General features: G+C 40.3%; 17 protein-coding genes and 1 pseudogene across 30 annotated transcripts in view; 7 read left to right on the forward strand and 11 right to left on the reverse strand.

Annotated features, from left to right (window-relative positions):
• Window positions 1–4,579: 4,579 nt before the first annotated feature.
• On the reverse strand, window positions 4,580–5,343 carry LOC149376026 (mediator of RNA polymerase II transcription subunit 18 pseudogene; annotated as a pseudogene). The gene is made up of 2 exons (XR_016293049.1): window positions 5,325–5,343; window positions 4,580–5,248 (listed from the first exon to the last, which is right to left on the reverse strand). The product of XR_016293049.1 is annotated as a mediator of RNA polymerase II transcription subunit 18 pseudogene (transcript).
• Window positions 5,344–9,542: 4,199 nt separating this feature from the next.
• Window positions 9,543–18,824, reverse strand: Pcl (polycomb protein Pcl). Of its 2 annotated transcripts, none has more exons than XM_089598350.1 (10): window positions 17,859–18,824; window positions 17,005–17,205; window positions 16,752–16,937; window positions 16,391–16,672; window positions 16,152–16,324; window positions 15,878–16,073; window positions 15,566–15,807; window positions 15,277–15,459; window positions 14,310–15,060; window positions 9,543–14,211 (listed from the first exon to the last, which is right to left on the reverse strand). In XM_089598350.1, exons 2-10 carry the CDS (start codon window positions 17,158–17,160, stop codon window positions 13,708–13,710), a joined length of 2,673 nt encoding a protein of 890 aa, XP_089454476.1. In that variant the 5' UTR covers window positions 17,161–17,205; window positions 17,859–18,824; the 3' UTR covers window positions 9,543–13,707. The 2 variants fall into 2 exon arrangements, with proteins under 2 accessions (XP_089454476.1, XP_089454472.1); XM_089598346.1 differs by having other exon boundaries at window positions 14,310–15,066.
• Window positions 18,825–21,482: 2,658 nt separating this feature from the next.
• On the reverse strand, window positions 21,483–25,218 carry LOC106647032 (leucine-rich repeat-containing protein 57). 2 transcript variants are annotated; one of them, XM_089590841.1, is made up of 3 exons: window positions 24,362–25,218; window positions 23,791–24,174; window positions 21,483–21,515 (listed from the first exon to the last, which is right to left on the reverse strand). In XM_089590841.1, exons 1-2 carry the CDS (start codon window positions 24,692–24,694, stop codon window positions 23,791–23,793), a joined length of 717 nt encoding a protein of 238 aa, XP_089446967.1. In that variant the 5' UTR covers window positions 24,695–25,218; the 3' UTR covers window positions 21,483–21,515. The 2 variants fall into 2 exon arrangements, with proteins under 2 accessions (XP_089446967.1, XP_089446963.1); XM_089590837.1 differs by lacking the exon at window positions 21,483–21,515 and having other exon boundaries at window positions 23,663–24,174.
• Window positions 25,219–26,258: 1,040 nt separating this feature from the next.
• C3G (C3G guanyl-nucleotide exchange factor) lies at window positions 26,259–99,505 on the forward strand. 2 transcript variants are annotated; one of them, XM_089598338.1, is made up of 20 exons: window positions 44,815–45,009; window positions 80,185–80,191; window positions 82,274–82,460; window positions 82,524–82,733; window positions 82,838–83,062; window positions 83,159–83,344; window positions 84,269–84,612; window positions 86,274–86,390; window positions 88,000–88,334; window positions 88,649–88,874; window positions 89,574–89,597; window positions 91,428–91,620; window positions 92,076–92,358; window positions 92,482–92,716; window positions 93,226–93,240; window positions 93,396–93,570; window positions 93,653–94,036; window positions 94,108–94,368; window positions 94,456–94,587; window positions 94,809–99,505. In XM_089598338.1, the coding sequence occupies exons 1-20, from the start codon at window positions 44,815–44,817 to the stop codon at window positions 94,945–94,947; spliced, it is 3,873 nt and encodes a 1,290-aa protein (XP_089454464.1). In that variant the 3' UTR covers window positions 94,948–99,505. The 2 variants fall into 2 exon arrangements, with proteins under 2 accessions (XP_089454469.1, XP_089454464.1); XM_089598343.1 differs by lacking the exons at window positions 44,815–45,009; window positions 80,185–80,191 and adding an exon at window positions 26,259–27,581 and having other exon boundaries at window positions 82,274–82,733.
• Window positions 99,506–103,247: 3,742 nt separating this feature from the next.
• On the reverse strand, window positions 103,248–107,854 carry LOC149376027 (uncharacterized). Its single transcript, XM_089589367.1, has 2 exons — window positions 107,558–107,854; window positions 103,248–106,562 (listed from the first exon to the last, which is right to left on the reverse strand). Exon 2 carries the CDS (start codon window positions 106,418–106,420, stop codon window positions 103,520–103,522), a length of 2,901 nt encoding a protein of 966 aa, XP_089445493.1. The 5' UTR covers window positions 106,421–106,562; window positions 107,558–107,854; the 3' UTR covers window positions 103,248–103,519.
• Window positions 107,855–108,096: 242 nt separating this feature from the next.
• Window positions 108,097–111,281, reverse strand: LOC106642989 (uncharacterized). The gene is made up of 2 exons (XM_014357975.2): window positions 111,077–111,281; window positions 108,097–110,340 (listed from the first exon to the last, which is right to left on the reverse strand). The coding sequence occupies exon 2, from the start codon at window positions 109,948–109,950 to the stop codon at window positions 108,979–108,981; it is 972 nt and encodes a 323-aa protein (XP_014213461.2). The 5' UTR covers window positions 109,951–110,340; window positions 111,077–111,281; the 3' UTR covers window positions 108,097–108,978.
• Window positions 111,282–122,227: 10,946 nt separating this feature from the next.
• Window positions 122,228–128,136, forward strand: Gsc (goosecoid homeobox). Its single transcript, XM_014357861.2, has 3 exons — window positions 122,228–122,702; window positions 124,148–124,437; window positions 127,873–128,136. Exons 1-3 carry the CDS (start codon window positions 122,228–122,230, stop codon window positions 128,134–128,136), a joined length of 1,029 nt encoding a protein of 342 aa, XP_014213347.2.
• Window positions 128,137–130,282: 2,146 nt separating this feature from the next.
• LOC106642819 (uncharacterized) lies at window positions 130,283–133,583 on the reverse strand. The gene is made up of 8 exons (XM_014357741.2): window positions 133,348–133,583; window positions 133,066–133,285; window positions 132,698–132,863; window positions 132,316–132,631; window positions 131,867–132,247; window positions 131,364–131,802; window positions 130,975–131,288; window positions 130,283–130,910 (listed from the first exon to the last, which is right to left on the reverse strand). Exons 1-8 carry the CDS (start codon window positions 133,581–133,583, stop codon window positions 130,283–130,285), a joined length of 2,700 nt encoding a protein of 899 aa, XP_014213227.2.
• A 9,955-nt stretch (window positions 133,584–143,538) lies between these two features.
• LOC106646935 (15-hydroxyprostaglandin dehydrogenase [NAD(+)]-like) lies at window positions 143,539–145,214 on the forward strand. Of its 2 annotated transcripts, XM_014363164.2 has the most exons (7): window positions 143,539–143,604; window positions 143,684–143,799; window positions 143,869–144,004; window positions 144,096–144,202; window positions 144,593–144,766; window positions 144,837–144,991; window positions 145,080–145,214. In XM_014363164.2, the coding sequence occupies exons 2-7, from the start codon at window positions 143,704–143,706 to the stop codon at window positions 145,177–145,179; spliced, it is 768 nt and encodes a 255-aa protein (XP_014218650.2). In that variant the 5' UTR covers window positions 143,539–143,604; window positions 143,684–143,703; the 3' UTR covers window positions 145,180–145,214. The 2 variants fall into 2 exon arrangements, with proteins under 2 accessions (XP_014218650.2, XP_089447606.1); XM_089591480.1 differs by having other exon boundaries at window positions 143,544–143,799.
• An 11,774-nt stretch (window positions 145,215–156,988) lies between these two features.
• Window positions 156,989–159,629, reverse strand: LOC106642733 (N-acetylglucosamine-6-sulfatase). The gene is made up of 9 exons (XM_014357625.2): window positions 159,485–159,629; window positions 159,361–159,420; window positions 158,930–159,136; window positions 158,674–158,835; window positions 158,180–158,350; window positions 157,909–158,110; window positions 157,527–157,828; window positions 157,328–157,447; window positions 156,989–157,260 (listed from the first exon to the last, which is right to left on the reverse strand). The coding sequence occupies exons 1-9, from the start codon at window positions 159,593–159,595 to the stop codon at window positions 157,036–157,038; spliced, it is 1,560 nt and encodes a 519-aa protein (XP_014213111.2). The 5' UTR covers window positions 159,596–159,629; the 3' UTR covers window positions 156,989–157,035.
• A 189-nt stretch (window positions 159,630–159,818) lies between these two features.
• Window positions 159,819–165,434, reverse strand: LOC106646662 (BOS complex subunit NOMO1). Its single transcript, XM_014362746.2, has 11 exons — window positions 165,252–165,434; window positions 164,479–164,883; window positions 164,253–164,409; window positions 163,786–164,194; window positions 162,783–163,719; window positions 162,512–162,707; window positions 162,294–162,436; window positions 162,080–162,209; window positions 161,637–162,008; window positions 161,372–161,569; window positions 159,819–161,287 (listed from the first exon to the last, which is right to left on the reverse strand). The coding sequence occupies exons 1-11, from the start codon at window positions 165,419–165,421 to the stop codon at window positions 160,736–160,738; spliced, it is 3,669 nt and encodes a 1,222-aa protein (XP_014218232.2). The 5' UTR covers window positions 165,422–165,434; the 3' UTR covers window positions 159,819–160,735.
• Window positions 165,435–168,006: 2,572 nt separating this feature from the next.
• LOC106647975 (pancreatic lipase-related protein 2) lies at window positions 168,007–173,618 on the forward strand. The gene is made up of 7 exons (XM_014364570.2): window positions 168,007–168,319; window positions 168,897–169,035; window positions 172,015–172,163; window positions 172,505–172,750; window positions 172,842–173,051; window positions 173,126–173,282; window positions 173,370–173,618. The coding sequence occupies exons 1-7, from the start codon at window positions 168,268–168,270 to the stop codon at window positions 173,425–173,427; spliced, it is 1,011 nt and encodes a 336-aa protein (XP_014220056.1). The 5' UTR covers window positions 168,007–168,267; the 3' UTR covers window positions 173,428–173,618.
• Window positions 173,619–173,877: 259 nt separating this feature from the next.
• Window positions 173,878–179,071, reverse strand: MetRS (methionyl-tRNA synthetase 1). Of its 4 annotated transcripts, none has more exons than XM_089593685.1 (13): window positions 178,394–179,071; window positions 177,970–178,124; window positions 177,785–177,901; window positions 177,421–177,706; window positions 177,244–177,328; window positions 177,059–177,175; window positions 176,791–176,994; window positions 176,448–176,724; window positions 176,000–176,381; window positions 175,484–175,934; window positions 175,125–175,405; window positions 174,764–174,798; window positions 173,878–174,397 (listed from the first exon to the last, which is right to left on the reverse strand). In XM_089593685.1, the coding sequence occupies exons 1-13, from the start codon at window positions 178,488–178,490 to the stop codon at window positions 174,245–174,247; spliced, it is 2,640 nt and encodes an 879-aa protein (XP_089449811.1). In that variant the 5' UTR covers window positions 178,491–179,071; the 3' UTR covers window positions 173,878–174,244. The 4 variants fall into 4 exon arrangements, with proteins under 4 accessions (XP_089449811.1, XP_089449798.1, XP_089449803.1 ...); XM_089593672.1 differs by having other exon boundaries at window positions 174,764–174,994; window positions 175,069–175,405; window positions 177,244–177,353; window positions 177,425–177,700; window positions 178,382–179,069; XM_089593677.1 differs by having other exon boundaries at window positions 174,764–174,994; window positions 175,069–175,405; window positions 177,244–177,353; window positions 177,434–177,706; window positions 178,382–179,069.
• A 5,681-nt stretch (window positions 179,072–184,752) lies between these two features.
• LOC106642649 (uncharacterized) lies at window positions 184,753–187,242 on the forward strand. The gene is made up of 9 exons (XM_014357521.2): window positions 184,753–184,896; window positions 185,028–185,150; window positions 185,247–185,364; window positions 185,857–186,118; window positions 186,224–186,322; window positions 186,527–186,617; window positions 186,728–186,864; window positions 186,942–187,074; window positions 187,158–187,242. The coding sequence occupies exons 1-9, from the start codon at window positions 184,753–184,755 to the stop codon at window positions 187,206–187,208; spliced, it is 1,158 nt and encodes a 385-aa protein (XP_014213007.2). The 3' UTR covers window positions 187,209–187,242.
• A 1,164-nt stretch (window positions 187,243–188,406) lies between these two features.
• On the forward strand, window positions 188,407–189,685 carry LOC106644097 (uncharacterized). 3 transcript variants are annotated; one of them, XM_014359507.2, is made up of 3 exons: window positions 188,407–188,681; window positions 188,759–188,979; window positions 189,048–189,685. In XM_014359507.2, the coding sequence occupies exons 2-3, from the start codon at window positions 188,797–188,799 to the stop codon at window positions 189,327–189,329; spliced, it is 465 nt and encodes a 154-aa protein (XP_014214993.2). In that variant the 5' UTR covers window positions 188,407–188,681; window positions 188,759–188,796; the 3' UTR covers window positions 189,330–189,685. The 3 variants fall into 3 exon arrangements, with proteins under 3 accessions (XP_014214993.2, XP_014215064.2, XP_089445546.1); XM_014359578.2 differs by having other exon boundaries at window positions 188,773–188,979; XM_089589420.1 differs by having other exon boundaries at window positions 188,407–188,979.
• Window positions 189,686–190,155: 470 nt separating this feature from the next.
• Gat-1B (GABA neurotransmitter transporter-1B) lies at window positions 190,156–196,937 on the reverse strand. 3 transcript variants are annotated; one of them, XM_014359248.2, is made up of 15 exons: window positions 196,914–196,935; window positions 196,654–196,714; window positions 194,887–195,352; window positions 193,956–194,175; window positions 193,225–193,326; window positions 192,561–192,729; window positions 192,150–192,282; window positions 191,910–192,044; window positions 191,537–191,640; window positions 191,324–191,448; window positions 191,128–191,240; window positions 190,909–191,040; window positions 190,631–190,834; window positions 190,380–190,547; window positions 190,156–190,277 (listed from the first exon to the last, which is right to left on the reverse strand). In XM_014359248.2, the coding sequence occupies exons 3-15, from the start codon at window positions 195,169–195,171 to the stop codon at window positions 190,176–190,178; spliced, it is 1,992 nt and encodes a 663-aa protein (XP_014214734.2). In that variant the 5' UTR covers window positions 195,172–195,352; window positions 196,654–196,714; window positions 196,914–196,935; the 3' UTR covers window positions 190,156–190,175. The 3 variants fall into 3 exon arrangements, with proteins under 3 accessions (XP_014214734.2, XP_014214873.2, XP_014214802.2); XM_014359387.2 differs by lacking the exon at window positions 196,654–196,714 and having other exon boundaries at window positions 196,914–196,937; XM_014359316.2 differs by lacking the exon at window positions 196,914–196,935 and having other exon boundaries at window positions 196,654–196,795.
• Window positions 196,938–200,451: 3,514 nt separating this feature from the next.
• Window positions 200,452–205,152, forward strand: LOC106642573 (cytochrome P450 4C1-like). The gene is made up of 12 exons (XM_014357426.2): window positions 200,452–200,527; window positions 201,915–202,085; window positions 202,158–202,264; window positions 202,566–202,656; window positions 202,714–202,899; window positions 202,975–203,044; window positions 203,137–203,263; window positions 203,373–203,540; window positions 203,667–203,735; window positions 203,823–203,985; window positions 204,660–204,839; window positions 204,924–205,152. The coding sequence occupies exons 1-12, from the start codon at window positions 200,452–200,454 to the stop codon at window positions 205,082–205,084; spliced, it is 1,569 nt and encodes a 522-aa protein (XP_014212912.2). The 3' UTR covers window positions 205,085–205,152.
• A 9,923-nt stretch (window positions 205,153–215,075) lies between these two features.
• Window positions 215,076–288,358, reverse strand: part of crp (transcription factor cropped) — a 227,677-nt gene continuing 154,394 nt past the window's right edge. For both annotated transcript variants that reach the window (XM_014364548.2, XM_014364539.2), the window contains exons 3-6: window positions 218,974–219,127; window positions 216,771–217,042; window positions 215,714–216,303; window positions 215,076–215,629 (exon numbers count right to left, since the gene is read on the reverse strand). In XM_014364548.2, the coding sequence (XP_014220034.2) occupies window positions 215,272–215,629; window positions 215,714–216,303; window positions 216,771–217,042; window positions 218,974–219,127 (1,374 nt within the window). In that variant the 3' untranslated portion in view covers window positions 215,076–215,271. The remainder of the gene's footprint in view (window positions 215,630–215,713; window positions 216,304–216,770; window positions 217,043–218,973; window positions 219,128–288,358) is intronic.

A 288,358-nucleotide genomic window follows, 5' to 3' on the forward strand; every position in this document is an offset into this window, starting at 1 on the left:
GTGCGAAAGTTTATCCTATTTTTTATTACTATTATTGTCTCATTATTGTAAACATCGGCACAGCCAACGGGATTCAATCCTACACAGCTGCTTAGCCGCGGATAAAGTCTGTGACTAATTTTTCTCTCCGTGGAGGAAACATTATAAGTTTTGTAAATATCATTAACTTTTAATTTTTATCTTTATAGAAAAATATTTTATAACGAGTACTATTATTATAACTTTTCTCTCGATTTTTTGTACAAACTGTATTTACATTTATATTTTTTTTCCTTTTTGTCAATGCAATATTAAAAGAGCGAAAGAATCTCCTCGGCTCTAGTAGATGAAATTAATGTATCGAGGTATGATTTCGTTGCGGAGCGATAAATAAATAATAATCAGCCAGCGTTTCATTGACTGGGTGCTTTTTTTACGCAGACGTAGAAATTACTGAGAAAAATTATACGCATAACAATAATATTGCAAAATCAATTTATTGACAAAGTATTTTTTGCTGATAGTGATAGGTAACTACGTAGATTACTCGTTGTGTGATAAGAAATTCACGGGATTTTCCGTACTGTTGTAGAGATAATAAAATAACTCGACCAGTGGTTGTTACATGCGTAACCAAAGTACGCAACAAATACATGACAATAAAAGGGAACTGAAAAAACAAAAATTTCGTTTGAATGAAGAGAGAGAAAAAAAAAAAAAAAAAAAAGAAATAACTCATAAAGCTCTCTGTTACGTGTGCACCACATCACTTCTCGCCCAGTTAACTAAGTTGAAGTGAAAGAAATTAGAATGCTCCAATTATTATTTTTTATCACTATTATTATTAATATTATATTATAACAAAAACTTGTTATTCCTTGTAACTTGTAAAAAGTACTGAGTTTTATTTTTAATAATTATTACATAAGTAAATTAAGTTTACTGTAGTCCTATTTACAATTTTTTTTACATAAGTTATGTCTCTCCACAGATATAATAAATGATAGTAATTATAACAAATATGTTGTTCTCTGAGCTATGTTTCCGCGATTTTTTATTCCCTACACAATAAGCATAGGTACTTTTAGCGTATTTCGACAGATTTTACACGACAATCAAATTGTATTATAGCAATAAAGAGTAAAAATAAAAATATTAAATAAATAGCCCGGTTTTCTTTATTACTGAATTCCTTACTTGACGTCCAAGTGTATATTCTAATTTTCTATGGAGTCCCCCTTAAAAAATCCAAAACGTACCTATTGTGCCATTTCTAAAGAACCATATGTTAGTGACACATTCGAGTAACGAACCTGATTGGTATAAGTTCTGGTAAAGTTTAACACCCTGAACAACCTGTACCGAATACATAGCTATGCAGTAAAGAACATCCAATGTGTGTCATCGTACATATACAAATAAAAAAGACATCGCTATTTTGATGCAACAAAACTGCTCTACAAGTATAGACTGTACGAAAATAACATCCTTATACAGAAAATTGCTCGAGTAAGTAATTTATACCTTCATGAGAAAAAAAAAGTGTAATGACAAATACAACGTACAAGTAAATATGAAAATGGTTCGAGTTGTAAGCATCACTGCGTACAAGTACCTAATCAATGTTTTTTTTGACCAAGTTGAAAAGATGATAATTAACATAATACAAAGAGATTTATAAACATGCAACTAATAAAACGTATATAATTTTGAAAAATTGTTCTTCTCAAAAAGATAAAATTGAGTTTCAAACTAAGCTTGGTACTACTTAATTGCAACTACGGTATTAATTCACCTGTAAGGTTTTGCGAGCCGATAATCAACATTTCCCATATTCAAGACACATGGGCTCTTCTTAATATGATGAAAAATAATGATCAATATATCCAATTTAAGGTAAGTGATGCGCACCTGCAATACGGCTCAAGTATAAAGATTATTGCGATATGAGTATGTGAAGTACGTCAACTACACTCCGGCTTCGCATTAATTTAACACTGAATTTTTACCTTTTTTACTTTATTTTATATTGTAATGAACCGTAGATAATCTGATTTAGAAATTTTGGTCCCCTACAAGGAAAATTATGATCGAAGCATGTCAGGTATATATATATTTGTTAATGATTATAAAAACACATTACATAATATATTCTATACTCAACAGTTGCAATTATGACGTATAACAGACATCCCAACATATTTATCAATTTTATTATTTGTATACAAGAAAGTGAAAATTATTTTGCCAATAAAGTACGATGGTATTATCTTACGTATTGATTTTTACCTTCTTACCGAAACGACTGATAAAAAATTGTATTTGTACGAAAATCTGCATTTATTTTCTAAATTGACTTATTACGTAATTGCTGTAATTCTAAATAAAAATGTATGTATGTATACTCGTACTTCACATACGTGTACTTGTCTCGAAGCTCTCGAGTGACGTTTCCTAAAATAAAATAAAAGTGTATTTCATCAAACGACAGCGATTAAATGATCGCTACACGTATACGTGTACATCTAGAAATAAAAAATAAGACATGCCCATTTTGCCGTCTTTCTCTTTCACAGTTTCAGCGATAAAGAGGGAAAAGCGATCGAGTGATACGTCCTTTGGATGTAAAATGGCGCCTGCAAGCCACGCCCACGTCGAGCGCGCTCTATATATATGGATGTACCCGCAGAGGTCGGGTTTTACGAGGACTGAAAGTGCGGAAAATAATTAAAATTCGGTCGCTAACGTTTTGCAAAGATTAAGTATTTATTGCTTGTTTATTTTTAATCTTTATAGAGAGTAATAAATAGTTAAAATCGATAAAAATAGCATTAAATTTAAAACGTCTTTCGCATTATCTTTGTTAATGTGGATGATACAAAATAAAAATCAAGTCTATAAATTCTAGTGAAATTAAAGCATGCAATGTCGGTTGTAAAAATTTGTTCTACTTAAAAAACATACGTACGCTTCGCAACATCTGGTTACTGCTATTGACATCATGCTTCTTCCCGCAAACTTCTTGAAAAATTTTGTCGTTTTTACATTTTTTCCCGTACTTATTCTTCGACTTCTGTCATCTTATCCCACGTCACTTGTAATTCCGATAATGTAAAGTATAGGGTTCGTTTTGGATTGTAAAAAAGTAAAAAAAAAAAACAACTATCACTGATAAATATCAGTCACAACAATTGTTCTTATTAAAAATTGCTTCAATAGAAATTAAAAAAAAAAAAAGACGGTAAACAAACAGGTAAAACCACCACGTGAAATGCACGTAGTCACGTACGCACTTGCTCTCAAGCCAATATTGAAAATTGAGCTTCGAGAGTTACTCGAGTTTCGTTTGTTTCTTTCTTCTTATGTGTGCACACAATGCGTGCTTTTTTTCACAATTTTTGTAGTATCGTATGTGAAGTTATGTTATGTGTGGTAACATAGTACTCACTACTAAGTAGTGACATATGGTCGATTTTATTAAACCATTTAAGTAGAATATCTATACTTTTGGAGGTCGATTTTTGGGTTAAAGATATATTGTACACTTGCCGCAAATAGCACAAACAATGTCAATTATTTATTTTACAATTACAATATCAGTTGCGGCTGGTTTATAATTAATTACATGGCTCTACTGTAAGTAGTAATAATTATTTGGATCAGCGCCATCTAGCGTTGAGGATTTCTGAGCTAAAAAGTGGCCCTAAACTTTTCAGCCAGAGCATTAGCGCTTAGAGCCATTTAGCCAACTATAAACCAGCCGCAACTAATATGAGAGATATAAAATAAAAAAATAACGATACATGTGTTTTTGGCGGCAAGTTAACAATCTATTTTCTACCACAAATTGACCTCATATGTATTTATACTTTAGAAGATGAATTTTCGAGTAAAAGATAGATTGTTAACTTGCCGCCAAAAACACATGTACCGTTATTTTTTTATTTTATATCTCTCATAATAGCTGCGGCTGGTTTATAATTCACTAAATGGCTCTAAGCGCTAATGCTCTGGCTGAAAAGTTTAGGGCCACTTTTTAGCTCAGAAATCCGCAACGCTAGATGGCGCGGATCCACATAATTATCACTACTTACAGTAGAGCCATGTAATTGATTATAAACCAGCCGCAAATGATCCTGTAGATATAAAATAAAAAGTTGACATTGTCTGGGCTGTTTGCGGCAAGTATACAATTTATCTTTTTCCCGAAAATTGACCTTTAAAAGTATAGATAGCTGACTATATAGACTCATATTCAATTAGTACTTACCCTCTTTCTGCAGCCATAACATGCACTAAATTATGCTCAGCATTTGAAGAGAAATGGAGCGTGACATGATTATTCATAAAATATCTGACGACGTATATATAAATAAATTTTTCGCGAATGTTTTTACGGAAATAAATTCACACATATTTTATATATTTAACCATTTCTGATATTGTTTCATTTATCCTCATCCCCTTGAAAAAAAGTATTCTAATAGGGTTGTAGTAATAATGTAAAATATGAGCTTCATTAATCATTTTAGTATATAAATAAGAGATTTGTTTATTTACAAAATACACATAGTAGAAAAAATAATACTTGATACAATGAACAATGTAAGAAAAAATTGACTTAATTCTGCCTACAATAATTTACTTTTTCTAGTTGCACCAGTGGTTTCAACTACTCAGCAAAGTTTTTAATTTCCTCTGCAATGGCATTTTGACCACTAGGAGCCAATACACTTAGTTCTACCAAATAGCTTTGAGATATAGCCTCGACATCAGCTTTTCCTTGGTTCATTTTTAAAATCTTGGACACTGTCACTTTCATCCTTCCTTTAAGAAACATAAATCCTCTTATAATGTACTCGAAGTCCAAATTGAAGCCCATACCAGTTAGGAACTCTACAACTGTATTAGAAGTAGCAACGTCTAAGCTGCTTCGGACCATGGTAGACTGAGATTTGTCACCTAGTTCTGGCTGACCTATGTACCTGAGCTGCCAAGGCATATCAATCATATCCAAAGCACGCCGTACTCTAAGACTTAGAGGAACTTCAGGTGGAGGTCCTTTTCTAATGCTAAAACACATCTCATGATCATAACTGCTCTGGTCCTGTATCTATGTAGTCACAGAGCCCACGTAGCCTGTGAAGCAGCGTCTCGACAGCACTGTCCAACACAGAGCCTTGCAAGAAGTACTGCTGATTGGGAATGATTTATGATTTTAGGGCAACACTTAGGCTGTCCATTGCTAAACTTAGAGCATCCATGCTTTCTAAGACAAAATAAAACAGTTTTGATGCTAATGGAATTTAAAGTATATGGCTCAAATTATTGTTATTAATTAATACCTTATCTTGTGGTAATTGCATTGGATTTAAAATAATATTCATATATTTGTGATCATCAAAAAATTACTCTCTTATATTTAACAGTCGTCATGTAAACAATATTTTTACACTATGATACCTTGATGTGACTAAAAAGTTACGTTAAGTTAAGCCATGCAGACGCGACGTCTCTGCAAGTCTGCACTCTCTGCCGATTCTAGTGATTCCTGCAGTACCTTCTCCCCCACGACGCATGTGTATATTTGTAGTATGGACCAGCGCTCCCAAAAGTGGCTACCGAACTTGGGGGGAAATTCAAATTGGCTATATGGAGCAAGACGCAAAACCTCAGATAACTCGACAACATTCCATACACCATAACTTGATCAATTAATCCTAAGCTATTTAACCCAATAACCCAACGCGCCCATACGCAGTATCACGAGCATTAATAATTAATAAAATAAATTAAACAATAACGCAAGCGCCAATCCCCACACAACCCGGGGCGCTTACTGGTCACTATAATTATTAACAAAATTAATAAAGTAGAGCAAGCGCCAATCCCCACACAACCCGGGGCGCTTTCTGATCACTTTTTTAATGAATATATTAAATAAAATAACACAAGCGCCAATCCCCACGCAACCCAGGGCGCTTTCTGGTCACTTTGTTAATTAATATAAATAAAAAAATAACACAAGCGCCAATCCCCACACAACCCGGGGCCCTTTCTGGTCACTTTGTTAATTAATATAAAAAAAATAACACAAGTGCCAATCACCACACAACCTAAGGCACTTACTGGTCACTTTAATTATTAACAAAGTTAATAAAGTAGAGCAAGCGCCAATCCCCACACAACCTGGGGCGCTTTCTGGTCGCTTTAATTATTAATAAAATAAGTAAAAAAATAACACAAAAGCCAATCCCCACACGACCCGGGGCACTTACTGGTCACTTTGTTAATAAATATAAAAAAAATAACACAAGTGCCAATCACCACACAACCTAAGGCACTTACTGGTCACTTTAATTATTAACAAAATTAATAAAGTAGAGCAAGCGCCAATCCCCACACAACCTGCGACGCTTTCTGGTCGCTTTAATTATTAACAAAGTTGATAAAGTAGAGCAATCGCCAATCCCCACACAACCAGTAAGCGCCCCGGGTTGTGTGGGGATTGGCGCTTGCTCTACATTATTAATTTTCTTAATAATTAAAGTGACCAGTAAGCGCCCCGGGTTGTTTGGTGATTGGCGCTTGTGTTATTTTATTTAATATATTCATTAAAAAAGTGATCAGAAATCGCCCCGGGTTGTGTGGGGATTGGCGCTTGCTCTACTTTATTAATTTTCTTAATAATTAAAGTGACCAGTAAGCGCCCCGGGTTGTTTGGTGATTGGCGCTTGTGTTATTTTTTTTTTATATTAGTTAACAAAGTAACCAGAAAGGGCCCTGGGTTGTGTGGGGATTGGCGCTTGTGTTATTTCATTAATAATTAAAGCGACCAGTAGGCGTCCCGGGTGGTGTGGGGATTGGCACTTGTGTTATTTTATTTAATATATTCATTAAAAAAGTGATCAGAAAGCGCCCCGGGTTGTGTGGGGATTGGCGCTTGCTCTACTTTATTAATTTTCTTAATAATTAAAGTGACCAGTAAGCGCCCCGGGTTGTTTGGTGATTGGCGCTTGTGTTATTTTTTTTTTATATTAGTTAACAAAGTAACCAGAAAGGGCCCTGGGTTGTGTGGGGATTGGCGCTTGTGTTATTTCATTAATAATTAAAGCGACCAGTAGGCGTCCCGGGTGGTGTGGGGATTGGCACTTGTGTTATTTTATTTAAGGAGGCTTGGGCGTTTGGTGTCGTATCTATTGAGGGGCCCTGTGGGGTACTTGTCATACAAATGATTCTTTGTAATATTTTTTTTATAATCATTTTGATTATACACATGTGTGAACAAAATAGCAATAATACGCGGAAAAGTCATTGGGAAAATCGATATTAAGAAATTTATTAGTTTTCCCGAGGTACCTTGTGTAAAGATGACGGCCCTGCCACGATAAAGCTGACAACACTGTACTCTCTTGCTCTCATCTGCTATTATATACCTATACTTGTATTAGACTTAAGTTTTCATGCTTGTATGTTTATGAATGTACAGCGCATGCGCACTTACAGTACCTGAACAAAACAATTCTCATGTTCGATGTTTTCCTCGCTATTTTCTCAAAATTTAACGTGTTGATCCTATTCTTTTTTTTAAATAATAGATTCTTTATACTTTCAAGTACATGTACCAATTGAATGTGTGGGCCCACAGCTTTTTATTGCGGTACGGTGGTCTATTGAATTTCGGGTTCCGTAAGGTTGCGTGTTAAAATGACGAATTTTCACAAGCGATTTTCTCGAAAATAAATGTGTTGACCTACCTATTTTGTTTTCCTAAAAAAATCTAGCAAACTTTATCTATATAATCTCTGAATTTCAGACCTAGCCAGCATTTAATTCAAAATCGCCCAAGCCTCCTTAATATATTCATTAAAAAAGTGATCAGAAAGCGCCCCGGGTTGTGTGGGGATTGGCGCTTGCTCTACTTTATTAATTTTCTTAATAATTTAAGTGACCAGTAAGCGCCCCGGGTTGTGTGGGGATTGGCGCTTGCGTTATTGTTTAATTTATTTTATTAATTATTAATGCTCGTGATACTGCGTATGGGCGCGTTGGGTTATTGGGTTAAATAGCTTAGGATTAATTGATCAAGTTATGGTGTATGGAATGTTGTCGAGTTATCTGAGGTTTTGCGTCTTGCTCCATATAGCCAATTTGAATTTCCCCCCAAGTTCGGTAGCCACTTTTGGGAGCGCTGGTATGGACTACATATCCTACACTAAGTGAAGTAAATAATAAATATAATTCTCAAGTATATGAATTAATATGTCCATACTGCACGATTACGTGGTGTAAAAATAAGTATTTAACAATCAGTATGTAAACTTGCCGCAAATAATATAGACAGCGTGAAATTTTTATTTTTCGTGTACAAAATTATTTGCGGCTGGTTTATGATCAATTACATGGCTCTACTATAAACTGCAGTAAATATAGTAACAATTATTTGGATCAGCGCCATCTAGCGTTGAGGATTTCTGAGCTAAAAAGTGGCCCTAAACTTTTCAGCCAGAGCATTAGCGCTTAGAGCCATTTAGCCAACTATAAACCAGCCGCAACTAATACGAGAGATATAAAATGAAAAAATAACGATACATGTGTTTTTGGCGGCAAGTTAACAGTCTATCTTTTACTCGAAAATTCATCTTCTAAAGTATAAATACATATGAGGTCAATTTTTGGTAGAAAATAGATTGTTAACTTGCCGCCAAAAACACATGTATCGTTATTTTTTCATTTTATATCTCTCATATTAGTTGCGGCTGGTTTATAGTTAGCTAAATAGCTCTAAGCGCTAATGCTCTGGCTGAAAAGTTTAGGGCCACTTTTTAGCTCAGAAATCCTCAACGCTAGATGGCGCTGATCCAAATAATTATTACTATATAGTACTATTAATTATAAACCAGCCGCAACTAATCTTATAGATAGAAAATAAAAAGTTGACGTTGTCTGTGCTATGTGCGGCAAGTTTACAATCTATCTTATATCCGAAAATTGACCTCCTACAAATTTGTACTTTTGAAATAAATTGAAATAGAAACCGTCTGCTTTGCAACTTGTGTGCGCGCTTTCGTGCATATCTCGTTTCTCGTATCGTGTTTTTGTGCAATGTGCACTCATACTTGTTCTTGTGCGTGCTTATGCGTTTTTATGCAGATGTCGTAACCGGGCTTTCGTACTTTCGAGTCCTCGGTCCTCGCTAATGAAAAATATGCGATATGCAGTTATAACATTACAACTTTATCAACATCGTTGTACACTTATACAAATTAAATTTTTTTCCAGCGTGTCGTTGTGTAAAATCATACAGAAATTCGTATTTTTAAATTGCTTTGAATCATAATATACATCATTTTATTTACCCCGATTCAATTAAAAATGTTCCAACCATGCTAACACGTATTTATTTTAGAATTTTTGTAAAAAGCTACACTTCAGATCATATTTATTGCATTAAGTCATTAAAATTTTAAATCCAAAGTAATCGCAAAAGAAATTATTGCGGTAAAATGAGGGATGCGGACGAAAGGAAAACAAAAAAATATAAGCTTGGATACATTGTCGACACGTAAAATGTTTTATTGTTATATTTTACAAGGTGGCAGTTTTTATTAAGCCGTCGAGATGTCAATGCCCGATGGCCCGATAATCACTCATGATTTACAAAATGCTTCATTCTCTCTTAATGATAAGCGAGAAAAATTGAAACTTAAATGAAATAATATATCAGTCTCATTATCCGAACTGAGTAAATGAACAACAATTAAATGCGACTTGACTGGGCGCAGGATATTATTATTACTCGAATAAATCGCTCTTGAACGTATATTATTTTTATTCGTCTGATGGTCTTGCGTGTCACGAAGTAAACTTACAATTAAATACTTAAACTATGTGAAACGAAATGCTGCTGATTGTTGATTTTTTTTTTTTTTTCTTCTATTGAGGGCGTCTATGAGTTAACGATTAATATAATAATAATTAAGAACATCAAAATCTTTATGAATATTAACAATTGGTTATGAAAGTATGTGGCAGACAACGTAAGAAAAAGAAACTTTACATAAAAAATCTTGCTCTTTTACGGGGATAGACATAAAAAAAAAATTTCAACTCTCAGTTTTGTAAGCTGTATAATTAAATCAATAGAATATAACAAACACAAAATGATTCTCATTTAATAAGCTCAACTATTATGAACTCATCTTAGAGTAATCATATGTATGCCTCATTGATGTTTCATTATGTACAAAAGTATATTATAACGTAGACCTAATTATGAGCGTGAACGTACCACACAGTACGTAATTTTCAATTAATCGCTAGGCATTTACAGCTTATACCTATATGCTAAAACATTCAAATAAACGCCAATGAACAACAACAAAAATGTGTTTTACTCTTTTTACTCAAGAGAAAATCAAACCATCTCATTAAATCACAAGATAAAACAAAAATCAACGAACCAACAAAATCTTTATTGAAGAATGAATCATTCATATGTTTTGCATAAATTATTCAGTCGTACATAAGTTACCCAGTCTAATTATTATTCGATTCTGTAATGTAACTATCAATAACTCGCGTACATTTTACTTGGCAGCATAAAAGCTGAAACACATTGATACGAAAATTGAAATAATTCTATATTCATTTAATTCGCACTAAGTTTTTCTGATCTTCACAATATCATTTAAATACTGAAAATCATTGATATATCGATTGATCACTGTGATTCGATTATAGTTTTTTTTAATTTTATTTTTTTTCAAACAATTGAAAAAACCAGGACGAGCATTATCCCGACATCAATTCCACCATCATATGGAACTTACGAGCTGAACATAATAATAATATATAGTCAATCGATTTTTATTTGTTCTATTACAAGTATCACATACATCCTTACAAATTCGTAACGCCATAATATAAACTTGTACCCAGTATATTAAAACTTATTTTTATCAAGCTACTTTTTAATGTTTAAACTTACGTGTTTACAAATACACACGTAAACGCACGAGCGCACTCTCCGTTACACAACTGTGTATATATAAATATAAAGAATCGGTATATACACTATTAACGACATACTGGCAGTAATTTTTCGTCAAACTTGTTTCGCGCCCGTTTTTTTTTTTTTTTTTTTTTTTTTCGTTAACTTTGTTTAGCACAGCTCGACCGTTTGAGAAATTTTCTTTTACTACTTTTTTCAATTCGGACCATTTCGAAAGAATTTAGAAAATTTTTTCAATAAAGTATGTGATCGTTATGAGACAAAAAAATGTGTATTGCCCAAGTACGACCACATAATATTTTTTTTTCTCGTTATACACTATGCAAACCGCTCTCGACAGCCTTTGGAATTTTTTAAAATGTACTACCTAATAATCAAGGCCTAAGCTCTATAATTTCTCAATAAATTACACATGGCTAATTTCAATTTTCGTTAGTTTCAGCCGAGAGAACAACCCTCAAAAATTGATTAGTGCTTTCAGAAGTACTTTGAAAATATAATAAAAATATACATCTTGTTGTTTATGAAAAATATACAATTATTTTTTTTTCTACGAACTTCGGCGAAAACATCGATAAATTTACAATTTAGTCTTAAACATACGCAGAAAAGACCATTTGAAGAATTTAAATAATTTTCTCTCAGCTGTGTTTTGTGATTTAAAATTTTGTACCAAATTTATTCGATTTATTCTTCAAACGAATGATTGCTAGAATCCACGTAACTTTAAAAACGTCTAATACTTTAACTAGGAATCATCAAATGAGCCAATCTTATAAAGAGCTTTAGGTTCCGAATTTTCAAAACTCATCACCAAACCGGAATATTTAAAAATTTTTTTTCTTATTAATATCAAGTTTACGATATTCATTCGCGATCCAAATTAGATTACTTTGTTCGACACGATATACTTGCAAAAGTTAACAAAGTTTTGTTAAGTTGGTTAACTCTCTACATTTCACTCGGATTTTTCTCTCTTAGGTACAAAAAACTTGCTTAAACGGTAGTAAAAATTGTAGAAACTACTTACGAATGAAATAATAAGTTTAGTATTGATACACATCACTTCATACATCCTCATTCATTTAATCGTAAAATATGTTTGGCAGTGTATTGTAACTTAGTCATAGTATACTTACTTTCCTTGTTCTAGTTGACGGGACATTGTCTTTATCAATTTTTTCGCAATTTAATTGCGATTGCACACATTGCTTGTACGTAAAATAATTTTATACCACGACTAATTGTTTTTCATGGCTGGGAAAAAGAAGCGTTTGAGCAATAAGTAATTAGTAAAAACATTGAGACCATCGCTGATTACGTTTTTTTATACAGAAACTTAAAAAAATATATGTCTTTTATTAGGATCGTGAGAAAGGAGTTGATGAACATAAACGATAGAAGTATTTTTTTGTCTTGTTTGTACGCAGTCGACCTAAAATACTTTGGATTTGACTTTTGAGTTACTCTAAGATCAAAGTGACGGTATGTTTATTAATAAAATTGACGAGACTACACAATTTTTTCGTACAAAATTGTAAAAATTTGTGATGTAAAAAGACTTTTAAAAACCTAGAAGAGTTACGTAATAAGCTCATCCATACATCGATCGTTTTTCGAATTATTATGAAAACATGCCGTACGAATACTTACTATTAATTCTTACAAAGATTTTTATGGATTATTAGGTGAAAAAATTTTATGTAAATTTTTGTACAGACAATGTGAATAATAATTTTTTGCTTCTGTTTCAATAGTAATATTCAAATAACATGTAATTACATTCAAGTTGGGCTGAGGGAACAATTGGAGTAGTTGGTAATGACGTATTGTATGGGATTGACGACCGACATTCAAGACTAGCTTTGTATCGAAAAATAATTTTCCGCAGATCTAGATCAATTCTCTACTCGTATTCATTAATCATTACGCCTGTTTATTTTTATCGAGGAACAATCGGTTTATTTATTCTTTAATTATACCGATTATTAGTTTTACTGACTTTCGTTTACGAAAGTCGCTCAATTTCAACGCTTACGCAGCTTGTACCGACTTTCTTTTCGCTAAAATTACTTGTCTGCAAATAACATTAAATAAATATGCAGTACGAAATATTTATGTTAAGTGTGAGCCGAGCAGGACTTGTGTGAGTGTGTTCGGATTTCCAGAAATCTTTTAGAAATATTTGTTTTCCAAACTGATGTTTAAACGTGGACGGTATACATGTATGTAATTCAATGATTGAAATATAAAATCCGCGCTGGGTTAGTATTTTCAAACTTGAGCATAGTTACCGGCTAGCGACGAAATTGTTGTGTAAAATTATATTTAGAAAAACTAACGCATTGCTTGTGATTGTAAATTGTTCAATAAAAAATACAGTTGGAAAATAACAAATGCATGTACTGATATTTAACTTTTTGTCTTTTTTCCGAGTTTTGTTCTGACAATTGTTTTGTTCGGTAAAAAATTAACTGCAAAAAAAGAAGAAAAAACACAACGTACTTTACTCAACGGTAATCATACATTTTTGCAAGAATAATTTACAGTCCTTACGTAAAGTCGCAATGCACGCAAATAAAAGAAAAAGAAAAACCACTACTCACCGAGCGTAAAATGCTGATTGTCAAAAAATTCGAGTTTTGGTACAAAAAAAAAATGTAGTTTAAAGTGAGAGCAGCAACAGTCCAAACATACACGCTTTATTGAATCCGTTATGTAGACCAATCTAACATATATTCTACTTTACCGTTGGGTAATGTCCTCATGGCTTTAATAGAGTACTTCTCGCCGGAGGCAACACGATTCGCCGCACTGAAATAAGTAGTTACCGAAGACTTGAGGTCTTGACCCGGTATTTCCGGTGGGTTTTGCTTAACCGGCGAGCACTGCTTGTTTGGCGAGTTCGACAGACTGCAGTTGCCACAACCGCTATTCATCTGTTGCTGAGGCGGTGGCATGTTTGTTGTATTGGCTGTCAGTGAGCCATTAGCGTTACTTGTCTCTGGAAAGATCGGAGGTGGCTGCAGCTTGTCAGCGCTCGCATTTCGTTGGCGCAGCTTTCGCCCATTCAGCGCGTAATCCATGTACTTGCCGATTTGCGGATGCTGCGCGTTGTTGAAGGAACTACGCAAGGTGCGCGCGTATTCGCCGTTTTTCACCTCGGTACTCCGAGCTGGCTGGTACGTGGCTGTTTTGCTGGCCGTTGGTTGGTAGCCCTGTGGAAGAAAAAAAAAAAAAAAAAACATACATTTGAATAACTTGATTGGGAATTTCAAAGCTGTAAATTTTTTCCAAGTATTTTTGTGTGACTAACCAGTGCTTGGGACTGTGGAGGTCGACCGCGCCTGTGCTGCCTTCTACGCTTCACTTGGCCATTCCTATCGATGATGATGTCTTTCTCAGACAGCTGTCGCTTTGTCGGTCGCATCGGTGGTGGCTCTGTTATAACAGGCGTCAAGGGCAAGGGCAGCGTTATCGGCACATTGTACATGCTGTTGTTGCAGTTCGAATCGCACATGTTGCTGCTCTGATTTGACGACTGACAGGTTAGCTTTGATGACGTGGACAAGGGTATGCCCAGGAGCTCGCCAAGCAGATTACGGAACGGATGGTTCTTGCCCTCGAAATCCTTGGGCGGTGGGATAAAAGAGTCAAGGGTGCCGCGTGAGCTCGTCTCGTCACCGCTCGTGTCCGCGGGCGTCGATGGTGTTGCTAGCGGATTCATCAGGTCGATAGAGCTCGAGTTATCGGGTACCGATAGCTCTGACATACCGGACGACGTCGCTGGAGGTGTCGGTGGGCTCGAGACCGAGGTTGGCGGCGTGGGTGGCAGGTCTGGGTTTTCTTTGGGTAGCTGGCACTTGCCGATCTTTATGGCGTTTTTCAATAGCTTCCGGGCCTGGCGATACCTGGCCTCTCTAATGCCGTCACAGCTTGTAACCTCCGTGATCAATTTGTCGCGCTTTTTTTGCTTACGCAGCAATCGCTCGCGGGACTGAAGACGTCGTCGTCTCTGCAGACTCAGTTTAGGAAATGGCACCGATTTTTTCACAAAGCCGCCACCACTGTATCTGCGAGAAATTTTTTTTTTTAGTAGTATCTTATAAGGAAAAATAGTTGTTTACATTAGGTAGCGTATAGGTTAGCAAAGCGTGTTAAATGCGACTTTCTTTTGTTTCTATAGATCAAGATGTAACTTATTAGAATGTTGACAGTCAAACAGAAAGAAATAAAGAAAACAAATAGGTTAGTGTATGTTTAGCATTTTAAATGTCATTTACCTGTCTTTTAGAGATTGAGACAACGGATTCGCCAGACTGGGGTTGGAGTTTGGGTCCACTTCTGAATTTTGATAGATTGTACCTCGCATAACATCTGATGGATTGACAGGTATCTCTAAACTTTCTGCCAACCTCTGATTCAAATTTTGCAATTGTTTTGTACTTTCTGGTGATGCCAAAGCTCTAAAACAATACAGGAATTTATAATTAATTTTTATTCAAGGCTTAAAAAAATGCAAATTAGTATGTTTGGATTCGTTTCAATTATTAATTAGATTCTTTTACGCACCCAGTAGCCGGTGTCAGAAATTGCAGTCTTTTGCCAGAACAGCAGCATTGATTCAGTACAGTGTCATCAACAATGCCGGAGGGGGGAAGATTAACCTGTGGACTTGGTGGTGGGAGTCTTTGCCTCAGGCCCCAAATAGTCGTGCGCTTTTTTATTTCTCGACCGCATTTAAACCTAGATCTATTGGTGGCTAGAACTGCAAGGATGGATTCTTTACGGATCCTTTCACTAACGTCACGAATCTGCGCAAAAATTCATTGGTTATATTACAATCGCTCAAGTATTTTTAGTTTCTTTTGTTTGTTTACTTACTCTCGGAGGTAACTGTAATGTTTGCCAATTATCGTTTGCATAAGGAATAATTACAGTGTCAAAATCGTAGTACTTCTTGGCGTTATACACTGTAAGGTTGTACAACATCAAGTGCACAAGATCAACCCATTTCAATTCTAGTCGCCGCACAAATTCTTTTCCGTAATTGCACATTGAACAGACGAACACGTAAAATCTGTAGGAAAACAGTTTTAGTCACAACGCGTTGTTGAGATGATGCATGGTACAATGTGAAATAAAAACTTGAACATACCGATCACCACTGTAAAGTGGATAAGATAAACAACCGATACACTTTTCGTGAAACCACTGTCTACAACGAGCACATTGCAACATTTGTGTATACCATTCACCATTTAGACCGCAATAACAATATATTTGCTCGTCATTCACTCTGTGATGCGCATCCCAGTTCAACCTATCAGGCTGCAACAATTTTTATGAATCAGTAACGATCGTTTATTTTAATCTGAATGTGACTTTAACACTTACGTCATAAGGTAACTTTGTTCTGTCATCTGGTAGAGGTAATCGTTGATCTCTACCACTGCAAAGTTTCCTTATACTCTCTTTAACCATAGACTTTTTGACTTCTTTATGAGGTTTTACCTCTAGGAAGTTTCTGGGCTCTGATTGAGTTTTGGATTCTGTAATAGTTTTGGTGTCTAATCTGGGCTCAGAAATCGCCTTACTCGGTGAAACAGGATTTGTGGTCTTGCACTTTTTACAATGCCACATTGCACTGGGAAGTGTGTACTCATTTTCGATGTACGGCTAGAATTATATAAGTATAAAAAATACTTATCACACTAAATGATACAAGAATAAAGTTTTAAAGATTCAATCAAATTACATCGTGGCAAAACTGATGATATTTGCGGCCACAGTCATCACAAGCAACAACTTCAACAGGCTGCGAATTCTTACACACAACACAGACGTCCGAATTGGTGTTAAGTTTTGTCAGATCTTTCACTGGCGACCAATCGTCGGAGCCATCCAAAAATTTGATGTAACACTTTTCACTTGTAACATCAACCTACGAAATATGAACCATGTAGTATTCAAAACGTAAAATAGAAAACATTTTATGGTAAATTAAATACCTGTACAACTGTTCCCAGATAAAACTTTCCATCGTGTTTATGGAGAAGAACATCGTCTCCAGGTACAAATCCACAACGTTCCCTTGTTGTACTGTCTGGTGATATCAAGCTATCCTCAGACTCTGTCATCTTATCTTCTTTTGCTATGAATGGCATTGTCTTACTGTGTTGAAGATTTGACTAGAGCCTATCCGCTACAATCTGATTTAGCCACATGGGAAAAGAGAAAGAGTAAGTAGTAAATGTGGCAAAATAATTCTTACACAGCGTATTTGAATATTGCCCAGATATTAGTATGGTGAGTATTAATATGTTGGAGGTTGATTCAATAAAATTGAGTAATAATTTATAGCCTATGAAATAGTTAGAATGACATTGTCTTTGCTTTGTCATTAATAATCTTAAATATGAATTATCGAAAGGTACTGATTTCTACTATTTTACAAGTTTGTATTAAATTTAATATTGTGTTGGGATGTACAAAAAAGGTAGGTTTAACCTTCAGTTCAAACACGAAAATTCAGTAGATTGGATAAATAAATTTTTTTTTTTCATAAAACTTGTTTACTTCATTGAGTTGAACTCTTTGGTAGTGATTACCCCTAAAATTAAAGCACAGCTGTTTAAAAGGCCAAGTGCAAAAAAAAAAGGTAAACAGCAATTACCCTGACACATTTAAATCCCAGATCAACGCACTGCAAGGCACGCAAACTCCCAGTAGTCTCAACCACCTACGTACTCTCATCTAGCTTCTCAATCTCCTGTGCCAGTACTATCTTAACCAGGGTACTCAAATATACTGCATCAAAAACATCGACCGATACACATCGTATTAGGTATACACACTCCCCTACCTCAGTCTAACTAGGCTCCATATCAGACGCTGCTCCTCCCGGGCATCAAGCTGTTGCGCCCCATGATAGTCTCTCTCGTGAATCTACAGGTCGACGTCGATGAACTCCTCGTCAGCTATGAACAAACAAGAGTCGTCTGACTCTATACCCAGGAGACGACTTTGGGAGAAGAAACACCGCTGGTACGCGCACTTGCAAAAAAGCCTCTCTCTCTCCTAATTACTACTACAGCTTAGTCGTCCAGGCGGGGTGAGAGAAGGGAGGGGGGGGGGCATCCTTCAAGGGTGAACTGGGCGACGACGAAGAGAACGAATAGAAAAGAAGAAGAAGAAAGGAGAAACGAAGGTGAAGAAGGAGAAGGAGAAAAGAAGGCAGTGGCCGCCTCCTCTCGTTGATGTGTATATTCTTTATAAGTGACTGCGGTAAATGTGTGTTACAGCATTTCCGAGAGGAAGCCCGCAGACTCTCGTGCGCGCGTAAACGTAAATACAGCAGACACACAGCACTTTCCCTCTCGTTTCGAGTATGCACTAATTCAGTCCGCAAGTTTCCTTTTCCCTCGCAGTATATGGGCGCACAGATCCGAGATCCGAAAGAGAAAGAGAGAGAGAGATTAGATTAGACGACGGCGGCCTTGAAGCAAAAGAGGTGGAGAGTGTGGAGACTAGTCAGTCGTCAGCTGGCGCTGAGGGAAAGAGACACTGTCGGGGATGGAAGGATGATGATGTCTGCTACAGTCCTGGGGGTTGAGCATCAGAAGATGAAGAAGCTGGGGGAGCCGCTGATGCCTGCAACACGTCCGCCATCTTCGAGGCAACAACACACGGGCATTCCGCGTATACGCAACAACACACGAGAGACGAAAACGAAACTAAAATGTAATGCGATACCCATACAACCTATAATATACACACTCTACAAAGTTTACACGGTGCCTACACCGACCGTCTGGCGGTGGCGGCGGCGAATGTCGAAGCTGTGCTGGCGGCGGCAGCGGCGGAGACGGTCATTACCCGGTGAGCTTTTAAGCTCGTTCTGCAACCGTCTCCGTTTATACACGCGTCACGCACTCTCCAATACTCTCTATATGCTCTCTCTCTCTCTTTACACTCTACATCTATCTATGGTCACCATAGTATGGTGTAATGGTAATGTGCTGTGTGTGTGTGTGTATGTAAAAACACACATGCATATCATATACAGACATGGAACGCAAAGATGGCCGCTGCCGCTCTCGCTCGTCGTCGTCGGCGCGCTCTCGTCGTATATAGGTATACAGTATACATAACCTATGCCTGCTCCGCCGCGCCGACCGACCGACCACCAGGTTCGTTGTCCTTTTTTTTCCTCCACCCTTTGCGCTCAGCTACCTAAAACTCTATACGACACAATACATGTCGTGCACTACGTGTACCGCCTCTCTCTTCTTTTTCTCCTCTTCCACCTTCTATTTCGTCGCCTTCCTCTCTGTCTCTCTCTCTCTCTCTCTCCATTTTTCGTTCTTTACTCTCGTCTCGTTGTATTATACTTAAGTACTCCTCCTTCCTCTCACCCAACACTCTTTTTATCACATCATTGAGTTCAGTGCTTTTACCAATTGTTATGTCCAAGCTTGGGATTTGTACTTAATTACCTAATGATAAAATTTTTCTGATGTGTCACTGTTGGTGTTACTTTCTGCCCAGTACTTACAGATCCGATTTTTGTGTTTGATGAACGAGTACCTACATACACAGTTGTAATAAGTATAAAATGTTTGTGTTAACTTTTGTTATGTCACTAAAATGCTTCTTTTTAATTAAGTAACGTATATTTGTATGCATTATTAAACAGATTTTTGAACTTACAGGGTTATCAAAACGTTGCGATGGATTAACGATTATCTACCTATAACAATACAAGTTGGCAGCTATAAATCGACACCTGATGGGAGGAGCTTTTTATCATTGCCATATTTACTTTGTCAATAAGTCTCCAACGATTCGAGCTATAGATAATTTTTATCTTCCATAGGGATATTGAAAAAACGATAACAGCTCGATTTCTCAGTACCTGTGACGATGCAAACACACACACAAGACGAGTACGTTTTGTAGAAAAACATTTATTTTTGTGTTAAATTTTATTTTATGTGCATAAACCCATGTTAAACTTGGTTTCAGGAACGTATTATTCAAATGCCGTTGCAACGACGCTTCCTGTACTTGAAATTTGTACACGATTTGCACTGACCATCCACTCTTTAAAGTTTATACTTCGTGAGTTTCAATCTATACTTATGAGCTATTAGTAATGTGCATGTTTGTGAGTATTCATTTATGAAAACTGTCGTCATTAGATCGACACTTTTATGAGGTCCATAACAAAACCATATACACTTAAAACGTTTGAGTACTTTATACGCCTTAAAAAGCTTTTTTTTGCGACGTTGATCATTAACGTCTGACCGTTTAAAAACTAATCGAGTGAGAAAAATTAAAGTAGATTAAAAAAAAAAAAAAAAAAAAAAAAAAAAACATACTGTTTAAAATTATTTTATAAAACTACGTATAAAAAAACATACACTTCTGGTGTTGTAGTTGTATCGACCGGCGAGAGTTGTTTCAGTGTCTCGAGTAAAAAGTATATAAATCATTGCGGCCCACGCCAGTCTACTGAATTGATGATGGTGATAAGGCACGAAAACAAGTACGCGTATATTATATACCTACATAGTAAGTTGTTCGTTTAGTATACAACGGAAATGTATGAGCGACAATTTCCGTTTCCCCCTCAATATTCTCAAAAAAATATATTCACACAAACATCGAGCAATGGTGAATCAGAGCAGTTAACAATTTAGTACTTTATGGATTTTAACGTGCAAAAGGAGCAAAGGTATATAAATTAACAACAAAAGCCTAACATCGGTTGAACGCACGTATATCTAAACACCGGCAAGTCGTTGCGCTCAAATTTCGAGGGAAAGAGCAGAAACCGGAAAATTTTCCGCTCACCAGAGCGGCCGCCTACTTACTTACGTCGTCGCAGCAGCGTCAAAATGGATAATCCAAAGTTCCAGCGCGCCAAAGGCGTACAGTTCGCTCTCGCGTGCGTATACAGCCGTTTTTCAAAATGCCACTGTTGTAGGCTGGGCTTTAAGCGCTTCTGACTGAACGCATATATTTTGCTCGCATGATGCGCGTGTGGGTGTATCAACGAGAGGAGTTCCGCAAAAAAAAAAAAAATAGTTTTTCCAGATTTTCCTGCAATTATCTGAGCAATTGGCGAATTTGCGAAAAATAACGTTATTTAGAACTTTCTCGATTTTCAAATCAAGTAGGCATTTCTTTGTCCTGAAAGTATAAGCAATAATGAACAAACTTCTGGTGTTCTGGGGTAAAATACATAAAAAATCTTGCAAAATATACATAAGTGTTTTAAAGTCGTGTGTTGGATACTTTTTTGTGATTTCCCAAATTCTTTGCGGAATTTCTCATGTAGGGAAAAAAAAAATAAAAAAGTACGAAGAGAAGCGACGAGCGTTTTGTTCGAGTCGACGGCTGTGATGATAGGTTTGCTCATTGTGTATGGTATACCTCCCAAGGGATTTCGTATACGTACATGGACATAAATGAATATGTTGCCTTTCATCCCACCTAATTATGTTTCCTGCACCTGAAATAAAGAAAAAAAAGTTAACAATAAGTATCAACAAAAGCTCGTGCAATAGTAAATAAAAATGGTTAATATACTTTTTTTCCCCCTACGCTAAATGCACCCAAAGTGATTTGTTGCAGTTATTAATGAATACGCGCGCAGACCACCCACGGAGGGAGCGTTTGCACGTGCATATCGTGACTCGTGGGTACCTGTATGTATATTATTTATTCGTCGCATAAAGGATACTTACTTCTATCTTAAAAACTTGAGAAAAAATGCGCACTCACGTATTCATGGTAAAGATGAGTGATGCGTTTAAATGTCTGTTGGACTATTCGTCATCTATATTTACGGGTATCATTTGATCTTTGTTTTTATAATTAACAACTTGGAATGGTATTACGTAACTTTGGATCGTTTTAGTCCCATTTTAGTCATCATCATTTACCGAACAAAGGTAGATCGTGTGAAATGGGATGGGTACTTGATACTCCGAATCTTTTACCCACACGCGTAATACGTATAAAACGCTCGGGTCGTGTTTCCATCGATGTACACGTCTCCAATCGGAGGAGAAAAAGCAAAATTTTTCCAAAGATTAAAGGGGCTGGAGGAAAAACCCTGCGAGCACACAATGTATACCACCTACACGTACGTGTATGAATCCACCACAAAGGCCCTTTTACCTACCATAAGATGGTGGGCATCGGGGACGAGACCTTGTACACCCATTACTTACATGTTCACCTTTGCTCTCGTTCCTTGCTCTTCTCTTATTTCGCTTTTTCTCATACATACATCTGCTGCATTGTATTGGCACACATGTGCACGTATATATACATACACCACGCGAAAAGACGAGGGACTCCGAAAATAATGCGATGCCGTACAAACGAGGATATAGGTAATGCGCCGGAGGTGGAGAAACGGTATATTGTGTCCGTATGTATAAATACTCGTGTACATCGAAATATCTTGGAGAAAACTGAACCAAAATTTAAACACACGTATTTTTGAGTGGTACAGTATACATGCGGACTTAGAATTACACTCAGTCAGTAGGTAGTTGGTTCTTGGGTTTGGCCAGTTTTGTGGTACACCCTTTATTTTTGTTCTTAAAAAATATACGATAAAAGGAGAAGTGGTATCGAAAATACTCCAAATTCGATAAAAATAGTGGTTTCATATGATTTTTTTCGCTGAAAAAGTAAATAAATCGGAAGCCTTTATAAGCATATACGCTTGGATTTGAGCTAAATGATTTACATACATTTTACTTCAACTCTCGTATTCGTTCTAGTATGAATTTCAATGTCGCAAGAATTTTATTTCCTTGATTGCGTGAATCATCGTTTTCACATGGATGAATGTACCTATTTCTATACTGCGGTTTACAGGGGAGTGATCTTTCCCTCTTCTTTGTTTTATGCACCATTGCATCGCTGTGCGTTCAGTATACGTTGCAGATGACACGCTCGGGTGACTTTGGCGACCAGTATGACTTTGATTTCATCACATTGTATGGTTTTTTTAAGGGGAATTTTTTAGGGTTTGATAAGTACGATGTTTTTAGTAGGTGTTGCAGAGTTTATTTTTACACATTTATATAAATATACATTCAGAGCTGCGAACGTGTCAATAAAAACGCTCGTAGTATCATCATCGGTTATCATTATGTACAATATATATTATTTTCAAAAAATACCTAAGTATATGTACATTTAAACAAAATTGCAATACACCGTATTCTATTCTTGATAAGGAGAAACGGTTTGCGTATTTGCCAAGTTAATATCAAATAATGTAAACTGTTGCGTCAAAACCTCGTGATTTGTCGTAGAGCAAAAAATTGTTTTCGAAAACCGTTTGATTAATCGTGCACATAGTTTTCAACAACGTAATATCGTTAATATTAATCGTACATCACATAGAATACCATTTAAACACTTTGACAGTTCACGACTTTCAGGGAAATTTTTTTTAATTTTTACGAATGTAAAAATTCTTCGATGCCGTACAAACAAAACTTCAGATAACCAAACTACGTAACATCAGTGAAAATTTAGCATTTCTTAGAGTTAAAAAGATTATGCTTGAAGTAAAGTATTATGCTAAACGTAAATGATAATGAAATAAAGCTAATTCCTGGCAGTATGAAAAAAAAAAAAAAAAATCCAAAACTAGATATATGTGAGAAAAAAAAAAAATAGTTCTCATCGTTTGAAATCCTCAAAAGAACCAAAGTGCAAAAACTTGGAAAATACTTAGCAATTGGTCTCGCAATGATCACCTAAAACATCTTCTTCTTGACAGCCGTGTACCTCTCCATGTACTTGTCGTACCCGTCCAAGTCAGCCAATTGCTTCATCTCGAACAGATTTCCCTCGACCGCGAGCACCGAAATCTTCGAGTCCTCGAGGATGCGCTTGTGGATGGCGTCGAGTTTCAGGCAGTTCTCCTCCAGACGAAGCGTCTTCAGTCTCGGGCAGTCGGCCAAATTCGGCGAGATCGAGCTTATTTGGTTCTTGTTGAGGTTCAACTCGGTCACGTAGAGATCGGACGCCTCGTCCGGTATCGAAGTTATTTTATTGTGCGACAGGTCCAAAAGATCGAGATGACGCATACCGCAAAACATCCGTGGGAAATCGGTCAACCGATTGTCCGAGAGATTTACCTGCAAACAGAAGAAACAGTTCTAATTATCGTGAATAGTACTCTGCGATCGGATACTGTACGGCACTGCCGATCGGTTAACGATTTCACGACTATATAACGTTCCAAACGCGTTAACGATATTTATATAAGATAAAAAGCCTCTTGCCGATTCGATCTCGGTACCATACATGTAACTTTCAGCGTACTTGCTTGAGATGCGAAAGTTTGGCGAGGGAGCTCGGGAGGGCGCCGATTTGATTGAAGCTGGCATTGAGTGTCTCGAGCTTGACAAGATCGCCTATGATATCGGGGAGCTCGGTGAGCCGATTTCCACTGACGTTGAGCTGCTTGAGGAGGGCAAATTTCCCAACGTCGCTGGGTAGTCTGGAAAATTTGTTTTCCGAGAGATCGAGGGTACGCAGCTGATCGACCAGAGTGGCCAGCTGCTGCGGGAACTCGTCCAGCTTCCGCTGCGACAGATTCAGCGCGCCCGTCTTCCTGGCCGTCTCGTAGTGCTGTTTCAGGCCCGAGTTGCCCATTTTTGTGCGCGTTCGAAAAAGTAGAAAAACTTTGTTGTCGATAGTAAAAGACCAGTTGTGTGGGCTATCCGTTGCTCATTTCTTCCGCAGGACCCGCGCAGTTTGTCGATTCGAATCTCCCGCCCGAGCGAGCAATCAGTGCTGCACACTTGACGGCTGTGTGTATGGTATATATTTTCCTCTGTTCACTTGCTCAGCCCACAACATGTATAATATAACCTCACAATATAATGTCATCCATGTAAGCTGATCGTGTCCTGGAACACCCTCGATCAGCAGCTCCGATTTTTCTATATCTCCGAGGTTTCCTTCATTTATCGCTGCGGGTCACTCGATGCACTTTAAACGCACACGTAATGAATTTTCTTTTTTTTTTCTCCCCAAGGGGCACGTCGTCAATAAACACTACTGTCAAACGAGGTATAGAACTGTCAAGCGACGAGTTATTCTCGACCCTCTCTCCTGCACCTATGTATATACGTGTACACTATACACGTCAGCCAATTATACATGTTTTGTTTCAGTTTTGTCAACAATGCAGAGCAGACGCACTCCACGCACTGTGTATATTTAAAGGTATATATACATAGACATGCGTGGGTGGTTTCGGGGGGATATTTAATTTTTCTCTCTCGTCTACTCAGCGGCAAATTCAAACGTTTGTCATTGATCGCTCCTCAATACATTGTTGGTTGACAAACGTTATTAAAAGATATTTCATCGCTTCGATGGTTAATTTACTAACTCGTAACGGTTATACATACTTGTATACCGTTTATGAACGGTATATTTTTTTTTTATTATTATTATTATTTTTTTTTTTTCAACACATTAAAAAATTGAATGAACAACGATTCAAGTGGTAAATTGGACATTCAAGATAATTTCGGAGTCTTGGGGGAAATCACTTTGGAGTTTTGGAGTTTCGGAGCTACTTAGCTGCTGTTATTGTTCCCCCAACAGCTGGTAAGCCAGCACACCCCCAGCAGATGTCGTGCGAATCGCTAAGAATCGCTACCCGGTCGTCCCCCAGCCAAGCATACCTCCCGAGGGGTAAGATGAAACGAGACAGTGTTCGGGTTCACGATGGATGCTGTTCGAAATCGAGAGAGAGAGAATTCGCACTCACACACCCGATTCAAGCCCCCCATCAGTCGTTTCGTTGCATATACATATATGAGCACAAGATGCAAGGAATAGTCACACGCTATATGCTTGTAAACCAAAATGTATGCGATCACGAGCACAACCGAGAGCAGATGAAACCCAAACGTGAATCGTTGTAACGCGCGAGAGTGGGTGTATATGTACGTACACTGTCGCGGGTGCAAACAAAAAATAGAAAAGTAGAAGAAAAAAAAAAAAAAAAAAAAAAATACACCACATGCAGCCAGCCGCGAGTAAGACACAGAGACTCCGGAGAGCTCCGGCTGCACAGCGTGCTCTCATATACAATCAGTCGCGTACGTAACGCGCCCCTCGCGCGTCCATCATACGCGTGTTGTAACCATTCCTCTGGTTTTTTCTTTCTTTCCTTCTTTCTTTTTTTTTCCCCCCTAGTGTGTTTCACGCGAGACTTACCCTCCTCCACGGTGGTGCTTGTGCGCGTAATATCTCATGCCGTGTGTACACAACGGAGTGCAATAAATAACGAAACCGAACCCATACAAGTGCAACGAGTATACAAGGGAGGGACGATCGACACCTTCGTCCTTCCGTACATTAAAAAAAAAGGACGAGTGTGTGTAAAACAACACATCTTCAGCTGCCGGCTGGTTTTACGACAATCATGACCCCCGGTGACGCCGAGACATAGATAATGGTACACAAATGCACAGTAGCAGGGGATTTTGTTTTCTCTCCGAGCACCAAGTCTATACGCCGTATAGCACAACCACGAAACACAGGAGAGAAAACAGCTTGTACGTGCACACGTGATCTATACCTGTAGATGTACACACGGTGTATATATTGCACCTATATATATGCGCACAGAGGGTGGAAAAAGAGAGAGAGAGAGAGGGAAAGCACACACAAATATAGTGTGAGGTCAGGTCGTGGGCGCGGGCCCGCGAAACAGCTCCCAAGTGCTGTAGGTGATGCACGCGATCGATCGCCGATCGTGTTAATAGCTTGTGCAGTTATTTGTATAATGTTTACAATGGATACGCGGCAGGACTTAATTTTTCCCGTATATGTGTAACACCCGAAAAAAAAAAAAAAAAAAGGAGAAATTAGCCAGAAGCGTTGCTAATGCACTGTGGGGTGGAATTGAAAAAAGAAAAAGAAAAAATTAAAATAAAACAATGAGCAAAAGGACTAAAAAAAGAACAACCCCAATGGGGGGTAATAATAGTAGCACCAAGAGATTCGGAGGGAGGTGGTGGTGTTGCAGGATCAGGAGGAGGCGCGCGCGCGCGCCGGTCGTGTACTATTAGCTGGCCACTGTTGCGGCAGCAGCAACGACGATTACGACGACAATCTGCAGTGTGTGCGTCGCGGGGACGACGTCGTTGTCGTCGGGCCCTGAAAAGGCCCACGCGTTTCGTACGCGTAACATGTTGTGAAAAAAAAAAAACCGAATTTTCAATCTTCATTCATATATTTTGTGATGAAAATCATGTAACGTACACACATGCACGTGCGCGCGTGAAATATACTGTTGAGGACTGTTGTTGTTGCGTTGAAAGACGACGCTAACGACGCTGAAGCCGAAAAAAAAAAAAAAAAAAAAAGAAAAAGAATAATAACAAGACGGGGGAGCTGTATAGTGGTTAAAAGAGGAAGACGACGAAGACAAAGTGGAGGTGGAGGAGAAACGAGGAAGCTGCAACGAAGGAGATAACCATGGCCTCGACGCCCAAGCCGACGTCGGACAAGTACTCGGGTGAGTGGTGCTGATGCTCTTTATATTTATGCTGCTGCTCTCTCTCTCTCTCTCTCTCCCCCACACTTGTGTATGTGCACATGATATACGCTACTTTCAAGAACACTATACGTGTATACCGTACATTGACACACACGCACGTCACCTCTTCCCCCCCCTCCACATCTTTTTTCCCTTCAGCGGCCTTTTTTTCCTCCTCGCTGTCTCCTCCCCCTGCTTTTTGCACGGCCAAATAAGCGTTGAAGCTTTCTTTCTTTTTTCTTCTTGAATGAAACCCCCCCCCCTCATCCCCCATCGCGCTCCTTTTCTCTTAGCTCGCAGAGCCACGAGCTTGATTGCCCCTCGTTCGAGTTTCATGCGCTTTCCGAAAGTAAACCGAATTTACCCCGTTGATTAGCGTCCATGCAGGTTTTGTTCAAGTAATCGTACGCACTAGCCACATTGCGTGCCGAGGGGTGTGAAACTTATGAATGAACGAGCGAGTTTCGCCACCCACCCCCTACCCCCTTAATCGTAAGCGACTGGAGTATTCATTGTATATATGTAAACGTCAGATAAATGCACAACCGACGATTATAGATTCGGCGTTTTATGTCTCGCCGAATCGATATGTCGCTCCGTGGATGTTTATTGTTTACGCTGCGGGTCATCGTCGTTGTCGTAGAGCCGCGGTCACGTCGCGCTAACTATATACATAACTGTCTGATTAATAAATCTTGACTCGACGACGCGAATTTCCCTCTACCCCCCTATTTTTTTTTCTCCCGTACTTTTATGTTCCTTTTTTATATAAGCGTGGCCACTGTGTGTTGCATGTGTGCGTACACTTATTGCAGGGTTATATGTTATTTGTAACGTTTTTAATTTATATTTTCTCATCGCTCGTTAAATGGAGGAGACGAGGGTATGTAATTTTGTACTATTTGCGTTTGTGTATTTTTGCGTTGTGAGTATCTGGAGTTTCAAGCCACGAAGTTGTCAATGAAAAATAATATACTTACACGCCGTGTTGTGATTGCCGTGCCATTATCGCATAGAACAGCTGATTGTGTCCATGTATGTTATATTTCTTACGTAAGCAGAGTATTCGATGTACTTGGTATATTGACTATTCTTTCTTTTACTCGTATAAATTGTGATAAAAAATGTACAGTGTAACATTTCATTTTTTCAAACTATATGGATTGACATGCACGACAAGGTTTGTCAAGAATATTGTTATTAGCTTGTCTTGCAAATGTCAAGCGAAGTTTTGAGGCAAGAGATTTTATTGTAACAGAAATTCCATTAGAATATATTCTCTGAAATGAGATTTTATTTTATTTATACTTTTTCGCATTACGCACCACCTCGTCTTTTGGGGGTAATGGTGGCATAAACGAGCACGTGATCCGAGGCATTATTTACTTTAGCTTCCTACTGGTGGGTAACGCAGTGCTACAATAAATCGATGAGCACATGATTAAGCCACGCAGCTTCTAAAACTTGGGAAACAAAAACGAACTTTTTTCCAAGGACAAATGCACACACTGTGCAAACTTACAGCCATCTATTACATAAATATACTACATTGTACCAGTAGTAGGTACACATTTTTCTTTTTATTTTACACACATGCACACACCCACGATAGAAAAAAAAATTCGTACGCGTCACGTGCGAGCTTTCAAGACGTAAATCAAAGCGAGGGAAAAACGCGGTACGTGCCCGCCTGCTGATCCACTACAGACGCACGAACGCGTTACAAAAGTTGTTAGCACATTCGCAAAAGTCAAGGGGGGCAAAGGGGATTGATTTCGCCTCGGATTTATATACCTTTACTTTTTCTTTTTTTCTTTTTTTTTTTTTTCAACGCACTCTCGTGCTTTTCGGATTAAATCGTTGCTGCAACGGCTCGGTATTCGTTTCTGTAAGATGTGCATTGAATTCTTGCAATTGAAATAAAAAGTCTGGAAAATTTTTTCGTGGGAGCTAAAAAGTACGATTCAATACCAATAAGTTATTCTTACATATATTATTTAAATAAAAAAAAAAAAAAAAAAAAACAACACGGTTGGGGAGAGCTGGGCGCTCTTTAGGGACGTCAAAAAGATTGCAAAAGTCTCGAAAAAATTTTTAAGTAATTTAATGTCTCTAAAAGTTAACGAAATACTTTGAAAGTCTACTGAAAGATTTCAAAATCACTCAAGGCTTTTGATGGACGCAAAGTCGCCCAAAGCCTTTCAAAGACTGCAAAAATAGTCTCGACAAGGATTCGTACTTTTCATCGAGACTTTCAAGCGCACAACCCTTCGGGTACGGCATGACATCTTCATCGTCATACAGTATCACACACAGGTACAATCAAACCGAACCAGGAGTGGATCCAACAGCCGGCACGTAACAACATATCAAAGAGAATAGAGAGGACATGTACAGCCACCCATGACACACGTATGGCACTCTACTTCTGTCGTACATACGTGCATACGACACTGGGGGGTGTTGGTGATGTGTGTACACAATAGCTGCCAGTTGTAATAAAGATGGGACGTTGAGAGAGAAAGAGAGGACATTTCAGAGCGGAACGTTTGTCCTTACAGGCGCACAGTGTCGGAATGGCCATTGTCACGTGATTGTGTTTTATTGGAATACGGAAAGTCTGCATGTAACCGAGACGATGAAAAGTTTCGTCTAATGAGTGTACTGGCTATGAATGTGCTGGACGAGCGTGGGAATAGCTGGTGATAATTTTTTCTTTTTTTTTTCCCCTTTTACGTACTCGAGAGACGCCGACCGATCAATTATTGACCGCTATTTGTACCATTCGTGCAGGAGAGTCCAAAACTCCAGCTAAAACTAGTTTTAATGTTTTCTTGATTGTTGCGTGAATTTTGTGGAAAACACCGACGGAATTGGGTGTTGGATCACTTTTAATCAGTAGAGCGACTTCAATTTAATCTGAATATGATAACCGCTGTGTTTTTATGCGTCTCGAGAATTTTATAAAATCGTCAAAACAATTTTTTCTCACTTCTGTTCCATAAATTAATTTACGAGAAATCGTATAAATCTGACGTTTATTTTCACTAACGATACATGTGGTAAAAGGGAAAAAAAAAAAAAAAAACTGCGAATGACTGTGTTTGTCAGTCTTGTAATATTAACCAGAGCACGTCGCCGATTGTTCCCCACCACATAGCTTTTTGAACAATGCACCTTTCTATCTCAGCCCGAAATTAATTGGATACGATCGAGCGGGAGATCTCTTGCTATGTACTTCCGTTTGCACGTTACATTTGTTTTATAGCACGTCAATATCACCTCCTCGAGAATAATAGACCATTTATTTGATGCTTCGAGCGGTACTTGGCGATATATATACAGGCGCGGCGAATTTACGAGCTCGGCTTTGTGAGATAGTATCGTCTACTTTTAAGAAAAATTTTATACACGACTGACATTATTTAGTTCGGGTCGTTGAAATCTAATTCATGTATTTACAGTTTAATTCGAGGCAGTGCGAAGAACAACAGTGCTTCGTGAAAATATACTTAAATGTAATAAACTTCCAGGAGAAAAAACCTTGTGGTATGCGTTCACTTTTTCTTATGAAAACAGAACTTCGCAATTTTTTCTTGAATACGGTATATTACCCATAACAGACCGAAAGCATTTGTTCGTTGAAACTTGGTTAGACAACTATAATTTATCATTGTATTATTTCAATCAGAATAATTTGACCAAATATTATTCAACCATCCAACTTTACCGGGTACCTATACCATATATTATATGCTGATCTTGCACTCTAATATTTTACAATCAAACTGATCGTTGTATTGCAGAAAACAAATTTCAACATCTACTGATCCCGGGAATAATCTGAAAAAAAACTAAACAAAAAAAAAAAAAAAAAAACCCAACCATTCATTGTTAGGAAAAAAAAAAAGAAAAAAACGAAGCGTCGGTTACAATTCAGAAATAAGTTTAATAAAGTTACGATGGAAAGTTTCATGGTTAGCTAACTTGCTTCTTTTTATGCTTCTTACTCTTTCTTGCCTCTCGACCCGTGCGCGCGTAATTGCGTTTAATTCGAGTTGATTTGTTGGCGGCTGAAATCATGGTTCTCATCCCTCACCCAGTTTCTCCCTTTTTTTGCCTTTTTTGACGCAAAAAGTTCTCGTTATTCCGTCATTCCTGAGTTGATACGCCGAAATTCCCAGTTTTTGCAGTTGGACTGATGCAGTACATGAATACATGAGCTTATGATATTAAAAAAAAGGAGTTCTATGTTGGAAAATTTCAATTGACAGTATTAAAGAAAGTGTTATACACTTGAGAGCGTAGCAATTGTAGTTTGTGAAAAAATTAATAGCCTCATTAGCGTTAAAAGTAATATACTCTTAAAAAAAAATTTCTTATTGGAAATATTTTCGTACACGTACACTTGTATCGGTGAAACCGAATTTCAAATCGCAGCATACTTTTTTCTCTCTCTAAAATATGCTATACATTTATACATACATACATAATAACTCTAATACATACGTACCATATATTTTATTTTAATATCATCAAGTTGTCTCTTTATCAGCTATTTTTATTTAAAGAAAAAAATTTTGAATGATAATTTTTCAATTAAAAAATAAATTTTTCATGATAATTTAAATACGGAATGAATATGTACAACGTGGTCATGTTTAAATCACAAAAGTGGTGGGCCATTCAAGTTGTTTAACGACGAACAGAAAATTCTATATAAAGTCACTCTAAAAATTTTCTAGCTTGGTGATCTTAGAACCACCCATAAGTTCTGTAACAGTTTGTAAATTAATTTTGCGTCATCACAGATATTTTTTTCAATAAAAAATAAAGAAACATTCTTTGTAATCAAAAAAATTAAAATTTATTATTAAATCGAAAAAAATTTTCGAAATAAATCTACGAGCGTAATTGGTGACGAAATAATTACATCTTTTGAAGTTCAAAATTAATTAAGTAGTGGGTAATTTGTGTATGGCAAAACTGCAAATTAATTATTTTATAATACCGATCATCCATCATTTAAATATTTTACTCAATAACATGAATGCCAGCACTTTATGTATGCAATCACACGTGTCGGTCAATTCGTATTCATTAAAACTGTCGTATCTTTCCTCGCAAAGGAACATAAAACTTGTGTATACTTGTGTTGAAAAATAATTACCCTGTAAATTACTTCCGCACATCAAGTGATGGCAAATTAAATTCCTCACAAAAGCACGTATTTATCAATGGATAATCTAAACTCTCTGAAAACAAAGTTAAATCCAACTTATGTAGTGTATACGAAACAAGGAGTTGCGCAGTAAATAAATAAAACGATAGAGAAAAAGAGGGATGAATAAGTCGCATGTTGCTGAATGGAGAAAGAAAAAAAAATGAAATAAAATAAAACTCCATCGAAAGGAGAAATCGATATATACCCGAGAAACTTTTCACCGCTGAAGCAATTAGCCATTGACTAATGAAACCAATTAATCCTTCAATATCATCCACGCTTTTATTGCCTCTCTTTCTCTCTAGGCACGAGTAGCTCGTTTTTTTTATCCTCTCCTCCCTCCCTTCCCCCCCCCGTTTTGTCTTCGGCTTCATTTTTTCCTCCGCGCAATAACTCACTGCTCCTCTCCCTGATTCCTTTCTCCTCCGTCATCTCCCATACCATCGCCACCGACATTTCATGCACCCGTACACACGGTAAAGCCGATCGACGAGGCGGGAAAGAAGCACATGCAGAAATAAGGGGTGGAAAAAAAAAAATTTCTCCACTCACGGCATAAATCAAAGAAATCTCGTTAACCGAGTCGCGCATGCGTGGGTAGTTGCCACGGTGGGTGCTTTTGCACTGGTGTTCGAGGGCGTAAAAAATGCTTTTTAGTACGTAGGTATACTCTTGTTACTGGCTGTAAGCCCCCTGTATTTCTCGCATCCATACCAGCCGAGTACACACACACAGAGTTGCATTATGTTAGGGAGAGCTGTAGTGGCTCAACAAAACGGAGGAAAAATTGCAGTGCACAACATAAGTATGATTTTTTCGAGAAAACCTGTACGGTACATCTTTGGCATGTATCACTGCGTACCACCGCAAGCTATACCGTGATTTCAATGTCTGCTGCAAAGGTCCCTCGGCCGCCCATGCGGAGGAGCTTTGAAAAGCTCGAGCTCATTAAATTCCCAACACAGGTGACGACAGAGTCTGCGGTTCATTGAAAGTGTCTTTATCTCCATGGCGGAGCTGGAGGAGGGAGCCGAGGAGGATTTCGGCTGGTTGGCTCCTTTTTTTCCCCTGGGCATGCGTGTGTGCAGCCAAAAGTCGCGAGGATGTAAGGAAGAGACGAATCTCTCCTCGAGCGGAATAAGCTGAGACGAGGAAGTACATTTATATATATATACTTGTGTATTGTCAAAGTAGAGACAGCCAGGATACGCATGGGAGAAGCGTGGCGCACAAAAGCGGATGAAAGTTTAATTTTAAACTAGTTAGCCGGGCTCATTGTTTCCGGAGCGGTGTCGCAGCCGAAAGCAGAGGAAGAAGAGGGCCCGTTGAGAAGTTCACGTTCACGGGATCCCCCGCTTTGGTGGAAATAAGGGCACACCGGGAAATTTCATTCGTCATCTGTATACACTTACTCTGTCAGTTATATTATTTTGAATAATTTGTTCGAATTCGTCACTTATCGCGGTAATATCCTGTACAGATTTAATCTGATGCTCGTTTCCAAACAAAATCGCAAGATCGGACTGGAATATACATAGTGCATGTACGAGGAGAACGAAAGAGCAATCAGAGAATCCTGCCAGAGCAGCGGTACCATTTCAATAGGGTGCACATGAAAGGGAGGAAAAAGAGAGCTTCGTATACAATCTCCACGAGCACGGGGGAGGGAAAAAAAGCTCCCTTCGGGAAAAAAAAAAAAAATACGTATTGAGTTCACCCCCTCATCAAGCTACGCGGAAGCCCTCCTCCTCTTTTGTCCATCAGTATGGACTTTCCATACGCTTCCATTGTACCACCTCATCGTTTCTCCGACCAGGGAGCTTATTTGCTCCATTATTCAATCACGAGAGCTTTCGATTTCCAGCAGCGGAAGCGACACGTACAATACAAGCGAGGGATGGAATAATGTCCTTTGGCAACTGAAAACCGAATATGACCGATGGAGGACGAGATCCCTGCTTTGTATCCCCTGGTCGGTCATTGCTATTATTTCACGGGTATAAATACACGTGGGGGCTTTCAGAATAAGGAGATTTCATCATTGGTCAAATTGGGAAGCTCCTTGCGTGCGGAGGATAAATGCACGGCTTTGGTTTCTTTTTTTTTTCTTTTTTTTTTTTTTTTAATTTGAAATAACGATGATGGGCGGTGTGAGCTTTTCCGAGCTCATCAGGTATTGTTCCTTTCGAAGTGTTTCCTTTCGAATTATCAATGTGGCAACTTTTAATCAGTAGGTTAAGGTAAAGTATGGTAAGACATTGTTTTGGAATGTTGCATTTAATGATGCAGAGCAAATTGATGATGTAATAAATTAAATTTTCCGTACCATGGAAAGATTCGATGAATTATAATATTGGTCGGATGTGGTATTGTAATCGATAAAAAATAAATAATACAAATTGTCGATTGATAAAATTTCCACCGCAAAATCTACAATTACTCGGGTTGTCCAAAAATCATGTTTTCCGTACAACCAGGACCTTTCATATGCGCAAGTAACGCCTAATCAAAGTTGATGAAGTAAAACTTGCAAAAAACGACCTTTCCCTTTTTTGTTACAAAAAAAAAAGGAAAAAAAAATCCACAGGCGAGCGTACCACGTGTCACTCGTAATTCGTTAACTTTTACCTTCGTGTACACTTCCTCCCCCTTCATCACGTGCAGCTGCAGCGAGTTTTACAACTTTTCTCGATTTCTAGATTGCACATGCAAATCCAAAGTTAGTATACATGCGAAGCTCTCGTACTTGGGCCCTGATATACACGTGCCAACTCGAAATTATTCCACACGCGCTGCTTTTTCCATACCGCACAAAATAAATGTATGGTAATGCACTCGTTGACTTTTACGAAATATAAATCGCACAAACCAAGGGGTCCCCTCCCGAGTGTCTTTTACCTGTGGGGAGACACCACCGCTCGCGCACACAGTTGGAATCGCTTATAGCTTCTCGCAGCCAAACCAATCAGCCATGCAAGTTTGCTCGGAAGCTCTCTCATGAATATTCGACGCGCTAATGTGTCTGCGCGCGTGTGCTGCACGGAAACGATCGGTACACGTACGTGTATATATATATATATATATATATATATATATATATATATGTACATGTAGTTGTACGATGGAGACTGGATAAGCGGTGAGAGCATGTATGCGCGGTACATCACCTGCAAGTTCTTTGTGGTTGATTTGCAAATTCCGTGCGGGTAGTTTTTGAGACTCGCGGCTGCCGCCGGTCCAGGGTACAGTTTCTAGATTGGACGCTTCTCTGATGCTGCTGTTTGGTGGTCGCTTTGTTTACCAAGTGTAATCGACCGGAGACGGTGCGATGAATTTTCAAGGGATCTTCAGGCTGTGCGAAGCGTTATTCATTTAAAATACGTTTTTAGGTGTTGCAGCTGATTGATTTTTGCTGGACAAACATTTTCTTCGCAATCCTTATTAAGTTTAAAAAGTACGACCTCTAAAGTTTACCAACTGAAGTCTGTGGGACTAATTTAATGAGCAATCTTGAGAAGTATGAGGATGGCTTGTTGGTCCTCTTTGAAGCGACGACTAAAAATTCAAGATAATTTTAAATATTTATTTATTACTTCTAAACAATGACATTGAATGACTTTCTCGTACAAGAGAAATTCCTGCACGACGCCAAAAAAAAAAAAAAAAAAAGAAAGAAAGAAGATCCCGAAATTTCTCCTTTGCACCATGTTTTTGAACTGATATCGTGCTCTAGGTATGGTTAAAACTAAATAAAGAGTATTTCAAAAAGCAGTAAAATTAAAAAAAATTACATCGGTACACGCGTTAATTAGCGAATGAAGCGTAACACGAATAAAGCACACCGACAGAAAAAAAATTATAGAGAAATTCCAGCGAAAATTACCATTCCGCACAGTAAATCTAATGCAAGCTGGCAAAAAAGGAAAAAGTTGTTGCAGTTATTACAGTTATTATATTCTTTTTTTCTTTTTCGCCAGCTTGCATCTGATTTACTATGCGGAATTTTTGCTGGAATTTCTTTATAATTTTTATTATTTTTTTCTCTCAGTACAGCGTCAGACACGTAAAATAAAATTTTGATCCGCCTTTCGTAAAAGGGACATAAAATTTCCCTCGTAGCGTGTCGTGGACATCACTTGAGGTGTATTCTCACCGTATACATTTTCTTTCGATTTTTCTTCGGTTTTATCTCTGTGGATTTTGCGTCGCTGAATTACCACTACATTCCGAGACGTAAGAAAAGAAAAAAAAAAAATGTTAAAAAAAAATAAGAAACGAGCGAGTCGCTTCTAGTTTTCTCCATTAACGTTAAAGGTGAAAGCTTTCTTTTTTTTTCCTCTCGTTTCAAGAACGGCAAACAGTTCTGCGTTTCACTTGCGGTACAAACTGGTATATTTACACGCGGGTAGGATACAGTAAGCCGTCTTGTTTATGGCATAAAAGGACGGCCAATGTTTGGGTACAGCGTTACGATTTTCTTTATCTGCGCACAAGTGCACGCAAAAGTAAATTTCCTGCTTAATTTTTCCACTGCATTCAACAACTCACACGCAACCTGTCATCGAAAAATATAAAGGAAAACTGTGTTTTTGTGTCGCGAGTACAGCTCTCGAGAGAAACCGAATCCATACAATAAACCGCGAGTTGGAAAATATATATATATCTGGAATACAGTCGTATTCAACGTAAATGCACTATGAGCGCCTTCATTATTTTTAATTCTTGCCGAAGGTATACCTTACAGCTTGTTTTTGCAAAGTAAGGATTACACCAGATCACTCGTTTCTCTCGCACGTCAGGATTTTTACAGTACAACGGGGCTTCTAAGCAGCTTCGGGGGGGTATTTAGTCACAGTTTTGTAACGACTCTGTAACGAAGTAAGAAAAAAGAAAGTAAATAAAAATCCATCTAGCGCGTAACTATACTGTGTACCTCCCTACCGCAAGCTCTCCTCGGTTTATTATCTGTCTTTCTAGCCTGCGCCATCATTATCCTCGTTGAAATAAACACGCGCATCCATATATGATGATGATGATGATAATGTACACTGCACGCGCAACTTTTCAGCCTGTACCTATATGTGCGTGTGCACGTAACAAAACCGGGGCTAGCGAGGGGGGCTTCATATAGGCAAAAGAGAACCACAAAGTGCGCGAGAACGAGAGAGCAAAAGCAAGTAAAATTATATCTTCCACACGCCGCTGAAGAGCTGATGCACGTACATGTATATATAAATACGTGTAGGTATACATGGAAGGAAGCGCAACACACGTCGCGTGGATCAGCTCTAGGTGATGCAGGGTGTTGTATACCTGTAGACGTGCAGTGGGTATATAGGCGCAGTCCCCCGCTAGCTAGCTAGCGTTCGATGGCGCGACTTAGAGAGTGTGGCCGGCTAGTTCGGGCTTTTCAGTTTGCCGGTGAGCGAGTGCATGGACGTGCGCAGCAATTATCAAACGTTTTAGCTCTCTCTTGTTGGACCTTTTTTTCGTTTACGGTGTAGAAAATGGTCTGTTGTAGCTAATTGGTTTCTTTAAAGTGGAAAAAGTGTGATTCGTTATGTGATGGATAAGGTGGTTTTATTCGTGTTTGAAAGTGTTGGTTAATAATTTATATCTATCGGATGAAGAAATAATTCACTTTCGTGTCAAACTGGTCCTCGTACCAATGTTAACAAGTGAAATATAATCAATTTAAGTATAAAAAGTTAGTTTGAATCTTAAATAAGCTCAATCCTGCTTAAATTGCATTGGCGAAAATTTACACGTTTGAGTGTGTTATTCGTTAGTTAAAAAAGTGCGGAGGAAAAAATTTTTAAAAATAATATTATTCATCAGCTACAGCAATAAATAACACGTGCAACAGACGTGAATAGAAACAAAATAAAAATAGCTGTGACCATAGTATCTATACTGTAATGTTCTAAAATAGTAAGCTAATCTTTGATGGTACCGATTTTTAATTTGCAATACACATTTCGAGGCAAAAAATAGAAAAAAATAATCAAATACTTTTTACCTGCGCACAGTTCAATTTTTTACACTTTTGCACAGATAAAAATTTCTCTAAAAAAAAAAAAAAAAACTGGGCAATAGCTTTAATTACCAACTGTTCCACTGCACGGAAAAAAAGCACGCCACTATTATTCGCGAGATGGATTAATCGGAGAAAAGACCGAGTTAAAGACATGTATCATGCAGTAGCCGGTATACGGAACAAGCATATCCTCTACTCACCAGAGCATGACACTTGGCTTCAATCCTCTTTCTCTTTTACTGCCGTTCTAACAATAACAGTGACATAAAAGCCCAGCAAAGTATTGTGGCACCTAAAAAAATCAATTCCTATATATTCTTGATATATTAAAAGCCAAAACTGAAAAGTCGATTAGTTTAACAGTTTGGTCGTAGTTAATAAAGATATTAGACAACTATTTTGTAGATTGTTATTTTAGAATGTGTGAATCTAAAAATATTTTATTCCATTCCATTTGTCGCGTAGGATCATGTTTCTTTTGTAGTTGGTATTATGTAATGCAAGACAAATTGTACTCCTGATGCTTTGGATCGTTATTTTTGTGTCCGTTGGGAAATAATTAAAAGTAATTAGTAGCGTTGGTTTTTGATTAACTACCGAGGTTTTTCTAACTGCACTGATGATCACCAACAATTTTAAGTAACAGCAGAATGAGGAACATACGTCTTAGTTCTCGTATTTTTTCCTTATTTTCTTACGTGAAATAGGTTTTGATGTGACCTCACAAGATATTCTTGTACTCCAGTGTCGAATCATATCTCTATATCTAGAAATAGACAAAGTTGTAACTTTAGGACTATTTTCATCGGTTTTCAGTTATTAAACTGTAATCGAATGATAATCGATAAAAGAGCTATATTTAGTCTGTTTCATTCAAATCGAAACTTGAACCCACGACCATTGGATTAAAAGTTCATCCATGTTTTCCACCTTACATAGACGGACTCTTATCTAGCGCAGACATCGATCAGCCTTTATATACATTGGCCAGACAAAAATAAATATTCGTTCAGCCAAAATAAAACGTGACCTGTTCGATACGAATCCTGAAAAAACATCTCGATGAACATTATTAATTTTAACTATTATAAAATATAAATGATTGTTATGTCCAAACTATATATTTAATAAAGAGAATACGAGAGTTTTCCTCGCAAAATTATTAGAACAAGACTATTGCAGCATAATAATGAAATTTTTATCATCCGAGTTTTGTGTAAACTACAACTTATTCTTGGCGTACTTACTAAAAATATAATTTTTACGGCACCAAATACAGGCAAATACATTATTTAAATATACTTTACTGATAAAAATGACAATTGAAGTATATTCGTACCATAAATTACCAAATTTTGCTTACAAGTCTAAATTATTCATTGATGATAATTATAATTATTCAACGTGTGCTTTAATTAAAACTTTTTAAAATTAAGCAACAAGTGTAGCTTGTTTACCAACTTCAGTAGACATAAATCTTTTTCTTTTTTTGAAATCAGTTATCTTTCTCAAATAAAGCAAGCGAAGTGAAAAAAAAAAAAAAAACAATTTAACCCATACATATACCCTTCCAAATGTACAAAACACTTGTTAGGTAACGCAGTCATTACAGTTTCCTTATCAGTGACGCTCGTAAAAATTGCACCCACCAACCTAATTAAAATAACAAACACACTGTTCCAGAACATAACTGTCAAGCTCTTTTTTTAAAATAAAAAGTAGGTCACAAAACCGACTGTGTTGTTGTACGTAAAACACAGGATTTCTAACAAAAATCAAAATCAATAAGACGATCAAATTTTTATTTTCACTGATAAAACCTGCTACAAAACTACGAAAAAGCTGTCCCACGACCAAAACGCAATAATCCAACCCTTGAATCCCAAAAAGCTCGCTGCCCGTAGACGACGTAGCTTTTTACGCGTGGGACCAAAGTGCGCTCTCAACGTTGGCGGTGTAGGGGAAAAGAAAAAACACTTAAGGTGCCGTGGCCCCTTGGTGGATGCATTTTATAAAGGCCGGCTCCTCGAGCCGTTAAACTCAACGGAGCGTGTGGGCGTGACGAGGTCGTGAGCTTTATACGACTCGCATTCGGCGATAAAGTCGTGTGCTTGAATTAAAAAGAAAATACTTTTTTAAAAAAAATTAGGACAGTTTCATTTTGCCGTGAAAAATAATCAATTTGAAACCATTTATTTATTTACCTAAAGGTCGACGAAAAATTAAACAACGACTTGAGTGAAAGAAAAGCGGGATAATCGTGTGAGCCAATGGTGATTACCCTGTTGCACGTTAACGATAACTGCTTCTTCTATTGTTTTTTTATATCACCCGTGAAGACCCCCCCAAAAGGGCTCGTTTAGTCTTCCTATACGCGCACCCAAAGCTCAAAAACAATGCCTTCATAAAAGTCTACAGCATCGCTCGTTTACGGCCTGTATATTAAATCGTTCGCGATAGACCTTGTGCCTGCACGGGCACGTGCGTGTGTATAAGCCATCAGCAACTATTCATAAATCCTCAGGGATGCAAACATGAAAATTGCCAACTACCACGTGTATACTCGTAGCATCGGCGAAATAGCAGCAGGAAAAGAAGGAAAACATTACCCAAGTATCACAGGCATCAAAATAATTTACTTGGTAATTTTTTTTTTTTCTTCGCCAATTATCGCGATTGTTGTAGCATTATACGTATGTATAATCGGGGCCCAACACTTTCCTGGCACCAGCGTGGAACACGAGAGTCCAATTAAACAACGTGGTCGCGTAATTAATTGCAAATACAAATTCAACGATAAGCTCGTTTTAGCCGCTTGGCCTCGATCAACGCGATTATAGATAACAGCGTCCAAAGTTTCGTCGTCGAGTGCACGATTCTAACTTTACGCGTAAACTTCCCCTAATCGTGTATACTCGATCGATGTTTATCCGGGCTGCAAAAAAAAAAAAAAAAAAAGTGTACGAAACAAATTAGTGGCTCCGAAAACTGAACGCGCTTGGGATGGGCTATTTGTTTATTAGCGCTCGCGAAACAGTTGGCGTGACGGGCAAAAAGATCCACGCACGGCGAGAACAAAGCGTTTTGCTAAAAGCTCGCGGGAACTGATGGAAATCTGGGTCGCAAGTTCACTATAACAACCGCCCAATATACCTGTGAATGCGTGTCGATCTTTTTCTTTTTTTAAATTCCTGTTTGGTTTGAAATCATACTGATGGCATTAAAATTGAAAATTTTTTACATCATCGTACGTGATACTCGCCCTTGGCGGAGATTGTGCATGTATTTTTGTTCCTTCGAAACGAAAAACATGAAATATCCACGGGATATTTTTCGACGATATTCATATTACCATAATTCTAGGTCGTAGTAATGACTGCAGTCGCGTGTTAAAGTGTGTACAGATAATAATGCAGAGTATGTATAGTACACACGACACAGATTCTCGCTCGTCTTATCTATCTTTTTGTTTCTGCCACGCGCAGTTGATTTCGCACTCGGTACACACTTCGCCGCAACAACTATGCATTTTACAAAGGCTAGCTGTGTCGAAACGTGACTTCAACATTGATTAATTTACAATATTCTTTCACTCAACGCGATAACATTCATTGAAATAGTTTTCGAATCGCTGGTTTACGACACAAGTGTATAGTTTCAAGAGCTTGGGGGTATTACTTATACAAGAATGGATGTAGGTAAAGGTCAGGCGGGCGGCACATTGTCTCTTACCTTGAAACTAACCATCTGCTCAAGTATCTGTTTATGTCAAAGGAGAAGAGACTATAAAGAGATAAAAAAAGAGGGGAGAAAGGACTCGAGTTATCGCTCCAGTAAACATTAATCGTTTTTATAACGGAGTAGATGGGATTTTTTTTTCTTTCTGGATGAATTAGCGCCAAGGAGGAGTACTGTTTCTGCACTAGTTTCATTTGTCAAATTTTATTTCGCTATTATTAGGAGACAACTGTTTTAGCAGAATTAAAATTTTTGAAAAATAAAAATATGCAATAATTACCAAAATCTTATACATTGCATCTCACCAAGTAAAATTGCCCCGTTAATTTATGAAACACCCAAGTTCTCGTGATCGTGGATTTTCTAGGGGCCCACCTTCATTCGTAGGAATATACGTAAGGACAGTATATACTCGGAGAATCCTGAAAAATGACATTCCAATTCGAGGCACAAAATTCAAAAGGCTATGTTCTCTGAAACTTTACCAAATTAACACAATACGCGTTATGTCCCATGAAGCTCGACTAATTGAAAAATCAGAGCCGTTAGCCTCGTCTTAAGACGTGGGACAAAAAAAAAAAAAAAAGAGAGAGAAGATAAAAAAGGAAAAGAGCAAACCATCGATTGCCGATCCCTCCTGCGCGTGTTATATAAATAAAATGGTATATTGTCGAGGCCGTTCTTTGAGGTCGAGACAGCCCCCCCTGTATACGCGCAAGACGATGATGCCAAAGTTGCTCGACTAACGAGTCGGAAATTATCGACGTCACGCGTGTGTGTACAAAAGCTGCATACGAGCGTCGCACAATGGCTTTTTATACCGTACATGTTTCGAGCCTCGGAAGTGTCCAGGGTCTTTTTTTTCCACTCCCCCCATTTGTTGTGGCCATCGATTCTTCTTTGCGCATGGGGTTGTCGATGAAAGAAGGGGAGGATTGACGATCTGTTTTGGAGCTACCGCGAACCAGTTACCCCTAGCGAATCGGCGCTGGAACATCGGTTTTACTTACGACATTACGCGGCAATCAGCCAGGTGTCTTTGGCAACTTGGATGTGAAATAAGTGTCTTTAGATTATACGGACACAACATTAGCGGAAGAAAATCAAACACGTGTGCTGTAAAATGCAAAAGTCTTGAGTTAATTTAAACACAAACAATTAAACCTCTATTCAATAGTTTATATTGCAAATATTTCAGTCAGCTATCGAGTTAACAGGTCTATATCGACGCAAGTCACCGTGCATCGTTATTTTAATGTTTTTCGTTATCAGTGCTATACATTTTTAGCAACTTTGTAAAAATTTTCATTGGCGCTCTACAAGTGCGATTAAATTAAACGAAAAAGACTAGCACGTCGACTCGCGCACGCATATTAATACAGTAAAAGTTTACCTCGCGAAGGACTCTCGTATTACTTGTTTTCCGTTTTCTCTCCTCCTCTTTTACACGTACAGGATTTGGTTACGCGGCTTCTCTTCGTTTCCATTACGCGGTGCAGAGGACACACAAGTACATACGTATATAACGGGCGCAAGAGGGCAAACATCCGCGAAAACCGCTTGCACGAGCCCACACTTTTTTATGCACATGTGGTGCGCGATAAACCGCAGAAGCCGATCGATTACCTTCCTCCTATATACTTCCACGTACTTTTCTCCCTCTTTGTATTTTACAATTTGTTTCCGGATTGTCGGCTGAACGAGTGACAGGGTGATGTGTTTGTTAATTTTTAGTCAACTCCAAAGCTAAGTTTGCAAAATAATAACTCAGGTATTTCTGATTTGTCAGGCTTCAAATAGGTTCAATTAGCGAAGCTTAGCATTTTAGTTTGAGTCCTGATCAAACTGTGCAAGTATTTTTGTAAATATCTCACACAACCAATCCTGTTGCACATTCAGTGTTATTTAAGCTATTGCAGGTGTTTTATTGTAATACAATTGTTAAAACAACAATTTTTAAACTCTCCAATTTTCCAAAATATACAGATTTGTGAAATACAGTTATAAAAATTAATAAAATCCACTCATTCCAAGTAAAAAAAAAATGCATGAGACATTGACAATTGGCTCCATTGGTCGTCGAGGATGTTCAAAAACTGACGTAGAGACAAAAAAATCGGCGTCAAGGAGTGTGCGTTGATATATAAAAAAAAAAAAAAAAAAGACACAAATAAGAAAATAAGAACAAAGACCTGCGAGTAAAAGTAGGAAAGATGCCGCAGTACGACGAGTCGCTCCTTTACTCGCCGCTCTTTTGGCGACGGGCGCGCAGTTACTGCCTACAAAAGCGGTCGATGCGCAAGTCCAGGTCGTCCTTTCAACTGACAGCCTCGCCGATCCTTCTGTCGGTTAGCAGTCCGACTTGCCGGCTCAAGGCTTCCGCGTCCATTTGCAACCTCCAAGGTATAGTTGCGCTTTTTCCAAAGCTGAAGGACTTTAACTCCTTGTTCTTTAAGATTTACCGCGTATGATTCAAGTTGATGTAATGTATATTTATGGAAAAAAAAATATTAATAGTTTTATGTTTTTAATGCTCTTCTTCTATCGTATTTTTAACAAACGTATGTGTATGCTTTTTTTGTTGCAGGTAAGTTTATACAACCGACATCATTGGTGGTATCGTAGGCCTGCAAGTATTTTACTACAATATTAGACACATCTGCCTGCGTGAGGTATATTTTTATCTTCCATACATACGTATATCCTTGTATATATACAAGTATTCTTTAAATATATCGTATATCTGAATCGTACATCTGAAATAAAACAATTTTTTTTTATGTGCAATAAAGTGCCAAACAAGACTTTAATTTGCGCTCTGTTCATTACACCCTCATCCTATTTAGCTCACGTAAACAAATTGTGTACCTACAGTTGTGCTAATGCTACTTTTCACACGTCTTGCATTGTGATAAGTTACTTTGCAAGCTCTCAACAATTTCTTCCACGTGCACGTGTATTTACTCGTAAGATGATGGAGATAGTCTATATGCAACAAAAAAAAAAAATTGACGTGACTGCAGTTTCAATTAACGATCAAGCGTACAAATATATGAGAGTTTTTACGGATACCATTAGAGTATCATTAAATTTTATGTTTTTGCTGAATTTACAGTTAGGGAGCACGATTTAAACAAATAAATTTTCTCAAAGGATGGGTATTATAAATATATATATTTTTTTATTTAAAACTTTCATAAAAAAATTAGAAAGTATGAAAAAATGACGTGATTTTAAAGATAATTAGATATTTATTCAGAATATTCTTAAAATACAGAGATGATGTGTATATCGTGATGATTTTATGGTGGTGTAAGGACGTACATATTGCTCAATATTTTGTAACTAAAAAGAAAGTGTTGATAAAAAAACCAAACTTTCTTTAGAGTTATAATACTTACGTGTTGTGACCTGGAAAAATTTTTACGCAATTTTAATTTGCATGATATGATGAAGAACATCTGGATGAAAGTAAGTTAGTGCACCAACTTCATAAGCTTGTGACTGACAACGAATTTTTATAAAAAACGTTCAGTTACGAACATTTTGCATGATTTTAAAGTAAGAGGCGTATCTACACCTTAGGGATCTTTTATGTGATGTTACAATGTCCCTGTTTGTCTCACCATGGACAGCGACTTGATGGATTTATAATGGAAGGAGTGTATGCTATACATCTAGTTTAGCATCTTGTGATTGAAAGGAAAATTTTATTAAATATTTTGGTCGTTAATATATTTCATGCAGTCTGGCCCTTTCTACAACTCTTTGATCATTGTAATTGAGTTGATAAAGAAAAAATCTGATTTATTAAGTGTTGGCGTCTTAGTGAAAAATCTACGAATATTAAGCAGATACAGAGAGAAAACTATTAATTTTAACTTGTCACAGTGAAGGTACGATGCGTCTTAAAAATCAAACAATGTTTAATATATTATACACTCAGCTGATAACGACTGTGAGCTTCGAAAAAGTCTGTCATTATTAGTATTAATATTTATCGCTTTCAAGTGATTGCATAAATCTTATGTTTCATTGATAATCACGGCCTTAGAATTTAAAAAATTATTTATTTATAATGAGTAAATAAAATAAAAATTAGTTCATCTGTTTTATTTTTAATTGAAAAGTTAGATATTTCGGTCAAGCCCAAGCAATTAAATTTTCATCGGTTAACGCAGTAAAATGTGGTAGATATTTTAAGTACTTAAGGGAGACCGGGGTAATCGTGGCCACCTGGGTAAACAGGCCACTGGATATATTCAACCATTTAATTGAGATAAAAATGTAATATATTTTTTTTTTTATTGAAATATATCTCTACTTACATGCCGTCAATAAAATAAAACCATAGAATTACTTTTTGTTAAATTTTTAAATAATTAAATTTGATAGTTAAAAAATTTGGAGGAACAGCTACATTATTAAACTTGCCTGAAGCGGAAAATACATCAAATCGATTCAAAATTGATACAAATTGAAAGTTTGAACCTCAATCTACAATCTGCTTTTTTTTATTTTACCAAATATTATTTAGAAATATAATTATAAGCAATTTAAAATAGTCCTATTTTGGGGTGTGGTGGCCATCTCTCCGGGGTACAGTGGCCATCGAGTTTGTTGTTTACGTCAATACTGAGTCAGTCTGCTAATCTGCGGATCCTAACCTAAACTTTTTAATCGTACTTATAGCCAAAACAAAACAAACAGTGTCAGGTGAAAGTTATGTAGTACTTAAGTAATTAGTCACATTTTAAGTCAATTCGGTATTAAAGGTGCAATAAAAATAAGTCATGATGCGTAAGTATAAGAGAAAAACTGTGGATAAAGGCTGGAATGAATTCCAATTGCAGTTACGATATACCGAAAAATATATATTTCTCTTTATTCTATGTGTATACTGACAGAAAAATATTTATGTCGATATACATATTTATTTATCAATCTGTTATGTGAGTAATTATTAATTTACATAAATTTTCAATTTTTAGACGTAAGTTTAGTAGCAACATTTAAAATAACAACCTTTTAAATCGATGGCCACTGTACCCCGGGGTATGGCCACCTCTACCCCGGCCCTGGGTAAAATGGCCAGTTTGAGACGCATTCACTTTTTCATATTTAAACTACATCTATTATAAATAAATAACTCAACAAATTGGATACTATTTCTACACATCCGGCCCCTTTTATTTGCGTTTTTTAAATTATTCTACAATCAAGTAGTCGTTCATAACAACGTGATAAAGTTAGGGTGGCCAGACTACCCCGGTCTCCCTTACGAGTAATATAAGCTAACGTGAAAGAAACTTTTATTAGTCATAAAAAGTTAATATCATGTAAAATTATTTAGGTTTGGAAAAGTAACTGATAAGCTCGTTTATAAAAAATATTTGCAAGAAAAAAATAGTTTTTTCACGAAATTGTCAACATAGACTTTACATTGTTAAGGCTTTTTAAAAAAATAATAGAAGATAAAAAAATGGCGAAGGTTACTAAAATTTAGTTATCGGATCAAATTATTCAAAAAATCTATTGATGCATGATTGCTTCATGCATATGCCTTGAAAAGATATTAGTTTTCTATATTACGACACTTGAATTGTTGAAAAAAAATGAACCCTTTGAATTTTAAATACATGATGCACATCATCAATACAATTTTTATGAAAAAAGCTAAAACTTTTTTTTAGCAGTACATAATTTAATTCTTGAATTTATATTCAATCTTAAATAGGTTTTCCGTATTTTCCACCTTGCTACTGCATTTTCATTTTTGTATGTAACTTTCTGTTGTGTAATTGATGGTTTGACACTCGAATTTTTATTTTTTACTAAAAAATGAATAGTAAAAATTTTTATAAAAAATGATACGCATATTCGGTTTAACTGTATTTAATATGTTATTATTTGATAAAAAGTTGAACATTATAGCTCCTTTTTTTAGAAATATCGCATTTTTAATGTATTTTTTATTGTTAAGATTCAGAAATGTAATAACAAAAGAATAAATTAAAAGAAGTTTTTGCATTACAAGTACAAAAAAAGTTTGTGTGCATAAATTGCCGACGAAAATAATATGCCACTGATAATACATATAGGACTAATGTATGGCATATTACGAAATAAAAACGACGAATTTTGAAATCAAACTTTGCTGATTAGTTATGAATTCTTCATTGAATAAAAAATCTCAAAGTTATTAATAAATCATCTTATAAATTGTTCAATCGACTGTAAAGCCATAAATATCGATGTAATCTAAATATCTGGGCGTATAAATACACCAAATCTCAACACGAATTATTGAGTCGTCTTAAACCTTTATCCAGACAAGTTTGAACAGTAGTTTAACCTCTTAATCAGTGAATCAAGGTTTATTAAGATGAAGTTAATAGTTTTTCAAATTTTCTTAGTATTAGTAGTAGTTTTCACTCAAGGAAAATCATTGCCAACAGATGAAAAAGTGGAAAAAGTACGTATTTTATAAAAAAAAAAAATTTAATTTTGGAATACTGTCATTAGCATCATCGAGAGTCGTCGTAGCTCAGTTGAATAAGGTGTACGTAAGACTTTAATGCTGAGGTGCGGCTACTCGTCAATCAAAATTTTTTTCAAAGTTGGTTCGACTAGAATTTTTTTTACCAAACATTACGGCTAGTCCATGGTTTTTTTCAAATAACAAAGTCTATCTTCGTAGAAAAGTTAAGATTAACATAATGAAAAAAACGCGGATGACTTTTTTATCATTTCTTACTGACGAGACTTTTATTTACTGGTGCAGCTAATAAAAACTTTGGACATCAATATTACTTATATTAGTGCCTTGATAATCACTGCAAGTTTCCTAGAAGTAATTTCATTTGGGAAAGGTTGGGGGAAAAAAAATTAATTGTTTAATGAAAAAAGGCAAGGTATTCGCAAAACCATTACAATTCTTACATGGATGAAGTAACAGTAATAAAAAAGCAATAAACCGTCGATTGATGATTATCATCCGGTATCATCGAAATATTTTCAATGGAAAAACGTTCATTTCAGTCACAAGATCTTGAAAACGTTGTGCGTCCTTACCAGCTCTTAGATCCACCACAAAGCTGTCCACTGTGTTACAGAAGAGATCGTGGGGTGTGCAAACAAATTCTTGGGTGTTATGTGCAACAGCATATAAGAGATTCATCCAAGGTGTGAATACGTCGGTCACTTAAGTTCAAGTATAATGTTTATGAAAAAAAAAAAAAATTATCTCAAATAAAAATATAATGTATATTTTCAGTCACAATATCTTGAAAACAGTGTACGTCCTTACCAAATTATCGATCCACCACGACGCTGTCCAGCATGTCATCAAAAAGACAAAAATGATAAATGTAAATTTATCATAGGTTGTCATGTAAAAGGTACCATTACTATTTAATTAGGTTTTAGAAAAATTTATCTCATGTGTTGAGTGATAAAAATAACAGGTTTTTTCAGATAGAGGATTTTGGGCAAGTCAGATGTACTCAAAATGAAGAAAATAAGATATTTTCATGATAGATAATTAAAAATCGTATAGAAAAATTTATGAAACAATTCTTATACTTAATAAATACAATTTACTCTTACGATGGCACTTGAGCATTTAATACACCTTTAATATCCATTATCAAAGTGAAAAATTAATAGTAACATCATTTGGGATATTTGTGCTTCCAACCTATGGGTTACACTTTCCTGTAAAAGTAATATTAATGTTTGTATCAGCTTTTATCTTGATATTTGTAACTTTTACTCGACAGTTGATCTCAATTTTTTGAAAAGCAGCCTAATATTCGTCAATTTTTTTAAAAGTTCAAAGAATCTCTAAGATTCATCGAAAAACTAAAAAATTTTCTTAAACGACACCTCTTACAAGAGCAACTCACTTTGTCATTCACAAAAATATATTAATTATAAATTTTTTCTTTCTCGCAACATTGAAATCAATTTTGAAATTATTCGCATTCAATTTCGGTCTTGTCGGCTACACATGTCGCTGTGTAGATGGCTGGAAAGGTACTCACCCAAATCCTTAATTTTTAATCCGATTAATAAGCTTAAGCAACTTTTTTTTCTTTAATACTTTTTACCAATGTGACTAGCGCATCACCCGTTCGGCGTTACATGTACACCGTATGTCTTGCACCTTACCTTCTTATGTTAATTGAGACGTGAAAACGCGGGCAAACACACGCGGGGTTCTCTACAAAAACTCGCCCCAAGAAAACCACATCAACGGCCCTGTTTACGCGCAAAAGCCCTCATAGCTCACGAAGGCATAATAACACACGCACACAGGGATTTTGCGGAGCAGTGAAATGAAAACTTGTCGAGCCACGGTAAAGAGCCGGGCGCTTAATCAAGAGGCTCCTCCGACTTCCGAGGGTCCTCTGTGCGTGTAACCCTGTATCACGCACCATAAAGTGGTATAGGGCCAGTTTACGCCGAGCCAAGGTTCGTGCGTGGGAGGAGGAGAGCAGCCAAGCGCGTAAACATCACGACTGTGTGTGTTGTGTAACCTCTGGGATTTTCTGGGGAGGAAAAAAATGTGTTTATTGCGTACGTTCGTGCATGAGTATGGGGTTGCCTTACCCCTGCCTGTACGCTTGCAACTAGTATATGTATAACTGTTATATTTTCCCCTTTGTTTTTCGCCGCGGATCCTACTGGGATGAAGTTGACATTTTCGTTGGGAAAATCATACTTTACGAGTTGGATTTTTTGCAGGTAGTACCATAACAGTGCCGAACTAACGTTGAAGTACATTACAGATACATTTTTATTTTTTTATTTTTAAGCTTCTAAGTGCAACTGAGACGAAAAATACGACGATAAAACGCAGTCCATATTATAATATTCCTACTTATGTGAAAAAAAAAAAAAAAAAAAACAAACAGACAAGGAGATCAAGCAGTCTGAAATCTGCCAAGCACATCACATGTTATGCATAGTCTCGGATTTCCATAACATACGCTCCCCGGCAGAGACATTTCGGAATGCCTGCCAGTCTAAATGTATACGGAACAACTGTACACGCGTAGATAACGAGGCTGCACGTGTATATACATATCCACACATGAATATTATTATTACGGGCATCGCGTGCCTCATGTTCGAGTTGCTTCTATATTTATGCGTAAACGCGTACTTGTATATGAATATACATACGATGATGGTGTAGAAAGTGATTTTTTTTTTTTTTTTTTCTCATGTAGATGTTAAATTGTTTGCAATCTCATTGAGGATTGTTTCTGATTACGGGTGGATTGGGAAGGGCCAAAAAATGCATTTATTCGTGAACAAAAAGGGCTTAAGCCCGTAAATTATAGTTTCGCGATAAAATTAAATATCCATTTCTGCGTTACGATCCGCGGAATGGCTTTGTTTTCGATTGGGCTGTACTCGCAAACAGTCGCAGGAGATTCCCGTCTCACCCACGCGTCGTCATACTGTTTTTGTCGTATACTCGAGTTTCCCAAAGTCTTTCGTTGCCCCCTTCGATCGACGGCAAACAAAAAGAAAAAAAGGAAAAAGAGGAATATAAAGTAAAAGCGAGCGAGAGCGCAAATGGAGCGCGAAAGAGCTACTGCCAAAGTAGCAAAGGTAATCATTCCGGGGACTTGTCAAACATCCCCGAAAAGGATGCCAGAAACGTCTTGCCTTCCGTGAGGGGAAGGGGCATTATGCAAATATTGAATATGCTCGAATGGCCTTTTGAGACTGTCGCGAGGGAGGGCCCGAGACGAGTTTGGTAAAGCGACGGCGATACAAATTCCCTCGCGTGACGCAGGAAGGGGCTCTTTTTTTTTCCTTTTTGAGTCGAGAGGCACGTGTATCCGTACAATGTGCGAGTCGAGTGCAGCTGAGCGTGAACAGTTTGGGGCACAGGTGGCTGTGTTTTTTGCCCCCACTATTTCATTCATTGGATGTTTTAACGTGGGTGATCGAAAGTTATGGTGCATTTTTGATCAGCCGAGGGTGACTTTACCGTCGAATGAAATGATCGAGAGGGTATGGGGAACTTACTGGACAGAAAAAAAAAATTCCATTACAATATTAGTTTGTCATTGCGATCCTTTTCTCATAATTCCATGAATTAATTTCCTTCCCTCGTTTGTTAATATAAAGAGACAATTTTTTATTTGAGTAATAGCGCGCGTGTGTGCTTGGTCATCGATGAATGCGATAAATCGTCGAATTGTATCTTAAGCTCCGCGACCACTTATCAATAAAATCCATCAAACCCCACCCTCCTTCGCCCAACTCTTAACTAGCATCGATTTTCCGTCCCTTCGTACAATTCGGAACTGTAGATAAGCTCAGAGAGTCCGTCCGCGAGTCCCTGCTCCTTCGAGTGGCGGTGAGGTTTCCCCCTCGTTCGTCCAACTTCCAAAAGTTCTTTTCACATCGCAGATTCGACTTTTCTCGTGGAAATGGAAGAAAAAGAAGAATATGGCTATGGCATTTTCCGCTCCTTGAGCGAATCCTGAAGGAGAGCGATTTTTCACGTTTTTCCCAAGAGAAAGTTGTGGCGATTTTGTTTTAGCTGATTGGAGGGCATTTTATCGATGGATGTTTGGGTTTCACGAGTCTTTCGAACTTTATTCGCCCTTGCCGACGCAGGATTTATACATATACGCCATCGTGGCAGTCAGCACGTGCTTAGACGCGATACTTTTCTGCCAATCACATGTTTACTCTGTCGCTTTTCATAAAAAAATCGTTGGTGAATCGTCGATCAGTGACGTCTCGCTTTGTACAAAAATTGGATTTTAATCAGGCGTCCAATTAATCCGTACGACACTCGCGACGAAAGTGCACTTTGCATCAAATAAATTTATAATTGAGCCCTCGTAGTTCCGCACAGTGTATAAAACCGATCGATTTGTTTTAATTAATCTCCATTGCATCATAATTTGCGTAAGATCGAGCGTTTCTAATTATTTCCTGAATAAATTGAAAAAAAAAGAGTTTCCTATGTAATCGAAAGAAAATCGTTTGGCGATTTCTTCATCAGGACAAGCCAAACTCGTGACAAATACACAAACTCGAGGTACGAATTTTCTCACACCACGCCTCACCCAAGCAATTGTCACCTAGCCAAACTCACTCACTAAATATTTTTTTCCTACCTGATCAACATTTTCAACTCACCTTAAATTGTAGCTCGTTATGAGGTCTTTCCGCTACTTTTAGCGCAACTACCCTATAATTGCAACTAAAATAACAGGAGCAAAGACGAACTTGTTTATTTATCATTCGATGTTTTTTTTTTTTTTTTTTTTTTTTTTTTTTTTTTTTTTTTTTTTTTTTTTTTTTTTTTTCGAGAACAAAATTGGCTATAGCCACGCGAAAAAATGTGTTTTCCGAATTCATTTTCTTCTATCTCGTGATATACGGCATATACTACCTTTTCCAATATCAAAAGCCAGCTATATGAGGTAACGTAACGATTCTGATATGCATACGTATACGTACAGACGCGGAAGTATACATACACATACACACCGATACGCGCGCTCTCTCTCGCGTCCCTTTTTTTTCGTACTCCACGTGCACGTTTACATAATATATGTGCAACGTCGCGCAGCGCAGTTTGTTCCAAGAGGCGGTGGGTATACATATATATACCCTCGAAGGGAGAGGAGATATAAAACCACGGCAGCGAGTTGCGGGCAGGCTTTTGTGAAACGCGGCTCTGCCCGGCCGGTCGTGCAGGCTCTCCTTCCCTCACCCTCTTTCTGCAGAGTATCGTGGATTTATGGTTTTGCGTTCGGCCCGTGCATTGTCTCGAGAGTAGTAATAACAACGGCACTGTAAAGAGGACAAGTAATGCATACATATACGTCGCGTGTTTCGCGTCAAATTTTCGCTAGCGTTAAACATTACATTTCGCAGCTACGAGCCTCTTCTTTTTTTTTTTTTTTTTTTTTTTTTTCCTTTGAATCTTTGCAAATGGAGATAGGTACACTTTTGCGCTAGTGTAGCTCCTTCTTTGGCCGGATTACGATGATCTTGCAAGAGCAGGCGCGTGAATTATGAACGAGTGGAGTGTACGTATTTCTCAAGCCCCTGGATTTCATGCCATATACGTGAGCTTTTAAAGGATATTTTTCATCCTCCTGTAAGTACACGAGCTTTTGAAGGGAAAACCCTTTTTACCTCGCTCGCGATCCCGTATCTGAAAATACTTTTTTCCTTTGACATTTGCACTATTTTTTAATAAAAAACTCAAACACGCAGAGGATCAGTAAGGACTGTGGATTTTCTAATTCTCGTGATATGTAAGGACGATACAAAGAGAAATCACTTGGGTACATCGTTGCAAACGTAAGCAAAAGGAAAGGTAAAACCTCGTCCTGAAGCAAAAAAAAAATCGAGTTCTGCGAAAGGAGAACCAAGCACGTACTCCGAACCAATCAAGAGAGACGCGTTCAACCCTTTTTTTTCACGGGAGCGCATCGGAGGTCTGCTCGAACATTCAGCTCTTGGAGTCGAACCAGTTGTTTTTGCATACCTCGCGCACATGGGTACGGAATGTCACCCGTACATACACATACATGTATACACCTACGAGTAATTATACGATGCCAGCAGAAAAACATCCCGGGGTTTTTAGTCCACATTCGCCAAAGCTTCGGTTTGGTTGTTGTCTCTACTCTGTGGGGTGAATTCTTCGAGCGACCGGTTCAATTGGCGCTCGAGACTCTTGCTCTTCCTCACTTCTTCGCCCAGCTCCGATATCATGCTCCTTTGGAGGACAGAAAGAAAAAAAAAAACTTGTTACATCGGCTTTGATTTGCAGGGTATATTATATACTAGCGAGAGAGTTTTTTATGCACAAGAAAACAACAGTCACTTTTCCGGATCACCCGATGAGTACATCCATATAAAATTAATCGTCCAAAGTGTGTCTCTCTCCCCCCTCGTGACCCAAAAAAGTCAGCAGTGCGCGAAAACCGATCTCTCGTCTGCGGGCAAGCGAAACAATAATAATGCCAACCTCAGCTTCTCCTCGACAGCCTCGAGACATCTCGACTCGGCCTCGTATCTCTCCTCCACGAGTTTCGTCCTCAGAACCGCCTCGTCTCGTTCGCACTCTAGCATGCTCACTCGCATCCTCAAGTGGAGCATCTCCTCGCTCGAGGCAGTCGATACGTCGTTCAAAATCGAGGGCTCGGGCGTCCCCGGTGCTTGCTCCTGAGCAAATTTTTTTTTTTTTTCCGTCAAAACTTTATTTTCTCTATTTTACTTTATTGGCGGGAGAACAAGGATGGAGTCGTTGCAGGGGTGTAGGGGACCGTCATGCGGGCGCTGGAGGGGTTTGCCGAATGAGTTTGAAATTGGTGAAAATCGAAAGATGAAGATTTAAGGACTTTTTCCCAGGCGGCGCTATTTCGATTGAAAATTACTATCGACCAAAAGGCACGATGGGTGGGGCTTTAATTTTGCTTTGATTTTTTTTTTTTTTTTTTCTTGTATATCGGTAATTGATTTGACCGATAGGTTTTAGAGGACATTGCCGCTGTGGATTATTTTACGCGCGGGAATAAAGAGGCAGTATCGCGAGAATAATTTGTACTGAAAACTTTAGAGGTTCTAGAGGGCACGTTTGAAACTGAAAATCTTATTGTCTCTATTTGGCAAAATTTGCCCCATCGATCAAGATGTATTAATGAAGAAAGGGCTAGTCCGTTCGATATTCAATCCCCTTGAAATAAACGGCTCGACAAACGTATACGTACGCACGATTTATCCAGCTCGATTTCACCCTCTAGCCGATTTCTCGCCGATTCCTTGATCTCATTGGTCGTGGTCGACGAATCCTGCTTGAGCGTCGACACTTGGTTCTCAACGAGCTGTGCCGTCGGCAGCTCCTCGTAATTAATCATCCGGAAGTCCTCCTCGCTCGCGCGGTCGTCCTCCACTGCTTTGTCCTCGATTTCGCTAACTTGGCTTTTCCACTGAAATCGCGCCGTTGTTCCAATCAACTTTTGGCACTTTTTTCATGAAAAAAAAACAAAAAAAAAAAAAAAACTCACAAACTGATCCAACTTGGCAAACTCCTCAAAGTTCTGCATCATTTTGAGCGCTGTCAGCTGGCTGAGCTCCTCCACGCTCGGGTTATCGTGCAGCGGGAGAAAGTCCGGGTTCAAGCAGGTCTTGGTGAAGTACCGCTCCTCGGTGACCCCTTCCTCCCCGACGTACTCGTCGAGCAGTTTGCCGATCAGATGGCTCCTCTTATGCTGGTTGCCGCTCTTTTCGCCCGGCACTTCCTCGAACTTGGTCATCGGCGGATCTCCCGATTCCAGCTGCTGCTTCGATTTCGCTACGTTTTTCACGTCCACGGTATCTGCGAGGGACGTTCCAATTTCTGGGTAATGTTTTTTCTGGCAGTTTTCAACCACACAACGCTCACCTTCCTTTGTATCCGGGATCGGCGTTGGCTCGATTTTTCCATCCACCAGCTTGCCAGGATCGTTTGACTTTAATCCCAGTTCTAGAATATCTTCCGGAGGAAACGTGGTGTTGTGAGGTTCTTCCAGTGTTGACGATTTTTGCCCCATTTTACATAACCTTTTTGTTATTGTTGTTGTTTTTGCCAAACTTTCCGAAATCTCAATTTTTGTCCGTCCTCAATTTCAATCACGGAGCGCCTCGTGAGAGAAAATCAATGAATCGCGAAGGTCGAGCTGCATTACTGTGTGCACGCACCGGTACTGTAACTGATGGTGGACTAAAAATTTGTCATTGCGTTGTGTATGTTGCGATCGTTCGGGAGGAATAAAGAAACAAGAGAAATTTGCCAATGCGCGGTTACAAACTTTGTTTCGTTGATTACGTGAGTGATCAAGACTTTTTCTTGATTTTTGCGTAAAAAATAAAACCTCGGTATATAGGAGGTAGCGATTTTTTCCGTGTACGAATTCGCTGCACTTGAAGGGTAGGAGTCCGAAGGGTTATGGAACTCGGAAAACCTTTAAAAAAGTTGCATAGGAGAATTATTTCAGTTATTTACCGTGGATATGAAAAGAAAAAAATTCTTTTGGTAATCAGAACAGTTAAAAAGCACGTACTCGCACGAGCCACAAATTCGCGCGATCGTTTAGAAAAAGCTCGAAAAAATAAAGCTCCAGCTCCAGTCCGTTTATCAAACGCTGAGAGGTTTTGCTTTCCCCGTCGCGCGAAGGCAGGAAGAGCTTTTGGCCAGCGGAGCTTTTAGGATAAAACAAAGCTTCCACTTTTTCTCACCGAAGCCAAGTAGACGGGCTATTTAATTTTTGCTTATACGTGCAAGCGTGCATCCTTGGGATATTTTCGCGAAAAGGAAAAAACGAGGGGGAAGACACAAATTACGGCAATAAAGCTACCACTTGCAGAGTCAAAATGAGAAAATCTTGGTGAAACTTTGATAGTGCTCAGAAAGTTTCGAGTTGGATTCCGCGCAATTTTCATGAGGAGATTTAGCGTCTGTCACGAATCATTTTAGCTGAATAAAAGATTTTATGCAAAGTACAAAAATACGTGGTAGTGATTTTTGACGGAAATATAGCAGAAAAGGTGAGCGGGGAGTATTACAAGTATGCAAAGCACACGCAAGCTCCAGGAGAATAACTTATTGAAAAAGATGTGGAGGGAACGTGGCGAAACTGCAAATGCATAATTGATATCAAAGTTTCAGGACGCGTGGCTCGTCTTTTTCTCGCGTATATGACACATGGAGGCTCCCTTTTTTTTGTTATTCAGTTTGAAATTTTCAAGACAATACGCGAAAAGGGACGGAATTTTGAAAGTACCCCGCAAGTTTGAGGCTACGAGTGTCTTTGGCAATATTATTTACTATCCGAAGGATTGACATTTTTTTTTGGTATTACATAATACCCTTTCAATTAATCAATCATTGTACACACTTCTGCTTAAATGATTGAATATAGTTATTAGTAATTTTCTTTTCGAAATCTCTATCACCACGGGATATTTGCTCGTAAAATGCAGTAAACCCGATATTCAATTAATTTACCCCCGGAATCAGGTACATGAAAGCAAAGTCGACAAATATTAATACCAGCAATCAGCAAAAGTTTTTTTTCCATTCAATTACAGTACGTATTCATTTATACCTCGCGATTTTATTGAAAAGTCAATACGCGATGTACCCACCCTCGGCTCCACGGTACACACGCTGGCTTTTGAAAAAAGTTTTCATACCCAGTTTGTTTACTCTATACTCGCCGCTTACTCATAAAGGTAAGTCGATACGAGCGAATGGAAAAATATTCGCCGCCCGCTAACTTTTAATCGAAAAACTCGCCCGATGTAATCAAAAGCTTCCGTGAATTTCGGGCCTTGAGATTCACCCTTTGTTGGCCTGTCTTCAAAAAAAAAAAAGGCAAGGCAATGTGCGAGGCAGCTACTTTTTGCAAGCCCCATCGCTCAACTCGATCTTCAAAGTTAATGAGATCGAAAGGAGCGTCAGGTCGAGATCCTTAATTGAATCTTTTTGTCTCGAATCTTAAGCGGGACGATGAATCTTTGTCCACCTTTTTTTCCGCCCGAAAGCACAGTCTCATTCAAGCAGCTTGGCATTAATTCGTGTACTTTTGTAAGAGTTACCCTTTCTTAAAATTAATGTGTACAAATAGCCTGATAAAACATGCAATACTATATGATTTTTATAATAACTTTATAGTTGTAAAACAGCAATGTTGCGAATGAAAAAGGACATAATGTTTCTGCAATCATGTCATACGAAATTATTAATAACTTTTAATGGAACCTCGAGTATATGATGACATTAAACATCGAGCAACCAATTTTCAACTATCAAGTATACAGTGCACACTGAAACAATCCACCACCCCAGATTATTATTGTTAATCAGTACGTATAATCAAAGCATAAACACATGCGGGTGCCTCGAAGCGACACTTTGGGGCGTGAAGCCGGTAAAATTGATGAAATTACCTCGCAAGTTCGTCCGCCCCAAGGTGTGTATAGTATATATACTTGTGCGCACGCGTAAACAGCCATAATGGGCTCTTGACGCGCCCCTTTACTCTTCAACGAGCGGCTTTGAATGCAAATTAACCCCCTTCGCGCGACTAAGTACATCCTGTGTTTGGCGCAAGTTACACGCATCGTGTAAGCAAAGTAAAGGCTCCTTTTTTCTGGCTAACATGTTTCGTGGGCTTACCTTTGCCGTTGGGTTGAACGTTTCCGTATGATTGGCTTTATGGGAGGTGATGGTGCATTTGTTACGAGCCACGGGTAAAAATAACCTATGTGGGTATACCCTTGCATATAACGAACCGGAGCTGGGAGTCAAGAAAACAAAGGGAAGAATTAGAAAAGAATAGAAAATTGGGTGCAAAACAAAGGGAACAACAATGGGTTAAGAGAACACTAGTAGGTGGGAGAGATGAGAAAAGCCAGAAGTGTGTGACGAGAGAAAGAGGGAAAAAAGGCCGTATGGCTCGCAAAAAAAGAAAATAAGAGTTGGAGATCAAAAGGAAAATAACAGGAGGAAATCAAAGGAGTGCAATATGACGTGTGTATACTTCTCCTCTGATGTATACGTGTGGATGGTCTGAGCAAAAATTGCGCGGTGAAGATGGCAGCTGGATTAATTCGTTTGTCGTTGGATGATCATTTATCAGAATAATATTTGTGGCAAAATGAAAATAATAGTAGTTGATGTATAAGTGCATTGTATTTTGTTTTTATTTGCCCGATGTAACGAGCTTTACTGAAAAGTTGCTGTTTCATAAAAAAACATTTTTTTTTTTTTTCAATCTTCTCAGAGATAGTTACACGTTGAAATTTTATTACGAGTAGTTCACTACATATTTTCATAGTACCTGAAAACCATTCTAAAACTGAATTTTTTTTTGTAAAACTGTAGCGATGATAAAATCGTATGTACTACCAAACAAATGGTACAAACGAGCTTGTATACCGATTTCATATAAAAAAAAACTATCTCTTAAACATTCAAGCTCTTTGAAAGAATGGAAAAAAAGAAAAAGGAAGTGGTGCTGTCTTCCGTCTTGAAAGAAGAAGGAAAAAAGGTCAACGCCACCTTGACACTATCAACAACGAAAATAAAAAAGAAGAAAAAAAAAAAAAAACCACACTCTCCGTATCCGCGAAAGATCAGAAAAATTACTATGCACGCGCACGACGTCGAGACTCCAGTGACTGTTCCGAAGGCATAAAAATTCAGCAGCAGCACAGTAGAGGATGTACCCGCACACAAGTATATAATATGTATACATGCATAGGTATATCAAACCCGGAGCTCTTGTACACGTATAAATTTCAGAGCAACGTTATACACCACCTACACCCGCACACATACCCACAGCTGCAGGGAAGTTGAGGATGCAGAGCAAGAAGGAGGAGGAACAAAATGTATATAGGCATGGATCGCAGCATCGAGAATAGGCGGCGCTGAGGAGAGTAAAAGGTCCCTCGGCAGCATAGAGCAGAGTGGCTTACATACATATGCCGGTTCGGCGTCGCCGGCGCGTCAAGTTCGTTAACAGTCGACGCGCGAGCTCCAGCCGAACCGGACGTTCGCTCATTTGTCCATCTTTTTCTCTTTGGCTCCTTCTTTTGCTCGACTCGATTTTTAATTCCGTACAGTTTTTTTTATCGCTTTGGCGATCTGTTACCCTTTTTTTTTTTCGGCGTCTCTGCGTGGGAGAAAATTTTTATTCGTTTCCGCGAAGAGCAGAGCTTGATCTTGTGCGGGGCTTTATTTTTGGAGTTTATAGGATAGGACTGCCGTGATTTTGTGTCCCGGTTGGCTCGTCGAGAGCTTGAGATATGCCAGTGCAGTGAACGGAGTTGGGAAGTAGATTTTTCGCGCTTCGGTGGGACAGTGTCGGTTGCAAATTTGGAGAAGCCACCTGCACTGCCCAGACATTGCCGGAAAGGTAATTTTTTTCATTGCTGCTACTATTTGTTTTTCAATGAGTTTTGGCTTTTTTTATTGATGATTCGATGAGATATTCGTGGTCAGGGAGTGTCGGTATTGATTTTTGAGTAGGCGGTAGATGAGTCAACGGTACACGGAGAAGAGCGCGAATAACCGATCGATCGATCGATTGATTGAAACTAGAGGTCGTGTTTAAAAAAATACCATAATCTGACGAGATCGAAGTGATGGAAGAAATAAACATATTTGACAAAAAATACCGTTTCGTGGGGACAGGAAGTGCTTTATCCAAAAGCTCTTGCGAAACGCCGATCGGAGCTTACGTTCGGTAATTTCTCACTCAACTCCGATATTATAACATCGTTATGCAATCAGTTGGAGCTGCAATACGCTGTCGCTTGGGAGCAAAGTATAGATGATAACACGCGTGTGTACATGTGTGCACGCGCAGCTTCACGAGCCGCACTCCACTACAGTTGCGTTTCAATGTGCGTGAGAAAAACGTAGTCGAGTCGTTGCTTTTTAGAATTTATCGGCAATGCTTCGTTTTCGCATCAAAAGACGCCGCTCTGAGACGCGCACGAAGTACACAACTTGCGAGATAAGAGCGTGAGAAATCGTCAAGCGTATCTGTTAGCTGTGAAAAGATGGTATACGTGTTAGAAAAAGTTATTGATTGTTTTCATTGAAACAAAATGATGTTCCCACTTTCGCGAGGTGAAATTTATCGGTTGTTTTATTAGTTTACGTCAGTGTGTAACTCATATTGTTGTGGATATCAAATTATATGCATATGAATCACTTGCGATATTTACACAACTTGAAAACTAAGATACCTCTTTTTTTTTTTGAGGTAGTGAGTCACGCGAGTAAAGTTTTTTTTTTTTTCTTTTTCTTCACCTTTCAGATCGAAATGTTTGTTATTATGGTAACGATGGATCTTTTGTTCTCTATGTTTTTGTGTGTTGCAGCGACATGAAGCTTTTTTAGAGTTGGAAAACAAAAAAAAAAATAAAAAAATTGGCACAAAGTTGTTCAAAGTAATTTGAAAAATGCTAATCGCGCAGGAAATTTTTTATACTCCTGGTAACACGCACACGACTTATTTCGAGTCTCAGTGCAGAAACCCCATCGACTGGCATTTTTTTACTGTTCTTCATTTAAAAAAACATGGCGCAGTGCCATTTTTTACCAAATCATGTACTCATATATAAATAATACACAGTGCATACGAATCTCATCCTTTTTTTCTCTCATGATTCAGTCTTATAAATATATATCGCAATCGCCAAAAGCGCTACGTCCCACACGCATATAGACAATGCAATACGAGCCTCGACTCTCACTTTTAGTATTTATTTTCCTTGACTTTGAGGACCAATAATCGCTGTAAAATACAAAGCCCCGATGCGTATACAGCGCCAGACAGTTTTATCGCCTCGGCGGAGGAACATAAATGAGGCGAAAATGCGCGAAATCCACTCTTGGCGGGTCTGAAAATAGCCTGGCGGTCCTCGAGCTGGCGCCGAAAAAACGACAAAAAAAAAAAAAAAAAAAAAAAAAAAAAGAGTCAAGTAATAAAAGAGAAAGAGCAAGGCTCTCTCGAGGGCGCGTGTGCGTGGCTCAGCGTGGAAGGGTATTGTAAAGCGGTGATCCGACCGTGAAAGGAATTTCCGAGTGAGATCATATTATATCCTCCCACACGAGTGACGTGTATATAGATATAAACAACCAATGGGACGAACAAGTGCACACGCATGGTATACATACATGTTATGTAATATACACTGATGCGAGGGTCGGGAGTGTGTAAGAAGGAGAACTGGTCAAAGAGTCAATCAGTTAATAGCTGATGAAAATCGAAAATTGTTTGCCTGGAAGTAGAGGAGTTTATTAATTTGGTCGACAAAGAGAGAAAGATGGGCAATAGGGAGATGAGCATGTCTGCCCGATCAGCCGATATTGAAAATATTATCACGTGCACATTTATAAGAGAATATTGAAACTTGTCGGAATTGCTTATTCAATTAAAATGAGTGATTAGAGGTAAAGCGGAGGACAGTAATTAGATATAACTTATCGATGTCTATATTTATACAGCTATATTTTTATAGACAGATGCGGTGACTTTTTATTGTTATTTAACGTGGTTTTTAATTGTGTGAAATTTATCAGTATTACATTCATGTGAGTAATGTGATTGGTTGAAAAATTATCACCGAGACAAAAATTTAACTTCGACAATTTATACCTGTAAACCACGATCTGTTTTAAATGACGATAAACTTGGCGTTGATCGCTATCGTTATGTCGTGTTCGTAAATCATGCATAATCAAGACCTATTAAACACTGCAGCTGCAGCAGTCATGTATAGTATTCGCTCCAACACGTTCCCACCACCATAGACATAGTTAGTTTAAAAAAATTTTTTTTGGTTATTATTTATTTATTTTTTTTATTAAAACCAATAAAATCAATCGTAAGTAATTGCAAGATAAGTTGAAAAATACTAAAACAATTTTAAGAATAAAATTTAAAGTACCCTGCAGAAAATTAAAAATTTTCATTGTTTCAATTTAAATAAGAAATTGTATATTAAGTATGAAGCTTTTGTTAAAATCAAAATATTTAAATCAATTTGTATTGTTGCAATGATTGTTTGGAGTTTAAGCTAAATTTACTATTAATATTTTTATGCTGGTTGTGCAACAAAATAATCTGGAAGAGGTTGATGTTGAATCCAACTAAATGACGGTCAAATTACATTATGCACCTTTTTTGTTATATTTCTATGAAAAAGTCTCCAATGAAAAAGTGCATAAACATTTAATACAACTAGCCAATTAAATACCCGTATATTCTTAGTACAGGATTCGAAATATTTGAAAACATTTTAAAAAAATGCCCACCTCCGAAAAAGACCCCAAACTCCGTTGTCTTACACACACACTATGATTTAAATAAGCTTAGCGCAAAAGAAAAAGCTCATACATGTATTGCTTTAAGCCCCGTCCAAGCGGATATTTTCCGTTTCATTTTATTCTGCGGACGTCAAATCGAGGCACGTAGCCCATCATAACGACGACGGCGACGTGCACGGCATAGTTGCCCAATACCGGGTTTTCTTATGGGATACACACATTATATACGTGCATATCATATACAATAATGTGGCATGTGAAGAGTCAATTGAGATCCCAAGAGTGACGTCATTAAGCTCACGCGTGTACGGCATAGTTACAGGCTTCGCGTAATTATGCCGATTTTTACATTTATAATTATCGTTTCGCTGTATTGCGAGCACAGTACTCGATGCGAATAATAAATTTGGCCACCGCGTACAGTCGAATTTGTAATTTATCGCTTTGATCGTCTTTGTGGGAGACCATACGTGAATAATATTTTGTCAATTTCGTATATTACGTAATACAGTAACTTAGCTTTGTAGCAAAGAAAGGGGCCTTGAAAAATTTTTTTTGTATCATGTTTGTTCTGAGGTTACTACTGTATGACAAAAATCTTAGTGTTTTTTTCAAGATTTATTCTAATAACAATTGTCTTAACAAAGTAAAAAAATAAGGATACCAAGAATTTAGTTAAAATTACAATTCTATTTTAATAACGCACGCCCCTCTACTTTGTACAAGCCTGTATATTCCGCGATCGATACGTACAAGCTATGCAACACAAAAATTTTCACAAAAAATTCAAACCGACAAACTACTTTTAAAATTACTAATCGTACTCACGATGCTTTTGTCAAGCAACAAAATAAAAGTCCCTCGAAAAAAAAACAAAAACAAAATTGAATCCCTTCCCACGTGAAAAATTGACGGGTGATCGATAATACCACTCTCATCGCAAGCTCGGCTATATACTCCCCCGACCCTTTCGCATTAGGCAAATGGAAATTTTCTCTTCAACCGTATGATCGTGTAAACTGACGCAACGCTGATAATACACGCAAATCCGGAACGTATAGATAATTCTAACGCAGTGACGTATACAACGTATGTACACATGGCGATGAAAAAACACGAGAGGCATTTTATCTCGTGTACTTTAAACTGTTGATTTTGAATTATTTTTCCACACGGGCTGCCGAGTGTGGATAAAAAAGATTATAATCGCTAGTGTCGGATTTTTTTTTTTACCATGAAGCATGTGTTATTTTATCGCTAAAAGGTTATGGATTTTCTAGCGCTGGGTGGAATACTTCGCTCGGTGGTTGCTGTTATTTTTGGCGAGCGAAAAATCGTCGAGCGTCAAGTCACCAAGAAAGCTCACTTAAAATAGGGATTTTTTATATGATCGGAATTAAATAAACCACCACCCATGTGTACTATATCTTTGAACTTTTTATATTGTTTGACGAAAAAAAATGGAACCCTCAGTGGTGTAAATAATTCTGTGCAAAAATCTTGGTAAATTTTATTTTCATCCAAAAATCGTCCCTTAGTGCAGTCACCATATTTTAATTTTTTTTCTCTTAATTGATAAAGTTCACTACGACGATAAAAAGAGAAACAAACGAGCTTTTCTCGTTTCTCGAGGGGCTACGCGACTCCTCGCCGTCGACAAAGAGCTTAATTAACTCAGTAAAAGGTTTTGATATACAACAACAAGAGCTACGGTCACCCTCTTTGCGACACAAACCTTTCCTCCTCTTTTCTCTTTACCAAGCTTGTGGGGGTGTATTAACATTTTTTACTCCACATCTTGGTGATAAATTTTATTACTACAACAATGATAGAACCACCAAAAAATGTCAATTCTACGTTTGATAATGATTTCTTATTTCAAGATAGATACATGTAAATAACTGCAGGGTAAAGCTTGCATTGAAGCGAGGGGAGTATTTTATGTGTTATTCTTAGTAAAGTGCAAACCACGAGAATTTTGTCTTATCGTAAAAATGATCTTCTTTCCTCATCTGTACAACACCACTTGAAAGCTTCATCGCTCGATTATTTTCATCACCAAATTCCGCCCCTCTGTATAATCCTCGGCTGTAACCCTTTTCCCATTCGAGAACCACAATGTAAGATCGCACCTCACAAAAGTCATCTCTACAAGATTAGAAAATCCCTTTCCTGCTGATGACGATCAAAAAAGAGAAAAAAAAAAAACGATTCGTAGCTCGACGCTTCGTGTACGATGTACGAGAGACGCGCGAGATATGTGCCGATGCGCGCATAGTTTTCGAAAATAGAATTTTATTTAAGGAAGTGCGTTTCCGTGACGATATTCCCTCCGACTTATTAAAGAACGCGTGCACGTCTTGTACATTACCCTCGGCTCGAGGGAAGAAGAAGAAGAGGAGAGACCGGCTCGTTTCTGTACACACTTTTCCGAGCTCGTCATTCGATATAAATATAAATCGTCCGCAGGGCGTTCGAGACGGCACACGTGTTGTGTGTATTCAAGAGCTGCTCTGGCCTGTCAATCGTTAAACTCGTGGGCTGAGCTCTGGGGGATTGCAGTGTTGGTGATGCGCAAAGTCGCTTATCTTTATGCGTCTTCGAGTTTTTTTTTTTTTTTTCTCGGTTTATCGTTTCTTGAAATTTTTATGGGCCGAAGGCGAAGACCGTGTGTATTAGTGGCTGTTGGCTGCAGAGTTAATCAACGCTCCGATAGTGCCATGTCACTAGGAGTTATTAGAAAATTGTTCTTAAAAAATATAACATGATTCTTGGTTCATGACTTGAATTGAGTCTTCTTGCAACATGTCTCATATGAGTAATGAATCAATAGGTATTCCGCGAATTACCTGTACATCGAGTTAAAAGTCCAAAAATATTTTTTCTTTCTGGCATTCTTTTTGAGACACAAGTTTTTCCTCTTCACGCGTATCAAGGGATATGAAATAATTCGTACACACGCAACAAAGAATTTCGAAACGATTTTTTCGTATATTTATTCAACTGTGGAATAAAAATTACTTTAAGTAATTTTTTAAGTATATTCTTTAGTTTTTACACTATTTAAAATCTGAAAAGTTTACAATTAAAATATCACCAAGAAATTTCGTAGCCAATTATGTGAAAAAAATTGTTTGAATGTTTAGCAAATCAACTTTTTTCTCAGATACACTAATCAACAATTTTTGATAAAAAGGTATAAACTCTTTCTAAAATATTCCTGCCAGGAAGGTACGGAGAAGCGAAAACTCGGGAGGGGTACCTCATAAAAAAACTTTTCCTTAATTTTGCGGGAAACTCGCTTGTACTCATGCAGCTTAAATTAGTTTAAAGATCTTCCGAGGCAAATCGAGCCTGAGACGCATAAAACAGATTATTCTCTGCTCCGAACCCTACAACAGTTCCGAGAGTTCCAAACGAGGTAACAACCTAATTAGCACGGCGCCAGCTCCGATCCGGTGTCTCTTTTCCTCGTAATCTGCTTATCTTTTTCAACGCACGTGCAGTGTACACTAACACACACCTCGTGTTCTTATGTTTTAAAGCAAGTTTGTCGCATCAGCCGATGCGAAAAAGGAGAAATTAACCTCGTCCTCGTTATTATACGCGATGAGCCGATGATTTAAACGCCAAAAGTCTCCGCGACATTCGCTTTCTCGAGGTCTCGTGGTTGTACCATCGAGATTGCTCAGGGACCTCTTATTTTTCAGCTGACCTTGCGCTCTCTTCCACTGGCGCATCCTTTGATCCTTTGATAAATAGTGTAATCGTTGAAAATTTCACACGTATATTTTTTTCCCCTTTTTTTTTTGGCTGATGTATGGACAAAGTTCCACAGTGCAGAGTGCAATATGCAATATATGGGACACAATTAAGTAGTGAGACGTAAAAAGTTTTACGTACATCGTGTGCATACGGCGTCCTTGATATTTAGCACAACAGTGCGCTGGCCTCGATATTGACACTGGCATTGGCACTGTTGGCGTTCTACGACGATTTTTCCAACGAGTCTATCTGGACGTCGCAATAAACTCGGCATTTTCTTGTATACGATTACAATAGCCTCGCCAGGGTCATCGAAAAAAAAAAAAAGAAAAAAGCTATCCAAGTATAAAACGACTATGTATTAACATTGTTTTCATGTGAATATAGTATACGCTTTGTCCCCGCTCTCGGATCGACGATGACTTAATGTCGTCGGCGCGCGATTGCCCTCCAGCATAACTTGTTTCGTCACCCTCGGCTTCATTATAATTTTAAATCTTATCGGGAATCCGTGCGTATGTTTTACGTATTCAGGTTTCATCGAGACTACGGAGGTTTCTATTTTTGGTTCTTCAGCTGTTTTTTATTCTGATAAGATTCTGTACTATCTCGTTGTCCTTTGAAAACTTATAATTTATCGATTTTTAATGTTTTTTTTTTTCTGGTTTGACCAATTGACTATTCTTCATCTCCAGTTATAGATAAAAGTAAATATACCATTTCTGATTTTTAAGAACAAATGATCCACGCATGTATACCATGAGAAGAAGAAGAAAAAACGCAGTCAACAAACCCCCGTAAATTAAAACGGCTTGCTCAGTGAAGCGAAAAAACGAGAAAGGGGAAGAATAAAATGAATAAAGACCGCGATAAGCGCTTTAATTAGTTTACAGAGTATACAAGAGTGTGCAGGTACTGCATCAGTGGAGTAAACCCCTTTCGGCGAGTATACATGGTATAGTTCCGCAGAGGGTGAGCCTTTGTTTCGGCCTTTCTTTCCGTTTGCCAGCACTGATAGTTGCAGAATCGCGGGCGCACTGTTTTCCCCTTTTATCGTAATGGCACCGGTGCTCGTTAGGCGTCATCGTTGTCGCTGATTCACAGTTTTTTTTTTTTTTTTTTTTTTTTCCATTCCCTCAACTCTGCTCTGTGCTCGCGCGTATAGGCGTGTTTTTCATCTTTTCCATTTCCTCACTCTCGCCAACTGGAACGCACTTTTTCCCCCTTTCCGTGTCGTTTGGCGCACTGTAATAATCGCGACCTACTGTTGTGCACCGAATAATGCTCGCTCACTTTTACACCGTCTCTCTTTCGCCAGCTGGGGGTGGTGTACCTGCGTTTTACGTTACGAATATTTTTTGCAAGAGCTTCGTATTAATTTTACTCCGGGTGTCGTGGCTGAAAAAATGTATTTTCAATGGAAATCGAGCGAGAAATTTAATGCGCATCGGACTGACTAAACGCAGGAATTTTCTTCCATTTGAATTTTCCCGATGCGCGCGTTGAGTGGCGGAAAAATTCCGCCCCGGGGAACGTAGACGAGGTTGAAATAATTTATTCTCCTCCCCCCGTCGCTTTTCCTCTCCTTTCCCGGCGAGAAACGAAAGAGATCGTAAATAATACACCAAGAGGCTCATTAGTAAAACGATCAAGGCGTCGTGATAAAATTGCCTGAAAAAAGGTCGAAAAGAAAGAAAAGGGGAGGAAAAAATTTAGAGCCTGTACAACGTGTAGCAGGTGACAAAAAAAATAGGGGGCGAGCATTTCCACCTCTACTTTTCTACACTGAGAAAACGTTAACACTACTGCAGGCCGAGTCGGAACATGGCTGCCCGAGCTGTGCTCCCGCGCGCATCTTTCTGCGTGCGTGTCTTTTTCTATTTTTAGTGCCTGTCACTTCCGGCGTTGTGCCTATAAAGGACATTAAAATAAAATATAAAAAATACAACCAGCAGAATAAGTAATAAGTCTTGCCACGGTAACCAGTGCGGCGTGGCCGTAGGCGGACGGGAAACTCACGGACGAACGATGCGGCGAATCGTCGGTGGGTGCAACGTTTGTCGCGACGACCACCCCCCCCCCACCTTGAGCTGCTCCCTTATCGCTGGGCATTATTTTTTTCCTCTTCCACCGTTCCCTCTTTTATCTTCCTCGCACCTCCGTCGAGGGTCAGAGGACGGGGGCATGTACAGTCGAGATTGCCGGTGTTTTATTCGCAAGTCTCGATCTTTCTCAGGAGCCCAATTCGGAGCTTTTCTTCCGTTGCTTTTTCAAATCTTTTCATCTAGAAATTTTATTCAAATGAATTACATGGTTTTAACGATAGGGTAGCTTTTTGGGTGTCCGTTTCACCAATTTGATTGTCAAGTGGAGACTTTTCGATAAAGTTTAGAAAAGTCCTCTTACATGTCATGAAAATGTTACTAAATGTTGAATGAAAATTGGGGTAAGATTTACGTGAACAATGATAATATTGGTCATTAAACTAAAGTATTGAATTCTTACATATAACTGAAAAAGAGAAGAAAAAAAAGATTCGTCAAACTTATACAACTGCGTTAAATTACGAAAAGTCCTCGCGAATTACCGCATAAGCCTAATGGCACATTAAAAATGACCATCGTTCTTTTCTCCCTCTCTTAAGCTTCACGATAAAAACTGCGCTATCTCTCTTCTCAGACGCATGCACTCGAGCATTTTTTTTTTCTTTTTTTTTTTTTTTTCAAAGTCAAGAGACGAATTAAAACGTCCCTGCGAGAAATACTACGATTCCCTTAATTTTCTTTATAATCACACACTGATGTGCAAGTTTTTTTTTTCGCACCCAGTTTGAAAATTCTGATTCCACGTGGCGTTTTTCTCGCGGTTATCGCGCTCTTGGAAATCGAGTTTTGCGGTTGATGCGGCGTGCCAGCGGAAAAATGCTGAATATTCATGAGATACGCCGGAGAACGAGAGTTTGTTTTTTTTTCTCTCTTTTTTTTTTTTTTTTCACTACCACTGGACGTTGAATTTTTTTTGTCGGCTAAAACGACGGTTTAACGTTTGGAGGCGTGTGGCGTTTGTTTGTTTGACTTTTGTCTGAATTCCTAGCGAATTGTTTTGGATTTTTGTAATTAAAAAAATTGTTTATGCTTATACTTTACAAAAATGAAAAAAATAATTCTTTATTTCAACGATTGTTTTCTTTTCATTGCAGGTAAGCCGAAGAATGCTCAAACAACCATCCATCCTCATCCTTTCAAACGTACGGTAAACTTTAAAATTGTTTCCAATTTTATTTTGTGCATCATAAATCAACATAACACTCGAAAAATACACACGGTGGAATGAATTGTAGTAATTTCATAGCAAACGGTAAAAATTACTCTAAAAGGTAAATTTACATGTACAGCGAATAAGAAAAAAATCAACGTAACTTCCGAAGTAGGTGACAATGAATGAATATTAGCTCCAAAAAATTACCGAGCCATCAGCGTTCCATCACTTACGTTACCTCCCCTCAGCTCACCCACTTTTTTTTTCATCAATTACGCACAAAGGCTCTCCATGTAATTTCATTTCGCCGCTCCAAGTGTTTTGTTTTCTCTTCTACTCAGTCGTGCCTTTGTATAGTTCCCTCGAACGAGCACCCTCCCCCTCCCCCTCTCGCGTCTTTGCTCGATCTTTCCCTTCCTTTTATCTTATCTCTCGTCTCTATATTCGATTTTCGCTTTTGTCTCTGCGACCCGAGCGCCCATTGTCGTGTATTTATCGACTCTCCCTTTGTCTGACCTTTTTTTTTTCTCCGTCAATAAAAAATATACTCACGCTTTTTAATTGACAAAGCGGAGGACGGCATCGATTGTCATTCACTCTGTATCTTATTATTATTATTTTTTTTTTTTTTGCAAGATCGCGATTGTTCCCTTGAAATTTCACAAATTGAAGCGCTTCTCCCGGTAAATGCACTCCCGGCACGCGGTGATCATATCTCGGCTCTCTTTGTTCAACCCGAGAACACTTGCGAAACTCCACACTTGAAAAATCCAATAATTCCCCCGTTCATGCGACCCGGGTTTCGATTTCACTTTGGCGATATTAGAAAATTCCCAGGGCCTTTTTGCTCGGCGCATTCTTTCCGCGGCTCGCATAGCACACTTTATTTGCACCGTTTGACAGATGGTGACAAAATAAATAACAAAAAAAAACAAAACCTTACGGACACTTGCATCTTACAGAGAGACGAAAACATTTTTCGACTTAATAGTTCCATACGCGTCCCATTATCAGCAGTGGCCAGGTATACAACCAAAGGCGTGTAGTGCTCTCGCATTGTATTGCATTTATATTCTCCAACTCCCGACCGGTGCGATAAATTTTCTTTTAACAAATTGAACCCCCATTTTGGGCTACACTGGTGCAACAACCCTCGTACAGCGACTGCGCGTTCCGTGCAAAATTACACCACCGGCTGCAATAGATTGCGCCCGTAGTTAATTAGACTCGGGCGTAAATGCGAATGCGTTTGGATACTTTTTTTTTGCCCGGGAGGGCAAACACGAAATTGCATCTCGCGTGTGGGTGCAGTGTATTTTCGTGATGCAGTCGTTACCGTGCGACATGTAATATCAGTTTATTCGGCCGAGCGAATTTGACTTTGAGTAAATTATCCCGTGGCTTTCTCGTGTGGGAAAATAATAATTATAATAATAATAACCACATAGACGCGCTGACTTGATCATTGGGGAATTATGGTTCGCGCACAAGGAGGCACATTATTATCTCGTGATTCGAGGATCAAGTCAATATTAATTTATCTATATAAATGAATTAAAATCCTCGGATGTACATGCGAGGGTGTGGATGAAACTTCGATGGGTGTTAATTACTTTTCTGGGGATCGATATCAAGTAGTTTTTAAACGTTTTGCTGCTGATATTAATGTATCTGTACTGTATAGATTTTCGAAATCCAACTTATTGAATACCCTTAAACATCTGGGTGAAATGTGAAACATCTACCTGTAGATCTTGTCCTTTTTCCGCAAATTTTTCCCCCCTTTTTTTTTAAGCTTAAAAAAAACGGAAAAAAAAGTTTATACCAAAACGTAGCGCGAATAAGTTGGCTATACGAGATGGCTGCTGATGCAGAAAAAAGCAATTTCGAGCTACCAAAAAGCTGCAAGTACATGGAGAAATGCACTCAAGTATCGATCCTTCGCCGGGGCAGTCGGTGTTTCGTACACGCGCCAGAAGTCGCGGATCGATGCGCCACTTAAGGATATGATGTTCGCTCGTCCTTGTGGTGATGCATGTGTATACCTATACACACGCGTCTCCTTTGCTCCTCACGCGTGGCCATGGCTTGTTCTCCTTTTCGTCCGATATTTATCGATATGGAGAAAGCAATAGCTGTAACTAACGATAATAGATCTGACGTTTCACACCCGTGGCTTCTTGTTATTTTACCGACTTGCTTTTTTTTTTTTCAATTTGCAATAGTAAGGACTTTCAACGACAGCCTCACGGAAATTTCATCATAAGGATCTATATGCCAATCCACATCAAAATCCCATACACATTGTATAGTAGTATAGTAGGTGACTTTACTCCGCATAATCGATCGTTCACTTCCTCTGGGAGTACAAGCATATAGCTATACTGTGTGCATTCGAATTCAGCCCATACATCCTGGGAGATATTCCCCAAGTACATCACCTATGCAGGAAGTATGTATGTATGTATGTACATATATATGTGCGTCGTCGTGCACGTATCGCCAACTCTCGTACATGTGTATATGTATACGCATGAAAATTCATCGCCAATATATGTACAGCTCACCCCCGTATACGTGACATATAGGTATAGGTATACATACGCGTCGTCCCTTCGGACAACCAAAACAGCCCTGAGCTATATTGTACAAATGGAATGTCCTCTCCACTCCACGTAGGTATATGTACAATAATCGCCGTACAGCAAGCTCCCCGTGAGGCGTATATACATATAAGTAATCCAAATAAGGCGCGCTGCCAAGCGAACACTCACCCATACCTATATGTAACATATATACAAGCGCGTCGATGCTTTATGCTTTCCTGCAAGCTTTCCGACTCTCGCTCGAGCTTCCGCGTGTTGGCCGTGCATGGCACATTCAGCAACGATAGCGTAACTATACACACGTATATATATATATATATATATATACACACAAGGAATAACCGGGTCTTCGTCTTACTATGCTATTGTACAGCAGCGGTATCGGGCGTAAGAGGGGAGTTGGCACGGGTTCTCGCGTTGCTGCCGAGTGAAATTACGGTGACCGGAAAGTCGTGCCGGACGCCGGTGTACTTGTACACGCGTAGGTTTACGGCTGCGAGGGACGAAGCCAAATGAATATTGCGCCCCTGGGCCCGCGTGTGGCTATGGGCTGCCGTATATCGGTCCTTGTACGTGATTGGGTTCACGATGCGGGTATAATATATATTCTTTAGTGCTTTTGCTACGCTTGTACGTGGAAAAGAAAAAAAATCACAGTGGGTAACCGGGATCGTTGCGGATCACTAGATTTGAAAATTATCGAATAGCATTGTCTTCCCATCGGCGTGATTTACACAGGAAAGTACTTACGAGTCGTAGGAGGTATCTGAAAGCAACTGACGGCCCGAAAGCTCTACGCGGATAAAGACACTGGCCCAAATCAGCATTGGCAACATGATCTGATCCAATGGAAGATTTGGCTCTACCAGTGCTTGAATTGAGGTACTTTTTTTCATTGCCCTTCCAACGGATATCGTTACTTTATACGATACTGAATTCAGGTGCAACAAAAAAATGTAGCGAATCGGATAACACTTTGCAGGAAAAGCTCGTTTCACACATGGTTAATGGTTGAGCTTAAAAGGTACATTGCTGATGGTTTCCCACGAGCCAAGAGATTTTTTCGGAGATTCCAACGTATAGAAAAACGTCTCTTGGCCGCGTTAATTCGCGCTTCGTTGTTTTAATTGAAACAAATGACGAGAGACAAGGATACGGTGTATAGGTATATTGAACACGCGTTGCGGATGGAATGTCTTCTCGGCGTGCGAATGAATCATGTTACAATACTACTATGTACATGCAAGCTCTCTAAATCCCTGAGTATATAGCAGTACCGAGATGAGGCTCGGGAGAGCTTTGACGCCTGCTGTCAGTTGAAATTTTTTTTTTTTTTATAAAACACATCGTGGTGGCGTGGATAATAATTTCAAGGACAATGATATATCTACGATACACCAAGTGGTTAACCAGTTGCCCTAAACTGGACACATTTGAATTGGAAAAACTAATGTAGGAAAGTTGTGGAGTGAATATACTTGGTTGTCACAGAAGCATCGATTTTGTTGTTCTTGAAACGTTTAGCAAAAGACTATCACAATGCATTTTATAAAAACGAAAATTTGAACGTGTACTTTAACACACTTGGATTTCACGGTGATATCTGCTATATAGTGTCTCTTGTAAGGAACTGTCCGATGTATATAGGTAGTGCCGTGCACATATATCATGTACACACGTGCCTTCCTAAATTTAGCTACTACACTCCTCCTCGCCGTCGTGATGTAGCACGGAATTCAGGAATAATCTGCCTCTCGGTATTCCAAGTGCCGCGACAAGGCTTGGAATGCAAGTGCTGGCGCTCCTCGCGACGATACCTCAACGCTGAGGTCGCCTTACGAGGTTTTAAAGAAGTATACGTATGCAATATGCATGCTGTGGCAAAAAGAGGATTTTTAAGGCATACAGACGTAAGCTGCGACGTTCATTTATCTTCCTGTACTCGAGTATACGCGATATTACGAGTTTGATGTTGACGCGCATCGTGATTCGATGGTCTCTCGTTTGTATACATATACAACCTGTTTATTGTCACAGAAAAGTTTATTACCCATTTTTTACACTGTGTTGCAGAAACACGATGAAACTTTGCACGCAAGCGAGAAAATACGTTAACGTTGCGTAACACGAGTTGTTGTTCCGTGGCTCGCACCTGTTAATGCAATCAAATACCGTTTTAATATGATTACCAGCCCTTCTCCATCGCGATGCCGTGCATGTCAATAATCGATGAAACGAGAGGATTTAATTATGAGCAGCAAAGTCTCATAGATATGTGTACTTTACAACAACAACAAAAAAAAAGTTTTTTTTTTTTGACGTACCGAGACTGTAAGTAACGATCCACGCGATTTTAATTAAAAAAAAACAATGAGCTTTTTCACTCCAACCCAAACTTCACCAGTTTTACGTGGCTCCAAAAATAAATGGCAGATATTTCCTCCCTCGTCCACAATACTACCTGTACACCCGTGAATTTATCTACAAGCCTCACCACGGCTCAGCAAACTAATTTTTTATTTTTCCTGCTTCCCCTACACGCATTTAACGAGAGTCAAGCGCACGAAATGAGGATAGGAGCTTCAGCGCATCACTTAAAACCCGCGCGTCGTAGCAATTTAAATTCAACGGGCGCACTCCGGATGCCGTAGGTTCCCGCGAGACGCACAAACGGACGGCACATCGGCAAATAACGAACGAAGCTCCATGTGCTCGTGTACATACATATAAATATGTACTGGTGGCTATGGGCTTGAGAGTCGATTTATCATCCACAGTGTATACATGTATGTGCAGCCCCGTCGCGGGGAGGAGGGAAATGCAATTTTCAGGGAGAGAACCGAAAAAACGGGGGTCGGGGGAAGCTTGCGAGTGTGAGGCTATTACGTGAACCAGCGAACGGGAAAATGCCTGTACGTGGGAGAGTTTCGGTGGAGGCCTATACGGACGAAACGGGACTGTCGTGTCTATTGTGTGTTTTTGTTTTTTTCCTCCTTTCTCTCCGTATATTCGTGCTTCCGAGGTGATTGTTGACTTTGATGCGAGAAGTGACCTTTGATTCGAGACGTTTTTTCTTTAAAGGGAACTCGGGACAAAGTTAATCGAGGCACACACATCGCACGAGCTCAGGTTTTTTTGGAAAAACTTACTCGTATACAACTTCTTTTAAATTGTATATTCAGAAAAACAATCTTTGCATTATTTATTTATTTATTTATTTTTATGTACATACCCGAACGAATATCGTGTCGGAAGGCATTGATACACTGTGTATCCGTCTCTCGAGCAATAATTTTCGTAAAAATCCAATCGACGGGGAAGGAAGGAAGAAGAAGAGAGTTGAAACGAAGAAGCGAAAGACGTCTATAAAATTCGATTCCAGCGACGTGAAAAGGCAAGCGATCCTCCGGAGGAAAAAAAAAAAGCCCCCGTCGTACGTATCAACAACTCGCACTCGCTGCTGCTGCAAAGCCTCGGTGATTACATTGGTTGGATCGAAAAGTAATTTCCTCACGTGTATATTTTTCTTCTCTCTTTGCTCTTATTTTCCGGCTCTACGAGTTGTAGAAGTGCGAAAAAAAAAAAAAGAAACACGCGTACGTTAAGTGTACACTTAGGGCAAAAGAGACAAGAGGGGGACGCGGAGCCTAAAGCCGATAATAACCTGTGCCGTCGAAATTGATTAGCCGCGGCTTCGTTAACTCTTACCCCCCCCTGCCCTGTCCGCGTGTACATAAACCTGGAGACCGGAGGGTAGAGTAATGGATTTTGGTTTGGAAGCGCCGAGGCGTGGCTGGAGGCTCTTCGTGCGCCATAAACGCCAGCGCGGCGCATCATCCCCCGGACCCGATTTTGCGGTGAGAATTTCATTAAAATTCACCCGGTCTCCCGGTGCTGTCCAGGCCCGTCTTGTTTTACGTTTCAGCGAAGTTGCAGACTCCCCGTGAGGGTTGAAGCTGTTTTTTTTTTTTGTAACCGAATGTTCGGATAGAAATTAGCTGGGGATTTCATTCAATTACGGACGTGACGGGCGATGCTGTATACGCGATGCTTTTTCGCGGTGGTGGCACGAGTTTTGTTGCGTTTGAAATTTAATTTGCACGCGCGAGTTTTAGTTGATTGACACGGAGTTTTTACTTATAATATCATATTCACCGTTTGCGAATCCTCATTGTCAAGATGATTACATCGTATGGCATCTCTTTTGGGTCTCTATTGAAGGAGCCTCTGAAATATTGACCGAAAATTTTAAAAGTAAATAAATAAATTCATTTTAAATGGTCCAAAATTGAAGTCGCTGCTTGCAGTTGCGTTGAAACCAGCATGGCTGTTCGGACGGTCTGACCATTCGCAGTTGTTTCTACTGGTGAAGGAAAAACCGACGATCGGTCGATGTATATTAATTAATTTTCATCGACAAGCCTCTCGTGGCGCATATGAGCCCCATTAACACCCTTGCACATGATTTCCCGTAGCTGCCGTGTAAAACACGTGTACTTATCTATATTATCCAGCAGGGCTGCACACGCAAAGTTACGCATACAATCGACCCCTGCGTACCCTCTTTTCCCAACCCCTTGGAAAAAAAAGGGATAACCACATAAACAACTGTTCGCCTACCGCACCACTCTCTCATCAAATCCCTGTCTGTTGCACCGTGCATTTCCCACTCCACGTGTATACACTATCATCCCCGCGTCGACTACAGGCCATCAGCCAGACAATCTCTCCGAAATCGCCCCGGTCCGTGCACGCCTTAACGAACTCGGCTGTTGCTGTACGGCAATGGGAACTCCGGCCCCATGTAAATTTTCCGCTCCTCGCCTCTTCCCTACACTGCATTTCCATAAAACAATCAAGGGCTGTGTTTGCTCCCCATCCTCCCTCTCTCTCTCTCTTGTTAATTTAACGCTCGTCTAGCCATGGCTTTAGGAGGTATGAGCCCATTATCGTTCTCGTCTTATTTTTGTTGTTGGACCTACTCAAGCGTCAGGTATCTATATCCTATAAGTTTGCAGGTAGACTTAATAGTACACACATTGACACTACAGGGCATGTTTGGTTTTTCTGTTTGCAAAGTTTGTTGTATGTAGAGAGTTTTTAATCATCGTCCCGTAAATGTCATACGTTTTACACTTTAATTTCAATTCATCTCTAAACTGTGACCATTACCTATACGTATACATACATAGTCGACACGTGTCGAGTCATTGTATATACCTTTTGCAAATTGTAATAGTAATTATCGAGCTCCGAAAAGAGAGGGATCGTTTCGTTTGTGTCTTTGGAAGTAAAACAGCTGTCACAGATGTGGACGGGGGATTTCCATGCAAATTTTTCTGATTATCGACATAAATACTTAGTGTAAGCTATCGTTCATTGTAACACCGCGTATTGTCCACAGGCGGGAATATGTTAAAAGCCCCCGCGTGGGATGTTGGTAAATGCAGCACGCATGTATGGTTTGGAGGGGGGGGGGTTGGAGTGAGTGTATGTTTATCGGGAAACTCGTTACCTCGCGGGTTTTTTTTTATTCGTTCTGAAATTGATTTTAATTTGCTCGTTGATGGAAACCATTGGCGGACCAGTGGTCGGTGGGTGACGGGATCCTGGAAATGATTAAACACTCCCTCCGTACATCCGAATATATCACGGCCTCTTCCCATGAGATAAAAATTGAAGCACGTGTAATATTCGTAAGCAATATCTAGGTATCTTATCGTAAATATATAAATTTTCATCAACAAAATACTACTCGAAACTGTTTCATATCGATGCTCATCTACATACATCAAACTTTTTAGATACAAGTTGCTCATATATCTGTTGTTATACTATATGTAGCTAGTATACCTCTATTGGGATTATCCCTCTACCACGTGACCTCAGTATATATATGACTAATATAGAGGAGAAATAACACAGGTCTTATGGGAGGAATCTTGTTTTTATTTCAATCTCTCTACTCATCTCTGACATAGGTAGGAAGACGTATACCTAAATATAAACATATATTACAACATATTAAGAAAGAGACATGACTATTTACTGCACGATTTACTGCTATGCAGGCTACAGGTAACTGATGTTACATTTATAATATATATGCTTAACCATTGTTGTAACGCATTATGGAGCACGTATATTATTTGTAGGATACCTCTCTCTTTCTCCGATTGTATGTCCCATGATATTATCCAATAGCGCCAGCTATGGACAGCCTGTACATATACCTATCGTGTACACGAACACACGTTCGTGAGGTGGATTGGGAGATGAAATTATCGCGCAGAGTAGTGTATATGTAACCCCACGATGATGTGTACAGGTATACCATTGGTACTGTCAGTGATCACTAGTGTCAGGGTACTGTCGGCTTTTCAATCGTGTGTATGTAGTAGACACATAGGCACCTGCTCTGCAGCCTTTGAATAGGGACTTGATTTGCGATGCAGGCACCGCTGGTGGTGCTCCGATACGATCGAGCCCTTCGACCCCCTCCGCCCCTCTATACCTTTTCATTAAGCCGCCAGCCCACACCATATAGGCAATGGTCGGCAACGCCGAACGGTCATTTGGTAGAAATGTGCTATGCGTATCTCGCTATATTGTTAAATGGGGGAAAAACCTCGGGATTCGTATCTGTTTACTATTACCTGACGTGCACATCGCGTTTTTTCGGTCTGTTTGACAGGACCCCCCCCCCAGATATACGTTACGATAGGTGCGCGTGCGTGCCTGCGGTCGCGCGAGTACAAAGGGATTTCCCGGGACGACGGGGCGAGATAACGCCGGGATTAATTCCCCGTGCCGTTTTCTCGTTGTATACCAATGCATTTGGAAAATTACGTGTTACGCTGATTGATACGAATTACTCATTTTGGGTCGATCGAATTGCGTATGCCCACTTAATTAATGATCTGTTTATTTATTGGAGTGCGGGGCCGGATTGGCCATTCTATCGTTGTACCATTGAAACGAAGGGGTTTTTCGTTGATGAATTAATTAAATTTGTAACATGATCCATTGCTCGTGTAATATATGCGGGTACCGCAAAAAAAAAAAAACAACAACAGTATTGTAATCCAATACTCGCAAAGTGCCAAACTCGAAAGTTTCGGCACAGCTCGGATTACGCATCGGTGGCGCCTCTCGGTGCCATATGGGGGAGAAGGGAGTATGGTAGGAGGCGTGTTACCGAGATTCGCGTGGAATACGTGCGTAATAAGCCGCACTGGACGAAAATTCGTTTGCTGTTGACGGACAGTCCAGGCGCGTAAATCTATGCGGTGGCTTTGGAAACTCGTGGTGGAGCTTTGGTGCTTTTTAAAATTAAAACTGTCGGATGGGACAGCTCTGACGCGTTGGTAGCTCGAGTAGGGGGGGAAGGGTGTTTTTTTTCTTTCCTCTCGTGTTTAACACATTTAGTTTTCCATTGGTTTTTTTTTACCACGGCATCATTGGTAAACGTGAAACGTGATTTAAATATGAAACAGCAGATTTACTGTAAAAAGAAAAAAAAAAGATCGAAATTTACGTTGCACTCGCTAGCTATAACCAGGCATCGGGAGAGTACGTTGTGCAACGTGTATGGACGAGAGGGAAGGGTTAGCGTAACGATGAAGGGTAAGTGACTCCGGCACTTTAAGTGTCAGCTCTGCGCGTGAAAACATCTGTGACGCGCGGACGCCTGGGTCATAGGCAACCAAGCAAGCCCCCAAGCATAGACTGATACTACGTTTCTAGGGGTGGAAGGGAGCAGAGGGAAGGTGCAATTTTTCACCCACCCACACCCTCTACTCCCGACGGTCGTTAGCTGGAATCGGGTTTTATTCCCAGGGCTATATGTAAAGTGTCTGTTGTGTTTTTTTTGTTTTTTCAAATATAAAATAAGCACGCGCTTTGTTGTTCCGAAGTGTAGCTGAAGCGATTCCTAATCAATCGTCCTCACTCGAGATGCGAAACATAGTAAAGTACAATTTTTTTGTTTTTCGTCGCAAATATTTTTATAATGAGTCGTAAAGGCACAGGGAAGGAAAAATCATCATCACGCACACAATAAAACACGTTTTTTTTTTTGCTCTATACTACCATTCGCGGGCACAATAGACGAAGAGTCAAAAAAAAAAAAAAAAAAACACGCTTTTTCCAAATTCGCAGAGGCCGAGGAGCGACCGGCAGGGAAGGCGCGCGGCGGCAAGTTAGCGCGTCGCGCGCGCTCCTTCAAGGAGGACTTCCTGGAGAAGCTGTCGCAGATGCGCTCGCCGGGGGGTGGAAGCGCGGCCGGTGGGGGCAGCGGGGCAGGTACCAGAGCTGCCTCGCCCTCGTCGCCCCGCGTACCCCAACAGCAACATCGCGACCACAGCAACAACAACAACAACAACAGCTGTGGCGTCATTGGCACTGACAGGGTTGCCCTCGACCAGCAGCAGGTGGACCGGAAAAATCCTCTTCGCGATCTGCACGTCCACGTGAGGCAGGTTAATCTGGCTCTGCTGCACTTTCGGGACGTCGTGTCCAAGAACAAACTCGAGATGTTGCCCGGAAACGGCACCGTCGTCCTCGACACTGTCACGACGATACACACGCTGCTCAAGTCGTACCTGCTCGATGAAAACAGGTGGGTTTTATCTTATTTTTATTTTTATTTCATACCATCGATAAATAATGATGCGATGCAAAAGTGAGCGATAAGTAGTTAGCACGCACAATCTGAAATTCCAGCTCGACCCTGGGCTCGGCGACAAATCAGGTGTACCAAGCCCTGGCCCAACTGTTGAAGCTGTGCGACGACGTGCTGCTCCAGGGCGACCAGTCCTCGGCCCTCGACACGGCCAACGTCACCCACGTGATCGGCCTTGTTGAGGACGCGGTGAGGAACCTCGTCGAGCTCGCCCAGGAAAAAATCTCCAACAAGCAAAAACCCGGGCTGCAGAGCTCCAGCAACAGGTGCCCCACTTAAGTCCACCGGGTTCACCCACGTAATATGTAATACACGTACCTGTTACCCGTTAACTGAATGGCATTTCTTGTGTGTACGTACAGAACGTCGGGCTACGGCTCGGAACTGACGCCGCAGCGCAATTCCCTGCCCGACATACCGCTGACGCCGCGCGAGCGCCAGATACTCGAGCAGAGCGCCGCGTCGAGCGCACTGGTGCGCAGCTCACACAGCTCCGAGTCGATACTCAGGGATTCGAGTCCGCCGCCCAAGCCTCCGCTACCGGACAGGTGAGTTATCGGGCTGGGAGTAAGTATGCTATGCCGAGAGTCTTTTTTTTTTTTTTTTTTTTTTTTTTTCTTTTTACTGAAATGGTTACTTATATGGTTGACCGTAACCAGTTTCCTAACCACCGCTCATTGCGAATTTATTACTATGGTTCGTCGTTGATTATAATACAACCGTCAATCTCAAGTTTACTTTGTATTTCTTATTACGACTAATCATCTCTTGTGATGTTAATTTTTCATGGATTTTACCATAAATCTTCAATTCAGTCGTGTTCCTCGCTGCATGGCTTATATCAGCAACGCGTTGTAGGATAATGTGTATGTACATACTTAATACACTGTTACATCGGCTAGATGTTGAGGGAGGTGATGTGTTGGTATCATTCGCGTGTCACGAGCAAAGTGGGTTGTACGAGGGTGTGATGAAAGGAAAGGGTTGTTTGTGATTGATTAATAATACATTAGGTAATTGACGTTCCCTTGTTTATACAATGATGCAGATTTGGGCCCAATTATTTTATAAATTAAACACTTTGGAAGAAAAACAATTTTTTTTTTTTTTTCCTCATTGAAGTGCCTTTTTTTGTAAAAGGCGAAAAAAAATTTCATCTTGCACTGTTTACAATGTAATATTAAAAAAATAATTTTCTGGTGGATAGTATTGCATAGCATTTGAAATAAAACATTCAAATACTTTTTTAGATACTTTGACTCTTTTGTTTTCTTATACATTTTGATTGCTGCAAAATGATTAAAAAAATAAATAAATCAAGTATAGAATTAAAAAAAGTATATGTGCCCAAGTCTGCATAAGTATGGCTTGTAGGTATAATATTTTTTAAGCGACCCCCCAGTGGTAACTGAAACGCCGCAGTTGCCCAAGATAACGGAGAAGCAATAATTTTGTATAAAAACACCTCGTAGGACTCTCTGCCAATCGGAGGACAACAACAACGACTCTCCAGGTGGCACACCGCCACCCCTGCCCCCGAAACGACGGGCCCGGAACCACCACCAGCCGCAGCACCACCACCACTTGGACGAGCGCGACCTCGTCGAGCCAAACGTCCTTGCCTCGAGCCTCGACAGGATGTCCCTGCGCAGCAGGTCTCCCGAGGACTCGTCGTCGCTGCTGAGCGCGTCGGCCGGCAGCTTGGACTCGGCTCTCAACCACTCGAGGGACGAGGACGAGATACGCGCCATCATGGGACCGAACGACGAGTCCTTCAACGACAGCATGGACCTCAGTCTCATGGCTACCATACAGGGTGAGCCTTTAATTTTTTTTCCGCCCCCATCCCTCGAGAAGTCAAGTGCGCGTCGATGGGATCGGACGAATCGAGGCCACGAGTCCGTACACGGACCCCGAAGTGCTTAGCTCGAGAGTTGAGCAAGCCCAGCTCCACCCGGCTAATTGGGAATTTTAATCGAGCCCCGGGCTGTTATCTCCTAACTCGCTTTCGACTCGAGTGAGATGTAATTGGACTCGTCTCGATGACTCGTTTTTTTTTTTTTTTTTTTTTTTTTCACATAAAAAAATACTCACGTTTTTTAACAAAAAATAATAAAAACATGTAAGCGTTAAATTCAGCGAATATCCCATTCATCGATTGCCTGATGCAATAAAAAAATATATATATATATTTACATTAGTGCAAGATTCCTCATCTGGAAAAGGCGTTGCGAACTGGATTCTCTCACCTGCGCGTTCACGCGACTCGCTCCGTATAATCATCACCTCGACGTCGTCCCCGGAGAGAGAAGCTCCGCTTACGAGCACAACGCACTGTTGCGCAAAAAAAAAAAAAGACAACTCCATATGTGTTTTCTTGAACTTCTCGCTACGTAACTATATCCACGAAGCTCTCCCCGCTGCTCGCCTTCGTCTGTCCCTGTTTTTTTTTTTTTTTTTTTTTTTATTTCTTTCCATCCATCCCCCCCTTTCCTCGCTGTATCCATTATTCATATGGATGATCCGGCCGCATAGGCGTTGCATCTCTATATTCATCAAAGCCAAGAATGAGAGCTTGACGCGACGCTCACCTTCCTCGCGGTGTATATGGTGCGACGCTTGCAGTCGAGACGCGCTTTTCCTCGCTTCCAGTCGATCTTCCCCAAGTATGCCGGACTGACTCTGCTGTTCGGCCTTTCGAGTCCCACTACCTACGTACAGCTCTGCGCAGTTTTTAGGCTTTCGTGGAGGCTTTTTTTTCTTTTTCTTTTGATTTTTGTGCTTGGGATCGTTAATATATATACACGAGAGAACAGAGATGGAGGGCGAGAGCTCACGGTTCTGGTTTTCCAAGATAACGAGGCCTTTTTACTTTGACTTCGACAAGAGTACGTATTGTATACTTTTCACCTTTGCACAACCAGCAATTTCAAGGTCAATGGTTTGACACTACATTTTTTTTTTTTAATGGTTACATGTATCTATACTTGAACATATTGCCCTCGTGCCGTTTAACTTGGGCTCCGTTTATGACGAGCTATATGATACAGAGGAATCTATGCATCAACTCGAGTCATTTTGGATATTTTTCTGCGAAATCCATCGTTTTGTCAAATTAATGCAGTTCATTCAAGCCAGGCTGAAAAGATTTATTGCTCATATTAATAGTATCGTGTTTTAAGTACGTAGCACCTCACACTTGGCCTATGGAATTTTTTTTTTTTTTTTTTATAAGTGATTCTTTCGTATACGAATTGTTCGTCAGGGAGACATTCTCGTACCGCAGCAGTACCCAGGATTTAAGTGATTGGCCTGTCTGATGTTCTTATCAAATTAAAAATAATTACAAAAAGGGTCTTTTTGTGCCGATGCTTGATACGTAAATGAAAACTATTAAAAGAAACAAATTCACAATCAAGAACTGATTGATGTTACATTTTTATTTATTTTATTTATTTATTTATTTATTTTTTACAGGCATGCAAGTAAACGGGAGCTCGCATTGCGGCTGCTGGGACGGCTCCGAGACAAGCCTGCCCAGCACGATGTTGCTGGGTCAGCAGAGTTCCCAAGAAATGCTCGGTCACTTCACCGGTGAGTTTCGTTGTCTCTCCCATTTTTTTATTTTATTTTTTTAACCAACTTCAATACAACTAAACACGCGGTGTTTTGGGCAGTGCACTTTGTACCGAGCAAGACGATCGTTATTCCTGTTCAGCCTTAAGCGAAAAAAAAAATACTTTCGAGGTTTTCGACACTCGAAAAATACACTCGAACGTTGACCCGAGTGCCATGTGAAAAGGAAATAACGTTGGCACTCGCCACCTGAAATCACTTGAAAATTTGTCAGCGTCGAATACCCAACAAGCGGACACCTCAAGAGTCCATATATATATTTTTTTTTCTTCTATAAAGACAATGTACGTTCTCGAGCGTTGCATACATCGCACGATTTCCTGAGCACCATAGGGTCTAAATTTAAATCCACCCGGATCTTCGGCCGCAGCGGGTCAACAGTCACTTTATCGCTGTGCGAGCTCTCGTCGATCGATTCCATGCAACACCACCTACAAGCGCATCTTTCCACTTCCGTGGAAACGTTTACTTCCCCGCTGCTGCCGCGGTATTTTCGAAGCACCTCCTCTTACAAAACCCGTCACAAATGAGTCACGAAAAAATTAGGAAAAAAATAAAAATAAAAACTAAACCGACAAACAAGGGGAATCTCTCGGTTTATTTTTTTCCTCCCCCTTCGTATAAATAACACATATATACCGATCCGAACTAAAGAAAATATATACGTATATGCATCTTTTCGGGGAGCGCATTTGTATTGCACAACAGCCACATCTGTGTATAAATAGACGCCGGAGTGCGACTTGTGTATCGCGTATACTTTGGCTCTCGGGTGTTTCCCTCCCAGTGTAGTTCAGGTACCGCGACGGTTGAGAAGTTTTTTCTCCGGGTCGTGTGGGCAGTCAGCCGTAACTCTACACCGACTTATTTTTTCGCACAAAATGTGAGTTTAGCTGATTCCCCGGGGAAACTTACGTGCTTTGAGTTTTTTTTTTTTTTTTTTTTTTTTTTTTTTTTTTACAACTCGTGATATTGCTGTTATCCGTATACTTGCAGTAGTGGTTTTATCATGACGAAGAAATCTACCTGGGAGAGCATCAAAAATTGGTTCTGTAAGCAACATTTTTTGGGCCCTGTTTTTTTTTAAATTTAGTTACGCGCTGATTTTGGTAAGTTGGAAAGACGGGAGTTACCTTTGATCCCGATTTTTCGAAATTCACGATGTTTTCGTGCTCCGGTTGAAGGTAAATTTAACAAAATAGCGACCTTACTTCGTACTTGATTTAATTTACTGTCCGAAGAAGGAACAACATTTTCAATTTGAATAAAATATATAAAAAGATGGTTTGGTGTCGTTTTGTTTCGCGTGAATATGTGAAAGTAAAAAATGTAAATTTAAATAGCCCAAGTAACCATAGGATCCGTGAATATTCAATGCCAAAGACTTAGTCAGCGCGCAAGTGCGCAGTTCCTTCCTTGGCTATACATGACATTATGCAGGTCACTGTTTCGCAACATCACCTAATCGGTCGAGGTTCAGCGATCATTCATCGTTCGTCCCCTTTTCCCATCCATCACTCGGCAATACTCTCGGATAACATTAATAACAATGTCACCACCGGCACAGGCATCGAAGCAAAAATGGAGCGGCTGTCGACGCAGACCCAAGAGTCGGGCTTCGTGTCTATGCACTCGCAGCGCTCGTCGTCCCAGAGCTACGGCACCGCCTCGTCCTCCGGCCTCGTCTCGTCCACGAAACGCTCGTCCCAGCACCAGAGCAGCACCCTCAGCTACAACTCGCAGAGCTTGCAGTCCTTCAGCCAACACCAAAGGCTCTCGGCCGGCGAGACGGTCAACGGATCGGTACACAAGAGCTTGACCACCAAAATGACCAGCTCGAGGAGCGTGCACAGCACCACCAACATCGCCGGTGATCCGTCCTTCATGGAGAAACTGGTAAACGTGGGTGACGTTGCATGGTCTTTCTTTTTCTTTTTTTTTTTTTTTTTTTTTTTTCGAGCTTTCTCGAATTAGTGGTCTCGTCTATAGTTGCGAGCAAAGACTCAAGAACGACTGATAACGATAATTTTCACTCTTATGCAATCGGTATGAAAATCAATGGGTTTATACATACAAGATTTGAGTGAGAAAAGAAGAAGAAAACTTTCGCAAAAATTACAATTCGCGTGCCATTTTTTGCCCAATCGCGCGAAAAGACAACGGCTTTAAAACCAATATTGTTTTTTGTACGTGTACATCATGATGATGATCATCAGGAAATCGAAGCGCTGGCGGCTAACTCGGAGTCAAACGGCGTGCCTCCAGCATTGCCGGAAAAACGCTCGAAACGTCGAAAGGAGCGGATGCCGTCGCAGTACGACAACGTGCCCGAAAGCGAGCAACAACACCACCACCTGTCGACGTGTAGTTTGCACGCGAGCAACGGTAGCAGTCCCGTGGACAGCAACAGGCCACCACCTCTGCCGATCAAGAAGCGACACAGTAAGTCTCGAGAACTTTTTTCCCTCCTCCTCCCCATTTTCCGAAAGCTTTCACCCTCCCCGTGACTTTTCCGTACATCGGGTGTACACATTTTACAATATTATACATGCTACGTGTATAAGCGTTTTTATATATATAATATTTAGTGACTGTTGCTTCTGTTAAATGTACGTCTGTCTTTTTTTCTCTCTCTCTCTCTCTCTCCCCATACGAGTCTACTCGACCTGTGCGGTGTGCTGTGAAAATAACACGCGCAATTTGCTGTACTTGGTTTATTAACTTTGCTGCGAGAAAAAAAAAAAAACAATAATTTTACTTTTGGCAGCGCTTGTGTGCATCGATTGATTAAAAAAAAAAACAATTAAAGTGAACGACTCAACTTTGCTTTTCACTGACTCATGCTGTACTAATCTAACTGCACGAAATTTAATGTGAACAATCAGTAAAACAAAAAAAAAAACTTTTCAACATCAGTTGTACTATCGGGCAACTTTTTTTTCGATCATTACTACCAATGAGCAGCTTCGAGCCGCGAGCGTGAGTCATTCGATGTGTTTACGTTGCGGTCAAGACTTTTTTCTTGGGAGGAAAAAAAAAATTAACTATACATGCCGTTTCCCCATTATTCAATATCGCCTATACAATATGATATGCGTTATATGATGTTTGAAACTGATGCTATGTTTTGTTGTCCTCCAGTGTTCCAATCTGTGGCGTATTCCGGTAAGTGGGATGCTTCGCCCACACCATATAATCTCAAACTCTCAACCATCGATACTCTGCAATTAAAAAAGCCTCGGCTAACACAACCCGCGCACGTTACAATGCCAAGTTTGTTGCATATACACATACGTAGTTTACACTTACATCAACACACTTTTTCATTCACTCGCACATACAGTTTTTTTTATTACTAATATTATTTCGTTCGCTGGCCAAACCTTTTTATTTTTTTATTTTTTTTATTTTTTTTTTTAAGGCATGTTTGCTATTGGCCACCGCTTGTTTGTCCTTTTTTGAAGCAGCTTGCGTTTTCTGAAACATGAAAGCAGCTATTTTTTTCCTGGTCAATGCAGTACGCAATTTTTAATGAGAGTCTTGGTTGATGATTTTTGTTGGATCAAACGAGTATGCGTGTGAAAAAAAAAAAAAAAAAATAGAACATTTCAATTTACAGGAAAAGACTGAAGCAACGATTAACCAAAGTAACAAACAAATTGTTGAAAAACACAAGCTCGGAAGGAATGCAAAACACACAAATTACACGTTTGGCATGTATACGCAGTTTTTCATTTTTCTCGCGCCATCACGCTTTTAGTGCCAATAAAACGTAAAAACAGAAAACACCCAACAACGCATCGCTGTAGTTTCCTCCTCGTTTCGGACTTTCGAGTCAATTGGGCAAAGAGTTGACCTGAGGGTAAAAAAAAAAAAGCACACAGAGCTCAATTATGTCATCTCCGACGGATCTTGCGACTATTTTTCCTATTTCAACCAACACACAATCGTCTGGGTGGTTGCACTTGCGTCTCGTAATTGTTTTTTGCTTTCGCGTGTGCAATTTTCGCGCTACCTGCTACACGCGGTGCATACGTTAGTTCGAGACGATTGCTCAAAGTGGAAGTTTTTTTTAAATTCAATTGCTTTCCTCAGTGTAAAAATACAAGTGTGCCATCAAGTGGGTAGGCTTTTTTTTCATTAACCCTCAAACGTCTTTAGTGGCTACTTTCCGACGTGCTTATTATTTTCACTGGTGGCTGTGCCGTTCCTGTTTGATATTTGCATTTTTTTTCGTTTTGTGTTTTTGTTGAAAAAAAAAAAAAAAAAAAAAAAAACAATCCAAAAGCTGACAGAATTTTTAGAATACGAAAGAAACGATGTTTCGACGTTTAATTTACTTTCTCGCAAGTAGTAGATACACCATCGCACTCACAACCCACGATCGACATTGCTATTACGTAAGGGTACAAATTATTTGATTCAGTTAATTTTGCAACGCAAATCTGCGAGCCGATTAGCTATACTGAGAAAGGAATCGATCGACTCGGCAAGTCATTTAGCGAATTAAAAATCTTGAGTGCGATATCGGTATCTCATCAGCTTTTTTTTTTTTTTTTTTTTTTTGAAACTCGACTAGTCACCAGATGCACGTAGCAACAACACCTTTACCTCACTCTGGCACATTACATTATACATGTTTTGTGATCCAACGTCAGATTGTCATATGTTTTTCACTACACATAGTACCAAGATTTTGCATCAACTTTTTCTTTCTCTCACACCGTACATCCAAATTATCAATCGATATTACAAATATACGCATCAATAGCTTTTTTTTTTCTATTTTTTTTTCTTTTTTATTAATTTCAACTTGGCCTGCTTTTTTCGTACATCATAACATTGTTGTTATCTTGATTGATTTTATTTATTTTTGGCAACAATAATCATACGATCAATAAAAACAATTATCAAAGCAATAAACAGAGCACGATCAAGAGCCGAAATATCACAAGAGTCGCGCTAACGTCGAGCCGTACGTTTGATTAATTATAGTCATGGCGTACATGGAGATGTTCGGCAATTGCTCGCACAACAGCAACGAATTCATCGCCGGACTCGGGACGAGGCACTCGATGGCAGCCTACAATTCGATGCAGGCCGAGTGGCAGCAGCACGAAATGGCACTCTCGACGACCCAGTCCTGCTCTTTTATGACACACACGATGACCAGCCTCCACGACGGCAGGTATGCACACACACACGAAATATTTGATTCATTTATTTATTGAACCAGGCGTATCTGAGTAAATTTTATGTTAAGGGTTAAATGATACCTGCAGGAAGTTTTCACAGAAATCTGTGCTCGCATCTGTAGTTAATCTTAAGAACCGGAAATATAAAGCTTAAAAACTAAAAAACAATGGAAAAAAAACTTAAAAATTCTCCATTCGAGTAGAGCTTTACTATGCTAACCATAGTAATGTCAAACAAAGTCTTTTCAATAGTATTTTTATGATTAAATTATATCAGTTGTTTCTAATAATTATTCTTAACTTCTAGTTAATCTATTACAGTCAATTGAAATGAGTAAAAAAAGAAAAAACATTTTATTGCCATGCCACCTATCATACATGGAAAAAAAAAAAAAAAAAAAAAAAAAAAACGATAATATTGATGACACGTGCAAAACGTTGAAAACAGTCACGCGTTCACGATGGGGCCGTCGATGCGGGATTTCAACAGCGATTCTAGTCAGCCACCAGCACTACCGCCAAAGCGCTCCCGATCAGTGAAGTTGAGCGCGGCAACGCCACCACCACCGATATCCCCGAGACCAACGACGACAACGACGATGACCGCAGCGATCCAAGAGTCCCCGGTGCTGATAGTCGCCACCTCGACGCCAGTCAAGCACGACGAGTCGAACATGGTGTCCAGCTTGAACGACAAGAAAGACGCGCTTTCCGTCAATAGCGTTGCGATAGTACGTGTGCTAATGTTTTACGTATACCCAACCGTTGGTGGAAAATCCAAGAGATAACGATATCTGTTTTTGTGAATTGAAAAAAAAAAAAAAAAAAAAAAAAAACAATAATCCATTTCGCAGAACAACAGCCTGAACCTCGAGAGCTCGCCGCGGCCGTCGAGCAAAACGCCGTCGAGCATATCGATGGACGACAACTCGTTGGAGCTGCGGGATGTCGACCAGGACGAAAGCATACTGGACGAGCTCGAGATCAATAAGTACTTGGTGCTCAAGAAGCCGGAGGAGGATGGCCCGGATATTCGGGGCGGACACCCGGACGCGCTTTTGATTCACGCGACCAAGGCGAACAAGCACGGTGAGCTATAGGATCGCTTTTCTTTACAATTTCACATATACCCACACTCTTTTATACAATGTAAAGACTTGAGCAGGATTGTTTCATGGATTTTTAAACATTTTTTTTTTTTTTTTCATTACTATTCATTGATTTTGCTGGAAAAATTTTTTGTCAAGAAACGTGTTTTAAGAAGTAATTAAAAAAAATTAAAATTTAGCCATGTTCAAGTCTGATAATATATATTTGTACACATTGCGTGATCGATAAGTTTAAATGAACTGTTATTTCCTGAGTAGCTTTATTTAATTCTTTCCACTTATGTATTAACGATGTAAAACGATTAACTTTTAAATCATCGTTCCTTTTTGTACAAAATATGAGATACCTACACTTTTTTGCGTGTAAAAGTTCATTAAAACTGCGATCGATCTTTCATTATCACACACCACACGTACACAATCACCATCACCTCACGATCAACGATATCTAATCTCATTTTTTCATTTTCTGTTCGAAACCTGCATTAGACGAGAAAGAATCAGGTTAGTTTCAGTAGTTGTTGGTGTAGAAATTATTCAGCATGTCACGCTTGTTTGTGCCCGTTTGCCGTTAACATTTATCATCAAACTCGCTAAATCAACGGAGAAATGAAAAAAAAAAAAAAAAAAAAAAAAAAAAAAAAACTATTTCTTTCCAGATTTCCTCTATCAGGAAGCTTTCTTGACGACCTACAGAACGTTCATGTCGCCTCTGGAGTTGATAAAAAAGCTGCACAGACGGCATCAGCGCTTCTCGTGTTCTCCCGACGTCGTTAAACAACGCGCAGCAAGGGAAGCGTTTTCTCTGCTAGTCAGAGTCGTCAGCGATTTAACGTGAGTCCCTGTTCCATCTTAGCATCATCTAATCGCTGCAAATCATGATGTCCAACCGATTTTTTGTTTTTCCAATTAACAGAATATCCGATCTGGACGAGGCGTTGCTGCAAACGCTCATGGAATTCGTACAGCAGCTGGTCTGCAGCGGCGACCTGACGATGGCCAAGGCACTTCGGGTGAAGATACTGGAGAAGCACGCGGCCAAGCAGATGCAGGCGGCCCAACCGATTCTCTCGTCGCTCAGCGTTTCCACGAAGCAAGCCTCGTTGCTCGACTTCAAGAGCGAACAGATCGCCGAGCAGATGACGCTGCTGGACGCCGAGTTGTTCATGAAGATCGAGATACCGGAGGTGCTGGTTTGGGCTCAGGAGCAGAACGAGGAGCGAAGCCCGAACCTCACGCGCTTTACGGAACACTTCAACAAAATGTCGTACTGGGCGCGGTCGAGGATACTGGAGCACAGGTTTGTCCACTGAGGAAATCGCGTTTGGGTCGGAGGGGAACGGCATTTACCGATTCTTCGTTTGGCCTTAGGATGGAGAACGAGGCGAAGGACCGGGAAAAGCTCGTCGTCAAGTTCATCAAGATAATGAAGCACCTGCGCAAGATCAACAACTTCAACAGCTACTTGGCGCTACTGTCGGCGTTGGACAGTGCGCCGATTCGTCGGCTCGAGTGGCAGAAGCACATCACCGAGGGTCTCAAGGAGTACTGTGCGCTGATCGACAGCTCCAGTAGCTTTCGAGCCTATCGGCAAGCGCTCGCCGAGACCCAGCCACCGTGCATTCCTTACATGTGAGTAAAAATTAGTTGTGGGGTTTTTTTTTGCTATACGTTACTGGTTTGAGGTGACATGACTTTTTTTTTCCCTCTTCTTTACAGCGGTCTCGTTTTGCAAGACTTGACTTTCGTGCACATAGGCAACAGCGATTTACTGCCGGACGGTAGCATAAACTTCTCGAAACGGTGGCAGCAATTCAACATAGTGGAGAACATGAAGAGGTTCAAAAAAGGGTAAGGATTTTCATTGGTTACTTGAGAACAGATTCGAATAACAACAACAACACGTTCGAGATCTTGATGCACTTCGCGTGTTTTGATGCATTACTTTGTTGCACTGTTATTGTACCTTCAGTTGTCTCTCGTATACTTTTTTTTGTACATTTGCAACAAAGCAAATCTATCGCTCCGTCCCATGTGATGCAATGAAGGAATCTTTTTTTTTTTTCTTCCAGAACTTACAGTTTCAAGAAAAATGAGCGTATAATCACGTTCTTCAACAACTTTAGCGACTTTCTGTGCGAGGAGGCCATGTGGCAGATCTCCGAGAGTATAAAACCACGGGGCGGCAAGAAGCCGCAAACCCAAAACTAGAAATAAGCCCAAGCGTTGAATTGTAAGATTTGCACACATTTTTATTGTTTCCTTCCTCTCGTAGAGATGATCTTTGTTTAGCTCTCTGAAACACGCTTTAGTCGTTTGATTCGCGAAAAATTACCTGCAAATGCGTTGTACAAAATTTTTAGCACGTAAAAGGCATAGAAAAAAAAAAGAAAAAAAAGAAAATAAAATAAATAAATAAAACCAGTGAGATTAATGAGGCACCTCCGTGAGGGGCTGAGCGATTATTCATATATTCTGTGCACTCAATTGAGTGTGACGAAAAAATGCATTTTTTAACAATAAAAAAAGAGATCGAACCTCCTGCGTTGTGATAACTGATTAGCGTTGAAAATGAACGTGATTGATTGCTGATAAAGTTATATTGTACTCCACGTATTTTGTAAATTGATAGAAATTAAAAAAAAAAAAGTAGTACTCTTTGTAAAATATAAAGGAACGCAATCGTACCGTCTTAAATACCGAATGAGTGTGTGCGCAATAAAAATAAAAAATAAAAAAAAATTTTTTAAGTGACGAGCTATCCTTGCAAGCTTAAAGCGATGATGAAGAGCTTCGAAAAGTTCCAGACGTATATTTGGAATAACCAGTGGCGCTTGTTTGTCAAAAAATTGTTTCCCTTCTATCGATCATCATCGCTTTTTTCACTCGCGCGCGTATTGTATAGAAAACTTGTAAGAAAAACTAAAGTGAAAATTTTTAAGTTAGGCCCATTGGGGGAGCGAGAGAAACGTAAGAAATAATCTGTTGTCTCTGTATAGCTTTTATGTAGATAGCTGCGTTCTCGACGGGCCAACGGTGCACCTAGCCGTTGGCTTCTCACACAAGGATGAACACCAATTAAGTTGAATTAATCAGTAGCAAGTGTACCATCGTAGTTTCGTGTCTGCGCTTGATCAATCGGTGAAAAAAAAAAAAGTAACAACGCAAGACTCGAGGCACATGGTATTTTATTATAGAAAAAAAATAAAATATAACAAAAAACGACTGAAAGCAGTACAATGCGACGAGTTAATTAGAAATTGTAGAAAAAGAAGAAAAAAAAGTTGTTGAGCATATACTTTTGTATGTGAGATAATGGACAGAGCATTTTTTTACGTTTAATCGCGTCGTTGTTTAGTGATCGTTCCCGAGTTTTTAGCTTTCAATCGTATTTAGATATAATTAGAAGTGAATTTTTTGTAGATAAATAAAATAATTTGAGATTTTTCGATTTTTGGAATAACCTTGATAGCAGCTGTAACGTAGACATTTGGTCCTGTTTGCGTGTTTTTTTAAAGTTCGTAGGTAGTTTTTTTTTAATTTTTTCTAAGAAAAAACAATATTTATAAATAAAGAGATTGAGCATATATGTCGAGTGCGAAATACAAGTGAGATTTTCATAGGTCATTTGTATAATGTTCGAATTGTAATTTATCGGTGTGTGCTGTTGGGGTGCATGAGGAGTCTTTTAACTTTGTGTGTCTATAGAAGGTAATAAGAAATAAAGGACTGACATTAAAAAAATTTTCCGAAGCAATTATTATAAATTTCAGCAAGCTTACATCGAAAAACGTCACTATAAATCAACAAAATACTTTGTCTGAAAAATATACTGCTTTAATGTAATTTTGTTCAGTTTTACAAAAGAAAGGGATTAAATAGCTATAATATGGTAAAATGATGAACAAAATTTCCTTATTTCATATAAATTAATAATCGTGATAACATATATTACTAATTATAGCTACGAGTACTATGTGAGGCCTAAAGCAATTGATTTATAAAGCAATCTAGCTGTATCCTTCAATTTCTATATTTTTAAAACCCATTTTAAATCTTGAATGTATTTTTGTAAGTCAGTACTTTTATCCCTCTTTGATGTTTTTAAAAGCTCCGATTATGTGTGTAATATACTTATTAAACAAAAATGCATCTCAAAGTGTAATTGAATAGAGAATATATGTTGATGCAATATAAAATCAAGATACAATCTAAAATACCATAAAACAAGAGCAACACCTCTGTTAAATTATTGAAAAAAAAGAGCAAAAGAAAATATTTAAACGCCAGTTTTACTGTGCAATCGTGTCATTGATACCAGTATTACGTATTGCATTAGACGTATAATTTTTTTTCTTTATTTCGATTGAATATACTCTCAAAGCGATGCCATATTACGGTTTACATGAAAGCTACGCACTTACGAATATTACAATATTTTTATTTAATATTTAAAATAAAATATTAAAATTATGTTATTTTCCCTTTTTTTAAATTTTTTTTCTTATTTATTTATTTATTTTTTTTTTTTTTATAAAATACAAGCAGTCCATGATATTATATAAACACTCAGCGATAAAAGAAATTAATTATAAAATTCTGTCTGGAGCAGAAACATTGCAAACTTCTTTTTTATGAATATTTTTAAAAGAATTTTACAACAATTAACACTTTGTTTTTTTAAAATTATTTCAATTGTGTTACTGAGATTTAAATAATTTTTCTGCGAGAATCCGTGGTGCAGATTTATAATAAGACTAAAGACAAGCAATCTAACGAGTCTTCCAAGTTCGTCATAAAAATCATTGCTCACCATAAATTCGAGTGCTACCTCCTTTAACATTATCCAAAAGTTGCCTTTTAATGGATTTGAAACATTTTTCATACAAACAATTTAGTTCAAGATGATTTAGAAGAAACTTTTGGGGTAATAATAATTTTACATTAATTATGGACTGAACATTGTTATAATAATATTGAAATAATACAATTTTCGCTTACAACAGTTGATACAAATAATTTTATCATGCACAGACAGAATTTCTCCACTCCGAAGCAACCATCTAGGTAACTTGGAAAAAAAAAAGAAAAAAAAAAAATAGTTAGCCCATAATAATGCGTGTATATTTGTGTAACACCGTGTAGCTAAATAAATAAAATATGTATAGCAAAATTAGTGAGATTGTAGGGTATATAGACGAATGCGCAACGAAAATAATTAATGTTTAAAAAATGAAAAATAAAAAAGTAAATAAGTAACTGAAAAAAAAAAAACAAAAACGTGAAACTATTGAGACTCGATTATTAGATAGGCCATTGAAAGAAAGTATCAAGAAAGCGAATGTGATCCATGCATAAGTGACTCCATTAATCTCGCTATGTGTTCTCCCTGGGATTTAAGGAGAAAAAAATGATTACCTATAATTCTTCGATTATAATGTTTTACGTAAATCATTATCATCAAAAAGATGCTCGATGTTTTTCTATCCTTTAATGCTCGGTGTGTAATCTACGTACATAATAAATACATGCTTTTCTGAGAAAAGTCGTCGATATGCGATTTTTATATATTATAAATAAATAAATATATAAAAATAGTCCGTGTGTGCTCTTATTATTTTATTTATTCATTTTTTGGTATCCAATTGATATCATATGAGTAAGCTTTATGTGAATCTTTTTATTGTAAATATGCAGGGAATTATCATAGAAATGTTGTATGATATGAATAATTGAATAATTCATTGGTTTTCTTTTATTACTCAATTTGCTCGGTCGTGACACTATCTCAGCTTGTTTGACCAGTTGTGTTAACGAAAAAAAGATAATGATGTACCAAAACATGTTTCTAGTAACTAGAAACAACTATGATCATTTTCTGAAAAGAAAAATTTTACTGAAAAATATTTTAGCTATGACTTTGAACAAAGAGGGATTTTACAATCAATTGTCAAAATTTTTTAAACAGGTAGACAGATCAGTAAAATTATATTAAAATTATTAAAAAATTGATACTTTTTCTGGATCCAAAAATTTAAACAACCTTTAACTACCTCTTTTTTACTGGCAGCAGCTGATGATATTTATTTTAAAACTACATGAAACTCATAAGAAAATGTTAACTTATATTAATCACAAGTGGGCAAAAAGAATTTGTAAAAAAACACGTTTTACAATGCAAGTAAATGAAAAAAATGATCAACGATGATATACATATCTAACTAAACGTATAAGCTGATGCTGTTTAAAAAAAAAAAAAAAAAAAAAAAGGAATAAAGTCTTACGTAGTTATTGTATCAAATTTAAATGGAGTAACACAAGTGATACGGGCACAAATACATGATAATTTTTCAAAACGTATAAAAAGCGAATAGAAAAAAAAGGGAAATATATTTCCAATTATGTTTTTCTATTATGTATTAATAAACTCGAAAACTGTGGAGCATTATAATGTACATATATACAACATATAACATCCACACTTTGTTTGTAATTCATGTGGAATCGACCATTCGTTTCATAATATTTATGATTTATCGAACATACAGAAGCTTTCGAGAAATGTAATTTGTCTTCGAGTGATTTTTTTCTTATTTGTAGAACATGCGTATTATATTAGAAATAAAAAATGAAGAAAAAAGAAAACACGGACTACTATCATAGTATGTTAGAGAGAACGAAAAGGCAGTGATTTGTGCAAGATCAAACGATTTGCTTAGTGTGATAGTATTAGCATATGATATAGAGTTAAGACAACATTTTTAATTATCAAAACGAAAGGTGAAATAAATAAAAAAAAAAAAGAAAAAAACCATTGGTAACATGGTACTTTTTTTGAATTTTCAATTAAAATACATTATTTGTTCACCCTATAAACCGTGTCATCTATTTTCATTGGCACCCACACAGTACAACAATGGCCAAACGCCCAAACGCACGCATTCGTATCCACTGAACGTATCGAAGGACTTACTCCTCGTCCCTCCACCCATTTAGATCTTATACCCAAACCCCATACATCCAACACCTTCGCCTATACAAGCCCTCGCTCGCACCAACATGCACGCACGTACTTCCAAAGTAGTATAGGCTGTCCATCTGCAAACCTAAAAAGTCATCATAAAAGCAAATCTCTAATCCTCTCCCACGTCGAACGCCCGTGTCTCTCGTTGACAGCAAATACCATTTTCCCCCGCGAGCGTGTATTATCCATGTATGATACTCGGCCACAATGGCCAAAGACATTTCCAAGAAGATCCCGCGAAAGGTAATTTTTGCAGCGCCGGAAACGCACATGTGTGTGTATGCTCATAAAGAGCTAGGTATATATATATATGAACCCACGCCCGCTGCGGGAGAAAAGTATCAAGCTCCCGCGGTGGCGCTGACATTTAACAATGGGTGTGTATCATTGGGTATTGTGTGTATATGGCGAGGGGAACCGAAACATCCAAATATTTTCATTGCAGCCCTCCTTCTCCCCACGCGGACCCTCCGCAACGTCTGGGCACACATCAAGCTCGCACGTGTTTATGGATACATACACCTATACCATTTCTATAAGAGCTTCCGTTGGTGGTGTTTTCGAAAATTTGGAAATCCATCCCATTCCAACTCTTGGGATGACTCGGGGGAATGTACGAATATTCAGCATCGTAGGATTCATCGTTATATTCATAGAAACTCGATTTGGGGTATTTGTTTTTCTTGCTTGTATTTATTAATTACAAACCAAAAATGTATAAAAAAAAAAAAAAAAAAAAAAAAAAAAAAAAAAAAAAAAATAAATAAAATAAAAACGCCAAAAAATGGTACTTTATAAAGATCCATAGGTACATTGTATATGTTTGATCGTAGTCCATAGCGGTTAGCCGTACAATAAAACGTCTGATCGGCCAATGATCCTAAGCGTCCGACAAACTTGCACACGCCCACAATGGAAGGACACTGTGGAAAAGCCCCACAGCCATATACACACCTCCCGACTCTCGGATGTGGTGTCCATTTCAGGCTCATAGAGAAGCGAGCTTATACCTTTTATACTTACACCCCGAGATGAAGAAGAAAACAAGAAGGGGACGAGGGAAGAAGAGAGCTCATCTCGCTTTCGAAAAAGCATATATACATATATATGGCTTGGGAGCAAAAGGAGGTATTATCTCCGCTGTTTTGCCGATTCAATTGTGCGAGAGAGAGAGAGCAAAGAAGAGGACGCGCGCGCGCGCGCGCCCGTGAGCGCTTTAACAAGAGTTTAATAAAAAGGCAAGCGGCGGAGGGCACGATCCTTCCTTCCTCTTCCCTGCCCCCTTTTTCTTTTTTTTTTTTCTTTTTCATGCCATTATGCGTACCTATGAGCTGGAAAAAGAGATACCACTGTGTGCTCCATCTCCCTGGCTTTCTTCGCGTCTGTCACTCGATGGCACACACACTTTTTCAGGACCAACTACTTTGCTCTCTCTCCCCCTTTACTTCCCGTATTATTGGGTATACATTGTACTTTTGCGGAACGCTTTTCCCTTTTCGCTGTTGGTACTGTCGCCTCCGGGAGGGTTATTGTTATTAGGTATATTGGAAGATTTTTAAATGTATATATATTACATATACCGTACACATTATACACTATACTCGATATGCGTTTTGCGCGCCCACACGCGCAGGTATTATAAAATATACCTACGTTGTAACATACAGGTTTGTAATACGCGTGCAGCTTTTGTGCGCAAAGTCCTCTTTGTTGATGGTATACATATACATGTTTTCTTTTGATTTTTTTCTTTTTGTGACAGCTCCGTGTCGCGTACGTATACCCATTTAAGTGCCGGGTATGGCTCTTTTTCTTCTTTCTGACATGTTTTTCAGAATATGATGTGGGATTATCGAAAGCAGGTATCCGTTCGTTTGTCAATCAATTCGATTGCTCAGAGCTTGCAGCGGTGATTTTTCGAAATAAGGCCCATTGGAATTGAATTTCAAAACATCCATAGTTTGAACCATATAAAAATGTATTTAGTAAAACGGGTACACATCGTACCCAAAAAACGAGTTGAATATCAATAACTTTAAATAAATGGCAGTGTATAACAGCACATATCCATTAAACACACATGTACCATAATCAGGCAAATCCATGCTTCAAAATCGCGCGCCAGGTAAAGGCCGCAAAGTCCGCTGTGTGTACTTCCGAGCTCATCACTGTAAGTATTAATACGCACGGAAATCCCTCCGAGAGCCAGCTTTTCTCGTGGATAACATACCGCACCAGAGTTTCATTCGCAGCACGTTATGCACGCAACCGTATAGTAGTAAGCATGAAAAATACCGTACACGTATACCTCCTGCAACTCTTTTTTTTTCATCATTACCCACTCAAGCTACTCCACGTCCTCCCCCCCCTTTTTTTTTGGTCCACGGTGCATTCTCGGAACGGGGATCAAGGGTTTAAAAATGCATCCACGTGTGCGTAGGCCGGAGTTTTTCCTTTCAATCTGATGGCGTTGGATTCGTTGTTCGTAGTCATGCAACTTGCACCATGTAACTCTGGCATTGGATGTGAAAAGACGTGCGTGAAAAATTATTTTGAACGATACTTCTGATTATTTCAAAAAGTGAACGGAACAAAATCCATGTTGGGAGTAACGAGTTCAAAAAATCATATCAAGAGGAATATTTTTCACAAATAATTGTACCTTTAAAAAAGTTTTTTTTTTTTTTACCGTGTTATAAACAATTTACCAAATCAAAAATGAAAATATTAAACGTCACAGGATTCATTGTCATATGATGCTGACAGAGGCTTTATTTTGAAAATCAATTTTTTTTGATTTCATTTATTTCATACAATTACAAAATTTCTTGAATTGTAAAAAAAATTAGCTTCCATCATGTTACATACTTTTATAACAAAAATGACCAAGCTTTATTGATTTACGATGAATTTTTTTATCAATTAGGTATAAAAAATATAATACGATATATTTATGAAAAAACAATAATCACCAAATGAGTAAAAAAACTGTGAAAGTTAGATTACTAAAGTATTATGTTAATGTACCTAGTGAGGATTTTGTATTAATATAATTTTTTTTTCCTCTTAAACGATACAATTTTGAATGATTGATATAGTAAAATACTTACTTCTCTATGAAACTTTATTTCGTGACTTTCGAAACTTCATTCCCTTTATACGTATAAAAATAATTAAAATCGACTTAAAATATGAATGTAGGCTGTGAAAAATAAAATAAACACTATAATGTGTAGGAGAAATTTTAACGGATTGGATTGGTTTGGATAAAAAGAGTAGATGAAATCTGTTTATCTTGTTTTTTATTTGAAAACATTAATATTTTTACATTACTTGGTATGAAATTATATTCCAATAAAGGTCATATGGTTTTGAAATGAAGGCATTTCTGTATTTTGCGTACAAGATTCAATAAACGCAATCATTCTTATGTACAAAAAGGTAAAATATAGATTCAATTGGGCGTGGCATACAAAAAGATTCGGCATTATTTAAAACAATTTCATTGGTAGAACTACAGATTGATAAAATTTAGTTTCAATGACAAAACATAAAATTCAGCTTAGGGTAACTTGATAAATGTGCTTATTATGCAGAAAAAATGTACTAATCTACAGAATTTAATAAAAAAAAGCACCATCTTTTACAATTCACCACGGGATTGCTAATGCAATTAGACATTACAGAGGCCTATTTTTGTCTTTTTATCCCGCACCTTTTTCTGTCTGAAACTCTTCTTCTGTGAGCTTAAGATTTTCTTTACATCTTAGAGGAATTCACGAAACAATGGTTCGAGACCTTGTGTTTTTTAAGCTCGTCCTTATCGTTGAAGTCTCGTTTACAAATGTGGCATAGGTAAATACTCGTCTTTTTGTGCGAGTGTTCGTGTCTAGCAAGTTCATTACCATCATCGAAGGTTTTTGAACAAGTGAGGCAGCGAAAAGCGTCCTTATTTCGCCCGCAAGGGCTCTCCTCTTCTTCAAGTTCGCTATTATTGCTGATGGCTTCTGTAGGTACGGGCGAGAGATTTTTTACTGCGTGTTCACGCTGATGGTTTCGAAGATCGTCTTCTCGGGAAAAAATCCGTGAGCAATGTGGGCAAGAGAAACGGTGATCATTGCGTATGTGCGTTTCCAGTTTGTGTTTTTGGTTGAAAAACTTTCCACATATATCGCATCCGAAGAAATGCTGTAAGCTCATATGTCTCATGCAGTCGTCGAGTTGACTGAAAAATTGGGGGCAATAATTACACGAGTGGGCTTGTTTGGGTGGGAGGTAAGGCTGGTGCTCTTTAAAATCTCTCTTTTGGCTACATGTTCCTCTACACTTGGAATGGAGACATGAGTTTTCACTCGTGTGGACTCGTTTGTGCTCCTCAAAATCTCTCTTTTGGCTACATGTTCCTCTACACTTGGAATGGAGACATGAGTTTTCACTCGTGTGGACTCGTTTGTGCTCCTCAAAATCTCTCTTTTGGCTACATGTTCCTCCACATTTGGAATGGAGACATAAGTTTCCACTCATGTGGATTCGTTTGTGCTCCTTAAAATATCTCTTTTTGCTAAATGTTTCTCCACACGTGGAGCAGAAGTATGAATTGTTCCTCATATGGACTCGCTTGTGCTCCTTAAAATCTCTCTTTTGGCTAAATTTTTCTCCACATGTGGAGCAGAAATATGAATTGTTCCTCATATGGACTCGCTTGTGCTCCTTAAAATCTCTCTTTTGGCTAAATTTTTCTCCACATGTGGAGCAGAAATATGAATTGTTCTTCATGTGGGATTGATTGTGCTCCTCAAAATCTCTATTTTGGCTACATGTTCCTCCACATTTGGAATGGAGACATGAGTTTCCACTCATGTGGATTCGTTTGTGCTCCTTCAAATCTCTCTTTTTGCTAAATGTTTCTCCACACGTGGAGCAGAAGTATGAATTGTTCCTCATATGGACTCGCTTGTGCTCCTTAAAATCTCTCTTTTGGCTAAATTTTTCACCACATGTGGGGCAGAAATATGAATTGTTCTTCATGTGGGATCGATTGTGCTCCTCAAAATCTCTATTTTGGCTGAAAGTTTCACCACACGTGGAGCAGAGACATAAGTTCTCACTCGTTTGGACTCGCTCGTGCCTCTCAAGATCTATCTTTTGGCTAAATGTTTTCCCACACGTGGAGCAGAAGTATGAATTGTTCCTCATATGGACTCGCTTGTGCTCCTCAAAATCTATCTTTTGGCTAAATGTTTCATCCAACTCCTTGCAAGGCAAGAAATTTTCAACTGCATGAAAGAGTTCGGGTGTCTCTAACTCACCGCTACGTTTGGGGGCTTCTGAATCATTGACGTAACGCAAAAGCTTTGTTGTCTGAATTTCATGGGAGCCAATGTGCTGCTCAAAATCGGTCTTTTGGTCGACAGATTTCCCCGATACTTGATACTGGGAGCCACAAGAGCCACAAGGGGTATTTAAGTCTAAAGAATATAGTTTCGTGCCGTAAATTTGTTTCCACAAGGTATTCCTGTTTGATGAATAGTAGGAAGTATTTTTGTCCACACGGTCATCCTCGGGGTAAGATTTCTCACTCATGTGGGAGCGTTCATGTTTTTCCGGATCCCTCTTTCGACTAAAAATTTCTCCAGGCAAGGAGTTTTCGACTGCGTGTTCACGCTGATGGTTTCGAAGATCGTCTTCTCGGAAAAAAATCCGTGAGCAATGTGGGCAAGAGAAACGGTGATCATTGCGTATGTGCGTTTCCAGTTTGTGTTTTTGGTCGTAAAATTTGTGACATACATCGCATTGGAAGGAATGCTGTGAGCACATATGCTTTATGCAGTCGTCAAGTTGACTGAAAGATCGAGAGCAATAATTACATGAGTGAGACCTTTTGTCTACGTGATCGCGCTCGTGTCGCATGAGTTCGCTCTTTTTGCTAAATGTTTCCCCACACGTAGAGCATATATATGAATTGTTACTGATGTGGGCTCGCTCGTGCCTCTCAAGATCTTCCTTTTGGCTAAAAGTTTTCGCACACGTGGAGCAGGGGAATATTCTGCGTAATCTATTTATCCTATCGTATCTAACATTGTGGTGGGAAGTATGTCGTGTGGGGTAACGGGATGGCTCCTCACTAATATTGTATTGTTTGGGATTATTTTTTTTTAAGAAAATTTTTTTAGACATAGTCGAGGGCAAAGGGTTTTCGACTGGACGGGGTATACAGTGACCACTGAGTATGTGCACATCTAGTTCGTGCTTTTTGGTGAAGAATTTTCGACACATGTTGCAGCCAAAAAAATGGTCCAAACAGACGTGATTTATCCATTCGTCGAGTTGATTAAAAGATTGGGGGCAATAATAGCACGAGTAAGACTGGCTATGATGACTCGTGTGCGTTTCAAGTTTTTCGCTTTTGCTGAAAACTTGTTGACACGTATCGTACGGAAACGTATGTTGAGAGTTCATGTGCCTCGAAATGTCATCGATTTTGCTGAAACTTTGTGAACAATAGCCGCAGGGGTACGGCTTTTTCTCTCTGTGCTCTGTGTTGGTGTGCATTTGTGTTGTAACACCACTGGAGTTGGTACAGTTTCCTGCGCATCTGCTCCGTAATCCATACCTAATACTTTCTTCACGTGTGGGATCCCGATTCTGACGGCTGTTCATTTTTATCTTTGATGACTCATTAACTCGATAGCTTGATGGTAGTTGGCTTTATTGCTGCTGTGTCGTTCTACTTCGCTTTTTAGGTGTCGAAAATAATGCTTTATCGATGGTAGTCGAAATGTTCTTGAAGAAGGTTATTGTCCTGTAGGCAAAAAAACGTTTATCATGTATTTTGGCAAAACAAAACCGTCCAACCAAGTGTTACAAGATTACATTGTTTTACAATGGAATTAGTCATATTGCACAATGTGGTACGTCATAGCATTGGGTTATACATGCGTAAGAATTTTGATGTACAAGCTTGTTAATATATGGTATATATTACACCACGAGGGGCAAAAGAATGAGAGTGGTCACTCGAGTCGACGGGTGAAATGGAAAGTATTACAGATTTTCAAACATATTTATGTACATCGTTAAATTGAATAATGCTTTCGTAATTTTAAATGGCGAAGATAAACATGGTCATCAACTGTAGGAAACCAATCGGTTTCATGTAGGTACGTAACACGATACGTATGCAAAGTTTAGTGTGAAAATATGCAATTACTCAGGAAATCTAGTAGAATGTCATTGGTTTAACAATATAAATTGATGGATAAACAATTTTAGTCACGCACATGAAATTTCCTTCAATATAGAGGTTCAATATAACTTACTATCACAAATATGTGTTGCACCGATGCTGTTACATGCACGAAGATTTTTTTGCAGACATTGATTAAAATATTTGTCACCAAATGAACCATCAATCATCCGAATTTTAACTATTTCTCTAAATAATAAATTTACCGAGTAACCATTTCGTAGAGTTTCGAGATAATATTTTTTGTCCAAACCTTAAAAGTTTTTTTATCTTAAAATTCAAATGGCAATGCATTTTGATTGGTTGGCTAAGTTTGTGCATGTTGTGGCAAAAGTATTTGTTTTAAACTTTACCAGATGACGTACATAGGAACTTGAGCACATTTCATATCAGTTTGTCTAATAATTTGTTAATAATTAATTCGATACTGTCCCCAGGTTTTTTCAACAACTTATTATTTTTCGATGACGAGTCGAAAAGTATTCATACTCTTGTGGTAGTTGTGGTATTATACGGTTACATTTTTTTTTTCATCGTAAACTAGAACTAACCTTAACGTTTCCGTTATATAGTGTAGATTGCGCCTCCCATCATATGAACATCAGTGATCTTCTTAAGTATGCCATGGCGAAGTCAAAAATCTTTTTTGACACTCCCCATTAAGTCGAGTCACTACAGTTCAAGAAATACTTATACACCCACAGAGCACGTAAGAAAATAGATGTACACTGTTCATTGAATAGCACCGTGGCAATTCAAGTGACGTGTTCGTAAAATTTTTACGAGCAGTTAAAATAGAAATCAGAAGTATAGTTCAGCTTTCGACAAGCAAAAGCACTGGTGACAAATATTAGTTCTAATAGCTTATCGTACTTCTTTCCTTATCGAAGGTGATAATAAGTATACTTAATGATGTAGTAATAGATTCTGGATTTTCACTATTGTTAACTCAAAAAACGTGGTGTAAAACTGGGAAAAGTGGTGAAATGAAAATTATTTAAACATCATTATTTCTATTCGCAAGTAGAATTTATTTTCCTTAGTTGTGCACATTTTTTTTTTTTTTTTTTTTTTTTTTTTTCATGACAAATTACACACAAAGGCTTTTCTGACTCGTTTTTCACTCCGCAGCCTTCCTACTACCGATTCTTCATGCTTATCAAATTCGTCTTGGGCTGCAACAACTCGCCTTTTTTCGATAAAAATTTATGGTTGACCGGAACAGGTATCTTCTTTCGGGATCTTGTGAAAGTAAATCATATGGTCGACGAGACACCGTTCAAAAGGAAAAATTTTTTCACATCTTTGGCACTCAAAAACTTTATCAAACCCGTGGGCATTCATATGATCCGTGAGTTGGTTCCTCTGACTCAAAGTTTCTGAACAAATCAGGCAGCAAATCGACTTTGCAACTTTGTGGTTTTGCATCACGTGGTCCGTAAGATCTTTTTTTTGTTACGAAACTTTCGGGACACATCGAACAGTAATGAATCCTCCAGTCTGAATCAGTACTATCATCATCCCGTTCGATAAAGGTTTTTTTGTTGCTATTGTTGGTATGACAACAAGTTCTTGTTGAGGAATCCTCGTTCTTGGGACCGGAACTTTTTGTACTTGCGGAGCAGACAAAGGATTTTTGGTTGCGTGTGCTCGTCCCTAGTTGACTTGGATTATAAACATGTTGTATATTGCTTTGAGAGGACTGTGAGCTGTGTTTTCTTGTGTGGGACAAATAAAGGATTGTTCCTCCGTGACTGCACGTTCGTGTTTTAAAATCCATATTTCCGCTAGACATCTCCACATACATGGGATCGATGATATTTTTGTCTTTCATTTCGTTTATTACCGCAGACCTGTACCTCTGATCCGTAACCTCATGGTGGACGACTTGTGGTTTAGACAACACTTTACACGTATGGGCGTCTGTGGGGTCACATTGGTGGTTTCCGAGATCACTTTTTTGGAAAAAAGTCTATGAGCAATGTGGGCAGGAGAAACGGTGATCATTGCGTATGTGCGTTTCCAGTTTGTATTTTTGGTTGAAAAACTTTCCACATATATCGCATCCGAAGAAATGCTGTAAGCTCATATGTCTCATGCAGTCGTCGAGTTGACTGAAAGATTGGGGGCAATAATTACACGAGTGGGCTTGTTTGGGTGGGAGGTAAGGCTGGTGCTCTTTAAAATCTCTCTTTTGGCTACATGTTCCTCTACACTTGGAATGGAGACATGAGTTTTCACTCATGTGGACTCGTTTGTGCTCCTCAAAATCTCTCTTTTGGCTACATGTTCCTCCACATTTGGAATGGAGACATGAGTTTCCACTCATGTGGATTCGTTTGTGCTCCTCAAAATCTCTCTTTTGGCTAAATGTTTTCCCACACGTGGAGCAGAAGTATGAATTGTTCCTCATATGGACTCGCTTGTGCTCCTCAAAATCTCTCTTTTGGCTAAATGTTTCATCCAACTCCGTGCAAGGCAAGAAATTTTCAACTGCATGAAAGAGTTCGGGTGTCTCTAACTCACCGCTACGTTTGGGGGCTTCTGAATCATTGACGTAACGCAAAAGCTTTGTTGTCCGAATTTCATGGGAGCCAATGTGCTGCTCAAAATCGGTGTTTTGGTCGACAGATTTCCCCGATACTTGATACTGGGGGCCACAAGAGCCACAAGGGGTATTTAAGTCTAAGGAATATAGTTTCGTGCCGTAAATTTCTTTCCGTAACATGCTTTGGTTTGGCAAACAGCGGAAGGTATTTTCGTCCGAACGGCCATCCTCTCGGCAAGGTGTCTCGTCTGTTTCGAGATCTTTCTTCCTTCCGGACCTTTTTAAACATGTGGAGCAGATGAAGAATTCCTCGTTTATGTAGCAGCCCTTGTGTATCTCCAGAATGTCTTTTTGACTAGAAGCGTCCGGACATAAGGAGCAGCGTATTCTATTCATTTTATTATATATATATATATAATATTACCGTGCGAGGTTTGTGGTCTGGGGTGATGGAATGACCATATTCACTCATGTGAGTGTCTCAATAGTTTTTAAAATTATTTTGTTGACTCGGTTTTGCATTGGTGGAATAAATATATGATTTTTGCATCCATGTTCATGCACTAGTGTTGTCTTCAGATCGATTATTTTTAACTAAAAATGCCTGCACACCTGGAGTAGAGGTAAAGTTTCACATTCATGTGTAATCACTCTATTATAGCAATCGATTCTACTTACAAAGCTTTTCCATTTAAACACTTGCTACACTCTCAATTTGTCAGCAGTATAGATTAGTTGCAAAATGGCGCTTTGTTGGAAAACGTGGTTACACACCATGTTGTTATCCTGGGAACAAAAAAAATAGTAGTGAATGAAAACAACGTTTATTTATATAATTTTTTGCGGTAGTATTAAGTAAAAAATATTCATGCTGTAATGGATTTTGTGATTTTGTAAGATACTACACTAGCTCTAAAGAAGTAATATTGTTTTCTCGCTAGAACTTTTAAAATTGAAATTTCACCTAAGCGTGTTTCGGAAGCAGGTTAACCCTCCATTTAAAATATAACTTTTTTGTGTAACAAACTATTCTATTAAAAAAAATTTTATAGAAATACTGTAGATTTTATACTAAACTTGTAATCATCATAAAAAGGTTGCAGATTTCAAATTAGGATGCACAAAAATAATTTTAAAAAAGTACGAAAATGGCAAAAACTTTTTGTATTCTACTACTGAAAAACATTGACATTCTATACATAAAATTTTCAAAAGTATTATTGTGTACTATAAATGTGTAGTATATAAAAAACTTTTAGAATAGATTAATACTCTATTCTTACACTCACAACGTACATTAGAATCCGTTGGATATTTTATTTTACACACGTAAATTATACAACCCGTACATTTTAATTTTTCGAAATCAACTATATTGTTCGTTTAAAAGTGGATGGCACAAAAAATGTTTACAAAAATTTAGAATAAGTGTCCAGTAGATAGACGCCTTAGAAAAAACGTTGGGTACTTAACGTGTATGCAATTATTATAATCAATACTTGTATCATGTCTATCGTACTACCTTTTCGTTTCCATAATCCAAAAGCGATAGGGCTTTTACTGTATATTGAAAAACAGATGTTGTCTTGTATCCACACAAGATCAATACGTTTTCACTTTCTTTTGGAATACATGTACAGTTGCATGTACTCTTTGTATCAACTACAAATACATACACTTAAACATTAGACCAGATATTTAAAAAATTTACTCTCAGCTAACATATAAAAATGTAATGAACCGTAGTGTTGAGGTTTTAAAAACCGAATGAGCTTACAGTAGAAATAATTTTTGAAGCATCGAACGACTTCTAGCACTGAGATATAGTTCGTTGTATGATAATGATAATGGTTTCGTGTAATCTTTTAAATGAAATTTCGAGTGGTAGTATTTATTAAGAATTTCTCAATAAAAGTCAATGTTAATGTCCTTGGGGAAGTAACGTCAAAAAAGAACAAGTGTTGAGTTTAGTTTCGCAAGATTTAACAAGCTTGTGCAATGCTTTTAGTCACAAGTATGCACAAGTTAGAGTAATCCTATTTAAACTGTCAAAAAGTTTAAAAAATTTTAACTAAAATAACACATTCGGTGCAATTGTTTGCTTAATGTATATGTCCACACGAGGAAAATTTAAAAACTGCTTTATAATAAATTCAACAGATGAGCGATAATCATAATTGAAAATTGTAGATATTTCGACGATAAGAAAAATACATTTGTTGATTATCTCTTATTTTCCAGAAGATACTGACGTAGAAACTTTTTCAACTTTAACAAAAAAAAAAAAAAAAAAAAAAAAAAAAAAAAAAAAAAAAGTAGCGAACTAATCGGTAAGAAGCCCAAAGGCAGCATCTTGGCAATAATCAATCGGTTCTTACACAGACGGGCACGCGTACACGATTATACATGTATACATACGATAACTTCATTATTGTATAATTTTTAAAACAAAGAGGGTCGCTAGGCTGTTAAGTTGCCGTGGTTGTATATGTATACATAAGCACGTCGTATATATAATAACCGAGTGCCAGAGGCTTCAATCGATGACGATGTAATTACCTATACCCGGGCGCTGAATTTTTCATCGTGCTCGAAACAATAAGGTATTTTCAGACCAAACAGCAAAGGGGCCGCCGACCAAGCAGCAGCAGCCGAGGCTCGGAGATTTATACTGCCATCGGCACCCTTTTTTTCTCGAGGCACAGTACACTGTAATGTTTTTTTTTTTTTTCAACTGCAATGAGAAAGAAAAAAAAATTACTGTGCTAGAATGGTAATTTGATATCATTCCGTCGTCTAGGGACTTTATACTTTGGCCATCCTAATTTTTACCATATTCTGGACAGCAATATTGCTATTGTACAAACAGTAAAAATCACTGTATACTTGTTCAACAAAAATTACTGCTCTAAACATTAAAAATTATCGTTTAAATGGTAAAAAGTCTCTAGTCGACCAAACAGTACCAGATTACCATTCCAGCAGTAATTTTTATTATTTTTTTATCCCAGAGTGGTAGCCACTAACGTTTTCGTGAAAAATATTAAAAACGTTGCCTCGGTCATTGAGCTTAATGTTTCTATTATTATTTTTTGACCAAAGTGCGCTCACGTGGTTGCTAGTATTAATTTTTAATGGCCACATCATCGCAGGCGAATTCGCATTCAGAGGTATTTGTTATTTTATTATTGCCCTCGGCCGTATCGAACAACAAGTGAACGAACAAACGAGCAGCACGAGGGCACAGTGTTGACACTCCATGTAATAGAATAATCTGTGCCGAATCTCCAGGAGCAATCGTAGCCCGAAGCCTATACCTACTCGTTTTGTTCCTCGATCCCCTTTTCACGTAACTATATAACTCTCTCTCTCTCTCTCTGCCCACACATGAGCGTTTACAGCCTCCTTTGTTTCTTCTCTCTACTTCGAAGTGCGGTTTCACTACTGTTACACTTCTCTTATGCTGATCCACACTCCTGAGGTTTGTGGTACACACGTATCTACGTTCTTACTTGCAGGTATTGTCTCAGGATACGCCGCTTGCGCAATCGGGTTACCACTGGCTGTTTGCCCCAGAGAGATTAGCTTGAACGACGATCGCTGTACAAATTAGCGAATACTGTCAATAAGTGCACGTAGGAGTGAATACTATTTTTTATTTTATTTTATTTTTTTTTTTTTTGTACTTGTCAAATGAGGTACGGTACTTATATACACATTTTAATCTTTGGTGCTTATTGCGATTGTACTTTGGGGATGTACACTTTACCGTTAAAAGTTCCGCGAACACTAGTGCAGGATGTTGGTTTTAAAACAGAACAAAGAGGTTTTTTTGTACGCGTGTACAGGACCAGTAAACAAAGTTTCAAAAGCTCCATCGTTCCAAATGACGCGCATTAAGGAGCTCGAAAAAAAGCCGCTCTTTGCAACATGCAAGTTTTAAATACGCTAACTCAAAATGTCTGTATTGAAGAGAGAAAAAAAAAAAAAAAAAAAAGAAAAAATATCCTCAAACAGTAAAGCCCTGCATCAAAAGCAATCGGCGTAGCACAAACGTTTTCCTTGTGTATACTTGCAGTCTCCTCACGAAAAGCGTCCTTTCCGCACGATAGACTCGCTTTATGGCACCGCATAATGCACACAATGTACAATAAAACCAACTGCACGAGCATATCAATCGCTTGTTATGTGTATATAACAACCACGAACTTTGTATGGAGCCCAATTTTGTGGGCAGTCACTGACCGTCCACACTTTTTTCGACAATTAAGAAAAAAAAAAAAAGCATCTCACTCGACCGAGCAATCGCAGAGTGTAGGAATAATATGTGAAAGGAGAGTACGCAGGCATCAAAAGGCGCACTGACGAAAAAAAAAAGAGCACCACAGCAAAGAGAGAGAAAAGAGAGAACTTTGGAAGCTGCAGAGAGAAAGAAACGGAAAGATTCTGGGAAGCGTCGAATTGTTCAAGAGTCGGATTAGAGAGAAGGAGAGTGCGTGGCGCTAATACCGCGACAATGCGAGGCTGATGTTTTCGCGCTGCAACAGCCGCGCCCCGGGAGGCACGACGACTCTGAATTGCGACTTATTAGTCCGAGCCAGGTTACACTTGACTGGTCTCGCCTTTTTAACTTTGCTCGCTCGTTTCTCTCCCTTTTCATCTTTTTTTTTTTTTTTTTTGGGTTCTCCGTCCGATGCTGTCTAGTTAGGGGTCACTTTGAGAGGAAAATTGGCCCATTGGGAGACTCGAGCTTTCCGCGAGAGACACCCTTTCCGATGAGCTGCAGATTACGGTCATAATAAAAGTGACAGAGGAAATGCTCACCTGTGCGTGATACACTTTCTTCCTCCTTTCTGCAGCTAAACAACCCCAAAGTTGCCTAGTTTCTCTCTTTTTTTTTTTTTTTTTTTTCATCCTCCATTTCGCAGTTTTTGCGAGCAAATTTTCTTCGAGAGAAGGTCGATTCATCGCGCATTAATTTTATTCTCTCCTCTTTGGGAGCCCCGGAAGATAAAAAGGCTCCTTTTGTTCGCAACTTGGCCCGTACAAACAAGCATGAAGCTCTATCTCTAAGCGGTTGGATTTATTAACGCTCGCTTCGTCGTCAAAAGAAGCCGATTTCTGTGAGAGAGAGAGAGAGCCGCCGCATCGCCAACAGCGACGGAAAAGCACAATAAAGTGAAAAAAAAAAAAAAAAAAAAAAAAAAAAGTATAATGGCACAACAATACGAATAAAACAGCCGAGCAAGTATACGAAAGGCATTCAGAGTTGGCTGCTCTCTGGGTGTATACGTGCGTGCGGGTTTTTTTTTTTTTCTGGGCAGCGGGTATACACGAGGATTATCATTTGCCGAGGGCAAATATTTGGCCCTAGCGCTCCTTTAACTCATTATCTCGAGCCGCTACCACCGGTGCTAGTTTGCGGCAATCATTTGCTTGCAGGCATGTGAAATTTACATTTTTTCAAGCTCTATATTATTAAATAAAATGTTTTTTCATAGATTCACTAGTAAATATTCACCTATTTTGTTCAGTTTTTATGTTCTACCCCCCCCCAAAAAAAAAAAAAAAAAAAAAACATTTCAATCCGAATGAAAATGGCCTTTCTTGTATGTTTGCATTCGAGAAAACAAGTATAATACACCTAATACTGTCCAAGCGAGTTTTCCGTGGCTTCGGCGTGGATTAACCTTATTTTTTCCCTCGTAGCGTATGTATATACTCACAGCTCTGGGCGATGTTGTGCATCTGGAAAGGCCTTGCCGCCATCCCCGCGCTTGTGTATGTTTTTGTGATTACATACCTATACTTGTCTCGTTTTCTCGGGAAAAAGATCGATTATTTGTTTGACGTACGGATTCATGGGATTCGGTGTACACCAGCAAGGGACAACGACCGCCGCTAGTGACTTGATTGCACATCGTTGCAATACTTTAAATTAGTAGTGCAATCGGCTACAGTTCGTTGAAAAGGGAAAAAAAAAATTTATTTCGCTTCTCACATACCGGTTGGAAAGCAACGCAAATGAAAATGCACACACATTTGTGCGCAAAAAAGAAAAAAAAAAAAAAAAAAATTGTCATATCCATCAAACGTTTTGACAAAGAGAGTGTATACACACGGTCCGCCGAAAAGAAAAGAGCTGACGAACGGGCCTGCGGAGCTAATTGGTTTTTGGTCGGAAAACAGCGCGACAAACGAGAACAACACTCCCTGCACATCTACACCCGGGAAACATCCACGCGCGTCCAATTATGGAAAATTAATTGACTCGATCTGCGGATTCTCTGTTTTTTTCCCCCCTCACGCGTACATGGGTGCATACACTTGCGTGACCAACGTCTATACGCATATCCACGCCACTGATGGATTTGCTCTTTCGTCGCGTGTCTCCATTCCTTTGCACGTCCACGGGAATTCTATTCCCTACTCATGATGCGTATAGGTATACAAGAAAATACATAAATCATTCCATTAACTTTACGCATGTGTTGGTTCAACGGTGGTAAAGTTACGATCGAAGCGAAACAAAATAATGGTCCACGGCTAGTTACACTCGTCGAAAATCATGTTGCTCATTCGAGCAACTATCCAAGACCAATTGTAAATGATGATTAACAATGACCCGATCTTATTGGTAAAACATATGGGAAAGCCCAATATTTAACTTTGCGTAAGCTTGTACGTACGTAATGTATCTCTGAACAGAAAAATCCTGTTTGATTGAAAAAAACAAAAAAAAAAAAAAAAGCGCAATTTATTAAAACAACAAAACATAATTGTGCTCATATTTAATCCACACGTGGTGTATACAATCGACATATGAAACAGCAAAATAATGGTGATGTACAAACTCTGCGAATCATGGGTTTTGGAGAACCCACTGTGATTATAACGTGCAGCTCATACTCATCGACGGTTCATCACATACATGATTACTAAAAAAACAAACGAAACACCGCGCTCCCACGCGTCATCGATAAATTATTATTATTTTTTTTTTTTCCCCTTGGTACAACGTAACACTCGCTTTTTCAATCATACATAACGATCCTCATTACGCATTCATGTGCTCCCTTAACACGCGCACCCAAACCTTTACCCGTTAAATGGTCGTGCTGGCGCCTCATCAGCTGTACACTTAAAACCCATCTGTGCGATGCCTGCAGAGGTAATGTATATTATATGGTAGCACGGCAATGCACGGCCATCGCTGACGCTTCCATTACGCGACAATGAAGAGAAAAGAAAGATACGGAGAGCGAAAAGTACAAGCGCAAACTGCTCGCGCTCCGATGTCATTCAAAAGAGTGTATTGTATATGTATATAGGTACCCCACACATACGCGTGTGAGTAAAGTATACGTATAATATGTACAGACATCAGAGAGGAAAAAAAAAAAAAAAAAAAACAGAGAGAGAGACTGGTATAATAAAAGAAGAGAAAGAATATTAAAGCGAGGCGTGTGTGCGGGGCATCCACCAAGGAAACCAGCCATTGGGGCGGGCCCCATATGCATTGGACCATAGGTGTATATACATATATATTCCTTTGCTGCTACGCCAGTCTCATATATATGTATGTATATATACCTAATTTTACACACGTACACACGCGGCGAACTGGTAGGATTCCCTCTCATCTGCTCTCTCTGGCTCTTGGGTGCCCTGTAATGCGCGCGGATCGAGCCGCGATTAACGTGCAGATTAGGATTAAGCTTGATGCTCCGAGAATCCGGGGGCAGGGATATAATGCACGGTGACGTGATGAAAGCAATGGCGAAGCCGTGCCACATGCGTACGTGTGCGTAATGTATATAAAGGTATATATATTGCACCGTGGGTTTTGGCTCTATATGTACGGACTAGGGGTATCGAGAAATCGTACAATACAGGATGTACGAATCGGGAAAATGGAATAAATATTTGTGGTCTGTACAGTGCATAGGGTGTACGGGTATTATTTTATTTCGTCGCACCGTTGGTTCTATTGGGTACCAATAAACTTATGTATGCGTGGTACATGTACCATATAGTTATCAGCACGAATGGAAAACGTTGGTATAAGGCGTGAATAATAAATCCATGAGCTTGCGAGTTATTTTCGGATGTATTGGTGTAGGGGATGGTGATGTGGTGGCTCGTTACTTGCATTGTATATACTTAAATCATTTTTGCGTTGACTAAATTGGTACTCTCGACCGAAAAGTGTACAAGTCGTAAAACATTTTTAAAACACGTTTATTTTAAGGTGCTCTACAACCTGATTCACCATCCAAATTGCAAGTCGAGCTTTAAAAACTATATGTACTGTAACTTATAATACTTTCAATTCCCGTACACCGCAAGCTCATACGTACTCTTTGTGAATCAAAAGAGCGAGTTTTACAAAATCTACATTTCTTGCTACAAAAATATATAGTTATTACTTTACAACTTTTCTACGTGAATAAATAATCATATATCCAATACTCTGCTATTGATTAAAGGCTATAAAAATCATTGAATGTGTTTCAAATGATTCTCATTGGCTCTGATTTGGAATGAATACAGGTTATTCGTAGATTTTTATTCGCTATACGTTTTTAGACTAAAAAGTTGTTCAAAAGCTCAAATCATCAGGATTGTGTATTTTGTTTTCTAATTTGTGCTTTAGGAGGCTATGGAAGTTGAGAAAGTTGTGGTGTTTGATGGCCTGCGTCTGTAAGCTCGGGGCTGAAAAAAAGCTCGAGAGCTTGTTCCACGTAATGAAAAACTCGACTTTCTTAAAACCCGTACAATCAAGCCCATGGATGCTTGGCGAGCTTTTGATTTTTTTTAATTCAAGTGACTCGCAAGCTCTCGTTCAGTGTTTTGTGGCTATTGCAGGAATCTTTTGTCTTGAAAGCTTGCGTTGTGAGCGCACATTAAAATTGAAAAAAAAAAAAAAAAAAAATGTTTTCTTACGGGGGGCTTTCACGTGTTCCATTATCATCGCATGTATCGAGTGCAAGAAATCCCATGCAACCCCTACGATGGAGCAATAAAAGAGCCACTCCCCGTTTTCACGAGCTTTTAAGCAGGTAAGCATCAAGTATGTCCCTTATAGGTAGGTACGAAAACACATGGGGCATCAGACAGAGCGTATTATAATAGCTTAAGTAGTCGTGTGCCCGTGTAAACGAATGACACATACTTAGTGGCGGTGAAAAGGAGGAAAGGGAGAAACGCGTATATACGGTATTAAAGCGGAGGGAAAAAAGACACCATATAGTACCTACATCACGTGCACACAGGCAAAGCTACTAAGAAAGCACACGAGGGACCGTACATGCGTTAACACTATATAGGCTGTTCTCTTCCTGCGCCCCGACGATTATTGTGTTGGCACTTCGGCGTACTTACGTATACACACATGTGTGTTTGCCGAAGCGTGAGAGATAGCGAGGCAAATGCAAGCTCTACTGGCATAGTAAACTTACACCCGTGAGGTCCCCCCTCCTCAAGCTTCTAGCTCTCGATTGGCTCACGCGGATGAAAAAAAAAAAAAAAAAAAAAAAAAAAAAAGGAAGGAAGGAAGCACACACATATAATACTGCACGCGGCCCCTTCCCTGTTCATCTTTCTTTTTTTTACTCCTGGACACGATGTGCGATAACAATGATGATATAGGCATAACTGGCTAAGTAATGCGCATTTACAACGGTTTTATATTATTAGGTGCCCCGGATGATCGGCGCGAGGGACGCGCTGTTAAAAGAGAACAATAACATACACGGGTACGGGTGAGTACAAGCTGCTTTTGCGATTCTGATATTATATTGTTCGCGAGACGGGATGACGGAATTTCCCTTTGGATTTTCGGTCCCTCGTTCGTATACAATTGTAGTGTAGGTATATATGTAATAACATTCGTTTAGTAAAGCTTGAGATACGTGACGATGATCTTCCTCTTATAGGTATTGTCCATCCTTTGTAAATACTACCAGCTTGCATTTGTCGATTCGCGCTAATTGCTGGTTTTTCACTGCAATTCATATGTTGTGATTATTATTATTTTTATCTTTTGTTCACTTTATTACTATTATTTTATTTTATCTTTGTATAATAATTCCGTTGGTGTTTTTGGGCACTAATATTTAGTAATATGGCTTAGGCTCTACAATACCACTGAGTACGTCTCTGAGTCCTTAGTCTGTCAAATTAATCTAATGTAATCTAATCCTTTGTTGCTTCAGTCATCACTATTGTTTATTCTTTTTAACCAAAGTCATGTACCACTTGCACAATATTCATACGTTCGAGCAATTTTCGCTCAATCATACGCGCTAAAATTGTACAAAAGGACGCCTCAACGGCACCTACAGTCATCGATTGATGTAAAAGCGACACAAACCTCCTCCTGGCGAAAGACCTTCCGTACACGTATATATGGGTGTATTATGCAATAACTACGTCGTGTATCATATACCGTCTTTGGGTTTCTTCCTTTTGTTGCCACTTCGCTGCGTGAACCCATCGATTTCGTTATACAACCCGTTGTGTTGCCTTGCGTTTAAATCATGAAAAATATCGGTTTGGACGATGATACCCCGTACAAAATATACCGATACAGCCCGGGGCTAATGTACCAAATCGGTGTCCCGTTACCTGCATCCGCGTGCTTCCGAATTTCGAAAATTAATTCCTATACGCGAAGTTTAACGAGCGCGCAAAACCCTTTAATACATACATCTCGTACACAAACGTATGTATTTTACACTGGGTCGATTACACTTGGCATATTACATATATAATAAGATACGTATATATCTAGGATTCTTCGTGAACAATATATCGCGTGTAATCCAAGTTTATTCTCGAATATGAATCCACATCCGCGAGCTGCGAGCGAGTATTCATGGTGATCTCTGGGGCGTGTACGAATCGCTGATCTGTCAAACACACAAAAAGTTTTACCTATAAATATCGCATGTATACGGTACAACGAGTACTTATACGAAAATCACGGCAATAAACCAGATGTATATTCGCGCGCCGGCCCCCTTTTTCCCTCCCTCCATCCACATCCGTTATCCCATGAAAATCCGAGGGGGGAGGATAAAATGCAGCAGTGGGGGTGGGTGGGGTAAAAGTGGCGGGGAGTATGAGTGGGGCGTGGCGGGCGGTTTCTCGTGATACATGTATATACACGAGCGAAGGTACAAGCCACGCCTTGGCGCAGACTAACAGTATATAAATACATATATAGGATAGGTACCCTCTGCAGATGTCACCTGCATATTATATATGTATATAGCACGCGCGGCTAATATGAACGGGAGGAGTGTCCTCCCTGATGAGTGTGTGTACATCAGGTATTATAGCTGTCGCGCAACGCCTTTTTTTATCGGGCAATTTTGTACGCTTCGTCGCTTCTCCATCTCTTGCAATTACGCGTTTCAGAGGAGAAAGTCCCCCACTTCCTCCGGTTTTTTTTATTGTTTCTTACGCGCTTTGGCGTTTATTGTAAATAAGAGGAGATATAAAACTACTTTTTTTTGTTCAAAGGGCTCGTTTTATGAAATCGGTATGAAATTTATGTGAGAGAAAAATGATATCTTAACTTTACGTTTAATAATGTAGATACATTTAGGAATCCAATCCTTTTTGGAAACGAGCCTCGTCCAAAATTTAAAATAGTGACGATGGAGCCGTAAGCTGTGGCTATAGCGCAATTACTTCCCGAAATCTGAAACGACGAAAAGTAAAAAATAGAAAGTCAATGAGCCCTTACATCCTTTGATGAAAAAAAAAAAAAAAAAAAAGAGATAATAATTACTAAGCGAGAATAGGACGACGACCGAGTCGGAGGACGCCTTGGCTCTACACAACATCAGCATCGGCGCGGGAGGGTGAGTACGTATACATATATACATGCAAGGTAACGTATAAACGTATAGTGGGTATCCAACGCGAAAGGCTGAAAGAGGCCACGCCCCGGTCCGCCACCCTTGTCGTTCACCCCCCCCCCACACGAAATACGCGCACGTATTATATACACAGGAGCCTCGCTTGCAGCTCTTTCTCACGCACACGTTCACGTTTGAATGCTTGCACACGCGAGGAAGGGATGCAGGCGGACACGAAAATGCCACGCTAGGGAGTTAGATACGCGCCAGTTGTGCTCCCGCGCAGTGCGTTTTCAAGAAAACCTTTACCACTACACTGCTGCAACGGTGTACTACTCCTGGCGATCTTACCAAGGGATTTTTGAGGAAAAGTCCCGTTGGGGCTGTCGCACACGTCTCGTGTAGAGGAAGTTTGACCGGAAGGGGGTGGCTGTCGGTATAACCATGGTGCAGTAACTATACACGGAGTGATAATTCTTTAACGCGAGGCTACAGTGACGAGGCTAAAGTTTTGCCCGAGAGCCCAAGAGGATGGACGATTCGTACGTGTACACGTAAGGGTGGTTCGGAAGAAATCGTCCGGTGCAAATGGGCGAAAAATGTCGCGGGCTGGACCAAGAGACTCCGAGTGAAAGAATAAGGTGCAAGTGAACGCCACCACAAGGAGAAGGATACCCGCGACAGGTGTGACATCGGCGCGAGGAGCCCAACGGGTATACATACATAGGCTGGCGCGAGCCGCGACTCCCTCGCTCCTGCACCATTACCACCACCAGCCACCGTCGGCCGGTGCTTGCGACACGATGGTCGAGAGCAGTGGCTGCTACACCGACTCCTCGTCCCGCTCGCCCCTGATGACCAAGTCGCCCTCGCCGGTCCCCCAGCCGAGTCTTGCCCACCGCCACCACCCCTACCAACCGACCACGCGGCTCTTTTACCCGCGCTCGCCCGAGCCGACGCGCCCCGGCACTACCTTGCACCCGAGGACGCCGAGCGGTAGCTCCGGGGGTGGCTCCTCGGCGACGGCCGCCTCTCTCTTCACCATAGACAGTATACTCGCGCCGCGGCCCATGGGGGCCAACGTGACCGCGGGCTTGGCCGTGGCCGCCGGTCTAGCCGCGATGCAGCAAAACTCCGAGGTAACGGCCAACGGTGGCTTGCCGGCTCATCAGTCGGTGTCCGCGGTCTCGGTGGTGAGGAACGCCGTGGCTGCCGCCGCCTGCCATCCCCTGCAGCAGCAGCTCCACCACCTCGCATTCACCTCGGCCGACTTTTTAGGTGAGTCGGTGTATATTAATACATGCACCGTCGTACTAGTGTTTTTTTTTTTTACATAAATATAGGTGGGTACTTGCGTTGTTTCAAGGGCTCGTTTTTTCTTTCTTTTTCATCAATTGAGGCAGAATTTTGTGTCCAAAGTGACTTTTCTCCGCTGGTTTCATTGATAACTTACGTTCAAAAACGTTGGATCTACGTGCCAAAGTCGCCCCAAATCATTAAATAAATCGTAAATCCTTATTTGCACCAATACAAATAACCTTGTAATATATCATTGTAATGCCATTGAAAAATTGTTTTCAACATTTCATCGCTTCCTTTCCTTTTATTTTTTTTTTTTCTCCTTTCCGTAAAACGTAGAATCCCCGGAGGATTTCACGTCAGCCGTCCTGGCAAATCTTCTTAAAACACTCGGGAACGCTGAGCTAACGGAGGGAGCGCGAATTTTTTAACAGCGCAAGCGTAGCAAAGTCCTTCGCGGCAAAAATTCCTTGATTCCCGGCTTTTCTCGTGTGTATATACATTACTTTTACTCGCGCGTGTATATATACATACATGAGGCGAAGCAAAGGCATTTCGGAGGATAGCTGGAAGGCCAAGGAGAAGCATGGACGGGGGAAAAAAGGTCTTTCGGCGAAAATCCCGGGGGAGATTTTTGGGGCGCTCGGTGCATCCGAGTGTACCTACTTGGCGAAATCGCTTCGGTGCTTGCGGATTATTACTTTTTTTTCTTCTCTCTCCGTTAACATGCAAATCGAGGCGAGGTGTTGCCGAAATGGGGAAAATCACACGGTCCCTACAGTTTGGGGATACAACGAGAAACAGTAAAAATTAGGTCGCGTTTTTATTAAAAAAAAAAACAAAGGCTCACGATGCCATATTTCACGGATTGTCAGCTCGATGGGAAAAATATGTTTGTAAAAACGATTTGAAATAAAACACGTACACGCCACACCGAAGCCTCGCAAAAAAGCTCAAGCCACGTCAAATCAACGCGCAATACTCGCACGCGCATCCCACAAAATACTAAATAATCAGTGCGCACCTAGGAAAAAGAAAAAAAATTCCCACAAGCCAATGTCGGGGGCAAAAAAAAACGCGTAACAGCTCGCAGAGCCCGCGTAATACAGCGTAAGCCGCTTTTATGCCCCGAGACTTTGTATATTTTTTTTTTCTCTCTCGCGTAAAACGTCCCCGGGGATCGCGAGCTCCGTATTTTTCTTTGCTACTCCCTCTCTCTCTCTCTCTGTTATTCTCTATTTAACGCCCTTTCACCCATAAACGTTACCATTATCCCATTTCTTTCCCTTAGCGACGAGAGTGCCGCAACCGTGTACGTACGAGTCGTCGAAATGTGTTTTACAAGTAACCCCTGATACTTTGTACCTTCACTTTGTAAAAAAAAAAAAAAAAAAAAAATCTCACCCAGCTCGTTGTTGTTCCAGCGGCCGCGTACCCGGGACTGTACCCGAGTGGCTACGTGGCGGCGATGGCAGCGGCGGGCCTCCACGGCCAACACGCGGCCTTCTACCACGGCGGCCACCCGTACCAGCTGAGCCAGAGCGGCGGCGCCGCGATCGGGCCCATGGCCAAGCGCAAACGCCGGCACCGGACGATCTTCACCGAGGAACAGCTCGAGCAGCTCGAGGCCACCTTCGACAAGACCCACTACCCGGACGTGCTGTTGCGAGAGCAGCTGGCCCTGCAGGTCGACCTCAAGGAGGAGAGAATAGAGGTGAGGGAGTCGATGTTTGCCCTGTACCTTTTTTGCCTCATCTAGGGGGGAATCGACACTTTTATTGGCCCGTAAATTTTTTTTTTTTACTGTGTGTACACACGCATATCGCCTTACCGAGCCTGATATTCGGTCTAAAATTGCGTGTTGACCTTTGGGTTTTTTTTTTTTTTTTTTTGCCTTTCTTTCAACTATACCGTGTGCCCCTCTGCTAATTGTGCATGACATTTTCGGCTGTGTGGATTGCGTTTGTTGACCTGTACCGGCGGAAATTCGATCCTCGAGCTCGTGGGCCGGGCTTTGGGGCATATTGGGCTTATGTTACACAGTCAACTAATTTCGTTGGGTTTCTTTTTTTAAATTACTGTCTTATTCATGTTGAATTGGCCTTGTATTGAAAATTAATAGCTTGACTCGCGGTTTGTGGGCCAAAAACACTAATTTTCCCACAATTTGAGCAGATGCTTTCCAAATTATACTTTCAACAATCATACATTGTTTTATTTTTAATGACAATGATTACAGCCAGTCTTATTTCTACAAGTAGTACGTTTAATCTTTTGTTGTTTTACGTCGAGGTAGAGGCCAAAATAGTATATTACACTCCTCAAAGGCAACGAAAGCTTAAGATCCAATATTTGTCGATAATATACTTGTACTTCTTAGGCGTATAGTCTTTCGTAGTTGATTCAATTAGATGTACAAATAGTAAAGTGTGTAGGTGTCATACAATGCAACTATAGTGAAACCAAGTACGTTATTTTTGCACCACAGGGAGGATCGTTCCTCACGTGAATACGAAAATATATTTTGGGAATTGGGTACGCAATGGTTTCAAAAATGTTGTTTTAAAATAAAAAAATTTAATATAAGTATTAAGGACGACAAGGGCAAAATTCATGGATGAAAAAAAGCTATGAAAATTGTTCACCACCTATACCAATCATAGATAGATAACTATCGGAAACTAATGAGTAACAGGTGTATAGTCTCGAGACAAGAAAATACTTCTCAGGTCCAACCAAACTTGTCACAACAGTTGACGTTACAATTAACGGGTAAAAAAAAAAAAGAAAAAAAAAAGAAAAAAATGGAGAAACTGATAAAACAATCGCCAGTCATTCAAGCTTGGTGTCGACATCGACATCATTGAAACGCGGGCTATTGTTCGACCGCGTACATATTAGATTAAAAGCTTTGACCCGCGTAATGCGAAATGTGCTCAAACATGATTATACGCCCCCCCACCCCCACCCGCGATATTTCACGCTATATTATTCATAAGATGGCGATGCACTCGTATTACGCGCCGATATACGACTCGCCTCTCCCGCCACACGCATCAAAAGCCGATTGAATCATTATCGCTCACGTGTAAAATCTTTTGCGTAAATTTGAACGCACGAACAATACCGTGAAACGTTCAACGATTGCGCGCATTGTTCGTGGAAAATCTGCGGGTAGGTAATACAATAGCTTAATTATTGAAAAGTAGCGTCATACAGATATATTTTGTGCGTCATATACATGCGCGTAGAATTTATTAACCGAAATATACATCGAATTGCGTGGAAAAAAAAAAAAGAGAGAGAGAGAGAGTTTGCACGCGTTCACGACGATTCAAAGTAAAATGGCCGATACGTATCCCTCGGAGCAGAAATAAAACTCTTCACACCTCTCGAAAGCGCAGCTTAGCGCAAAGAAACGACGAGGGAACCTCAGCCTCTTGTCCTCGGCATGAAAAAAAAAGAAAAAACTAGATAATCGCTCGCGCCGTGATTTCCCTTCTTCAAAAACTGATTCTCACCACCGCAGTGCAAAGAAAAGAAGAAATCTCCCGGACCACCCATGTGTACCGTATACATACACACACGTATGTAACGCGGTAGACGAAAGGATAGGGGGAAAAATCCCCTTTTCCCTCTCGAGTACCCCAACCGAGGCAGCGCATGTAGATACGTGCACCTGTCCCTTTTCTCCTTTGGAGCGTGTTTGCCAAGAATTAGTCGGACGCGACTTTGGGTATACAGAAGAAAAGCCGCGCGCACATGTTCCTTGAGAAAAAAAAAAAAAAAAAAAAAAAAAAACGGGGGGATGGGGTTGGGAAGCCAAGATAAGAAGAAAGAGTGAACACTATATAGGAGAGGAACCCGATGCATCAGTCGTTTACAACCGCAGATGGATGGAGATAAGAGGGTCGGGGGGGGAGGTTGTCGTGCGCGGGCGTGTGTGTTTTGGGTGTCAGGTGGATTTGTCGGGGCAAACAGAGTGGCGCATAGTGGTGATTTCTTTCTTTTTTTTTTTTTTTTTTTTACGCCTATTTGTTGGGGGATTTGTACATATATAGGGTGTTTGCACGTTTTATTACGAGTAATCAAGTGGTTCCCTTTTATTTCCTCCCAAGTTTATAATAATACCTCGCGATAACTCCCCAGACCGATATCTGCAACGGATACTCGTCGTTGCACCAGACAACTTTCTTCAACTTTTTTTTTCTTTTGTTCTATTTCAGCTTAAATCCATCCACGGGCCGCTGATACACTGGAAACGTGCACCTTTGATTATTCTTCCTTCTCCTCGGTTTGCCGAGCATTATCAGCGTGTACATATACCACTATATGTTAAAATTTCAGCACAATGAGAAATCGTCCGCCCCGTCGTATTCTTACCTTTGAACAAAAAAAAAAAAAAAAAAAAAAAAAAGTGTTCACCTCGTCTCGAGGGTAAAGAGCAAACACAGGGTACTCGGGAAGGAGACGCATTTGTCCGTTTTCCCTGCCCGCTATCTTCCCTTTTTCTTTTTTTTTTTTTTTTTTTTTCATACGCATCGCACGCCTGTCCGAATCGATTTCCACGAGCGCGTCGAGGAATCAAAAGCCCGCACGCGACCCCTTTGGCATAATAACCGACGACTCTCCTTTGGGCTTCTGCTCGCACGTATAACGTGATATACCATGGTTCCTCGTGCAAGTATTACGTATTGTACTTTATTGTGTACCTTTAAATATATATATATATACATAGGTGAATTGGGAAGGAGACGCGCGTACGCCATCTCGGTATTATGGCTCTGAGGGTGACAGCTAAGTGAATCGCTTACTGTGTTTACATTGTATTTTCATCGGAGGTTGAGGTGGTGTGTGTGCGTTAAATGTTGGAGGGACGTGGTAGATGCAGTTTTTATCAATTTTCACGTCAAGTTCATGAAGCAACTTGAGGCGGAATCAGAAAATTAATTCTCATACGCTGAATCGCTGACCTTCTCATGTGGCAGCTGACTTGGATGCGGGGGTATTTTTTCCATGAAAAAACGTATTTGGGCTATAAAAAAAATGTTCCCCCAAACTATATATTTTTTGAAATAGCCATACAATCATGATGCACCTTGGGAGGAGATGGCGAAAAAAAACGCGTGTAATGTGTGGTTGTCTGCAGGTGTGGTTCAAGAATCGGCGTGCCAAATGGCGCAAACAGAAACGCGAGGAGCAAGAGAGACTGCGCAAACTACAACTGGAGCAACGCTCTCGCTCCAGTTCCGGAGCCAATGGGAACAACAACAGTGGTGGCACCGGCATCGGTGGTGGTGGTGGTAACGACGTCGGGGTCGGTCAAATGCGCGTCGCCCATTTGGTCACGGGTAGACAAGCCCACAATCACACCGACCAGGACACCGACAGCTCGGACCTCGAAGTCGCGTAATACGGAAACATCTGTGCTAAGTAGACTATTGATATTATTTGTAATTACACGGGAACACCACAATAATATCGCGTTTGTTGTTTGTTGCAATGACTCTCTCTCTTTTTTTTTTTTTTTTTTTTTTTCATCGGGACAATGTGTACATTGTAGATTTGGATCTTTGTTGGGACGATCGGTTTCATTGGGTCCTAAAGCAAAAATGCTAGGTTGACAAATATCATTATACATTATGTTACCAAAGGCCAGTGCGTTCTTTTTTTTGATTCGTGGGTACCTTTTTTCTTTCGATGTGTACATACATACGCATGCTTTGTAAATAATTTTACTTTAAGACATCTTCGTTTGATATGGTGAGAAAATCAGGTGAAAAACGGTGAAAAATCATTGATCAACAATTATTTCAGAGGATACGCGTGAAACACTTGTATCGGGTTGAAATCAAAAATTGTGTATGCATGTGTTTGTACTTATTATTGAAAAAGCGGACGAGTGAGTTGTTTTAACAGAATAAAAAAAAATGATCTCTTGTTTTATACGAATGAAACGAATAAGCGTGAAATTATATGGGGTTATCCGGGGCGCCGGAAGAAATCCCTCTGCATTTGAATTACGAAAAAAACAAAGGACGTAACTTTTCGTCTTTATAAGATTTTTGAAGTAAGGCAATAAACGATTTGATGAAAAAATTATTGTTAATTATTGAAACAAAATAATCGACGCGTTGGAAAAAAAAAAAAAAACGTCGAATGAAAAGGAATTTTTGTTGTCTGCGTGCGACTTTCCTTCGAAAGAGAACCGTCTATGGTTATGTAAATAAAAGTTGCATTGTAAATAAAAAAAAAAAAAAAAACACTTTGTAAATACGATTGATCGTGTGTGTAAAATAAAAGAAATAATCGAATAAGTTGTAACCCTGAATATACGAAGATCAACGAGTGTGATAAAAAATGTTCTTATATTCCCTCCCTCCCCCGCCCCCGTGCTGATGAGAATTATTGAAAATATACGATAAACGAAGTAAAACGTACGACTTTCTCTTTTAGACATACTCAAGTGAAAAAGATGTATTTAATAAAGTAAATGAAATTATAGAATATGCTTGATGTGACCTTTATTTTTTTTGAAAAATTGAATTGCCACCGTATCCACACATCCCGACAGGTGAGTATTTTGGCCATTAATGCAAGTTCCATCGTAAAATCGAGGTAAAAAAATTTTTACAAAAACTTACGTACACGCAACAAATGTAATCTTAGATTATTGGTAATATTTGAAAGATATATATTATACATAGATAGAAGAGTGCTGGCATCAATGGCCCATTGTAGTTGTGGTCGACTCCCCTGTGCTTGTAGTTTTTCCATCTTTCCCCAAATTCGAGAAAACGTTGATGCCAAGACTCAAAAACACAGTTTGACCACAATTTGTATACGCAGTGGCACGCGAACGACAACTCGTTTTACTAAGTATATAATGAAGCGGTTCGAGGCGTGTAAAGAGCTCTTCCGGCTTTCACCACTTCTCTCCTTCCCCGTCTATACGTTTCTCTCTTCCTGAGCAGAATCTAACTCGGACAGAGTCCCCGTGTACAAACGAATCGAGACAAAGTGGATCGTGTTTGCCACGCTAAAAGTCATTGTTGTCCAATGAGGTGCAAACATATATATATATACACCGTTTCGGATTCGGGTCGCTCGAGCGAGCTGTATGTATACGGCCATTGTCGGGCGTTCACGACGGATGACCTGCTGAGAATTATGTCGTTGTTTCAATTTTTCAACTACGATTTATCCGATTTCCGAGCCGATTATCCCGATCTTCCGAGAAAGGATTTTCCTTGTCAACGTATTTGAAGGATCAAACGGGTCGACCGACCGACAACCCATAATGTTTCATTCGATACATACATTATATATATATATATTTCGTCGTGTGTATAAACTAAAAAATTAATGTCTGTCCTATCTGGAGTATGCCGGTGGTACTGAAAGATTTTAATTTTATGAAAATAAAAGATTTGGCTTGCAAAGATTCGAGAAGTACGATCGCGTGTACGTATACATGTTGAATCTCTCAGACCAGACATCTAGTTTGTTACGTCGAGCAGGACAAGTACTTAAAAAAAAAAAAAAAAAAGAAAAGAGACCTAGGACTTGGTCTTCTTGCAAACGACGACGTCGATGATCTTTTGCTGGGGCTCGGGGCCTCCGGGTCCTCTCTTCTTGCTGGCCTTCCTCCTCTCGTCCTCCAGCGGACAAGCGGGCTTCACCGGATAATCTTCCCCGCACTCGTTCTCCTCGCACACCACGTCCGACTCCTCGACCCCGAGCTCCTCCACCCTGACGATCTCCATCGGCCTGAGCTCGAACTCGCAGCACTCGGGCGTGCCGACGACCAGTACCAAACACCTCACCAGATCTTCGAAGCACGAGGCCCTCAGCAAGTAGGTGCCGCCTCGACCACGCCCGTACACCGGCGGACCGTAGGACAGCACGTCGAGGGCGTAGTACGCCCCGCAGTGCTTGAAAACACCGAAGCTCGAGCTCTGGCAGCTCAGGCTGACGAACTCGTGCACCCGGAACAGCCGCTCTAGCGTAGACCAAAGACCCTGGCCCCTTGCAAACAGCCGACCTCGAGTCACCGGGTGTACTTTGAGCTCAAAGAGCATGTTGGCCACGCGAAACTGGTCGAGTGGTTGGACGTCCCAGTTTGCGCAGCGGATGTCCTTCGAGTCGAGCAGCCGTTGGAGCTTGAGCTTGCGTTCGGTGAAGAACCTGCGAGGGGAGGGGGGGAGATCGTTGGTGGCCGAATTTTTTTGGAAAAACAAAAGAGCCAAACCTGTCCCCGCTGACGACTATGACGTTGAGCACGTCGGGCGTCCAATACTCCGGGGTCCTGACGAGGCCCATGCCGGCGCAAACGGCGTGGCAGGTCTCGACCTGTCTGTTGCGGTTTTCCGGGGCGAAGCTCTGGTCCGACACGTGGACGTCGCTCCAGAGCACGTATAGTCGGCGGGGCTCGAGTACGTCGTAAGCGTGCCACTTGGGCCGTTCCTCGCCGCCTTTCTTGCACTCGACCACGTCTGTCGCGTTCTTCGACCACGTGATCCTCGAATCCTGGATCCACCGGGGTTTTTCCATGTTGCCGCTCGACTGAAATTGGAAAAAAAAAAAAAAAGTAGAAGACAAAAAAAAAGGGGGGAGGGTGGAAAGGAAGGGGGAGAGTACCTCGTCGTCGTCGCAAGCTCCCGTGCACACTTTGGGTGCCAAATGGACGAGTGGATCGAAGGTGCAGGGGTCGCTTTTTTTCCCCTCGACGAGCGTAGCCAGCCTCGGCCTCTTGGGCTTGCGATTGTACAGTTTGACGTTGTGTATCTGACACGAGTGGTATATCACTTGGAAAATCTGAATGGCGAACTGTTCTCTGGACTTTTTCTTGTTTTTGCACTTGTCCGAGGCGTCGTCGGCGCCGTGTATCTCGGCCTCGTACGCGTAAGCTCTCAGCGTGAGGATCATCAGGTGGCGCTTGAGCGATGCTTTCGTGCAAAACTTGACCACGCAAGCGAAGCCTTTGTCGTCCCAGAAACCGTGCTTGTCGCACCTGTACGGGTTGTAGAGGTACCAGAAGGGCCCGTCCTGCCAAAAGGCCAGCGAGAACCTCGTCGTTCTACAACAACACGTCGTGGAAACAAAGTAGTAAACATCTGGTGGCATGATCAACACGTTCCAACCTGTATATGCAATTGGTGTATTGAATCTCGAGCTTGTCGAACCATTTCTCCACGGCCCGGTAGCTCCTGTGCGCGGGCAGCTTGTACTGGTCCTTCTCCCTCTCGCTGCCGAACGAGGACTTGACGAGCATGAGCTCCCTCCTCGGCCTTCGTTTCGGCTTGCCTAGACCCCTCTCCGTGTACTTGAAACCCACCATCGGGTCGACCCTCACCCCACCGAGTTCGTCCACCAACTCGACCTCCACGCTGTACTTGTAATTGTAAACGAGCACGTCGTCGAACCTCTGGCTCTTCACCACGTTCAGCAAGCCCACGTGCAAAAACAACATCCACGCGTGCTCGTACATGTAATCGATGTTTGCGCTCCACACGTACTTGTACCTTGGGGACAAAATAATGAATAAAAAAAAGAAAAAAAAAAGAAAAAAGAGGAAAAATCGTGTGTATACCTGAATTGGGTCTTGGTCAGGAGAGCGACGAGAGCTTGGAAGAGGCAAAACTTCCACGTGCGCTCGCGCACGCGTTCGAGCTCGGCCAGGTGCATCCCCGTAGTTCCCCTGAGGCAAATATTGGTGTACGACCTCGTGGCCTTTTTCGAGACGAGCTCGAAGACGACGTAGTCGCCCTCGACGAGTCCAGGGCTCTCCCCGCAAGCTCGATCGACGAGGATGACGTTGCGCTTCTTGGGCAACGTGCGCGGTATGACCGCGTGCCCGAGTTCCTTCAGGTTCGCCATCTCCAGCAGTCCCTCCTCGTCGCTGGACTCTGCGCCAAGGATCGTTTTTCCAGGGTCAAGCCGAACGAGCAAACCACGGGTGCGTCCATAATTACCTGGTGAATCGATCGCGTCGATTTTGCACGGCAGGGCGCCCAGTTTCCTCATTTTAGCCTTCCTCGCGAGGATTTTCCGCTCCCTCACCACGTCGCGCCTCGAGCACGGGAACAGCTTCGGCCACTCGGGAGCGCTGCAGCTCGACTCGCTCGCCGAATCCAATAGCTAATGGGACCATTCACAATCATGGTAAAAAAAAATAATAGTAGTAATAATTACGGTGCCAGAATCGCTAAATGGGGTCGTGTAGGGACTTTGAACGTTACGGGAATACGGGATGGCCACTCCAGCAGAGTAATTATTACCATTTTCTTTCTTTTTTTTGTTTCTCTCAATGGGGGATTTAATCAAGGGGTGTGATTCGAACCAGTTTGGGGTCGCGCAATCCGTCCCACATGGTGGATTCCGGCGAGGGGTCGTCGTGGCGCTTGGACGTGTTGAGGACGTTTAGGGCCTGGCAGATGGGCCCCGTGGTCAAGCAGATGCCGGGCCATCGCGAGGGTGCGTCCTTGGGTGGCTTTTTGCGGTAAAACGCGCCGTACCTCTCGCGGTCCGCCTCCTCGCTTCTCTTCGCGTCGTCCGCGAACCTACGAAAAGAGTTGGGTTTGTATAAAACGTTGGGTACGTCTATAGCTGTGGAGGTGCCAACATCTGCATGTAGATCCGCCAGTGGGGCTCCTCCTCGCAGTCCCAGCGCTCTCGTCCCTCGCAATTGCCCTTCTTCCGGGCCGCCCTTCTCTTCCGCGATCGCGACTTTGTGCTCCCTCGCGACATCATCGACGGCTGCGTTTTCAGTCTATCGGCCGCCAACTCGGCCACGCTTGGCTTTGTCCCTCCCTCCTCGACGTTCATTGGATTTTCCTGGCCGTCCTTTTGCTCGGCCATATTTTACGATTTTTTTTCAAAGATTTTTACTTTACGTTCCAACTTTGGATTTTAACTGGGTTTGCGAAAGTTTTTGGTTATTTTGCAGGTTAGCGGGAAAAACAGGTGACGGAAGTTTCACCCTATACGGAAATGATGACACATGAGGATGTTGATGCACAGTGGACGGAGGTGTATATTATGTTTCAACGAATCTCTGTAATGGCCCATCATTGGCTGTTGATGGTACTTTTGTTTTCCCGCTATAATTGGCCTCTAGTTCGCCTTACAAAGTAAAAGATTTGAAAAAACAACAATGAATCGTCAGTGCGTATTTTGATGGTTAATGGAAAATTTTTTTTTAAATTTATTTATCCATAATTTCGTTTGAATTGACGTTGGAATCAATGAACGCATCAGCCCCTAAATCTGAGAATCGAGTCTCGTACCTATTTGTATTTAATTAGTTTTTCGTAAATTATTTTTAACCTCTAGCAATTATTCAAAAACCGACAATAAAAGTACACGCTTCGGATAGCTGAAAGAGAGAGATAGAAAGACATTTTTTATTAAAGTTATCATCACAAATTAGTAAAATTAGGTAACTATTTGTAAAAATACGGTTGAATCAAAAAATAATGACAAAAGCAATCATTCGTGATTTAAATAATCCTAACGCATGAGACAGTGCCAGCTAGAAGTAGAGCCAGTTTTTCTTTCAAATGGTTTTTCGCGTGCACGCAAACACAAATTGTTATTACACCTATGTATATATATTTCAGGGGGAGGGGAGGTACGGCAAGGGAAAAAACGAGGGAGGGATGAGGTCGAAATGTATATATAAGCACGTGCACAAAGCGGGGGCGCGATTTTCTAATTATTTTCCGGGGAAGCCCACAAGTGGCCGAGGCAATCTCGGGGCACCCCGAGAAGAGGGAAGCCGGACGCGTGACGCAAGATTTTCAAAGTGTTTATAAAATTACTGCGATTCGAGCCACCCCCTGCCCGTTCATCGCTCGGGCATGGAAATATAACGTGAGCGAAGCCCTTTTTAGCTCCACGCGCAAACAGCGGAGAAAAGGGAGAGAGTACGCGCAGGGGCGGAACAGCAGTGTATAGAGAGAGAAAAAGAACAGAAGTGCACGCGGAGGGGGGGCATTGGAATCATTATTGGATTTTGGAATCTATACTTGGCGGCACGCGTCATTTCTCTCTCTCTCTCTCTCTCTCTCTCTCTCCCTCTTTCTCTATGTGTATTATTATACATTGATTGTCCTGACAAAATCAAGTCAGAGTACCATATACTTTAGATGATTTTTTGTTCTTCCTTCATTTCTTCTTGTTTGTGCGTAATGATTAATTTTACCTTAAAACATATATGTTTCGTACACTAGTGTCTCTCAAGTGCGTAGCAAAATTACACGTGTAGTAAAGTTTAAGTACCAACTTTGTCAAATGAAATTCGTTTTTTTTTTTTTTTTTTCTAAAACGACTGACACGAAAAACCTGTGTTGGGAAGGTTTTCGCCCTCTGTTATCTTCGTGCATTGATTTTGTTTTTCTATATATGTTTTGAATCCACTACAAGTATTATTATAAACGTGTTTCATTGGGCGTACTTGTATAATTTTCATGATATTCAACAAAGCAACTGTACTTGAAAAGTGGAAATTTTGTTACGTTACCGATACAAACTTGGCTCTTACCAGATTGACGATCCCATGGGCTTTTTTGTACTTACCCACATAAATTGAATAAACGCCAATTGTCATTCCTGACCAGAAAAATCAACTTACTGCATAAATAGTATAAAATCATCCGAAGGAGGGGAAAAAAAAAACCCCGAGAGCGCACCGTCAAGCCAAGCCAAAGGTCCGCTTCGCGGAGGAGATAAAAAGCACCGGGGAATCGCGAAGCGAAGACAGGAGAGCACAACCACACGAGAGAACGGCCTCCCGTTGGTACGTATACGCCGGGCAGACAAAGCTCGCTGAAACTTTAATGAAATACTATACCCAAGCACAGAGTGCAAGTACCGAGGGATAGGAGATCGGTTGCAGCTATACGCGTTGGGGAGGAGGAGAGCCAAATCTCGAAAACGCGAGTAAACAACTGGCTTTCGTCGCTTTTTCGCTACTCGTTCACTTTGCCCCTCCCTTGGGGGAGAACAAAGTTTTACACCCCCTGCACACGCGCACGAGGTTGCTATCGTTGATTTAAAGTGTTTCGGGCACAAGAGTCCAAGTTCTTTCTTACCACTAACCCCCTGGGATTTGGTTTATTTAGCCGCAAGTCAAAGATGCTCCAAGAGGATGCACTACAAACAAAATTAAATTGAAGAGTATCGCGAAAAATCGATGAATGCTCGCTGATTTTTACAATTTTAATGGGACTATAGCCGATACGTACCACCGTTTGTGTACGCGCAAGTGAGGCGCGAGTTTTAATTAATTTTTCTCCTTCGTTTGTTTTTTTTCGTCTTCCAGCCACGTGGAAACGCGATGTTGCGTCCGCGATTTTAATTGAAAAATTGTAATTGATCATTTGTTTATTTTCATACCTGTACGCCGATACTCCAAGAAAAATGCTCAAGACTAGTATTCGCTCAGAGAGGCGTTGGGGGTTTGATTTTTAATTACATTTTCATACCTTACGAAACAAGCTTGTAACGTCGTGGAAAGGAAAATTAGCAAAGGAATATTGCAGGGAAAATAACGAGTTTCGTAATTATGATTTATTGTTTTTAAAACAATTATACCAGCGAACATCTTTGTTTCACTTTTCAATACTTACAAATGAATATTACCAGTGAGTAAAAAAAGTAATTAAAGAGTCAGGTGGCATGCATATATTATCATTTTCAGCGCAACTTGTCCACATAAGTTAAACTTCAAACACTAACAATTAAAAATGTAAACTTTTATCTCCAAAACAATTGGATATCAAGTGGAAACCAAAAAAAAAAAAAAAAAAAATGTTTTCATCACCCAAGCATAGTTTTCCATTCAAAGGAACATTGCACTGATAAAAAGGAATTTTAAAATTCATGAGGGACAAACCATGCTGTCACCGTCATCCTCAACAACAATTTACGATCATCCACGGCAGAACGATATCCAAGCTAATAGCATCGCCATCATCATCATCCACCAACAACACCACGCGATAAGAGCAATAGCAACAGGAGCGTCGACTCGTCTACAATTAACGTACATCCGGTATAATAATCATCAGCTAAAGCACAAGCCGACGAGCTCGTCCAGTACAATCGATCTATGCACGCACACGCAATATCCATATATTATACCGTTGTGATGTACCACAGTGCGGCGAGAGCACAGCGACGCTGCATTTATGAATAATCGGACGGAACAGGGGCAGGGGGGAGCCGCAGAATAAACAGCAACTGTGCAATGCGCGCGGCAGCCCAGAAAACCGTGGCCCGCGGCTCGACAGCCTTATTGCGGGCACACGTATATACAATATACCCCCATGGTACGGCCCGCTCGTGCTGCTCACATCGTGTTCCCTGATGTGCGTATATTCCCTTCTCGTTCGATACCATTATTATAGATAGGTTGGCATATATGTGCATGCGTGGGTTACTCTCGTCGTTACCACCCACTCGGCCAATCCAATTAATTTTATTTTAATTACCGCTTTGCCGCGTACAACCATATAGGTCGCATATATGTATATATCATGCGGTACGTATACCATCGCTGACGCTGCTCTTCTCCTGGACCCATTGTCATTGTTTGTTCAAGGGAAAGGGGTTTTTTTTTTTTTCTTTTAATGATATTTTTTTGGTTGGATGAAGCAGTGTATCTGCAGTTACTGCTTTGCATATTTTTTTCTGCACATCTATACATCATATACAGTTGGTTGTTTTACACATGTGCACTGCCCGAGTCACCACGTCTGTCTCCGAGTTTTCGGGTTGCATCCAATTTTTAATACATCAACAATACCGCGGATATTCGTTGCATTTTTATTAAATTTTAATGCGTGCGCTAAACCGATCAAATATACAGTAACTATATCGTCGTCTCTCTAACACTTCAACTTACACGCGTTAATTCATTCATTTCGGCAATAAATCTCAAGCTACAAACAAGGAATGAGGTATAATTTTTTTTTTTTTGTCCTAATGGCCAAATATAGTTTTTGTATCCTTCTTATTGTACCTCATTGGTCAGTCTCAATATTTCTGGTGATCGATTTTATAAATTTAATCTAGCGATTTTGCTCGTATATTATAATTGTATTGGTTTTGTGACATTGAAATGAAATACAATGTAACACTGGGCAACATTTTCAAAAAAAAAATACACATACACATCGCTTCAGTACATCGGTACGCATAACTAAAAACAATGAAAAGATGTGCATCGACGAGCTTGACAACTAAAAAAAAAAAAAAAAAATACTTTTATCGTAGCGATGTACACACAAACCCTCGGTCACTCGGAAGACCCACAACTCACCGCGGTCCCATGAAATAATACAAAGACACATCATCTTTTAATATATTCTTCGACTCGAGCAAATCTTACTTCTTCGACCTGGCCGTGCTTACTCATCTCGTATTCAACGTCAACTCCCTCTCTCTATTTCCCTTTCTTTTCCCCGTTTAAGGATCTCCCGGCGCGCACCGTCAAAATAAACACTCTCCGCCAAGTCGGAAAACTTTAACTCTCCACCGACGTCGCTTTTCCCTTCTCCCCCCCCCCTTTCCACATTTTGTGCTGAATATATCGCTCGGGAAATGATAACAAATGTTGTACGCCACGGTATATCACAAAATACGCGGCTGCATTTGTTAAAAAAACTGCAAAAGTATGAAATGTCGTCAACTCAATAAGCAAAAAAAAAAAAAAAACAAAAACAAACGAGAGCAACAAGAACGGGGAGGAAAAAGAAAGGAAAAAAAAAAAAGAGAGACCCGAGCGACCTTTTAATTATCCCCGAAGTTAAATTCTTTATCTAGCACTGGCTGAAACAATGTGCCGAGAGAGTATAAGGTCGTGTGTTTTCAGACCAAACACACGGGGCCAATGTTGATACGCGGTAATAGAATAATCTGGCAGCTGATTCCGGGGATATAACCCGCGGCTACGAAGAGCAGAAACTTATACCATGCCCCTACCATTATATATATACCGATCCCACCCCCTTGCCTATTATATTGTACGGATTTCTACTTCTCTCTCTCCCTCTATATACCACTTTACGTCTTCCCTAATACGCTACACCCCTTCGCTTCTCTCTCTGGCCTATCGTATACTAGTTTTGTTGTCGTCTTTGATTTGCTACAAAAATCATGGATTAGGATAGTGTTTCTCTTTTTTCATTTTCTTCGCGTTTTTGGCTTTTGCAGTATACAATTCCTAGTGCTTGAATGATTCGTGGCAGTACAATGGTCAGCCGAATGCCGGACCTATACGTATACGCTCGAACAAGCCAGCACCTCCGAACCCTTTCACCTCGTGCTGATCAAAGCTTTGTTTCAAAGTTCACGTGGAGACTCGAGGGCTTGCACACGCAACGATACCACTACCTACGGAGGCTCTCTAATCTCAATTAAACTTGTTCGGATGGTTTGAATGATTTATCCTGCACTGTACATATTTAGAGAGTTGGACAAAAATCTTGCAACAAATGCAGCTGAATAACGTTTGAGCTTTTACATCATCAAGTTTACTGTTGGAAAACCCAGTGACAGATGACAGTGGCAGTACGAGGAACAACTCAGTTTCGTCGAGGGCTTTGATATTTTTGAACTGACTCCATAATGTAAATAATGTGCAATGGAAAAACATTTTTCATCGGAAAAACCGCACTTCTTATCAAAGTTTCATTTCAGACACGTTATTTTCCTTCGTTTTGTGCGCACAGTTGAAAAGTGGCAACCACAGAATCCTGAGAAATATTCTAAAGACGAGGATGAAAGCATGTGTGGATGTATGCCAGAAAAATATTGCAGGGCTTTCGAGCTGAGTATATTCGAAAATGTATGACTTTACAAGATGTGCCATTTCCACGCCCCGAAGCGATGTGCAGCTTCATACGTGCGTTGGGTGTAATATCACGAGCAATTTCGGAACGGAAAACGTTTACAAAGTCATGCTGAAGCACGTGTCGATTTCAAATACTTTTTTTGTTTCGTTTGTGTACGAAAAAACCAAAGGAGCAGATAAAATTTCAATTGCATCGCGTTTACGGAAATACCTTCGTTTTACTGTTTTCTGAGAGCCGATGCAATGTAATGTTTTTTTTTTTTCCTTCCGAAACTCACTGTTTTATAACGATTTTCTCAAAAATCGATATGTATAAACCTTCACGCAGTGTAAAAACTAATACCATCAAATTAATCGTCATATTGTAATACATATCCAACTTGACTGTTCATCTATGCGCAGATAAATTTTTGTCTCGCATTCACATTCAGCATTTGTATTTTTCATATATGCCGAAATGGAGTACCTATACCTCTCAATTTCCGCTGTTTCGCATATTGCTACCCGTATGCTACCTACACGCACGGTTTTACTGAAAATTGAATGCATCTCTGTGCCAATCCTTTGGCAATTGAGTCTGACGTACATATACAGACCCGTGCATGCACTCTCTTTCTCTGCACAACACAGAGCTTATAAACGCGTTTTTCTTCCGACGCACGGTATGGAGTCATTTGTGCGTGAAACGCAGGGGGGGAAAGGCGCCAGAAACAAGAGGGAAAGACATTCAAAGGGTTTTCATATTTTCCGGCGTTTTTTCCTTCCTCTTTTTTTTCGTGGGTACATACATATACGTGCAACTGCTCCGCATACCTGTACGCACTCGCCTTTGTTTCGTGGGGAAACGAGATCGAAAAAAATAAAAAAAGACATACTACATACATCGCGAGCTGAAAATTGCACCCTCGACTAAGCTTCGTCAATTTTTTTTTTTTTTTTTTTTTTTTGCGTTTCCGTGTTGTTTCGCTGCAGAGTAGGGAAATATGTTTCACATGCGCTCGCCTCCATTGTTCGCGTTTCAGCTACAAATTTTCACAACTTTTGTGATTATAAACTACCTTTTGTGAAGCAGAGAGCGCGGGTTTTCTGTGCTCTGATTTAACTGTTCGACGTGGAAAAACTCGCCCGAGGCTTTTGACTTTTAAATGTTAGCTCGTGGCTTTTGATGATTAGACGATGAAAAATTCGCTTTGTTTTTGTTAAAATTATTCCTGAAAAAAAAAAAAAAAAAAATGTTGATAAATTAGTTTTGCATTTGAAAAAAAAACTGATACGAAATATCTTCAAAAAGCAGCATTAATTGTGCGACAATAATAAAATGTTACTTTCAAAGTAAACTGCCCAATTATATGTAGAAAAAAATGCATCTTTGGAGACAATTGTACTTTTTGTTACTATAAGCAACTCAGCGTTTGACAAGAGTATACATATATAGGTATTATGTGTGACAGAAAAGAACCTCGTTTTCTTAGATTTTTGTAATAGAAGAAAAGACGTGAGTTTTCCGGTTTTTTCGGAAAACTGTAATCCCATTCAAGGCGACAAGCCTGGCGTGAAGAAGCTATCATGGCGTCAAAAGCCAGTGCAACAATGGACCGAGGCCTTATTAAAGTCATCCCCGCAGAGAACCACTATGCGCCAGAAAAGTGCCCAGTTCCGTCTCTTTCAGGCTCAGCGAGTTTTTTCAAGGGCTAATACAAAAGCTAACACATGAACTCGTTCACTCTAATATACCCATCTCAAATTTTTAACGCTACGTTTTGTTTACAAATCCTTTTTATTTTTTTTTTTTTTTTCAATACATAAAACTTGGGCAATTTTACTTCTACTCTCAGGAACCTTATTGTTTACAACAAACTTTTTCACAACCCTACATTACAAACTTTGTTTTTTAGTTTTATAATTTGGAACAATATTCTGCAATTTCCGTTGTTTGTCCATTCACTTGTTTTTTTGCGACCCTCACTTTTCTTCCAAGTGATAGCTTAATAACAAAAACAGGAAAGCTACAACTTCTGGAAGTTTCGCAGATTTTCTATTTGCTGTGCCCCAATACAGTAAGAACTTGAAAAAAAAAACGAGTGGTCCCATCTATCAACAAAAAAACTCTAATTAGCGAGAAGCAAAAGAAAAATCAAAAAAAAAATTATGATAAGTACCTACACTATGAAGTCTTAACATAAAAGTTCCATAAAAAAATATACGTGCGGCTGGACGATAAGACTTCAATATTTACGTCTCGTAGCGAACGTTATCGCTCGACCTTTTTCTGCGCCACGATCTCTCGAGTCGTTAATTAAAAACTTATCACCTGTTGTTGTGTTTTTAAAATTTCCTGGTATCTCTGGAAAATTCGTGAGTCATTTTTTCCTTTTACTTTATTATAGTTCCAATACGTTCGATTTCCATCCAGACAAAATTTTACGCAAGTATACAACTGCCTTGAATCAGTCGATTTCAATTTATATGGTCCTGATGTAATACAGCAATTTGTTTTTATTCAGATAACAAAAATATCACTAGAGAAAAAAAAAAGATCAGAAGTGAGGGGTCAGTACGAAAATACTTTTTAGCAAAGGAATAAAAAAAAGTAGAAGGTACTGATGTACAGTAAGACTCTGACTAAGGCATGAATATTATGGGTTTTACGAACAGTTGAGTTTACAATTTTTATGACTGTTACATTAACAATCTACTTCTCGGTTTTTAAGGACTTTTCCAAGATAAAATTAATTTTCACACCCCTTAAGTTTTCGTGTCAAACTACTTACTTATTTACGAAAGTTTTTTTTAAAATATAAACTAATTTTTCGAATCATCAAAATGTACCTTCAACTTTTGTTGGAACACATCTGAAAAAAGTTTTTAAAAATTTCGTTGAAACAAATTAAATAAATTGAAAAAAAAAAAAAAAAAAAAAAAAAACATGTTTTAATTAACTTGGTAAAACCATACTTTATGAAAATCCAAAGCATGTTAATAAAATATTATACTTGCAAAGAGAATTCGTTAGCACGCGCTTCGAGTTAATTATAATAAAAGGCTCGTATCACCCGCACCTCATTACATTCGGCGGGAATCTTCAATGAATTAATCGAGCAGCTAATTGTATTTCCAATCGATGCACCTCCGCTTCCTCGCAACCCTCGACTTTTCTCATGAGCTCACATCATAATGTAGTCGAGTATATACGTATAATACACGGTATTCTTGTTAGCAAGTTCCCGGTGCTCGATGGGAAATCAAACTCTTAGAAGAGCTCTTCGCTCAACCGTATACGGGAAAAGTGAGAGAGAAAGTTCGTTAAAGCGTTAATTAAGGAGTCGGATCTTGTGTAGCTAATAGCTCGCCCGTAAAGTTGAGTTTGTATCGGTGAAAATAAATAGTAGGTACTACTGGTGAAGTATAAAAGTTTGCCCTGCATGTTAATGTTTGTTGATTGTACCATGAAAAGTGCAATTTAATATTTTTTGGTGCATCTCCGGCGTGAAAATCGTTGCCCATAGATTTTTAGCTCTTACTATCTTCTTAGAAAATCCACAAAGTAGTTATTGTCCCTCGTTTTAATAAAAAACAATTTTTTTTTTTTTTAGCACACCCTTCACCCTTTTTCCGCAATTTACATGCTATTATTATATATATACATATCGAACATACGTATACAATTTTAACATGTAAAAATGAGCCCTGTTACAAGGGTGTGACTCAAAAAAAATGTTTTTCTTCAAACGGGAAAAAAAAACGAAATATTTTTCATATATTTCCTTGCACGTAGTAAAATGTATCATCATGTATAATGTATGGGTAAACATTGAAAAATAAGTTTTATTATTAATATCAGCGCACCAAAAAACTAATGGTTCGTCACGCTTCGATTATCACAGCGTCAGTAAGACAGATAAGTACGCCAGACGGTGTATTTATGTACTGATTTATCAGTCTACTCCGGTAGTTCTTACTCAACGTCGTCTCATTTAAGTTGAAGGAATAAAACTCTGATTTTTTTCCAATTTCGCGGTAAAGGTAACAACTCAAAATACACACTTGTTTGTTATTGTATTTGCGTGTCATATAAAAAATTACTTAAAAAAAAAACATATAGATCGATTGTTTGAAAAAAAAATGACCTATCTGAGCGGCAAAGTGGCGATCGTGACTGGCGCGGCTAGAGGAATTGGTTTCGTGACTGTCCAGCATCTACTGAGGAATGGCGTTTCAGTAAGTCGATGAAATGTATCAAATTACTTTATGCTTCGATGAAACTTATTAATAAAATATCTTACACAGTACGTGGCCATATTTGACGTGCAAAAGCCAAGTAGCGAAACAGTGGTTAACGCATTGCTAACCTTGGAAAAAGAATTTGGCAAACAAAAATTTGGATATTACAATTGTGATGTGACCGACAACCAAAGTTTCATTGGTGAATATTAATAATTGCTTGTTTTTTTTACGACTACCAATTAAATGCATAAAAAGTTATTAAAAATTCTAAATACAGACTTATATTTCAGCCAATTACGAAGAAGTGAGCAAAATGAAGAATTACGTGGATATTCTAGTCAACAATGCTGGGGTTTGCAACGAGAACAAACCAGATTTGACCATATCGACAAATTTCGTAAGTACTACACACTATTTATAATGTAATGAAAGTTCTGATATGTGATTGCACAGCCGAGATCGGTATCACAGCAATTGTTTTAAATAAATTTCGGTTCGAAATACAGTGAATCGCTAAACATACACATCGACGTCTCGGTCAAAGAAAACACCACAACTCGGTGATAACTTGTGTTTGTAACGTAGCAAAGGCACTGCGTTTATCACACGATCGGTATAATCATCACAGTCATTTGTGTATCGTTAACAATTGTTCAAATTACGTTTTAATAATGTTTTACTTCAAATAACCACTCGTTCGTTTAAATTTTTGTATATTTTATCGAGGCGTCGACATGGTAAACTGGATAATATATGAACGAAAACTTGTATGACCGATGAAACACAGACGGCAATGGTCAAGTGCACAATGATCGCCGTCGAGCGCATGGGTAAGCACAAAGGCCACAGAGGAGGTAGCGTCGTAAACATGGGTTCCATCTACAGCTTGACGGACAACCCCCTGATCCCAGTGTACAGCGCCACGAAGCATGCCGTCGTATCTTTCGTCAGATCAATGAAGGTATAGGATAGTTATATTTTATTCCACGCAACAAATGGTAATGGTAATTTTTTTTTTTATTCCTCACAAGTACCACAACGCAACAGTGGGGATGCGCATAATGTGCATGTGTCCAGGGTTCACGAGAACGAGCATGTCCACCGATCTCGTCCCGGAGGAGGTGTTGTTTGATTTCGTGGCCGATTCAAACTTGCCCGACGCGCACAGGAAAAAGTACATGCAGAGGTACGAACATAGTCCCCCATTGTTTTTGTACGGCCTACTGACCTTTCGTCCGATCAGCCGATCAACTCATTTCTAACGTCACTTTCAGCCCCGACACAGTGGGTTCGGCTATCGTCGAAATGCTGGAAAAGGGCAAAGAGGGCGAGGTGTGGCTCACCCAAAACGACGAGTCGCCAATCGTCGTCTAAAATCTAAAAAAAAAAAAATAGCTCAACCTCCTCCTCCTCCTCCTTTCTTCGCGGGACCAGCTGTATACGTATACACGATGCGACGAAGGTTACGACTAACACCCATATACTTGTGGGAGCCTCGTCCATTACCGGGCGAAACTCCAAGTTGCTTGAAACGCGATAGTTTACACATACATGTATATGTGTACAAACAAGCATATTGTGTAATACACAATGGGCAGGTGGTCGGGTATAGGAGGTTGCTTGCCCGAGCGATAAGCCGCTTGTGTACACGTCGAGGTGTCGAAGGAGCTGGGCTCTCGAGGTGTGGGCCTCTCGCTCGCGACTCCCGTGGGTTTTCATGACGATTTTGATGATTTATTAGCAAGGCCCGGGAGATTCGTTTGCTTCGCCTTTGTTTGATACACATTGTACAAGAATTTTTTTAAATACCGATTGGCGCGTAATATCAACTGAGCGCACATTTTTCGAAGTGATGAAACGACGGAAGTATATGTAAAAGTCGCGATCTAGAGAGTAGGGAGCGTCGTGGTGGAACAAAGCGAGGGCCCGGGCGATCGTATCAAGTGCGCTCGTTTCTTTGGTACCACCGCAGTTATCGCGCTTCAGCGCCAACAACATCAGCCCACCAAACATCGGGGATCCTCGAAAGCGTGTAGGTGTCGCACATAATAGGGGCGGATGAGCCGAGGAGCAAAGTTAATAGCCATCGACAATGAAAATACGGTTGGGGCTGAAACCAAAGTAAGGGATGGGCGGTGGTGGTGGAGACAAGGGGGAGGAAGGATTGCCAGCGAATCCGATCCTTTTTGCCCACAGCATCAGCCCCTCTTCGACGGAGGACGAGGGTGTTGGGGATCTTTTTTTTTTTTTTTTTTTCCTTCTTCATGCTTCATAACGTTAACTTTTTTTTGCTCACCACTATCTCACAAGACACAATAATTTGTAACTGTTTTATATGTATTATACTTAACCATATTGTACCGTAAATTTACCTATACGCTTGCCAAAAGTATACGAAATTTAAGTGACACATTTACACCTATCCCTTCAAACAAACGTATCCACTGGAGTGATTTATCGTCCATCTCATTCTCGCGAGGATACTGTCGATTGCACGCAGTTCTCAAAGAGCGTGCCACTTGACACCGGCAGTGCTTACAGAGTATACACATAATTATATTCCCATGCAGATTCAATAGTTACGTTATTCGCGTTAAATGACAAGTCTGTTGGGTATAAGAGTAACCGCGAGCTGTGGTAGTGGTGTACACTTGCTTTTTATATATAAAAAATGAGCACGACAAATGTAGATCAATTGCATTCAAAGTACAAGGGCATGATGATTCCTGGCTAAAAAAGAGAGAAAAAAAAAAAAAAATTTCATCATCATCACGGAGAATGAGAGGCGTCGGACATCAAAGGTCCATGCGATGTCACCACGCGTCAAAGCAACAGCAGCATCTGGGCAGAATTAACGCGAGCGAAGCGATTATCCGCACTATAAGCTACGTATACCCATCACGCATATATATATAGCGCGCGTGTGTGCATATTCGTGACACCCCTATTATGTGAACAGACACGTTACACCCCGAGAGAGGGGGGGGGGTGGGCAGTCGCGTACATCCCTCTTTTCTCTCCCTCTCGCGCACCTATTCGTCGAAAAGAGTGTGTATAGGCACACAGGCGTCCCCCCACCCGTGTACTCTGTAAGGGTTGCGGGGAAACGCGCAGATGAGGGACTATATACGTCTCTGTCGAGCAAAGGAGGGGTTTGGAAGGGACGGAGCACGATGAATTCTGGTGGGGGGTGGGGTGCGAAGGTACAAAGGGAGGCAGGTCGGGTTTATATATACGCGAGGATGTGACAATTTTTGTAGGATGCTCTTTTTTCCCCTTTTTTTTCACTCCACTTTGCTTTGAGCTGTTACGAGGCACAGATGCTTTGATCAGTGGCTCTATTGTACCTCTTTTTTTTTTGTCCTCTCTAATTAAGCCTCTAAAGTCGAACTTGAGTGCTACATTTGTACGACAGCTTGATAATTACTCTCATTGGATCAATCGCGCACTCGGAAGTCTTTGAACGACTTATCACGGTTTTTTAATGACTCCAAGGGTGCGCAGCCCCTCGGATCTATCGTATTTTTTACTTAAAACGAATATTTGTTCAGGACATTGTGAATGAAATTAATATTGATGGTACACGGTAGTGACAGTTTCATAAGAATAATTCATTGATGAAACAAGTGGCCCTCATCGAGCCAAACCTCAAGTTTTTATAAAACTAGTCTCAAACAGAGCACAATTTAAATTCCATTTATCACTAAAGCAAAAAGTCACGAATCCCACGTATACCCACACCGGGGGGGGGGGCATTGATCATCAATCGCGGCATCAGAAACCACATTCATCCCTCGCGCTGTACAATAGGTATAATAGGTGAGAGGACGAGCCACCCGTGCATTGTACCAAAGAGGGTGAAAAGGATACATCAGAGAGGGGTGATATTGCAATGGTGGTGGAGTCTCGGTATATATGTACATACAAAGTATCCGGAGGGGAAGATCACGCGGAATGTGTATTGCATGGGCACGCAAGCGCCGCCCCCACACAGCCACCAAGGGCCAATCCAATCGCTCTTCTGCCGAGTACAACAGAAGAGGGAGAGGCCCCACTATAGGCTGGAGGTGCTTCCTCGTTTTCCCTCTTTCTTGTCTCTCTGTTGTATACATCCGTGTGTATATATATACACACGTCGCTCTTTGCAACTACATGTCCTTTTCTCGCTTCGCTCCGCTTTGCCAACTGAATCGTGCGGAATTCGCTCTCCTTTTTTTTTTTTTTGCCCCTCTGTCTTTCGTTTTACGCGTAGCACAGAAGGATATTTACGCTATTGACTGCCGATGTTACATCGGACAATGTTTTTTATCTTTTGTTTTTTGTTTTGTTTTTTTTTTTAAGGGTGCTTTTGAAATTGCAAAGTGGCAATTTTACTATTTTGGTATAAATTAAAAACAAGGCGTGATTGATTTCTTGAAACTTTTGAGAGTCATAGTGATCGATCTCCTCGTAACGAAGCACCTCGTCGAGCAACAATGGAAAATAAAATTGTCTCGATAACTGGGTATTTTTCAATCCAAGCGTCACGGGTGTGTGATTACCTTTGATCAAAAATCAAGGAGGGAGCAGGAGCAGGAGGATGTACAATACACCTCTATGTATATACTGTATAGCCCATCGCCGAGTGGCTTCTTCCCTGGTAACACACCCCTCGCTCGAGCTGTCACTTTGCGTATTACACACGCGGTTTGTTGTGTAATGTTTTATTGGCACCCGGAGAAAAGGCGCTCTCCCCTCATTTTTCTCTCATACTCTCTCTCGCTCTCTTTCGCTTCGTTTGCCACGGGGCTTGTCTTTATTAGTATAACCCGGATGAGCTTTGATTTTCTGCTACCCTTCGCTGTTTTTAACACGAGTTTTTTGAAATTCATTGTCCTCTGTGTACTAGTATCCCGGAGAAAATGTCAACACGTTGTTGATTTATATCTTTGTCTTGTTATTACTATTCCAAAGGACTCTACAAACATTTGATCATGTAATGTGGGCATTTTGGGATTGTTATGATGTACAATTTTTTCAAAACGATGAATAATTATTTTATAGATGTAGACCATGCATTATTAGAAAACACAATAAAGTAATGTTTAAATTCTCTGGCACTTAAATATTCCAGATTTTTTTTTTCATTCCTCGAAGTGTACCGCAATGTTTATGCGGACAAAACACTTTTCCTGAGTACCTCCTGCGTTGTAAAAAAAAAGTATTCTAGCCCCAATCACAACACTGTATTTTTAGAAAGAAAAAAAAAAAACTGTAACGCAGGGATATCAACGTACATCATCATTTCGAAACGCAACCAAAAGCCGCGTTGTTTCCATTAATCCCAAAGTTTCGAAAGATGAAAAAAAAAAAAAAGAGAGACAAAAAGGGGCTTTTTGGGGCAATCAATCTCTCCATCCCCACCAAAAATATTCATTAAGCAAAAAACACAGCCAGCCGCTCAGGTGATTACTTTTCCAGAGCGCAAAAGAAAAAAAAAAAAAAAAACACCCAAAGAGAGAGCACCCGAAAGCAATAACTCGGCTTTTACTGAGGGTTGGGGGGGGGGGCGCGAAATCTCTCGCCCGAGCTCTCGCGCGCGCTCTTTGATTTTCTCGATTATACACGTTAACCTGACAGGTGCGCCCCCGCGTGCACTGCACATCAGGCAAAAGCCGCGCGTTTGATCTGTCAACGGGAGCCGATGGAAATGTACTAGAGGATCCGGGGGAGGGAGGAGCGGTTGATCCTCGTTACACTCACGGCCCCGCTTTCACGCTCCGGCTGGCATCGGGTACAAATCGCCGCCCCCGGGCTCCCAACTGCCACCTAATTAAAGTAACGACCTCATCGTCGTACCTGCATTGTATACGGGCGTATACATCGTGTACCAGGTATATTGTAGCGTTGCGCTTAAACTTACGGCCGGTGTCCCGAGGAGGGTGTATTATCACCACCGCGAGAGCTTGCACTCCATGTACCTCTTGGATCTCGGCGAGCTCTTTCTTTGCAAGCTCTCGCCTGTATATACTTGTACCCTGTACGTTGTATAGGCATGGCCGGGAGCGCGTCTTTGAGAAAGTTTCTTTTGCCGGGTTCAGCTTGGCTATTTTCGAGAGACAAGAGAGTTTTCGAGTCTCTTTCTCCTCTGATTTCGCCTTTTGTTGTGTTAATGCCCCCGTAAGCCTTAATTCTATTTATGGACACTGCAAGCAAGCAAATGAAATGTAAATAAATTAAAATACGGTCGCTGTTTTTTGAGGGATCGTCCTGTATACCACGTATATTAGCTGAAACAAATAACGTGATACCAGTACTTTGGATTGTGCAAACATCCTTACGAAAGTTGTATACTCGTTCAAATAGAAATTACGTACTTTTTCATCATTCGAGCTGACGTAGCTAAATTTTTATATTGCGCTTTGTTACAATTGAACCAAAAATGTTTTATTTTTGAGGCGATCGATTGAATGTTGAAAGGTCAGTTGGATATGATTTGATAGATTGCATGCAATTTTTTGCCCACTCCTAAATCTCGATAATTAAAAATAACGCAGTAATGAAAAGTTTCAAGAAAAGTACCATTGTATCCCCGCAGCCACGGCAAATCCATTATGATCGTATAATACACTCCACAGAATAGAGATGGTTAATAAAAAAAAGGGGGAGTGTAGGGGGTGGGGGGAGACACTCGAATTACAGAGTCACGGGGCGCATTGTCATCATCAAAAGCCAAAATGATAATCTCATTTGGAGCGTGACAGCGCGGTGGCCCTACTATATACTGTCACGAGCAGAGCGGCGCATCCAACAAACGAAGACATCGAGCAAGTAAACGCTCGTTCGGTCGGTAGCGCGTGTCACTTGGCAGCCGTGTATGCCTGTATAAAGCTCATCCGGCCCGGAAGATAATAATAACGTCGTCGTCGTCGCCTACGCACAATAGACACCCTCTCAAACCGTTGATGTGTATATAGGTGCACGAGTCAAGAGGGGGTGGGGGAGGGAGACGAGCAAGTGCGAGAGCGAGGATAATTGCGCTGTCAGGGCCAGTGCCCCCGGGGCCGACATTGATATCCCGGTGATCCTGTTATACGCGCTGTCTCTTTTTCCTATGTTATGCGCTTGCGCGTCTTCATGCCGACGCCTCCGTATATTTTATCGCCTAGCAAAGTGCTCAAAGGAGATAATATTATATATGGGAGCCTTTGTTAATCAGCATTTTATGTACCTATACACGCGTTGATTATAGAATGTTATTGTAGAGCATGTACAAACTACACGGAGTTTTCATCGGTTGCCGATCGGGATCGTGAATGTACTTTCGTGTCAGTCTTAGAGCTTTTTTCATTATTATTATTATTTTTTTTTTTCATTACACGTACGTACCGCTTTCATCTGCGAATCTTTAACTGTACACACCAATATTCTTGCCCAATAATTTACCAATTTTCAGCCTCTTTGCATCACGGCCCCAATCTCGAATCTTCACGTGTCTCTATAGCCTTCGTCTTCTTCATCCAAACCCTCTGTGTCTTTCCCGTTACGTCCCTATGCATCTGTCTATTTGACAATATGAGTTCTAATTTCTAACTTCGTATTGGCCACTTTGAATCTCTAGTATCGTACTCACATTTCAACTGTGTACTTTTAGCACTGCGTCCTTTTTTTTTAGAAGTACAAGTAGTTACGATTGTTTTTTTGACTTTTTGCCATTACTTCACCGACTTTGTTACCATGTGTTTGTTGTTTCGTTAATTCATTAGCGAGTCCCTTAGTATCTCTACTTATATGTTTAAGCACGTATCTTAGTTTGACTCCAAATTTTTTTTTTTTTTTTTTTTTTTTTACAGCAATGCGTATGCTTTAAAGATTTGTCTCTGTACAATTCATCGGACATTTCGATGTCAATGCAATACGCGAGAGTCTTCTGTTTCATAAAAAAAAAAAAAAAAAAAAAAAAAACCTACTTAGCAAAGGAACCAATCGAAAATAAATTAGTTAAAGTCGTCAAAGCGATGTACTTATAGGTCAAGAGCGTGTACTTAATGTCTCGAAGCCTAAATTACTCTTTGCCAAATTACCCGAACGGGTTCTAGGGTATGCAAAAACAACACCAGCCCACGTAAGACCACCACCCTGAAAGGGACCACATCCCCCTTGTGGAACACCCTCCCCTGGATACCCCGTACCGCGGCACGGACCCCTCTATAGTTTCAATTCCACTTACGAAAAGCAAAGCAACTCTGTCGGTGACACGAGTTCATATATATATACACACACGTACTCTGAACCCTCTGTCCGACTCTCTCCAATTGACAATAGGGACGGATCAGCCCTGAAATAATACCTGCTAATGGCCTTCGCTCGCACGCACGTTGCTTCGAGGTGCGACCAAAAGTAGTTGGTGTATCATACGCTGCATACACATATACACGTACACCTACAAGCCCACGGACCCGGATTATTGTCACAGTGTCTAATTTGTTATCTGTGAAAATAATTTGTGGGGGAGAGGCGAGTGCGGATAACGCGGACATTTAATTTCCGTTTGTGTGTATTTTTCCATTTTGTCCCCAGGCCGCGGGAACATTATCGCCGTGGCGACGGAACATCACGGGGCCGTGGAAGAAAAATATTTTAAGAGGATTTGTTTTTAGCTGCTCGTGCCGCACAGCGTATATACGTGCATACGTGTACCCGCGGAAGCAAGTATACATGCTTACATTGTGTACAGGCCGGGATGGGGAGGGGCGAAAGTAACCGCCTTTAATGCGTTTATGTTGTACATATAACAACTATACGTTTTTCCCCGCAAGATATATACAGATGAGGTCATTGTTTGTTGTATGTATATATAATATCTTCGTGTCGCATCACAAGCCCAATGTGACGTGGCAAATCGATATTTGCTGGAATAATGTTGTTTTATGAGGATGATGATCCTGTGATCAGGCTGTGTACAAAATATACGTGCAACCCATGGATGAAGCTAGATTTCATGATCTAATTTTATGTTTCTTGTACATATAATATATTTCGGACTTTTGTATCGTCTCCTCTTGAAGCAACGGAGGGATGCAACATTTTTTAAGCGACATAGTACATCGTCTGAATAACAGATTATAGTTAAAAAAAAAAAAAAAAAAAAAAAAAAAATCGAAATAGAGTTAATGTGTGCGAGTCTAAGTATATAATAACTTCTCGTGGTCTTACATCAAATGGATGTATTATGAATTGATGGGTTATATCATTATTATCATCATCCCCGAAGCCATAGGAAAAGGCACGTGGGCGTGTAACAAGCTAACGTTTCACCGCACGATGTGTAGATAGATACTATTACCTTACATATTTTACCCACCTGTGCCCATATACTATACATCTGCAGCTATGCACTCGCAATTACCACTCCCCTTACTTATATACGTATATAATATGTACACCGAACGTACATTTCCGGCCTTTGGCTCCGTATAATATCAGTGGCGTGTGTATGTATATATACGCACACCCTGCAATATCACCCGCTCGCTCGCCAGCATTTGTCGCTAAAATAATTAATTAACCTGCCTCTGTCGGGCTCTATGTCGCCGGTAGCGCGTTATAATTGCGCCTCTATAGCGCGCGCGCGCAGCTTTAATGAAAAGCTCCCCGGCGGAAACGCGCGGCGACGTGTAAAAAGACGAAAATTACTCTCTGTGCCGAGGATATTGTACAGCCAAAGGACCGGCCCAGGGTCTCTCTCTCTCTCTCTCTCTCTGGAGCTTTATATCGCTGTAAAAGAGAGCCAACTTGGGAATCATATGATGTGCGAACTCTGTGCATGTATACATAAATGTATACCCGTAATAGCGTCGGAAAAGCCGAGACCTTTGTTCCGCCCCGGACTTTTTCATCGCGAATTAGTTTGCTCACGACTATATTACAACAATTTATACTCCAGCTCTCTTTTCTTTTGTTTTTACGAGGAAAAAAAAAAAATTACCTACACGCGATTTCATGAATAAATTACTAAGTATATGGCTACGCGGTTTTTTTTTTTGTTTTTTTTTACCTTTCGCTGTAATTTACAGGTGTATATTGATCGCGTTTGGAGTAAAAATTAAAATAGCACGCTCTCTCGCGGTAACGGCTCACGTACATACGAGTATTTGCCTATTAAAATAACATAGAGGCGCTACGATGCCACATTGTTACAGGCGGGGAGGAAAAAAAAAAAAAAAAAAAAAAAAAAAAAAAAAAAAAAAGAAATCAAATTACAGGGAGGGAAAATTCTGGTCTTCCCCCGCGCTAATAACTACGTGTATTTATGTTGAGCACACAGCCGGCATGAAACGACTTTCCGTCCGCGGGACGACGGCAGTACACGGTAGTCAAATCAAACACGAGGCTATTAACTGGGTCAACAAAATTATACGGGCAGCTCTCTCTTCTCTGTAATATTGTATATAATATCCTCAATCGACGCGTATACGTGTATGTATATATACATATGTGTGTGTGTGTACCGTTGACATGACTATTTTGTGGTACATTAATTACAAACTAAATCGAGGGAGACGAAAAATTCCAATTTCACGTGCAACGCAGACAGTTGAAAAATCGTTCGATGATATATTTCCTCGATACCCGAGCTCTTTGCGTTTTCCCATAAACGCGCCACCCTCCGATACTCGCCTACCAATATTGTTTTAGGCTTCGCTACACGTCGATCGACATCGTCATCATCATCATCGCTACACACGTGTACGCTAAGTCGTGTAATACGAGAAATTATATCGCTGCTGCTTTGTGTTTATATAGTATAGTACAAACGCCGAGTTCGCGTGTCCTTTTGGTGTACAATATACGTTGCACACACACACACACACCCCAAAAGATATACTCCCACAGTGTTGGCACAGGACTGTTTTCCCGGTAGCGAAACGTTTTTCGTTAAAACAGGGTGTACCTATTTGTCTTTCTACCGTCCTCGAGTGTATTGACTCGTGCTTTTCGAGGCTGAAAATTTGCTTTCGGTACATTCGAGACGAGTGCGCGCGTCCATGTGCATGTACATACAGATGCCATGCATGCGCAGGTGTGAGAAATCGCTCGAGATTAGTTTGCCGGCGTATACCGATTCATCGTCTGAGAAACTCGATACCGATTTTTTTTTACCGATTTCCGCCTTAAAATCGACGAATTTTTAGTGTAAGCACATTCGAAAACCTATAGTCACACAGTTCGGTAGAAGAAGAAGAAGAAGAAGAAGAAGAAGGGGGGAAAAAAAAAATCCCCGTGAGTAACAATAATTGCCTCGATCGAGCGAGAGGGAGCTCCTTACGAGTTTAACGGCTCGAGAGAAAGAAAAGCATATATGCTGCCGAACGATTCGATTTTCCGAAAAGCTCCGGCCTAATTTCGCGGTAAAGATCGGAGGAGCGAGCCACTCTTTTTTTCCTTTTCACGGCTGATAGCCGCGAACCTCGTCCACATGTGTATATGTATGCACAACAAACACACGAGGTCACAAATCCCAGGACAATCGATCGATCGAGCGTTAATACGCTGCTTACGGGGCGGGAGGGGAAAGAAAAACCGCCGACCTTTCATACGCGCCCGTAACCCACAATGCTTTCCGGGCTTTCCGCTTTTTCCTCCTTTTTCCCGATCTGTCTTCCGTGAAGGCTATTCTTGTGCGTCTGGCCGTGCGCTTCGCCCCCGCTTAGTGTGAACGGTACACACCTTTGGGTTTGTCGCGTGTTTGTGTTTATTGTTATTCATTTTCGTTTTTTAACGACTGTGATAATTATCGTAGGTGAAAAATTCACTTTTTTTTACACTCGCGTGTACCTAAACTTGAAAAACTTCGGAGGAAAAAAAAAAATCTTATTCGAATCATCGGTGTATACCCAATCGAGAGGGCGAAGGAACAAAAAAGAAAATCCCTGCGTCCGAGGAAAACACTCGAAAAATCTCCCACGTCATCGTCGAAGCCCCGCGTGGATCCAGACGCCACACATCCTAGCACGGGCGCGCGCGCGCGCTTGTGTGCTTCGAAAACAAATCGCTACACATGTCCCGAGCCACCAAAGCGAGACGCACCCCTGTGTTTGATTATGGCGTGGGGTATATTATAGCTAGACCCAATTCGTACAAAATGTAGAAGCACATAGTAGCCGGGCCTTTTTGATGCCCAAGCCGGCGTGCAGTAACGAGGCATCCATTGACCTCTCTCCCTCTCGATGCGGTTTATACGCGTTTTTATGTACAAAAGTTAGACATATATACTCATTCGTATGTATATGAATACACACGGACAATGAGGCGCGCTATAGTATGTTTGCCCGGCCTTCCATTCTTGATGGGGATCCGTTTAATCGTTTGCGCAGATGCACGCAGCCCCGAGGATTTGAGTGCTAGAATAGAACGCGGCTGAATGGCACTCGAGCTGTACACGTCGCCACGAGGGGGTAAAGGTAGTCGAGTGCCCATCGGCGCCCCGTGCGCTTACAAAATTTTGAAAAACCGCCGGCGTTGCGATGGATTTGTTGGGAGGAGAGGAAAAACAAAAAAACTCGTATCTTGGATCGTTGCAAGGGTAAATTATTCCGAACGAAGGGGCAGCCGGGGTCATATTCCGATGGGGGTGAGCCCGGATCGATTAGCTTGGATTAAATTTCTCCGGCGCGCGTCTGTATGTACATTAATATATCGTGTGCACCGTGGCCGCGGAAAAAAAAAAAAAAAAAAAAAAAAAAAAAAAAAAGAAGAGGGAAGAAAACGCACAGGCGCATCCGATACGATGTATATTTCCTTCCCTTTGCCGGCGTATTCAAATGCCAGCGCTACGGGGGATCGGAATAAAAATATTTGCTGAGATAACAGCTCGGTTATGGCTACCTAATGGAGCTCTTTTATATAGGGGGCTCATAGGGGGAAAAAAAAAAAGAAAGCGGGGAAAGTATACGCGGTGTACAATGGACCGCTTGAGACGCGTAATTCCTCGGGAATATTCGTCTTACGCGTATCAGTCGCCTACTGGATTTTTCAATGTATTTTTAACGCTACGCGAGTGGGCGTTTTGCGATTTTTCCTTTTACCATACGCATATACACTGCAGGGACAAACATATTCGATATAATTTTCTTTTCCACATGTATTATCATAAATGAATTTAAAAAAAGGCATAGAATAACGATGGATAAAACTTGTCGACGATCGGTTGGTTTATTTAATTTTGAGGACAATAGCGACAAGTGGTAATCATATCATTGTTACAAAATGATCCTCCATCGACGTATAAAGCAAGGACAACTCGTCCAGATGGCTGTGCAGCGGAGGATTGGTGGCGACGCAATTTCGGCCCTTGCAGTTGGTCATTTTCCTCAAACGGTCCCTGAATCGGTGCCTCCTGTTGGCCCCCATCGTTGGTCCGACGTTGGTCATCTGAAACTCGTCGCTCAGCAAGTCGTACGCCTCGACGAATTCCTGCACAAGGACGATGATCATCGTATAACGCACCCAAAAAAAAACCGATATATGTATATACACGCACCCCCTCGTCCTCGTTAAAGACGCAAAAAACGTTGTTCTCGCGTTCCGCGACTCGGCGAACGCAGGCGAAGGTATTGTTGGCCGCGTCCTGGCACTTGCACGCAAACTCCCTGCTGCAGTGCTGTAAAGACAAAATCGCGCGATCATACAAACGACTGAAAAAGAAAAAAGGAAGAAAAAAAAAAAAAAGGACCACCAACGCTCAAGTTCAAGTCCCTATCGGAGGGACAGCCGCTGCTGGGCGCGCCGATGCTCCTCTCGCCCCTGTACTCCACCAGCACAGTTCTGTCCTTGACGCCGTCCCTCAGCAATTTAAGCAGCGATATACCGTCCGACGGCGCCTCGACGCCCGCCATCTCGATTATCGTGGCGAAAAGGTCGACGCTGCTCACCGCGGCCTCGAACTCCGTGGCCCGAGTCATGTTGGGTCCGCGCACCAGCAAGGGCACCCGAATGTCCGCCTCGTACGGCTGCCTCTTGTCGTACGGCTGGCTAAACTGGCCTGTCCCAACAAAACGATCAAATTATTTTTCAGGTGAAAAAAAAAAAAAAAAACAAACAAACAATAGACAAGACACGTACCGACGTGGAAGCCATTGTCCGACGTGAAGATGACGTACGTGTCGTCCAGCAGTCCCTGCTTCGCCAGTTGGTCGTGCACGTCGGCGACCATCTCGTCCACAGCCAGAAGGGCCTCCCAACGCCTCCTGTAGATCTCGTCGAGGCTCGCGAGCACGTTGGAAGGCAGGGGTGACGGTCCCATGCGCACCAGCCAGTGTTTCTCCTGTACATGTATATACGATTGCAAAATGGTATAATAATCCTCGTTGGAGCTCCACGTGTTGCTCGTTACCTGATTCGTCCAGGTGTTGAAGTTTTTGGTGAGCTTGGCTCTCGTGCCCTTGTACTTGTCGTTGTGCCTCTCGGCTGGTACAAAGGGATGGTGAGGAGCCGGAGGGGCCAGTACCATCATGAATGGATGGTCCTTCCTTTGCCTGCTTATGTAGTCGAGGGCCAAGGTTTTCTGGAAATAGCGTTACGTGTATGAAACCACATTTTCGAGTGGATCCTTCAAGGGTTCATGTTTTTAGGAAGTAGTTTTTTTTTTTGTTTTTTTTTTTTTTTTTTTAATACTGCGTTGCAGTAGGGGCTACCTTGTGTTCCGAAACGATCCCCAAACGAGTCCCAAAAATTGACATGGTTTTTCAACCAAATTTTTTTTCTTCAAAACCATCGATTTTACAGAATAGTAGGTATCCAAAAGAGCGTTTTTCTTTGTAATTGTTGTTTTTAAAGAATGTTTTTCGTGACCAAACAAAACAGTGCCAAAATGATCCGCATACGTACAATGACATCGGTCAGATAATCGCTCGGTTCGGCGCCGTATTTTTTCTCAACTCCATTGACCGATAAGGAATAGTTGTAGTATCTCGAGTTACCGATCAGACCGTACCATTGGTCCCATCCTGGTGGAACGTGAGACGCACCGCCGGTATTTTTATCACCGTACTGCAAACACGCCACAGATGTATACGTGACTCACTCTTCAAAGAATCATCCTTTATATCGGAGATACCGATGATGGTGTTGGTAAAAATGATACCTGATTCAAATATTTGCCAGCGTAGAAGGTGCTGTAGTTCATTTGGTGCTTCAGAATAGCGGCGAAGGTGTTTGTCTCGTGGCTGGTTAGCCAATCTTGAGCGTTGCAACCGCCGTTAAGCGAATTGTTGAACGTCCGGTGGTTGTGTTGGTAGCGACCGGTTAAGATCGACGCACGATTGGGACAGCAGATCGGCACTGCGGCAAACTGCGATTCAAAATGTCACTCAAACGGTACATGAAATGTAATCTTGTAAATTTTTTTTTAATCAAGTGTAAGAGCGAATCCAAACGATTGTGTGTTTTGGTTTCGTTACTGTTTTCTGTTTCATTGTAAAATTTTAAATGTACAGGCAAAAAGATTGTACTTACATAAAGTGATTATCAAGTTTTTCATAAAATAAACGTAACTGTAGGGTATACTTCTCTTACCGCATTTTTAAACGTAACTCCTTCGTCGCCGATATATTTTCGTGTCGATGCCAAAGGTGTCTGCGAAACAACCAAAGAGAGTAAAAAATGTCCCTCTCCAAGAGTGTAAAATACATGTACTCACCATTCCATCGAGAACAACATCCAAATCGTCGGCAACTATTAGGACGATGTTTTTCGCGTGACACGCACAAATGGCACCGATTGTAAAAAAAAATAAATTCAAGGCCAACATAATTGCAACTTTACTCGTGCAAGCGCGAAATGATTCTCCAGAAGCAGACACGGAGCTGTACTGACACCCCACATGATACATCGTTTTCATCTCCTTCCTCTCGTTCTTTTTCTTTTAGGTACGCAAAAATAACTTCTCCCCACTCTTTGTAACTTAATGATGAATGACGTACAGTGTCGTGCAGACCCGCGAAAGATGAACTGAATTGGTTTCCTTTTTCTTCTACAGCTCGCTGTTTTTAATATGATGAACACGAGTTTTAAATTACACCAACTACGAAATGGATTGCTTGGGCGTCAGAGATTAAAAAAATAAATAAAACAAAGTCTGGCAACTATATAATTTGATTTTTTTTACAATTTCCATGACATACGTACAACAATTATTAATCAATATAAATATCATTTAGGAATTCAAGGTGATCAGTGATCCGTTGGGGGCGAGATGTGAGATGTGAGGTCAGTCAATAGTTCGACAGGTGACGAGAAAGTCAATACACTTACGAATTCTCGCGTGCCTGCGCCTGATGAGGCTGACACATATGTCAGCGAAACGTTGCGCATTAATAAAACAATGTAAGAGAAAAAATTTAAATACACTCTAGTTGTGTTTATTTATTTCTCACATCTCGCCCCCAACGGATCACTGATCACCTTGAATTTCCAATTTCTTCGGAGGGCACTGATAAAATTTAAATAAACCATTAAATATCATTTAGCTTTCGCTACGCGATTACAGTAGTGATTCGGCCCCTTACAACGTGTTGTATATTGCAGGTATTAAAAATTCATTATTACTTTGAACTTTGTACATATTACTTGCTCTTAATTTCGTATGTATAAATTTGTATATTTCTCAAAATATTACAGGTAACAGTGCAATAGCAAAGAAAAAAAATCACGCATAAAACGTAGAGTGGTTTATTATTGCGACTTGAATGTGCACGATACTCATCTTATAAATATCTCTTACATTTAAGGTCTTAGGATACTTTGTATTTCGGTAAAACTACGAGAATGTTTTTGTTCGGGACATGCACACGCACAACTTGAGGAAGTATTCTCATTGAGCTTCCTTTGTCCAAAAGCACTTTAATAACAATTGAAAACAACACAAAAAATCAACGTTCCTCATCCACCATTACGCCTTCCTTGGCTTTACTTTTTTAGAAGTACTCTTGGCATTGATGTTCCGTAACTGTTCGGCAATGAGCTCTTCGAGCTTGGAATCATTGGTTGCAACCTGACTTTGAGCGGCATCCTGAGCTTTTTTACTAACCGAGGGAGAAGATTTTTTATTACTGGACCATTTTTCTACAGCTGTATTCAACCAGCTGGATATCGAGTCGCGCTTAAAAAAAGCCAAGGTCACCAAAATAATCAATGGCAACGGCACCAAGGTGATTTGACTGCCATCTGCGTGGTCGTGTCTACGATCAGCGTCAAAGTGCAGTTTCACGTATTTGAAGGACGAGTTGGCTTCAAAGTAGACGGGTGCGATCTGGTAATCGTAGTTCGAGCGAGAGAGCGTCGTATCGAGCTGAACAAAGTAGCGCTTGCCGTCGACCTGCAAGGACGGCAGGTGCAAGAGGTAACCAGCCGAGCTGAACTGTTGTTGCTTCGAGGATAACTGGCTGTCGAGCTTTGCCACGTGAATGGGCGAGTCGGGTGATTCTTCGCGACAAAGTCTCACCTGAAATGTTAAATTTTTTTTTTTTTTTATGTATAGACAAGTGGATGATTTAAATATTGATCTGGAAAATCTGTGTTAAAGTACCCTGAGCGTGCGATAATTTTCCGGCTGACTCGACGTCACTCTGACAGAGATGTCTGTCCGAGAAACAGGCTGTAGAGCCATGAGTTTGATGTTGTAAACATCTTGCGTTGCCTGTACGGCTACTGAACTGGGAATAGCCCTCAGACCACGACTGTTTGGATCCTTCTCGTTCAATTTCAAACGAATGGCGTAAATGCACTAAAAGTACAAGCATAAGTCATGTGAGTTCTTAATGTCTTCAAAATAATGTCTGCGACACCATTACCTTTGGCTCGAGACCACGAATTCGCCAGGTGCCGTCTTCTTTCGTTGTAGCTTCTTCCTGCAGATCCGAGCACTCAACTTGACCTCGAGCCTCGACAACGAGTCCAGCCTCGGGTTCTCCATTGAGACAAGTGACAACACCGTAAGCACTGAAGGCAACTCGTCGGCCGACCAACGATACAAGCACGCTCTTGCCTTCTTCGACACGAATCATCTTCGAGGTTGGCTCGAAGCGATACTCCTTCATCGTGGGACGAAGGTAATAATCACCAGGCGATAGTGAATTGAAGGTCAGTTTGCCATCCTCGCCTGTGACAATGTTTTTGCGGTAACTGTGTCCGCTACCGCCACCCGAAAGTGAGATCAACACGCCCTGCGAATTAAAGTAAATTTAATAGAATTCATACACTTGAATGATTTCTCAAATTACAAATCTTAACCTACTTGTAGAGGAATCGAACCAGCTGCATCTACTACTTGAACGTTGATTTCTGCCAATTTACGCACGAGGAAGTTGTAGTTGTTGCTATTAGCATCGCGCGTTATTATGTAGCCATCCTTTTTTGCGACAACACTGTAATATATAGAGCATAAATTTTAGTGAAAAACAATGTATTTTTTAGGTACCTACTATAGCGAAATATTACAAATCGCTTACACATAATCAATGCTTCCATCCAGAGGCCCGACTTTGAAAGATCCATCTTGCTTCGTAATAAGCTCATGAATTAGTTCTTCATCATTTCTCAAAATCGTAATTGATACGCCGTCAATAGGAGGCGATACAGAACCACTAATGATCTACAAGAATTGTTGTGGTAGACTGTTTATCTGATATGATAGATAAAAAATTTGTTTGATACATTGAAATCCTACCTTTCCTTTTTCAGCTTGGAAAATCACGGCATCTGTTTGGCAGTCTTCTGGACCACTAATTCTTATTGAAGCTGGGCTAAACAACAGAGCCTCCGATGAGGGCGTGATCACATACGTTACTCCAGTCACCGAGTTGAATGAAAAACTGTACTTATAAACTTCTCCCTTTGTATCAGCAGTTTTTAAATTCTCCAGCCTATGTTAATACAGAATAATCAGCAATACGGATTAAAATGTAAGTAATACGCTCTACTTTGATCTGAATACTCACACCAAAGGCTCACGCGCATCAATTTCAGTCTCGATTTTTACTGAAATTCCAGCAACGGCCACGGAACTGAGTATACTACCACTGACCAAATGCTCATTGGACGAAAACATAACTGGTGTTCGCTCATTGGTATGCAAAGTGACAAAAGGCTTTACATATTTATGACAACCTTTTGGATAGAAATTGTATTTGCCCGATTCTGGGAGGCAATGGTTCGTGATTCCTTTTGGCAACTTAAAGGACAGTTTCTTGTTTGGTTGACTAGGTAAAGAGAATTCTATCTTTGTTTCATGAGATGAGCTGAAAGTCACAGAATAACCAGTTTGTTTAAAAGGTGGCACGGTGAATGGCTTTTCAGACTCAATAGTTATCTGATGCTTAGAGTTTTCCCAACAGAAGTGATTGGTGTCAATAGTGACTTCGTATTGACCTGGTAGTACGTCTTCAAAGACATACTGGCCCTCTTTAGCTTTTCCAATTTTTGTCTCAATAATGCCATTGACCATTTTTAACGTTACTTCAATTTCATTGCACTCTTTTTTAGTATCTTTATCTGGAAGACAAACAATACTACCCCTCAAACGCTGCAAGAAGTAGATATCTTTCAATGGAGCTGACTTTACGTCGATAACCTTTTGAAGTGGAAAGAATTGCATGTCCTTGGTTTTGTCTTTATTGCCGACCATTACATTAATGTGATACTTAGCAGGTGCAAGATACACAGACCACTCGCCACTGTTCTGATCGACTTCGACTTCTTTTTCAAGAGAACCTTCACTAGGCATCACTTTTTTTATCAGAACCTTGAATTTCTGTAAATTTTCTTTTGTTGTCGAGGAAAGTTTGCCAGTTACTTTGTAGGCAACAGGAGTTAAGACGGGCAATTCAGGATTACTTGGCGAAACTTTCACTGATACTTCTTCAAACTGAAGGTCATCTGAAAAGAAAACATGTGAGCACAATGCTAGCACCGACTTTAATGAATAACAGTTAAAGTGCATACCAGCTTCAGCGTACAACGTGTACTGTTTTACTTTGACATCATCAACCTTGTAAACTCCATTCTTGTCTGTTGTGCCAACTAATTTCTTGGACATATACACTTTGGCACCAACAACGGGTGTCGATGAACCAGCTGAAGCCAAAACTTTACCAGTAATGGTGAATTTGGTGACTTTGAACTCTACAGGTAGAACCACACTGTCTTCGTTGACAGTGAATGAGTACTCAGCTGGATTAACGTCAAATTTTGTTTTTTCACCAGCATAATGTGGTACAAGAGTATATTCGCCAGGAGATACAGCTGGAAATAGGAATCGACCAGTTTCATCAGACGAGACATGACATAGAGGCTTTTGATTTTTATTGTAGCCTTCCACTGGTGTTATGGCACAGTTTTTCGATTGTCCATTCTGAAAAGTTGTTATTTTTCATTAGCAAGTTAATTTTTAAACAGTCAATTTTACTTACTCCAAACAGTAGAAAATAAACTTTGCCCACTGGTTCACCTTCCGTAGTAGTAACACGGCCACTAACATCAAAGCCAAATACACTGAGCTCTCCATCTTTCACAATGGTATTGCCTTCTTTCACAGTTACAACCGTCGAATGTTTTTCCATGAGCCAACTACATAAAAAAAAGTAATTCACCAAATTTTTCTCAAGAATTAATAAAAGATATTATTGAAGTTCTTACCTAGGATGGCTAGCGACAAGTACATACTTTCCCGGCTGTATGGGTGTGAATGAGAAGACACCATCATCGGAGGTAACAGCCAAACCCAAACGAGATTTATTGTGCTGATCATGCAGTGAAACAGATATGCCCTTTAGTTGTGAGCCAGTCTTTGTTTTAGTAGCAGCGACGACTTTACCAGTTATACCAAAGCCCGTGAAAAAAAAGTTAATATCCCTCCCTTGGCTGCAATGATCTTCCTCGGAACCGTCAATGTTCAATTCAACCTTGGTTGCATTAAAACTCCAGCCTCTTGGTGGCTCAAGTTTCAAAACGTATTCCCCCTTGTCGTAAACGGGCAAAAAGTAATAACCCGTGTTTGGTGCACACTCTATTTGACCTTTTAAACTACCGCTCTTCGTGTACCTGGTAATACAAATTAAGCATTTAATTCCTTGGTTAGAACTTTAAAGAGTAATCATTATCCATGTAAAATTCAGTGCATTTGACAAAGACGCAATTTACATAAGGAAGAAATGAATTTTTCATTCAATGATATCATAAAAAAACTTGTTGTGAATAGTAAAGATGTTCTTGAGAACCACTGGATATTCACACCAAACAAATCCACAAAGTCCAAAATAATTCATTCGTATGGAAATGGCAAACTGATAAATGAAAAATCAACCTGGAGATTCATGATACTTAGTAAGGGGAAAATAAAAAGAGAGTTCAGAATAATAATGAAAGAAGCAATCATAGGTTAGACAAGGCCGAAGATGAGAGGAACCCACAGTTTGACGACAATCTGCTTGAAGTCGATGTCGGCGTTGTTTTCACTGCGAACATAGCCACCGCAGCCGAGGACATCGTCCGCCCGGGCGCAAGGATTATTCAAAACGAGCAAACCCAGCAAGAGACCGGCAAGGATTTTTGAAAACATAATGCGTGGCAAGGATGACATTTTGCTTGCCTGCAGCTTATACTAAAGCTGCAGTGTGCATTTCTCTCGCGTGATCAAAACCACCGTGGTCAGGTAAGGTCAGGTGTAGCTATTCAGGTTTAGATAGGGCATCCGGATGTGAAGGTCAATTAGGCCCTTAACAGGCCGCCTGATCGATAGCGATCGATCATATTTTATGTGTATAAACATTTCTCTACTTAGCGTCAATTATGAATGCAAAATAATGAAAAAAAAAAAAACAAACAAACAATTTTTCCGTATAAGAATGCACAAGCCATAATTATTTGTGTAAAGCAGGACAACATACATTCCTAAATCTTGTGCACGATCCTCGCACTCGTGTAATGATCGGTATATTTTTCGATCAAAGTCGAAATGACATATAATGCATTACGCAAACACAAATGACATCAATAAATATAATAATCACGCGTTGGGATACAAATGGGCATACAAAGAGTATAGATCGCGAATATAGCCTTGAGCTTACGCGGACAAATCGGCTATGGTAATCAATTTTGTAGTCTTCAACACTATATTATCAAGTACACCGATTTGACGATGTATATAATATACTCGTTACGTGTAGTAATTGCGCGTAAATTTGAACTCGTGTGTTATCGGTATCGGTTTAAGCAATGCATTACAAATGCGTTGCGTGTAGTAATATATATATATATATATATATATATATGTGCACTTATCGCCGGAAACCCCTACCATAAATCGACCGCAAAATTGTTGCGTTTCTGCCGGATATTTTTTCGATCGTGCATATAATACGTACACATCCATCAATCGCGTTACGGCGCAAAATCGGCGCTTCCTCTTGCGAATGTTGAATGGGAAAAAAAAAAAAATCGCGTGACGCGTATAGTACGTATATGCATCTCCGCGTAACGTGCGTGTGCACGCACAAGAAGAAACGTAGAAAAATTTAATCGGAACTATATGATTACTGCGTACTTGTTTCAAGTCCGATATTTTTATTGTCTCGCGGTTTGTTTTGTATACAAAATCCAACGCTTCATCCGCGAGTCTCGCGTTGTGCTATCAACTCCTCTAAGTACGTGTTTTAAGAAAATATTTTGAGTTCTTCCTTGGATTTTGTCTTCAATCCCACCACGAGTTTACAATTTTTTTTAATTTTGAAGTGTGGATGAAAAAAGTTGTTTGAGTGGAAAAGTATTGATAAAATCGACCGACTTTTAGAAACTAAATATTAAAAAACATGGAAAAATAGACTGGCATTACCGTTGCTCGCTTTCGACCTTAGTAGCGTGATATATCGATTAATGGGGGCAGAATTTAATGTTATATATGTGTGACACAAAACAAAAATTTTGAAGTAAAAAGCTTACGTAAATAATGGCACATGGTACAAAAAAAGTAAATGCAAGCATAATTACAAATTATACTTTATTAGATATTCCTTAATTTTCAGTAATATTTATAATCTTTGCATTATAATTCACTTGAGATTAGTCACACTTTTACTACAACATCCGTCATTTCCTTCTGTACGTTCGTACATGAGCATCAAGAGATGGTATGCATAATTTGCTGATAGAATTACCAAACTTTTTGGCTATTTTATAAGAAAAGAGACTTGTATTTGATTGTTTGAAGAATTCATTTGTCTAATCATGCCTTACGTTAAATTAACTTTTTGTATAAAACAGAATCTTAAAATTTTAGACTGCAAGTGTTTACAAGTGTTTAAATGATCAGTACTGAAAATAAAATGTATTCCAACACTTTTTAAGATCTTTAAAAAAAACTTGTCGATACGAAACAACTGTTTATTTATTGTTAGAAAATAAAAAAAGTATATTCCATGGGATTGGGGCCGAAACATGTAAATTATCTAAGATGGTTTTTTCCTCTCAAAAAAAAAAAAAAAAAAAAATAGTCCAAACCCATAATAAATGAATAAGTAGCCCAGCAACCAAACGCGCGTAGCGCAAGGGGGAAAAAAAAACGCGTAGCCCGACGATTTCATCCTCTCAGACACGCTGGTTTGCAAGAACAAGAGAACGAGAGGAAGAATAAAAAAAAAAAAAAAAAAAAAAATGAAAATAAAAAAATAATCCGCGCCAGTGATGCCAAGAGCGGCGCGACGCGAAACGATCCTCCCGTGCATACGTATACACATCCGAGACCCAACCGCAAGCGATCGCGTCTAGAATCCAACGTATCCCATTAAAACCCGCTCTCCTGCACGTATATAAATTGTGTATAGAAGAGAAAAAAAAAAAAAAAAAAAAATTGCGGAGATTTTGCACGGAGCGTCGCGAATTACACGTATCCGACCGCACGAGAGTCTGTACACGTAAGTTGGAGTGCGAGTATGTACATATATACGAAGAAGGAGACGTCTCGGCGGCGCCTGTTTTATTTTATATACACACATGAGTATCAACACGTATGCGAGTGGATCATCTTTTTTTTTTAATTCTTTTTCCCTTATTTTTTTTTTTTTTTTTACAGTCGAGAAAGTCGGTAGAGCGCCTCTCTTGTGTATGCGTGTGCGGCGCCTCTAGTCGATCCCTCGCGAGCAACGGCGCCACCGCCACAGCATCCGCCGAGCGAGTAACCGATCTCCTGCTCTCTCGCTCGACACTGAAAATCTTAGTCTTAATCCGAGCAGCCGGCGGTCGATCCGCACACGCTTCGCGTGTTGTGCCATTCCGCGGGACATTTTTTTTTTTTTTTTTTTTCGTTTGTTTTCGTTCCATCGATAATTTTTTTTGGTGCCTTTTGTTCGTTCGTTCAGTTATCGGGGGTTTTGAGTTTATTCGATTTACAGAGCAAATCTTTTACTGGTCGTCCGTCGCTTCAGCACAATGTTGGGCAGACAGGTGGCTGTTGTCCTCACTGTCGTTGTGGCCTTCTCAGGTGAGTAACGGTTGGCTAACTTTTTTCTTAAATGCTACTGTAACTGGGGACTTTTTGCAAAAGGTGTGCAATGAAAAAAAAAAAAAAAAAATCGGTAATGCAACGATATAAATCGTAGAGTCCATTTTATGCACTCTAATTCAATGTTACATCTTATCGCCGTTACAATGTCGCATAACAGCTCGTTTCGTAATTATCAATGTATCGTCATTATTTGTGGGTGGGACGTATAGGCGTACTTTACCGCGTGACTGAACGTTAATTATTGTATCGGTTGTTCTTCAACCATATACTTACTTACCGTAGCGTTTTAAATTTTTCAACAAAAACTCGACTCTCGACCTTTGAATTTCGTAATCAATTGATACGTTTGTTTAATCGTCAAACTTGACACTGTATTTTTGCCGTACGAGTGTGTGTATACACAGACATAGTTATATCTCTCGACGATACGTGACGTCGAAATTGAGTGATTAACGCGTGTATACAATTTTGCGGTGATTATTCGATAATCTGTTCTGTGGGAGATTAAAATTTTTTTTGGGAGAGAAAAAAAACATGCATACGATTGTTTCAGGAAACTTGATCGGCAAGACCCAATCGGCTCCGCCGAAAGATGCGACTCCCCAAAATTCTTTGCTCAACGAGGTGGAAACGATGATCGACACGGCCATCAAATTGATCCGCGAGCCGGCTACGTTCAAACTCTACACGAGGTAACTTTTTTTTTTTAGAAGTATACAAATTGTAGAAGTATACAAGTACAGAAATTTTCAGCAAACTTAAAAGTTGAATTTTAATATAAACCAATTATCTGCGGGGTACTGCCGTCAGTGAGATATTTTTAGTTGTCTTATGCTGGAAGAAAAATCAAGCGTTAATACACTGAATTGAGAGTATACTTAAAAAAGAGTATCTATCGGAAAAAAAAAAAAAAAAATGTTTATGGCACACGAAATCGGAAAAAATTGTTCACACAATTCAATCAACGTATTTGCAACAAAGTTTAATAAATTATCTTTAATATATACAGTTTTTATAATAACCATGTCCCTCGCACACTCGTCCGTATCGTAAGTATAAATTTCAAGTTTCAACGAGTAGTGTGGTTTATCAGCTTTAAAAAATAACAATTTAACGCAACGCCGATAGAGTTGCAATGATATAATGCGCATTGCTCACTGTGAACTTGCTTTTCCAGATTTTTCTCTCTCGCCTAACTTATTTCCATACAATTGTCAGAGCAGTTTTTTTTTTTACTGTGTACGTTGAATTTGATATTTTTTAAAAGTATTTTTAATTTATTGTTAAAACTTTTTAGTCTTATTATCTCAGGACTACGTTATAAAGTATAATACAACAAACAAAAAAATATTACGACTTGATGAAGAAATTTTAGCTTCAAATTGGTCTTAAAAAAAAAAAACCACGTGTGGCGTTTGCGTTAATTTTACTTTTTGTTTATTTTGCGATCCCTCAATTAGTGTCAAAAATTTCAACGCCTACTAAGTGCGTCACACTTTCTTTTGAAATTTTGTTTATTTCGTTTATATTTAAGGAAACAAATATTTTGCCAATTTTTTGAAACGAGCCAATTTAGAAAAGAAAAATTTCTTATCTGAAGGGTTTTCACCTACAGTCCGACAATGAAAGGTCACCCATTTATCTCTTACTCAACTATTTACCTAAAAATCCCAAACAGAAAAATTTATCGTACATACAAAGAAGAAAAACTGTTTTTTTTTTTCCCCCAAATAAATACTCGCTATATAATTTTAAAACAATATAACGCAACGAGTCTAGACGTTGATATACGCATATTAATAGACGTATCCCTCCCATGAATCAAGAGCGCGCGCCAAGTACAAAATCAAAACGATCGCGAAATCGTCAAAGTCGCCGAGAAGAAAACGAAATGTACGAAGAAGACGAAGATGAGGTGGCGCCGGCGCCAGAGCCGGCTCGTCAAAAGAGCGCCGACGTGCATTCATTAAACAAACACTCGCATACACACGCAGAAAATGACCATCTCACAGTGCGCGTCCGAAATTGGCGCTTAATTTTTTTCTTTCTTTTTTTTTTTCCACATTTCGTTTCTGCACGTGCACAACTTCGTTCGTTAACGATGCGGCGCCCGGCGAAAATCAAGCGATAACGATCACCGCCGGCGTTGGCAAACCTCTGCTGCAGACACTGGTCATTTTTTTTTTTTTTTTTTTCCTCTCTTCGCTTCACACCCTCTGTCTCTCTGCCGTGAGCGTCAATTGGACACGCGTATGTTTGTTTTAATGTTACACACATGACATGCGCACGTTTATATAGACAGACGGTGCGAGACATGTGCGCTATGATGGTTTATTTTCAGTGCTGACGAGCTCGAGTTGCGCCGGCCGACCAGTCGTGAATATATATATTATCGCAATGATAAAAAAAAAAAAAAAAAAAAAAAAAAAAAAAAAAAAAAAAAAATTGACGATACAAACGGTGTATAGCACACATCTCTCTTTGCGCGCGAACTGAGTAGTAAAGCGTTGTACGTTATTTTATTTTTTATCTGTGCATATAACACGCATTGCGCGAAACGAAGGGCTTGCGCGAGTTTTTTTTGTTTTTTTTTTTCGCGGGGGCCGCGACTTTGACATTCGAAGCAGCGCGCGCGCGCTGGATGTACAACGTGTCGTTTGACGCGTGCTCTCGTTGCCTATATGTTATCTTCGCGTTCTCGAACTGCAAATACTTACTTGCTTTTACGATGGAGCTATTATTTTTCTTGTTTTTTTTTTGTCTCATAAAAGATTATTCGTTTGATGGGAAGCATAAAAACAATGTCAGGATGTTTGCGTTCGAATCGCCAAAAAAACTTTTTTTATGCTTTTTGGGGATTTCAGGGAAATCAACAAAACACAAGTTTTTATTCGATGTTTTTTTGGAAAATATCCCAATTCACAAACAGAGGCTATCGTGTGAAAATCGTTTGAAACGATTTTAGTATCATTTTTCATTTAAAATGAATCTTCGCCAAACTTGGTACGAGCAGAGCACCATTTTTCACGAGTATCTTTTTACTTATGTGCTTGAATATCATCCGAACGACGAGTGTTTACATAATAATCACTTACTGCGTCTATTGACAATTTTCTTTTTTCTTTTTTTTTTTTTTTTTTACATTTATTAAAAATCTAAAGTTGTAAAAAATCGATCGAATCGATGTAAAAATCCATGAATCGTATACATCGTGCGATTTTTCTGCGAACTTGGAAACTCTTGGGATTATTTAATCTGATGCAAGAATCAGATCAAACGAGCGATACACATTTATTTAGGTCATGTGCGCACATGTGGTTGGAGATGATAGTTGTTTCACTCGCGCGTCCATGGGTATAGGTGACTAAGCGATGCAAGTTGATGTTACACTTTTTGCTAGTAAAAAAAAAAAAAAAATTGAGCAAACCTCATCGAATGCATTCAAACAAAACAATATCATGATCATCCGGGCCTACGATCTTTAGCCCGAAAACTAACGCAATCGATCCAAGGAGACGCTGGAATTTTTTTCATTCGCCGCTACAGGATACAATTGATATTTTTTTTTTTTTCAAGGACTCCATCAGCTCTTTTTGCTTCTCAAACTCCCCTGACCTTCGATTTATCCAAATGAAAATTCACACGCGCTCAACGTTGATTAACCCTTGCAGGGAAAATCCATTCGGAGAGGAGCAGATGTTGCTGAACAACACGGAAGTTTTGTACGCCTCGCACTTCAACGAGAGCCGGCCGACGAAGCTCATCATTCACGGATTCAGCGACACGGGCAAAGAAGCCTGGATCCGAAACCTGATCGAAGGTGAGGGAGATCGATTTGCTGCACGAAAGCTGATCTTTTTGAGAAAGAAAAAAAAACAAATAAAAGATGTATCTCCTCGGAGCTACGATAACCCCGCGACCGGACCTTCTCGAATCGAAATTTTTCTCGCTCACGCTTTCGCGATGGAAAAATCATATCCGCGCGATTGCGCTTCCTAATTGCAACGAGTGACATCATCACCATCATCATTTTTCCACATTGAACAAATGAAGATCATGCAGTGATCGCGTGTCCATCGGGGCTTTTTTTTTCTCTCTCTCTCTCTCTCTATCTAAAAAGTAGTAAACAAGTATGAAGTTTGTACCCCTCTTGTTTTCCAGCCTACCTCAAGTATCAAGACGTGAACGTGATAGTCGTGGGCTGGGGCATATTGGCGGCCGATCCTTACCCAACGGCAGCCAACAACACGCGCCGCGTGGGCGAGTACCTTGGGCTCTTCCTGGATTTTTTGAGCCGCGAGTCGAACCTCGAGTACAAGGACGTGCACATGTGCGGTCACAGTCTTGGCTCGCACGTGGCTGGTTTCACCGGTGCCTTCCTCGACGGTCGTATCGGCAGAATAACAGGTGAGTCTTTTACCCCGCGCACATCGACACAAGCCCGTTGTCTAGGTGTGATGCACGACAACCACCACATCGATTGGTAATTTTTCTCAAGGTCTCGATCCGGCGAGTCCGCTCTTCGAGACGGCCAACGGAGTCGCCGATCCCGCGGACATCCGCCTCGATCCGACGGACGCGCAGTTTGTCGACGTGATACACACCAGCGGCACCGCTTTTGGCTTCCTCGCCGCCATCGGCCACTCGGACTTTTACCCGAACAGCGGCAAGTTCCCGCAGCCGGGATGCAATTTCGGGCCCACCGACAGTGAGACTCGGTTTTTTTTTTTTGCTTTAAAAACAATTATTGCGACTCTTTGTAAATTTTTTGTCGGTACACAGCCTACTGCAGTCATACACGGGCTTACCAGCTGATGACGGAGAGCATAGGCAGCACGTCAGGATTCAAGTCAAAGAGCTGCGAGAGTTGGGAGAAGTACAAGGACGGACACTGCGACCACAATCCGATCGTTCTCATGGGAGAGTACGCCTCAACATCGTGAGTGTAGCGCCACGTGATTGTTGGCCGGACCTTGGTGTACTTGAGTTGTGATTGATGATTTTTTTTTTTTTTTTGTTTTTGCAGATTGCGAGGGAAATTTTTCTTGGCGACCAAGTACCCACCGCCTTTCGCCATGGACTGAAGTTCTCGTGAAATCGACGCTCACAGCTTCACTCTGTACGATTTGTCGCGCTTTCAACTAGTCATTTGTCAGATACTGTATTTATACGTCACGTCGCACGTCTAACTCGCTCTCTCCCTTTTTATTGGTTAATGATTTTCAAACGGAATTCCTTTTTCTTTCCACTGATTAAAAAAAAAAAAATTATTATTATTACAACAGTCAAAAGGAATTATCGGTGCATCGTTTAGGAAAAAAAAAAAAAATAATAATAATAATAATAATAAATAAATAAATCCAACACCTTAGCTGTACTTGTAAGGATAACGAAATTTTGCATAATTGTTAATGTATATGTAATGAAACGATCATATAACTTACAATGTGAATGGTCAAGCGAACTAAAGGAATGATAATATCTATAGCTGCTTTGTGAAATCTACACCTAGAGAAAACTACACAAGCTTCTTTAAACATGTATTACCATCTTTATTTTTTAAATAATTTTCTCGTTTAGTTTTGTATATGATTATTATATACATCATCATTAAATGTATCTACTCATTCATGACGTGCTTAAGGAAAATCAATAACCTAGGCGGTTCTTTTTTTTTGCTCTTAAAAATATTTACATGCATAGTACATTACATTGATTCATAAGATAACATAAGATTCAATAATAAAAAATGATCGAATAACCAGTCTAATTGACAGTCGACATTTGAATGAGATATTACTCACTTGAATGAAAAATCAGCCATCAGCAGTAAAAAATCGTCATTAAAAAAAGAAATTATCAGTTCTCACTTCATTTTTTTATCTGATTAGAAGCTAATTGTTACTTTTTCTTCTTTGATTTTTTATGGCTGGGTGCTGCAGTCGTTGATCCTGTCAATTCACTTAATTTTTGTTTCATCTGTAGAAGAACTTTCACTTGTGGTTCCCACACGCTCTTGTCGCCTTGGGCTTTTAATTCTCGTACTAGATTGCCCTAGTTAGTAAAAGCAAAAACCGCTGTCAATTAACTGATACAAAACTTCCTCTAATTATTTATTACCGATAATACAATTCAAACAGCTTTGCTAACGCCAAAAATGCTATTATTTAATGAATCAAACAAATTCTTAACTTTTGATGAAAAAATATATATAAATAAAAAAATATCGCTACCGAATACTTCTATGATTACTTGTTGAAAATAAACTACCGTTAGTATTATTATTTGTATTTAGAAAATTTCAAAATATGAATCATAGTTAACAAACAAAAAACTTAATGTACAGTTGAAGGCAAGAGCTAAAAACTTTGTATAGTTCACACAAACTTTAGCCTAAAATAATTGATCAACTGTACTCACTTGTTTTGCGATTGCTGATTCAAGTTCAGCGACGTCTGCAGGAACGCTGTTATGTTGAGTCGCGGGCGTGGTCAAATTTGGTGATGCCGTTTGCGCTATTGACGGAGATATCTCTGGTTTACTTTTGCTTTGCAAATCAGCTAATTTTTGCTTCAGTTTTTTCAGAATCTCCACTTGCGGCAGCCAGACGGACTTTTCTTCCGTTGCTTTGAGCTGTCTGACAATATCGCCCTTTCAAAATAGAAAAGAAATAACTTTCGACTATTGTTCACAGCGATAGCAATCACAACAAAATATAAGCTTACCTGTTTAGCAATCGACGCTTCTAAGGTCGCCACATCAGCGTGAGGTGCGGATGTACCTTTGGGCGGCGGTGTGGGCTCTTGTCTACCTGCGTAACTTTTTCTTAGCTCTTCGACCCTTGAGTCCTCTATTTTAGTAAATAGCGGCGAAGGCTTGCCAATACTGTGGCCTGTCGATAACATCAACGTCACGACCTCGGGAATATAGCCGTAGTTTTGTTTCGTTAATCCTAACTGAGCTCTAAGCTCGCGTGCTGTGTTCGGCATATACGGGGCTATCAGAGCAGACAGGAGACACGCGATGTTACAGCACACGCCGATGACAGTGGCCCCCTTTTTCCTGCAACATCAAATGGATCAACCATGAAATTACCAATCTCTAACTTACTTTGAAAACCAAGGCCACGAGCAGACATACTTTTCTTCCTCGTCACCCTTGACCTTGACCCAGGGCTGCTGGTACTGCATGTACTGATTGCCATGCTTCGAGATAGCCAACACGTGTCTCAGTCCATCCCTCAGCTTGGCTTGCTCCAAGAGTGTAACATAACTTGTTAACTCGCGCTGAATCAGCGCAAGAACGCGCAGATCGTCTGCCTGGAGATTTATCTCTGGCACCTTGGAATCGAAATTCTTCTCAACAAACATGAGAGCTCGGTTCACAAAATTTCCAAAGTTGTTCAGCAGTTCGCTATTGTTTTTCGTCGCCAAGTCAACCCAATTGAAGTTTGAGTCCATATTTTCGGGTCTGATGTAAGCCAGGTAGAAACGCCAAACGTCGGCAGGTATGCCAGTTTCTCGAGCGTCTGACCCGAAAACACCGACTCCTCGGGATTTCGAGAATTTTGTGTCCTCGTAGTTGAGATACTCTGGAGAGAATATTTTTTTGATTAATTTTTTGATTAATTCACGGTTACAGCGAAAGAGGACTTACCAGTCGCCATAAGATATTTGATGATCGTGTGTCCCTGATTAGCTGCAAATAACGTGGCTGGAAACATGATGCTATGGAAAGGAACGTTATCTTTAGCCATAAACTGGTACAGGTCCACGTCCACGTCCTTGGGTTTCCACCACTGCTCGTATTCTTTGGTGTATTTCTTGGTAATACTGATATAACCAATGGGCGCGTCAAACCAGACATAAAAAACTTTATCGCGATAACCATCCAAGGGCACTGGAATACCCCATTTCAAGTCTCTCGTGATACAACGTTGCTTCAACCCATCCCTGAGCCAAGGCTTCATAACTGCTCGAGCTACTGCGGACCAGCCGTTCGTTACTGTCGGTGCCCACTCTTGTAAACGCTTTTCAATCTATAATAGTGCAACATTGTTAAGAAAATTAGCTCGAACATTTTGACTCGCAGCAATAAGTGTTACCTTGGGCAAATCCAAAAATAACTGAGTTGACGCTTTGATTGTTGGTCTTGAATTACAAACTTTACACCGAGGGTTTATCAGTTCGATGGCATTTATGAGGTGTCCACAGCCGTCACACTGGTCGCCTCGTGCATCTTCGTATTTACAGCCTGGGCATGTGCCCTCAACAAATCTGTCTGCCAAAAACTTATCACAATTTCCACAAAGAAGTTGATCTACAGAGTTACTGATTATGTAACCCTGCTCTAAAACTCTCAAAAAGATTTCCTGCGTCACTCTGTAAGCAATTTTGTTTGTTTGAACAGTTTTCTTTTATTTCCATGATCGTGGATTGTTTACTCACTCAGTCTGTTCTGGCGTCGATGTGCGACCAAAATAATCAAAGCCAATGTTGAACCATCGATAAATATCGTTATGAATATCAAAATACTTGTTGCAAATTTCTTGAGGAGTCATTTTTTCCTCAAGAGCCTTGGCTTCGGTGGCCGTCCCGTATTCATCCGTTCCAGATATATAAAGTGTATTATAATTTCTCTGTCGACAATATCTAAAAAATATAATACGTAGAATGTACACCAGATGTTCAAAGAGTAAATTCAATGTAAGCATACCTTGCAAAGATGTCAGCAGAAAGAACACAACCGATTATATTTCCTAAATGCGGTACGTTATTTACATACGGAAGAGCTGAAGTAATTAAAATATTTTTCTCTCCTTTTTTGGGTAATCTAAACACACAAATAAATTATTGATTTCTGTACTACATACTGTGATGCCAAATAAATCTTAAGCTTACATTGGATACTGAGAATCCTTTACACAAGAATAAGCAACAGAACTCCAGTTATTTTTAACAGCATTCAGTTCTTCTTCGGAGATTACTTTAACCTCATCAACAGGATTTTTCTAACAGAAAATTAAACAAATGTTAACTTTGTCTCACGGTATCAAGAAAATTATCATATGTAGGTACTTACTTCATGAGCTGCAGGAGCTTGTGCATTACTTAATTTTTCAGCACCAGTGTACAAATTCAGAGGATACCAAGCTGCTGCACTGATTGCAACAATAGCTTGGATTCCTCTTTCCAACTGTACCTTTTCTAATGATTTCGTAATCTCGGGCAGACTTTCAATACTTTTTAACCACTTGGAGAGATTAGAAAATTCTTTGGAAATAATTTCACCGATTTCAGTGGTAACTAGTGTTGACCAAAGAGTTACCCAAATGGTGGTGTCAACCACAGTTACATTCTTACACTACAATAATAGCATTGAAATTCAACTATGAGGATAAAAAGAATTAGTTAAATAACCAATAAAAATATCGAAACTTACCTTAATCAAGTACTCTTTGTCCTTCAATGCTGTGTTCAGTTCCTTCAACAGGGACCATATTCTTGGCTTATGTGATGTGTCCAGTTTCCCAGACCCACCGTAAGCAACTATTGCAGGCTGAAATAAAAAGAAAACAGGTCAGGCAACTATTTCACTCTCAAAGGAGATTGACATTATTATTTTACCAGCAACTGAGTCGCATCCCATTCTAGCCATCTGTTAGCATCCACATTGTGCTCCTGGCCAACAGGTGCAATGTACTGAACTGCTGCAGACAAGCTGAACAGTTCGTCTCCAGTAAATGCGATTTTTAGCACAGGCAAACGATTCGCAAAACTCTCTAAAAAATATACCAGAACTCATTTTCATTATCACACTTTTAAGTAGGATCTCAAGCGTGATATTGCAAGGTGAAACACAAGAGAGTAAAAATAACTTATAAACGAATGAGTGCATATACACAGAGAAGATTTTAAAAAATACGTGCAGAATCCCAAGATTTTAAGTTGATAAACTTTGTCTCTCAACAACAGTGCAGTTAATATTCAAGGAGCTCTCTGAAGTGCAAAAAAGGGTGGAAGGGTTAGCGTGACTCACGTTTGGGCTCGCGTTTTAGGTCGTCGAGGTCGAGTTGGCAACCGGCTAATTCGGCAGCGATGATCAGCTTCAGCACGTTAGGATTATTAGGATTCGACGAAGCTTGCATTTTTGCACTTTCTCTAATTAACAATTTTTTAAAATAAAGTTTTCACTGTCTGCTTGAAACGAAACGGATTAACACACGCGGAGTGCGAACGCCGGCCCAATATGCGCATCTGCACGTGATGCAATATACTTAGATGCACAGTTGCATCAGTTGCATCGTTGCATGCACAATATTGCACAAGTACGGAAGCCTGGTCACGAAATCAACATAAAAAACGCAAAAGAGTGCAAAAAACACGTATAAGTACATACGAGTACGCAAAATCACGTACGAGTGCAAGAAAGCGCGCGCACAACACTTGCAAAGCAGACGGTTTTTATTTCATTTTGTTTCAAAAGTACAAATATATTGGAGATCTATTTCCGGGTAGAATGTATATTAAAAACTTGCCGCAAACAGCACAATCAACCCCAACTTTTAATTTTATATGTATAGGATTAGTTGCGGCTGGTTTATAGTTAATTGCATGGCTCTACTGTGGGTGTAATCCGCAATCGCCGCCAGCAGTAACATATGTAAGACGTGACAACGTTGCGTGGTTGGGGGCGCTACTGTCGATTTACTGGTGATGTGATCCGCAATCCCGCCAGCAGTAAAGCAGACGACGTCGGTCTACTATAACTCTTTTTCGTGACATTTTCTGATTGTAAACAAAGCAAAGCAGACGATAGAATGTCGGAAAATGTCACGAAAAAGAGCAAGTATACTATGGGTGTATTCCGCAAATGCTGCCAGCAGTTAAGTTACGTAGGTCGTGGTAACGCCGCATGGTCGGGTAGCGCTAGCGTCAACCTGTACTAACTGTCGGTGGGTTCCGCATGTCAACAAACTTTGATATTTTTTACTGTTTTCGCTCCCATGCCATCTGATATTTCGGAGTTTGTTGACATGCGGAACCCACCGACAGTTAGTACAGGTTGACGCTAGCGCTACCCGACCATGCGGCGTTACCACGACCTACGTAACTTAACTGCTGGCAGCATTTGCGGAATACACCCATAGTCCGCAGGCTAAGTATACGTCCTTAACCGCCTTTTTCACTAACGTTTAGAATAATGATTGAGACAATCAATGATTGTATCATGAGTTTTTGTATAAAGTTCAATTTATACAAATAAGTTGGTAAATATAGGCACACATGATTAATATTTAAACATTTTAAGCTGTATAAATATATAACATAGATTCCAAATATGCATTATTACCGCTGGAATATGCTAACAAAACCAAATATCCGTCTTTCTCACCCAGCAAAATAATAGGTATCTGTATAATCCTGTATCAATTTATTGCACACATGCGAAATGTTCAATGACAGTAAACAATGACATAATTTCAAACTTTACTTTTAACTCTTCATTTCACACGTAATTTTACAATGCAATTGATAAATTATTATTCATACAAAAAAGTATTAATATTCTTTTAGGAGGTCGATTTTCAGGCAAAAGATTATTTGTAAACTTGCCGTAAACAGCACAGCCAATGTCAACTTTTTATTTTCTATCTACACAACTAGTTGCGGCTTTAGCGTTTCAGATTTCTAAACTAAAAAGTGGCCCTAAAATTCTGAAGGAAAGCTCGGGAAAGCTTTAGATATTTTAGGCCCTAGAGCCATGTTGTCAATTATAAACCAGCCGCAACTTATTTGACAGATACAAAATGGAAATTCAACATTTTCTGTGCTGTTTGCGGCAAGTTTACAATTTATCTATTACTCGAAAGTATAAATATATAGAAGGTCAATATTCGTATAAAACATACACTGCAAACTTGCCGCAAGTAGCACAAACATCGTTAATTATTTATTTTGTATCTATTTCAAGAGTTGCGGCTGGTTTATAAGTGACTAAATGGCTCTAGGGCTAAGCTGCCTAAAGCTCTCCATCAGAATTTCAGAAGCAATTTTTGGCCAAAAAAATCACTACCGCTAGATGGCGCTGATCCAAATGATTATTACTACTTGTAGTAGAGCCATTTGATCAATTATAAACCAGCCGCAACTGATTTTGTAAATACAAAATGAGAAGTTAACATTGTTTGTGCTGTTTGCGGCAAGTTTGCAATGTATCTTTCACCCGAGAGTATAAATATATAGGAAGTCAATATTCGTATAAAAGGTGCATTGCAAACTTGCCGCAAACAGCACAAACAATGTTAACTTTTCATTTTGTATTTACAATATCAGTTGCGGCTGGTTTATACTTGATCAAATGGCTCTACTATACAAGTAGTAATAATCATTTGGATCAGCGCCATCTAGCGGTAGTGATTTTTTTGGCCAAAAATTGCTTCTGAAATTCTGATGGAGAGCTTTAGGCAGCTTAGCCCTAGAGCCATTTAGTCACTTATAAACCAGCCGCAACTCTTGAAATAGATACAAAATAAATAATTAACGATGTTTGTGCTACTTGCGGCAAGTTTGCAGTGTATGTTTTACACCAATATCGACCTCCCTTATATTTACACTTTTGGGTAATAGATGAATTGTAAACTTGCCGCAAACAGCACAAACAACGTTAACTTTTTATTTTATATTTAAGAAATTTGTTGCGGCTGGTTTGTAAGTAATTAAATGGCTCTAGGGCTAAGCTGCCTAAAGCTCTCTTTCAGAATTTCAGAAGCAATTTTTGGCCAAAAAAATCACTACCGCTAGATGGCGCTGATCCAAATGATTATTACTACTTGTAGTAGAGCCATTTGATCAATTATAAACCAGCCGCAACTGATTTTGTAAATACAAAATGAGAAGTTAACATTGTTTGTGCTGTTTGCGGCAAGTTTGCAATGTATCTTTCACCCGAGAGTATAAATATATAGGAAGTCAATATTCGTATAAAAGGTGCATTGCAAACTTGCCGCAAACAGCACAAACAATGTTAACTTCTCATTTTGTATTTACAATATCAGTTGCGGCTGGTTTATAATTGATTAAATGGCTCTACTACAAGTAGTAATAATCATTTGGATCAGCGCCATCTAGCGGTAGTGATTTTTTTGGCCAAAAATTGCTTCTGAAATTCTGATGGAGAGCTTTAGGCAGCTTAGCCCTGGAGCCGTTTAATCACTTATAAACCAGCCGCAACTCTTGAAATAGATACAAAATAAATAATTAACGATGTTTGTGCTACTTGCGGCAAGTTTGCAGTGTATGTTTTATACGAATATTGACCTTCTATATATTTATACTTTCGAGTAATAGATAAATTGTAAACTTGCCGCAAACAGCACAGAAAATGTTGAATTTCCATTTTGTATCTGTCAAATAAGTTGCGGCTGGTTTATAATTGACAACATGGCTCTAGGGCCTAAAATATCTAAAGCTTTCCCGAGCTTTCCTTCAGAATTTTAGGGCCACTTTTTAGTTTAGAAATCTGAAACGCTAAAGCCGCAACTAGTTGTGTAGATAGAAAATAAAAAGTTGACATTGGCTGTGCTGTTTACGGCAAGTTTACAAATAATCTTTTGCCTGAAAATCGACCTCCTAAAAGAATATTAATACTTTTTTGTATGAATAATAATTTATCAATTGCATTGTAAAATTACGTGTGAAATGAAGAGTTAAAAGTAAAGTTTGAAATTATGTCATTGTTTACTGTCATTGAACATTTCGCATGTGTGCAATAAATTGATACAGGATTATACAGATACCTATTATTTTGCTGGGTGAGAAAGACGGATATTTGGTTTTGTTAGCATATTCCAGCGGTAATAATGCATATTTGGAATCTATGTTATATATTTATACAGCTTAAAATGTTTAAATATTAATCATGTGTGCCTATATTTACCAACTTATTTGTATAAATTGAACTTTATACAAAAACTCATGATACAATCATTGATTGTCTCAATCATTATTCTAAACGTTAGTGAAAAAGGCGGTTAAGGACGTATACTTAGCCTGCGGACTATGGGTGTATTCCGCAAATGCTGCCAGCAGTTAAGTTACGTAGGTCGTGGTAACGCCGCATGGTCGGGTAGCGCTAGCGTCAACCTGTACTAACTGTCGGTGGGTTCCGCATGTCAACAAACTCCGAAATATCAGATGGCATGGGAGCGAAAACAGTAAAAAATATCAAAGTTTGTTGACATGCGGAACCCACCGACAGTTAGTACAGGTTGACGCTAGCGCTACCCGACCATGCGGCGTTACCACGACCTACGTAACTTAACTGCTGGCAGCATTTGCGGAATACACCCATAGTATACTTGCTCTTTTTCGTGACATTTTCCGACATTCTATCGTCTGCTTTGCTTTGTTTACAATCAGAAAATGTCACGAAAAAGAGTTATAGTAGACCGACGTCGTCTGCTTTACTGCTGGTGAGATTGCGGATCACATCACATCACCAGTAAATCGACAGTAGCGCCCCCAACCACGCAACGTTGTCACGTCGTACATATGTAACTGCTGGCGGCGATTGCGGATTACACCCATAGTCAGCTATCTATACTTTTGAAGGTCAATTTTTAGGAAAAAGATAGATTGTATACTTGCCGCAAATAGCCCAGACAATGTCAACTTTTTATTGTATATCTACAGGATCATTTGCGGCTGGTTTATAATTGATTACATGGCTTTACTATAAGTGGCAACAATTATCTTTATCAGCGCCATCTAGCGTTGCGGATTTCTGAACCCAAAAGTGGCCCTAAACTTTTCAGCCAGAGCATTAGCGCTTAGAGCCATTTAGCCAACTATAAACCAGCCGCAACTAATATGAGAGATATAAAATGAAAAAATAACGATACCTGTGTTTTTGGCGGCAAGTTAACAATCTATCTTTTTTTCGAAAATTCATCTTCAAAAGTATAAATACATATGAGATCAATTTTTGGTAGAAAATAGATTGTTAACTTGCCGCCAAAAACACATGTATCGTTATTTTTTCATTTCATATCTCTCATATCAGTTGCGGCTGGTTTATAATTTACTAAATGGCTCTTATCCTGATTGCTCTGATTGAGAATTTTAGGAGCTACTTTTGGCCAAATAATAAAGACCGCTAGATGGCGCTGATCCAAATAATTATTGCTATTTACAGTAAAGTCACTTTATTAATTATAAACCAGCCGCAAATAATCTTATGAATAGACAATAAATAGTTGACATTTTCATGCTACTTGCGGCAAGTTTACAATCTATCTTTTATCCAAAAATCGACCTCTACAAGTAAATAAATATTCTACTTATCTTATACGGCTTATAAAATCTTAAAGATAGAAAATAAGAAGGTGACATTGTCTGTGCTACTTGCGGCAAATGTACAATATATCTTTTACCCAAAAATCGACCGCCAAAAGTATAGATATTCTACTTACATGGTTTAATAAAATCAACCATATGACACTACTTAGTAGTGAGTACTATAATTATACTACACATAACTTCACGTATACGTGATATCAATATCTATAGATATATGCATTCTTGTTTGCTTGCTTAATTGCTTGGCAAGAGATCGCCTTTGGGCCTTTGGGCCTTGGGTCACTGCATGAGGTATGGGACCGATGTTATGCGTTGCAAAGCTGTCGGTTTCTTTATTTATTTATTTTTTATTTATTTTTTTTTTTCAAATAAACAAGTTTTTCCAAACCATGGCATACTTCAATTTTATTTTATTATTGTAAACTGACAATTCTACCAATAAATTTTCAATGTTTTTTTTTCCCTTACCGCGTGATAAATTTATTTAGAATAAAACGGGTCATTCGACGCCCTTAGAATAATAAATGTTTATTGTCATCTTGTGTCACGTATATGTATGTATATAATTTTGTCGTAGTAGAGTTTATTCATGAATCTAAAAAAATTGTCGCTATACTTGAAATAAATTATTCATATTCATGCACCCCGTGTGCAGGTAAAAGCTACAAGGGGCGCGAAAAATATAACGCGCACCTGTCGTTTACTGAAAGTATACTTTTCACGTATGCAAATTGTCACTTGTGTACAATCGCGAACGACTGCACTTATTTTTGTTATTGTTATCGATGTCAATGGCGAAATGACGGTAATGACGATGTCGACGATAATACTATTATTTTGTATCCCCTTTAAGTGGATGAAATTGCTCGTAATGAAAAATTTTTCTTATATCCCTGAATTGGCTGTATACCGATTTCGTAATGAATTTCACGAAAGCATACGAGTAAAAGTAGTACTTTTGACGTGAAAATATATAAGTTTCCATCGCGAATTGCAAAAGTATATACACGTCAGATATTTATTTATTTATTTTTTTTTTTTTTTCAAACAATGGATTTTCACAAGAGCCGGTATTTCAGCATAAACAAAAGAATGCTGAAATGCATGGGCCTATGGCCGTATCAGAGCAGTCTCACGAAGATTGTAATCCGCACTTGTACCACCGTAATTTTCATCATTTTGTTTATACCCCAAGTAAGAGATATCACTTTTTATTTACATTCTGAAATAATTTTAAATCGTCATCATGTAAACAAATACTCTTTTAAATTTGGTTATTCATTGCATTAAACGGAAAAAAAGGATTTACTTAATGTTCCGTAAAGATCTGTTGTTTTAGTATGCACATAGGCCACAACGGAGACAAAACAATGCAAGCGGCCGCAGTGACAATCTACATATTTGTGATATTTTTAAAATCAATAGCAGTGATGATGGCAGAGAATAAGGTTCGAGTTATTTTTATCTTCAACATAAGTATTACATCGTGTGAGAGACCAATAAAAGTAATAATGTTATGAATGAATACACGTGTATACCCACAGACACGCAAGATGTACGAGAATATTGTTGATAACTGGAAGTTGTTGAAAAACGAGGATGAGTTTAATACGATGAAGGAACACTCGGAGTTCGGGAAATTGTTGACGATCGGATACATTGGTATGTACATATGATACATAAGTATGTCGTTAATCTGCATTCCTACTCGCCCTAAAATTTAAAAATCAATCCACGCCCTCCAACGTGAATCAATTTTAAACGAATTTTATACTACGTACGCGTAAAGTTGTCTTGATCGTTAAAAAAATGTACGCTCATTTCGTTCCTTTCAGAAAATGGCACATGCAATGTATCGTATGCAATGTATTATAATTTTTTCTAAGTGTTTTTTTTTTTTTTTTTTTTTTCAAAGTAAATTAAGATTGAACAGAAAACCTGAAAAAAACACCGTTTAACGATAATTATCATGTGACGTATTATTTAACAACTGTAGCTAATTATACTTTTACGGGGTGCATGACATGAAAGTCTCCTCAAAAAGGGTTGAAAGCAGAGAAAACTTAAATTCGGGAAACATGGCGTAGTATAAATGTGGGCTACTCGTTGATATCGCGTGCAAATGAAAAAAGTTGTATGCGTTCGTATTTTTAGCCTACATGTATTCAGCGGGGACGTTTTTCGTTACCGTGCCATTCGTCCCAATTTGCATAGATTACGTATTCCCGACCAACAGCACCAGGATTCGAATCTTCATATTGGACGGGGAGTACGGGGTCGATAAATTCGACAATTACGGAAAAATCTACATCTTCGAGAGTTTCACCTGTATATCAACGACTTTTATTTTTTGCGCTCTGGATACGACCTACTCCACCTGCGTTCAACAATGCGTTGGGCTGATGGATGTGGTCAAGTGAGTGAGTTTGAACGAATCTCATTGCTTTAACGCATTGACGTGTGTACGCTCTGCACGCAATACCCTATATGTAAATTATGGATGTATCTTTCTATTTTTCAGGATGCGCTTGAAATTGGCCACGAAGCGGGACTGTCCAAACGAAGACGGCAACTATCACGCGATGAGAGAATGCATCATATTGCACAAAAATGCCTTACAGTTGAGTTTACCGTAGATAAGTATAAATCATACAAGATGGTAAATAAAGTAAGAAATCGGTTATTGGCGATCGGTTATCGGTTCACGATGTAATAATAATTTTTATATGTTTTTTGTGATTTGATAAATGGGATCGGACAATCGCTTCGCCTTATTAATAAATAAATAAAAAATAAAAATAATCTATATTGTTCTCTTTTGTAGTTTTGCACGAGTACTCGAGTCTTCGTATTCTACGAACTTTTTAATTGTAATGGCAACAAATGTCCTCATTGTCAGCGTTGGTTCCGTAGTGGTAAGCAAAACAAGATAAACTGAGTATTACATTTATGACAAAAAAAAAAAAAAATACTCGACTACGTATACATGATATTGAATAATAATATTGTTTCATTTTATTTATAGATAATTATGAATTTAAATAGACCTCTGGAGTTGATAAGATTTGGCTTGATTTACATAGGGCTTTTCATACACATGTTTTACCTTAGTTGGCCCGGCCAGCGTTTGGTCAACATTGGCAATCAGCTTTACGAGGACACGTGAGCGTCTCCTTTAACGGCAAACCCATTATTTTTATTTTTTTATTTTTATCAAACAAACAGTACTTTGTATCCAGGTACAACAACGACTGGTACCAGTGTTCGATAGAAACGCAGAAACTCTTGAGATTCATGATGATGCGGTGCAAAGAGCCGTGCCATTTGACAGCTGGTGGACTGTACGTCATGAACATGGCCAATTTCGGATCGGTAATCCATCGATGTATTTTTTGAAATAAGAAACTTATTTTTCCCATCAATCATACGATTTGCAATTTTTAAATATTTCCAAGCTTCTCAAGACTTCGATGTCATACATCACGGTGTTTTCTTCGTACAGATAAAGTATATAAACTCTGGAGGACAACAGTATTCGAGGATTCAACAGAAAATTATCTAAACAATAAATCTTAGTAATTTAAAACTTGTCACGAATAAAAATACACTTTGAAAGCAATTATAATTGTGCCCTTTATAATATTAGGAAATAAAAAAAAAAAAAAAAAAAACGAATGACATTTTTGGAAAATGTTAAGTATGTACTTTGTGATGCTCCGAGAGAAGCCCGACAGCCGACGATGTTGGCATAAAAATTTAAAAATAAATAAGTTCTGATCAAACTGGAAAAATTGGAAAATTCACAGTAACAGTGGAAATGCTAATAAATAAAAGTTAATAAGAAAAAAAGAACGCTTACAGAGGCTCTCCTAAATTACCGCAATGGCAGTATCTGTGGCTATTGTATGAAATTTTCGACTTGTAGTACTGAAGAGATGACTCATCGGGATTCGGCTCAAGAATGAGTAAAAAATCAGTTTTCTGTGGAACAAATTGACCAACTCGGTTTGGAACTCTATTTTCCTGTTCTCTTACCGAGAGTACTAATATACCAAGAGCTGAGGCCCGAGGGTGGTCGAAAAAATCTAGATATATATTCTCGGAGATCCGTAACATTATTGTTATATTTCATTCTGGTGAAGAGGTATGTGATAATTATTAAAGTAGTGCTAAGTAGTCAAATTTATAAACCAACACTAACTTTGACCAACGGATAGAAAGTAAAAAGTTTTTATGCTAAAGTGCCATTTGCGTCAAGATTAAAATTTATCTTTTACTCGAAATTTGACCTTCAAAAAATGAATCTACGGTCGATTTTCAAGTAAAAGATAAATATTAATCTTGTCGCAAATGGCACTTTCTGAACCAATTTGTTATATTCTATCTGTTGGTTAAAATTGCGGGTGGTTTATAAAATTGACTACAGGGCACTATTGCACTACTTTAATTACTACATAACTCTTTACCAAAATGAAATATGAAAAAAAAATTTACGATTTCAACAAATCGTAATGTTTTTCAACTTTTATGAAAGTGGCGGCTGGTTTAGATTTTCTACAACCCTCGGGCTTAAGCTCTTGGTCTATAATGCAAACAATAGATTTGTTCGGCCTAGCGATTGAGAGGGTGTATTCCGCGAACGCTTCCAGCAGTGCGGTACGTAGGTCATAGTCAATCCCTATACCTATTCTAATATTTTTTTCATTTCTGAACTCCGAACTCCGAGAAATATCGGTGTGAAAATTGACTCACTGGCAGCGTCACACCTCGACACATATCCTAATACAAACATTGAAATAATAAACACGATTAGTTTGTCGTTTACCCATTTACTGTTCATATTGGTTTGCTTGATAAACAAACAATGCGTGATTGTGCCTCTAGAATATAAATCTAAAAGTTAAAAACATAGTTTATCGAGTGAATATCAGTTATTTTTTATTCTACCGTATTTAAAGTGACAAGAGTAACAGGAAGAGGTTAGAATGAAAATTTAATTCCTTATCATTTTGCTGAAAAAAACGTTATTGTTTGAAAAAAACTTGAGCAAACGCAGGTACGATATTTAAGGTATCCCAGATAAATCTCGGAGAAATGTCACCCGAGCCAAACCAAGAGTCTGTCGATGATTTGAATACGGTGCAATTGAATGGTGCTATAACAAGGATGCCAGAGACTGACAGCGAGGATGAGGACACTGGTATGAGTGCAGGTTACATGCCTCTTTCTCAGATCCCTGTCGAGGGCGAACTACTGGATGACGAGGACGACGAGGATGTAAGTGATATGCTATTATTAAACTGTACTTAATATCGTGTTGATAAATCGTGTGGTACATCCCACAGGATTTTGGATGGTCCTCTGCACCGATGGAAGCAGAGCCAAACGTTTTAGTGCCAAACGATCATTCGGATGTAGATCCGGAAACATTGGAGGTTTGGGCTTCGACGAGTAATGCGACAAACATCGACATGGACGCGGACAAAATAAGTCAGGTCAAGTCAGCCATGGCTTCCTTTACTCTGCCCAGCACGGCAATTCCTGAGTGGGCAAACACAATATCGGAGGATCGGTGGAAGGAGCAGCTTATCCACAGAATAAAGGAGATACAGAAAGATAAAAAGTAATACTTGGCGTCCTAATTTTTTTTTTTATTATAATTTTTTTTTTTTTTATACGTAATTGTAAATATTTAACTTTGTTGATGAGAATACGAAAAATTAGATACAAAATCGTGAAATGTGTTTTTTTGTATACGCTAATAATAGTCTTGTATATGATGAGGGCATACATTATGTATACTCATTACACAGAAAAATTTTACGTCTGTTGCATAAATTATGTATAATGTTACAAGAATACATCGTAAGGAATTTAAAAATCTGTTAAAGTATAGAAACCTTAATCGTATTCATTAAAATTATTGTACTACTAAGCCAAAAAAAGTACTGTATATTTTTGTACAGATGTAAATAAATACGCAAAGCATGGAAATTTTTTGTTTGTAAATTAACATTAGTGTGATGCTATCTTATAAAATTTCCGTATTTTTATTTTTATTTATATTAATAACAATATTACAAAGAAAGCACACCCAACTTTCACACTCAAATATCTCGTTATTTTTGACATACTCATTATAGGTACATATAAAATAACACTAGTTCACAACTGCTGAATGTTTGAAAAAAAAAAAAAAATTGACCGACAAACGTAAAGAAAACCACTATCGCAGTATGAATCTATGTAATGACGCGTCATTCGTGATTTATTATATTTACTGATGTGTCGAAGATTTCTGGCACCCTTTGTAAGAATTAAAATATCCTATGGTTACTTCAAACCAAATTGCATGAGTTATCTAAATAAATTTTTAGTTGTTACAGAAAAGAAAAATTTGTCACACCATTCGGCGGGCAGTACAGTTATTGTACAAAAAATAAAGGTACTGAAAAAAAAAAAAAAAAAAAGTTCTAGACGTTGAATTCCGTCTTGATTTCGGTGGCTTTGATTGGATTGAGCTTCATCCTGAGAGTAGCAATGTCGTCGTCTATCCTCACTAATTTACGGAATTTCTGTAAAACACATAGATAAATCGGTTGACAGTACTATATACTACTACTTGTACCCAATATAGGGGTATGATGCATCATCGAAGCTATATATTAATGTTGTACCTCTGAGGCAGTTCCGGAGGTGACGCACCACTTGTAAATCATGTATCCGGGTATGCAAAGCATGGACGAGAGCCCGCTGAGCCAGCCCAGCACGTGACTCCACCAGGGATACTCGTAATCGAGGTACTTGACGGGGACGAATTTAACCACGTTGAACGTAAACACCCCCTGCGTTTAAACGACAATCTCGAGGTGTATACACGTATAATGTACCACAGCCGTGTATAACATAATATATGAAATATACGTACGATGCAGATAGCCGGTGTGGTGACGGTCCAACAGATCTTCCACCAAAAGCACGGGTAATAGCCGATCATGTCGCGTATGCCGTCGTAGAAGCGATTGACGCCGAACGCCCAGGCCACCGAGATGCACTCGAAGAACATGAGGAAGAGCAGCACGAAGCCGCTCACCGAGTACGAGTCGAGCAGTTGGAACACGTACATGCCGCCCTGTCATATCATTTTGACGTTTCAGTTTGCAAAAAGGAGAGGGGGAAAAAAAAAGTAAACGATTCTCGTTATACCTCGGTGACGCAAGAGAGTCCAATGATGTACGAAACGAAGCACACGATGGCGATGAAGATCTCCTTCCGTTTCCTCAGCAGACGCGGCCACTCGTCCACCGCCGCGGTAATGAAACCCTCGACCGTGCAGAACTTAAACGGGGGAGAAACGCAAAAAATTATTTATCTTCATTCGTAGACCTAGAAAAATCAAACGAACTGGCATCGATCGGCTCGTACCTGACTGTCGAGACCAATGAGAAGCAGCATGAAAAAGAACAAGCAAGACCAGATCGGGGCGCCCGGCAGCTGAAGTACCGCGGACGGATAGACCAAGAACGCCAGTCCTGGACCTGTAGGATGGAAAAAAAAAAAAACTCGATGGGCTCACTCTGTCGTTTCATACGATGATAATGTAATACGCGGTGGATTATACCAGAGGCGGCGACGTCGGCGACAGGTTTTTGCTGCTCGTGAGCCATAAAACCGACCACCGAGAATATGACGACGCCGCTCAGCATACTCGTACAAGAGTTGATGCTACAGACGATCAGCGCGTCCCTTTTGCCATTGGGAGAAGTAAATAAAACAATCATCATGGTTCATTCGGGTGATCGGCCGATTGAAATAACAATAGCATTTTCCTTACTTGTAAACGTTGTTGTTGAACTTGTTGTAACTGCCCAGAGCGACGAGGGCACCGAGGCCCAGAGCGTAAGAAAAAAAGATCTGCGTGACCGCGTCGATCCACACCTAATAAACCTCGTATGTTTTAGAAAAGTAGTAATAAATCTTTTTTTTTTTTTTTTTTTTTTTTTTTTCATTACAAACACACGGGAGATTCAGTTTTATGACAATAATTTCCAATCGTATGATTACTCCGTTGAGAGTAATGGTCACAAGTTGTTTGAAAAAAGCGATGGTCAAAAAAGCTCTCGTGTTGATCGAAGCTATGAAACATCATGACTCAAGCTTCAATTCATGCGGGAGCGAGAAAGAGGAAGAAAAAGAAGCCAATTTACCTCGGGCTCGCCCAATTTCGATAGATTAGGCGTCGCGTAGTACTTGAGACCCTCCATGGCGCCTGGAAGCGTCAAGCCACGTACGAGAAGCACCGCGAGCAAACAGTAGGGGAAGAGCGCGGTAAAGTACACGACCTGAAAAATCATTTTTTTTATATATATAGTATTTCTTTTTTCTTTTTCTTTTTTTTTTTTACTCGAGCGATATGACGCATCCGAAGAAAGGTACAATATAATCACCTTTCCCGTCCACTTGACTCCCTTCCATATGCAAAAGTAGCACATTATCCAGACTATCGCCAGAGTACCGGCCAGTTCCCACCTGATGCCGCCCACTTCCTCGATGCCGCTCGATATCTGCAGCGTTCGCCTCCTGTTTCACGGAGATTACAATGTAACTCTGATTGTTACGGTTAAGCAGAAAAAAAAAAAAATTGCTAGTTAAGACGTGCAAGTGAGAAAAATGTGTTATTTCGAGGACTTGGCAGATTTTCCTCGTACTTTAGCTGACTTTGCAGAGTCAGAGATCCCGATTTTTATCTAATAACTAACAAATCATTTTATGATCCAGATAGTCGTTTAAAAACTTGAAACTCTATGTTTCTTGTCATATCTCGCAAATAATGAAATATCGAAAGTACAAGGACTCACTCCCAAAACTCCTTGACCGGATCTCTGAGCATCTTGTGGCTCAAGTTGCCGATGTAAGTCGAGCACACGGTGTCGTTGGCCGTGGACCAGCACGTCGATCTCATACGGTCTATCGGCGTTATGCAGTACTTTGTGTTCCATGGATTGTCGCACGTCCTCCACGGAACGTCTAGGATTTTTTTTTCATTTTATTCTTCCACACGATTATTTTCCTTTTGTGTTTTTTTTTTTTTTTTTTTTTTTTTCTCTTTCCGTTGTTCTTAATACCACGAAGAGGTCGTATTTAAATGACATAAAATTTAAATGCCACCCCAGCAACGCCAAACGAACAGAGTCAAAGCATGTACGTCTCTTATTTATTTTTAATTCTTACTCAAAGCAAAGAAAAACCATGCGTAAAGGACACGCGGTCGTGCGATTCATCAGGAAAAAAAGGCCGGGGATATTAAAATTCAACGCGTCGAGCTCGTCAGTATCCCTTGCTCTCGGGGCCCTCCTATCCATTCAGCGGAGAATAGAGCACAACCTCAAGTATTGAGCAAAATCAAGGCCACCTAAACTCTCTATATACACAATATAGGCGAAATTGCTATTGGTTTAAAAAAAAAGCTATAAATCGAGCCTTTGGTATTATCATAATAATAATTTATACAAAAATGTGTACCCGATCGAAGGGATACCAAGAAGTAGAAGAGGGCCCAGGCGAGGATGATTATGTAGTAGATGTTCGTCCAGCACGACAGCATGCACGTCGCGTATCCGATTCCTGAAACAAAACGGAATTAAGGAATACACCTGCGTGCGCTTTTCTCTTGTTTATGCACCATGTATGTGGTACGTATACGTTTACTTGGCTCTCTAATTTTTTTTTTTTTCTGCTATGACCATCGTGGAATTTTTTCTTTTAAGAACGCGTGGATTTTTTTTTTTTTTTTTTTACTTTTATGGAAATGCAAACGCGAGTGAAATTTAATATTGCGGGCATGGTGCGTGCGTGGACAAGGCGAAGCGCGTATAGGTGATATTTTCATTGTTTTACGGCTTTTTATAATTTTTTAGTACATGTAATATTTCATCGATACGAATGTTATTGTTTTCGCGTGGAGGTAAAAAAAGGCCACGTTTCTGAAAATTCCCTTGGAAATTCAAGCACTGGTTTTACATTTTACGATGATTCGCGGGAATTGTTAACAAAAAAATTTCGATACAACTGTCATCCCCTAGTAATACGATATAATTAAAGTTTATCGTAAGAAATAAACAAAAAAAATAAATAAATAAATGTTGTACCTAAAAAATAAATTTTATTACAATAGTAATGAGTGACTACGCATAACATTTGATAGGTATGACACCTGCCCACGCAAAGAAAAAAAAAAATCTAACGTAGGATACCTTTGAAGATCGGAGCGATTTTGAAGACACCGAGGCCGCCGATGGTCATCATCTGTCCTAAGGCCAATTCCATGAGGAACATCGGCACTCCGGCCAACGCAAGAGCGATAAAGTACGGCACCAAAAAGGCCCCACCGCCATTTTTGTAGCAAAGGTACGGAAACCGCCATAAATTGCCCAGTCCTATGGCCAGACCCACCACCGACAGGATGAATTCGATCTTTACCGTTGGCAGGAAAAATACTTATTAAATTTATCTGACTTGATTTTTTTTTTTTTTTTTTTTTTTTTTTTTTTCTTCACCTTCTTACTTTCGAAGAAGCCGATGGCGCGTTCGTTCGTGCACGTGCACCTATATGAGCGATGCGGTTAGCATGCGGGATGGAAGATGTTGGCCATTGAGTCGGAGCAGTGGGCAAATTTGATTCATTCGTCGAATCAAAGGGACTGTGCCATTGTGCATGCAAAGCTGCGTCCGCGCACGGCTGCTCAAACGTGCGCATAAAATAATCAAACTGACGTAATTTTATTTGAGTTTTTTTTTATTTTTTTTTTTATTTAGTACGTGTCCGCATAACTAAATTGAAAAGAAAAAAAAAATTATTACTCTAGTAAGGTTTTTAAAAAATTTTACCACCCCAAGAAGAAAAAAAAAAAAAAAAAAAACTGTTACAAAAAACTTCTCCCACGATGGATTATCACAGTAGTCGTATCGCGATTTTTGTTATGAAAAGCAGCAGTAAACGAACGAGCCTTTTACTACCATGCATTTGACAAACTGCAGGTTAGTCTCCGGTGCCACGTCCAACTGGACCCGGTCGTTTATTCTACTTCAACGTGCCTTAAAAGCCTTACCGATCTACCCAATGAAATCGGCAGCGTCTACGGCAAGCAAAAGCGCACCACAAGCTCGTAACGTGGAGTAACCGACCTTGCTGCCCCACGTGCCTCGCTCGGGTATGTCCGACTCCTTGTTGGCGAGGGCAACCTGATCTGACTCGCCCCCGAGCGGGGCCGGATGCACAGGCTCGAGCCGAAAGTCCGTGTGATGGTGGGACGACGAGGGGGCGGTTTGCTGCACGGGTTCGATGAACAGAGCCTTGAGCTCCTGCACGGGGTTGGCCGCTACGAGGCGCGAGGTTGGCGAGGTCGTGGTCGGCAGGGGACTTGTCGACCTGTCGACTCGCCGGAGCTGCTCGATCGTCGACGAAGGCATACCTCGGGCTGACTCTCGGTGATGTCTCCTTTTTTTTTTTTTTTTTTTCCGTCTCCTTTGATTTTTCCCCTTTTTTTCCTTCGCTCGCGTGGCTGGCTCTGACTATGCCTTCAATTCATCTCATCCTCGTTATGTATACACCTATATAGGGTCGTGCGCTGCGGGTGTACGTGTGTAGGACCTGCGCGCATTAGAGATCGTTAGTATAATGTGGAAAAAGAGAAAAACGGTGCGATGTTACAGGGGAGAGGGAGACCAGTTTGACCTCGCGTGTCTTTTTGCTGGACCAGGGATGGGTTGGTTGTATGTGGGTATCGATGAGCGGATAGATTAGATTTATGCTTCGCTGTACGCGTCTGTGGGCGATGATTTATAGGGCCGGATGCTCCGTCTAGCTCGCGCGCGGGCTCGCTTGCTTTTTATTCGCGATCGAGGTGACGGGGTACGGTGGGAATTACCGAAATTAGAAGCAAAGCACGTTACGATTATTCACACCCTTTACCTTTTACTCGTCACGGAAGAATGTCCGCGTGAAAAATTAATGACATGTGAAAGTTACGTGGCTCAAAAAAGCGTACGAATAGTTTACTTGAAACAATAACAGGAAGTAGTTGAAACGAGATTTAATTTGAGCTTTGGTGTGGTAAAAACAAGAAAAAGTAGCTATTGAACTCAAAGATTGGAGGCATGATAGTCTTTTTGAACCAAATAATAATTGAAATCAAAGCTTTTAATTGATTTTACAGCAGAAAAAGGAACCTTAATAAAGGGTTGGATGTCCAGAGTGGAGCGTTGCCATTATTGGTTTTCTCCATAAAATTTGGTCAAATACATGCATCTCGTGATTCTCAAACAAGCTGTAACAGTTGCGTTGTGTGGATGTAACGTAAAGTAGCCGAAAATGATCGGGAAGCGAAAAACCATAAATTAAAGGAGGAACGTGAGCTGCGCTGGTGTGCTCATGATGATAAATGACGTACACAACGAGCAGCTTCCGGAGAAGGGCACGCCATACATGGGCTCGTCTCGTTTATTTTTTATTTTCAATCTCTTACCAAATGCAACCTTGCCCCACATATGCTCAATACGCACGATTAAACAAAAGAAGAAGAAGAAGAAAAAAAAGCTTGCACGATTACTTGTTATTTGTACATACACTGAGTATCTTTTTCTCGCGGCAATTCAATGGCACCGACGATCGAAATATATATATTCGATGCAGGTCCGATTTGTTCGTCTCGTTTATTTTTTCCCATGCCAAGAATTTAAGGAGCTCTTGGTGTTTACTTCACTATGGCCATATATGTCTCTTGGCCAAAAAACAAACTAGAAAAAAAAAAGGACGATGGACGTGCCGCGTCATGCAATGTATCGTTAATCGCGTACACTTTGCAAAGAAATCTCTTGAGCATGTGTATGTACTTTTATACGTGGGAATGATGCGTAATGAGTGTATAATGGTCCCTCGAAATCGCCACAAACCTGGTAAGTACGTGTCACCCCTTGGACGAGTGAATAATCTCCGTTCGGCAAACACAACACACTGTACGGGAAAGAACAATACTCGAGTGAAGGAGGATCAGTGTCTCATTAAAATCGAAAAACGCAACTGAGGTGAAACACGAATGGGGGAACGAAAAAAAAAAAAAAAAAAAAGGTTTGAACAAAATGGCACGGCTGATCCGAAGTAAAAAAAAAAAAAAAGAAAAGAAAAGAAAGGCCCTTCCGTTCGTTTTGATTACCTTGTTCGCACCAGCAGTCGCGCGATCCGACTGTCTAATCTTCGGAAAGCGTCTGGACCCCGTGCGCATTAACATGCATGCGTGCACCTATGTACACGGAGAGGCGTCATTGTGTGTTGGGCCACGATAAAAGCGAGAACGAGATGGAAGGAACTATATTAGAGATGAGGATGATGATTATGACGATAGGAAGCAGAGGAGGAGGAGGAGGGCCTCGGGCATGGCGTGTATATTGAAGCTGTGGTATAGGGGAGTGATGCGCGCGACGTGGAAAAATCGGCGTGCCCGAGGCTCGATGGTACACTTACTGACTCTGTCCAGTGTGCTTCGTTCTCGTGATTTATCAGACCATGATATTGTCGATCATTCGGCGCCGATATGGACGATTATATGCGTGAACATAGTTGATTCGAGCTTTACAAAAAGACAGGACAGGACATTTTACGCCTTTCGCTACTCCTGGAAAATTATTTTTCTTTTTTGTTTAGTTCGAAGAGAATAATTGGATGGTTGTCAACCGATTCGATTATTTTACAAAAGTATGTGGTGGCACAGTACAAGAATTATACAAATATTTGGTTCTTGTGGTGTGGCATTTTCGAATGAGGCTTTGTGGAAGGATACTTAATCGTTTTACTGGGACTTTGCATCAATAACACGAAATACAAAATTTTATAAAATAAGAGATCTAGACCATGGACCCTTTGACTTGCTACACCAATTGTTGGCCCATCCAAAATTTGTTCACCCTATATGATCTGTAATGAAAAAAAAAAAGGGAAGAAGACACGAGCGTGTATTACGTATTGTCTGCATGTAAGACAAAAAAAGTGGTGTGTATGGGTGTACACGTATAGTATAAATACACGTATGTATAATTGATATAGGTGACAGCATCGGCGCACAGGCGATTCCCCCCTCGATGGCACACCGTTACGTGGGCATATTTAATACCGCAGTGGCATAAAGACACACATACATGTATGGACATGCACCTTCTTCTATTGGTCCATTCAACGAATTAGTGCCACTGTGTCAATCTATATTTAAGCCTCGGGTGCCTGCAGCAGTAGCCATCACGACCTGAACCTTAATATATGCATATATACCGCACGCAAATGCGCTCGCACACGTGACGTTCGAACTTCTCCCGTAAGGGACAAAGTCCTATCTCGTGTCCTTACCCCGCGTTTGTATACATAAGTACTTATACTTAATGACCGAGCGACATTGCGTTGGGCCGCGAAGATACGATTGTGCGTATTGCGTGTCCTTTTATGCGACGATTCACGACTACGGAGCGTAGATTGTTGTATGCACAGGTAATGAAAAAAAAAAAAAAAAAAAAAAAGTTCGGGGGTACTCGCAATGTGAGTCCAAGTTTACATGAAAGAGTTTTGGATTTTCATGTTTTTGCTAAGTATACAACAGAAGCTATGTTAATAATAATTGTAAAATAATTATAAAATCAATCTGTCGACTAAAACACGTTTGAACGAAAGGTCGGATACGAGGATTTTGTGAAAAACATAAATTTTACAAAAAATGTTTGGAAAACTTTCGATGCGAACTAGGAAAATACTGCAGCTCATAATTCTTCTAATTTAAATAATCACTGCTCCATTACTTAGTCAATACAAAAAGATTTATTACACCAAATAAGTAGACACGAAACTATGTAGAAGAATCAGTTCAGTATAACATCGGTTAGTAACTTTTGCGTAGGAATAAAGTACGCTTTTAACGAAGGTCCACTTTAATCTAAAAATAGAGTAATTAACAAAAAAAAGTAAACAAAAAAATTGTTTATCCATAAGTCCAAGAGTAATTTCATAAAACAATTATATATTACTCAATCGATTGGTCGTGGACATTATTACCGGTAATATTAGATAAATAATAAATAATCAAATGAGGGTGCATGTGAGAATCAAAGCCCGAACTGGTCACTCCCCGGCCTGTGGCAAATGAATTGCATCACAAATTTGCCGTATAGGTGTATAACTTGACACGCAGAGAGCAGGGCAGGCTGCTCGCATCGCAAAACGGCATTGCTCATCTCTTTGGCTGCTTCACGTTCAATCAACTTCGTAATATATGGACCTGTTTAAGTATAAATGCCGGTGATGTTCACGGATGGTGGGTGCGATGTGTTACGTCGGCGGAAACATTTTGCGCGCACACCTTGAGACGCGAAGGGAGAGAAAGATACACGGGGATGATGTGGCCTTTGTGTTGCGCACTATATCCCGGTTATTTGATTTGACGATATTGGCGTGACGATGGTGGGAACGAAAATTCTTTTTCAGTGGGTAAAAAGTAAGTGGAAAACGATGGAATCAGAATTTTTTGGGACGAGACGGTACAGAGTGCACTAAGTCGAACGTGTTTTACATTCGGAAGGATAAGTGGGTGCAACGCGAGTCGACGCGAAATAATGATGGCTCTCGTCCGTAAAAGGTCGTGGTGCGAATGCAAAGGGACAATGCAAATGAAGCCTGATTTTATGCACGTTGCAACAATGGTTAGAAAAAAAGACAGAGTCAAAACGATCGGCGGTAAGATATTTGGGTGTACGCGATCTTAGGCAGGAGAATACCTCGTGCGTTTGTACAAACGCGTCGTTGTTATTATTTTCTTTGATTTTTGGCAAGCAGATTCAATGGGATTCATATATTTGAGGTAAATTTTAAATAATAATGTTTGATAATTTCAAAAAAAAATTTTTTTTTTACATTACTTCATTCGTGTTTACAACATTATACTTTTGTAAGTTTAACTGCGTCGACTTGAGCAATCTACTGATATTTTTTTATAATTACCATGATTTTTTTATTTAATTTGGATAACGCGTTTTTATATGCACAAAATTTTCATTGTTTCATCGATATAAATAAACATTTAAAAGTTTATGTTTTTAACGACAAAATAAAACATTTTTGAAGCGATGGCATATCTTTCCACTTTATTTTTGTTCACGTAACTTACGTGATTGAATTGCAATATAAATACAATTAAATATATCATTCAAAGATTCACAATGGTGTGTAATAAATTAGTTTTATTACTGAAAAAAAAAAAAAACAAACCTGAATAAACACTGCTTTGACAGAGATAATATATTATATCATAAAATGATTTAAAAAAATCATGTCAGAGCTTACATTTTCGTATACTTCAAACATAATCCTCGAGACATGAAAAGTTACACTCTTATATTATAGCAGTTAAAATACCAATTCCACGAAGAAGAGTCGCTGAAATGTAACTCGTGAACAACGCACGCATACTTCCTTCCATGTACGGATACAGCGGGGGAGCCTTATTGTTTTCCTACTCGCGTATGCAGGTGTAGCCCTGTACCTCGCCGTATAATAAAAACCTCACGTTCACGTGCTCGTGGACTCAGTTGGGAACTTGAAGCTCGTCGATTCGACATCGCTTTCGCGGATGACTTGGACAAAAGGATTGTGACCGTGTTACGGATACGGAGGATTTTCGTTTGAATAAAAATAATACAAAAAGTATAAATAATAACATGAATGAGCCGTTGAGGACCAGCTGGATGCAGAATAAGGACAATCAGTCGTTTTACGTGCAGTATTTTGATACAAGTGTGATTTTGGAATTTTTATTTCTATACAGTGTGTTTTTGTGCGCGATGGTTTAATGAGTAGTAGCGAGTGAAATACGCTTTTGCATGCAGGGTACAAATTTATTATCACCACATTGTATACATACATGAGGAATTAGATGCTGTAAACAAAACTATTTTCGGCGCCTAAAGCTTTAGAGTTATACAGCAGAGAAAAATATTATGTGCAAAAAAATTGTACTTTTTTCAGTTTTACTACCATACAGCATTCAACATTTTTTAGTAGAATTAAAATTTATTTTATTAGAGGCAAACCCATATTTCTTTCAACGATTTTAAATCTTTTTCTCAATCCGAAGTGCTTATAATCGATTTTATCATCCTTGTAAATTTTTTTTAGTTACAGCGAAAAGGAAAAGAATTTTTTTTCGGATCGTATGAATGCCAGAAATTTTCAAGCACAATGTAAAATATGATATATTTATTCTATGTCATGTATGATTTTTGTAACATTGTAGCACTGGTACACTAACATCAATCGGGACGAGACACCAAGATTTCCAATGTTAAAAAAAATTTTAACCCCAACTTGTACACAAAAAATTGTAACTCTTCGAATTTGCTGTTATGACTATAAGATTTTAAAAATAAAAAAAAAAGGGGATTGAAACTTTTAATACTCGTGAAAAACACATTAAGCTTACATTTTATTCGTCGTGTAATTGAGCAAGACCAGGAATCGTACCTTCCAAAGGAGGGTCTCAGAAGCTAAGGTCTATATCGACCAAACCACTGGCTCTACTTACCGAGTACCGTTTACCATTGTATTTAAAAATTTTAACAAACACGCGATAGATCCACAGATGTTCCGAAACCCCTCATTTTTACAATAACTTACGTCCCCTGATGGAAAAATAACGAAGCACGAAAAATTAACGAATTTTGCATTAAATTACGAAAGTAGATGGAGTTTAATTATTTGGCTGTAACAGATTATAAAAAAATAAATGGATGGATAATTAAATTTCAGATTGACAAAAAGTAGTGTTACGCAAAAGTATCTCATCGCAGTCGTGATTGTGTATTTCAATCTGTGCGTCTAGTTGAGTAAAAGCACAATGCGTGTACTCGTGTGATCAGAGAGTCAGGCGTGCCGCGAAACAACAACGACGACGGCGGTGAAGACGATCTTTGCGTGACTAGCGTAGAAATCGGCCGAAACAGTCGAGCGACGAAACAAATGTACATTTCACTAGCTCCACCCTTCGGTGTACTTTTTTCTTTTTCCTAAGCGCTTTTTGCTCGTGAACCTGCGCCAAGATTCATCTCGTAGCGTATTTTCTGATTTTTGGTCCGCGAGATGGGCCGTATGAGTTCCGGTGAAAAACTAACCATTCCCATTCCAGCCGCGTTTCTCGTCTCGGTGTGTCTGCTGCTGTTGGCCTACTCGTTCTGGAGGAAAATAAAAAAATGGTCCCAAGACAGGGCAAGGATGATCCGCTTGGCGTCCAAGTTGCCGGGACCGGCCACCCTTCCGCTCATAGGGAACGCTCTGCAATTCGCCTGCGGCCCCGATGGTCAGTCGATACGTCAATGTCAATCAAATGTATAGGTAATGGGGGAAAAAACTATTTCTTTTCCGATTCCAGAAACTTTGGACAAGATCAAGGAGATCGTGAGCAGCTACGAGTCGCCATTTCGCTTTTGGCTGGGCCCGAAACTGTTTATAGTACTGACGGAGCCACGTGATTACGAGGTGAATAAACGAAAACAATAGGATTTTCAAGCTTCGAAGTAAAATTTCTTTTCAATCATATTACCATACAATTCTCAACGGTACATGGCACTTCAAATATTCCAAGTACTTTGGCTCGTGACTTAAAAAACTTTGGTCAAGTACTGTGTTGTGTATAGTGTTTAAAATAAAATTTTCAGCATAAATTCTACAAAAAAAGAAAATTGCAGCACAAAGTATTGAAGTATAAGTTTACAAGTCTGACTGTAACTTTTGACGATAGTCCGTGCACAATAATTTATATATGAGCTTTAACATTCAGGTGATTTTGGGGTGCCAAAAAGCCTCGTGCAAGGACGCGGTCTACCGTTTTATGGAGCCGTTTGTGGGCAAGGGCCTCGTCAGCGGATCAGGTATGTTTGTCAAATCGAGTGCAAGTCTCGTGACAAATTAATAACAATTTTGCCCAGGTCCGTCGCACAGGAGCCACCGCAAGGTCATCATGCCGATGCTGAACAACAGAGCTTTGGGCGAGTACATGGAGTACTTTGACCGGCACAGCCGCGTCTGCGCGGAACTCCTGGAAGAGAAGCTCGGCAGCGGGGAATTCGACCTCCAGCCGTTCTTGAGCCACTGCACTTTTGACATGATATTCGGTACGACTGGTTTTGGCATTTTTTTTCTGACAATCAGTAAACATATGTATACATGTGCGTATTTGTATTTCACAGAAACTGTGCTAGGATTGCCGAGTAGTTCGCAGAGGGAAGACAACAGGGAGCTCGTGTACTGGACCGAATCGTTAGTATACTCGAGCTCGGAGGAGAGGGGGGGGGAAGGTTTTTTTTCGGTTGACAACTTGAGAGGAAAAAAATACAAAAAATGTTTTCTAGAATGTACGAGCTGCTCCACTTGAGGATGATGAAGATTTGGCTCCACCCCGATTGGTTGTTTTCGTTGACCGAGTTGGGCAGAAGACAGAGGAAAGGCCAGAGCGTGATTCACGGGTGTATCGAAAGCGTGAGTTATTTTACAGCAAAAATATTACATAAAGTTAATTTTTTTTTTTTTTCCATCATGTGCAGGAAAAAATAATTTTGATCTTCCAATCATTGAATTGTTGAAATAGGCCGTGGCACGGAAGAAGGAGGAACACTGCGCGATGGAAAGAGGCGTCATTGTTTCCGACAGGCCGAGATTGATGCTATTGGAGCAACTGATTGATCACGCAATGAGAACCAATTTCATGAACGACGACGATTACTTGAGAGACGAAACGTACACCCTATTTACTGCGGCAAGTGTAATTTTGCATATCATCTTATTTCAATTTAATTTATCAGCACTTCAGTGTATAACGATTTTTAACGAACCATTTAATTTAACGAACGAGTAAAAAAACGATTTTTCGCGCGATTTTCAGGCTCAAGATACGACAGCGGTCATTAGTTCGTTTGCCCTGCTTAATTTAGCGATGCATCAAGAGATCCAGGTGAGAATCGGTGATGCTTGTGAGGGAAAACAATTTAGTTGGATTTTTTTTTTTTTTTTTTTTTCAACAATATCTTGTCTTTTTTAGAATAAAGTTCGAGCAGAAATCAAAGCGGTGGTTGGGGAAGACTGCGTTCAACTCGAGCACCTTCCAAAACTTCAGTATACAGAGATGGTGATCAAGGAGACGCTGAGGCTTTATCCAATTGCACCTTTGATGGTGCGTCAAGTGATAGGAGACATCGATCTCGGTAATGACACTTTTTTTCGTTCTTCACATGACCGATGATGTTAAATTATATCAATTTAGTTACATTATTTTTCATTTGTAAATAAACCATAATCACCACTTCTCGATTATTCGATTAAAAAAATTTTTGATGACAATTTTTAAAAACGATAAATGCTTAATTCATTGCAAAGATACTGGATAATACAACTTGATTTTATTTAAAATTTAAATATTATTGATGTGCGAATTTGAAGAATAGTTTATGATCTTTAAACTGTTGCTAAAAATAAACTGTTCCGACTATGCATACGTAGGATTTGATCAAAAGCATATTAATGAATCTTTGACTGAATTCAAGAGCTCCAAGCTTTTCTGAACGACATAAAATACATTAATATTGCTCAACTTTTATTACAAATATTTTTATTGTAATTTATAATCAAACGTTTAACAAGTTCTGTGGATAAAATAAAAATAAACCCTTTAATTTTATAGTTTGTAATTGAAAAATTTATAAAACAAAAATTCCAACAACAACCGGTACTCTAATTTACTTCGTAATTTTGTTAAAAAATATTTGATTGTGTAATACGTACCGTGATTAAAATTTTTCAACTCTGCATTCAACTTTTTCTGTTGACCATAGTTTTTCAAAAATATAAACACTAGAATAAACAGAGAAAAACTTTTCAGAAAATTTTACTTTACCAAAGGGATGTTCGATCGTGATGATCCCATTTATGACGCACAGGAGCGAAAAGTTTTGGTCGGATCCTGAGAAATTTGTTCCAGAAAGATTTTTGCCCGAAAACTCCAATAACAGACATCCTTTTGCATACATTCCCTTCAGTGGTGGTCTTCGGGGCTGTATAGGTAAATAAATGATTACATTTTTTCTTTTTTCCTTTTTTTTTACATCGAATACAATTTATTAAGACAAGTAATTAAAACTTACAGGTCAAAAATACGCAATAATGTGTTTGAAGACGATAATTGTCAATATAATCAGAAAGTTTAAACTAACTAGTAAACTAAAGTTGGAAAATCTTCGACTAAAAACAGATATATCCGTAAGGTCGAGGGATGGTTACTTTGTGTCTATAAGCAAAGTCGAGTAACATGTAATTTATTAAGAAATTTATATTATAATTACTATACTGTTGACGTTCATCAAATTTCCATAAACTCGAATGATAGGCCATATTTTTTAACAATTGTACATATTATACATTTCATATACGTGTAAGTTAATAAATCGCTAGTTATGTTTCGATGCGTTTGATAAAATAAAGAGAGTTCTGTACTTATACTAGTTGTGATAAAAAAAACTTTTTTATAATCACTGTAAAAACAATGTATTAAAAAATAAAAGTACATGGATTCTCAGGGTAATAGAGAAAAGTTCAAAAATCGATTACATTCCTCAAGATTGTCAAGTTGAATTTTCCACCTTTTCCCATCCAACTTTCTTTACTTTTAAGGGAATTATAAAAAGCTTCAAATTTATTAAGAAAACAAGATGACGTATCGAATAATTCGCATAGTTTACTCAATAAATCTATTATTATAAAAGACGGCGAGCTCGAGCGATGGGCAGTCGAGTCGATATTTTTTTTCCAGTGAAAACTTTACCAGGAAAATTTCTGCGATCCAGAAGCCAATTTTTTGCGTATGTGTCACATACATGTTGATAAACATACCGTTGTCCACGACTCCCGCACATTATAGTTTAAAAATAATTTAAAAAATATAATTTAATGGATTTATGTGAAATTGTTGCTTACTTATTTCTTTTACAACTGCTGTAAAATTACTGATTACAAATCATAAGTACTGCAAAAAGTAAAAATACTTTGTTTACTTTTTTTGTTATCTTTTGTCTATTGTAAGGATAGGACGTGGTGTTGAAGTAATTTAAATAAAATACCATAATTTACTTGTCATTTCTCAATTTATTTAATAAATTCTTTAACCGATAATATTTTTACATGAAAAAACGCTAACTTATCATAATTTGCTTCGATAAATTGTACCATACTGTAATTAAAGAGGGGGAAAAAAATACGAAGAACGAGAAGAAACATTATATTATAATAACGAATAAATTGTTCTTAAGATTACTTATTCAAAGTATACAAATGTTAAAAACATACTTTTATTTTCTCCGTGTATTTATATGTATACATATGCCTAGCTGTTTCTCTTGTTTTATTTTCTTCATAAAGGGCGGGGGGGGCAGTATAACTTACTTCTTCGCGCCATTAAAGTGGATAATGATGAAGGAGAAAGGAAAACAACTTAAAAGCTATTATTAATTGAAACAATTGATTATTCGCTGTATAGAAGTTCAGAGAAAAAAAACCGCTATGTCTCGACATACACATTAAATATAATATATGCTACATGTATCTTGTGTGATGGCGAACAATCATACGATGTACAAATCCATTTTGACAATGAATACAATGGTTTCATTAGGCTTAATAATAATTTATGAATGAACAGAAGGAAGATAATTGTGAACGCAAGAAGTACGTCGATTATCAATGCGGGATTATTGAAAAAGATGCATCCGCCCAAGATGATCGATGTTTTTCTTTAACTATGTAGGTATTATTATTTTTTTTTTTTTTTGTTGATAAGAATCTGTCGATAAATAATTAATTAATCGCAGTAAATACAATCAAAGTCATATAATTACATCACAGAGAATTATTTTTTCCTCGATTATTCTTCCATTTATTTTATCCTTTCTCTCTCGCTCTTTTATTCTCTTATACCCACACTCTCGATCGCTTGCGTAGTGTACTTTTCATTTTGACGACCTGCTTATTTTTTAGTTCGTTACTGGAAACGCCACTGCATCATTTTTTCTCTCTCTCACTCTATCTCTCTAATGGTATATTCAAACACACTCGCTCTTTCTTGAGATGATCCACGTCTTTTTTTTTTTTTTTTTCTTGTTTTTACTTTTTCACTACTTATACTTTTTTTACACGTACGCATGAATTTCTTTTCGCGACTTAAATACAATGCATGATGGTAAATACATGTACATGTGTGATTTCCTCACTGTGCAGATTCATCCAGTCGTTTATTCTCTCGTTATTTATTTTTTCATTTATAAGATAAAAAAATTATTTAAAAATGTCAAACGTGTGATGTACGTGTGTATGGTGTGTATGGAGAATTAGTGTATGATTGTAGTTTACGTGTGGTGTGTTATGTGTGGGTTTAAGTGTGCGTGTGATGCAAATTTTTGTTTTTTTTTATTAGGGAACTTGTACGTGCTCCAGACGTTCCACTACCGCACATAATGGAAGTCTCTAATTCTGGATCTTAAAAGCTACCACGTATTATAAAAAATAAAAAAATAATAAAAAAAAAATAATATTAATAATAACTTTTTTTTTTAGACTAGCTCTTCAGCAAGAAAATAACTATATCGGGACTCGATGAATTGAGCAACTGGAGTTACTTATTAAAAAAAATTATTTTTGTCTGAATTACAATTAACAATTTTATGCTACGTCTCTATAAACACTGAAAAATGGTTCGATCGAAATATTTGTATTGTTATAATTATTTTTTTTCTCTCGTAAAAAGGTCGTTTTAATATTAAAATTACGCCAAGATATCATGAAAACCCGTGATACCAAAAAACGTACACTCAGATTTTTTTGTTTTCATTAAATATTTACGAACATCATTACTTTGATATTTTAATATTTTCAAAGTTCAAATACAAGTAATAGGTGTGAAATTGATACGAATGTTTCTCGTTATTTATTAATCAAGTCTTTTTGTGTCTTAGGAGTGTATTTATTCGATTATTACTTCCATCTCACATTAGCGGAAAAACAGTTCAACACGACGACAGTATGAAAAATTCTAGTACAAATCGATATACATATATATTTTTGTCGAAACATGTATTAATGTATAATAAATGCGCAAAAAAATAGCGCACTCAAGTCATGTGTGAATCTGAAAAAGTTGCGAACATTTAAATAGGAATAAAATTTTTTTTCTCGTATTGCTGACTAATTTTTGTGACTTTAGATCGTGTCGAGATTATTTAGTGGCAAAATATACAACGAACCCAAGATGAAAATATACGTTAATCACAACGACTCTTCGAAAAAGAAACAGGAAAGAGTAATCAATCGATTTCTGAACGACGTGTGCATCTTACAAATATTTTAAGGAAGCTCGGGGTTGTTTTATTTTTGTCTCAGTTTGAATCTGCACGCATCCATCTCATGTTTTTTATTCCACGTAAAAAGTTGATGACAATTTTTATACATGTGTCGGTTGTTCCCAGTTTCACAGGGAAGTCGACGTGAACGTGAACGTTTTCTTGTGTAGTATCGGCAATACCTCGTTTATAAAAAAAAAAAAAAATAAATAAAATAAAATAAGTAAATCTGTACATTCGTTTTTTGGATGGTAAATTATTTTTAGTCTTAGACCTTTGTTATAAACATTATCACTACCCTCGTTCTAATGGCAGTCAGTATTTTTATTTTCTTTAATTATTTAAACTTCAAAGAAGAAGAATTAAATTCCTTCGCTCACAAAACATTGTATAAATATACCTCAGTCGAGGAACTGTTCGAAAATTTATCATACGTTTTTTAAAAACTGTTTTTCATCGTGGATTTTGTTCTACTTTTTTTTCTTTTTTTCTTTTTTTTTTTTTCTTTTTTTTCTTTTTTTTGTCAAAACGCGTCTTACATTTAAACAACACTTTTTTCTACTTATCCCTGTACTGTACTGGTGTATGAAAAACCTATTTTCTTTATCATACTCCTAAGTAAAATTTGAATGCAACTTTCGTATTCAGTCGTTTAGTGATTTTTTATTGTGTATTTTTTTTTCCTATCATATTTTCAAAAAGCTCGATTTACAATTATCGGTAACAATCTTCTACTTTTTATTTTCATCTATCCAGTAATTACGCTGAGGCTGTATAGCTTACAGTATTTCGGCATTCAAAAGTCTAATATAGAATTTATAAGGATGTTCGGTGTAATCGCATAGAATCATTTCATACTGAGCGTTTTCATGTTTGCCAAAGTTATTTTGTACGTATTAAATAAAAAAAAAAAAAAAAAAAGGAAGAAAAAGTCAAGAATATCGACAAGGTGTATCTATACTAACGAGAGGAATAAAACCGTATGTGTACAAAGTGTATCGCAAATCCTGAATAATCTTGACTACGTACGCTAAAAAATATGTATATGTGTTGTCTTTGTGTCTCGTCTATTATCAAAAAACGTGTTCTCTCTGTATGCACCCAAAAACAGGTTTGCTTTCTTACTCTCATCCTTTCACTCTCAGCAGTCCGTTAAAAAAAAATCCACACACCCATTATTTTCTCTTCATTTGTCTTACTTGACAAAAGATTCGCTGGTTTTCGTGCCCCTTGAATTTATTATTCCTTTTTTTCCAATTTTTATTTATTTTTTTTTATTTTTTAGTCGATTCAATGAGCTTTGCACATTTTTTTAGCATTTACTTTGTTCACTTGCACTCGCTTATAGGATCTTCTTTCATTCTTTGTTGTCATTCGCCGCTCAAGATGCGTGTACATTTTTGTTATGTGCAACTGGCGACCTATTGGCCGAAATGAAAAAACTTGTCTTGCAGGAGTTTTTTTTTTTTTTAAACAAGGCCGTCATTAACTTTTTGTATACTAAATTAAGGTTTAGTACTATGAAAGATTATTTGTTTCTCCATTCCAAAAAAAGCATAAAAATTTTTGGTCGCCACTTGCACATTGAGGAATTAAAAGGTTTTTTTTCGATACATTCACTTGAACTTTGACTATTATATTCATACCATCCACAATTTCCGCAATAATCGTATGCGAGGTTATCTACATGTATACTTAATGGTAGAGTATAAAAAGCTAAACAAAAAATTGTAGAAATTATTGAACCGAAAACAAAATTTTAATTTTACTTTTATTTGTTGAAAAAAAATTATAGATAATTGTCAGCCTTTTTGTCATTCAAGTATTTGGATAGTATATTTAATATTTAAAAAAAGATGCCAGTTAATTTTTGGGAATAATGTGAAATGCTTTAAATGATAAAAAAAAAAAAAATTATAATAAAATAAAATAAAAAAACTTTTTGTATGAAATTATTTAGGATTATGGAGTTGTGAACGCTTATCAGATTTATTTACCTTTACTAGCTTACAATTCTAAATACAGGCTTTCTTTATTAATTTATTAAAATCCCATCACCGAAGTCAGATTCGTAATTATATTTCATTTACATTAAATTCGTATTTCATCATATACATTATATTTATATATTACACGCGTAAATAAGCATCACCGATTTATTTCTACATACGTCGATTTTTTTAAAGAAAAAATCGATCGTTATTATTTATTCATTTATTTTTTAATTACGAACGTAACTTCGGCGTTGTTTCATTTCGCTTATAATAGAAGCCTGCTGCGACAATTCGAATAAACACTGATGTGTATTTCATTCACACTCTTTTTAGGCGGTTATGCGCGTACATTCATAATTTCGCATGAATTTGTTTTTTTTTCTTTTAGTTCTCTTGTCTAAAGAGAAGGAGCCTAAAGTTTTGTTTAGTTGTTATATACGATTAAATTTGGTATCGTCAAATATAATTTTTAAATTAATAAGTGAAGCTCAAGCTTTTACGCATAAATTAAAAAAAAAAAAAAAAAAAAAAAAGAAAGAAACAAAAAAAAAGGAAAACGAACCGGTCGTTGTTCGTAGTATTAATACGAAATACACGCCTAAGCATATATAAAAAATGTGCGACTTATAGTGCGAATAACGAAGGAAAAACAAGAAAAATGTACAAATTGCGAAAGGAGGTATGTATATATGTAAACAAACATTAACTGACGTATACCGTCCAAAAGCGCCAAGTTTTAATAACCAATACAGCTTATACGAGGATCACACTAAATGCTTATTTAATTATGCTACTTGTGTACGCGATACGTATACGCGATTTACAATTTTAACAACTGGGTAAAATTAAATTGAGGAAAGTAAAAACTTCTCCAACGTTAATTTTTTTTTTTTTTTTTTACTGTACCAGATAATTTTGTAATTCATAAAAATTACATTTACTAATGACGTTATAGAATTCAACAATATTGAAATTATTATTTTCAATGAAGTATTTTATTTGTATTGTAGACAATTATCTATTACCTTAAAGCTCAACATAACACCGAAAAATTGTTTGTTTTGTCTGTTGATTCAGAAAAGACCGTAATATGTACATTTTTTTTATCATCTTAGTAAAACTGTACACCGTCACAAAGAAAGCATCTTTTCACTGTTATAAATAATCTAACAAATTAATTTTTCTTACCCAATTTATCTTTATTTTAATTTTTATTCGTATACAAAGTGCGCATTTAACCGCTGCGCATCCGACGACTCAAAAAAGTTATTTTACCATCGTTCGACAAAGCTTTTTTTTTCTATCATAGCACTATAACAAATTTTTTTTTCCCTACACGCAAAAAAACGGTGATCAACACAACAGTTAAATATTATAATTTTGTAAAAGTTACACGTTTTATTTTGTGATGAATAATTTATTGATGGTGGAAAATTTTTTTTTAATATAGATGGTTACAGATGACGTGTAAAAAGGGCTTATTTTGCAAAAGAAAAAGTAAAAAAATTTTCTAACGAGACCGCGCAAGTTGACTGCGAAAATCGTCGAACACGTGCGCTTTAAAGCATGTCTGCGTAATAATCCCTTTCTTTCTCTCTTAGGCCTTTTGTAGTCCTCGCTGAATTTGTTTTTCTTTTCTACATTCATTGAGGTACCCATTAAAATGCCAACCGTATGATCTTGGGAGCTCTAATAATTAATAACTTACACTTTTAATTACGTCACGCCAATCAACTTTTTCCACCACGCTAGCGTCTCGCTTGTACTCGTCTAATTTTTTCTATTAATCCAACAGGTAGGATTTGGAACAAACAAAAATTTTACGAATCGGACGCATCTTAAATTTTACGATCAACGTGAAAAAGGCATCAATCACAAATAATACAGATGCGTCCATATTATTTCTTCATTTTTTGGCCAATCAACTTCCTGGACGAGTGAAAGAAAAATGCAGCGTGATCAACATTTTGGTTATTCCCCGCTTCCTCTGTCATTGTTTTTTTTTTATAATTGTTTTTTTTTTTTTTTTTTCTTCTTTTAGTATAATTATTCATCGATTCTCGTGTCAGCGACGGTCGGTAGCATATCATACGTAAATAACTCTACTCAGGTAAATTCGCGTCATTTCTCATTAATGTCAGACACGCACTTGTTCATACCCACACGAATCAGATACAAACTCGGATTCATTCATTGTTTTTGTTGTTACTAACAATCCTTACTTAGGTACTAACGCACTATATTAAAACTTGCTTTTAGCTTGTTACGTATAAATGTTGTTGCATATTTTATTTACTTAGATCTCGCTCGTACCTTAAAAACTGCGGGTGTCTGCGTGCTTGTGTATATTTTATAATAATAATTATTATTATTATATCAGCAACGACTGGAACGCGATCTCTAATAGGATTTGTTTTGCTTAATAATTTTTCTTATTTTATTCATTGAGATATACGAGTTACCTTACCACATTAACTTAATTTTATTTAAACGATAGGCATTAACTACTACGCGCTAAATAATTATCTTACTTAACTATTACATTACTTTTATAAATGTATGTGTTGTGTGTTTCATATTTAAACTCGTACTTTATTTTCATTTTCCTTCTTCGTGCAGATTTCAACAACGACTGATCGTTGCAAGCGAATGCGTTATATTTTGCAGTTTTGTCATTGTAACAAAATATTTTTTATCATAGTTTCTGTATACCTTATAAAAGTCTGGGTTAACGCACCCTTAAGTATTAATTACTGAACAGAACAAAAACGCTCACAAAGAAAAGGAAAATAATGTTACCGTAATGATTATTACTATTGTAAGAAATTGAATTAAATAAAAACGTAAAAATACATGTAAAATGTTTTTTTTTATATATATACATGTAATATATATATACTTGTGTTTACGTGAACCGAGGCTTATTAACTTTGCAAAACTGTCTATTTTTCTCTCTCGTTTTATTAACACTCGCGTTTCTCGAGTCAGTCGGTCATCATCGCACACTATTCTCTATAACACCTATGAAGGAACAAAAGTCACGGTACTTGATTTATTTGGCACAGATTTATATACGTTTTAATCAAAAAAATTTTTTTTTTATCTCTATTTTCATTTGAAAAACTATCAATCGCTTCTTAACTCTTTCTTCACTGATGGAATAGTAAAAGAAGGATGAACGTTTATATGCGCATATTATACAACGCACTGAAGTATTTAAAAGTGGTTTTTTTTTACTTTATACTACAAATCGCAAGCACAATCATTCCTTAGTAAAAAAAAAAAAAAAAAAAAGAAAGAAAGAAAAAGAAAAAAAAAACAATAAAGAAAAGAGAAACGTGACAGAACGTAATGCTTGTGCTCGTGTTTATTTGAACTCACTCATGTGGGTGTATACACAGACATAATTTCACACTTGTGGGTATAGTATATCCTTAAGTTACTAGCATTGTGGTGGTATTTATTTGCATTTCCGAGGTTTTATTTTTTTTAAAAAGAAACGTACGTCATATTTTTTTCACTCACTTTTCCTATTTTTTACTTCGCTCTCCTTTTATGCTTCTTTTTTTTTTCGTTTTTTTTCGTTTTTTTTCGTTTTTTTATTTATTTTTTTTGTCAATGCGTTATCTCGATGGTGTCACAAAAACAAAGGAGAATCACAAACATTTACATGGAAGGCTACAGAAACATCCGTGAATCGATGAAAAAAATTTACGGGAAGAAATGAAAAACAAAAAAACTTTTATCACGCAATCGAGTGTCGCACTGATTATTATCAGTCTCTCTGTCAAAGCTTTCCCACGTCTTTTTTTCTCTTAAAATGCACATTTTATTTGCTCAAAATTCAGAACGCCAACGAGTCATCAAAACTATGAAACGTCTATACGTATATATACAAAGTAATTAAAGCTTGCTTTTGCGAAAAGTACCAGTATTTCATGACAGAAGAAATTTTCCGTGAAAAATCGACTTTGTAATGCCATGTCCTTTCGCTCGTCACGTGTCACAAATAATACACTTGCCCTTGACTTTTCGAGCTCGACATAAAATGCGGCGCTCTCGAATTTTATAAAAGCACGTGTCGTACAGTTACAAAACGTTTACCAAACGTAATATTTATGACACACTGTATGCAAAAATACAAAAAATTAATATTTACAGAGTCAATTTGCATACGCGTGCACGGTTATAATTGTGGTGTATTTTGTCTCTGCACCCTTGAATCACACACTTCGCACTATATCTCTACAGCCAAACGAGAATTTTATGACATCCTGCGTCACTGAACCACGTGTTTCCTTGACTAGACTTCTTCGTCGCTTTTTTTTCACGCAATAAAGCTCAAAGATTGTGCAAAAACTCAATCAAACATTTCATTTTACACTTGGGAATCAGATCCCACCGAAAAACTCAAATCTCCCGTTCAAGCTAGAAAACGGAAAAGCAATAGTATTAGGATATTATACATTATAAGCAACGCAGAAATCAAGCCAAGCACGATTCCTTTCTAAAATAGTTTGCCGTCTAAGTGTAACCAGAATCGTCGTTAAAAAAAAAAAAAAAAAAAAAAAAAACGTAACATAAGAGACAAACGCGTATCGACGGGGTGTCGTCTTGTATGCGCGTCTCAGTTAATGCGTAAGAAGGTGCCCATCAGTTACGGATTCTTCGGAAGCTAGAAAAACAAGGTCGGCCAGCAAAGCTGCAATCCCCTTCTGATTTGCAACAACAACCCGTCGCAAGAATTATAAATTCATTTTCTCATACTCGCACTCTTATGCCATATCGTTATTAATGATAATAATAATAATAATAGCAATAGTAACTACGATGGTAATAATAATATACTAATAGTATTAAAAATAATCGTAATGATGATAATGATAATTGTAATAATATGGTTATTATACCGTAATGGTAATAGTAGTAGTACGAATAGTTAGGATAGTAGTAAAAGTAATGATGATGAATAAACACATGTGTGTGTGTGTGTGTCGCGCGATTAGCAGCGATTGCGACGCTGGCGCTGACGACGCGGCTGCTTGGCGACCCTGGTCCGGCGGTGGCGGACCGCGACTGGCTGGGGAAGGAGCTAGTGCCGCGGGGCCAGGGATCACGAGTGCTTGACGACGATGACCCCGGGCCGTTGCTGCGGGGTGCGGCTCTGCTGCTGGGAGGCCGTCGTCACGGGCACCGACTGGACCGGCGACACCGCGCCGGACTGCTGCACGTGGTACTGGAGGAAGCTGTTGACGTCCGCGTGGAGGACGCGCTGGCCACCGACGGCGCTCGGTTTGTTCGTAAGGGCGAGCGGGGCATCCTGGGCCGGCTCGTCGCTGAATAGGTGGTCACCCTCCAGGTGGCGTATCGCCTCGACTATCGTCTCCAGGTTCTGGCGCGACGTGTTGGCCAGGTAGAGCCGCGTCCCCTGGGCCGTGCCGTCGTCCAGCGAGTTGGAGGGCGAGGGCAACCTGGCGATTCAGCGATCGATCGGTGATGTTTCGCGTCCGATCAAAGGAGCAAACAGTATGGTGTGGGTGTGGGTGTATACGTACCTCTCGACCTCGACCTTGGGCTCGGCTTTCATGGCGGCCTCGAGGACGCTGGGCAGCCTCTGCTGGGGCACGGATGGCTGCTGGCTAGCGGGGTCCTGTTGATCGGGGGAGAAGGGCCTCGTGGGGCTGGCGGTGATGAACTGGGCGGCGACCGCGGCTGTCGTCGGCTGGCCGACCGGAAGACTAGCAGCCGCGGCGTAGGTGGCGGCGTCGGCTTGCTCGAGCTGCGTCGCGAACACCGGGAAGGCTTGCAGGACCTTCGGGCTGTTCGGCCGGGAGGACTCGATGGCGAGGAGCTCGCTCACGCAGTCCTTGCTGACGACGATGCCTACGTTGTTGTCGCCTTGAACAACAACGTTGTTCTCGTCGTCCTCGTCGTTCTCGTCGTCGTCGATCTCGTCCGGGTTGTTGGGCAGGATTACCTCACAGCCGGGCTGCGGTGATAAAGGTGGGGTGTTTGAGTCGGCGTTACTCGTCTCGATGGTCTGGGTCGAGCCGACGGTCGGCACCGAGACAACTGAGACCACCTGCAGGGATGGCAAACCATCCTCAAGCTCCTGCGCCAGCACGTTGTTCGTGTGCTCGATCACCTGATGTATATAGATGACGATACGAGGCATTGGTATACGTGCTTGTACGTGTTTTTATGTACGCTTCAAGCTGGCCGTTTAATGGCCTATGGCTGACCAATATCAGCTGTTTCTACTTTATGTATGTTTACGAGTGTTATACATCGATAAATCTCATTTTGTGAGCTAATAACGGGATACTTTTAACAAAGGAAGGTCGTATCTTGATGTTTAATGGAAAGAAAGATACTACTATTTCATAATAACGTATAAATCTGCACATTTTCAAACAGATGCGAAAATTCAAAGACACGAGTTTTGCGAATCATTAGAATAAGAGATAATAGTAAATAAATCTTTTTTTCTTCTTTTTTTTTTTTTTCAATTGCAGGGTAGGGTTGCTTTTACATTTGGTTAATAAACACATTTTTCAGCTTCGATCCTTTTAAATGGACAAAAACGACAAGAACAACATGACAAAAATATACCTCGTGGGGCTGATAGGCGATGAGCTGCTCCTCGCGGAAGCGCTCCGGGAACAGCTGGCTCTGCATCGACCTGAGCTGTTTCTCCAAGTGGGCTCGGGAGGCGCGCTCGTGCTCCAGCTGGCGCTTCAGTTCGGCGACCTCGTTGGCGGCCGCGGTTATGGCCGCGTGGCCCTCGGCCGACACGGTTATCACCGACAACGGCTCGGGTGACATACTGCCCAGGCCCTCGTCCCCGCTTTCGCTCACGTGCATGGGCAGGCTCATCACGACCCCTTTTGGACAAAGTAGTTTGTTTTTCTCATTTTTCTTTCTTTCTTTCTTTCTGTTCAAATGGATCGATTTTAAGTCGATACGACGGACAGTAGGGGGCTTTCTAAATTTTTCTAAACGTTTAGCTAATTGAGCTAACGAGTGCTCGGTAACTGCACATAATGTATTTTTTTTTTTCAATGTTCGCACGAGAGTATCGATCTACACAATTACAATCGTTGATTATAAGTTGAAAAACTACGAGTCACAAAATGTTCACGTCACCTTGTAGGCATGAATTCTTGGGCAGTAATCAAATTAAAAAAAAAACCTGTAACAGCTGCCGAGAAAAAACATCGATTCGCTAAAACGTATAAACGCTCCGTAAGTACATTGTATGCCCACTTATCGCGTTCGCGGCAACGCCGAGAGAGGGGCGCACGGCGTATTTTCCAATGCACTTACAACTAGTTACAAATGCGACGTTTATCTCGCATGTGGCCATTCGTCGCATCGTTAAAACGACCCACCCATACACGATACCCTCCGACGAGTACTCCCTCCCATATCTCTCTCTTCCTTCTTATCTCAAATGGCCGAAAAGAGCGACGGCGTAATATCTATTAACGACACTATTTTCTTAACGACGCGAGAACAGGCCGAAATTTATATAACGGCGTTTTACACGTGCATACCTATACCTACCTATACCTGATACCTATTATATACACATAGCGCAATAAGGAGGTATAATTTCAATTTCGCACGGCGCCGAAGACGGCGGCGCCGCATTAGCATGAATTATGGTAATTGTCCTGACGATAGAAATCTCCCTCCCTCTCTCTCTTACGCGCGCACGTGGGCGCGGGATGTATGGCTACACTGTGAGGAGGTGATTAGTGTTATTATTGTTGTTGTTACTATTATTTACATCCTAGGATGGTTGTAAGTGAAATAAAAGTAGTTATAAGTAGTACCCGACAACGTGACTATTAATTGAACCAAAGTTTCCTCGTAAGGGTGTAATAATTATTTAGTGGTTGTTGGCGGCAAAGAATTATTATTCTTGTGTTTGTTTCGTGAAATGCAAAGTCACGATGATTGTAGGACTCAAATAACTACTAAATACAGTTTTACAAAGAAATAAATTATCATTTGGTTGGAAAAATACTTGGACAATAACGAATATTTTTTCTACTTTCAATTTTCACCACGAGATTTTTCCAAGTGTAACAGAAATTGTCTTTTATCGCACGGGCAGAATACAAACATCAGAAAAAAAATAAATTAAAAAAACTACGTGCTGTGAAACGTAGGGGTACCATAAAATTAATTTTCAATTTAATCATTTAATCAGCTAACCACTGCTCAATAAAAAAAACCAGTCCATAATCATTACACCCCCAAAAGTAAACTCAATCAGCCTTTGAAACAAAATCCCGACCAGACAACCAGCTGGTGAGAACTGATTTTTCAATTTCCTGACAGTGAGCACTGACACGAAGGGCGATCATCCGAAGGTACCTATCCAAAATTTGTTCCTGAAACCGCGCACTAGTCTAATTGCTCTGCCCTTGTATTGCGTCTCTGTCCTTCTGCAGCAACTCAATAGTTTCTCTTTTTCGACCTGCCGGAATTGTAAATTAAAAAGCACGCCAAAGAAGGACGTACGCGCGCGCAGATGAAGCATCGAAACTCCATCAAGAGAGCTTCGCGATACTCGTATTACCGGTTCCAGGGTGGTCCTGGCCGTGTGTTCGTAACGAGAGGGAATCCCCCCTTTTTTTTCAATTGTAAAATCAATCGAGCAGCCCGTAAGTACCACCGATACGTCCATTCGCGCTCCTGATGCTCGAAGAACGAAAACCACAGGCTTGCAAAAAAGGGGGGAAAATTCGGGCTCTGAACCGAAGATCGCGGCATCATGTGTTTATATTGTATACCGTGCACGTACCTTGGCTGTCATTTTTGCGCTTCTTGTTGGGCGGCGCTTCGCCTCCCTCGTGCTGGTCCACCAGCCGTTTCAATTGCAGATTTTGCGACAGCAATTGAGTCTTCTGCTGCTCGAGCTGGTATATGTACTCGGCGGTCTGCTGGAGTATCGCCGCCTGCAATTACGAAAAAAAACCACGAAACGTTAATACACGTATTAAGAATTAATGACATTTTTGTCGTTACATTAAAAAAAAAAAAAAAAAAAAAAAAAAAAAAAAAAAAAAAAAAAAGAAATTCATTCAAATTCATCATCCTGCAACATTTTTTATGACATTGTACACTGATCAGCTGATTTTATTTTTATTACCCAAATGAACACTTGCGCTTTGACAACAAGTGAACAAAAGATGGATCAAGAGTAAGCAGAAATAATAGCACGGAGGAGAGAAAGGAGAGAGGGAGAATCGCGGTGAGCCCATCCAACAATAAATAAATTTGCCTCGCCCTTTTCACCATTACGCGGCGTGTCCACCTTGACTTATAGCACAATAAGACATAACAACATGACGCAGCCTCGCCTCTATTTAAGTATACGTAGGTAAAAGTCCTTCCCCAATGTTTATTCGCCACAGTCACAGTCTTCATTTTGTTTTTCTCATTTTTGTCATTCTTCTTGTTTTACGCGTACCCGGAAAAGAAAAGAGAAAAACAAAAACACCTGGGAGCTTGTGGGTACACAATCGTACTTTTCTCTCGTATTGTGTCAGCCCGTGTTATTATCGGCGGATCATCGTGCGGTTGGCCTCTGCCAGTTCGAATGAACGATACTACGTGTGACGACGGTGGGGTGGCCTGTTGCTTACATCCATACGAGACAGGTATACTGCTATCACCATCCGTACATTTGCTGGAGAAAAAAAAAAAAAAATCTCATTCGCACTGACTTCTCCTCTTACGTGTAGGCGTACTTCTATCCAAGTCCTTACACCGTATATACTGTTCGATTCAGTGAAATTTTTTTCTTGTTTTTTGGATCAAAACAACAGAAATATTCGTCTCTTGAAGTCATTTTTTGTACTTTAAACCCTGCACTGTTTTTTTTGTCAGGAAAAATTTTGAAACATTTTATTTTTCAGCAAAATAATCAAAAATCATAATTTCTCTACTACTAGACGTGTGGGAGTGACAATAGATTTCTGCAAATATCGAAAATTCCACTTTTTCTGTACCAACGTAAGCTTCAGTACGGCTAAATAAGCCTTTTCCATGGCTCAGTGTATTTATAATTTATACATATCGCTCTACCTCGTAAAACAGAAAAAATAAAGGCAGATATGAAAAAAAAAAAAAAAAAATTACCATATCTACTGCGTCACGTAGAAATCAAGGAACGATGTTCCCTCATCTGCTCGGACACGTGTCCATAATACGGTATACCGGCATAAAACGCCACTATATAGTAAATAGTAGTACGTATACTACGAACGCCGTTTGGGGCCCTATACATGCACTCGATTCTTTCCTTACCTTCCTCCTCCTCTCCCGCTCTTCTTTACGGTTTACACCTGCCAGCAGGTGGTCGGTGAACAGATGGCGTGCATCCATGAGCTGCACTATAGTACCTATCTGCTTGCCCGCACGGAAGAAACAGGAGAACAGCGAAGGGAAAAGAGAACGAGGCTTTATTTACCTTTTTTTGTGCTGCACCTACTCCCGCCCGAAAAACAACACCACGCGGTTCGTCGGCCCGTGAGTTTTTATTTTTCAATTTTTTTTTTCCCCCTCATTTTTCGCTAGAGAGAGGGTAAGCGAGGTTCTCTGCTTCTTCCTCTTTTTCATCTCTTGACAATCTGCTGCTCTCGTTCTACCCTTTGATTTTTTTCGTTTTACTTTTCTTCCTATCTACGAGTATTTTTGCGCGTTCAAGACTTCTTTTATACGTAAACAGAGATTTTTTTTAAGTACTTCCTTTTCTTTTGTTCCTTTACGAGCCTCAACCCAATTGTTGGGGATTCTCGAATATTAAAAATACAAGAGTCGCAAGGGACATGTATGTATAATTTTCGTTAAACGTACCAAAAACTCACCGACTCCGTCGATATATTTTTTACCACCCGACCCTCACCGGAGCTCCGGAATCGGTAAAATTGTAAGACTTGCGGTCAACGCCGGACTCCGCAATCATCATCGATTTCCGGGGGAAAAAAAAATTCTCACGTGACAGGACACCCTTTCCAGACAAAGTGTATATTGAAAAAAAAAAAAAAAAAATTTTACCCACGAAATGTCTCATTGTGCAAAATAACGAACAATAACTGCAGTCACAAAAAAAAAGGGGAGAAGCATCATCCTTGCGTTTCGACAACAATTGCGGGCTTTTCGGCAGAGGAAGATAAATGACAGAGCGGGGAAATCATACGTCTAATGGACGGGTTGGCTTGTGCGCTCTTCTTCGTCTTCTTCATTTCTGGAGCTGCAATTTTAGGCCAGCACACGAGACAGGGAATAAGAAGCGCGTTACGCGCCGCGATGCAAATTAACTCGGAGCCGGTAGTGTAGGCCAACGCTGATCGGTATAATGAGTTTATCTCAGGGCTCCGGGATTTTGGTGGCTGTCGGGCGTTGGAGGGATATTAATCTGCTGTTGATGTACACGTGACTTGCACGTCTCTCTTCTCTTTTGTTTATTTTGGAAAAAAAAAAAAAATACATTGTTACGTGATTGCGTGTTCCGCTTTGCGGGATCGCGTTTTTAATTTCACGCCCTTAAACGTGTTCGTTTTGGAAGTGTTTGAGACAACGAAATGAGAAATTTAATTAAAAGAAACTATTTTTGAGAGTCAGCTGCCACTTTGACGCACAACCTTTGAACTTTTTCATATGAACTTGATTTAAAATTATAATCAACACGCGTATGATTTGTATATTTGTCTTTAATTTGAAAGGTCGCGAGATAACAAAATTTACATGTCCATGATTAAAGTATGATTCACGCTATGGTAAAGAATGGATGGAAAAATTAAATAAAAACATATTTATCATTATTTTTAATTGATTTCTCGTTTAAAAAGTGATGCTTTCCATGCAAATTCGATGCAGTATGGATTTTGAAATAAATTATTAAAAACGCCTCCCGACCATCCATAAATTACCGATGGTGATGAGCTTTGAGCATATAAATGAAGAAACCCAACTTATACTCCGTAAGTCGCTCACTGTACTCTGTGGTTTACACGTGCAAAGGAGTAAAAAAAAAAAATTTCATCAAACATGAGTGAAGTTGTTTTAAAAACCGCCCACGCAAACAGAAAATCTCCATGAACCGTCAAAGGGACATCCACCTCGTCAGAGTTCGAAAAGTGTACGAATCACGGGTTTGATTACGAGTATACTGATTTACTATCAATGCTACTGCACGTTTTTGCCACCTTCGGATTGTACTATTGCTTCTACGAGGCTAAATGTTTGACGATTTTGTTCGGTAAAGTACAAAACATCACATTTAAAGTTAGAAAAAGCTGTCGATGTCGTAATGGTATTATTGTATTTACAGTCCTAGTTCTGACGATGGTAAACAATCACTCTCTTCTGTTTTTTCCACGCCTATTCTCCAACAACGATTGTGAACTGACTAATGGTATCAAGCTTGTTTCAAACGTATTACTCACATCAATGATGACAGTATTGTAAAGTACTAAATTTTATATTACAAACACCTGAATTATTTACACATCCAAGATTGAAATGTTTTGATTGAAGAGTAATTTATCGTGGCTGGTAAATAAATAAATTACTTCTGATTTGCAAGATCAACGATTGTACCAACAGAAAGTGCATTTATTTAAGTTTCTACAAAAGTGCGTAGCTTCGCTATCAAATTTATATAATGTTTTTACAGTAGTGGAATAAATTAATTATTTTCAGATACTTCTGATACATTCACTTATTCTTGGGATTTTGTGTACCAATCCTCACATCGCACTATCTATGGGAGGAAGATTTATGGATCTCCTTCTGTTTTGTCTACTGTTTTCGAGTAGTTGCCATTTCAGACATAATTTCCACTGCTGATTTACTTTACAACGGACCTAAGCATTATAAACTCGACAGATGATGTGCAATTTTTGTTTGTCATTGAACTGAGACTATCAAAGTAAAAAGTACATGGATGCGATTATTACAAAAAAATTTGAAACTTCGCGTACATAGTTTTAATTTTCGAGTGTGATTTTTACGTCGAAAAAATAATTGTTGCAAGCAGTATCAACACAATATCAACCTTGTCCGAGCGTTTTACAATTTACGTCTCTATTTTAAAACTTCCATTACAGAATAACTATAACATATTAAATTTTACGTTATTTTGTGCATTATAATAATTTACCATTCAAAAGATACGTTTTGTTTGATTTTAATATATTTATTTTTATTTTCCACGACCATGGAAGCATTCCATGAATAATAACGAACTTTTACCTTACCCGAACGAACTATTTATTCGCCAATAAACACTTGTACAGTGCACACTCGATACTCCACATCGAAAAATTAATAAACGGAACAATAACAAAAAATTAACACCCAAGTCGGCTGCTTATCGGTTTAAAAGAAAAATCAAATTTCGATGAAAATGTATACATATTGAATCGCAGTTCTACATAAATAAAAACGTGGAGTCACCACATGGTCCTCGATATATTTTCTGCTCACGTTCAAACAGGTGTCTCGGGCTATTAACTCTATAGAAAATATACGAAGAATCGAAAAACCGCTGTGACAACGACGAGACAAACATAAAAGTTCAAAACCGTGGAACCGAACCCAACCATCGATACGAATCGTCCCCGAGGCTACAATAATGTAACAACGACATTACAATTACTATTATTTCTTGTACATTTATTGTTATTTTTGTTGTTATTATTATTTGTATTACAATGATTATGATAAATACGATGCGGGTAACAAAAATCGAAGAGTAAATTATTCAACGCGCTATCCCTTTTAATCGCACACATTTCACCGTCACCCTATATATATACTGCACGCACCCAGGAAAGTGCACACCCATACACAAGAGGGTCGTGGCTGCTGCTGCTACGAGGCCGTAATTCAATTGTCTCCTTACCCTCCCGGCGGCGCAACTTGATTAATTATTCCGTGGCCATTGTTCCTCGTCGTCATTATCAAAAAACAAAAGGGGACACATGTGCTCCGAGCGTGTGTGTATATAGGCACTACGCGTGCCCCGATATGTATATATACGGGTACGTAGGTGTACATTCGCTTATTAGCAATTAACCGCAGAATCACATTTTCTGGTGGGCGAGGGACTGCATCGCAAGCTGAGTGGCACCGCCAGCCGGGACTTTTTCTCCTCCCACGGCGGCTGAAGAGCTAGCCCATGGAAAAAAAACAGCAAGGGCACCGACGTCACCGATCTTTTTGGACGACAGAATCGTTTATTAATTCTTTATTATTAGTAAAACGAGTAAAAAATAATTTTAGGAACCCTTAATATTTTCTGTAGTTGGCCAAACCATTGATAATCCTAGAGGTATTTCTAATCGATTCTTCTTTTTTTTTTTTTTTTTTTTTTTTTTACTTTGATGAAAATTTAATTAAAATATATTAACGATTTCATGCAAGAGGACATTACTGATGAGTTTCCGCATGAAATGATAATTTCGTGCGTGTATAAATTTCCTCGGATATCTCGTCCCATTGCACATTTCGATCACGTTCGCCATACCGACGCTCATCCCATAGGTCTACTGCTGGTACGAGAATTTCTGGGTATCGATGCTGATTAACTACTTCTTGAGATGGGCATGTATCCTGCATCTGACGTCTGCCGTGAATTCTTTGGCGCATACGTGGGGCACCGAGCCGGTCGACAAGAGTAAGATCACGTGTGCTGCTGATGTCTGCGGCATTTTTTTTTTCTCCTCTTTACTCTCCTCGTTTTTCTTTTTCTTTTTTTTTTTTTTTTTTTTTTTTCAAGCGAATCAGACCCACGCAGTAATTGCGGACTATGCGACCACTGACGATGGCTGGCACAACTATCACCGCACACCTTCCCCTGGGACTACATATCGAAGTTTTGCTCCAGAAAGGGCTCGAGCTTTTACTTGTCGGTCAACAGAAGAAATGATCTGTTCATATCATGCTTTGAAAATCATGTTTGGGACATTAATTATCAAAGGAGACGAAAAATAAACTTTTAAAATGACGTGACAATCGTTGCTCATCATGTCTGCGTCAGAGGCAATATTTCTTCGTTTCTAATTTAATTTCTCGTGTGGTCAGCGGAAGCAGTGGTAATAAAAAGATGAAAAACTGGGATCAAAATTAGAAACGCACAAGTAAACGAAGTAGAAGAAGAAGAAGAAAAAAGGGGAAGAGTTTGCTTATAAAACGAGGCATCATCAACAGCTGAGTCTCGAAAGCGAAAGCAATAAAAGAGCCAAGAAGAGGAGGTCTACATCAAAGGCGGCCTGTACCAAACACCGGTGGTGTACTATATCAATAGAACCAAGTTTTTCAAGGTCCCCCGAGGGGCAGCGGGATGGTTCTCAATTCGTAACTCGTGACGCATCTAGAAACAAAAAGCAGCTTGTATGTTTGTTTACTCGAGAACTCTCTTGGTACACCTTGAAAACACATTAATTAATGAAACCTCACACAGCTCGGCACTAATTTTAATTCAGCCACACAACGAAGAAATATCAGTTTTTTGGCCATTTTTGAGCCATTACATGACACGGACGATATAAAAAAATCTTCAGCGTATAAGAATAAGCCTAAAAGAAAAAAAAAGAGCCAAGAAGCTTATATCCATAGAGATATAAGGATAGAGTGCGCTAGAGGCTAAATAAAACGATACGGTAGAAGAAAGAGATGGTCACTGAGTGTCCTCTCTGTCTCTTTCTACGCATAAGACGAAACGATGAGCCGCACAACAGAGGGCAACAGCTGTACCATCGAAAGAAAGACGAAAATTCAGCGGCAAACTTGAGCGTCAAAATGTAGTATAACACAAGTATATAATATGTGGTCGGTGCGTCGCAAAAGTTACGCATTACACATACGCACACGTGCCGAAATTTCGTTAATGCCCCCACGAGCCCCCTTTTTTTGTCTCCTCCGCCATATACCTACGCCCAACAACGACGGGCCAAGGTCAGCCGATCCGCCATCCACCTCTGCCATACGCTTCTTTCTTTCTTTCTTTCTTTCTTTCTTCCATCGGCCCGTAAATCCCCTCCACCTCCTCTTCCTTCTCTTCTTCTCCATAAAACGCGCGTGTGTGAGCGCCTCGCGCGATATATTCCAGGCCCGTAGATAGCGATTTATGCGTACGCCGGGCGGGCGCTTGTGCCACGGGACCCCCTGCTCGTGTGTGCTCGTATATATATACACGCTTTTATCCTGCCTCCTTTGTCCTGCTGTGGCTGCTGTCGATGCTTTTTAATTTTCAAGGATCAAAGGGGTATTGGCGTCTTTATTCGCAAAAGCCGATTATGCAATCGCGGGATTCGGTCAGGCGTTCATTTTTTTACGCTTGGAAGAGAAGAAGAAAGTCGCGCGTCCGGAGACAGTGGTTTTTAATGGCGATGGACGCGGTGTCCTTTCTTTGCACATGTCTATGCTGTAGAGGAGCGCGAAACTTATTGGCGCAAAAAAAGTCCGAGAACTGCTGGAGAGAAGACACGTGGCGCTGGTAATGGCCCAGTTTATCGGGGCATTGTGGCGCTTCTTTTTGCTCGCTTTCTTTTGACTCTTTTTGTCATATTTTTTTTTTTTATATCTCTTGTCTTGTCGTTAAAGTTACTTCAACTTTTTTTTTTCTTACAGAATCGAAATTTGTCTGATTATGTAATATGAGAATTTTTTATAAAATATGCATATTGTATTTATAACACAAAAAAACTATACATCCCTAAAGCGGTTGAATATTGTTGTAGGTAAATTTTCTTCATGGTCAGGCCGGTCTATTGATTATGGGTACACTGGGAGAAAAATGTAATAAAAATTACTGTGCTAGACTTTTTACCATTCAAACGATAATTTTTAATGTTTAGAGCAGTAATTTTTAGAGCAGTAATTGTAAGTGTAGTGATTTTTACTGTTTTTACATTAGAAATTATTGTCCGGAATGGTATAAATTATATTAGCCAAAGTAAAAAGTCCCTAAACAGCGGAATAACATCAAATTACCATTCTAGCACAGTAATTTTTATTATATTTTTCTCTCAGTGTAGTTGAAAATACATTTTACGATTCCATGTAACATCAACAGTTTTCTCGCCTTCATACAGTACAAAAAAATATAAATAAACTGTTAGATGAAAACAACGAGTTCAACCAAAGACTCAAATAATTATTAGATAAAAATCACAATTTCTACATATCGCCAGCAAGTAGAAAATCCCTTGTTGGTAAGACACGTAAAATCTGAAGGTTTGCGTTAAATATGAAGTAAATAGGTAGTATACCAATTGAAAGTGAATTAAATGAAATAAATCCCACGATTGCTCGACGATGTGAGCCCGAATGATTTCTCAGCTGACGTCCATCGCAGTCTTTTCTCTCTTTCCCGCCTCCCTTGTCATCCGGAAAAAGCACAGACAGGAGCATCTGCATCGACAGTCCATGGTAGCAATAACAACAACAGAAGAAGAAGAAGAAGGCAGAGAGAGCGAGAGTCTGCTGCTGTCGAATTCGCGGCATTCCACAGCCAGCTGGCTAGTCCCCCCAGCCTTGCAGTACACCACCGCGTGACTCTCGTCTCCTTCTCGCATCAACTCCCTTTTATTGCACGCTGCGCACTTTCTTTTTTCTCATTTTCTTTCTCAGACGTTTCATAACCCCCTCCCCCTCCGCCCTGACTTGCTCTCTCTTCACCAATACACACACCTCGTGTCTTTTGGTTAAACCTTTTTTTTTCCTCACCCCTTTACCGCGTCTCCTCCTTCGACCAATTTCGCCCAGTTATTTTATTTCTCGGTCGCGCGCGTAGCGTCCCTAGATGTAGAGGAGACTCCCCACCCCCTCCTCCTAACTCGTTTTTCTCGTGCTTCCTATACGTTTAATAGCTCGCTTTTCTTTCCCCCCCCCCATCACCATTTTTTTTTCGCCTCTCGATGCCGAGGTGCACGGGGGGCTCCTCCGTGCATTACTCGCTCTCGGACCTCCCGTCCTCCTCGGGGTCCGCCGCCGTCTCTTTCTCCCTCGCGCGAGCTCTCGGCCGGGGGAATCCCGTCGCGATCTTCTTGTTGTAGCGTCGGCATTCCAAAGACCGGACTACTCTCCTCGCAGCTGCTGCGGTGGCGCGCGAAAGAAGAAGGGGACACGGAGGCCGAGAGGAGGGATATTATTCTCGGGCTGAACAAACTTTCGTCGGAGCGCGCGCGCGTGTGACACGAGGGGAATTCGATCGAGCTCGGATTTTCCTTTGCTCAATTGTAGACTCGTCCTGTGAATCGGGGAAAAGGAGGATGAGGAATTTTTTTCAGCCAAGAGTCACTTCTCAGGGGGGTTTTCTTGCACGCCTTATTTCAACGTTACCTTATATACATACTTCCAGCATCAAAGAAAGAGCTGTTTTATATCAAATTTATATGTGATGCAACGAGCATTGTCGACATTTGTCTCTAACTTTTCCTATCACCCGCGACTAAGAATTCTTCAGAATGGGATACGATAGCCATACAAAAGAAAAATAATAATTTTTCAACTGCTAATAACAAGTGTACCATTGTATAATTAACATACATAAGAGAGCGATTAACTGCTGGCCTAACAAAAAAAATGTTTCCAACGCTTGGGCAACAAAAATTGTGGGGATGAACCACAAATTATCACTTCAATAGCGTAAAACCTCCAAAAAATTTCACTCGTGTTCCGTTGTTAAACGAAAAAAATTAAACAAAAATTCGTTTAATTAAGCATCCTCTGAAATTATCTTTGAACTCGATATCTTTTTTTTTTCTTTTTTTTTTTTTTTTCTTTTCACTCAAATACATGCAAGCAATCACGGATAAGGCACTTTCTTAGCCATTGCGTATTTCTTCCACTTTGTACACAAGAAAATAATATTAGAGAGGGAGAAAACCAAAAAAAAATCCACACTTTTTTTCCCCCTCTGCATTACAATTATTTCCTCAGCGCGAAAAGAACATTCAGACAGGGTCAAAAAGTGTACACCAGCGTAAATAAAACACTCTTGCAAATATTTGCGTACAACCAACACTCGTTAGAAAGACTTTCGCGGCCGAGTGGCTCTTGAAAACAAATCATCCGCTCGAAGCGGTGTGTATGTAGATATAGGCACTGGTAATGAAATCAGATAATGAAGCCCCTCCCCCGAATGAAGCACGTAAAATGTTTCGAGTGTCTAGTGATTAGTCCGTGATCTACTGGCGCGCGAATAAACATCCACACAATATATACAACGTAAACTCAATCTTTGGGGCGAGAGGCTGAAGTTACATAAAGAAAGAGACTAATCATTATTAAACGATCGGTATGCGTGACTCGCGCGAGGGAAATATTTATTCGATACGGTTTTTAATTTGCATTTTCGAGTCAACGCGTACACACCCGCTCCATCGCGCGCGCAATAAATAACCTTTTCCAATTAAACAAACTTTATTGCATCTTATCGGACGAGATCGAATAAAAACGAACGATCGTTAAAGGACACCCGATTAATCACCAATGAGCCCCTTTGATGGAAAAAATTTACTTCCTGCTCTCATTGTCCCAAAATATGATCAATCGGCCGTAAATTGATTTTACGGACACGCGAGATGCAGATCCAACGCGACTTATCGTCTAGTTGACTTCCTTACTGGCGAATCAGATCGAGAAAAAAAAATCCTTACACGCGAAGGAGAAAAATCAAGGCCGACTTGGGTAAATTCATGGGGACGCACCCACAGCAGCAGACGGAGACGGCAACGCAGCTTATTTCGAGGCACACACGAGGGTATACGTATAATTACAACGACGCGAGCGGACACAAAGTGCGTAAATGTGTGTGTGTGTGTGTGCTTGTGCATCGAAACGCCGACGAGGAGGTACATAAAATTAGCATTTTTAAAGGAACGGCTGCGCGTCCCTCCTTATGATGGTGTTGTGAGGCCCAAGGGACCTCATATACATATATGTATGCTTGGCACGGAAAAATGAGTATACATACATGTGTGTGCGCGAGCAGATGGAAGTACTTGTACACATCATCGCGACCTCGTCCGCGCAGACGCGTATATACATGTATATTTTATACGCGTGCACTTGTTATGCATTGAGAATGTAATTACATGTTTGTGTGCACGGTGGTGGTGGATATATACCTGTGCACTGGCCAGACGAATCTGTTCGCCGACCTAATGAGGGGCCAGATGTCCGGCTTCCTGCAACAACAGCTTTATCATTAATGTATACACAACACGGGACACAATGAGAATGTGCGAAAAAGAGGAAAAAAACGCTGTTGTACGTGGCAATTAGCGGTAAACTTTTCATTTTCTACCAGAGAAAGAAAAAAAAAAATTTTTTTTCGTACACGCAGGTTAAAGCCATCCACGGAGAAGAGAAGAAAAAAAAGAAGTTATGGAGCTTTCACGCGGGTACATCCGGGCTCTCGCTCCAAAGGCCCGGAACTGTAATTGCTCGTAAATCCAAAGCGGACGAAATGCACTTTCGCGCCTAATGAACCCGGTCTCGTTACTTCGACGGAGTTGTTGTTGCTGTTGCCAAATTATATTTCGGCGGTGTAGACGATTTACGCGCCCTCGGGGGTGAAAAGAAGAGAGAAAAAAAAAGTAGTCAGAAAAGTAACGACGCGCTGCGGAAGTATTACGCAAGGAAGTACCGCAGCAGCGTTGCCCCGGTGCGACTTTGCTCGTGGGAAAATTGCCTTTTCGGAGGAGAGATGTGCCCTCGTGCACTGCATGTCGGTCTCGAGCTTGCCTGGGTATATAGGTGGGTAGTAAGGCAGACGACGAAGATTTACGCCCCTCTGGCTTTATTTAGTTGTAGGCTTGTGCGAGGAAAGGGGGCTTGATTAATTTGCCGAAAGCACCTCGTTCCCGCTGAAAGTTAACTCGTTTGGATCTCCTTATATTTATTACGACTCGAGGATTAAAAGTCACCCCCCGGAAATTCCCATTGTGGCAGCGACAAAGCGAAAGAAACGAAAATTCATTTTGATTCTCCACGCGATGGCCACGTCTTTAATTGCACGCCTGTATAAATAATCAAGGAAGTACACACGTGGAAAGATTTTCGTCCGAAGAATTGTATTGCATCACGTCAGAGAGAAACACGACACGTGCGCTTTGCCGTGAACTCAGTGGACACGTGCAGGGCCAATGTTCTTGCGGACGATTCGTCGGGCTTTCCATACTTTGATGCAACATTCAATTTGGCGCGTATAATACTCGCACCGAGCGACAAGGCGTTTCAATTTTTCGGGCGTCGGCAGCAGGGACGGTTCCTGACTGACGTGTAATTTTTAGCGTTCAGTCGAAATATCCTCGCACTGTTTGATGGAGCGATTAAACATTGGGACCGAGTAATTATCACTGGAGAGGAGCGCGGCTTAATCGAAATTTTGCCTCTAAACTTCGGCCCTTGTCGCTCGGTTGATTGAAAAAAAAAAATAATAATAAAATAAATCCGTACACTCACGGCAGAAGCGTCAACAGCACCGTGGAGGGAGAAAAATTAAAATCCTCCGCAGCGACAAAGGGCCTCCTTGAACCGAGGCTGAGGGGCTCGCACTCGTATGGTAGTAGTAAGCTTTGAAATACCCTCGAAAAAATAAAGAGGCAACGATTTTCTCGCGACGACTGTGCTTTGCTTAGTGAGACAAAAGACCTGACCGCTCGAGTGAAAAGAAAAAAAAAAAAAAAAAAAAGACAGACACTCTCTAGCACACCCGAGCACTTTTTTTTCCAAGCTAACGAACGCGCAAACAGCATGCACACACTCACTCGAAGGAGGAGACGCGGGAAAAGCGAGTGTTGTGGTTTTGTTTTCACACTTTGCTTTGTCGCTCGCTTTGTTCCTCGGAGATTTTCTCCTTTGCGTTCGCACCTCTCTCTCTCTCCTTTTTTCTGATGGTTATTTCTTTTTAAAACTATTAGTGTCCCGTTGCCCTTTTTTAGTTGATGGGGGAGTGGATGCCACGGTGTGGTTTGTAGTGGTCTGCTTCACTGGGGAGGTAGAGGGTTGACAAATTACTGCTGATGACCGTCCATCCTGAGATAGACGCAAATAATCTACACACGTAGATGTACTCCCAACGCTCAAAAAAGTACAGCTTTAACAAAACTTGAATTTTCTAAAAAAGAGAAAGAACGAGATGTCGCGATCATAAAATTGGTGGTAAGTGAGTATAAAATTTAAAAAATATGGAAAAAGCTGGTTGAAAGGGCTAAAACTATTTTTGTTAGCTGCTGTATTCTTTTCATTTACCCCATCGAGGACCACAAAACGGCACTGTAACAATCGATCGAATGGCACGCAGTCCTTCACAAATCATTGACCCCAACTGCTGCAGCTATCGCATAAAACATCTATCAAATGACACGTCCCATGTGCCGTCATCCCTTTTCTGTGTTTTTATTCCGACCCGCACGAAAATGGCTCTTTGCAAGTGGAAGGCTGCCAATCGCCTAGGGACCTGACTTATTCCGATCGGGAATGTCTTTTCCAATGCCCATTCACTCTGTGTCGCGCTGGTGGATCGACAAGAGCCGCAAACTCGCCAAAATTTGACACAATTTTCGGGACGACAAATGGTCCTGGCACGCGAAGTATGTGCGGACGATTGATCAAAACTGCGACAGTCATGCGACTGCGTACTAGTATCTATACGTGTAGCCTGAACCGAAAATGGGATCGACGGTGGCTGGGTATACATAAGGTCATTTATAGACACTCGATGGATGTTTGAAACAATCGTACGGATGTCACTTTTACGTGAATCAAAAATGGCCTTGGGTGAATAAAAAAAATTTCGTCAGCAATAACAGAAAACGACGCAATTTTCGGCAATTGCATCATCAAAACTTCAAAGCCTGCGCCATTGAATCATGTACATCAGGCAATCTTAGGCGAAGCGAAGATCGCAAGCTGCAAGTTCTAAACCGAGCCCCACCAACGATACTGTTATTCCGCGCAATGACACAAGCATAGTAGTAGCAGTGGGGGAAGAAAAGGAGGAGATGCTAGAGAAAACCTCAAGTGACGTGTAAAATAGAAATTGCAGCACAGCTCGCTTCCCACCGGTTACCTCGTTCTCCTCCTCCTCCTGTGCTCCTGTTACAGCGGCCGTTGCAAAATCTGTGGGTGTGTGTCAGCGTGTGTGGTGCTACCGTATAGTAAAGGGACTCGAGATTTTTTCTGCGGTACATTGACCACGGCAATTTCGCCAGTCGTACACGTACCTTCTGCACGAAAGGCTGCGAGAGGAAAGAAAGGGGTGGGGGAGACGTTACCTCCAAAGGGTCCTTATATACTCCTTATCGCAGTTTTATTTTGCTATTCCTCTCGGAATAGAGCTGCTCTGCAAGTGTAAGGTAATTGGGGCGTAAGGATGAGATAAAAAAAAAAGCCTTTTTTGAGGAATCACTTTGAGTTTTCTTTTCGTAAATACATATCTGCCAACGTGTTATTGTTCATTTTTTTTTATTTTAATCGTATTGTTGATCGACGATTTCCATATAGAGAAAAAATAAAATCAAGAAATAGAGCGAGCAATATAGCAGTGAAGAAGGATGGCTCTGGCGATACTGTTTTTTTACTCAGGAGTGGTCGTAAGTACATATATGTATATACACGTGACACGAGAGCGGCGTCGGCGTCGTCTAGCTCGTGCAAAAAACGAGGAGCAATTTAATTAAATCGTCGGGTCGTCCCCGGCACTTACGTACGCACACACGTACGAGGAGCGAAAAGGGCACGCATCCAAATTTAACGCCAGTCGAGGGCTGCGGTACATCGCCATACACGAGAGAAAAACGAAAGACACTTGGCGGCGAGGAATTCACGCGGGCGGGGATTGGACGCGCAAAGTAATTGGCCGGAGCGATTAAGTATACACGTATGGTTTTAGGTCAACGCCAGCCAAAGAGGGAAAGACTCGCTTGAAATATAAAGTTTGGCCGCTTTTTGTGATACGTTAGATGGTGCCAAGTATTAACAACATCGATCCACTCATTTTGTAGAAAAAAAAAATAAAGTAAAAATGCAAAACAGTCGAGTCCGGTGCACTCGCCCGCGACCAATTTACCGCAGCAGCAGTTATACGGCGAAAGGGGCAGGAGACACGCGGGACGTACAGCAATAAAATTTTGCCAAGCCATTTTCCCCGGCTAAATCGAGAGACGAGCCGAGAAGAAAGGGAGAATATAACCCCTCGGCAGCCCTCGAAGCGCACACACAAACACGGGAGCGCGTCGTCAGCGGTTCACGACTTAATCGCTTTACGTCGCCGAACTTCCCCTCTTATTCTCCGCGCACTGGTACACATGCACGTAGGGAACGAGAAATAGCCGGTGGTGGTGGTGCAATTGGTACACGTGAGAGAGTGTACACTTGGCGGCAGACAGTACGACGGAAGCCGCAAGGAAAATAACTCAAGCTCTCGGGTTGGAAGGGGCACGTGGGACACGCCTCGGACTTGAGGTTTTTTACACCCACTGTACAGTACCTATCTTTGTGAGCTGTATATACAAACTGAAGCAGCAACCGAGGCTTGTATACACATAGACACTGCGCATCTGCGCATCGCTGGGAGGTCAGTTCTCTTGTACCCGCGCCTAGTATGCAATCCGATCGCCCGTGATTTATTGTTCTCCTTTTTTTTTTTTTTTTTTTTTTTTTACCATCCCACACGTTGTCGTCCAGAGGATTGACCTCGCGCCACCGCGAAAAGCTTGCCAGAATTTAAATTTGTTTACACTCGGAGCTGTGGGTGGGCGATAAAGTGTGCGATCGAATCGAATGAGCCAAGCTATAGGCCCCCTGATTTCAATTTACTGTATCCACGGCCTCGTTCAAGGATAATAGATGGTGGTGTATTCGTATTGAGATTAGCTGAGCTACGATAGTCCGTGACGGAGAAACTGGTAGCTAAGAAAAAAAAAAAAAAAAATAGTTGCTGCAACTCCTAATGGTAATCCTTGCAAGAATCAAAGGACTATACCAATCCGTGCATTAATGAAAAAAGGAATAATAAAAAGGAAGAAAGGAGGAAGCAGTATGTAGTAGCTAAGGTGTGTGTGGAAGATTTGCATAAGCGCATAACTCTGCGTAATTTATTTAGTCGCGCTTCAACACACCGCCTACTCCTTCGCCGCTTGTTCGTTACCCACTGCTACCGCTGCTGCTCCTGTTGATACACATACAAAGGTGTATGCGAGGTGCAAGGAGTCGTTTGTTTGTTACTCGCATAGGGTTATTTCGCCTCATTATGCATTGTATTTTCGGTTTTGTTTGCATATCTGTGGATTAATAATTGTCGGAGCCGATGATTTTTCGAGATATCCGCACATCGTATGGAAAGGTAATGACTGTACAGATGGGAGTGGATGGATAAAAATTTCATCGATAAATTGTAAATAAAATGACGACAATGGTAGCGACTGTATCGTGATTATGCATCTGAAAAAAATCTGATGGAAAAAATCGTGCAACAACCGAGGCTCCCCTAGGAACGAATTCTCCGAATGACGAGGGAGAAGGAGATGGATATCTGTAGCCTTAGATATTACGTATTCGTGTATATACGTGCAGCTCGAGTTCGATGCTTTTTAAGAGAACACGTGAACGTCTGTATGATATATGTATGTACCGTGTTGATGCATATGCATGAGGATTGCGGGTAACGAGCCAATAAGATGCCTCTTTTTCCATCGAAATCCAGACGAAAATACCAAAGGAAAGTCGAGGCGAATGAAGTATTTTTATAGTCGAATTAAAAAAAATAATTGGACTCGTTGAAATGTCCGAGACTAAAAACATTAATCCTTGAAAACGGTTGGGAAATGACATGATTTTATTTTATTTTTTACAATTTGTGATTTAAAGTGAATTTTTGAGTTTTTAGTGAGATATATTGAGTTTTACGTCAAAACTTTATCTAATGATTGTGAATTTTGTGTCCCTTATTTTCAAGTAAAGTAAAAAAGAAGGATTCCTCGTCATATTCATTGCTCACGTTATATTCAGCGACACTTTTCCCTCGTAAAACAACGCAATCATCAATTTTCTCGAATGATGGAGCACGAGGACGCATTCGCGATACGTAACACATAAATTCAAAACGAGCCGTCAGCGGAGCCATCACCATCACCATCATGACACCTCGGTAGGAGAAAAAAATGCAAAGTACACAGAAATGTGGGATAAGGAATCCTCGTGCTCCTCCTCAACAACTGCTGTTTATGATAATCTACTCTACGACGCTCGCCGAGTGTCTTTTACCGTCGATTACCCTCCCTCCTGCCTTTCTCGATTTCCACGCTGAATCTTAAATTGCATCTGCACAGCAACCACCGCCACAGAGAGAGAGAGACTTTATTTTTGCGCGCGAAATCTCCGTGACGACTTTCATGAACCAAATTACTAGGGGCTCGTAGTAATGTTGCTCGATGCTTCTTCTACGGCGCCCGAGTTACTTTATTATACGTGAGATTTTCACTTCAAAAATGTGTCCGATAGATGCTGTACGACAACATACTCTTGCTGCTGCCTCATAATGATGAATCGTGTGATCTAATACGATTTTTATTTTCAATACATACAATTGTGAATATTGATGTGAAATTGCGGATTTGCGATGCCTTTATCGACGATGTGCAATCTTTAAATTGTTTTAGTGAATTCCATAAATTGATAATACGAAAGTATACTATATGAATTAAGATTTGCCGTCCTACCATCAAACAAAACTTTGACAAACAACAATGTGTCATTATCGAGTCACAAATATTGCAGGTTGTACAAAACGTTGCTAGACAACGGGAAAAGCCTTAAACCAATTGTATGATTGCACTAGGGTTTTGTGAAAATTTACTAAAATAAGGTTGACATGACTAAAAACACACATGGGCCCGGGAAAAAACGCTAAACCCATTGCAAACGGCGTGGGAAATATTACAGGGTAGAAGCCGAAGGGTCCCGAGAGGGGAGGGTAGGGTCGACGCTGCCTTTACGTACAATATTACGGAGGAGCGGGTCAAGAATCACCAGAGCGTGATAAGTGGGTCATCATCCGATAGCCGCGCCTCGTCCTATATAAGCCCTTGTGCGACAAGTGGGGGAGAGAATCGCAAAGTTTACATATACATACACGTGCGTGCAAGCGCGCACTACGAACGTCTCGTCTAGGCTCTCTCGATTCCCTGCGAGCAGCGAAAGCGCCAAAGACCCAGAGGGAGACAGCAAGCGTAGCCGTGAATGGAGAAGCTTACCGGGATTTGCCGAAATGCTCAACTTGCACCTCCCCCCCCCACCACCACCCTTGCATGGCACTCTCTTTGGCGCGAGGATGAGAAAATCTGAGCGGATTATCTGCTCTTTGCGCGACTGCTCGTCTCACCCCGTCGCTGCTTCTGACAAGTGACACTTGATAATACACTATTTGCCAGACTCTCCATAATTATTAGCTAGCTCCTCGTGCTTTCCGTAGCAGCAACGATGTGGGAGCATTGAATCTTCAACGACAGCGCGATAATGAGTATAGGATCTCAAAATAATGGAAAAAAAGCTCGTCTCCGTTCAGCCCCTCCTCCGATTTTCCGAGAAACAAAACAAGGAGGGGGCGGTACGCCTACACGTACTTGTGTGCGGTCACGAAATACGTTAGCTTTTCGAAGCGCTTCCTGATGTGTGTTATGTATGGGCGTAGCTATTACATCGATTGCGAAGTACTTGCAACTGCGACTCGGAAATGTGGCCTATAGGTGAACAATGTTAAAAAGTTACAACGCGTGGGAAAAGAAAATTAAATGTGAAAAAAAAAAAAAAAGGAAAATATAGAAACCATAGGTGAGAACGAAGAGTGTTGAGGTCGCGCGAGGCTATACCACCATTTGAATATGAGATTGGCTTAAAAAATACGCAATAGCGATGAAAATCATTAATGAGACAAGTCGTTGAGAAATAAGTAGTATCGGGCATGGAAAAGTAAAACTCGAAAGACCTCGACGAACCAAAGCATGCATAGTATGGTTGTGGAACCCATCGAAGTTCCAGGAAAAGCTAAGGGGAAGGGAAAGAGATTCGCAACTTCAGTTAAGCTTGTACGAAAGCACTGCTATACTTATACATATCACGTGCAACGAGGGCACGAGCATTTGGCATATATATATATCTGTGGTAAAGGATGTGTACCTATGTATGTGTGTGCAAATAAACTCGAGTTCAAAAGCCGATGCGCGAGCTGCATAGCTATACTACTTCAAACTCGAGTTTGACCCTTACGCGAGGACCAAGCCAACGAAGAAGAGGCAAATAAAAAGAGCGTCTTCCTTGCTAATCCAAAGACTTATCCCGCGCTGCACATGGCACCCACGTACAGTCGTATATGTATATAGGTATCCAGACATGTATACCACCAATACAGTGACAGAGAGAGAGAGAGAGGATTCGAGCAATTAGCAAAGCAAACACCACAAAATCGGCGTGTGTGTGTGGGAGGTTAAATGCACATGTATACATCATGTGTTAGTGTTAAAGCGAGAGCTGTATACATATGGCCGAAGCCAGCTTACAGCCGTATGGTATTATACGGCCGCTAGCTAGATGTTCGATGTTTCCACGAGATAAGGAGCCGGAGCGCTAGCAACTAGCAACTTAGCGGGCTGCATGTAGCGCCTCAGCGATCTCTCCCGAGAGAGAGAAAGAGAGAGAGAAAGATACTTGGTCTACGCCTTGGGTAAGTATACGTATTGCCTACCTCCTCTCGCCAATGTCAAGGTCAGAATCAAGGTCAGTTCAGCTCCCTCTCCCTTCTCTCGCCCTATGGTGCATGGGTCTGCACACCACCTATGTGTGTTTCTCTCATTCGTCCCTTCCTCCTCTTCCTCGTCTTCTTATGTTATCCTTGCACGAGAGAGAGAGAGAGAGAGAGAGAGAGAGAGAGAGAGAGTATACGACCGTAGGTACTAACTCTAGAAATAGCCCGTACCCTATACGTAGAGGTGATGTATATACATGCACCTTTATCTCTGCCCATTGGAATGCCTCGCGTTTTCTACCCTTGGCTCGTTTCTTCTTGTGCAGCGCAGCACCCAAAGTTGTCTTTGTTGTCTCTCTAGGACGGGATTTTGCGACTCTGTGTATGTGTGTACGGAGGAGGAGGAACACAAACCAGACGCTTTTTCTTCATGCAAACGAACAAACTAACGACTGACCGGCTCTCCTCTTCTTCCTCTTCTTCTTCGTTGTCGTTGTTGTTGTTGTTATTACTATTATTTGGTGAAAAAAAAGAGCCCACAGCGTGTACGTGTGTGGTCAGGAACTAGGGAGTAGTAAGTACTACGAGCGCGTTGGTCTCACTCACCCACCTCCCGGCTCGTTAGCGAGGAATGCGTTTTGTTTTATGGCGCCGCGCGGCGCGAAATACCGCACTCGAGTCGGATCTGCGTTTCGGATCCGAGGGTGTATCGTCGCGCCGGAATTAATTTCCAAGCGCAAACACGACGGGACATTCATCGGCGCGTCTTCGTATCGATCGATTCGAAAGAAAACAATTGCGAGCGTTGAAAAGTAACGAGGGATATCTAACTGGACGAACAACCATACGTTCCCTGATTACACGGGTGGCAGTGTATGCTCATCGGAAAGACAGAGGGAGAGAGAGCGAAACTATCAATTACAAGGGAGTAGTATTAATAAAAGGGACGGTGATTTTAAAATCACAAAGGGTCTCCCATATGTTGCGGTATGGACCTTCGGCGCGTCGAACTCGTTCGTAAATTATTACCCGAGTCCGGGAGGAAAATTCACGGGGGACGATGATTGCGCGCGCGAAAAGGAGCCTTGGATACTCATACTCTGCAAATAATAAAATACCACGTAACGTGCACGTGTAAAAAAAAAAAAAAAAAAAAAAAAAAAAGAACCCCTACAAACGTGGAATCGTAAAATTATCAATGTGCGCGCCGGCAAGACGCTCAAGGTCGCATTAACGTGCGAGCATTACGGCTGCACTGAATTTCGTTACGAGGTATGCATATATTTATAATACACGTGTGTATAGGTGAGAGGAAGGAGAGATAAAAGTGAGTGTGGCGCGAAAGGCTTATTTTAGCTGTATGGGAAAAGCAGGGCGAGGGGAAGAAAGAGAGAGAGGCATTGAACGTAAAAGAGGTCAAGGGTGTGCACGGCTTGGGTCTAGGTTATGTGTGTTGCTGCACGGCTTTGGTGCTTCGTGCCGAATCTCTCGCTATACCGAGAAGAAGGATGAGGAGGAGGAATCGGCTAAGGTCATCGGATGAGAAGTCGTCTGTTGCTCTCCTCTAAAGTCTTACAGAGGTAAGCTCTGAGGTATTATTTCTAGGGACTTTTGTGTGCGTGTGTGTGTACTTTTTTACAATGGTTCTGGATTTTGTTACGTTTGATGGTCAAGTGATAGAACAATAATGATTTAAGTCTATTTACGCTTGTCAAACATATCCCGTATCAGTATAGATACAGTCGTGTCTGGTCAGACGTTTTTATACATCTAGTTTAAAAAAAACTAAAATGAGACGCAGTTCTACGCAATAATCTCAATTATTATATCCACAAAAATGTTATTTAAACATATATCCCGTATCAGTATAGATACAGTCGTGTCTGGTCAGACGTTCCTATACATCTAGTTGAAAAAAAACAACTAAAATGAGACGCAGTTCTACGCAATAATCTCAATTATTATATCCACAAAAATGTTATTTAAACATATATCTCGTATCAGTGGATACAGTCGTGTCTGGTCAGACGTTACTATACATCTAGTTGAAAAAAAAAACTAAAATGAGACGCAGTTCTACGCAATAATCTCTATTATTATGGCTACGAAAATGTTATTTAAACATATATCCCGTATAAGTAGATACAGTCGTGTCTGATCAGACGTTACTATACATCTAGTTGAAAAAAAAAACTAAAATGAGACGCAGTTCTACGCAATAATCTCAATTATTATATCCACAAAAATGTTATTTAAACATATATCCCGTATCAGTATAGATACAGTCGTGTCTGGTCAGACGTTCCTATACATCTAGTTGAAAAAAAACAACTAAAATGAGACGCAGTTCTACGCAATAATCTCAATTATTATATCCACAAAAATGTTATTTAAACATATATCTCGTATCAGTGGATACAGTCGTGTCTGGTCAGACGTTACTATACATCTAGTTGAAAAAAAAAACTAAAATGAGACGCAGTTCTACGCAATAATCTCTATTATTATGTCTACGAAAATGTTATTTAAACATATATCCCGTATAAGTAGATACAGTCGTGTCTGATCAGACGTTACTATACATCTAGTTGAAAAAAAACAACTAAAATGAGACGCAGTTCTACGCAATAATCTCAATTATTATATCCACAAAAATGTTATTTAAACATATATCCCGTATAAGTAGATACAGTCGTGTCTGGTCAGACGTTACTATACATCTAGTTGAAAAAAAAAACTAAAATGAGACGCAGTTCTACGCAATAATCTCTATTATTATGTCTACGAAAATGTTATTTAAACATATATCCCGTATAAGTAGATACAGTCGTGTCTGATCAGACGTTACTATACATCTAGTTGAAAAAAAAACAACTAAAATGAGACGCAGTTCTACGCAATAATCTCAATTATTTTATCCACAAAAATGTTATTTTAACATATATCCCGTATCAGTGGATACAGTCGTGTCTGGTCAGACGTTCCTATACATCTAGTTGAAAAAGAACAACTAAAATGAGACGCAGTTCTACGCAATAATCTCTATTATTATGTCTACGAAAATGTCATTTGGCACGATAAAAAGCATTCATCTCCATGACCGATAATAATCTATGACGCAGTCAGCCCCTTGTATATAGTCTTGGGCACACGTAATACGGACAAAAGCAGATCCCGAGGAGAAGACCAAAGAAGCTCGGAAGCAAGAAAGACGACAAGCCGAGTAATGGAGGACTCGTGGCAGCAGCAGGCAGGAAAGCAAACGACGACGACTACGTTATGTACCTACTTTGGGTGACAAAAACCGAGAGCTCCAGCCGACCCCTTGTAATTGACGACGCGATATGTTTGACGTTTATGGCCGCGCGCGCGTGTCCATTCAAATTAGTCCACGTGCCTGGTGCCGCTGAAGTGGTGACTTTTTGCGCGGTAACCCTTACCACGAGCGATTTAACATTCCGGGGCATGGCTTTAAGTGTCCTCTTTTTTGGACTGTATACGTACGTATGGTACTGGTGTAATTTGCTGAACTTTGATCGAACGAGGGTACGTATCGCAGTTTAGTGAGATTTTTTGGTTCACAATTCCGAAAATTGGAAAACCACCCATACCCTACGCGCTCGAAATCTCATTCAAGTAAGAAACGTTATGGTTTTGTTAGAAAAAAGTGAATAATGTGAAATTAAATCATTAAAATTGATGGAATTGAATTTATAAAAAGGCACTTATCTCCTACTTTATCGATAATATAAAATAAAAAAGAAATTTTTGACGTGATATTGAATGAAAAACTGATGGTGAAAATCATAAAAAATACAAACGCATCCACCGATCATAGACATAGAGCTCCTGATAGACTGATGAATTATTAATGTATTTTTGTGCAGGTATTTCACCGAACTTCCCACAACAGGTATGAGAAGCAACAGCCCTTCATCAAGTATAATTTACATAAGTATTAAAATATATTTTTATACCTTTTAAGAAACGAGACAAGTTCTCGCGCGCTACCATTTATAGAACCATTTCGGCGAACAGCCATCGTCGTCGTCGTCTCTTTTACTCGCTTCCCAGTTCCCCAGTACTTACATCTCGTTTTCTCGCTCCCTGTCGCCTCGTGTCATTCTCATACTTTTAAATAAATATACGTGTACCTATGGGAACGCACTGCATAGCTGGCCTTGACCTTGAAAACCAGGCGAGACGAGAACGGGCCTCAAAGAAAAGGACAAAATGAGAAAAAGGTGCAGCACACGTCTCCATCGGCCAACCTTCGAGAGACGCGAGATACGTTTCATTACGGCCTTTCGATCTTAGCTCGTCGCTTCAGTTTGTGTCATTGCCGTCCTATCGTCCCATTTATTCGTGCTGAGCAAATATTTGGATAGTAGATGATCTTTTGATAAATACCCCCAGTTCACGATGTTTTTACCGCAGTTTTTTGCAGGAGAAAAGTATGACGGGAACAAATTACCATTTATTCAGGAAAATAGGAACGTACGTGCCCTAAACATGCATTTTCCTTCTTAAAAAAGGACAATAATTTAAAACGAAGCGAATCCATTGGTGATTTGATTTGTTGAAGCTGGGATCATCTAATAAATTATCTGATGCAACCAATCATGGTAACTTTTACGACGAACGATATATAAAATTTTAAGCTCTACAGACACGAGTACATTCGAGAAAACACAATGAATTATGTCATGGCACTTGAAATCCTTACAATGATACTTCTCTACCAGCGTACGATCAAAATCGCGATTTTCACATGCCTATACTTTCCCCTTTTTGTTATTGCAACCTATTTTTAACTTCCTTCGAACAAAGTAATGGAAAAAACTCGAGCTAGTGCAGCCTTCGAGCTTCATTAATCATTTTCCTTCAACAGCCGACCACATTGTTTATCTCAACACGTGTATCTGTACCTCATTTGATTCCCATTAGCTCGGTCATTTAACATCGGCACACGCGCGCGGTATCCAACGTCCATGTGTCAAGATAATCGGCGATTTAGGGGCGTACGGCAAGAACGATGAAGACCATGATTATTGAAAATTATAGTGTCGCGCGGAGAAGCATCGCTTACGATGCATCGGGGATAAGAAATAATTTCCGGTCTTTAGTGCCAAACGGTAGTTCGAGAGCTCGTTTTATCGCGAAAATGCTAAATTTGCGCCGTTGCTTTATGAGCACATGTATGAATGTATATTTTTTTTGTAAGCCACGTGTTTTATGTGAAAACTAAATGTCAGTTTAATTACACACAATCGACAGCTATAAAAAAAAGACAAGGGTATTGACAAGTACATTGACATACATTTTGAATCGTGATCAAGGAAAAATAAAAAACGTTTCTCCATAATACTTTCACTTTCACGTAATCTTTACCATATCGTAATTATTTATAGGCACATTCTTGTCCTCTCATAGGCTTCATTCAAAAAAGCCAAGTCTCAAATACCAAATTTGTTTTTTAGTTTTAAGAGGTGCTTGCTTTACCAATCGAACCATAACAGCTGGTAATAAACGATTCGTTGAACAATCACACATCCATGTGTCAACAAAAAAAAAAAAAAAAATTCACTTCCAAATGACATTTTAAGACACAGAGCATGGGTGTATACAAATATACAAATAATAAAAGACACACGCACCCACCCCCGCAGCTGTCATGTATCGCCCGCGTATTTGATAACAGACAACGCACAACATTACATGCGATTTATTTCACAAAAGAAAAAAAAGAAAAGAAAAAAAAGAAAGAAAGAAAGAGAGAGAAAGAGAAACGAAACAAAAGCAAACGACGACAAAGTTGCTCAGGTATATATATATTATGTATCTTTCTGTGCACAAAGTGCAGAGTATCCCACGCAGTGGCGCGATTTATCACCGGTCGGCCGCGGCGATAGCCTTATGCCGTCTCCCTCGTTTCTCTTTCTATTATACAAAAGGTATAAGGTACAGGTCCTGTATGGTCCCGAGCGTTTTGATGTATATATATATATATATATATATATATATATATAATGTGTGTGTGTGTGCACATCTAGCCGTACACAATGAGCGCACGGCGACGACGACAATCGCCAGCCGATAAGCGCCAGCCAGCCAGACGCGTGGGTATTCGGTATAATTCGTTCTCCCTTTTCAACCGCGCTCTGCTTGTATACTTACACACACACACACTCGCGCGAGAAAACAATATGACACGAGAAGGAATTGCACTTTCAGGTGTTCTCTTTAGTACAAGTGTGTGTGTTTATTATTTATTATCTTTCTGATGGGTTGCTTTTGTATCTTTTTCTTCTTTTTCTTCTTCTTTTTTTTTTTTTTTTCAGTTCAGATAAGGAGTCGCTTGGGAGTATGGAAAGACTCACCTTGTACTTTATATGACGAGATTACAAGCTGCTCTACACGCGTGTTTTTCGCGATAGCGCGCGAAGAGGGCCGATCGATGTTTTTCGAGTACAATGAAATAAATTATTCGGCGTGTCGTACGGTGTGGGCACGGGTTGTACAAAAGTCGAGTAAGAAAATGGTAGGGGGGTATAGGGACACACACACACACACACACACACACACAACTTTGCTGATGATAAAGCACCGGGTGTTTTATTAACGAAGCCGCATCGAGGCGAGCCCGAGAGTGCCGCAGTAGCGCGTGCCCCGCATATTACTCGCGCGCGATCGATGCAAGGAGAAAACCTTCTCGGGAGACACCAGAGTTGTACATATAGAGAAGGGAACGACTGGTTTTCTCGATTCACCTTCCGAATATCCGCTCACTCGATAAATCGCCGATTCAATTAACACAGAGCGCGTATATTATATATATATTTTTTGCGACCACCGTCCGTACAAGGTACACTACCATTGGAGACTGCTGCTGCTGCGTACAGTCGATATCAAAGGAGATACAATATACCTCTCTCTCTCAGAGAGAGCCCGCAGCGGACGAAGATTCACGGCTCATGTTAATTAGCGCTCTGCAGCCTTCGAGCGGTGCTATATACAACTGCAATCGCGAGAGAGCGCGGGTAAGGGGGGTAGGGAGATATTGCGAACGTTAATGCGAGCAATTAACCGAACCTGGGAGGCTTTTCCTTACCGAAACTCGCTCGTGCACCGCACGCGCGCCGCTGTTTATGAATATATTGCCGATGCCGAAGTCGTAGATATGGATAAGGGCCCGCGTATAAATATGGTCTTAGATCGCCGTAATTCATGTAGAAGGAAGGGGATTTATTGTATTTTTTTTTTTCAGAATTTTAATACCCCAGCGTTCGCGTCCTTCAATCGTTGCATGATGATGAAGGAAAAGGAGAAAGAAGTCAGATTAGGGGGGGCGAAATTGCGATTCTACGCGCGTATAATGGCGAGCTCGAGTCAAGTGGGGCGGAAACGAGGGGCCAACGGGAGCGATAACAAGGGGAGGTGCGGGCTTTTGTTATTTCTTCCTCCCGGGCACCACGAAAAGAATATCCTCGCGTAAGCGGGCCAAGTTGCGGAAGGGATCAGAGCGCTAAGTAGCAGGGGCAGCAGTGGGCGAAAAAAAAACTCTCCGAGTGCCTAGAGGGAAGAAAGGGTAAAATGAAAAATCAAAGTGTTTGAGGTGTATATCTGTGAATAAATGTAGAGAATGAGGGTGTAGGAAGAAAAGAGTTGTCTCTGTGTGACTGTCTTGTCTATACGTATTATACATGTACGGCAAGGAAGGAGGAGGAGAAGAAAAAGAAAGAAAAAGGGAGGGGGAGGGGCGAAAACTTAAACTCCATTTCACGGGGACGCGTACGCCGAGTGGCCGCCCCTCCTCCTTCTCTCTTTCGCGAACTTTAATATCCCCGCGTCGCGAGAGATTAAAGATTCAACCGCTGTTTGTCATTCCGTCGCCACACTCTTGCCCCTTCCTACCCCATCTCTCTTTACGTGAACTCGGCTCCCTCCTTCTCCTCCTCCTCCTTTTCGTATTTATTTTTTTACCTTTCTCACCTCTGAATGTATTTTCTTGTATTTTTGATAACGGATGGAAAAAAGAAAATTTGGAAGTGGGCATCGGAACACGGACGTTTTCTTCGGCGTATAGTAGTGTGCAATAATCAGGGGAAGGAAGGGGTGACGGTCCCCCTGTAGGTAGCCGCATACTTTGAGAACTTCACGGGAACTTTGGCAGATGAAAAATGCGAAGTCGGGGAAGAAGGGACGTGCCAGATGTCGACGGGGACGACAACTTCCGTCCCTCGGCGAATTTTTCCCTCGTTTTCGCGTTACACGAGAAATTACTTCAACTTCGCGTATTTTTCTCCCCCCTCGCCGTTTCATCAAACCCGGGGGCCAGAAAAGTTATCAACTTCGCGTGATAATAATTCCGACGGGATTCTCCGCTCCCTCTTTTTTTTTTTATTCTCTGAAATTTAAAGCCAGCGCGGTCTTATATCCTCTCGAGGCGAAGTGGTATGAAAAACGTTGGCATTTCGCAATATAATCGCTCCTTTGAGTGTATCAGACGAGGATCTCATTCGAGCGCTAAAAAACAACGAGCTTAAAACAAAACTCGATTTACATACGTATAAATTATCGTTCGCATGGTGTGTCACACAAAAGTGCCGCAAAAAAAAAAAAAAAAAAATTACGATGGTTATCGCGTACACCACGCACCCGAGGGGAAGGGGCGCAATAAAATCCGTGGAATCTTAACAATCGGTCGTTAATTTCTCGAGGGCCACCCTACACGCGTACTTGTACAAAAACATAAAAGGATTAAAACAAAAAAAAGACTGGAGGAGAAGAAATCACTTTCCGCGGTGAAAGCGATATTAACGAGCAAAGGGATGGATCGACTTTTTTCTCGGCGAAGGCAGTGGAAAACGAGCCAAGTCGATTTGCGGTGGCGCGTCGTGGTATGTCGATTAAGTAAACCGAGCTCTCGTCCTTAGAGCCTTTGGATAATCGTGAGCGGGATGATGCTCGTCCAGGGGATTTTTATTATCATGGGATGTCGAGTGCGCGGTTCTAAACGATTTAATTTCCTTGCACGGGAGAGAAGGAAAAAACCAACGCGTAAATCACCACCTGGATGCCGTTCTGGGTAATGAGTTGGAAATTTATCATACCACAAATGTACCTATATTGGTTGACTTTGGGATGAGCGTTTCCTTTCGCCTTACCTGTAACAGAAAAAAATAAAAAACAAACGTTAGATTGCATCAAGTGTTCCATCAAGTGGTGGTAGTACAGTTTACACAAAGAATAAACATGTTACATGACTTTTGCTGAATATTTAATTTCTTAATTTTTCAATCGGACCCTCTTCGCAGAGAGACGGACGAAACTGTACTTGAATTTTAGAAGCAGAAGGGGCAAAACAAAAACAAAAAATCCAACGAGTCTCAGGAACACGTGAAATCCTATTGTACTCCGAAAACAACCAGCGCACCAAAAATAATACGCTTAATCGTCAAAAAGCAGCTCGAGCACTTTGCGCGTAATCCTCCCCGAGGCCCCATTGGACGGATACGCGCGCGGACGCACGAGTAAATATGTATCGGTGCATACGAGCGCAACAGCTTCCCTTCGAGCGAAACAAACGCACGTGTATGCAGTAGAGTTTTTTTTTTCCCTCCCTCGCCGAAAACAATAGAGCGACGCTTAATCGGCGTGGGCGCGTTAAAACCGAACGGGCCGAGCGTTTTAAACACCGATACCTGTATACGTACGCATTATTTCGCTCGAAAGTGGACATTTCGGCGTTCGGTGTAGGGAGCGAGTTAGCTGCTGTGCATTTGTCGCGTGTTACGATAATGTCGAGTTGAAAGCGGAGCTATATAGTAGGACAGACGGTGGATGGAGGCACTGAGTAAATGTTTGCTCGGCTGCTGCAGTACCTGCGCGAGTGATTGAAACGAAATGAAGCTGTGCAAGTGGTAATTTGATGGAATTTTTCGGGTTTCGGTGTATCGTGATTGTATAGGGACATTGTAATGTGAAAGCGATGGGCATTGACTGATTGAAAATTTAATTGCAGAGAGTAAAAAATATCATACATTTTCTAAGAGTATAGGAGAATGCTGAGAAACGGTGGTACATTACGATTTTTCAGAGGTTTAGGATAAAAAGAAGAAACTCTTCAGAAATAGTAAAATGTATTTCAGAAAATAGTGGCCAATGTGAAATGCGTTGCAGCAGATAAATTTAAAAAACTTGTTTCAAAAAATCGAATGTACGTATGAATATGGTCGGACCGCGTATCAAGTAGAATATCCCGAATATGGTCAGACATACCTAAACACTCTTTTTTCACGAAATACAATTTGTCACTGCAACTAATTTTAAACAGATGGAGCATAAATTTTCGTTATTTAATCAGAATTAATAATTAATGCAGCTATTGAATAACTAAGCTATTTGAAACTATTTTTTGTAATCAAGTAAACTAAACTCCTTTCAAGTTTCGCTTCTTTTTTTAATTACAAGTAGAGTATTATACATTATACATTTTTTCCTACATTACTTATGTACAAATCTACATTTATCCATCCATTTAATCCTTTCCGCAAATTCCAATCCATTAATCGAAACATCGCAGCAAAAACAGCAGCGGCTCAATTCTCCTCCAGCCTCGACCCTCCAATCACCCCACACGAGTCAAACTCTGAAACGTGAAAAAAAAAAAAAGAAAAAACACCGAGTTAAACCTGCATAGTAGTAGTACAGAGGCTGTATTTCCTAAACCCCATCGGATCAATTTAGCGCTTCTAAAGCATCGCCTGTCGCCAACGTGCGAGCGAGACATTGCTCTGTACACGTACACCTACACCTACACGTGTACGCAGCTGTGTCACGGGCAAAGGGTAAACAAGCTATTTTATCGCCGTCAGGTCTCAAGTGAAGCAGCGGGTAGTACAGTACGTCACGCACGCGGTGCGTAAAGTGCGAACGCTCACCTTCATAAAGGCGCCATATTGTCCCAACGCGAGTTTTAAGCTTCCCAGCGAATATCAAACTCTTGCGTGCATAAAATATAAAAAAAAAAATCCTCTAAAGAGCGAAAATCTCTTTACTGCGTAAGCTAGGGGGCGAAACTGTTTGCGCATTTTATGACGCTTTCTCAACTTTATAACAGGCGAGCTTGCAAGCTGACAACTGAGACGAGCGGAAAAACTCATCACTCGCTCTCTATCTATCTGGAAGCGTCGTTGTCGGCGTACTTCTATTTCGCCGTGATTGGGTGAGCACGGGTGTGCACGTGTGTGTGCCAAAAGATCGCTTTTCAGCTGCTTTTGTCTTTTTTTTTTTTTTCTTTTCTTTATTTTACCTAGACTAGCTCTTCTTCTTTTAATGCAGTTTGAAAGTTTCAACTTGTTTCTCGAGCCATTTGCCGTCGCGTATATACATGTACGTATATCTTTTTTTTTCTTCGCACGCAGTTTCGGCTCAAGTGGAAACTTGTCTGAATGGGGATGCTTAAGTCAGGAGAAAAAAAACTTGATTTTTTTTTCGCAACGGTGTGCTCGTGAACTTTGGAATAAGTAAGTTAAACTGTAATTTCAGTCAAGTAACTTTTATTCGCTAATTGGCTTTTTTACAAAATCCTTTTAACCATTTATTTAATTCTTTTTTTTTTTTTTTTTTTTTGCTTTCTTTATTTCTTTCGACTTCTTTTATACAACCAAGGAACCAAACGACACAACGTGGCGAATCTTAAAAAACGATTATTTTTGAATTGAGTGTGGATGAAAAGCTTTCGCATGACTACTAATGTGATTTATGTTGTTGTTGGATGTAACATCGATGGATGCGCCTCCACCGCAATATTCATTGTAGCACTTTTGTTCCAGAAAAATATGGTTCATTTCAAGCTTGAGGAAAGTTCTACTTGATATGCAAGAGTACGAAAAGAAAAAAGATGCGCTGGAGTAAAATCTAAAGGAATAACGCCGCAGCTGCGTGACCCATGGCTGAAGAAAAAAAAAAAAAAAACACGCAGACCGGGACCGACCTGTCTCGAGTAATACGCAACAAACTGCGTGCTCGCGCGCCTGGCGAGACGTGCTGGTTTTACGATCCACCGGTTTCGTGATCCTACTGTCAACTTGTGGGCACCTAATGACGCCGCTGGGATCCATCGCCTTGCAGGAGCTTGCTTTTATATTTTTCTCAATTCAGGACTCTTCCAGGCTCCACGGCTTGGGAGTCATTTTGGTTTATCTGCAGAGCTTTTACTCGATTTAATTTCGAGTTACGACAGTTTTATTGTTTTCTTTTTTCTTTTTTTTTTTGTTTTCTCCTTCCTTTCGATTCACGCGACACCCTCGCGATCTCATGTAAGTGGATTAAAAATGGATTTTTCGAGTCACGTTGGGGTAAATTGAAAGAAGAAGAAAAAAAAAAAAATGAGCCACGCCATCGCCTTAATTGCACTTTGGATAATTAATTTGAGGCGAAATTTACATGCACGGCTGAAGAGAACGAAATGTAATTAAGTTTTGTAAAAGCAAAGCTCCGCGGAGTAATTAATAAACTGGCATTTTTTCATTAAAGCTTATTGCATCCCGACACCATATCTCTCTTGAATTAATTTTAAAAAATTAATCGATCGTTATTAACTTTGTTATTAAAAAAAAAAATCATAGCGATGGTAATAAATAAATAAAAAATTGCTTATCCATACTGTCGAGTGAAATCAGCGAAAATTCGTCTCGATAGCTACTACTACAGAAATGAAAAAAAAAAGTGCTCAGTCAGCCATTCCCGGCCTATACGCGGTAAAAGTTAGAAAAAGTCGAGAGCATCGTATGAAAAAGCGCATCGATCTGCCCGCGAGATATATTTCCCAAGTCAATCCTGACAGCGACAAAGGGGAAAAGAGGAGGAAAAGAAACGAGTGGAGCGAAAAAACAATGGGCGAAGCGTTGATCCCCCCACCCCCTCGTCTGGTCTAATTATCAGCCAAAGGGGTGAAATCACCTAGAATTCATTCGGGCAGCTGAATCTTGATCATCCGCGTCATATATCCGTATCATTTCTCGTTTCCTCCATCCGACTTTTTTTCTTCCTTCCCTCGCCCTCACTCTGCTCCTTTTTGCTTCCGCGCGTATATATGTATATGTACGCATATACGCGTATTGACTCGTCGGTTCTTTTGCTTTCATCCCTGCGACGAGAAGGGAGTTATGATACTCGTTTTCCTTTGTGAACTTTGGGAAAAAAATTGGAGGGGAGAGGCTCGATATGAAAATATCATCGATAAAGACAGAATGGAAGATTATTCTTTTGTCTATTGTGTGGGACATCAACTTTGGTATAGAGAAAAGGCGCAAATTTTTTTTTTTTTAATTATACACACTTGTATACATGTGAACCTCTACTAATAGTGACACAAGCGATACATTATACATTGACTAATCGATGGAGTGAAAATTGAAATAAAATAAAAACTCACGAAAAAAAAAAAAAAAAAACATCTACGGGAGGAAGCGAGGCCACTTAGCTCAGAGAGCAGGAGCTTTGACTCTCAGCGGGATAAAGGTAGAGATAGAGCGGTAGGAAAAAAAAAAATAAAGCGTCTCGATATCAGCGCGTCATAGGGGGAAGGAGAAGGGAGGACGCGAAGGAAGAAGAAGAAGAAAGCATAGAGGCGACGACGACGACTCGAGGATTAATCGCGTAGCGCGCCCCGGCAGTAATCGCCCTCGTAGCGGTGGTAGTAATGGTAGTAGCAGCGATAGTATAGCGACGCGTAAGAGCTCTAGTTGAGTGCGCGGAGCAGAACGAAGGGAGAGGAGGAGGGAGGCAGGGAGGGAAAAAAAAGGGAAGGACGATTCGGATGGATAAAAGGAAGACGTTACTTTGGCGGAGGGGGGAGGAAGTTGAAAGAAAAGGGGGTGCACGAGATCTGGACGCTCTTATTTTACGAAGAAAAAAAAAAAAAAATTCGACGCGGAGCGGGAAACGTTGAATTATTAATAAAGAAAAAAAAAAGCACGGGGGGATGAAAAAATTTGCCAACGTACATTTTAATCGCCCTCTTTCCCTACCCCCGTTCCCTTTCAGACTGGCGCATTTATACAGCAGCAATCGGTATTGAATAATTAATCGAAACAACGAGAGTAAACAGCACAGAGTTAAATGCACAAACACTCGATTGGATCAATTAAAAATTGTGAGTTTCTATTGACAAAAAGAGGGAGAGCTCTGCTACGACCGTCGAGTTTAGGTGAACGATCTGACAGGAGGGAGGCTGTAAATGCCTATATTATATAACCAAGTGCACTTGTATACTACATCTACCATTAATCTACTGTCCGATGGTAGAGCGAGTCCAAGACACGATCTGATGATTACAGGAAGGTCCGGACGAAAATAGTAGAATCGAATAAATCCACGCGTATATACCATTGCTGGCGTGTAGATGAACCGAGCCAGTGAGGGAACGAGGGCTGCATGGAAGAGAAAAAAAAAAAAAAAAAAAGAAAAGAATCTGACGAGTAAAGCCTGTCTGCCCACTATATGCTCCGAGGAGAGGATCGGATATGTATACGTACACCGGTCAACTCTTGGGAGCGATAATGAATGGCAAGCACAGAGAGAGCATATAGTAATATAGTAATCTCAGCAGTAGTACATGGTAGTAGTATTAGTAGTAGTAGTATCTGCAACATTGAAGCAGCAGAGCCGGGGCAACGCCCTGGATGTCGGCGGCGCGCCAGCTGACTGAGGCGTTCGCGGTGTATATACGTACATATTATGTACAGCGTGGCTCCCGCCAAGCCCGCGAAGCCGAGGTCGCTCGAGATAAGCCGAGCACTATACTCCCCGTACCCCATACATGTACACGCAGCCAGACAGACAGAAGCGCGCACACGTTCGCGAAGAAGAAGCCGGTCACCGGATTATTATATTTTCCCTCGCTATACGCCTGCGCGCTCTCACTCGCGCGATTTCGTCTCGTGCTAATACATGTATGTGTATATATACACTGCAGACACCGGCTTTCCGTATACATATCCCCGTTCTGTCTCTCTCTCTCTTATTCCGTTCCATAAAGAAGTGCGTAGGTGTGCTCGTTCCTCTCAGTAGGCCGGTCCTTGACTCTCTCTCTTCTCTCGCCGATCGGAAAATAAACTCCGCGGGAGAAGGGCCGCGTGGATTTTAACGATCGGCCGGCCAGCCATGCCGGCTGCACGTACATATAGACATACAGCGGCGCCCGAGGACGACGGATCGATTTTGGCCGGTGTTACAAGAGAGAGAGAGAGGGATATACTAGACCATCAGGGAGCTGGGGTGTATATACATGTACGGGTAAGTTGTGCGGTGTAAACGGTGGAGGAGCGCCACCACCAGGGTGTATACCAGCTGGAACGACGACGGAAAAGAGGGGCAGATACGTAGGTATATGTATGTGTATATAGGGAGGGCAAAAGGGCACCGAATGAATGCGCAAGCGTTATACCATACCTTATCTGTACCCTCTGTATATAATACGCGTGTGTTGTGTATGTATTATTGTTGTTATTACGGGTAGCTTCGGCTTATCTCCGTCTCTGTGTATACATGTATGGCAAAAGTGTGACTACTGCAACGACGATCGATGTAACGAAACTGCCGCCGCAGCCGGGAACGGAGGGTAGGAACTACCTGGTTCCGCGGGAGCACCAGATTTCCAGGCCTGGCTGCACTTACGTTGCGCTATACACGCGGCTGTTTTATACACACCATTTACGACATCACCACCACCACTACTGCGTACAGCTGAACGGAAGGGAAAAAAAAAGGGGGGGGGTGGGAGGATATGCGTTGTAAAAGGTTGCGCGCCGGGCGTATACAGTAATTGCAACGGCAGCGAGCGTACATGTCTTATAGGTATATATGTGTACACACAAGTACAGCCGGGTGAGATGGAATTGAGCCAATGCGGTTATTTTAGCCGCTGGTGTATAACTGCGGCTAGGCTGCTTTATTGCGGACACGTGAGCAAATGGCGGTGGGTGGGGGCGAACATGCATAATGAAGCTATTTCTGACGGCTCTGCGGGCTCGGGCCTTTTTTTCACAGTACCCATCTTCCTGCGACTCTATATTCATTTTGTAGGAATTTTTGTTTTTTTCGGGTCGAATTGTCATGGGAGCCTTGATTTTGGATACCATCGGCTCGATTTCCATGCATTTACGGGCAAACGCATCGCGCTGCAAGAGATCGGCGGCATTTCGAGGGTCGGACCCAAAAATGGGAGGGGGAGGGGCGAACGAGAAGACAGACGGACGGATGGAAATAGAAGGGCGGAGGAAGTTGGCGCGCTCGCGAAAGTTCGGCGTTGCCAAGAGTTTGGAGTTGGAGGGCGAGAGAGAGGGAGGAAAAGGAGGCTCATGCCAGAGGGGAGTTTTCGCTCTTTTGCTCCTTGTATATTGGAAAGTTCAAGAGAGAGAGAGAGAGAGGGGGGGCAGGGAAGGAGGGCGAAATTACACGGAGAGGACGAATAGATCACCCTCGATTGGCTAAGTTTGTCACGTATAGGATTCCGCGGGAAACCAGACGCTCGGAGAAGGAGCTTTCGCTTCTCTCTCTCTCGCTCTTTTGCTCCATAGCACGTTCGGTCCAGGCCACTTGCGTACATCCAACTTGTGAACCACACGCTTTGAAAATACCGGGCTGAGACATATACATTTCTCGAGTAATACCCAAAGTATTAATAGTACCGCGATATTAGTCCATCGGAACATGCAGTGCTTCTTCAAACAAAATCACAACCCCATCACTTGGATAACATATTTTCAAAATCAAAATTAATGTCCTGTATGAAAATATTGACACTCGGAATGGAGTACACCGATGCAAAATCTTCTCTGACATTTCCACGCCGTATGACTCCCTGATCCGAAACTGCATCCATCCGTGGAGTCTGATCATTATAGACCAACTCACTGAGCAGTTTCACGAATCATCATCCTCCACATGTATTAGGTATGTTACTTTTTACTCGCCCGAGAAATGTTTTATTGCGAGTAACATTGTGTTTGGATAATTAAACCGAGTAACAAGTACGATATTTAATATAATTAATTAATCAGTTTATAATTGCACTACTTTTGGAAGGTGTACAGATGCCACGTAACTTGGTCGTTCTAGAACGTGCTGTACCAACAATGCATCCTTGAGAGCTGTCAAAAATAATACAGACGTGTTATTTGTGTTTAATCGATAATCGATATTATAACCGATGAGAACCGAACATCCTATCACTGGATGCCAAACTCGTCAATTTTAGCATTTTGCGATTAAATGATTTTATTCAAGACAAATGTTTTACAAACTGCTAGGCACGGCATTTTAAAAACCACCGGCCAGTTTCCGAAGCACCATTATCACGACGATGTTGTTAAAATTAAAATCCCGAGCGAGTGAATCCCCAGAACAGTTAGGGGATGAAGTAAAAATCCTCGTTGTCCCCGATAAACTTCCCGCGCTCATCGAGAGCAGGAGCCGCGATCCCCCGATGTGCCGGCGCGTGTACATATAGCTATACACGGAGCTCATTGAACGAGCGAGCGAAGCCCTCGAAAAATGGCGATTCACGCGAACGTGAAACGCTCGAGAGGTCGTCGCCGTGGTCGGTCGATCAGGCAAAAGGGCGTATTACACACACACAGATGGGACAGGGAGACGAGGCACACGTAGATACCGGAAGGGTATTATCGAGCGGCTCGGGAGCGAAGTGACGTCAGCTGGTGTGTCAGCTGCTGCTGCGTTTCCGCGCAGAAGCGAAGGGAAACGGGACGCGAGAGAAAAAGGGACGGAGGAGACGAGCCGGTGCATTCCCGTGTATAGCCGGTGCACTCTGTATATACGCGCGCGTGGCTGTATCATATATATATATACAGCAGCAGCCGGATGCTCCAATTTTGCCGAGCCAGCTAGCTGATGTTGTATATGTAGCTCCGAGAGAGTCGATTGAGCGCTTCTCGGCTGCTGCCGGCTCGCGTAATAATCGTACGGATGGTGTGTGGGCGTGTGAGTTATACGTGCACGCGTCTACACTCTCTGATGGACGCTTTTTGTGGGATGGCACTATTGAATTTTTCTTTTTTTTTTTTTTTTTTTTTTCCAGGAGGTATCATGTGTTATTGCTTGATGAATCGCATACAGATGCGTTAAATACCAGCTAAACACAACACTCCGATTACTCGCATTTTTGAAATGCACACGCATGAAAGAATCGTAAGTAGCGGTTATTTGAAAAATTATGCAATATCGAGGAACGAGTGGCGCGACCTTTAATCACGAGATTCGACGCGTATTATTAATGAGTTTAATCGAGAAGTGCAGAGAAAGAGACGAATAGCGAAGTTGTCACAGGAAAAACAAAGAATCATTCAACATCACACCTCGACCGACATTTATCGTTTTTAATAAGCGCACGATGTAATTACCCGCAGGATCAATCACAAGTGTCAGGAGAAAAAAAACAAATTGATAAAAATCGTCCGATGCAGCAAAGGTGAGGGCAAATTTTCTGAAACGAGGAAAGAGAGAGCAAACAAAAAAACGTGAATAGCGCGCGCCCGGCAGCGGACCTTTTAAAAAATATTTCACCGACCTGGGATCCACGAAACGAAAAATGTACAAGTAAAACGGCGCACGACTACTCTCGTGCTGTTACTAATGCAATTAGAGATCCGTGCGCTTGGGATACGCGAATTTCCGGGGGAACTTGATAAAAATGAAAAAAAAAAAAAAAAAAAAAAAAAGACCTAAAGGGAGTAGGGAAAAACAATCTGCAGCAAGAAAGAGGGACAGAAAAAAAGGTAGCAAAAGGTGGAGAGGCTAATTTCGACTCTTCTTTCGCGCGCAGTGCCTCGACAACTCGTACAAACAAATAAAACGAAAGAAAGAGAGAACGGGAGTATAAGTAAGGAGAGTATATACTCATATAGGTGTGCGAGAAACAAAACAACAAGTAGGTGGATCGAAGGGGGGGGAAGGGAAGGAAAGGCCCACGCGTGCAACTATCATATATACACGTTTATACCGAGCGTGATAGCTGCACAAGTATACGTATATGTGTATAGCTTAGGTACGAGAGCGGAAGTGGGTTATATGACCGAGTCATTGTCTATGAATTTCTAGCGGCGCTCCTCCACTTCTCGGGTGCACGCATGTACATCCATGTGTAACACACGTACACGCGTCTATGTACACGTTTTATACATTCTACCTACGTGCAGGCCACGGTAGTCAGGGTCCTGCTCTGGTGTGTGATATACCTCACGTGGGCTGCGAACGGACAGACCACGCAGATAGAAGTGTCTGCAGACGCAGATAAGCTCGCTCGAGAGTCCCCCCTCCCCCCTCCAACCCTATAGATATCTCTTTTAAAGGAGGCTGGTTGATGTACCGGCTGGCTTTCCTCTCCTTCCTCCTCCACCTTTTGTTCTTCTCTTTATCGCAACTTTACCGGGTATATATAGTATATACATTGTGCCCTGTCCCTCTTCCGATACCTATACGCGCGTGGGCCGACCTACATAAAGTGTCCATCGCGATGGCGCGTGTGTTCATATAGTATCAGTTTAGTGTTATTGAATTTCGGCATACTTATTACCTTCTTATTTACACCTTTTTTTTCGTCTCGCCGAAACGACATTGTGTAGGTACATGTATATATTACGGATGTACTGGACGTTGGGTGGGTATAGTTTAATGTTACTCCCACGCTCCCCTTTGATATTAAATTGATCTCGTGTGGATACGCGGGAGAGCCTCGATTTTTGCCCACTTTCGAAATAATCCGTCGATAATCGGGACGACGGGGGCTTTGGAAAGCGTATATACATATATATATATACATATACGCGTCGCTGCTGGTTGTGTTATTTACATTTTCCAATGCCATAATGAGAGTGAGTTCGCCTGAGCGTTACGAGTCGCAATTTTCCCAAAAGCCGTGTACGACCGATTGCAAGTGTATTTGCAACGCGAGGGTGTACATAATGACGACGAAAATTAAGAGGAAAGCCAAAACAAACACATCGATGCCCTCGGCGTAATGCGTACGTGTGTGCCATGTATACGCCGAGCTTGTGGTTGATTCCGCGTTTCACGTAAAGTGCATTATGCGTTTATATACCTGCTATTTATTGCCGATCATTAAAATAATCCAACTCTCCGGCTCTAAGGACCCTGTAGCCACGCGGTAAAAGTACGTAGGCACCAATTTGAAAACCGGCGAAAAGCTGCAGCATCCACGAGAGTATGAAAACAAAAAAAAACAAAAAAAACAAAAAACATAAAATAAATGTATATACCAGCAAATCCGTGCTCGATGGTTATTTCTTGTATCCGATACCACCTCATTATACCTTCGAAGCAGCTTCCTATGCGAGAACACACACGTAATCATGAGGGTTGCTGCACACTCCAGAGGCCATAAATAAAAGGCACGCTACGCTGCTGGTGGTGTTGGTGGTGCATCGTGTGGGGCCATTTGTTCGTTGGGGATCCCCACGCGTTACCATTATAAAATAAGCGTCGATCCCCTATCCGCCTCCTCGCGCACTCTCACGCGTAAGTATAACATGCACTCGGGCGCTGCTTTGAATTCCTCCGAGAGCCAACAAACGTATCAAAAGAGAGAAGGAGAGCCGCCCACGACGCGGGATAATCTTTGGAAATTGATGCTCGCTTCTTCTTCTACCTCTACTGTTGCTTAAAACAGTTGCTTATTGGCGCGCTTACGCGTACGTCTCTCTCGTTCCCTTCTTTCCATATCCTCGCTTTTGAGGTAACGCACGCACAAGAGGTATAGGTCATTATTACTGATGTTGATCGAACTGCGATGATCGAGCAGTATATATTGCGAGCGATCGAGGCTTTCGTGGAAATGAGGAAGAGTAGTCGACGGTGAAATTGTTTATTTTCCCCATGTACAGGCCTCGAGTTTCGTTACACGTTCATCCGTCGCGGTGGTTTTGGATACTGTGACGCGATAATCAGTGCCCGTACAGAGAAAATCGATGGACAATGATTCCAAACAGAGCTTATGGTTGATGATCCACGTCGACACGGTAAAATAATAATTACTCCCGCAAATCACAATCAAACAGAGATCTACCATTGCCACGGAAGAATGGACGCGGTGACGTTGTTTGTACGTATGGTAACTCAAGTTTGATGATTGATAGCCCAACCACTGAGTTATTAAATGGTAGTTGAGCTCATATGTAATATTATTTCTACCAATCACAAATTTATCATAGTTTGTCAGACGTTTTGCTTATCGTTTGCTCGTTACAAGTTTTCTTAGTATGATATGATATCACCAACTTATTACACGGTCAATACCGTCAATTATTACGAGCTGATTGATAAAAGTTCATTCATCGTTACTGCTCGTAACAAGTTTTATTATTATATATATCATTCAACTTAATTGCTTATTACGATTTGAATCAAATTTTTTTCCATCGCCGCTTATCATTTACTCATGGTTTACCACCATGTCACTTATGTGACAAGTGAGATTGTGAGACCTCACACGCGTTGTTTATCATTGGTTCTTGAAACGAATGCGGGATCTCCTCGTCCACTGGGCTCTATGTGGAAACGCGTTCATTCCCAGACCACTTTGGAGCGCATACATTCCCATAGTAATCTTCGCCAAGTGTCATCTTTGTCGTCGTCGTAGTTGTGGCTCGAGAGATGCTAAAGTGCAGATGATTGGCTGGAGCGATTAAATCGCGCACAAACGCAGACACGACCACGAGCATCGGTCAATCGGCGAAACTGTTAATCCCCATCTCGGCCTCCCCCCCCTAACCCCCCCCCTCTCTCTCTCTCTCTCTCTCTCGGTCTTGGTGGAGAGGATTCGCGGTCGTCGTGTCTGACGCGCATGATAATACACCATTCTCGCGCTTTACGCTCCGTCCGTGTGCAGTGTGCAAACGCAGTGTATAGAGATGGAATCCGATGACGCGCACAATAAGCCCCTTTGATCCTGCACTGCTTCTGCTTTTGGCACGACAACGCGTCTGGCTCTCTCTCTCTCTCTCTCTCTCTTGGCTACGTACTACACTGCTGCTGGCCCAATCAGTAGAGATTTCCCGGTACCAGAGCCGTTAGCGCCAGAGAAACTAGCGCTAATACCTACTGGTACATTCAATTTGCAATCGCTTGTCAAAGATATAATCAATCCCGTCTCTTTACGAAAAAAATGTACTATCCGGTGTAAAATATCTTTATGAAAATCCATTTGGATATGTTTAACAAAAGAAAATGTTGTATAACAATTAATTTCCCTTGAAACCTTCAGGAAATCTCCACACTGTTTTAACACGAGAAAAGGTAATTCGACGAGGTGTAGTGCGGATCGTTAAGGCACGCGGGGGGTAGTGGGGGGATAATTTGAGCCGCAACATCTTAATTTCCAAGCTGAGAGAGAGAGAGAGAGGAGAGGATCTTTTTAATTAACCCGAGCACGTGCTCGAGGCGCTGGTCGAGTTTAACCAACGAATTACATTCCCTTGGACACGAGCAACTACTGCAGAGGTGCGAGTTTGAGGATCCTAGTTTTTTTTTTTTTTGTTGGAGTAACACCCCTAGTAGACAACCATCATCCGGATGATGTTATTAGGCGCGCATTATAGGCGTACCGAGAGATAACGAAAAGGCGTTCATTACACGTCATTACATGATAAGTATATAATATGCACTCCACGGCTTTCCCACACTTCGGATTGAATTGGAGCTAACCGTGGCGGATAAGAGTGGCCGAACGTGTTGCGCAACGCATACATAAACACGGACAAAGAAACATCGCGGAGAAAGCAGCAACAAATATTTTTCGAATTACAAGCGCAAAGGCAAAAAAAATCTCCGTACCGAGAGCGCTAGCTTCGATCAGCTGCAATAAATCTTTCGTAGCCAGGGTGCTCTCTGGATTAAGCCGATATCAATCTATGATTGAAAAAAAAAAAAAAAAAAAGAGAAAAGAAAATCAGCAAAAGCCGCGGCCCCTTTTAATTAAAATCCCCACGGCGGTAGCGCCAAATGAAGTTGCGGCTCGGGTACGGCACCCGCTGATCCATTATGATTTCCGTAGCTGCCCGCCACCACCACCACCACACTTCACGAGGATGAGAAAGAGGGAGCGGGAAGTCTCTATTTTGTATCGTAAAAATGGGCATTAAATCTCGCTCACGAAATCTCCGCAACACGAAGAGCACAGCCGAAGCTATAAAATCAGCTCTTCCTCCATCTCTCCTCTACGATGGACCCCGACACGTCATTTTTCACGCGTTACACTCGCCGAGGTTAATTACGGGCGGGGGACCATCGTTCTCAAGTGGTGGGTGATATTGAACGAGGGAGGGGGGGGGGAGAGTGGTACGTTTGATGATTATTTTTTCTTGCTCTATTTCTCCTCTTCTCGCCTGGGAGGGTGTAATAAGCACAGAGTTCCGAGACTCCTAATAGAGAGAGGGAGAGAGAGAGAAAAGCAATCACTGCAAAACTGCTGTGTACAATGAAGCGATAAAGAGAGAGGAGGCCAGGGGCGTGGGGCCGAAGCGCACTCCTCGGGATCCTTGCGCCACGGTTAATCTCGGAGAGGGAAGTAGGTACCGATATTAGTGTCGATTGAACGATTAAACTCTGGCTCTTTTGCTCTCTTCTTTTTTTTTTATCATTAACACAAAGTTCTTTTTTTTTTTTTTTTGACAAATCAGGGGGAAATTAATTTTTATCGTTCGTGTTACCGTGATGATTTTATCTGAAATAACAGGAAAAGCTCCCCTCGAACAATCAGTGTGGTAAAATTGGATCGAATTCGGGCACGTTTGTGAATTTCGATAAACTCAGGTCCAGAGAGTAAAGGGTGTAAACAACAAGCCGGGCGTCAAGTACACGAACCCGGGATTACCTCGTAGTTACTTTAAGACAACCCCTTTCCCTCCTCTAACTTTAGTCGGTAGAGAAAAAGAGAGGGGTATGGAGAAAAGACCCCGTAAAATTTCCTTCCTTCCGCATGTACGTAAAGATCCCAATCTTCCCTCTTTCCGCTCTCATGTTTCTTTTTCCTTTACCCCCCCCTCCTTCCTTCCTTCCTTCCTTACCCGCGTGCAGAAGAGGATAAATATATGAAGTCCGAGGGATCGTTACTTTCACAGCCGGCTTATTAGTAACGCGATAACGGCTCCGTTTCCCTTCCACCTCGTCCTACATGTTTTTTTTTTTCCCCCTTTCTCTCTTTCTTTTCCCTACCTCCTGCGGATGTATTTTTCATTTTGCTCGCACCGCCGAGGAAAGAAAAGAAGAAACGTACAAGGTAGACAGGAGGCGGGAAAAAAGTAATTTCGCGCCCCTAATAATTTTCCTCCCTCCTCCTCCCCTTGCAAGGATGAACTGCGAAAACGTTGCGATCGCTGTGCACTCGAAAGCTAGCGAGGGGGGCGAGAAAAGCGTTTCACTCGGAGGGTTTTCAGTAAACAAGGGAGCAAATTAACTATTAGCGCCGGAGCAACACGTTGCTTATATACACACCAGTTTAGTACTTCCGAGAGAAAGTCGATTATGCGAGATATCCTGCCTTTGCTCGGTCTTGTGTACTTGATTTTTCTCTACACGTCATTCCATCTTAATCGACCAGTTACCGTTTGCTAAAGCGCACCGCTGAAAATAAAATAACACTCGGACGCAGGAAAGCAATTTTTTTTTTTTTTTTTTTTTTTCACCGATTCAGATTTGCATTAGCTCTGCCAGACACTGTATACGTGTACCGAGAGATGATCGAAGCATGCGGCACAAAAAAATCGGGGGCTCCCTCCATCGATCATCGCTCTCTTGATAGAGCCTCAAAGAAGAAGAAGAAGAAGAAGAAGAAGAAGAATCAAAGGAAAGATGAATTATATATATAGAAACAGCCAAGTGTTTGCAGACGCATCGAAGGGGAGAAAAATCCTAACTAGCTCGAATAAAGATGTCGCGTCCCTGTAAATACCATACTTCGGTGCAGGGGCAGTGGGAGCGAGTTCAATTGATCGGCCCGTGATCCATCTTTATTCGCCGCACTCGTTGGCTTCCCGTGGCACCACCAGCTCCAGGGCCCATTATTCTTCGGTAACCCAGGAGGAGGAGGGGGGTGGGGCGTATCGCGCCGCATCAGGCATTCATACGGGGAAGATTTATCATTCCGCCGCATGCCTCCTCGCCCCCCCCCCTTCTCTAGTTTCCGATTTCCAAGTCTCGTGAGCGTGGCCTATCTAAGATAGATAGCGAATAGCCCGTGTACGCACGCGTTTACCCATACATAAACCCGCACACGTGTGCGTGCGCGAGCGCGGGAGTCATTGGCTTGCGAAATGGCTTGCGGGTAACGTCGCGTGGCCCGTATTTTATGCGAGTGAAATCGTTCGCGCGAAAAAACGTAAGGCGCGCGTGTATACACACACAGCGGAAATTAATCAGTTGTAATTTGTGCTCGACAATATTTCCGTGAGATACGATGCACGACGTGGATACAGTGGAAGAAGAGGAGGAGACGCGCGAATCGAGCAGATCGTATCGTCCAATTGATGTTGTAGAAAATCGGTTGAAAGGGCAGAAAAATTTATAAAAAAAAAAAGAAAAGAAAATACACATACGTACGGATTAAAACGACCGTGAAATTTGATTCCCACCAGAGGGAGTGTATTATATTGGGCACTTATCGAGCGGGGAAATCAATCACGTGCTATCGGCGTGCACATGCATGCACGCGAGGCGCGCCGCATTCCCCGGCCCGGTCGTGCATTATTTTTCTCGATTTTTGTCTCCCCCCCCCCTTCAGCGCCGACTGCCAACACACACAAGCCGGCCCGACAAGTGGCTCGGGGAAAAGGCGTGGGTGTAAAAGATGACTTCCTCTTTCTCCGCTCCTCCGCGCGTGTACGATGCACTGCGCGGATAAGCGCGGCGCCGCTCCTAATCTCGATACTTTCAATGTACATGAATAGGTACTGGTGTTTGGACCGTGAATGCAACGATCATAATAACTTCACAGCTGATCGTGAAAACTGGCTTGGATTTTTTTTTTTTTTTTTCATCCAAATTGCAGCTGACGTGCAAAACTTTTTTCCTTTTTAAATTTTATGTAGTGACGACTCGATGTGGTAATCCTGAGAGTTAATGTCTTGGGGAAAAAAAAAAAAATTCTTCCGCAATTTTAAATGACCGTGGTGTGGCCAATATAGTTTTGCTAATTCGATGTTCTTTCGTTTACGGATAAACTCCTCCGCTTACAGCAGCGCAATCGAATTGTTTCGTTAACGACTTTGGCAAGAAAAAAACGCCAGCCGTAATCCAATTTCGGAGGGAAAAAAAAAAAAAAAAAAAAAAAAAAAAAAAAAAAAAAAGAGGAAGAACAAAGTTCGCAGGCCGCGACGGTATACGGGGCCAAATCGAGCCAATCAATTGCCTCTACGAGACTCGGAAGCTGCAGCCAGCTATAGGTATTACCTCGGTGTAAGCGTGTATACATGGCGAAATAGAGAATCTCTGCAGCAGAATGAGAAAAGAAAGAAAAAAAAGGGAGGTAGGGAGCTTGTACGCGTGTATTGTGTCCCTCGGGGTCTCAGGAAGTTGGTGTGTCTATACACGAACGTGGGGAGTTCGTTGACACCAAAAGGCAGCAGCAGGAGCGCGTCCGGTGGGCTAATTTCTCATAATAAACGGAATCTTGCACTTGGCCTTACTGGGTCACGATGGCGCGCGCCGAACTAATGGATTTCTCTCCCTTCCCGAGAGAGAGAAAGACCGGTCGACTCCTCCTCGTTCCACACACATTTACACACTGGTAGTAGTGGCCGTCGAGTGCAAATTGTTTCTTTTCTGTCTGGCGCACGCTGACCTCTTCTCTTCCTCTTCTCCTCCTCCTCCTCTGGACTTAAGCGTATATACATATACACGCCTAGTTTTAGCTCGCAGCTTCTTCTAGGCGTCGTCGTATCTAAATGGAGAGTTTTGGCGCGAGATGCCAGCAGAAACTGGTATAGGAAAAGAAAAACGAAAAAAAATAAAGCAGACGCGCTCTAATTTAATTAGTTATCATTGCTCAACCGGTCAGATACGTCCGACTCTGGCTGGATGTGTTGTTGGCTCCTTTCTTTTCTTTTTTTCTTCAAGTACTGTTGGAAATCTTGTTTCTGGTGATTTTCATCATCGAAAAATATAATTATGTGTACATTTTCTTTGCCGAGGAACATATTAACAATAAACAACAACAGCAGGAGCAGCAACAAAACAGCAGAGAAGATCAGATTAGGAGCAAAGACAACAGCTCGAGAGATCGAAAAGCTAACGGTGAACGGTAAGGGAGAACTTTTCGAAATGCAATTCGAAAAATCAAGGCTGGACTGTAAAAACGAGTCCGTTATTCTAATCTGATGCCTCGAGCCTGCGCTGCAGCACCTACTCGTGTGTATGTATGTATACCCCCTTAGCGTCTCGGCGAGGCTCACCCCCACCGCCAACTCCCTTGTTATACCAATCAGCTCTTCTCTTTGTCTTATTCTTCTTCTTCTTGTCAATTGAATTCTGTCTAACGAGCAATTACGTGTATGCATACGCGCTCACGTGATATTATATAGACAGACAGCAAAGATGCCTAGTAAGGGCTGATGATTCTTATTTACGTAAAGGCGTGAGATGGAAAAAAGCACGTCTGGATGTTCGGACAGCTTTTCATTGTTATATTATAATTGATCGAGTCAAGGGTTTATTTATATTTTAGGTGTTACAGAGTCGTCTTTTTCATTGCAGGACAAGTTATTTCAAGGGAGAATTTTTATTTTTAAAATGAAATTGGATGTTTAGAAAATAAAAAATAATGAAAAGCTAAAATAAGAAAAGAAAAAAGAAATTATCCCAATTGTGAAATGTTAGTCGTACATCTAAATCATTGTGATTGCATTATTTTTGAGGCACGTGACCAATCGATTAACCTTCAAGATATTAACCAAAAAATACATATTACGATTCCCAAGTTTGATTGACAGATTTAAGTTGTAGATGGAACGTAAAAAAAAATAATGACTGTCCAAAGTGTATAATCACCGCATTACATACCACATTTTAAGTTTACAAGATGTTTCAACCCCAACAGCATGCGTAAGCACATCATTGTGCATACACTTACTCTTCGGAGTTGAAATTCCAAACGCTTGTCAATGTCCTCCGGAAAAAATTTCATGAATTAAATCGAGTTTAATGCGCACCATCCCCTTCTAGATGAATAATCATACGAGCGGACATCAAAGTCGATAGGAGCACCGCTCACCCAAGGATCCATAGCAGCAGAAACAGTGGTAGTAATAGTGAGTAACCATTAAAAAAAAAAAAAAAAAAAAAAAAAAAAGGAAGGTAAGAGACGAGAGACTGGTAAAATACTCAAATATCGCGATGGTACGATCTCTCCCGCGAGCTTGCATACACACATATAGACACACAGAGTCTTCCGCTCGATTTCGTTCTGTCTCGCTCGTTTTCTGCTCCCACTGCACCCCCTCTCACAGCTACACCGAGCGCTCCCGGGGAGTATAGACCAAAGGAGTTCTTACGCCGCAGGACGTCCCCTCTCTCGGGGTACCTTCGATGGAATAATATAATATACGCGCGCGAAAGACAATTTTTAGTGGGGGTGAATGTACATACATACGTATATATTTTTTTTTCCTCCATTTCTCCCTCGACCCTTTTACTTTTTTTTTTTTTTTTTTTTTTTTTCGCTTCAGTCGGTCGAGGAGCTCTCGGATGTAAGGAATTTGTCAAAGAGATGGGAATGAAAAAACTGCACGCTCTATTTGACGTAGACTTGTTCGAATTCGATTTTAAAAGTACGCCGCTTTGCTGCCTGATGTGTACAGTTTGAGACAGTGTTTGCAGAGAGTCCGAACGAGTGTTTGATAACTACGATTAAGGACAAAAAAAAAAGTAAAAGAAAAGTAAAGCAACGTCGAGATAAATTGCCGTGATTTACTTGCTGATTTATCTTATTGTAATACCTTATTTGATCTCTGATCTAATTGAAGTTGTCGATTCCATTTGTATGGGCGACTTGAGCGACTGCACAGGCACTGCTTTGGTATAAAATTCAATTTTCCAATTATCAGCGAGACGAAAGGGAAGCAGCGTCAGTGGTGGAAAAGAAGAGAAAAAGGGCAGTAAAAAAAACTAAAAGAGAGAGAGAGAGAGAGAGAAGGGGAAGATAGGGATGCACGACTACTACGACGAAGTGGTCGTGCCGGTTGAGAGCTCGTTGAATTCCGGCGGGGAAGAAGAGAGAAAGGAATTCCACGAGTTGGAAAATGCGCGCATCTGGTTATCGGCAGCTCGTAGATGGGGTCAAAAATTACATTTCGCGGCAGTATACGGGAAGGAAAGAAAGGATGTGGTCCGAAAAATTGGAAAATTCGCAGCATTTGCTCGGAGGAGACATACGAGAGAAGGCTCTTCCTTGGGTGAATAAATTTAATTTTTTTTTTTTTTTTCCTTCTTATTTTTTTCCATGGTCATGGAACGTGTCCTGCATCCCTTCGGTGTGATTAAATGTTTAGCATGTGTTCCACGTGTATAGCAATTGGATTTTTGGATAATCATACGTACACCATTAGCAATTATTACTGCTTTACAGGATCGACATTTCTGATCCTGCAAGTTTCCGTGTAAATATAATGCCAGCTGTCAAACCGAATGGAGAATTTGTCCGTGGCGTCCAGGAAATCCACACCATCACCGACCGGACCAACGGGATGAAAATAAAAAAAAGCAATCAGGAAAGGAAAAGCAAAGTAAAGAAATGAAACCGCGGGCGTGCACTCGAGGAGGGACAGCAGGAGCGAGCCCGTGGTCAGCGAGCTATTGAATATTTACGAGGCTCGTGCAATAAACAACAATCTGCCCCTGGTCCGTGTGTGCGCCCATACACACGGGGCATGGACGAAGGCGTGTTTAGGAGGGAGCAGCAATCTGAAAAATCGGTTTCACGAGGACTCGAGCGCCGGGTGTCGATATCTGGGACGTGCTCGCGCGCACCCGGGCTTATTTATAATTCAGCCCCGCGGCAACAACAACGACGACGCCGGTAGCTTTGCTTTTCTTTTTTTTTTTTTTTTTTTTTTTTACCAAGCAACCGAGAGCCGTATGGGCGGGAGAAAAGAAAGAGGACGTATACGAGCGGGGCTGGACGTCCGTGAAAGGTGGAAAGATCGCTCGGGAAATAATTAAATCTTTTGCCCGCTCGGCTTTGCCGCTACGTTCTCGCTGTCTTGTCGAATCGACGACGTTTCGTGCTCGAGGTGTATATAATGCGTATGTCTAGGGAATTTATCCACGTAATTTTTTAAGAGCACTCTACCGGTATTCGAGTTGCAAGTACATATATATCTCGGACAAAGTTGATTGAACAATGAAAAATTGAAAGGACATCGGTTCTCGAGTCACGTCTCCATTTATGGTGCAAAAACAAGCAAAGACATTCGAAGCTCGTATTTGTGTCAAAAATAAAAGGAATACCGAGCAGAGGAGCAAAACGTTACAGCAACGCGTTATAGTTCATCGGACACGGCAGTGCATAACATTTCGCTAAACTCTCTCTTTCCACTCGACAGTGCGGGGGCCAATCTCGTAAAATCCTGTATATCTCGAGCCCATCGTCCAGGAGACAAAGAGAGCTAGAAAGAGCCATTGACTCACGGAGCTGGAGGAGGGTCGCGAAAAAAAAAACCAAGGAAAAGCAACAACCGGCCGGCCAGCCACGCCCAACGTTATTGCAGGAGGAGCGGGCGACATCCTTTACAATATTACGAGCTCGTAAATACATCCGACGCGAGACGCAAAGAGATACGGATCGCGACGAGGGACGACGGTGGTACACTGCCCGTATACAGAGAGCAGCCGAGGGCCCGGAGAAATCAGTGGGAGGTGAGAGAGCGCGCCCCCGCGGGACGCGATAATGGAAAGTAGGAGACGGCCCGAGACAAATAGAGATATGCAAGCGACGCCGCTGCGGCCGCCCGCCGACGTAAGAGGAGATCTCTCTCTCTCTCTCTTTTCTACTGATGCTGCTGATGCAGGAAGTGAAGGAATTATGCGAGGGAAGAGCCATCGCGGAGGTGGTAGTGGACAAGAAAGGAGAGTTGCCCGATTCAATTTCAGCGTCGCTTGTCTCTTGCAGCGCTTCGTTGTTCCGTGACGTTTGCGAATCGATCAAGTCTAATTGAAAACGTCGATGGTCAATGTGTGTGGTACTTATATTGCGTCTAACTTTTAAAACCTTTTCTATGGGTTATCACATCAATTGAAGCAAGAGTCGAAAAATTAAGTAGAAACAGTCCCGACATGGTCAGACGAGTTTCTGAAGTCCAATGCCAATGCGCAGTTGTACGATTGTTCCTACATTTTTCATCTCTACGATTGAAGGTAAGATCTCCAGAGACGATCGACCCCCTCGGATATGCATTACTCGACACACCTCCGCGCAAAACAATCGCCCGACACACGTATACACCGATGGAACCCATTCACACGAGGCTACAATTACCAGGCGTCACCCAATATACCGACAATTGTCCTCGCTTGTGGCGTGCACCTGCTCATTGTATGGATTCGATCTTTGCGGTGCACCTTCAGGACACCCTTACGCCTAAATAGTCATCCAAATGGGCCCGATATCTCGGTTCGTTGGCCCATGCCATCATTGTGAGCGGAGCCATCTAAACGAATCGAGATTGAAACAAAAACAAACCTCGAGACGCGGCACAACTTGTCCGTGCTACCCTTAGTTCTCACCTCCGAGCTGGTAATGTGAAAAAAAAAAAGAGAGAAGAGAGCGAGGGGCTCCTCCGTCACATCAGAATTGATAAAAGAAAAATCACAGTCCAGAGGAGGAGGAGGACGCGGAAGAAACGAGCTCGCCACCCGGGCTCTTAAAGCTCTTTCCCGGTCGCCGCCGCCGAGTCGAGCGCATTAGCGTCCTTTTAACGCCCCCACCTGCCCTTCTTCTTCTTCTTCCCTCGGCAAAGCCTCCTCTCTCTCCCCCTTTGCCACTTACTTCTCTAAGGAGAGGATAGCAGAGCACGGGCCCGAACGCGCGTTATCGACGCCTCGGCATCTCTTCACTTAGCGCCTAGGAGTAGTCCCGTTTAGCATCGCCTCCCCTCTCCTACTCTCTCTCTCTCTCTCTCTGCTGATGTTAATGAGATAGACCAAGAAGAAGAAAGGCAAACGCCTACTCCGTCTTCTCTTTCTCTCTCGCTGCGTTTGCCCTTTTCACGTACCCCTCCCCTCCCATCCCCACCTTTCTTTACTCATCCTTTGCCACCCACGAGCGGTCTCTTGGGAGAACGGAAGATGCGGTGCTCGTCTCCCTTCATTTCTTTCTTTCTCTCTTTCGAGCCTCATTTGCACGACTTTTGCTGCTCGCTTTTGACTTTTTAGTCTCCTTCTTCCCGCTGTTCGACCCCACCCCCCCCTTTTTTTTTTCTTACCTCTGCGTGCGTGTGTGCGCGATTAAGTAAATAAAGGGATGCTCTCTCTTGGCGGGGAATTATTTTTTTTTTTTTCCAAGTACCCTTTAAAGTGTTTTTCCTTATTACTTTGAAAAAATTTAAAATTACTTTTCAATGACCTTTAGCTCTCTTTCCTACGATGGCGTGATAGTACGAAAATACACAACGAAGGATTTACCTGGATAACAAAAGCTTCTTTAATTTTTTCCCATGGAGCAAAGTCCGCGTGCCAGAGAGCAGTCAGGGCAAAAAACAGAGTCGAGGAAGGATCGCTGGCTCTTTGGAGATAAGGATCTCTCGAGCCTTATCTCTTATCTCCTCTCGCCGACGGAAAACACCAGCTCAAGCGTACCATGTTTTCCAAAGAAAACAATTATATACCTCGCGGGGGAGAAAATCAAGCGCATCAAGAGTAAAATGAGTCTCGGCGGTGCGCAGCTTCAAGGCTGTGCACGTAACTGCATACTCTCACTTTTCAGAGTATGGGTACACGCGAGAGAGGAGGGGCGAGGATTTACATTTGGCGTGAAACTCCGCTGATGGTGGCCCCTCTCGACCCGAAGCACGGCCAATTGAGCAAATACGCGGGGTGTTTGTTACCTGCTTTTTGGACATTGCGCTCGGGAAACTGGAAAAATCGGAAAAGTTGGTTTTTCACTGTACTTACCGAGTGCAGATATGCGTTTAGTTTGATTCAATTTAATCTAGACGCCCCAATCGAGAAACAACGCACTCTGGAGCGCAAATGCGTTTTTATCATCGAGCAAAAAGCAGAAAGAGCCTCCAAATGGAGGTGCACGCAACAGTACAGGTACAAGCGAAAATACAATTTCCGCGATGCTCGGCTTTTCCTTTCTAACTACACTCGCAAGCGTCGAAGGAAAGGCAACCCGACGAGTCAAAGGCCCTTTGACCTTTCTGTGCTCGCTGCACGCGTCCATGAAAAAGCGAAGAAAATCCTTGTCGGCCACCAGTGCTATCACCATTGCAGGATCCCTCGCGAGCATTATATGGAAGAGAAAAAAAAAAGGGTCGAGAAGTCGTTGCACACACCCTTAGAGGGGAATTTTCGTCGAAGAGGATGACAGAGTCTCTCGATCGGAAAATTTTCCGCGACGCAATGCAAAGGGGTTTACTGTGGCGAGGCACGGGGACGTAAATGAGAAAAGCTATTTCGAGATCCCGCGATGACTGGCTTACCTTGACGAGGTCCTTCCTCTCTCTTTCTCGTGCCTTGCGCGGTGTGCGTACTGCGGTTTACGTATGTACCCGGTCGCCGGTGCATCGGAATGCGAGACGACGGACGTAAACGCGGTGGCCAGCTAAATGGCGCGAGAACGGAACCTTTCGCGTGAATGAACGTGTGGAAAGTACAGACGAATTTTGGATCTTTTTTTTTTTTTATTTGTTTTACGAAGAAAAGGTACTGGATTTTCATGTACCAACGTAAACACAATCGATCAACCAATAGCGAGTAATTGCCGGCAAACAATGAGGATCGAAGGAAAAATCCGCATCACGATCGGCGTATTCGTCATTGAGGAGTGCACTCGTACCCGTGGCGTTAAAAGACAGAGAACAAACAAAGGTACACAAGACTTGCAGAGTTCCCGCGTGGTGTGTGTACCACTCTGGGGTTGTGATTAATTCAGACACGCTCGTCGATACTCGAACAAATGCGCGCGGAGAACGAACACAAACATCCACGCTGGGCTACGGCTTGTGCAAGGCGGATCCGAACAATGAGGCTCGTGTTTCCAAGACGGTCTATCTGTCTGCGGTCGTGGTACTGTGTACACCACCTTCGGTGTACCATCGTGGTGTATGTATATGTATACATACAGTGTAATCCAGTGCGATCGTTCGCGAGTGTGTGTGGGTAGAGGGTAAAAAAAACAAATGTATAAACGGATAGGTTAAATCGGGTTAGGAGCTTGAAAAAGCAGACTTGTGGTTGAAAGGTATAATGAGAAAAAATGTACAATACAATTGAACGTGTGACATTTGATGGCCGTGCTTGCGTGCACCACGAGTCATCATGGGAGATAAAATACCTAATGTTACGGATAATACAAACAATGGAATACAATAAAAAAACATGTGAAGTCAAAACAAATTTACTGAAACAAAAAACAAGTCGACACACTGACCGATTCCAGGGACAATCGATGAAAAAATTGAATAGTAGAGCAACAACCGTACAGCAGCAGTACACAATAAATAAACGGTAGGCGTATAGTTCGAGAGGAGACGAAAAGTCCCGTAGACTTCTCGGTGTCGCACATACGCCTACAACAAACCCATCTCGTTAATGGATACTCTGGTATAGTCTTATTTAATACCCATACATGTACCGATATGTTGAGATACGGGAAGCTTCGGTAAAATCTAAAACGATAAATCGCAGAAAGCCCAGACCGTCCAACAATGCGTTTTATACGTCACGTACTTTGGGTAACCAAATCTTCGATGTCCTTGTGTACACGCGTCTCCGATTGTGCGACGCACTATCATCAGCTGTATCATTTACCAAAGAGATACACGACACTTGTATTCGCCGTTCCTGTTGCATAAAAGATGAGCTTGCTCGCCTCAACAATTGAACTTGATTGAGGACCAAAAATGGCAACTTGATTCGCTAGTCCTCGCTAGCCGTTTGCAGATCCATGAGCTTGTTAATTTTGTCATTAAATTACGAACGTCAGTAAAAAAAAAGACAGCTTTACACACCGTGACAGCGAAATTTACGCTCGCCTAACGAACGGCAACGAGTGAAGCTCGTAATTTATTAGACATACGCAAAGCTTTAACTCTAGCTCCGATGAATACCAAATTGCATATAGATTTTGATGAGCAAAAGTCCACTTGGTGAAGATTTATCATTCAATAACAGTAATCAGCAACGACTGTACGCTATTATCCATAAGTTAATATACTTGATGTCAAAACCCAGCAAGAGCGTAACCCACACATAGAGAGACAATATCAATTAAACCCTCTGGGCGGATCGATCATCCCCTACCCTTTGCGTCCAAGCCTCCTCTTTCGCATGGTCCAAACGAGCCGGGCGTACAGCCGCGAGCTGCCCTACGTCCGACCGCATAACTCGGATAACCTCAGTGCCTCGGGCTCCAGTGTACGCGCGCACGCAGGGCTCGCGTTATTAAACGAGCACAAGTATATACACCTATGTGAGCAGAACAGAAAGAGAGAGAGATGTTCTCGCCCGATAATGCGCGAGCGTGGGGGGCTATTGTTGTGTCGCCCCTGCGACATCTCAATTACTCCTCTCTCTCTCCCTCCCTGTCTTTTATCCACTGCGTGTGCATGCTATGGTATACCTACTTCCACGAGTGTAACTGTTTTTTACGGGCGATGAGCCCAGATGCTGTAAGCATCCCAATACTCGCAAGCGATTCCATTGGTATCGATTTTTCATGCGGATTCCGAGCGTGCATCCTCATTTTTCGTCGCTATATAATGTAGAGGTATACAATACGTGCTCACGTGTACGCAAAACAAGCTGACGAGGATCGTGCACGTAAGGGTTTACGAGGCAACATTAGACAGCGCGGTACGGGTATGGCTGTTTGCAATGATTCCCCGTGTGTTTTTTACGAGACTCTGTTGCAAATGAAATTCCCTGCGTGCATGTGCAAAATTGCCGTCGTAAAGAGCCAGTCTAGAAACGAAATCGATTTTTCTCTCCTCCAGCGGTGGTGGCCGCAGTATATTGTGTGGTATTGGCGATTTCCGTCGTTAACACATCCGGTGCCAGCATACACAGGCGGTGCACTTTTTTTTTCAAAACAACAACAAGCAATTTGCAAGGAGGCCAGAGGGAGGGAGAAATCCATTTTCTTGAATCTCGATCAAGATCACGCATGGAAAAACCGTACCGTACGTACGGGGAAGCTGCACGGCAAAAAAAAAAAAAAAAGGGGCGCTATATCGCACGCAATCGCAGCGTATATATATATGTGTGTGTGCAGCAACGCGTATTTCCAATCGCGTGTAACGCGGGCCGGCTGTCGGATGATCGTTCATTAGGCGAAAAAAGGAGGAGAGGGAGAAAGAAACGCCGCTCCGAGCGCGCGCGCGTACAAACATTTACATTTTAAATTACAGCGCGCGTCCAGCTCTCCCCCCCCCGGCCCTTTATCGATAAATATACGGGCCGAGCGTGCTGCGGGGATTTCTCATAATCAACGCGGCGGCGTTGCGTTTTTCCCGATGGTATACGCGCGGGGCAGACTGCGAGGGATTAATGAAAAAGAGATTTGCGACAACGGGGAAAGCTGCTGCGATCTCTCGCTGACAAATGCGTCTCGTGCGCGCGGGGGGGGAGGGGGTAAAAAAAATTGGGGGGAGAAAAAGAAACTGAGCTTGTTTAAAGCTGCCCTCGGGCTGGGAAATAATTGAGACGTAGCGGTCGGGTCGACCGCGCGGGATCGGGGAATCTCGACGGTTGGCTGTATACGTAATGCAGGCTCGAAATATGTGGGTCGCTGCTTGAATTTCATGGTCACTTGGTGCGTTATCAGACGGGGGGAATTTAAGGGGTTTTGAAAAAATGATATCGCGCCACTGGAAAATAAAGCGATCTGGAGCTGAGCCAGCATAGGACGATTTTGGTATGTTGGTTCAATGATACCAGTTGTCTTTCGTTGGAGATATACTATACTGGTTACTTTTTGATGGAAACGGAGCTGAGTACCTGCCATTTCTTCTTTTTTTCATGTTACGTATGGAGATTCATTCATTATACATTTAAATATAAATAAAAATAATCATCTTGATATACATGCACTTTAAATGAGGGTACCAGTTAACGGATTTTGAAGCCCTGACGTAAAAATTAAACGCTTAATGCCAAAATTGTACGTTACAAAGTGTACCCCTTTTTCACGTGTATTACAATACATTATAGTATTCATGCATAATGGTTGAATCCTCGCAAACGAGCTAACTTTGAAGAGCATATTATATATTCGGAAAATCTACCCCGTTATCCTGTCGCTGAGCAAAATATAATCTGGAGACCGATTCGATATCTCGTTACGTTTGTACCTACTTTCCGATGCTCCCGGCAAATCCAGTCTCTCGGAAACAAACTGAGCTTTCGTCCTCAACATTAAAAAATAATGAAAAAGCAAAGAAAATCTACATCTTGCACAAACGATACCCCCCCCCCCCCATGATATACGTACCTAATACGCTCGTCTTTCGAAAACAACTCCTCATTAGTCGTCGTCGCGAGCAACGCAGGAGTACATACGCACGCTAAGACCTCCCATACGTATACACGACTCGCGCCGATTCGTTAACCCGGCGTATGGTTTTCCGAGTGGCTCACGTGCGCGGCGAACGGACGTGCCTCTCGTTTGGTTTTCTCTCCGCTGCTACTTACGTGCTACCCCCCCCCCTTCCTTGCCCCTTTTTTCGGATCCCACGAGCGCAACACCGGGATATATCATTTCGCCGCGAAATTATTCGCTTGCATGTATACAGATAGAATACACCGAGAGCGAAATCACCCACGTTTGCGTATACACATGCACACGCGCAACAGAAACTTTGTATACGTCTCCGTTGGCTCGGGGCTACTGCGGTTGACGAAAAATCAGTCGCGCGCTAATTAGGGCTCGGTTGCGCAAATCTATCGCCAACGAACGTGCGCTGGAAGTGAAGAAAAGTGCCCCCCTCCACGAGATCGAAGAGTCGATACGATCACCTGCACATGGCACACACAGCGTCGAGACGTTGTTGCTCTCGGCTCATTAGTTAACGATAGGCACTGAAGAGCGACGACGACAAGCCCACCGGCACTTGGAAACGAATGGCTGCTAATTTGCTAACTCGGGGATCGCTTCATTTACATAATCGCTCTAATTAATGCCTTCTATTCCTTATATACCTGTACGACTACTGTACTACGACGCGGTGGTGGTGGTGGTGGTGGTGGCACTGCGAGGGCGAAACAATAGTGTCCTACGCGGAGCAAGTGCCGGGAGGAACGAGACAATGAGCCGGTAAATCTCACATCTGACGGGAGAAAGAGAAGAGAGGGGACTATATAGGAGGGGGGCACTTGTACAGTCCGCGGGAGAAGAGGGGGAGAAAAGACTCATTTCGAGGAAACTAACGCACCACTGAGACTCGTAGCTTATATATATATATGTATATATATATATGTGTAAATACATATGAAAGAGCCTCCGGCCTCCCTCGATGACGAAATAACACGCGTCGTCGTCCAAGGAGTCAAGAGAGACCGTTGACTTGCTCTCTCGGTACGACGACGATGATTCACTGCTTATATACGACTCGCGTACGCACATGTTTTTTTTTTTTTTTGTTTTTTCTTTCCTCCGCTGCAAATGCCAATCAGTATAGGTATAGAGAGAGAGAGAGAGGTGAGCGTGGAATGTTAATGCACAAGCCGGTGGATTTTGTATCGATGGATACGTATATATAATATATGCAATCGGTAGCCAGCTGCGGCGGCGCATATGGGCGCACGCATCGATCGATCGACTGATTTATGAATCGCGGGCGATGCCGATCTAATGCCACTGCGGCTAGATCTTTTTGCGCAATGCCAGATGGATCGAGGAGGAGAGGTTCAGGTGCATTGCGTGCATTGATGGAAAATATTTAAACTTTGATGATGGACGGGAGTTGTTTTTTTTTCTGTTTTACATGTTACAAAGTGATGGATTCACTCGTGCTAATTAGCTCAGGGAAAAAACATGTGCGCTAATCACTGGCGCATCGATGGAACGAGGACGCGTTTGACGCGAGCACTTTGGATTGGATGAATAAATGAAGGAACGGCATCGGTACGTACACGCGGTTGATTTTTCACTGAAAAGCAGCTCGTGCTGCATCTATTTACCTCAGTTTTTCAGTGACCAATCGAACTTTTCGATTTACCGATACGCGATCGCCGTCCTCATCCACGTCGTTGATTTACTGTGTCCACAAACAATCACAGCAAAGGCCTGGACATCGTGAAATACACCTGGGAAATTATACCCGTGGCCCGTTGGCCAATCTATACACGAGATATCGGCGTGAAATTTCTGATATGAAATGGAAGGCGCCTGTACACCTCTGCTGTAGATACATATACTTTTCATTTCTGTTTGATCTCATCGATTCGATGAATGTTATTATTACTATTATCTTTGAATGTAATCATTTTTAATAATCCAAATGTATACAGCCACCTGTATCTTTTTTCCCATTTATTTTTTTAACAACCAGAATAAAAAAGAAAAGTCCGTCAGAGGAGCGACAAAGCAGCTATCGCTCACCTCCTCCCACGTACAAACGCGTGCCTCCTCAAAACATGTGCCTACGCAAACGTCAATGGCGCCAAAGAATTTCAAACAGTCACTTGCCACCGCAGCAGCAGCACATCGTGTGGTACACGGTACGTAGGCATCTCTTCGTATAACACATAAATATGGGTGTATACATGTTGTTGTTTGATGCGGCTCACGATGCGTCTACCGACGTGGAGTTGGCGCATTCTTTACCGTGACACTAAATTGCTGTCCTCAACTAAACATGTTGCGTTTTCTACATTTTTAGCCACGAAAACGCGAATAATCTTTCCGTAATCAAGGGTGACTGAATATATATCCTAACTGGTGCGTTCAAATTGACATTTTGACATTCGCGTTGATTGTTCGATGTTAATCAAGGAGATTACAATTTGAGCAGGTGCAAGAAATGCATTTTGATCGGACTAAAGGTATAATTTCCTGAAGTTTTCGAAAAACGTGCAGAGTTACCTCTCGAGTTCTCGGTAGCACGATATTGGTACAAAAAAAATTTTTTGCTGAAAAAAAAAAAAAAGAAAAGAAATCGACCATGGTAATTGGCAGGAGCGATAATCGATGGAGCACAATGTGTATCTCGCTCTCCGCTCACGAGAGCAGCGGTCGTGACCGGCTGATAAGCCGGCGTATACCGTTCGACGGGAGATGCGTAAGTGATTAGCGAGAGAGAGAGAGAGAGGGCTCGTGCACGTATAAATACGTGCATACCTTTTAAAAACAAAAAAACGAGAGAAAGGGAGATAAAATATACTTACATGTACATACGTATGTTTAAAGAGCAAGGAAACGAAAATCGGTAGCGCTACGAAATTACTCTCCCGGCTGGTGTTTCTCCTCGTGACTCGAGGAACGACCGATTGTCGAGCAATTAGTTTTTCCTTTTCTCCCTTACCCCCCTATCCCCACAACCTCAACTCTCCGACGCGATGAAGAACGTTCACCTTTTTTTCTTTCTTTCGATCGTTCGTTCGTTCTCTTCTCTTCTTATTGTTAGCCTTTATTTGCCCACGACGACGGCGGCGCGACCGACGATTTGCCGAGATTCTCGATTACGTCGGCTTCCTATCGCTACGTTTTTTTTTTTTTTTTTTCGTTGGCTCTCTCTCTCTTGACTCTCAATCTCGTTTTTGCTCTCTTTTTCACGGGACGACGATTTCGTTTCTTTCTTATACACTACTCGAGGACTCTTGATTTCCTTCTATCGCTTTTACCCTATCGTTTTTCCCGTCCGGTCGTTCGCACGGGTTTTTGTATGCAATATCGCTGATACATTTCCGATCTGCGATCGCTGGAACGTTTCATATTTTTTTTTTTTTTTTCATTCGCTATTCAAGTTTCTTGTACACATTAAGAGGTATGCAATACTCGATTCGTAAAAAACAAATCTACCTCGTCGATAATTTTTTTTTTTGGTCTATAGTAGACTCCGTATAGAACGCAAATACCAAAGTACAAAGTTGACACTTGCAATGAGTCTGACATCTCAAATTAAATGTTGTTTTTGCAATTATGATTTTAATTTTCCGTACACAGTAAGTAGTTGGATCTTGGTTTGTTACATCTTTATTTGGGTTTTGTAAAATTCCCTAAAATAACTTATCTATATCCGATCGCACGCACCAATAATTATAATCATTAATCATTAGTTTGGCACAAAAATTAAGAAAAAAAGACCTTTATTTTATCCGACATTAAACGAGAAAGGCACAGCTCGCTTCCCGAAAGCCAGAGGGAGGATAAGAGAGGCTCGGTTATCGCGGAACATGTTTATAGAGGCGGCGATTCAAAAAGGCCCCGGATAAGTAATCATCGTCCGTAACTCAAGATGTAGATTATTTTGGAGTGTGTGTATATATTATACGAAAGGAGACCCCCGCGAAATATAATATACATACACACTAGCGAAGTAATTGAATCGTCAAAACTTTTCTCGCAAACAACGCCCACGGCTCGTCAGCGGGAGGGGGCCACCCATAAACTCAAAATATGACCCTCGGCGCGTAAACACCTACACGGGCTCCCCCCCTTTTCCGATACGTCATACGAGTGAAGCAGTGCCGGAGCTGTACGGTTATTCGCACAGTATTTGGCAAGGGGGGGAAGGGAAGGGGCAATAAAAGGACAATAAGCTGCGAGTGTATCGGTACGCGCCCGCGATAAGTGGAGCACGTATTTGTACGCAAGGCGTCTTCGGCTCTGATGTACGAGGAAAGTTTCCCAAAGTCATCCAAAGTGCCATCTCCGACGCTCAACTGCTATATAGGTAATCTCCCGCTTCGTTTCAAAGTGCAAAAGAGGAGGAGGGCCTCCGTTTGCGATGAATTGTAGCTGCTCTACGTTCCGTGGGCACGGAAATTAGCATAAGTCCGAGGTACTTGAGCCGGGGAATGATTTTAGGAAACGAGGCTTTCGGCCACCCGGGTCTGAGTGAATTTTAATTGCGACTATCGTGACTCGAGTGTTGAGCGTATATTATGGTAACAAATAATCAGAGCATCAAAAGCCCGAGGGAGAAAAGAAGGAGAGGCGCGGGGAAACAACAAGTGGGGTAACATCAAAAGAGTTGGGTAGTGTGGTATGGTCGGAGTAATTTCGGTGGGGTGCAAATTCGCAATAGTGTGGTCGCCGAGGTCGCCTCGTGGCGGCCGCAATATATGCCTCTCTGCAACCTTATAATGTGCAGTGCACGTGCTGCGCGCACCGGCGAAACGGGATTTCACCATTTGCGGCTCGCGGGAGGTGTCGCCCGTACTTTGCGCCTAATACTCATATATTTATTTCGGCACGGCCAATGTTTGTCTTGTGTTGGGATATGGGAAAAAAAAAAAAAACAAATCGCGGGGTCGCATGGTGTTTTTGCAGATAATCTATTGTGCAAAAATGTAGCGATAAAATAATAATTTCACCTACCACGTGGAAAAAATTGACAACACAAAGTGTTGAGTGCAAAACCTTACCTTTTGCCCATTGCCAAGGTAGTAGTCTTCTCTTTACGAATTTTAAACGTAGTCAAGCTTACCTGTAACAAAAAAAAAATTATTTAATGTATTACTAAAGCACGGTAACAAAAATGTTGTATCAAGATAATAATAATCACAAATGTATCTTAAATTATCAATGATTTAGTAACGACAGTTCCTTGCGAAATGAATGACACGAGCGAAAAATAAAAATTAAAGAAGTCGAGGAGGAAAGTTCTGGCTTCGCTTTATACCCCGAACGATTTATCTGTTTCTGGGGAGTAGTTGTCGTCGTACCTCGGCGCGTCACGTACCCAATCAGCGACAGTCACTATTTCAAAACGAAAGGTATTGCGCCGCGAAAGACTTACGCTCCAACTAAAGCACTAACTCGTTTTCTTTATTTTCCTTTTCTAATATATATGTATATAAGGTTTCATTGACGCAAGTACATATGCGTACACCCATCGGTATAGAGAACAGCGTACTACTTTCAATGCGGACTGATAATTGCAGGCACGTGTAATTAAATGCATAAAAATAAAAAATAAAAAAACATGTGACGATGCATTGTTGCGAATCGGAAAATACAAGAATAGGTAATTCCTCGGTGATTATTAGTCATTTTATTACCACCATTATTTGCAAAATCATGAAAACATACGAGTATCTTAGCTTTCATTATATAATACCATGAAGTATTTTGACTGATGAGCGATACACGCTCGATAAAAAATGATTACAGGCTTGGGTGGATTTTAATTTTAGTTTCCAGTGTCACAACGCTGGTAAAACGTTGTCGTGCGAGCGAAAGGCACACATAAATGTGTGAGAGAATAATGACTCGAGACACAATGAGCTTTCAAGTTCTGTAAATTATAATTTAATCGTAAAAATTGCTTTCATAACAGCAAGTACATATTTTTCGCAAAGACATTTTTATAGCCATAACGTTGTTGCACGGAAAAATTTTACAGCAATCCGCAGGTAAATAAGTATAAAAAAAGGAGAAATAACGAAACGTCACTCGCGTCCCAGATTTTCGAGAAATTCTTGCTGTAATTATGTTGTGTATTTCATGAAAAATTTTTCTGTAACGGGTCTGGCAATTTATCGAGCAAAAAACACTTGTGGCTAAATAATAAAGAAGAAATGTAAATTATCCCTGAAAATACACCATTAAAAACCAATAATTCAACTTTTCTCGATTCCCTCGTACAGTTAAGTCGAGCCTACGAACACACGCAATCAAGGCTCACATTGAGAGATGCACAAATCCAGTGGCACAATGGAGGAGCGAGTATATAGTTTCTCGGAACATCGACGAGGAATAATCGAAGCGTCAACCTCTTGTTCTCGATTACAGCGTGTTTAGACTGCGTGGGAGGTACACGACCCTCTTTAATCACATCTGCTTGGAGGAGATGAAGAAGAAACGACGCCGGCTTATCACACCCAACGAGCAAAATCCAAACAATCCTTCACCGCGGCTCCTGTACCTAATGGCCCTTTCTTTTGGATTCACTGCTCCCAGACTGTCGTCTTTTGTACTTTGAATATCTTTGGTTGAGTTGAAAAACAGGAAAAGAAAAAGAAAATTTTCTTGTCCAACAGTTGAACGCGCGTAAACACAGTAAGGCCGGAACAACAAGCTTATCATTGAAATTCATTCTCGGCCACAAAGTAGAGCGAACAATGCACGCGTGTTTCGCGTACGTTTTCGCGGTGGCAAATTTGCGCTTGTTAGCAATTATGCGGAAAGAAAATATTTCCTTTGTGGAATTGCGAGGTACGAAAAAAAAAAAAAAAAAAAAAAGGCCTTATCGCCTCTTTCTTGCCCCCTTCCGCTTGTGTGTGTTTCTCGCGTGACTCCGAAATTCGAGAACTTCGAGTGAAATCGGAACGCTTGCCGTGAATCAGAATTATTATCGCGCACCGGGATCCATAATCATAGCCCCGATTTTATTTTCAACAACGATAGCAATTTAACTCAAATCTTTACAATGTACCTCCCCCCCATTTTTTATGAAAAACAGTGGTATGTCGAGAAAACAATTCGAAACACGTTATACACGCACCCTATACCTGAAAAAAAAAAAAAAAAAAAAAAATTAAACAAAGAGGACGAATGCCATAAAGACCCCGAGCTTTCGCAATCCAGCTAAAAACCCTTTTACCGACTTCATTCTGAGCGAATCCTTTATGCTCGATCCGGTCATTGTGTCCCGAGTGTACTTATCTCTAACAAAAGTCCATCCACCACTGTCTCGTCCAAGTAGATACACTTACAGGGGGTGGGGAGGGGGGGAGCAATCAGGACTCGCACTGTTTGAGCGGCGGAGGAGCAACAAAAGTCGAATGTGCGCCATAAAGAAAAGTGGGAAAACAAAGAGTAAAGTAACTGACAAAACGTCAAGTACACGGCGTAGAGTTGAAAACTAGCCGACACACATCCCGCAGCGGGATATCAAACGAACGTATTAGTTATCCAACAGACAAATAAATGCTATAAAGGAGAATTATACATTTTAATCGTGCCTTATATTATACACCCGCATGTTTTTATTACATTAATCTTCCTCTGGGGTCAACAGTTGCGGAAAAATATTTTTAAGCGGCGTTTCATGGACTGGTGTTTAGACTTTTTAAATCAATATTAATCGTTGTATCGTTTTTTAAATTATTTTTTATTCCTTTTTTTTTGTAAATCAATAAATATTTTTCTACATTTTCTACATGAATAGTTTTTTTGACATATGTACATCAGGGACATTAATTTTTCGCAGTTAAAATTTTTTAATGCATGAAAAGAATATTTGTAATTTTCAACATCACGATAAAAAAAAACGACTGTTGCAAAAATCTGTGGTTGATTTCATGTTTGTGTTTAATTTTTAATTCATTTTTTTCCATCAATCATCCAATAATTAAACTGTTTGTTAATTTTTTAAAAATTTATTTTAAAAAATGATGAACGATGATAAAATTACTATTAATTAATCGATGAATTATAATATATTTATTGTCATGAAAGGTCATCGATGAATAAAAAAAAAAACACTCGAAAGGGACTCGAACCCTGGACCCTCAACAATCTTTTACAGGATAAAAGTCTGATGCTCAAGCCAGCTTATGTTTGTCATGAGAACTTTTTATATTATGCCTGTATGTTATGTTAACACGGTGTGTGATGTGTTAACAAAAATGATTTTTGACAAAAGCGATAGTCACATCGAAAATTGGAATAATCTGAAATGGGTATTATAGTTGAAAAAAGTTACCAAGTTTTACGAATGTATAAAAACATTTCATTTTAACCAACTCGTAAATAAGTTAACAAGCTAAATAATAACTTGAAAATGTATGAATCGTAAATGTATCGACACGCTTTGTAAAATAAATTTCATCTGTAATACTAAAGGGTACGTTCTAATTTAATTTTGAAAAAGTATGTTTGCTCGATCGATGAATCGAGGGCCTGGCAACTGATCGAAATACAAGTTGGAGGCCGTGGAGGGGCGAATCCTCCGGAAATTCGGTGAGGAGCAGAATAAATCATCTGTTGTTTGTTATTATTATTTTTCTGGGCAATTCATTTTTTTCCATCGATTTGCATTCGATGCATTTTCACAAGGTCTACTATGATTGACTTTTTGGATGCTTCTGCATTTTCGATCGAGTGAAACATAAAATATAAAACAAATTAATAAATCTGGTTACCCAACGGACAAGCAGACTCAAAATCGTATCGAACAAAATCCCCTCGTTCGACAAACTCCTATCCCAAAGAATCTTTTTTTAAAAATTCAGATTCGCCAACGGTAACGGTGAGACAGCAAACCGTTTAACCAAAGCAAAGCACTTGGGTCCCATTGTTGCGCACTTGCCGCACTGATAAATCCCACGTAAAAGCTGAAAAGCCAATTTTGTCAACACGCACACGCGATCCCTGCACCCCTGAAACTTTATCTAATCGAATTCATCCAAAGTTTCAATTGGCTAAGTGAATTTTCGGCACAAGCGGAGCTCGCAAATTGTGTTTGACTTTCTTTTGGTCGCGCGTTGGGCCATATTTTAATAAAGCGTTACAGGCCTCCTCCCCCTCTCTGCAGTGAGCGCTGCAGTCCCGCTGGATTGTTTATCTTGGGTACATACGTATATACGCAGAGAGTCGGAGTGGCCTTTTTTTTCGAAATTTTTCACTCTCGTGGGTTGTGATTCTTTCCCATAATCGGTGTATTTTATCATCCTTCAATTCGATAGCAAACGAACATTTTTTTACCGCTGTCTATGAAAATCTCTACATCTTTCACCACCTGGTATTCTCGAATCCTCCACCCCGAGCACGATTTTCCCTCAGTTTTCAATAGAATCACCGAATTTTTACACATTCATCAGGCTGTACAAAAAAAAAAACTTATTATTCTTTTTTTTTTTTTTTTACTTATTTTTTCCCTCTTGTTATTCTTCTCGGCTGCCGTGACGTGACGTGCGTGTAAAAAAAACGTTGGCTGTGCATTACAAGTTGAGCACATCGTCGTTGTTGTCGCAAAAAAGGTGGTCTCCACTGTCAGCCGGCGTCGAAGCTACGGCAAATCATCGGCAGTATTGCAAACAAAAGAAAATTTTACTCAAAAAGTATTTTCATCATTCGAGCCGTAATTACCGCAGGCGAAATTCCGTCAACGCAAATACTGTCCCGGTCAATATTCCATCGATGCCAAAATTCATAAAGTCAATTGATCCAACCCCCGAAAGCCGGATATAAATTATCAGAGGGCCTTTGAGCGTTATTATGCGTACGGGCGATCGTCCCCGCCCAAAATAATCAACTTGAAAGTTCGCAAACTACCCGAGCTATGAATTTACCTCTCGACCATCGGAGGAGATCCCGTCAGCTGTGGCTCACCACTCGGCCGGGGAAATAGCTTTGTAACCCGTAGAAATTGCTGTGGAATTTAGCAAAAACACATGTTTTTTTCTAAAACTATAGATCCCGTGTTTTATTGATTTCTAGCTCCTTTTTTATTAGATAATACCAGTATGATGTTTGGAGGTGACTCGTGTTTAGATTGAATAGCATTCAATTTTCGTTAAAACATTACGGCAGGTGCATAAAGCCGAAATGAAGCAAACGCACATGGCAAGCGTGCAATAGATGATTCACTTAGCTCCGCCGGCGTGGGAATCCAAAGTTTGACGGCAGAGTGTTCATCGCCTCTATTAGTCTCGAAGTTGCGCCGTTGGATAAGGGACGCTTGTCTGTATGGTGGTCGACTAGCTCGTGTTTCTCTTTACGATTTTTTTTTTTTTTGTATTAAATAAACTCATAACATACATAACATGCTCTACGAGTTGATTCATTGCCCCGCACTTTATTTATTCGGTCTCTCAATCTTCGTAACAAGTTTATGAACAGCAGACTGCAAAATGGTCCTTCGACGCTAATCACCGTCATCGACGAAACGATGGAGGCGCGATAACGCGTCCCCTTTTGGCTCCCCTATCTTGTCATGATCGTCAAACTCAACAGCTGCTGTCACCATGCGCCGTCCCGAAAAAAAGGGACACCACGTAACGAGCGACAAAAATAATAATAATAATAATACAAAACCACTTGAAAATAGACAGGTGTTTTTGCCCCTGCTGTTTTGAAAGCAGATTGCACCTACGTCCCGATGACAAAAAAAAATTAGAAGACTGGCTAACATTACCCCAGGTTTTGTGTTGGTCATGCACGCGCAAAGGGGCGACAGGTGAAATCTAGAAGAGACATTATGGATGAGATCCATTTTTAACGAGTACTCGTACACACCCGGGTGCGATCGATAAGGATATAGTAAGTGAAACAAACCATCGATTTACTTGAAAAAAAAACAAAACAAAAAAAGGAAATTAAAGAAAAAGTGCAATTCACCCACTAAAACTCGGAGACTTCCGTGCCCACTTCGCTCCGACGTAAAAGTTTCACGCGACCGTGTGGCCCACAGCTGCGCGACGAAGCAGTGCCGTAGAGCTCAATATGTCAAAGCGATCGCCGTGATGGACGATCCAAGCAGCTCGCGTCATTTCGCTTCCACTCACACGTCAAACCCAAAGAACCCCTTTTTTTCCTCTCTCGCGCGGATTTTCTTATCGCGAGTCTTGGTAATTTGCCACCCGCGAGACGTCGATTCAAATCGGCGTGGAATCACTCGTATATCATCTTTTGTATTTGGCTAAACGAGCTCTCGGCCTTTCCTCCCGCGCATCTCGAATCGCCCCGACAATGGCCGTGAAACCCCACACCCCGCGCGCACCCGAGATCTTGCGATAGAGATTAAAAAAGTTTCCGATCCGCGCGCGTGCCAAGATTTCGCGCCGAGATCGACGCCCCTTTTTCCCCGAATTACTTTCTTCGGTACAAAACTAACAGTGACGAAATTGACCCTCCCCAATGACATTACCGGGAACGTGAATTTATCGGGCAAAACGTGGGTGTACTTCACGTGGTCGACGGCACGGCCCTTTGGAATAATGATTGCGAGTTACACGACACACGGCGATCTTTTGCACGTAATAAACGGCGAATAAAACAACGAGG

The sequence above is a fragment of the Copidosoma floridanum genome, unplaced genomic scaffold (genome assembly GCF_036245765.1).
Source record: "Copidosoma floridanum isolate Cflo_tuat_1 unplaced genomic scaffold, Cflo_Japanese_pri ptg000001l, whole genome shotgun sequence".
Taxonomy (NCBI): Eukaryota; Metazoa; Arthropoda; class Insecta; order Hymenoptera; family Encyrtidae; genus Copidosoma; species Copidosoma floridanum.

Bases quoted from the DNA above. Each gene is read 5' to 3' on its own strand.
- LOC106642573 (XM_014357426.2), top strand. From the start codon at position 200,452: ATGAATGAGCCGTTGAGGACCAGCTGGATGCAGAATAAGGACAATCAG. The intron at 200,528-201,914 runs GTGTGATTTTGG...TTCCCATTCCAG, and splicing joins CGTGCAGTATTTTGATACAA to CCGCGTTTCTCGTCTCGGTG. The intron at 202,086-202,157 runs GTCAGTCGATAC...TTCCGATTCCAG, and splicing joins ATTCGCCTGCGGCCCCGATG to AAACTTTGGACAAGATCAAG.
- Gsc (XM_014357861.2), top strand. From the start codon at position 122,228: ATGGTCGAGAGCAGTGGCTGCTACACCGACTCCTCGTCCCGCTCGCCC. The intron at 122,703-124,147 runs GTGAGTCGGTGT...TTGTTGTTCCAG, and splicing joins CACCTCGGCCGACTTTTTAG to CGGCCGCGTACCCGGGACTG. The intron at 124,438-127,872 runs GTGAGGGAGTCG...GGTTGTCTGCAG, and splicing joins TCAAGGAGGAGAGAATAGAG to GTGTGGTTCAAGAATCGGCG.
- LOC106647032 (XM_089590841.1), bottom strand. From the start codon at position 24,694: ATGGGCAACTCGGGCCTGAAACAGCACTACGAGACGGCCAGGAAGACG. The intron at 24,175-24,361 runs GTACGCTGAAAG...TTCTGTTTGCAG, and splicing joins AACTTTCGCATCTCAAGCAA to GTAAATCTCTCGGACAATCG.
- LOC106642989 (XM_014357975.2), bottom strand. From the start codon at position 109,950: ATGAATAGAATACGCTGCTCCTTATGTCCGGACGCTTCTAGTCAAAAA.
- LOC106647975 (XM_014364570.2), top strand. From the start codon at position 168,268: ATGTTGGGCAGACAGGTGGCTGTTGTCCTCACTGTCGTTGTGGCCTTC. The intron at 169,036-172,014 runs GTAACTTTTTTT...TAACCCTTGCAG, and splicing joins ACGTTCAAACTCTACACGAG to GGAAAATCCATTCGGAGAGG. The intron at 172,164-172,504 runs GTGAGGGAGATC...CTTGTTTTCCAG, and splicing joins GATCCGAAACCTGATCGAAG to CCTACCTCAAGTATCAAGAC.
- LOC106646935 (XM_014363164.2), top strand. From the start codon at position 143,704: ATGACCTATCTGAGCGGCAAAGTGGCGATCGTGACTGGCGCGGCTAGA. The intron at 144,203-144,592 runs GTAAGTACTACA...GATGAAACACAG, and splicing joins TGACCATATCGACAAATTTC to ACGGCAATGGTCAAGTGCAC. The intron at 144,767-144,836 runs GTATAGGATAGT...ATTCCTCACAAG, and splicing joins CTTTCGTCAGATCAATGAAG to TACCACAACGCAACAGTGGG.
- LOC106642819 (XM_014357741.2), bottom strand. From the start codon at position 133,583: ATGGCCGAGCAAAAGGACGGCCAGGAAAATCCAATGAACGTCGAGGAG. The intron at 132,864-133,065 runs GTTCGAATCACA...TGGTCCCATTAG, and splicing joins GATTGCGCGACCCCAAACTG to CTATTGGATTCGGCGAGCGA. The intron at 131,289-131,363 runs GTACTCTCCCCC...TTCCAATTTCAG, and splicing joins GAGCTTGCGACGACGACGAG to TCGAGCGGCAACATGGAAAA.
- LOC106642733 (XM_014357625.2), bottom strand. From the start codon at position 159,595: ATGTTGGCCTTGAATTTATTTTTTTTTACAATCGGTGCCATTTGTGCG. The intron at 159,137-159,360 runs GTAAGAGAAGTA...TTTGAATCGCAG, and splicing joins GAGTTACGTTTAAAAATGCG to TTTGCCGCAGTGCCGATCTG. The intron at 157,261-157,327 runs GTGCGTGTATAT...GTCCTTGTGCAG, and splicing joins TCTTTAACGAGGACGAGGGG to GAATTCGTCGAGGCGTACGA.
- LOC149376027 (XM_089589367.1), bottom strand. From the start codon at position 106,420: ATGAACAGCCGTCAGAATCGGGATCCCACACGTGAAGAAAGTATTAGG.
- Gat-1B (XM_014359387.2), bottom strand. From the start codon at position 195,171: ATGCCTTCGTCGACGATCGAGCAGCTCCGGCGAGTCGACAGGTCGACA. The intron at 191,241-191,323 runs GTATAATCCACC...TCCATCCTACAG, and splicing joins CGCCGACGTCGCCGCCTCTG to GTCCAGGACTGGCGTTCTTG. The intron at 190,548-190,630 runs GTACGTATATTT...GTTTAAACGCAG, and splicing joins CCACACCGGCTATCTGCATC to GGGGTGTTTACGTTCAACGT.
- LOC106642649 (XM_014357521.2), top strand. From the start codon at position 184,753: ATGGATTTTCACAAGAGCCGGTATTTCAGCATAAACAAAAGAATGCTG. The intron at 184,897-185,027 runs GTAAGAGATATC...TGTTCCGTAAAG, and splicing joins TCATTTTGTTTATACCCCAA to ATCTGTTGTTTTAGTATGCA. The intron at 186,618-186,727 runs GTAAGCAAAACA...TTTTATTTATAG, and splicing joins TCAGCGTTGGTTCCGTAGTG to ATAATTATGAATTTAAATAG.
- C3G (XM_089598338.1), top strand. From the start codon at position 44,815: ATGCCGCAGTACGACGAGTCGCTCCTTTACTCGCCGCTCTTTTGGCGA. The intron at 84,613-86,273 runs GTGAGCCTTTAA...TATTTTTTACAG, and splicing joins TCTCATGGCTACCATACAGG to GCATGCAAGTAAACGGGAGC. The intron at 94,588-94,808 runs GTAAGGATTTTC...TTTTTCTTCCAG, and splicing joins ATGAAGAGGTTCAAAAAAGG to AACTTACAGTTTCAAGAAAA.
- LOC106644097 (XM_089589420.1), top strand. From the start codon at position 188,797: ATGTCACCCGAGCCAAACCAAGAGTCTGTCGATGATTTGAATACGGTG. The intron at 188,980-189,047 runs GTAAGTGATATG...TACATCCCACAG, and splicing joins ATGACGAGGACGACGAGGAT to GATTTTGGATGGTCCTCTGC.
- MetRS (XM_014364558.2), bottom strand. From the start codon at position 178,490: ATGCAAGCTTCGTCGAATCCTAATAATCCTAACGTGCTGAAGCTGATC. The intron at 176,725-176,790 runs GTGAGTAAACAA...AATTGCTTACAG, and splicing joins TCGACGCCAGAACAGACTGA to AGTGACGCAGGAAATCTTTT. The intron at 174,995-175,068 runs GTAAGCTTATAT...CTATTTTGAAAG, and splicing joins AAGCGTCGATTGCTAAACAG to GGCGATATTGTCAGACAGCT.
- Pcl (XM_089598346.1), bottom strand. From the start codon at position 17,160: ATGCCATTCATAGCAAAAGAAGATAAGATGACAGAGTCTGAGGATAGC. The intron at 16,673-16,751 runs GTAATTTGATTG...ATATAATTCTAG, and splicing joins ATCATCAGTTTTGCCACGAT to CCGTACATCGAAAATGAGTA. The intron at 16,325-16,390 runs GTAAGTGTTAAA...AAATTGTTGCAG, and splicing joins GAACAAAGTTACCTTATGAC to CCTGATAGGTTGAACTGGGA.
- LOC106646662 (XM_014362746.2), bottom strand. From the start codon at position 165,421: ATGTCATCCTTGCCACGCATTATGTTTTCAAAAATCCTTGCCGGTCTC. The intron at 164,884-165,251 runs GTGGGTTCCTCT...TTGTATTACCAG, and splicing joins AAGCAGATTGTCGTCAAACT to GTACACGAAGAGCGGTAGTT. The intron at 162,009-162,079 runs GTAGGTTAAGAT...TTTAATTCGCAG, and splicing joins CTGGTTCGATTCCTCTACAA to GGCGTGTTGATCTCACTTTC.